Source organism: Phocoena phocoena, chromosome 12 (assembly GCF_963924675.1).
Source record: "Phocoena phocoena chromosome 12, mPhoPho1.1, whole genome shotgun sequence".
In the NCBI taxonomy this organism is placed as follows: Eukaryota; Metazoa; Chordata; class Mammalia; order Artiodactyla; family Phocoenidae; genus Phocoena; species Phocoena phocoena.
The window spans coordinates 15,618,644-15,890,883 of NC_089230.1; the positions used below are offsets into that span (position 1 = coordinate 15,618,644).

Here is a 272,240-nt window from a genome sequence, read left to right on the forward strand (position 1 = left end):
TCACGATTGTGATTTAGGGGCAGCTGGCTGGGCGGCCCCCAGCGTCTCTCCGAGGGCAAGAAGCACAAAGTGCTTTCCTGCCCTGGCAGCCCTGAAGGGAGCAAACACTTGTCGAATTTGCTCAGACTTCTCTTTGTGGGTTTCTGTTTGATGAATTCCACGTTCCCAGGAAGTTTCGCTAACGCAATAGCTCTTGCTGGCTATGGGTGGGTGGGGAGAGAACCGTGTAAAGCACCTGATTGACATTGTGACTAGGAAAAGGCAGTCGGACACCACTGCAACCCAGAATGTGCTGTGTTACCTGGAGCCGGTCTGAGTGGGCCAGCCCTGGGCAAGGGGGCACGAGAGGGCAGGAGCTGGAGGGGCAAACAGCTGACCCTGCCCTCGTAGGCAGGCCTGGAGTTGACCGTGATGCTCAGGAAAGGCCTGAGCTTCCAAAGAGGCCTGAAAGGACCAGAATCATCTGTCGTCGCTTAGGCCCCGGGGGCTCCGCTAAACTGTCAGGATTGCCTCGGACCACCAAGCACACTGTCCATGGGCACTTAGCCAGGTTTGACCTGTTCAGAGCATGAGTGTCAGTAGATTAAAACCCTAAGTGATTTGAGGTGGGCAGTGGCAGGTGTTGTATGTGTCCCTAAAGCAGGAATTATTGAGAATATCTTTCAAAAAAATCTATCCGTGAGATATGGAGCCAATTGAAAATTTGCAGCTACAGTGTCCTGCAGATGTAATCAAAGTAGATGAAGTATATTTTCTTGCCTAAATTATCCGGTATGGTTTTGAACACTGAATACATTAACCATGTAGATTTTAACTTTCACTTCTCTCTAAATTGTATGGATCCGCAGCAAATATTCGTTAGAGATGACTTGTGTTCTTAAACATTTTACAGGAAACATGTATACACTTAATATATATTTGCTTCAGTTTTGAGGATTCATCCTTACAGAATTTTACAAATGTTTTCCATACTCCTGGCCTGTAAAGCAATGCAGAATTTCCATTAAATAATGAAGTGCCTTAAATGCACTGTTTAGAATGGTAAAGATGGACTTTATCGTTGTGCCCGTGTGGAAGAGGATAGAGAAGGAGGAGGGTAGAGGGAGGAATATGGGGAGGAGGGGGAAGTGTTCAGTGTCTCAGGCCGGCAGTGTAGATAGCCCCAGACAGCCGGAGGCCCCTTCTGAAACAGACGGGAGTGGGCAAGCCACCTTTTTTCAAGCCCATGACTGGACTCCAGTTGTGGCTGTCTCCAGGTGTCTTTGGCAAAGAGGTACGCTGTCATGTGGGTAGCTGAGGCTCCGTCTTGTGCAAGTTACCTTCGGTGGTTTTACTTGCTCATAAAGGTAAAGGGGTCACCTGTGTCTGGGGCTGGTTTGTTCTGTTGAAGTACTGAATGACTCACGTTCTCTCCCCCAGTGAAATGCAGACTTCACCACCTTCAGCTCTCTCTTCCAGTTGCCAAAAGAAGATCTGGCCTCTTCTGTGATTATGTGCTTGCATCCTCGTCTCAGCATGCCGTCTCTTCTTCTGGGGTTGACGGAGAAAATATTTCACAAAGTTCAAAGTCACGGCATCCCCATCAGAGCAGTGGGGATGCTGGCAGATGGAAGGAGCGTGGAGGTCCAGGTTGCCCTGGGTGTCGGCGGATGCCTCTGAGTCCTGATGGCAGTGATAGTGCACCTGTGAGAAGGGTCAAGGGGACAGGAGCGGGGAGCAGAGGAGCTTGGGGGGTGAAACAAGCAAGGGGAGCATGTCTTGGGGCCATTCCAGGGGTCCAGGTGCACCCGAAGCAGGAAACAGGCAATCTCCCTATGCTGAGCCTTTGACCAAACCGTGGTGGGTTTTCTTTATACCATTGACTTTCACTTCAACCGCAGAGTCATACTCTATATATCGCCAAAAATATTATTAGAACCGAAAACATGAGATAGTGGACTCTCAGAGAACCAGGAAAATGAAATTCCATGTGTCATGTATGTTGTTTATTGCCACACAACCAATTACCTCCAAGCTAGGCGGCTTAAAGCAAATATAAACCTTTATCATCTCACGTAGCTTCTGTAGGTCAGGACTTGGGGAGCAGCTTGGCTGGGCTGACCCAGCTCCAGTCCCTCATGAGTTAAAGCTGGGGCTGCAAACATCCCAAGGCTTGGCTGAGGATAGAGCATCTCCTTCAAGATGATTCACTCACACGGCTGTCGTTGGCGCTGGCTGTTGGCACAAGGCCCCATTCACTGCCACACGGACCTCTCCATAGCCTCACGGTGGAAGCCACAATGCCTTTTATAATTTAGTGTTGGAAGACACACCCCACCCCTTCTGCAATAGCCCACTGTTTACAAAGGATTGCTCCCCTATTTAGTGTGGGAGGGGACAGGACAAAAGCATGGCTAGCAGGAGGCAAGGATCGCTGGAGGCCATCTTGCGGAATAGCCGCCATACCAGGGAAAATTCATGTGTCTGTGTAAGAAGACAACAGACACAAATACATTCTTGGGGAAAATGAGAACTGAAATCCTCAGAAAATCCAATTGTGTTCAAGTTCCCAATCTGTCCTGCATTTGAACCAGAAATACTTGTGGCAGACGTGACTGAACTCCACTTTCCTTTCAACTTTCTGCCCACCCCTGAGAGAAGAGGACTAAGGGCTTCATGAAACGCTCAGAGGTGAGACCTGCGGGGAAGAGAAGCGGCAGGAGTACTATTCTTCTCTTTCCTTGCAGCTCACTGGAACATATATTACCACATGCTTGAAAAGTGCCACCAGGATAAAAGACCGCTCTTAATCAATAAATCAAAGCTAAGAAATAATTGAAACCCAGTGAAATTCAGTTCTAATATAAAGACCAAAGGGACAATTTGCTAACATGACACAGATGAGAAGTGACAGCATCAAACTCAGAGAAAGGAGCACAGACAGGATGAAGCAAAACGTTTTGATGTTAACAAAGTCACTTCCGCACGGCGTGATTGGGAATCCTAAGCCCTGGTGGACAAAGTGACAAGGGCTAACATTATTATCTTTTGTTAAGTAGCAAAGCATTCAAGGAGACTTTCCTTTCTCTTAATTGCATTCAAGATTTATAACCCAGGGCTTCCCAGTGGTTAAGAATCCTCCTGCCAATGCAGGGGACACGGGTTCGAGCCCTGGTCTGAGAAGATCCCACATGCCACAGAGTAACTAAGCCTGTGAGCCACAGCTACTGAGCCTGTGCTCTAGAGCCCACGAGCCATGACTACTGAGCCCACGTGCCACAACTACTGAAGCCCGTGCGCCTAGAGCCCATGCTCTGCAGCAAGAGAAGCCACCGCAGTGAGAAGCCCACGCACCGCAACGAAGAGTAGCCCCCACTCGCCACAACTAGAGAAAGTCCACACGCAGCAATGAAGACCCAACACAGCCAAACATAAATAAATAAAATAAATTAATTTTAAAAAAAGTTTTATAACCCAAAGATTGTGTGTGTGTGTGTGTGTGTGTGTGTGTGTGTGTGTGTGTGTGTGTACTGTGCTCATAGCTTGCATAGGAGATCTAAAGATGAAGAAGACATGGTCCCAGTGCTCAGGGAGCTTATACTTTAGAGAGAGAAATAGACACACATAAATAAGTGAAACATGAGTGCCTGCAGGGAAGTAGAGGCAAGGGATTATGGGAGCACTGAATGAAGATGACTTAAGGAAGGCTCCCCAGAAGAGGTGGCAAACAAATGGGGCATTGCAGGATACTCAAGATGTTGATAGGCAGGACCAAGGGGCAAAGAGAATGAACAGTAGAGCAATTCGGATAGAAGAGCTTGAGCAATGAAACAGAGGTTGGCAAATGCAGGATTTGTTTAGAGAACAGAAATAATCTAGACTGTAACTGGAGTGAAGGGTTGGAAGTGGTCAGAAGTAGAGGGTTGTCCTTGATGGGAGAAGAGATGAAGAGGGTACGCTGGGACTAGAACTGGAAGGGTGTTAATGCCATGACACTACTTGAAAGCAATGGAAACCATATTACCAAGCTCAAATCCCAGCTCTGCCAATGCTTACTAGCTGTGTGAACTTGAACAAGTTACTTAAACTCCTTGTATCTCAATTTCTTCCTTGGGAAAAGGGGATGATAATAGTACCTACTTCATAGGTTATGAGAATAAAGGACTTCATGTATGTAAAGCACCAGGACAGTGCCTGGAGCAGTGTTCCTCCATCATTATCATAATCATCGCTGTCATCATTGTTATCGTTTGTTTAGGGAGATAACTATGGCAGCTCTGTGAATGGAAAGGAGGGGCAGGTCTGTGGAATGTTGCAAGGGTAGAATGGAAAGGACTAATAATCAGTCAGATGTGAAACTATGAAATTATGAGTGCAAATATGTGGCTAAGTTTACACTTCCAGGTGAACTAAGAGGTTGGGGATGGAACTGCTCACGATAAAGTTAAGCTGAAGAAACAAACGAAACCCTCCAAATCCCAGGCTTAATACAGTAATGAATTATTTCTCACCTAGGAGACATACTCTCCATTGGATGGGAGGAGGTTTTGCTCCGCTCAGTCTCCCAGAGATCTGATGGAAACCCCACCATCTGGAACAATAGCCTCCTTGGTCACTGGGACAGGGGCTAAGATTGTAGACGCCCACGGACCAGAGCTAGTGAACTGCCCCTCCTGACTGTGGGTGGGCAGGTCTTTCAGGTGGAATTACATGGATATTCAGTGAGCAGTAAATGTCTCTGCCGCAGAATGAATGGCTTTGAACAGGGAAATAATAAATTTGGCTTTGGATGTTGCATTAGCTTGTATGAGTTTGCTAGGGCTGCCATACCAAAGACTGGATGGCTTACACAATAGGGATTCATTTTCTCACAGTTATGGAGGGTAGAAGTCCAAGATCAAGGTGTCAGTAGGTTTGATTTTTCCTGAGGCCTTTCTCCTTGGCTTACAGATGGCTGCCTTCTCATTGGTCCTCACATGGTCTGTCCTCTGTGCCCATCCCTTGTGTCTCTTTGTGTACCCAAATTTCCTCTTCCTACAAGGACACCAGTCAGGTTGGATAAAAGCTAAGCCTAATGGCCTCATTTTAACTTAATCACCTCTTTAAAGTCTATCTCTAGATTATCACATTTTGAACTACTGAGGATTAGGGCTTCAACATTTGAATTCGTGGGGACACAATTCAGCCCATAACAGATGTGTTGAGTTTGTCCCAACTGAAGGAATCATCTAAGGTGTGTCTTAAGAATAAATTACTTTTGTTAGTTGTTGGAAAGTTTTACCCTGAGTCAAATGAGTCCATTCAGCTTGAGAAGCAGCAATCGTAACTGTTATTTCTGTTCAGTTCAGAACCAACAAGTTAAATATCCTAAACATGAAACAAAAGGAAAAATTCCTCTTCCATAAAGAAAGAAAAAAATCTGACCTCTGGAATATGCAAATATTAACAAAGAATGGAACCCATTCACAGCTGTGAAGTAAGTAATAGATTTAACCTGGCATTCATTAAAGAAATGGCGGCCACGGTGATGATCCTAATTAAAATAAAATTAATCTCTATGTCATACAGTAAACACTGACAAAAGGCAACACGTCCATGATTATTTCCTTATAGCTTTCATTAACCGTGATTAGAATCTCTTATCATTTGCCATGTTTCAGTCTACATGCTGCCAACATTTAAAAGAACAGTTTAAAATTCAATCCTACAAAGTAAGCAAAAAACAGATGATTGAATTTTTCTCTCTTCGTACCCATGTTTCATCATCACAGAAAAATAACCAGTAACTAGAATTGAAAGAAAAGGTGCCTTACAAACTTTCAGTGAAACCCCAGTCAAGTCAAATATGTTCTCACCATACTATTTTATGAAAACCAAACAAATACACCGGATATGTTGTGTTCTGCAGTTCTAAAATACAATATAAGGCCCAGGTGGTTCCTTCATAGATTTTTTTCCATTCTTGACTCTTCAGGATGTTGTAAAATATTCTCTAACAGCCTCCATCTCTGTCCCATACAATTCAGCACTTGGTTCTCTGACCTTGTATTAATGGTCCATGCATATAAGTTGCCTCCTACATTTTGAGAGGGATATATCTTACATGTTTTAAGTCTGTCACAATGACTCTCACGAGACTGGACACAGCTGGCCCATGGGAAATCTTTATTACTACAACATTAGGGGATAGTTTATACGTTATAAAGTACAGGACTATTCTAGGTCAACAGTTTTCAAACTTTCGAATAGTGCTTTCCAATAGGCACTCAATTAAATTTTCCCTCTTCTCCCAGGGAGTCTGACAAAAATCATCTTTTTTTTCTCCCTAACCAGCAAGTGAGACAGGAAACCAAGGCTGGGTTATGAGTCAGGAAGGCACTGCTGGAAAGTGACTGTCTTCTTGACATGCACCTTCCTGTGGTATTTGTGTGAAGATTCTGTGTTGTAGGTCCAAAGTCACCCCCAGACCTCCAACCGCTGAATACATAAATGCAGCCACAGCTGCAGCATGTCATAAACACTTGCTTGTGGGAGGTTAAGAACAGTACTGAGCGTCTAAGAGCCCAGCTCCCGGAAGATTACAGGTGGATAAACCATGGCAGGGAAGAGGAGCCACTTGCTGATGGACTTGGAGTCCAAAATGGGAAGAGCAATTTTGTTAATTGATAGAAAAGCCTCAGGACCCACCTAGACAACTTCTTTATTCTGTAGGTTGAGAATCACCAGACCATTGACTTCTCATGTCATCCCCTAGTCTCTGGGCAGTCAGTGAAGTCTTCTCCGAGGATTGGCGGAAGAGAAGACCAGAGGCAGAGAAACAAGTTAGGAGGACTCTTGTGGCTGCGGCAAGAGGAGATGAAGGCCTGAACTAAGCCACCCCAGTGAACAGGAAAGAGAGGACAGACTGGAAGATTAGAAGGAGGTAGAGTTGACAGGATTTCACAGCTGGTGGACTGTGAGGAGGGAAGGGAAGATGAGAGGTAACTCCCGCCCAGTTTTCTGACCCTGTGGGTTACATTTGTAAGACTGAGAAGGCAAGAGGGGAAGATTTCAGTGTTGATTTCTGTCTTGGATAGGTTATGTTGGAAATTCTTATTGGAAGAATTCTTAAAGGGAATAAAATAAATGGACCCTCATCTCAGAAGAGAGGCTGAGATGGAAATATAGAGTTGGGAATCATACAGATATCCAGAGTATAGATAGGATCTCTTGGGAGAATACATGCCTTGCAAAGCACTACTGGATGGCATTCAAAAGTGAGGCCTGCTGCTAAATCTTCATACCACTGAAACTTTGCATTCTCTTTCCTAGCTTTGAACAGTTATATTGAGAAGACCATCCTCTACTAAGATCTCTACTAGGAAAAATCCCAAACCAAGGCTGAGGTCAATGTCTAAATATTTTCATTCTCTATCACTATATTGACCCCAAAGATAACCAGGTGTGGTGTCACTGCTTCATCATCTCTTATTTACCATTTTGGATCCCCTCCACCTCACTTATCTCTTATTTCAGCCTGCACAGGGGCACCAGCTCTGGGACAGCTTAGTTGGTTTCACCTATACCTTAAGGCTTTCACCACCCAAGCCAGAACCTCTTTGTTGACACTACAGAGTGGGATGCCTCAGGAACCCATGGTGCCTGCACATCTCCAATCTGGAAGATGGGAGAGTTAACAACTTACAGGACACACCTATGATCTACAGGGAACAGAAGTTAATGGACAGTCCTTTCCCCTTTCTTCCCCTGATGGACAGTTCTGAGATGCATTTCATATGGCTCCTCAGGTGGTCCCACGTGATCAAGGAGTCAATGACCACTGCTGCCAGCAACTCAATAATACAACCTTCCTCCTTTCCCTGGGATCACACTCCCCAATAAGATCCTCATACATAAATAAGACTTTTATTCAGCCTCTTCTTTCTGCAGAACCCAAGCTAAGACACAGTGGAAATGAGCAAGTAAAGAAATAAAACAGTCAACCTGATTTTAAATATTCACCTAAGTGAGAAAAGCAAAGAAAATGACATACTTTGGGGAGTATGTAGTACCAGCCCATTCTGACAGTTTTTATAACCTAGGTCAAATTCCTTCCAGCAGAGTCAACAACATGGTTTGCTTTCGATTTTATATTCTAACACTCATGATTTCAGAATGTATTTATCAGGAAACCAATTCAATACATACTGCCTAATGACCCGCTTTATAGAATGTTAAGGTATCTCCAGTCATTTTCAGGAGTTTGTGCATCTAATGTTCCGATCACTATTCACTGATCCAGTAAGTAGACTCCTCTTTTCCTTCACTTTGTCTTGTTCACAAGAATCATCTGAGCTTTATTTTTCTTTCTCTGTCAATTTCTTCTTTCCTCTCACTGGTCATACTAAGAGTCAGCAGCTGCCACAAAGTCTCCGGAAATGGGATCCAGGTAATCACATATTCTGGGGGCCCACCTGTGGGGCTCCAGCCACTGGCCCTTTGGGAAAGAAGCACGTAAGGTAGGAACCCAGAAACAGGGGGACTGACCACCAACCAGCCCTGGGCTGGGCCCTGACCTGTCTGAGGATGCACAGAGAGGACTTCTGGGCAGGGCGAGACATGGCAGGACCCCTTGGTGACAGAAAGGTCAGTCTTTCATTTGACAGATACTTCTGTGTACCCACCACGTTGCTTAGACAAAAACGACCAACATCTCCCTGTCCTGGCTAATGGGTGGAGGCTGTTTCTTTACCCGTCACAGCTCTAGCCTCCTCTGTTCTTTCCACCTTCTAGATAAGAATTATTAAGATACCCAACCATAGAATTTCCCCATTTCCTGACAGCGTCCAATGTGATGAAAAACTATCCTCCCTCAAACTCTCCCTGATAGCGCTGAACACAAGCCCAAATCCTGTCATTCCTTTCTCACACCCTCTTAATGACATGCCCTTGATTCTCCATGGTGTGCGTCCTTCCCCACTGCAATGAGTAAAAAACGCAAGCCACTCAACTGTAGATGAGTTTCTGATGGTCTTTGGCTAAAAAGGGGCGTGTTTGTCTACTTGCCTTCCTGTGTCATTGAGAAGTAGCATAAATTTATTTATTTTTAAAAATATGAATTACTTCATTTATTTGTTCATTTTTGGCTGCATCGGGGCTTCGTTGTTGCGTGCAGGTTTTCTCTAGTTGCGGCGAGCGGGGGCTACTCTTCTTTGCGGTGCACTTGCTTCTCATTGTGGTGGCTTCTCTTGTTGCGGAGCACGGGCTCTAGGCACACAGGCTTCAGTAGTTACAGCACATGGGCTCAATAGCCATGGCTCGCAAGCTCTAGAGTGCGGGTTCAGTAGTTGTGGCGCACGGGCTTAGTTGCCCTACAGCATGTGGGATCTTCCCGGACCAGGGCTTGAACCTATGTCCCCTGCACTGGCAGACAGATTCTTAACCACTGCACCATCAGGAAAGCCCCAAGAAGTAGCATAAATTTAGAAAACAAGATGAAACATACTTCAGAATTCACAATTCATAAGTCAATTAATCCTTCTTTAAAGACTGAGACTTCTATGTAACTAAATTATAAATCAGTGTCAAAGGGTGTTAGTGAAAAGGCAAGTGCTTTTACCTATGAACACACATTTTAATGAGCACCTATTTAAGTAGGCCCTACCTCTGGCTTCTACATTATTTAATGTTTAACATAAGATGACGGGCAAGGGGGCTGATGAAGAGTGTTCACACTTGGAGGTCAGGCCCAAGGAGGGGCATGCAGAGGGCCTGACCCAACAAATAGAAGGAAAATGTAGGTTCCCCACTGTTCCAGGTATTAACACAGCAGGAGCAGATGGACCAGTGGATTCTCACGAGGAGAGACAGATAACCAAGAAGCAAACAAATAAACAGAGACTTCCCCAGTGGTGCAGTAGTTAAGAATCTGCCCACCAATGCAAGGGACACTGTTTCGAGCCCTGGTCCGGGAAGATTCCACATGCTGTGGAGCAACTAAGCCCGTGTGCCGCAACTAAGCCCGTGTTCCATGACTACTGAGCCTGTGCTCTAGAGCCCACGAGCCACAACTACTGAGCCCATGTGCCGCAACTACTGAAGCCCACACACCTAGAGCCCGTGCTCCACAACAAGAGAAGCCACCACAATGAGAAGCCTGTGCACTGCAACGAAGAGTAGCCCCTGCTCGCCGCAACTAGAGAAAGCCCGCGCGGAGCAACGAAGACCTAATGCAGCCAAAAAAAAACAAAGCAAAACAAAAACAAATAAACAGGATAATTTCAGGTAATGAAAGGGATATTAGATTACGGAATAGTGAGAGAGAGGCTCCCTTCCATGGGGTAGGCTCAAAAAAGGTCAGAAGTAAATAGCTGTAGTGTTATCAAAAAATGATGAGCTGAATCTTTTCCCTATGATGCATAGATACTGGCCAGATGCCACCAAATGTCTGAGAATTTCTATGGAGAATCAGCAATGCTTTGTAAATCTGTGGCTTGTCACATGGCTAGTTTGAGCTGGCTACCCACTGGGAGCTCAGCTGGTGCCATCAGCCAGGGACCCCGGCTGGTTGACCACAGTCCTAATACACGTGTTGTCCACCCCTCCTCAGAACGAGTATAAGATGATAGCATGCTGAACCGCCATAAGGTACACACATATTCAGCTGCTGGATAGAATTTATTGTAGCTACAGGCCGGCTCACTGGGGATGGCGGGGGTGAGGTCGGCGGGAGGTGGGAGGGAATAAGACTTCAGTACTCAGATGATTTGATCACGATGATCTGGGGTTGTATTTTTTCCACATGTTTACTGAAAATCTCTTCACTTAGTTCTTTAGACATCCTCAGTGTGGAAAGTCAGGGTGACTGGGGTGGCAAAGCTGCCATCCCAATATCAGGAACTATGTGTGTGTGTTTAAAGTGTACATGCTGCCAGGCAATTCCCTAAGCTTCATGTGCAAGCTCTCCACAAATGGGGGTGTTCCCCTTCCAAAGGAAAAGAGAGTGAAGCATGAGCTGGGGCTAGCAGGATTCAGAGTAAATCACAACCGAGAAACTGTTGGTGGGAGCAGAAGAATTCTTCATTTACCGTCACACAGAACTGCCTTGCAACATCCTTGACTATTATAACTTCTTTCTCACTCGTAGTTCTTTTTTTTTTTTGCGGTACACGGTCCTCTCACTGTTGTGACCTCTCCCGTTGCGGAGCACAGGCTCCGGACGCGCAGGCTCAGCGGCCATGGCTCACGAGCCCAACCGCTCCGCGGCATGTAGGATCTTCCCAGACCGGGGCACGAACCCGTGTCCCCTGCATCGGCAGGCGGACTCTCAACCACTGCGCCACCAGGGAAGACCCTCGCTCGTAGTTCTTTTCCCACAGCAACAGCCACTGCAGCCTGAAGCAGGTTAACGGTGCAGGAGAGGGGCTTTGCAGTCACCCCTAGACCAGATCATCACCCACGGTCTGCCCACCACTTCTTCCAGCCATCTACTGACAAGCCCAGGGCTGCCAATGACTCTCAACTGAACATAAAGGAATTCAAGAACCTCCACATCTTGGCTCTGAACTTCCTCCAAACACAATTTTCTCCCAGTCCACGTCAGGCCTCCTTTAGCTCACACATTCTCCTCTTATTGAGCCCTGCACTGCCTCATTCTGTGCCCTGGTCCAAGACCAAATCCTGTCTGCCATTCTTCAAGTCCTAGCTCTCAGGCTTCCTTCTCCCCAGGCTTTTCCTGTACTGTCGCTGCTGAGCTAGATCTCACCTTCTCTGAGCCCCATGCCCCGGCTCTGGATTTCCATCTTTCACTTACTACCATCTACCTATATTACATATTCAGTTCCCCTAACAGACCCTGGGTTCTCCAAGTCTAGTTTGTGTATGCTTCATCCAGAGCAAACGCTGTAGTTCCTCATCATGGTAGAGTATTTAATAAATATTTATTGAATAAATGGGAGACTGTAAAGTCATTGCATGTGATAAGACACGTGATATTGGAGTAATGTATCTGTGTTCTCTCTTTACTACTTCTTTTTCCTTCTTTCTTAGTTTGTTTTGCTTATTTATTTGTTGTTGCCTGCCTTCTAAATTGAAAGCTTCTGTCCCCAAAACTCCTCCTGTAAAGTCCCCTTGTTTCAAGAAATCTGTTTCTTCTTCCTCCAGTTTGCCCCCTCCATATAAAATAACAATCTTTGACTAGAACAGACAAAAATATGAGGAATGAAAAAGCCACCACTCAGGAGGAGGTGTGATTTTACCAGGGCTATGTCAGGATGCCATGAACTTTACTAATAGTTTACAAATGTGTTAAAGACCCTGGTAAGATTCATATCAGTTCTAATGGGGTCTTTCTTTTTTTTTTTTAATTTAATTTTATTTATTTTTTTAATACAGCAGGTCCTTGTCAGCTTTTCATGTGCTTCTTTGCCATCTGTATGTCTTTTTTGGAGAAATGTCTATTTAGGTCTTCTGCCCATTTTTGGATTGGGTTGTTTGTTTTTTTAATATTGAGTTGCATGAGCTGTTTATACATTTTGGAGGATAATCTTTTGTCCGTTGATTCGTTTGCAAATATTTTCTCTAGTGGGGTCTTTCTACTGCTCAATGTCACAATCCTTTCTGAGGCCCCAGATCGCTCCCCACGCTTAAATCTCTTTGCCAGTTGAGGTAGCCAAGACTCAGGCTGCATCCTCTCCTGACAGAGCAGCCCCTCCCACCCTGCCCCAGGGCTGTTCTCCCCCAGTTTCCTAAGTCAATTCAACCATCCCCCTGCTACCTCCCTCCTCTCTTTTTGCTGCCCAGGAAGACTTTCTTTAAAAGTGTTCTCAAGATGGGAAAACAGGCACTAGCTAAACAAACACAGCACATTTACGGAGATTCTGGAAGTTGTACGGTCGTGGTCCCTGATCTCTAGGACTTAAGCTCCACTTCTGAGCTTGAGCATAAGGGTGAAGGGAGAAGTAAGCCTTATGCCCTTCACCCTTCACCCTTCCATGAAAGCCAGCGAGTCCTTTCCTCCACTGCAGCCCGTATTCCTAAGACAATAAAGCAGCACAGGTGCGACCCCCCTCTATCAAGTGGGCAAGGCTTTGTCCATTCCTACCTGAGGAAACATAATTAGAAATGAATCCAGATTGCCAGGTGGGGAAATGCAATTCACTATTAGAAATATTTACCCACCTGTTACATACCAGTTACAGAGAACAGTGGAATCTCCTTCTCTAGGAAGCTTTTCAAACTAGTAGAATTCCATCTGTCAGGAACAATTAGCTGTATCTTTCCAAAGCCTGGGAAACAAAGGAACCAGTTGCTCAAAGTCCTCGCACTCCACAGCAGCCACCGTCTATGCTGACGGTTTTCTCTTATTTATTTGAATATTCATTCCTTCTAGCCCAAGGAAGTGTCCTCTTCAACCACTAATTTGTCAGAACATGTGTCAAAGCAGTTGGGACTATTCCAAAGAAACACCTTTAAGAAACCAAGAGTCACAAAGCAATCAGTTCACTCTGGCAGAGGGGCCAGTGGGTGGGCTGTCAGTTACTGGGGAAACCGTTCTTTACCTGGAAGGCTTCCAGGGAAACCAGGAAATGAGGCAGAACAGCACAAAAGGGGGGCAGCCTCCACCCCTGAGAATGGCAGGCTCACCTCACCTGTGAAATGTGGATTAAGGGCTATACTTCCTGCCAGGTTGTATGGTGAGAGTCAGTCTTCTCCCCCGTGAGCAAACATTTGGACGTTGTTTTAGAAAAATTCGTCGTAGGAACAAGACATTTTAAAAGGAGAGAGAGCTTCAATAGCATAATACCTAAGAGCAAGGAGGCTTTGGGCTCCAATAGCCTTGGCCTGAATTCTGGCTCCAACTCTACTGTGTACCTTATCCCAGTGAGTTAACCTCGGTAAGTTTCATCATCCAACAGTACCAGTACCCAGCTCACAGCATTGTTATGGGCCTTAGTGACAGGAGTCCATACAAAGTGCTTAGCACAGCTGCCTGCACATAGTCAAGGGTGAATAAATGTTGGCTATTATTACCGTGACTGGTATGATTACGATTTTGTCATGTATGTGAGGCTCAAGTAAATGCGGACTACTGGGACTAGTATGACTGTTACGATGATTACTGTGTCATATATATGAGGCTCCCAGGAAGTTCCACCTTGTGGAGGGTGGGGAGAAAAGAAGGATTTGTCCCTGGACTAAACTGGGAAGTGGTAGTGAACTGAGAAAAATCGAAGTGGCCACGTGTGCTCACATACAGGTCACCGGTGTCTCAGTCCATACGTTCCATAGACTTCTCAGGATTCGTGGTGTTGTCATGTGGCCATAGGAAGGCCTGGACAATAGCCCCAAACCTTACAAGGGCTTTCTAAGCCTTTTCCTCTCAAGGCACTAATTCTCGAGTTTTAAAACAATAACACAGTCCTAATGGAGCACAGCATTGAAAGACGTGCGTTAAACTAGACTTCAAAGTCTCAATAAACAACCCAGCTTTGCCCTACCCCTTTGAGATGCCAGCAAGCCTCGGATGAGGTAGCTGTCTCTCTTTCCAGGGTAAGCACCAAACCCAGCTCTGTCTTAATAGAAAAATAAGAACATTCTCTAACACTATATAGAAAAATAAACTCAAAATGGATTAAAGACCTAAATGTGAGACCAGGCACTATAAAACTCCTAGAGGAAAACATAGGCACAATACTCTTTGACATAAATTACAGCAATATATTTGGGTCCGTCTCCTAGAATAATGGAAATAAAAGCAAAAATAAACAAATGGGACCTAATTAAACTTAAAAGCTTTCACACAGCAAAGGAAACCATAAACAACATGTAAAGGCAACCTATGGAATGCGAGAAAATATTTGCAAACAATGTGACTGACAAGGGATTATTTCCAAAATATACAAATAACTCATACAGTTCAACATAAAAAAAAAAACAACCCAATCAAAACATGGGCAGAAGACCTAAATAGACATTTCTCCAAAGAAGACATACAGGTGGCCAATAGGCACATGAAGATGTTCAACATCACTAATTATTAGAGAAACGTAAATCGAAACTACAGTGAGGTACCAGCTCACACCAGTCAGAACGGCCATGATCAAAAAGTCTACAAACAATAAATGCTGGAGAGGGTGTGAAGAGAAGGAAACCCTCCTACACTGCTGGTGAGAGTGTAAATTGGTGCAGCCACTATGGTAAACAGTATGGAGGGTCCTTAAAATCTAAAAATAGAGTTGCTATATGATCCAGCAAGCCTACTCCTGGGCATATATCTGGAAAAGATGAAAATTCTAATTTGAAAAGACACACGCACCCCAATGTTCATAGCAGCACTATTTTACAATAGCCAAGACATGGAAGCAACCTAAATGTTCATCGACAGATGAATGGATAAAGCAGATATGATATATATATAATATTTTATTTTATATATAAAATGAGATATTACTTAGCCATAAAAATGAATGAAATAATGCCATTTGCAGCGACACAGATGGACTTAGAAATTATCATACTAAGTGAGGTGAGAGAAAGACAAATACCATATAACACTTATATGTGCAATCTTAAAAAAAATGATACAAATGAACTTATTTACAAAACAGAAAGAGACTCACAGACATAGAAAACAAACTTATGGTTATTAAAGGGGAGAGGGGTGAGGAAGGGATAAATTAGGAGCTTGGAATTAACAGATACACACTGCTATGTATATATGATGGAAGAGACAGGGACCTCCTCTTTAGCACAAGGGACTGTATTCAGTGTTTTGTAATAACCTATTATGGAAGAGAATCTGAAAAAAAGACATACATATAAAACTGAATCACTTTGCTGTACACCTGAGACTAACAGCTCATTGTAGATCAACTATACTTCAATTAAAAAAAAAATTTTTTTAAATAATAAAACAAACTCAAACAAAAAAACAACACAACAGTTGGCCATGTGTAGACTTTGGGGCATCTTCCTCCCTGTTTCCCAGACTGAAAAGAGTTAGGGTGTCACTGGCTCCCTTTGGGACCTTGTGAGAAATATTTCCACATTCCACATCATTTTTGAAAGTTTAACTGTGAAGTGTGTGGGCAGATTGAAATGGAGACCCGAAACTGGTTGGTTTCCAAAGAAAATTACCATAAACTGGAAACTTGAATATAGCCATTCATCCTCTGGCCTTGGGATATGAATGGATCATTAATTAGAGCCAGAAAAAAAAATGGTGCGGTCTCAGACAGGATGGCCAAAAGGAAAGACTCTTCCTGACCAGCGTGAGTTCCTTGCAGGCAAGGACTATGGCCAAGACACGGATCCCCGGTGCCCAGCACCGCTCCAGGCACACGGTAGATGATCCACAAATGCCGAATGAATGAATATAAGCCTGATGGCAAAAGATTTGGGTTTGAACCCCTGCTTTACTGTTCCCAGACAGCACAATCCTGGAAGAATTCTTTCCAAATTCCAGATTTCCATCTCTGGAAAGCAGAGATTAAAAACAACACACCTCTCTTAAAATCATTGTGAGAATTATATAAGCTAATTCACATGACAATTTGTTACAAGCCACCGAAAGAGTTTCTCTAAGAAAGGGAGAAGAGAACTTAACATTCCCTTAGTACATGTTATTTGCTAAGCAGATGGAGAAAGATTTTTTCATACACGTGACCTCCTGTAATAGAATACAATGTGGATTACTATTAGATCTTCATTAATGAGTATGATTTGATTGACTTATTTTCTAAGTGGATATGGTTGCCATCATCACTTTGCTGGTGAAGTGGGTTGCTCTGGACTGATGTCACTCAAAACCTTCCCGTGGTTCCCACTGCACAAGGTGAGCAGCATCCCCAGGACAAGGAACATCCCCAGGATCAGGAGCTCGGGGGGATGCTCAGAGCTGTGGACCTTGCCTGAGTGTTTCGTGCCCCTGAATGCCAGGAGCCCAGGAATGACATGGCTAACCCAATCCAAGGGCATTTCATCATGGTTTATCCTAAGATGCTGAGGGTCCTTGGTTTATAACAGCCTCTTTTAAGTCCAAATTTGTCTTGAGTATTATGGCAGATCAGATGAATAGGTCAAGTTAACTGTTGACTAACAGTTCAATCATGAACCTGAAAACAGACACCCCACATGACATCTTAGGCTCAGACAGAACTTTTATAAAGAGCTGTGTGGGGGCTTCCCTGGTGGCGCAGTGGTTGAGAGTCCACCTGCCGATGCAGGGGACACGGGTTCGTGCCCCGGTCCGGGAGGATCCCACAGGCAGCGGAGCAACTGGGCCCGTGAGCCACAACTGCTGAGCCTGCGCGTCTGGAGCCTGTGCTCTGCAACAAGAGAGGCCACGATAGTGAGAGGCCCGCGCACGGCTATGAAGAGTGGTCCCCACTTGCCACAACTAGAGAAAGCCCTCACACAGAAACGAAGACCCAACACAGCAAAAATAAATTAATTAATTAATAAACTCCTACCCCCAACATCTAAAAAAAAGAGAAAGGACAAATTCAGTATTGCTGTGAGAAACAAACTAGGCAATATAATTAAATAAAAATAATAACTCCCATCTACTAAGCACTCACCATGTGTCAAGCACTGTGTGAGGTGCCTTATTTGGGCTGCTTTGGATCTCTGTGAAATGAGTATTATTATCCCTGTTTTACAGATAAGGAAACTGAGGTCCAAAGAAGAGAAATAATTTTTCCAAGGACACAAGGTATATTAAATAGTAGACCTAGGACTGAAATCAAATCTGTCTGACTCCCAAACCTGTTGGTAACCAATACATCACTTCTGTTAGCCCACTGATTACCTCTTACGCTCACCACCACCCAGTGGATGTTACCTCTGCTCCCCTCCTTTGGAAATGCCAGCATCATAAAGCTTCAGCAATTTTTCATGAACACTTGCTGATCAATTTAAACGTGTGTGTGAATATATACGTGTGTGTGTGAATATGTGTGTGTGTGTGACCACTTATTGATCTAGCTGATCACTGCTCTACTTCTAAACGTATTTCCCATGAAGGCTTAAACGACAAGATTTGGCAGTCACTCAGATTCCAATCCCTTTTTTGGGTATAGAAGAATAAATAATGGGTATCTCACAGACCCAGTTCTAATCCTGATTTTACCTCTTATTGGCTGCAACAGTTGGGTTTTCAATTGCAAACAACAGAAACCATCTTTAGCAGAAAGAGTCTGTTGAAAGAAAGTCTCTCAGGAGAGAGGGCAGGGCTGGAGATCCGGGCTTACAAACTGCAGGAACCAGGCCAAACAAGACGCAGCCAGGATCACGCCAGGAGTCTTCTGCTTAGGAAGCCATTAAGGAGGCCCACTGGGCCTTGCTCCACGCAGCTGCTGTTGAGTAATCCCCGACTCTCCCTGTGTGTGGCCACGCCATCCGAGTCAGAATCCCGGGCGGAAGCATCCAGGCAGCAGGCTCAGGCCACAAGCCAGGGAGCTGGAAGAGAGACTCTCTGCCCTTATTGGTCCACTCCTCTCACTACGATGCTTAAGGGAGCACGGTGTTTGTGTCCCATAACTTTAACTCCCTTCTCTCCCCTCCGCTTCCGGCCCCACCACCGCTGGTGACTCAGGCTCACTAAGTCTACTAGAGTCCTGCAAACAGCCCAGACACTGACCCGCCTCTGAGAAGCATAAGCTGGTTGACATATCGTGGCACTTCACTCGCTCTTTGCTAGAGTGAGTGGTTTCCTATGGCCACAAAATGTAAGGTTTTCATAGTCTCTGGACGGTTCTAAACCACCAGGTCACAAAAGATGTTAACACTCTGCTGGAAGTTTAACAATGGAAAGGCAGCAAATCAGTGCAGGTTGTAGTCTGAGAATTTGCTTCAGAAGTAACAAGGAATACAGAGAGAGCATTTCATTGGACATCAAGTGATTTGGGTTCAAATCCAAGGTCCCCTACTAACCAATATGTCCCTGCGCCCACCACTCCACCTTTCCACGTCTGTGTCCTCACCTAAGAAACGGAGTAAACAATGTTTCCTGACCAACCTGCAACACGAGAACCGACTGGGGACCATGGGAAGAGCTGCCCAAACAGGAGTTTGGCTTTGTGAATGAGAGACATGGTTGTGGGAGGGAAGGATGGAAAGGAGAAAGGCACTGAAGCTTCCACCTCACTCTCACTCTTCTCGGCTCAGTTCAAAGGCAGATCCGGTACAGATTTCCCCGGCCACGTGCCCTCCCTACAAACAGTGGAGCCGGGGCAGAATCTTGCCTCCTTAAACTAGATTCACTCTCTCCACGGAGCTTTCAATGGCTTGTTCTGATACATAAGCTCCATAAAAGTGTATCCTTTCGGTATTTCTTTTCCTTTTGTTCTGGATATATCATACAGGGTCTCACTGAGGATGGTTAGTGCAGCTAACACATTACAAGAGAAATTTCCCTTAATCCCAGATGACCATGTGTACATTCTCATCCATTCACACATGAAAAGAGGGGTCATCCTGTAAGAAGAGTGAATGTATGCCCCCCTCCCCACCAGCCTGGAATGATGTAAACATGTTCACAGAAAAAAAAAAAGGCACAAGAATAAACTTTTTAAAAACTCACAGCATCAAGGTTTGTTTCTTTTTGAAGATGGAAAGTAGTTTGATAAAAATGAATGGCATGGGCTTCCCTGGTGGCGCAGTGGTTGAGAGTCTGCCTGCCGATGCTGGGGACGTGGGTTCGTGCCCCGGTCCGGGAGGATCCCACATGCCGCGGAGCAGCTGGGCCCGTGGGCCATGGCCGCTTGGCCTGTGCGTCCGGAGCCTGTGCTCCGCAACGGGAGAGGCCACAACAGTGAGAGGCCCGCGTACCGCCAAAAAAAAAATATATATATATATATATAAATGGCAGCTCAAATTTGAATTGGAGAAACAGCATAGTTATTCCTAAACACACATTGTAGTGGGGTAAAATATTTCTTCCCTTCTTAAGATAGTCCAGACCACTTTTTTCTCAGAAGTCCTAACTTTTAAATTTAAAAAGATAATAATTTGTATACTCATCAACATTTCTTAATTCCAAGAGGCCATGTTCATGCTTACATTCTCTCCTAAGTTTTCAACTGGAAATCAAATAACTGGCCAGTTGCATATCAGAAAGGAAATACAAAGAAAACAAAAAAATCACAGTTGTTATTTAATATCCATTGCCACTCAAGTGACTTTTTAAAAACAAATTTTAACAATATAAATCTTTTCAAAACCCAGACTTTAAAGATCAACAATGACCTATTTCTGATAATGACAATATAGAGATGAAAAAAATCACTCATTGAACAATAATTTTATAAATCATCTTCAGAGAAGCTCTACTATTAAACTTAGCTTTAGGGCTTCCCTGGTGGCACAGTGGTTAAGAATCCACCTGCCAATGCAGGGTACACGGGTTCGAGCCCTGGTCCGGGAAGATCCCACATGCCACGGAGCAGCTAAGCCCGTGTGTGCACCGCAACTACTGAGCCTGTGCTCTAGAGCCTGTGAGCCACAACTACTGAGCCTGTGTGCCACAACTACTGAAGCCTGTGCACCTAGAACCCTTGCTCCGCAACAAGAGAAGCCACTGCAGTGAGAATCCCGGGCATCGCAACGAAGAGTAGCCCCCTGCTCGCAGCAACTAGAGAAAGCCCGCGCACAACAACAGAGACCCAATGCAGCCAAAAATAAATAAATAAAATAAATAAATTTATATATATATTAAAAAAAGCATGTCCCAGTCTCTTCCACAGCATGTCCCCTCCTGGTCACTGCTAACAGGTAAGGTCTCAGAGGCTGTGCTCTTCTCTGCCTGGCCAGACTGCAGCCAGTGAGGGGTCACTTTACTGCCCTAACAGACCTTGCAAACCAAGTCCTGTGTGTAAGGATGTTTATCAGCCTTTCTAGAAGAGGTCCCGTTCCAGTCACAGTTATTTTATCCCGCACAAGGAGAGAACTCTTGGGGGCCATCAAAATCTTCTCTGAGACCAGCACGACCTGCAGAGTATTCGTTGTCTCTCTAAAGAGCGCAGAGAGTTAATTAGTATGAAATTAATTATGGGAAAAGGAAAGACAATTGCCAACAGATGAGCTGCTTTAAACTGGCCTGTTCCTACACAAACCGTGTTTCTTCACAAGACCCTGCTTCATCATGGAGCTACAAGGCTGAGCAACAACTTCAAAAGGGTTGATTGGGTTGAAGCCAGCAGGGTCAAAACAAGTTTCTAAATATCGTCTCGGTGATAGTTGAACCCCTGCCAGCTGGGACGGGGCCAAGGCTGTTAATAGCTGTGAAGAAGGAGACTGGATAAGAAATTCCAGGGACACATAAGCCAGAATGAATTTCTCATCTGGGGACTTAGTCTCTTAAAATATTATTTACTCATTCATGCACTGATTCACTCATTTATTCACAGATTTCACGAGTCACATAGGCACAGCTCCTAGTCTCTCAATCCATCTCAGGAGGCAGAGGCACGAATACTGGGGAGGAAAGAGAGTAAACCACACATGCCGTATGACAGGAGCGTCAGGAGGGTACCCAAACTGCAGGGCTCCTGGAGAAGGTGACACAGAGCTGGGCGGTAAGGGAGGGGCAGGAGTTCACCAGCCAGAAGTGGGGGAGGCATTGCAGATTGAAGGACACACCAGTAAGACACTTAACTTCTGTACTCCTCAATGTCTTTATCTATAAAATGAGAGAAGGCACAGCCGAACCTAATGAAGTTTCTGAGAGCATTAAGAGCAAGGCGGAGCACGGGGCCTGACAGCATCCCACACTCCCAGGGCTTACACGCCAGCAGGTCTGGGTTCCCAGCAGTCGGAGGAAGGACTGATGGAGATTCCACCTTGCTCTTACTGTTCCTAGGGGCCTGGGTGTGAAATTCTAGCTTCTATGGACCAGAATTAGGAGAAAGTCTGTACCCAAGGAACAAAACAAAACTTAGCAGTGGAGGCAAATTGATGAGTCACGAACCACAGACCTTGCAGACAAAACAGCATTCAAGTACACTCCCCTGAAATTAGAATGACTCATGGTAAGCCCACTTTCAACCCTTTTTTGTTTTTTTTTTTTTTTTTTCTTTTTTGCGGTACGCGGGCCTCTCACTGTTGTGGCCTCTCCCGTTGCGGAGCACAGGCTCCGGACACGCAGGCTCAGCAGCCATGGCTCACGGGCCTCGCCGCTCCACGGCATGCGGGATCCTCCCGGACCGGGGCACGAACCCGCGTCCCCTGCATCGGCAGGCGGACTCCCAACCACTGCGCCACCAGGGAAGCCCCTCAACCCTTTTTTTAAAAAATTTAATTTTATTTATTTTCTTATACAGCAGGTCCTTATTAGTCACACATCAATGTATACATGTCATTCCCAATCGCCCAATTCAGCACACCACCATCCCCCCCCACCCCACCCCCCCCCCGCTGCTTCCCCCCTTGGTGTCCATACGTTTGTTCTCTACATCTGTGTCTCTGTTTCTGCCCTGCAAACTGGTTCACCTGTACCATTTTTCTAGGTTCCACATATATGCATTAATATACGATATTTCTTCTTCTCTTTCTGACTTCACTTTGCATGACAGTCTCTAGATCCATCCACGTCTCAACAAATGACTCAATTTCGTTCCTTTTTATGGCTGAGTAATACTCTATTGTATATATGTACCACATCTTCTTTATCCATTCGTTTGTTGATGGGCATTTAGGTTGCTTCCATGACCTGGCTATTGTAAACAGTGCTGCAGTGATCATTGGGGTGCATGTGTCTTTTTGAATTACGGTTTTCTCTGGGTATATGCCCAGTACTGGGATTGCTGGGTCATATGGTAATTCTGTTTTTAGTTTTTAAACTAAAAATACTCCATACTGTTCTCCATAGTGGCTGTATCAATTTACATTCCCACCAACAATGCCAGAGGGTTCCCTTTTCTCCACACCCTCTCCAGCATTTGTTGTTTTTCTGATGATGCCCATTCTAACTGGTGTGAGGTGACACCTCATTGTAGTTTTGATTTGCATTTCTCTAATAATTAGTGATGTTGAGCAGCTTTTCATGTGCTTCTTGGCCATCTGTATGTCTTCTTTGGAGAAATGTCTATTTAGGTCTTCTGCCCATTTTTGGATTGGGTTGTTTGTTTCTTTAATATTGAGCTGCATGAACTGTTTATATATTTTGGAGATTAATCCTTTGTCTGTTGATTCGTTTGCAACTCTTTTCTCCCATTCTGAGGGTTGTCTTTTCGTCTTGTTTATGGTTTCCTTTGGTGTGCAAAAACTTTGAAGTTTCATTAGGTCCCATTTGTTTACTTTTGTTTTTATTTCCATTACTCTAGGAGGTGGATCAAAAAAGATCTTGCTGTGATTTATGTCAAAGAGTGTTCTTCCTATGTTTTCCTCTAACAGTTTTATAGTGTCCGGTCTTACATTTAGGTCTCAAATCCATTTTGAGTTTATTTTTGTGTATGGTGTTAGGGAGTATTCTAATTCTTTTTACATGTTACTGTCAATTTCCTTTTTTACAGCTGTTAACATTTGCCTTATGTATTGAGGTGCTCCTATGTTGGGTGCATATATATTTATAATTGTTACATCTTCTTCTTGGATTGATCCCTTGATCATTATGTAGTGTCCTTCTTTGACTCTTGTAATATTCTTTATTTTAAAGTCTATTTTATCTGATATGAGTATTGTTACTCCAGCCTTCTTTTGATTTCCATTTGCATGGAATATCTTTTTCCATCCTCACTTTCAGTCTGTATGTGTCCCTAGGTCTGAAGTGGGTCTCTTGTAGACAGCATATATATGGGTCTTGTATTTGTATCCATTCAGCGAGCCTGTGTCTTTTGGTTGGAGCATTTAATCCACTCACATTTAAGGTAATTATCAATATGTATGTCCCTATTACCATTTCCTTAATTGTTTTGGGTTCATTTATGTAGGTCCTTTTCTTCTCTTGTGTTTCCCACTTAGAGAAGTTCCTTTAGCGTTTGTTGTAGAGCTGGTTTGGTGGTGGTGAATTCTCTTAGCTTTTGCTTGTCTGTAAAGCTTTTGATTTCTCCATCAAATTTGAATGAGATCCTTGCTGGATAGAGTAATCTTGGTTGTAGGTTCTTCCCTTTCATCACTTTAAATATATCGTGCCACTCCCTTCTAGCTTGTAGAGTTTCTGCTGAGAAATCAGCTGTTGACCTTATGGGAGTTCTCTTGTATGTTTTTTGTCATTTTTCCCTTGTTGCTTTTAATAATTTGTCTTTAATTTTTGTCAGTTTGATTACTATGTGTCTCGGCATGTTTCTCCTTGGGTTTATCCTGCCTGGGACTCTCTGTGCTTCCTGGACTTGGGTGGCTATTTCCTTTCCCATGTTAGGGAAGTTTTTTACTATAATCTCTTCAAATATTTTCTCGGGTCCTTTTTCTCTCTCTTCTCCTCTGGCACCCCTATAATGCGAATGTTGGTGTGTTTAATGTTGTCCCAGAGGTCTCAGGCTGTCTTCATTTCTTTTCATTCTTTTTTCTTTATTCTGTTCCATGGCAGTGAATTCCACCATTCTTTCAGGTCGCTTATCTATTCTTCTGCCTCAGTTATTCTGCTATTGATTCCTTCTAGTGTATTTTTCATTTCAGTTATTGTATTGTTCATCTCTGTTTGTTCTTTCATTCTTCTAGGTCTTTGTTAAACATTTCTTGCATCTTCTCGATCTTTGCCTCCATTCTTTTTCCGAGGTCCTGGATCATCTTCACTATCGTTATTCTGGATTCTTTTCCTGGAAGGTTGCCTATCTCTACTTCATTTAGTTGCTTTTCTGGGGTTTTATCTTGTTCATTCATCTGTTACATAGTCCTCTGCCTTTTCATTTTGTCTGTCTTTCTGTGAATGTGGTTTTTGTTCCACAGGCTGCAGGATTGTAGTTCTTCCTGCTTCTGCTGTCTGCCCTCTGGTGGATGAGGCTATCTATGAAGTGTTTTGTCTTTGTTATTTGTTTTTGTTTTATTATTGTGACCCTTTAAGCTTTATATCAACAATCCAGATAAGGGTAAAAAAAAAACTACACAACTACTCTCCCACGTCATGCACATCCAGAGCTAAAGATGAAATTAAGTATCATTTTTCACTTGGTTTTCATGAAAGACTAACATCCTACTACTTTCACTGCAGGCCTCTTGCTCTCACTTTTTTCTCACCCCCTAAAAGGACTGTCAACATTTAGCTTTGCTTTCTTCCACCTCACTCTTTAACTCAAGTGCCCTCTGGTGTTATTCTTGATTTTAGCAACTAAAGTCATTGGCCTCCGAGTCCTGTTTAAATGTGCTTCATGGTGGTAGTTTTATCATCATGGTTCTCTTAAGTAGCACCTAGCACTAAGCTGTAACTATAAGACTTTGTGGGGGAAAAAAAGAAATTAAAAATTAGAATGTCTAGGCGCCAAATTCTGCAACCTACTTGATTAGTATGCCAAGTAATAACTTTTTTCAGTGCCTCACTTTCTCCAGTCATGGACTGGGAGATTGTTAGCTCAGAAACTCACCTTACAGAGCACGTAAGACAACGTCCTCATCTGAAAGACAAAGAAATCAAGACTCAGAGAAATTAAGAGACTTACCAAGGTGACATAATGAGGGTCAGCCCCTAGATCTTTCACCACCATATGATGAAAAGAGTTAACACTTTCTAAGTACTTATCATGAGGCCTATTACAGGCTTTATCTCATGAGCCCCACAGCATTGTTTTGAAGTAGATACTATCGGTATACCTATTTTACAGACAGAGAAATAGAAGTTTGAGAGAGAGAGTGTGGAAATGGGTGTACTCCATGTCACACAAATACAGGTTTTTAAACCAGGCAGCGTGATTCCAGAAACCGTGCTTGAAGTCACAACTAATCTTAGTGCCTTTATAGAAATTGTATACATAGCTGCAGATACAGAGGTATATAGATGAATATGTGTGTGCTTATGGATATATGATATATCAATAAGCAAAATACAGAATTATTTTGAATATCTTAAAATTTTAAATAAATAGCATCATATTTTAGAATGAAAAAAAAGGAGGGAGAGAAACAACTGAAGGGGAAACCTATGGATTGAAATGGATTTGAAGGACATAGTTTTTTTTTTAACGAGTGACTCTAAACTATAGTGTCTAAGAACGTTTGCACTTGGGTGCCAACAAGGTGGTGGTTACTGTGGGATGGGACACTGATGGACCTGTTGAGGTGGCTACAAAATTCTGCTTCTTAACCTGGACGGTGGGTACATGGGTCTTTGCCTTATAACCGCTTATTGAACTCATTAAGCAATACCAAAAAAAAAAAAAAAGCATCATAAATTTATCTATCTGGGGTGTATAGAGGAAAGAGGCATCTAACATTCACGCCATCCTCTTTCAAGTGTACCTTTCTGTACTAAGGAGACATAGAAACTAAAAACTATATTTCTCGGACTCCTTCCCAGCCAGAGTCCTGGATGTGATTTAGCTTCTGTCAATCCAATCCGGCAGGATTGGAGCACAATGCCAGGCTTCCGCTGCTCCCGCTGGCAAGCCCAGTTGCGAAGACAGTTGGTTTTTCTGCAGCAGCATTAGCAGAGGTTCTGGGCTCTGTTCACTGGCCTTGAAGTGTTGAGAGCAGGGGCTGTGGCCTGTGGCATCCATTTGCGTGGACCACAGCCTGCACAGTCTGGTTCTTAGAGCCCACAGTACCAGCTGTATCTTCTGATTGCGGTGACTTCCTGAGTATGGTAGTTTCCTGTTCTTGGTGGCTTTCAAATTGTGGCTGTAGTGATATGATAATTGAATCAGCAGCTTTCTGATGCTAGAAGCAACCTTTCTGTCTTAGTGCCTTATGCAGGCTTTGGACAACTTCATGGGGTGAAGCAAACACATACTGAAGTCCAGGGCCTGGTAAGCTCCCTGCTCTTTGGGTAGAGGTCCTGAGGGACTGCACCCTAGAGGCAAAGGTCAGCTACAGGTAACTAGTCCTCAAACAGACTGCAGTCCCCCTTCAAAGCTTCTGCACGGCCAAAAGTATCTAACTCCCGCAGTGTAACGGAAGTGATTCTTGATTGAGAGTTACCAAGTGCCTGATACAAGCAAATGGAAGTTATTTCTGGAGGAAAGAATTATCATCTTAGAATTCTAATTCTTTCAACAGCAATTTTAAAAATGCAATACCCAGCACACAGACAAACAAAGCAAGCATATGAGGAGATTAGACAGCAAGAATGAGAAATATACAGTAGAAGCAGAAAAGCACAGAGAAGGTCTAGACCAGTGCTCTAGAAGAACTATAATGGAAGCCACAAATGTGAGTCACATTTTTTTTTAATTTATTTATTTATGTATTTTATTTTTGGCTGCATTGGATCTTCGTTGCCGCGAGCAGGCTTTCTCTAGTTGCGGTGAGCAGGGACTACTCCTCATTGAGGTGCGTGGTCTTCTTACTGCAGTGGCTTTTCTTGTTGTAGAGCACAGGCTCTAGGCACGTGGGCTTCAGTAGTTGTGGCACACGGGCTCAGTAGTTGTGTCTCCCGGGCTCCAGAGCACAGGCTCAGTAGTTGTTGCACACGGGCTTAGTTGTTCCGTGGCGTGTGGGATCTTCCCAGACCAGGGCTCGAACCCGTGTCCCCTGTATTGGCAGGCTGATTCTTAACCACTGCACCACCAAGGAAGTCCCGTGAGTCACATTTTAATTTTTAAATTTTCTAGTAACCACAGTGAAAAAGTAAAAAGAAACCAGTGAAACTAATTTTTTTAATATTTTAACTCAGAATATTTTAGTTCAAGTTTTTATTTAACCTAAATGATTATTTCAACATGTAATCAGTATAAAATTCATAATGGGATATTTGACATTTTTTATACTAAATCTTCGAAATCTGGTGTGCATATAACACTTACGGTGCATCTCAGTTCAGACTAGGCGTATTTTAAGTGCCCAAGGAGCCAAATGTGGCTAGTAACTCCCATGTTAGATCTTACAGCTTTAGATTTTAGAATTATCAGGCAGGAATTTTAAATTAACTATACTTAGTATGTTTAAGGAGCTAAAAAAAAGATGGAAAATTTCAGTAGAGGACTAGAAATTATACTTGATATGTGGAATAATACTTGGATACTTGATATGTGGAATAATCTATAAATGTAAAATTGAATAACTAAAATTAAGAATTCAATAAATGTGTCTAATAGCAGGTCACACATGCCTGAAGAGAGAATTGGTCAACTAGAAGGTAAATCAAAAGAAATTATCTGGAATCAGGTACAGAAAGTCCAAAGGGTGGAAAAATACGGAAGAAAGAGTAGGAGACATAGCAGACACAGTGAGCTTTACCCCACATTTCACTTGAATCCTAAAGGGAGAGGTAAAATAAAACGGAGAAGTCATATTTGAAGACATAATGGCAGATAATTTTTCAAAACTGACTAGAAGTCTGTTGTCAATTGGATTGTCTTTTCATTAAAGACAATCTATATTTTATCAATAGTTGCTTTTAAATCCCCTCCTCTACCGCGTGCCTTGGAAGTTCTGGATTTCCTCTTTCATGCGATGCGGGCCAGGTAACACATTAGCAGCATCTCCCCAGGCCTCGCTGACTCCGGTGCCGCGTAACTGTAAACTCCCTCCTCCAGCTTTGGGTTCTGTGCTCATCCTCCCCCGCTGTGATCCTGCTTCCTCGGGAGCAGCCCCACACATTCTCCATCTCCCCGCAGGACACTGAGCTAGATTCTGACAATTCTCTGTCTCTAGGCTTTTCCCGCATCACAGCCTGGCACGTCTCTGGAAAGATTACGTGCTGACTGATGCTGGGTACTGACCTGGTGGACAAGGGGACATATCCAGGATGTGTGATTTCTGCCAGGTGGGGCCTTCTCCTTCTCCTCAAGGAAGGGAGGGGCACTGCCTGTATGGTGAGGGGGAGGGACCAGCGGGGCAGTCCTTGCTCTGCCAGCCCAGGCCTACAGGTTTACTTTGCTGTCCCATAACTGCGGTAAAGGAGGTATATGGGTCCTTCTCTCCCACCCCCAACCTCACCTGTGTTTTGCCTTCACAGACGTTCACTCTCTTTGCTACAACTTCACCGTCCATCCTAAGCCCAGACCTGGACAACCATGGTGTGTGGTTCAAGGCCAGGTGGATGGAAACGTTTTTCTCTCCTACGATTGTGGTGGTGCTAAGATCCAATCCATGAGTCCCCTGGGTGAAGAGGTGAAAGCCACAAAGGCCTGAACAAGGGCAGATGGAAACATTCAAAGACGTCGGGGACTTGCCCAAGGAGCAGCTGCCTGATGTTACCCCGGAGAAACACACGGCCAGGGGTGAGTTAGAAAGTCCAAGTGCAGGAGGAACAGACTGGGGACTTAGCTGCATTCATTGTTTTTGGGTAAAAAATAAAGTTGGACATTGGTCCTTCCCTAGTAGTCCAGTGGAAAGAGCAGGTGTTGGAGGAGAGAACAGGGCCAGATTAGCTGGGCCCAGGGGAGATGGACACAGGTGGGGGCAAAAAATTTGTCAAGCCCAGGGGCTGAGCTCTTTCCCACGTTGGGGGCAGACCCTGTCATCCCACAGGGCAGGATGACGTGTGGTGTGAAGACGATGGACGCACCAGTGGATCCTGGCAGTTTGGCTTCAATGGATGGATGTGGTTCCTCTTTGATTCAGAGAATGGACAGCGGACAGTAGTTCATTCTGGAAGCAGACAGATGAAAGAGAAGTGGGAGAATGACAGAGCTGTGACCAAGTTCTTCAAGAAGACCTCCATGGGAGACTGTAGGGCCTGGCTTCAGGATTTCTTGGTGCACTGGGAGAAAATGTTGAAGACAACGGGTAAGTGAGAAGAGGAGGAAGTGGCAGTCCTCTCAAGGTGGCATGGACCCACCCCTGTGTGTGTGTGTGTTTGTGTTTGGGAAAGTGACCCATCCAGGGTGGATTCTTCCTGGGAGAACAATGGCCCTGGGCATGTTCTGCCACCCTCCCTTCCCCTTCCCACCTCCTGACACCTGCCTCAGTGCACAGGTCTTAGGACCATTTAACATGGGTTCTTGCTGACCCCAAACATGAGGGCATCATTCTGATGTCAGAGATTTATTTCTGACTGTTCCCTCTTTCCAGAATCTTTTTTTAAATCTCACCTATTCCACTTCTGGAAATCTGTCAATATCACCTCAAACATCAGCTCGTGAGAGGACTTCTCTGTTCCCATCCTCACGTGTCACCTCCTCTTCTGTCACAGTAGGAGTGAGTGGCTATAGTGGAACCCTTGCTCCCCCATTAGCTGTCTGAGCCCCGTGGGGACATGGCTCACCCCCTCCCCCCATGTCTCCTCAGGACCTGTCATGGGGACGCCACGTGGTGGATGAGAACCTTGTGCATAGTAGGGGAACCTGAGCCGGGGGGCTAAGGAGGGATCTCCTCAGTTTGGGGTGTGGACAAGGGCCTTCATTCTTCCTTTCCTTGCAGCATCACCAACCACGGACCCCCCAAAGCCCAGTCCAGGGCCACAGCCATCAAGCCCATCACTTGGGTCCTCCCCGTGGTCCTCTCCTGGTCCGTCATAACTGGCATCCTGGGTGGAGTCCTCTATAAGAACAGGTACTGAGGGAGGAATTCAGAGGGAAGGAAGGGTCACATGGCCTGGTGGGAGGATGGGAGAAGGTGAATCCCAGCCCAACCCCTGCCCCTCACTGAAGCTTCTCACCCTGGAAATGAAGCCAGGTGAACAAGACCTCATATCGCTCAAGAGCAATAACTTGCACAAGCCCAGCCCTGAGTTCTGATAGCCCCGCCCTGTCAGATGACAGAAAGGGGAGGGCCCCCACAAAGGCTTAGGGCCTGTTGCTGATAAAGGAGTCTAGCAAAGTCTGCCTGACTCAACACAGACACCTGTTTGGCAGGGCCCGGTGGTAGGTGGTGAGGGGACAGCAGGTACACACAGTGTGGGCAGGACTCACGCTGGGTGGGAGCAGGATGGCGGCTGCACGTGATGTGTCAAAGCTAAGGGGCTAAGAGGAGAGGGGCCGGGGTCTCATCCCGGGAAGAAGGGGTGGGGAGGCCTTTGCAGACCCAACTCCAAAGGTCTGCTCTCACAGGAAGTCACTTGGGTCACAGCAGGCAAGACACAAAGCCAACAGTAGAGACTGTGCAGGACAGAATTAGGAGGGGCCGGTGCTCCTTGGAACAGCAGGGATTCTGGCTCAGCCTGTTGCTCGCACGTGGCCCCAGCCTCCTGCACACCCCAGAGCCCCAGTCACTGAGCGGCCCCTGCCTTGAGCAGAGGTGACTCGTGGGATGGGTGGGACTGAGCCGCGGTGGACGCTCCAGCTAGGCTGGACCAGGAAGAGATGGAGTGCAGGCGGGACCCTCGTCCTGAGAGCTGTGTTGTGTGCTGGTGCCTAAGAGGCCTGGAGAGGAGGGAAAAGAAGGAGGTTTGCCTGCAGCCCTCCCCAAGGCCATGAGGATGCAAGACCTCTCCTCCATGGGAACTGCCACTGGGTCCTTTAGGCCCTCCTTCAGGGAGGATAAGGACCTGAGTAAAGGGAGCAGATTGAGTCCTCACTGGCTTCAGTCTTGAGCCTAAGTGGGTGGTAGCAGGGCCTGGGGCTGACTCTGTGATGCAGGAAAGGAAGGAAGAGGTGAGAACAAGCTGCCGGACCCAGGGTGGAGGTGGGGGGCAGAGGGCGAGGCTGGAGGTGGGGAGGGACTGGGGAGGGGCAGCCCCAGGAAGGTGATGGGATTGCCTCCGCCCTGTGGACCAACACCTGTTTCTTTTCTGAAGGCTGACGGTGATCCCATGAAGCCTTCAGACAGGTGCTCTGTCTCCCTCAGGGACTTGGCCTTTGCTTGGCCACCTTTGATGTCCTGCTGTTCCTGCTTTAGATCAGATCCTATGAATCCCGAGTCTGCCATCCCATCCCGATGACACGGTAGAAGCACCATCTCGTGGCCTTTATCACATTTGGTGAACATCTTACCCAGCATCTTTTTTTTTCAAACATATTTTGCCACTTTCTCTTGGTGCTAAGTGATGGAATCCCTGCACTGAAACGTTCAACTGCTTGAACAAGAAATCTCCACAAACAGGACACTTTCCATCTTCTTCTAGTCTGTGAAAAATCAGACACTTGTCTGCATTGTGACCTCGTTCTTGCAAATGATGATATTGCAGGAAAAATATCATCTGCTCTTACAGGACCTCAGGGAATCATTCTATGTCCAGAGAAACAACCTCAGTGTATTATCAGCAGAGTGAAGTAAGTCAGAAAGAGAAAAATAGATGTCGTATATTAACGCATATATGTGAAATATAGAAAAATGGTACAGATGAACCTATTTGCAGGGCAGGAATAGAAATGCAGAGGTAGAGAACGGACGTGGGGACACAGGGGGGAAGGGGAGGGTGGGATGAATCGGGAGATTGGGATTAACATCCAGTACCATGTGTAAAATAGATAGCTAGTGGGAACCTGCTGTATAGCACAGGGAGCTCAGCTCGGTGCTCTGTGATGACCTAGAGGGGTGGGATGGCGGGGTGGTGGGGGGGAGGGGAGGTCCAGGAGGGAGGGGACATATGTAGACATACAGCTGATTCGCTTCATTGTACAGCACAAACTAACACAGCATTGTAAAGCAATTATACTCGAATCAAAAAAAAGAACAAAATTTTATTTATGACTGTTTCCCTTAGTAATTTATTACACTATACTGATATTTAAATCAATATCTCTATATTGCAAAAAACTTAATTCCTTCAGATTTCTGTTTTATAATCCAGGAGAGAATTGATGGCATTTCACCATTCTCTGCGTTATAGGATTAAATATAACTGGTGATTCTGCTACATTTCTTGTGGAAACAGAGAATGTAAGGATTGCTCTTAAAGTAACATGCAGTCCAGCTCTCTGTCTCAAACATTATCCACATAACCTGGATGCAAATGTATATTCTGGAATTTAAACAATGAGATTTTTTTCGATTTTGCCTAGATCCCCGTCTCCCTCAGCGGTGACTCTCCTGTGATTCCTCCACCTCGACCTCCCTTTCTCCAGGGAGAAGTCAGTCTTCACAGCACAAACACATCTACTTTGAAAAGTTGTTTTATTTCCCCATGGGTAGAGGATCATAGTCAGAATAAATAATGAACTCCTACAAATAAATAAGTTAAATTCTCCTAAGTTTTGGGCAAGTGCTTGAGTAGTTCACAGGTGGTGAGTGAGCCTGTGAAGAGATTGAACATATTCCAAATAACCAACATGACAAAAAAAACAAACCACTGGAATACCCTTACACATTCATATAATTGAGAGCATTTAATTAATTAATTTATTTATTTTAACATCTTTATTGGAGTATAATTGCTTTACAATGGTGTGTTAGTTTCTGCTTTATAACAAAGTGAATCAGTTATACATATATATATGTTCCCACATCTCTTCCCTCTTGCGTCCCCCTCCCTCCCACCCTCCCTCTCCCACCCCTCTAGGTGGTCACAAAGCACCGAGCTGATCTCCCTGTGCAATGCGGCTGCTTCCCACTAGCTATCTGTTTTACATTTGGTAGTGGATATCTGTCCATGCCACTCTCTCACTTCGTCCCAGCTAACCCTTCCCCCTCCTCATGTCCTCAAGTCCGTTCTCTACGTCTGCAGATTGACATCAGCCCTTACTGCTTCACTCTGCACTTCTACGTGATGGAGAGGGCTTCGTTCCCTAAACTTCATGAACCAACCTCTACCAGCTTCAAACTTTTCTTCTGCAGCTTCCTCTCCTCCCTCAGCCTTCATAGAATTGAGGAGAATTAGGGCTTCGTTCCGGATTAGACTTTGGCTTAAGGCAATGTTGTGGCTCGTTTGATCTTCTCTTCAGACCAGTAAAACTTTTCTCGGTACCAGTAATAAGGCTGTTTTGCTTTCTTATCATTTGTGTGGTCACTGGCGTAGCACTTTTGATTTGCTTTAAGAACTTTTCCTTTGCAGTCACAACTTGACTGACTGTTTGGCACAAGAGGCCTAGCTTCTGGCCGTCTTGGCTTTCGACATGCCTTCTTCAAAAGCTTAACCATTTCTAGCTTTGGATTTAAAGTGAGAGACACATGATTCTTCCTTTCACTGGGACACTGAGAGGCTACTGTAAGGTTATTAATTGGCCAAATTTCAATATTGTTTTGTCTCAGGGACTCAGGAGGTCCGAGGAGAGGGAGAGAGATGAGGGAAGGGAAGGTCAGCGGAGCAGTAAGAACACACCCAACATATAACGCTTAAGTGTGCCATCTGATATGGGCACAGTTCCTGGTGCCCCAAAACAACTACAGTGGTAACATCAAAGATCATCGATCACACAAAAGCAAGATCAAGATGGCCGAATAGGAAGCCCTGAGCTCCCCTTTCCCATGAACACACCTCAAGTACAACTACACACAGAGCAACTCTCTCTCTCTATGAAGATTCTAATGCTAATGTCTTCCAGAAACACCCTCACAGACAAACCCAGAAATCATGTTTTACCAGCTCTAAGGGTATCCCTTAGCTTAGTCAAGTTGACATATAAAATTAACCAAGACAAAGGTTTCATACTGCTTGAAAACAGTTACTTAGGCAAGCTCAGCTTTGAGTTCTGATAACTCCTCAAAACTGTCAAAAGCCTGTGGGAAAGGACAGAAGCCCACACCAAGGTTTACGGCCTGTTGATGCTTAAAGGGATTTTGCAAAATCAGGCCTGAGGCAAGCCAGCTTCTCCCTTTGGGAGGGGCCCATGTTGGGGTGGTGTGGAGACAGCGGAACACAAGGCATGAGCAACAGGCACATTTGGGTGACAGCCGCACTGCTTACAGCAGCCTAGACATGGAGCAACCTAGTGTCCACTGACAGATGAATGGTGAACGGAAGTGATATATATATTCACATAACAGAATATTATTCCTCCATAAAAGAGAAGGAAACCTTGTCATTTGTGACAACATGGAAGGAACTTGAGGGCATTAGGCCAAGTGAAAGAAACCAGAAAGAGAAAGACACATATCGTATTATCGTGATTATGGAACCAAAAAAAATTTTTTTTAAAAACTCAGAGGGCTTCCCTGGTGGCGCAGTGGTTGAGAGTCCGCCTGCCGATGCAGGGGACACGGGTTCATACCCCGGTCCGGGAAGATCCCACATGCCGCGGAGCGGCTGGGCCCACGGGCCATGGCCTCTGGGCCTGCGCGTCCAGAACCTGTGCTCCACAATGGGAGAGGCCGCAACAGTGAGAGGCCCACGTACTGCAAAAGAATTAATTAAATAAATAAATAAAACTCATAGATAGAACATAATGGTGGTGATTGTCAGAGGTGGGGATTGGGGAGGATGGGAGAAAGGGGTGAAGACAGTAAAAAGTACAGACTTCCAGCTATAAAATAAATAAGACCTGTGGATGTAATGTACAGCATGGTGAGTATAGTTAATCAGACTGTACAGTTGACCCCTGAACAACACAGGTTTGAACTTTGTGAGACCACTTTATTTTTTATTTATTATTTTTTTAAATTATTTTTTTAACATCTTTATTGGGGTATAATTGCTTTACAATGGTGTGTTAGTTTCTGCTTTATAACAAAGTGAATCAGTTATACATATACATATGTTCCCATATCTCTTCCCTCTTGCGTCTCCCTCCCTCCCACCCTCCCTATCCCACCCCTCTAGGTGGTCACAAACCACCGAGCTGATCTCCCTGTGCTATGCGGCTGCTTCCCACTAGCTATCTAGTTTACATCTGGTAGTGTATATATGTCAGTGCCACTCTCTCACTTTGTCCCAGCTTACCCTTCCCCCTCCCCGTGTCCTCAAGTCCATGCTCTAGTAGGTCTGTGTCTTTATTCCCGTCTTACCCCTAGGTTCTTCATGACATTTTTTTTCTTAGATTCCATATATATGTATTAGCATACGGTATTTGTTTTTCTCCTTCTGACTTACTTCACTCTGTACTCGGATTGTTTTCAATAAATACAGTACTACTAGATCTGCCGTTGGTTGGGTCCGGGGTTGGTTGAATCCTCCAATGAGGAATCGCGGATACGGAGGGCTGCCTATGGGACCTGAGCACCAGAGAATTTTGGTATCCCAGGTGGGTCCTGGAGCCAATCCCCAGTGGATACCGAGGGACAACTGGATTGTATCAATATATTTGAAAAGTGCTAAGAGAGTAGATCTCAGAAGTTTTCACCAAAAGGAAAAAAATTTTAACTACGTGTGGTGATGGTTGTTACCTAAACGGTTATGGTTTTCATTTCACAGTATATACAAATATCAAAACATTACATAACATGGAGGAAGAGTGAAAGCAGAACCACTGATTCTGCTAGATTTCTCATGGAAACAGACAATTTAAGGGAAAGCTAGGTCACCAAAGGGTAGCTTTTGCCCAGACTGGAACTCTGGGATACTCCTCGCAAATTCTCGGTATTTATAGTCTAACTGTCCCTTTGCTGTGGTGGCTTCTCCACATGTTCTTATGACAAGCCACCAGCGGAGCCCCACGGCAGATGAGCTAAAAATGTGCCGATGAACCACAGCCGGTGAGACGACACTCTGACACATCTTACTTCATTCTTGCATCAAACCAATACACAGCGGCAGTGTGAAGTGAGGGGTGCGTGTGTGCTGGGGAAGACCCGTGCGCCTGGGACCCTGGAGGTTCAAGATGAATGTGGGGACCACTGCGGATGACGAGAAGGGAGGGAATGTTGCTAGAGAGAGTGGGTGGTGCCCTGCCCCCCGTGACTTGTCCTGGCCTTGATCACAGACGACCTAGAAGGGCGGTGAGATTCATGGAACCGAAAGCGGGGAGGGGCAGTGGGAAGAATAAGTTAGATGTCCGGTGCCATGCACTTTTATTTATTTATTTTATCTATTTATTTAGCTGGACTTGCAATGAACGCCACCCAAGAACGACTGCCCCGTGGCCGCTGCCAGGTAGGTGGGGAGGAACGTCTGATTAGGAAGCGTGGGAGGAGGGGCGGGGAGTAGTAGAGTAGGCGTGGGGGGCGGGGCCAGAGTCCTAGGAAATAGGGTGGAGCCGACCCGGAAGTCAGCTGGCTTCCGTGGGAAACGCGCAGCGCAGTTGTAACCTGTCTTCCCTGAGCTGCTCGTGGAGAGTAATTGGCAAGAAGTAGCTCTCGGTCTCCAGCCCCGGGTCCCCAGATCCCGCCCAGGTTGGCAAGAGGAAGGAAGCTCGTGGTCGCCCCGCATCCCCGTCCCTTCTCGGCGCGGAGACCTCACTCACCCGGCTCCGCGGCCCGGGTCCTCCCACGTCTCCCAGAGGCTGTTTGTTCCCGGCCCCGCGAGCCTCCCCGGAGCGCGGGAGCTCGGCCCGGGCTCCTCTTTGTAGCCGCGGCGGGTCCCGCTCCCCCCCGACGCCGCTCGGGACGCAGCCGGCCGAGCTCTGGCCGAGCCGGGTCGGCGGGACGTCGGGGAGACAGACATTCGAAAGAAGACTGAGGGATTCAAACTGAAAACCCCGAGGAGAGAGTTTTCGGAGTCTTCTCTTGTGCTTGCAAACAGCGACAGTCTCAATCTGGGAAAGCAGCGTTGGGTAGACCGGGCAGGCGAGGACCGCGCCCCACCGATCGCAGGCGCTCGGCCCGAGAGACGGGTGAGAAGGGAAGGAGTGCGCGGCGAGTAGACCCCACGGCGGGTCCCCCAAGGGTTCAGTCCTATCCCGCCATCCCCAAGCCACCACCCCTGAGACCGCTGTGTTTAGCGGGGGGATGGCTGGGGCGAAGAGGGTGGGGTGAGGGGAGAGATGTGCAGGATGAGGGGAACTGCCGGGCAGGAGAGGCTGGGGACTGATGGTTGATAAGAAAGGAATGAAATTCCTACACCCTTGCTCTGAGCTTGTTCCTCCAGTGGCCTTGGAGGAGTTTGCAAGGTGCAAAGAACAGAAGCTAGTGATAACGTCCCAGCTTTTCTTGAGTCTCGACTCAACAGGACGGTTGGACTCTATTGCGCATCCACCTTCGGTGATAGACCAGGTGCGCTCTGCCTGCAGCTAGCTTGATTAACACTGGGGTGCACTTGGTGAGAGTGAATCTTAATCATTAAAGAGAAAGTTGGAGAGGTTAGGATGCAGACTGGAGGTGGGAGAAAATATGGGAAGAAGGAGGGAGAGATGGGAAAGGGAGGCAAAAGAGGCAGCGGGGAGAAGGGGGAGAGGAATTTCGTTGGAAGGTTAGAGGAGAATGTGGTTGGTGGAATGAGGGAAGAGGAGATCATAACCCCCAGCAGTTTTGCTCACGCCACAAAAGGGGTTTTTTTGGGGGGGTGAAGGGGGGGAGGTTATTTAAAGTGAATTTTTATTTATTTATTTTATTTACTTTTGGCTGCATTGGGTCGTATTTGCTGCGCGCGAGCTTTCTCCAGCTACGGCGAGCGGGGGCTACTCCTCGTTGCGGTGCGCAGGCTTCTCATTGCGGTGGCTTCTCTTGTTGCGGAGCACGGGCTCTAGGCGCACGGGCTTCAGTAGTTGTGACGCTGGGGCTTTGTTGCTCTGTGGCATGTGGGATCTTACCGGACCAGGGCTCGAACCCGTGTCCCCTGCATTGGCAGGCGGATTCTTTTTTCTTTTTTTTTTGTGGTACGCGGGCCTCTCACTGTTGTGGCCTCTCCCGTTGCGGAGCACAGGCTCCGGACGCGCAGGCTCAGCGGCCATGGCTCGGGCCCAGCCGCTCCGCGGCATGTGGGATCTTCCCGGACCTGGGCACTAACCCGTGTCCCCTGCATCGGCAGGCGGACTCTCAACCACTGCGCCACCAGGGAAGCCCTACAGGCCTTCTTTTGCTGATACTGCTGCTGATAGAACCCAGGAAGACTCTGGGCATTGAGCGTCCTGGGATCTGGGGACCTGGCTGGGGAGGGGGAGGATGGGAGGCGGGCAGGAATGGAAAGGGCTCCACAGTGGTAGGCACCTGTCCACAGTGCTCTTAGGATGGTGAGGGTGTGGTTTAGCTGGACTGGCTGCCCCGGAGGTGTGGGGACCCCAGCCTAAGGCAGGGTGCCTGACCTGTGCTTGTGTGGCAGCTCTCCCTCTCCTGCCAAGTCCCACCTCCTACTCCAGGAAGCCTTTCCTGATGACCCAGGACCCATCATGAATGTGGCATGTGTCGTCCTATGGTGTCTTTTTTCCCGTTTTTTGAAAGTCCTGTCTGTTCAGATAGATTTTAAGTCCCTGGAGTACAGACACTGTCTTGTATTTTTGGTACCTCAACAGTTGGTACATGACGCTAAAAAGATTTGTCAGGTAAATCCTCCTATGTGCACCCAAGGGGTCCATGGTGGCCTCAAAGTGTTTAATTAAACCTCAGACAGTTAAAGGTGAGGCAGGACTAAGGACGCGGCAGATAGAGGGGGTCTGGGATGGAGACCCCTCCCTCTGCAGCCAGGCCCCTCATGGGGAATCTCTGGGGACACACCTGTGTTTTTCTCTCATGGATGCTCACTCTCTCTGCCTCGACCTCACTGTCAGATCTCAGTCCAGACCTGGACAGCCCTGGTGTGAAGTCCAGGGCTCAGTGGACACAAAGTCTTTCCTCCAGTATGACAGTGACAGAAACAAGGTCAAACCTTCGGGTCTCCTGGCGGGGGAGGTAAATGCCACCAAAGCATAGACAGAATTGAGCCAAATGCTGGGAGAAGTGGGGCGAGAGCTCAGGATGGTCCTGCCTGTCATCACACTGGACAAAAGGGAGACCAGGGGTAGGTATGCGAAGGGGGTGGGTAGCTGGAGAAAGTCAGCAAGAGAGGGGAAGGAGCAGAGCATGTGCGGGGAAGGAGCTTCGTGTGAAAGAACGGAACACAGTCCAACCTGAGAGACCTGGTGGACCTGATGGGCAGGAGAGGGCAAGTCATGGACAGAAGAGCACAGGCCTCTAGATGTGCAGAGACACACTTGAGCTACGGGGGAGGACGGATTGTGGACAGTCCAGGATGCTTCTTTGTGTAGGGGCACAGATCCGCCCACGCTGCAGGTCAAGCTGTGTTGTCAGCGCGAAGCAGAGCGATGCACTGGTGCATCCTTGCGCTTCAGAATCAACAGACACACAGCCCTTCTTGACGTGATGAACGTGAACCGGACAGTCATCACTCCTGGAGCCACAGGGGTCAAAGAGGAGTGGGAGAACAGCCAGGAACTGGCAGAGTGTTTTAGGAAGATCTCAGCGGGAGACTGCAGTCACTGGTTTAGAGAATTCCTAGAACACTGGGAGAACATGCTAGAACCAGAGCCCACGGGTAACTGAGCAGGGTGTGGAGGAGATGGTAGCTCTCTTCAAAGGTCTAGTGCCTTCCCTGTGTGGATGTGAGCACATATGTGTGTGTGATTGAAAATATGGTGGATGGATGGAGTGATTGATCTCTTGGTGGACTTCCTGTCTGGAGAATCAGTGACAGGCATAGCATAGGATTTCCCAGCATCCTCCTTTCCTAGCCCACCTCCCTCAGCACAGGAAGGAGCCCCCTTCCCCATTAACCAATGACCCAGTCCTCCGGCACTGGTAGGTGGTCCCCAGATCTATATACGTATTGTGCTTCCAGGCCTTCTCTCCTTCCTGTTGTAGGGATCCTTTAACCAGCTCAGATGTCACTTAATGAAGCCCTCACCCCTCCCCAGACAGAATTCAGCACCCCTAGATGTGTCCTCCTCAAAAAGGACTTCCCACAGTAAACAGGGCCACCTGCATGATAATCAGATGGACACTGGCTGTCTCCCTCAGCAGTAATATGTGCTCCGTGAGGACAGGGCACAACTCCCGTTCATCTTTCTACCCCAGTGGTTTCACATAATGGGTCAGTGACTTTGTGGGGGGGGACATGTGCTGTCTGGGGACAGTAGCTGCTAAGGAAGGTGTATTCTTAGGTTTCACACTGCTTTTGCTTTATTGTTTGTTTTAGAACCACCATTAAACGCCCCGAATAATGACCAGTCTGCATCCATCCATTAATTGAATGGATCGTCCCATTGATTTTCACCTGCTTCGTCCTAATTGGCTTCATCGTCGTGAAACTTATGAAGAAATCAGGGACTACAGCAGGTGAGAAACAGGCTGGCCTCTGGCTCCTGGGCCTGTCATGTTCTGGTAAGGACTTGGGAGAGGTGAGCCACGGGTCTCACCCAAGCGCCTGTCCACTGATCCATCTCTACCTAGAAATGCTGCACTTTCTCAGTCTTGGGCCCCCACACTTTCCAGTAGGGCTGGGGATTACTCTGCTGTTGGGGTAGAAGAGGCTGGTATGGGCAGCAGGACAGTGCAGTGAGGGGAGGGGAAACCAGGCATCCACTTCTGTGGGGGGGAGGGGGCGGTCCAGGTCTAAGATCTCAAAAGGCTGCAGGCGGGGTGGGTGTTGTCTTGCTGAGATGGTACCCAGGGTTCCCCCATCCTCTGATGAAAACATTTTTTGTTCTCTGATGATAGAGTGATTTAGTTCAACAATTTACCTGATGTTCTAACAGCCATTCCATCATCTGATGTTTCTTCCCTGGGCCAGGAGAAGGTGGAAATGTTAGACCAACCCTTGGTGGAAAAAACTAACCCTTGATGACAGTCTGGCTGCTGATCTAATATATTATCTTCTACTCAGAGGTGGGTTTACCACGGCTGTTGATGAGCTCTTACGGCCGGAGTTAAGCGGAAAGGAAACATGTCCAACCACCTTCCTGTACCTTTGGGAGGAGCCTCTCCACTGTATCTCATAGGCCTTCCCGTCAAAGGGAGGGTCAGCACCTGAAATAAAAGAGAGCTCTGTGTGCCCAGTTGTACTGGGCCGTTACCTAACACAGTGCACAAAAATGCACTCAGAGTGGACAAAAGACTTAAATATAAGACCTAAAACTGTAAAATCTTAGAAGAAAACACAGGACAAAAGCTTCACGACATTCGATCTAGCTATGATTTCTTGGATGTGACACCAAAGACACAGGCAACAAAAGAAGAAAATAAATTGAACTTCATGAAATTTAAACATTTTGCACATGGAAAGACAGTATCAAAAGAGTTAAAAGGCAGCCCACTGAAAGGGAGGAAGTGTTTGCGAATCATATGTCTGATAAGGGATTAATATCCAGAATATATAGAAAACTCCTAAAACTCAACAACAAAAACACAAACAACTTGATTGAAAAATGGGCAAAAGGCTTGAACAGATATTTCTCCAAAGAAGATACACCGTAGGCACATGAAAATTGCTCAACATCACTAATCATTAGGGAAATAGAAATCAAAACTACGGTGAGATTTCCCCTCACACCCATTAGGATGGCTTCCGTTAAAAAAAGAGAAAATAGCAAAGAACATAACGAGGTTGTGGAGTAATTGGCAACTTTGTGCATTTTTTGATGAGGATGTAAAATGATATAGCTGCTGTGGAAAACAATATGGCCGTTCTTCAAAAAATTAAAACTAGAATCACCATATGATCCAGCGATTCCACTTCTGGGTATGTACCCAAAAGAATTGAAAGCAGGGTCTCAAAGAGATACCTGTACACCTATGTTCATAGCAGCATTATTCACAATAGGTAAAATGTGGCAGCAACCCGTGTCCACTGATGTATGAATGAATAAGAATAATGTATTATGTAGACACAATGGAATATTTTTCAGCCCTAAAAAGAAGAAGATTCTAAAAAAAAAAGAGAAGAAGAAGAAAATTCTGACATGCTACAACAGGGATGAACCTTGAAGATACTCTGCTAAGTGAAATAAGCAAGTCACAAAAAGACAAATACTGTGTGATTCCACTTATATGAGATACTTAGAGTAGACAAAATCATAAGATAGATTTTATGAAAATAGAAAGGTTGTTGCCAGGGGTTAAGGGGAGGGGGAAATGGGAGTTAATGTTTAATGGGTACAGAGTTACAATTTTACAGTGATAAGATCTATGGAGAAGGATGGGGGTAATGATTGCACTGCAGTGTGAATGTGTTTAATATCACTGAACTGTATACTTAAAAATAGCTAAGATGGTAAATTCTGTTATGCATATTTTATCACACACAGAAAAACGTTAAGGGTGTCCACAGTTCCTGGCTCATCCCTGGTGCTGCATTCCTGGCAGCGAGCCTCTTTCCTGACCCCTCCTACAGGGCTCTGAGTGAACCAGTTTACAGCAGGACTGGCTTCAGAGAGAGGTGACACTAAGATGATGATGAAGTGGGTGTCCACGGCTGAGCTGGGTTTGTAGGGTAGGGAAGGGTGGAGACAGCTCAAGAGTGCCTACAACAGGGAACTGAAAATGTGAGCCTGGGACCTTACCTAAAGCTGGAATATCCCTGCTCGTGGTGTGGGTTCCCCAATAGGTCTCCCTGGTCTTCAGAGCCCGAGAAAGGGGAGGAGATTGTGTGACTGGTACTTTGCCTGAACTCCCAAAACTTTTGGCAGCCGGGACTTCCATGGTGGTCCAGCGGTTAAGACTCTGCGCTGCCAATTCAGGGGGCCCAGGTTCGATCCCTGGTCAGGGAACTAGATCCCGCGTGCCGCAACTAAGAGCCCGGGTGGAGCAACAAAGATCCCATGGGCTGCAACTAAGACCCAGCGCAGCCAAATAAATAAATAAATAATATTTTAAAAAAAGAACTTTTGGCAGGGACTGGAATTAACTCTTGGTGGAATGGAAGAGAAAGATGGTACAAGTCAGTGAACAGAGAGGTGATGGGAAAACAAAAGTGACTGTCTCCCTGAAGAGGTGAGGAGGCCGGCTCTGGGCTGAAAACCTCTGTGATCTCTCTGGCCGGCCTCACAGCCTCACGTGGAGAGCTGCCCTCCCCACCCCAGACTGATGACAGCAAGGCACTGCAGTCTCTCTCTTCAAATATTCATACTCCCAGCCCCAGAGCCCTCCTTCCTAGGTCTTATTTTCTCAGGCCCTGGGCCAAGGTTCTCTTCTGGTGCTTCTGCCGAGGCCTCCTTAAATGAAGAGGACGGAGAAACCTGGAAGACCCTTGTCCCCCCTCGGACTCAGACCCAGGTCACTCCCCTCCGAGTCCTTCCCCTGCCTCCACCTCAGGGTCCATAAAGCTGCTGGAGCCTTTCACTCCGGTCTCTGAACAGTGAGGCCACCCTACACATGCCATTCCATTGGGGAAAATGGAATAGGGGAGTTGGCACAGCCTCTGGGTTCAGACTCTGGCTGTGCTCTCACAGTAAATGATCAAAGGCTTAACTCATTTTAGGCTTGTTGCTTTAATCAGCTGGAATGTCTCCCAGCTCAGCTGAGCTCCTTACAGGGAGCTGTGGGGTGTGGTCTGAGATCTGGAGAGACTTGGAACAGGCCAACCATGTCATGATCTGACCCAGGTTGCCTCAGCTTGGAGACACCAACAGGAAGCAACACACAACTGGTGTGAGTCACTTGTGACCCTAATAGCTGAGGGCCTTGGCTTCTAGCCATTGCTCTCTCCCCTAAGACTAAGAGGAGCTGTGCACCCCAAGCCAACGTCAGAGGGCGCCATCGGCCAGGCTGCGGCTTGACCTGTCACAGCTGCTCCACTGGGCCCATCCGGAGCTTCCAGGGTGTCCAGAGAGATTTCCCCCTGAATTATCCCCAACTTCACTCTCTCTGCTGATGCTCATCCACACCCACCCGCAGCAGTGCTTCACTTCCTACCTGCGTTACGTGTCATACTGTCTTCCACAGCTGCGAAGTAAATAACCATTGTACTGAAATAAAAATCGAGCCACTGGTGCTTTGTGACCGCCTGGAGGGGTGGGATAGGGAGGGTGGGAGGGAGGGAGATGCAAGAGGGAAGAGATATGGGGACATATGTATATGTATAACTGATTCACTTTGTTATAAAGCAGAAACTGACACACCATTGTAAAGCAATTATACCCCAATAAAGATGTTAAAAAAAAAAAAAATCGAGCCACAGTCAGAGGTGCCCATCCCTCCCCTCACTCCTTTCTGACTGTGACCTGGATAGGTTGGCAGCCTCACTTAACCTCAGTTTCCTCACCAGTCGCTCAGGGAGAGAAGCAGGACACTCTCACTAAGCAGTGAGGAAAAAGTGATCACATTTGCAAAGCGCTTGGTACCCAGAAGATGCTCAACAAATATCAGTTCTCTTCATCGATTGGGGAAGGCTTCAGTTACTTTTAAAATCTCCATGAACCCCCAGAGAGAAGCCCTCTACTCCTCTTCTGACTAGAGAACCCCAAAGCTCTCCCTTTACAGAAATTCTGATTTCCTTTCCTTCACTATTTTTCCTTTATTCACCTTGGTGCTTTTTCTTCTTGGTGGACTTGAAATACATTATTGTAAATATCATATTTTAAAATACTAAATATGCACATGGTAACACAGTGCACTGTTTCTTTGTGCTAATAGTAGCTTATATTTTATTTTTTTAATTAAAAAGGTTTTTTGAAGTATAGTTGATTTACGATGTTAGTTTCAGGTGAATCACTGAGTAAGTGATTCAGTTATGTATTTTATATATATGTATATATACCATATACCAATCTATATACCATAGATTATATGTATATATACCATATACCAATCTATATACCATATAGATTATATGTATATACACCATATACCAATCTATATACCATATAGATTATTACAAAATATTGAGTAGAGTTCCCTGTACTGTACAGTAGGTCCTTGTTTTATCTATTTTATATATATAGTAGCATGTATATGTAATAGCTTACATTTTAAATGGAAACTCTGAGCTCAACATAAAAGAGACATAGGAATTTTTTTTTTTTATTGGTTGTGCCACATGGCTTGTGGGATCTCAGTTAATGACCAGGGTTTGGACATGGGCCACAGCAGTGAAAGCCCGGGATCCTAACCACTAGGCCACCAGGGAACTCAGGAAATATTTTTTTTAAATTGAAGTAGAGTTGATTTATAATATTGTGTTAGTTTCAGATGTACAGCAAAGTAATTCAGTTAAATATATATATATTTATATAACATACAATAACAATGGAAAATCTGAAAAGCTATATATACATTATAGATATATATAATGTATATAGTTAATATATAATGCATTTATATTTAGTTTTTTATATGTATGGTTTCAGATTACTTTCCATTATAGGTTATTACAAGATATTGAATATAGTTCCTGTGCTACAGAGTAAATTCCTGTTGCTTATTTATTTTATATATAGTAGTTTATATCTGTTAATCCCATACTTCTAATTTACCCTTCCCCTGGAAATGTTTTTTCTGGTCACCTTTTCTTTCATCCCTAAGCTAGATAGGAAACAAATTTTAATATCTTTTAAAAATTAGCAAGTAGGGCTTCCCTGGTGGCGCAGTGGTTGGGAGTCCACCTGCCGATGCAGGGGACGCGGGTTCGTGCCCCAGTCCGGGAAGATCCCACATGCCCGTGAGCCATGGCCGCTGAGCCTGCGCGTCCGGAGCCTGTGCTCCACAACAAGAGAGGCCACAACAGTGAGAGGCCCATGTACAGCCAAAAAAAAAAATTAGCAAGTAAAAAACACTTAAAATTTCTTTAGTTGTTAAACACAATTGGTTGTATTTTACATTCTCCATTACCTTACTACACTGTCCATCTTTGCCAGAACTCTTTTCACTGTTTCCTTAGCAATCCCTGTTTGCATATGTATAATAGTTTCTAAAAATAGGGGTACCTGCAAAACAGTCTTTCCTTCCATTGCGGTTTTCAAACATATGTATTTCCCACCATAAATAGAGAAACAAACAATATAGGTTATAGAAATGCAGTTTTCCCTTTAAAAAGGGAAGGAGAGTATGTATATTTTTAACAAACGGGATTCCACTGTGCATACATTGCTGCCTCTTCCGTGTGTCACTTAATGATGTATCTGGGAGATACACAATGCAAAGTATTCCACAGCATGATTATACCAAAATTTATTTAAGCAGCTCTCACTTGTGTAGATTCAGGGTGTTTCCAGCTATTGCTTTTGCAAAAAAATCCTGCAATAACCATCTATACATACATCTTTCCAAACTTGTGTGAGTATATTTGCAGAATAAATTCCTGGAGGTAGAATTACTGGGAAAATGAGTGTATTTTTAATTTTAACAATTTCAAAAAATTTTCAAAATTGACCAAATATTATAAAATGTGAATCCTTAGTTTGGCAGAGTATGGAGGAGCTTTAGTCAGCAGGAGTAAAAACTGGTCCTGGAGGATATTTTGGCAAGGCATGTGAAAAACCTTAAAAATGTCCAACCCTAACCTACAGACTATAAGTTAATAAACTTCTGTTATTTTGAGCCACTACACTTGTGGTAATTTGTTACAACAGCAATAGAAAACTAGGCAGACATTATCAAAGGTGCTCAGACAACAGAAATGGACAAAAGCCAATCTAACTTTCAAAAGGTAGATTTTGCAAAACTTGTACCTAAGAACAATCCTGGACAAGATTCTACAAATAGCTTTTAAGGGCCTATTTGGAGAACTCTGAGAGGAAAACCGTGCTCATCAGGATGGTAAGGTAAGTCGCTTACTGCATTTTCCAAGCAGTAGTACCCATCTGTTTAAATTGGTGTTGTAAACTGGGAAGTATGAGAATACGATGTACTGCAGCTCCAAGCTACTTGACAAGCTCTCATGATATGTTTGCAGAAAAGATGGAGAAATCCAGCTAAGAAAGAGCACCTGGGTGGATAACCTAATAATCATAGTCAAAGGGTTCAAGTTAATGAATCCATGTTAACCTTGGGGTAAGTCTTTAAAATGGGGTGCCTCAACACTCCCTCCTTGGCCTTCCCAGAGTCCATAATTTAAATCAATTTCTTGGACAAAGACATAAGACAGGATCGTCACTTAACAGATGATACAAAGCCAGATGGAATAGAAAGTGTTAGGTTTCAGGATCAAGATCTAAAGGCTTCACGATAGGATGGGTGGATCCGTGGACGGAGAGCAGGGCAAATAGCCAGCAGTTGTGGACCCTCTACCTCCTGCTTGCCATTGTGGCAGGTGCTTTCACTTAATCCTCATGACAACCATGGGAAATAAGGTTATGCAATTGTTTCTGTATTATAGATGAGTGATCTGGGGCTTGAAGAGAGTAGGTGGCTTGCCCCAGGGTCACAGTGCTTTTAACACTGTTGAATTTCGCAGGCTGAGTTGCATGCACGATATGATGGCAGTTTTTAAATATATGAAGGACCATCACTTGAGAGAAAGTATAGAATGCTCAAAGAGACCTCAAGAAAATGAACTACAAAAAATGCTTGGAAGCTACAAAACAGATTGTAACTGTATGTAAGGAACAGGGTTCTAGTGAAGAGTTAAGAGTTGCCCAAAGATGGAATCGCTTGGATGTGTGAAGTCTTGCATTCCCAGCCAGGGTAACACGGGGACTGTACTGGTACACAGTGTGTGAGGGGGTGGTAACTCAATGATCAGTGTTTGTGTAGAACTCAGAACATTTACTGGCATCCAAGCACAGCCCTTTTTAAAGTGTCTCATAAATTTGCAATAAAAGTGAATAGAAGTGTTTAGGCAAACGCTAGGCATTGCCTTAGTCAAGTAGAAGATAACTTCTGGGGCCTCCCCCCAGCTCCCCATCACTGCGTTTCTCTCATTCTGCCCTCCATGGGGGAGGGAAGGGAGGCCGCGCTCACAGCCATGCTTGTACCTCATGACCTCTGCACCTTAGTAACAGCACCTGGGGGACACAGGACCCACCTGGACTTATCAGAACCTCTCCCGAGCCTGACAGTCCACGGGCTCAGTTTCTGTGTGTTGCCGGAAATTGAGGTGAGGTAATCTCAGGCTTTGCACATGGAGGGCAGAAAACGCCAGACCCTGAGAGAATCCTGTGACCAGAGGGTTGGAGATGCAAGACCACCTGGCTCTGAAGGAAGAAGTAGCACCTGGGGACCAGCTGCTCTGGGCTGAGGGCCTCCACCCTTGGGTCCAGGCCCTCCTTCTGGCCCGGCTGCTCTTCCTGCCCTGCCCGTGAGTGACACGTCTCACATGCCAAAGCACTGTGGCCCTTTTTCCTCATGCCACTGTGAAATGGGTTCCTGTTGTTTGCAATGCACAGAGATTTTACCAGGACAACCCTCCATCACTCAGCTGCAAAAAATACAAGCCCGTGCAGAGCATCCAAGGAAGAGGCCAGGGAGGTGCCCAGGGGAGCCGCTGGGCCTAGAAAGTCAGGCAGCCCCTGCCTTCACTTGCTCCCTCTCTTGGCACCGCGTGTAACCCGTGCTCTATGGGCCCTTCCTGCCTGTTCCCTGTGCCCCCTCTGCTGAGCGGCTTCTCTGCTCCATTGCCCCTCACAGGACTGTGTGGCTCCCACCTGGCTTCCCAGCTCCACTTCCCTCACTGATTCCACTGTTCCTCGATTCTATGTTCTGTGTTCCTGGGAGACAGGGTCGATGGCTGGGCTCGGGCCAGGTGTTCATTACAGTTCCATCAGCAGTGGACAGGCTGGGTCACCTGGAAGCTGGGGCTGCCCCTCCAGGGATGCGGGCAGAGCAGATGCCGTAAAGGGGGTGAGGACGGGAAGGAATCTTAGTGTAATGACTGCTGGACTCGCAGGTTGTAGGAGACTTAGGCTTCAGCTGGTTGCACATCTTCTAATCTTGTGGAAACTCCCTTATTTCTGTGGGGCCTGGTTTTTTTCCTGTAAAGTTAAAAGGTGGAACAAGAAATAATAATAATTACCATTTATTGAGCATCTTCCACGTGTCAGATGACCTTGTAAGGATTTTACATGCACTAGTTTAACTTATTGCCTGTAAAGCATTTAAGACAGTCACTAGGATGATCTCGTTCCAACCTTCAGTAAATTGACATATAATGTGCAAATCTCAATTTGCTGAACTTGTACCCTTAATGATCTTATGAAACAGAGACACATCTCCACCTATTCAGATCACAGTCCTGACAGTTGTATCCTCACATAAAAAGTCTTCTGTCCATTCATAAGGTTTTGACGTTTAGGCTTTCAAATCAAAGATATTCTATTTCCAAAAAACTGAAAGGAGAAAGAATTAGCATTTAGAGACACAATGTCCTACAAATTACAGACATTTTTAAATGTAAAATTCACAATGTTCAAGTTTCTAAAAAATAAATTCTGGATGTGCTAAAAAGAAGGAAATGTGATTCATAATCGTGAGAAAAATAAGTCAATAGAAACGGACTCAGAAACAAACAAGATACAGAAGCTGCTCACGGGTAGCCAGAAGTCTCAGGTGCAGCCTTCCCTGGTTTGGACGTTTTCGTATAGCTTACGAAGTCCCGTAAAACACGATCCTCTAGATCTTACACGACCTCAGCTGAAGGCCTCTGCTCACTCTGTAGAGTGAACTCATCAGGTCCCCATAAGCGACTGTGTTCAGATTTCTAGTTAAGTTTGTGGAAAACTGAGTGAATGGGACTACTAGTTGTGTATTTTCCCACAGCACTGCCCGCCTTCCGTTACCCAAGTGCATTTTGGGGACCTAAGATGGAAACGATCAGGGGCGCCGGAGGTGAAGGACTGAACGTGGTGCCTGGTAGTTCCCCAGGTGAGCATGTCCCTTCGCTAAAGCCGGCCCTGAGGTCACACGGATTTGTGGAGACCCCTCCTCCCCTTCTCCCCAGGTGTCCGTACCCCTTTGAGCTGACAACTGAGCAGGTCTGGCTGGTTAATAAAGCCTGGTGCGCTTAGACACGAGCCCCGCGCAGATGCGGAGGGCCCCAGGCGCAGAGCCCAGCTCAGGGGCCGCTACCCGCCTACCAGGCTACTTTCCGGGTCTGCAAAACAGGCGGGCGTGGGCGGGGTCCCTGCGAGCGAAGGGAGGGCCGGGCGGGGGGGCCTGGGCGGGGCTTGACGCGCCCCGCCCCCCCGCGGCCGCTTTTCATCACCGGCTGGTGATCCTTGTCGAGGCTGCTTCATCCTCGCGGAGCTCGCGACGGCTCGGGGCAGAGAGTCGCCGGGGCTCCCAGAAGCCCCGGGAAAGGACGAGGAGCGGGGCCGGGCCGGCAATGCCTCCAGCTGCTGCGGCGCCCGCCGGTGACCGAGCGCCCGCGGCCTCGGGGGCGCAGCTGGACCCCGGGGAGGCCAGGCTTTGAGGCGCTGGGGCCTAGCGCCCGCTGCGGCGGCTCAGGAGGGCCACAGGGCCCGCGCTCCCCCGCCTCCCTCGCTCTCTGCGGCCCCGCCTCGGCTCGCTTCCTCCGCCGCCGACCGCTATGGCCTCCGCCGCCCGGGAGAGCGCGGACTCCGGGCTCAGGCGGTCGCCACGGCTCCCGGCGCTGCGCGGGCTGCTGCTGCTGTGCTTGTGGCTGCCCAGCGGCCGCGCGGTGGGGTCTCCCTCCGCGCCGCTGTCCGAGCTGCACGCGCAGCTCTCGGGAGTGGAGCAGCTGCTGGAGGAGTTCCGCCGGCAGCTGCAGCAGGAACGGCCGCAGGAGGCGCTGGAGCTGGAGCTGCGCGCGGGCGGCGGCCCCCAGGAAGGCTGCCCAGGCGGCGGCGGCGGCTACAGTGCCATGCCGGACGCCATCATCCGCACCAAGGACTCCATCGCGGCCGGCGCCAGCTTCCTGAGCGCGCCGGCTGCCGTGCGGGACTGGCGGCAGTGCCTGGAGGCCTGCTGCCTCGAGCCGCGCTGCTCCGTGGCCGTGGTGGAGCTGCCCCGCCGGCCCGCGCTCCGGGCCGCCGCGCTCGGCTGCTACCTCTTCAACTGCACGGCGCGCGGCCGCAGCGTCTGCAAGTTCGCATTGCACCGCGGCTACAGCAGCTACAGCCTCAGCCGCGCCCCAGAGGGCGAGCAGGAAGGCCTGGAAGCTGGCGCCCCGGCCACCGCCCGGGCCTCGCCGCGGCCGGGTAAGCACGCCCCTGGAGGCCGGGGCCGGGCCGCTTGGGTCCTGCTGTCCCTGCCCTTGCACCTGTTGGTGACTGCATCTGGGAGACCCGCCTAGGCAGGGCCGCTGGACCCTTCTCAGTCAAGTCGGAAATGAAACACCCTAGATCCAAGTTAACGTAACTTAGTTGCGGGCGTCCAGAAGAGTGGCTTTGATTTCCCATCCTAGGGATGGTTTCTGAGAAAGCCCAGTAGATTGAGCAGAAGCGGGCACGATGGGCTGCTTGTGGAATTTTTCTAAGCTTAGGGAGGTATGCTTATCTGAAAGGATTCGCAGAAATTCGATTTAATGGAGGAGAAAAGTTCAGGGGGTAAAAAGTCTATTTGACTCTCAGAGGTTCTTATGAGGAAGGCATGGTTTGCGTCAGGTAATTACAAGAGCAAAATCTAATTAGCTGCCGGATTGCTCATAGCGCACCCTTATTTCCTGGCTTGGCTCTCAGGATTCATGATTCCAGCTAAAGTTGCTTTCATCGGATAAAAATAGGAAGAGAAATGTGTCAGGTTATTTTGAAGTGGGTCCAGCTGATTCCCATGAACTATCGTTCTCTTTTTTAAAGAGGTAAAAAAAGGGACTTGATTTGTTGAAAACAAAGTTTAAGGCACTTCTCTTTTGAAAAGGAGCTAAAAATTATGCTTTTCATTGGATGGTTTTACTTTCTGGGGATGCTCAGAATGAGAAGACCAAAACAGGGGGCAAAAAAAAAAAAAAAAAAAAAAAAATGTAGCAGTTGGAGATAAAGGTCCCTGAGGGAATAAAACCTTGATTGGGCCTACCTGTGGTTGGCTCTGAGTGTTTGATTGCACTCTGTTGCTGTTTGCTTTATGATAACACAAGACTGAAACCATAGCAAGATTAGCCTCTGGAGTCTTCATGACCTTCAGGTCCAAAGAGAAGGGTCTGGAAATCTGTGTCCACAGTGGCCCACCTCCCTTCCCACCTCCAGGGGAATAAACATCAAAGGTCACCCTGCAACTGCTCAGCCTTGAGGCAGACACTGGGAAGGACCCCAAAGTTTTCTCCCTGAAGTGGAGGCAGGAGGCACTTGCACCTGGACCCTCACCAGCATCTCAGCCCGCCCATGGGTGTTACACGCACATCCGTCCTCTGCCCAAGCAGGGACTCAAAGATCCCAGCACCAAAGAAACAAAATCCCTTTCCCTTTTTCTCACTGCACGTCTGGAAGAAACCAACATTGCCAAGGAGAGCTTTCTTATAAGCCAGGGGAAACCAAAAGGAAATTAAACAAGGAAAGAATATGCCCATGGGAGAAAGAAACTTTAGTTTACTGTAGAAGTTTCTGAATCATTTTTTCTTCTACTTTGTTTTTTTTGGCCTTCCCTTCCCTGGGGCAAGTTTGTCTAGGAATTCAGACTGATGAGGTGGCTGCAGGGGATGATGGAAGGATGTGCGAAGGAGTGGAGGATGCTTAGAGAGGTGTGTTGAAATGACAGAATCTGCCTGCGGTTGCATGCCAAAGTCAGGGCTGGGGACTTGAGGTCCTGAAACCTGGGTTTGAGAGGCAGCTTTTCTACATGAGGGTCCCTGTTCATCCTCTTAGGGCTTGAGCGCTTGCCTTGCCTTCCAGTCGGGCTGTCATGACGATCAAGGCTGGACATGCTTTGTGAATTACAAAGGTGGCATTTTTTTAGGAAAATGATCCATGCTAAAGAAAAAGTATGAGCAAAAAAGTTTATTATAGCATTATTTATGATGGTGAAAAAAATTGGTAACAAAATGTCCAGTAGTAGAGGTTAGGGAATCAAAATGACAACTGTGAAATTTACGTAGTGACACAGGCAATGGTAGGACATATGAATAAATAATCAAAAATAGAAAATAAATTAGTAGGTTAAATTCAGGATGTAACTTTATATTTACTGTAACCAGAATACACATACACATCCAGTGCCCCCAGAGTATAGTGGGAAGGACAGAGCCTTTCAGTTTGACAGATCTGGGCTGACATCTGAACTGACAGATTTATCACTTGTGTGGTCTTAGGCAACTAAGTTAGCCAATCTGACCCTAGTTTCCTCATGAGTGTGGTACAGATGACAACACTACCTCAGAGACTTGTGAAAGTTCCGTGACTTCACGGCTCAAAACACTAAGCATGGTGCCTGGTACAAAGAAATCACCCAACAAATGGTAACTATTAATTATTATTATCAGCAGCTCAGATGGAGAAAGACAAAGAGTACACACCAGAAATGATAATCATATCGGGGTTGTGAATCATTTTTTCCTAACGTGTTGCAATTAAGAAAAACACACAATGGAAGAAAAAAGACCACAAAAGCCAACAGAATACTCAAGATGGATTTTGACCTGTAGTATCTAAGCCGCTTCCCTTAGTCTGGTCCTACTTCCATATCCTCAGCCTCCCCTGTATCATTTGTACCCACGCAGCAAGACCCAGATGCCAGACCTCTTCCTTGCCGTTAAGGCGTTGGTCAGAGCAGCGTGTTGTAAATCAGCGTAGCTAACGGTATACTTCTCTGTATAAAATGCCGCCTTGATATGCTCCATCAAAATTGGTATGAGTTTTATTTCACCTCTGTGGATCTTACCAAGTGTGTTTTAGTCTTCAAAAGAAATCAGTGTTTCCATAGTACTTAACATCGGCTTGTTCCATTTTTCTAACAAAAATTCCGAGTTACATTTAATCTTGTTCATCGGCAAGTCAAGTTTTTTGAATGATAGCACACTCCTTTCCTCCTCTCGTCATTTGTTTATTTTTAAGACCTGTTTCTGGCTTAAGCCAGCTTTGCCTGGACTCGAACTGAGAAGGAAATATAGCTCTATTATTTCAAATACAATGACCAATTTAGAGGATATGAGGATTTCACTGTTTTCATAAATCATATCTTTAAGCTTACCTAAAGAAAAGTATCAATAAATGACTAACGCGATTATTTTTTCTTCCAGGAGGGCCAGGATTAATTAGTTTTATAATATGTGGGATATTTCAGAGCTTACCTGATTTTTCCATCTTAAATCTTTCTTGGTTAAATCTTTAAGGGCCTAGGACTTCACTGGCCGTCCAGTGGTCAGGATTCCGCGCTCCCACTGCAGGGGCGTAGGTTCAATCCCTGGTCAGGGAACTAAGATCCTGCATGCTGCGTGGCGCAGCCAAAAAAATTTTTTTTAATTACAAAATTAAGAAAAGAGAAGAGAGGGTGAAACCTTAGTGGAAGGTCAAAAAAAAAAAAAAGAAAAATTAAAAGCAACATTAAAAAAAAATCTTTGAGGGCCTAAAAATATATTATTAGTATCACTGCTGTTTATATCATATAGGTGTATTTTTGTTTACTTAAAATGGTATTTTAACATAAATTTTAAAGCAAATAGCTGCTAATTATAATGTATTACTGCTGAATTATAGGATTCAAGAATTATGGGACTCCTCTGGCTCTCCAGTGGTTAAGACTCTGTGCTTTTGCCGCAGAGGCCATGGGTTCAATCCCTGGTCAGGGAACTAAGATCTACAAGCCGCACAGCGCAGCCAAAAAAAAAAAGGTTCCAGAATTATAAAGTGGTAAAACATTGTGTGGAAAGTGATGAACCTTCCAGAAGCAAAGGAAATTCTCTATAAAACTATAAAAGGGCCTATTAGTAATGCAGTTGTCATCTCTCTCCTTACCTGGGAGGAGCAGAATAAAGTCAACAGGCACTGGATCTTTGCTCAGGTGGAAAAAAGCAGATCAAATGTCTTCTAAGGCAGGGGTCGCTTATGTGGCTGATTTAATTCAGTTACTAGTCCTCATTCTTTTAAATGACTGTAAAAATGGGACTCACCTTCTCAGTGGACACATGTACCCTTTGGCAATAGCAAGTGTGCTTATTCCTTGTGAACTAGCTCATGAAAAAAAGAAAGTCATCTCTCTTGGAGGCTCACAGCAGCATTCTCATTCAGAAGAGCCACAGCTCTAAGACCTGCAAGCCCCTCATGTCCTCTGTTGCTGGGCGTTGAGAGGAGCGATAGATGAGAAGATAGAGCTGCACAGGTAGGTCAGGTAGGTCTCTGAACATCCCCTGAAGCAAGGAAATGACCCAATCAGGTTAGCATTCCGGAAGAGTCCTTCCAGCTGCAGTAACCACCCTTTGTTGCCTAATAAGAAGCTAATAGGATTGCTGCTAGCCCCAAACCTCAGGCACTGGACGTCTGGATTGGCCCTTGGAAGTTTACTTGGGAGGCAACTTCGGCTGCGCAGAAAGAGAACAATGTCGTAGCAGCATCATTCAGAATAAGCTAAGGAAGTCCAGGCCAGAATTCCGACCAAGTTTTGGAGCTGGAGGAGGGAGGAAATAGTGGATGCCAAAAAAGATGTATTACAAAAACCTGTAGGGTTTTTTTTCCAGCTAAATTACTAAGTTTCTTTAAAATATATGTGCATTTGCGTAAGCTTACTAATAAGATGCTTAAATCCGTTAAAATATTCACAGTTCTGCTCTTAGAAATATTTTCTGTATCTAATGGCTTCTATCAGTCCCCACTGGAGCAGCTGTCAGTCACGTATTAATATTTAGTGAACACCGTGAGCCTTAAATTCAGTACCATGAAGCACAAAAGGTAAATACATACTCGTTCGCTATTTTAGGATATCTCAAACTCTGTGCCGGCTTCTCTTATAAAAACTAGTTAGAAACTGTGAACCTCTTGTGTTTTCCTAGATGAAAAATTGGATTCCAGAAAATTTCTATGTGAGTTTTATGTGAATCCAAGAACTTGCCTTAACTTTCCAAATTTAATTTATTACATTACAATGAAAATAAGAAAATAACTTCCAGTTACTATACATCCTCTTGGCAGTTCTTTGCTGGACTACATCTATTCTAGCAAACAAGTTACCTCTCAATAAATTAGAAAAAAAATAGGGAACATATGTCTTGTGAATTATTTATTTTCTTTCACAGAAAAGGACGAGCCTCCACTTAGTAAGGCCGGGCAAGATGTTGTTTTGCATCTGCCCACAGACGGAGTGATTCTGGATGGCCGTGAGAGCACAGACGACCACGCCATCGTCCAGTATGAGTGGACACTGCTGCAGGGTGACCCATCAGTGGACATGAAGGTAATTCATGTCGTAATTGTAATGAAAGCTAATGTTTCAGTGCAGTGGTCTTTCTACTTAGGTTCCCCAAATGTCTGTAAGTTGGCAGAAGTGCAAAATGGAGAAAGCATAAAAATGATTGTTGAAAAAATGTTATATGAATTTACTTTTCTACTGAGTTAACAGTGATCCTGACCATGTGTTTTTATTTATTTATTTATTTATTTTTTTGGCTGAGCCTCGTGGCTTGTGGGGTCTTAGTTCCCCAACCAGGGATCGAGCCTGGGCCCTCTGCAGTGAGTGCATGGAGTCCTAACCACTGGACCACCAGGGAATTCCCTGACCATGTGGTTTGAAGCTTACCCTCGTTCTTGCTGCTTTTTTTTTTTTTTTTCCGGTACCAATAAGTCTTTATTCATTGTATTTTCCCAAGGAAAAGAAGGGGAAGGGAAAAGGGTCAGCATGTGTGTTACAAAATGATAGCAAATGGGAAAGGAAGTACCTGGCACAGCAAAATCAACCAACAAATAAACACTGCCCAGATGGGGTCGCCAAAGCCCAAGGGGGCTCAGTCTCCTGCAGTTCAGTGATGAGGGGAAGGGATGAAGAACAGGTACATGCTTTTCTACCCTCCCTCCCTCCCCATAAATTCAAGATTTCACACAAAGCTTTGGTTTCTAGCAGTAAGCATGGAGTTACATTCGTCCGTCTCCTATTAAACAATTTTGTGGCCACTTTGACATAAGTTTCTTGCACCTGCATAAAAGTTCCTGAGTGACTTGGCTATACATTCATCTTTCCTTTTGTGGTCTCCCAACCCCACTTTCTACATGGAAGCCCCCCTTGTTGCTCCTCTCTACCCTAGGATTAGAGATTAAAGTAGGTTTTAATCCATCCAAAGACAGCAGTTTGTTTGGCATGAATCAAATCAAGGAATGGTCATGACTCAGGAGATTGAGAACAAGGGATGGTGAGCTCTTAGCTTCTTCAGGATTTTTGCACAAATCATTTAATCACAGACACCCCACAAATTAAACGTATAGGTGTATGGACTATTTTTGGGGAGGGCACTAAGGAGGAAAGAAGAGGGGGTAGGAATACAGTTCTTGCTGCTTTTTTGTTGACTTCTCCAGAACACAAAAATGCTTCAAGGAAAAAGACTCATGCTTTGTTTTGTTGACTCAGATTACTTTAAAAAAAATTTTTTATGTCTTTTTTCAGTTCAAATCCAAGTAGAAAATTTGAAAAATACAAAGGAGCATAAAGAGGAAAATAACAGTAGAATGAACTTATTCTTCACATGATCCAGAAAACAACCATCTTACCTCACGTTAGGGCTGCCTGAGATAGTTGAGTTAATTAAGTGAGGTGGGGTTTGGAGTCAAGGGCTCCTATTCAAGTGCTCCTCACTGATTTTCATCAGGCTTATCTGGGCTGGAATTGCTGCCGATGGGAATGTGCCACTTACCCAGTGGCTGCCTGTACACAATTAAGATACAATTGACATGTAACATTATATGAGTTTCAGGTGTATAGCACAGTGACTTGATATATGTATATCTGGTGAAATGATCACCACAGTAAGTCTAGTCAACACCTGTCACCACACATAGTTACAGTTTTTTTCTTGTGATGAGAACTGTTAATATCTACTCTCTTAGCAACTTTCAGATATACAAAAGTGTTATTAACTGCAGTCACCATGCTGTACATCATATCCCATGACTTATTTATTTTATAACTGGAAATTTGTAACTTCTGACCTCTTTCACCTGTCCCTTACCCCATGCCTCTGACAACCACCAATCTGTTCTCTGTACCTGTGAGCTTGGTTTTTTGGGTATTTTTGTTTTCTTAGATTCCATAATAAGCATAAGGTCATACAGTATTTGTCTTTCTCCGTCTGGCTTATCTCACTTAGCCTGATGCCGTCATGGTCCATCCATGCTGTTGCAAATGGCAAGATTTCCTTCTCTTTCTTTATACACCATATCTTCTTTATCCATTTATCCGTTGATAGACATTTAGGTTGTTGCCATATCTTGGCTATTGTAAATAAGGCTGCACTGAACATGGGAGTGCATATATCTTTTCGAATTAGTGTTTTTGTTTCCTTTGGATAAATACCCGGAAGTGGAATTGCTGTATCAACACAGGGAGTCTTGAGTCGTGAGGACAATGGCTTTTTATTAACCCTGCCAGGACCCTTTGTAGTATTTCCTGGCTTAGGCAGATAAACTTCATCCAAATCACTTCAGTCAGAGGAGGTGGGGAAAGTCTGTGTTGGTTTGCCAGGGCTGCCATAACAAAGCACCACAGACTGGGTGGCTTAAACAACAGAAATTTCTCACAGTTCAGGAGGCTAGAAGTCCAAGATCAAGGTGGCTGCAGGGTTGGTTTCTTCTAAGGCCTCCCTCCTTGGCTTGTAGTTGTCTGTCTTCTCCTGCCTGTGTCTTCACAGGCTCTTCCCTCTGTGCGGAAGCACTGACTTCTGTTTTCTTGGGACAAAGACAAGAACAATAATCAGCTAGTCCCTCAAGACTAATTTAAACACACTGCCTTACCCAATGATTAGGCAGTCTTAGAACTGGACCAGACCCTCGACCAGCATCTTACCCAGCCTCCTATCCATACAAGAGCGCCTGCCTTCACATCCCTTCCAGTGGTCATCCAGCCTCTGCCTGGTATTTCCAGAGATGAAAGCTCATTGTTTCACATCACGTCGCATGACATCTTCAATCAGCTCTAATTGTTGTGCCAGTGGGGTGTTACGTCTGTGCACTGGTGTTGAATCTTCTTTTTGGAAAAGCGCTGAACACATCTTTTTTTCTGTGTATCAGCCGTTAAAGTTTTTTGTTTTTTTTTTTTAAATGAGTGTTACCACTTGGGATGGTCTTCTCAGAACTAAACACTCTCAATTCTTTCAGATGTTCCTCATATGAATTGAGTTTTAGACTGTCCACCATCCAGCCTTTTTTGGATTATCTCAGATTCATCCGTGCCCTTCTTAAAATCGGACACCCCTAATTGAAACCCATACATAAACCGTGGTTCTTCCTGACACAGACTATTACATCCTGTGATCCAGACATTGTCTCACTTCTATTAATGAAGATTCATTTACATAAACTACCTTAGTAGCTGCTTCACGCCATAGGTTCATGTTGAGTTTTCCATTAGCAGGATCACCTAAAACCTGCTTCATCTTTCTACATGAACTGCTGTGCTGATGGCCTCCCCCATCCTGTGTTTGTATAATTGATTTACTGAACCTGAGTGCAAGACTTTATGTTTACCCTTTTTATATCTCAGTGTTTGGGTTTTCAGCTACAACAGAAATAATTTTGAACTTTGAGTGTCATCCATCATATTTATTATTCTTCTGTGCATTGTGTCAGCTGCAAAATCAATGTATCTTTACTGAAATCTCTGAGAACTAAGATTGATCAGGAAAGGTGCCCGGGCAAGCCATGGATCAGCCTGCTATGAGAGTTCCCTTGAGATGGACGCCGACAGTTAATTAATTGGCACTCGTGGGATATATGTGTTCAAGCAGCTGCAAATCTGTCTCTATCATCATCTAGCTTTTCATAGTTGCTACTAAAGGCTCTACTCTGTAAACAATGAATTATATATATAAATGCTGAATAAAAATAATGCTGATGATTCAGTATTTAATTTATTGAAGATATTTATAAAGAAGTAACAAGATTAGGCATTTCTTATAGACTTTTAGGGCTGACTGTGATGCCATCAAGAGGAAAATGTGTGGGACTTCCCTGGTGGTCCAGTGGTTAAGACTCCGCACTTCCACATCAGGGGACACGAGTTCGATCCTTGGTCGGAGGAACTAAGATCCTGCATGCCGACCGGCAGGGCCGAGGGGAAAAAAAAAAATAGAGCAAAGTGTAGACTAATTGCCCAGCCAAGTGTATAACGGCGATGGCAGATAGACCTAAAGCTATAAAGCCAACATCTAAGTGACAAAGTCTGCAATAGAGGAGTCATTTGCTATCAAACTGCAACTGTCTTATAATGGTGTACATTCGTGAATGCCCCCAAAGTTAACTCAACTCTCATTGGTCAGGCTTTCCGCTGAGTGCCTATCCCAACCCCTTCTTGAGCCCTCCCCTCTCCTCTCCCCTTTTCTCCACTGTCTGCAGGGTCCTCACCCCCTTCTCTCATCTTTGGTGGTAGAATAGTCAGCCCTCCCTTTGTTTTGGGATACTTTAAGACCAGGTTGTAGGACTATCCTTTCACATCCAAATGACCCATTCAGGTATTCAAAAAACAAAAATCAATGAGGTTCTCACCCTAAGAGGAATTATGCTGCCAGCTTAACTATGATAAAGTTAATTGCTGACCTTTTTTAGCATCCAGTGTGTGTCCAGTACTGTACTAAGCACTTCTTTAAAAAAATTTTTTTGGCCACGTGGCATGTGGGGTCTTAGTCCCCAGAGCAGGGATCTAACCTGCACCCCCTGCATTGGCAGCGCAGAGCCTTAACCACTGGACCGCCAGGGAAGTCCCAGTACCAAGCACTTTAAATCGACTAAACATATGGGAAAGCTCATGTTCTGACTTGGTTTCCTCATTTATGAAGAAAATGAATAAGAGAGATGATTGGTCAGAACCAAGAGGTTCTGATTTTTTTTCTTTTTGGCCACACCCAGCAGCTTGCTCTATCTTAGCTCCCCAACCAGAGATTGAACCCGGGCCTCCGCAGTGAAAGCGTCGAGTCCTAACTACTGGACCACCAGGGAATTCCCAAGAGGTTCTGATTTTAAAGTCATGTATTTTCTGCCCTCTAACAGGATATTCTACATCTATTTATCTGGGTATTATTAATCTATAATACATTCTTAAATGTAAGAAGACACATTTTTCAGGTAGTCCATTAGATGTCACTGAGTTTCATAACATAATACATTTAAATCTGAAGTCAGAATGTAAAATATGACATTTAGGAACATGATAACAGAGTATGAGGACGTTCAGGGAGATTTGAAATTCATAAATCTGTAGATTGATTTCCATTCACCAGATGTGGAAAATTAAACTGTTTTAGAATACCATGTGTAATGGAAGCTTACTAAAGGATGGGTATTGTTTACACCAATAACTTCATTATTAACTTAAAACCAGTTGCACATCGGTGTGCCTGCTGTACACACTTAATTTTTAAAAACAGATAGGTGTATTATCATCCACACTGAAACATGTTTGGGAGTGAAAGGAGGTGGTATTAATAATTACACCAGGACCACAGAGATAAACTGAGGCTGTCTTGAGCAAACAGAAACATGGGTCCTTCTTGATAAAACCCAAGTTCCATGAGACTGGATGCTCTATATTTCATCTTCCAATTAGTCCCCTTTTTAGACCACCCTCAACGCATTAACATAGTATTTTAAAACTGAGCCTTAGAGAAAAGGTTTTCTGGCACGGAACGTAAATAGAAAGAAGAATACTGGCTTTTCGTCATAGGGAAAGAGAACGCAAAATAAATGTTGAATTTCAAACTGCCTTCTGTCTCACGTAGGAGATGTTTTGTCATTTACTCCTCCTCAGTCAGTTTCCCTAGATATAATTTGGGTCAATACTGAAAATGCTCACAAAATGAAAGAATCATATACGTTAAGGAGATGATTTAAAAACGTATTGAAAGACTTTATAAAAATTTAGTAAGCATGGGCTTCCCTGGTGGCGCAGTGGTTGGGAGTCCGCCTGCCGATGCAGGGGACACGGGTTCGTGCCCCGGTCCGGGAGGATCCCACATGCCGCGGAGCGGCTGGGCCGGTGAGCCATGGCCGCTGAGCTTGTGCGTCCGGAAAGAGTGCTAGGCTTAGACAGTTTAATGTGTGAGTTAGTAAAACCATTCTTAACACAAATAAATCTTAAAAAAAAAAATTTAGTAAGCAGGATTTTCAAGGCAGCCTGGTTGTTTAACCAATACACAAAGTACCAGAGAACCTACGGTGATCTTTGAAGATTAAAGGCTAACTGCATCTGTCTCCTGTTTTTCACCCCACAGGTCAAAGATATATGTAAAATCTATAATATCACAGCAGAATTTATAAGGATTATGAAGGATTGCTTTAGAATTATTTTCAGTGGGGGACTGAGTGATGGGTGGAAAAGGGATTTCAGTTGTCTGGGATGCTGTCAGGATTTCTCCCCCCACCTCTGTCTCTCCTCTCGTTCCTCTCTTCCTTCTTTCCTTCCTCCTCCCTCTCTTCTTTCTTTCTTCCTTTCTTGATATTTTTTCCCTTTCTCTCCTAAAGCCTAGAACTACACTTTGTACTCACTGGGTTTCTAATAATACTTGCTAAGTTGATTGGTTCCTTTTTTAAAAGTGATTGACTATTTTGCTAACCTTTCAAAAAATGCCCTTTTTAAAAGCCTCAAATTTTTATCATCCTTCCTAGCAAGGTGGGCAGGACAACATCTTTCCGCACTCTGGCCTCATACTGATGTCGGGAAGAGCTGCTAAGTGTTGTCTAACAATTACTTTGCATCTCATCAAGGGAGATCCTAGACACATATCACCTATTATTTTTTCTTGGCTATTGGACAATATCTAGTCTTCATGAAAACAAAATGTAAATCCCTTCAATAAAATTTATCCTAGATATTCGAGGCCATGGGGTGGGGTGGAGGAGAGAGGGCGTAGACTGTTTGTAAATTTTAAAAAGAAAGAAAAATGATAAGTAAGTAACTGAGAAAGCTTCGTATCACATTTCAACTATTTCCTTCCTCCCTCAGTGAGTCAGTAACAGTGAATGAAAGAGATCAAATAGGTAATACTTCTAGCACAGCTTCTACTTTTTTTTTTTAATTTATTTATTTTATTTTATTTAATTTAGTTATTGTTTCTGGCTGCATTGGGTCTTCGTTGCTGCGCACAGACTTTTCCCTGGTTGTGGCTAGTGGAAGCTACTCTTCATTGCGGTGCATGGGCTTCTCATTGTGCTGGCTTCTCTTGTTGTGGACTACAGGCTCTAGGCGCACGGGCTTCAGTAGTTGTGGCTCGCGGGCTCTAGAGCGCAGGCTCAGTAGTTGTGGCGCATGGGCTTAGTTGCTCCGCGGCATGTGGGATCTTCCCGGACCAGGGATTGAACCCGTGTCCCCTGCATTGGCAGGCAGATTCTGAACCACTGCACCACCAGGGAAGCCCTGCTTTGGTTTTTGAATCCTCGCTTCACCGCTTCCTCTGTGCAAGATGGGAATAACCAAAGCCCTCCTCTCAAGGTGTTATTACTGGGATAAAAGGAGGTAATGCAAATAAGACCCCTGGAACAGTGAGCAGCACATAGTAAACAGTTAAAAAAGTACGTTATCATTCAATGTATTCTGAGATCATCTTTCCTTTGATGGTGTCCATGACGTCCCTGGTAGCCTTGTCTTGCACCCGGGCGGGCTATGTTGGTGCCTGGGTAATGTTCTCTTAAAGATTCTCCCAAGGAACCCCAAACTCCAAATACTTCCATGTGCTCACCAGTGCCCAGAAGACCCTTAATAGGGAACAAAACCTCACTCCTCCAGTGTCTACAGAGGAAACCCTTCAGAGTCTGGTCTGAGTCAAAAAAGGACTTTTTAAAAAAATGTATTTTTTTGACACTGAAAAACCAGAGGGTCTAGTTGTTTGCTGGAGGTGAGAGCAGAAGGAGAGAGGGAGAAGCAAAACAGCACCACACCCCAGGGCACCAAAACGGATCGGAACCTCTGCAAACTTTCACCTACGTCACTGTCCGTCAGTTATTTTATTCACCTGAAGCTTTGAATAAAGGACAAAAAGTTATGGCAGCCCACAGAACATTTTTGAGACACAGAAGATTATCAAGGCTGCAAATTTCCTGAATAATATCTGGGGATAAGTTGGTGCATATGGGGCTTCCTTGGTGGCGCAGTGGTTAAGAATCTGCCTGCCAATGCAGGGGATGTGAGTTTGAGCCCTGGTCCGGGAAGATACCACATGCCACGGAGCAACTAAGCCCGTGTGCCACAACTACTGAGCCTGCGCTCTAGAGCCCGCGAGCCACAACTACTGAGCCCACGTGCCAAAACTACTGAAGCCCGCGCGCCTAGAGTACGTGCTCCTCAACAAGACAAGCCACCACAATGAGAAGCCTGCGCACCACAACGAAGACCCAACGCAGCCAAATAAATAAATAAAAATAATTTTTTTAAAAAAGCGTAAAGAAAAAAGAATGAAGGGTGTTATTCGTCAGGAAAAAAAAAAAACCCAGCAAATCCTAGAACTTACTGCTCCAATTAAGCAGGAAGACACATGAGAGCATAATAGATGAATAATTCATACCAGTTGTGTTTCAGAATTAACCGTGAGCCTTGATATAGACTGCCCTTTAAGCATGAATTCCTTTCACACAATAGCTCAGGGCCTTGAATGTTTAACTGCATTTTTTTCTTTAAGAAAACTACTTATAAGGAAATGATGAAAAATAATCTCCCTGGGAAAAAAAGTACGTACCTCATGAAAAATAAATCTGGGTAAATTGAGAATTTGTGAAAGCTCTATTCCAATAGCAACAGAAGCTTTGAAGTCTTTTTCCTGTTCAGAAACACTCAGCTTCCCAGACAATAAATTTATAGCGCAGTAGGCTTCCAGCATCACAGGAGTCTGCAGTCAGTCTGGGCTTTCAGGTCCCCTTGGGTTTAAACCTGACTTCCTGTCACTGTCCCTTCAAAGGTCCTGGCACTTCTATTTGGCGGTGGGTAGGTAGGGTGGGGATGTGGGCGGGAGAAGCACTTTTAGAGGTTTTAAAGGACTTGGCGTGTATGAGGAAGTATCTTGCTTTTTCAGACCACAACAGCTAGCTGGTTTGTGTACAAGCTGTGACTCAGTGCTTTCTAGGAAATGATTCTTGGAATAAGGACCTGAAAGGCCTAGAGCTCTGCTAACTCGGAGGTAGAATTCTACAGTGGCTACGAGCGTGGAATTTGCAATCATATGGCCTGGGTTCAAACCCAGTTTTGCCAATTCCCTCGTGGGGTGAACTTGGGAAAATTACTTCGTTCTTTAAGCCTCAGCTTCCTCAATTGTGAAGAAAATAATACTACCTGAGAGTGTTCCACTGGGGGTTAAAATGGGAAAATGCAAATAAAGTGCTCAGCACGTCGCACAGCACAGAATGAGCACTCGTGGAGAGGTTAACTATTCTAGCTAATTCTAAACATCTTGGGGTGTAAACTGTTTGTGGGGTCTCTTTGACCAGTAGTTTAACTGAACTACAGTAAGAATAAATTTACTCACTTGTATATAAACAAACAAACAAAAATTATGAGAGCCTTCTACTGGCAAGGAGCAAGGGAGTAAGGCCCTATGAAGAATTTGTAGGGTATTTTGCCCTCAGGGAGCTGCCTCCCATTGAGGAGATTAGATGTGCCCCTAAATAACGATAATACCAAATAGAAGGTGGCAAGGCCAGAAGAGAATGTGGATAAAGTGCCCCTGGAATTCAGGGGGAGAGAGAGATTATAATCTAGCTGAGGGACATCAGAGAAGACTTTGCAGGTGTGAGCCCTGTGGTACATGTCTCTGTACTCTTAATATTTTGACAGTAGGACTCATGGACGTGAAAATTTCGGATTGAAAAGATCCACATTCTGTAGTGCAAAAATTTTGAACATGTGTGAGGGCTTTCAAGTTCAATGTATATCCTCTGATTACAGTAACCTAGGACCATGAAAGTCAGTATCCTTTTAAAATGAGAATCAGGTTTGGCTTTCCCTGGAGGACAGTTGCCCATTTGCCCGGTGATCTGTGCAATAACATACTTCCACAAACTTCCTTGGTTTGGAAAGAAGGGAAGGGCAGTAGGAGAAGCAAGAGGGCAGCAGTGCTGATCTTCTGTCTGTAGAAGCTGCATATGGCCACAGGTGCAAGAAAATTGGCTCACGCCCTCAGGGAATGTCCTGCTCTTGGTGGGAAGGATGGGAGCTTTAGCGTTACTCTCTTTCTCTGCTCTTGTTCTAGCTCTCTCTCATCTTCTATGTCTTTTGCCATTCTGTTCACTCTTTTGTTCATTCATTCATCAAATATTCACTAAGTTTCTAGTCTTAGAACTTAGGTTCTAAGACTGCTGGAGGTAAGAAGAGCAATAGGACTTCCCTGGTGGCGCAGTGGTTAAGAATCCACCTGTCAGTGCAGGGGACATGGGTTCAAGCCCTGGTCCGGGAAGATCCCACATGCCGCGGAGCAACGAAGCCCGTGCGCCACAACTACTGAAGACCGTGAGCCACAACTACTGAAGCCTGCGTGCCTAGAGCCTGTGCTCCGCAACAAGAGAAGCCACCACAGTGAGAAGCCCATGCACCGCAACAAAGGATAGCCCCCGCTCGCTGCAACTAGAGAAAGCCCGTACGCAGCAATGAAGACTCAACTCAGCCAAAAATAATTAAAAAAATAAATAAATTTATTTTAAAAAGATGCATAATAAGAAAAAAGAGAATAACACAGAAGTAAAACATGGTTGGGTTGTAACAGGAAGAATAGGTTCCTTTTTCCTCACTGTACTTCTAGAGGCTTCTAATCATGGCTAGTTTTATAAGTGGAGCACTACTTACATAACACATTTTGAGAGAATTTGAAAAGTAGGAGAAAAGCCCCAGTCCAAAAATATTTCTCCCTTTGATTCCTGAAGCCTCAAGATAAGCAATGTAATTCTGTCTTAGTTACTGCCTCTTTGGTTCTGTTCTTTTGAGAATGAGCCTCCTCTGGTGAGGATAAGAGAAATCCCCAACTCCTGAGGAAACGCTCTTAAAATCACCTTCCTGCACAACTGGGAAAGATGGGCACGTGAGAGTTTTTTGTGACTATGATCTAGCTCCATTCATTTGAGTATATATAACTAGGAAAGTACAGACAGTTGAATTCATTTTGCTTCTATTTTACGGAACTTTGGGTCATATTCATGATGAAAAGTAAATAGAAAAAGGACCATGTAACTGAAGAACAGAACCTAAGCATGTTCACCTGAAGTATCTCGACAGCTGTGGTGCCAGTTTATGTTCTGGCCTCTCCTGATCAGGACAGCTGCCCTGTGTGTCTCCTTCACTCTCTGTATGTGTGCAGGGAAATGGTGTTGGTTTATAACAAGGATCGTAAAGGCCTTCAAACCGCTATAGAGCTCTCATCCGGTTTTGCAAGTTGGATTAGTCGACGCGAGGCAGAAGGCTAGAATGCGTTTGGGTTCATTGGTTCAATGGAGTTTCTTACTGAAATATTTTGTACCACGTTATCTTGTCACTACTTTGTAACTGACATATGCCCAATGCCTTATATACTTTAGAAGCAATTATGGGGGTAGGGGAATAGACAGGTAGTACTCATTTTGTAACTCAGTATATATAATAATCATGTATGTATGTGTGTGTGTGGTATATAAATAAACCCAAACGTGTATTCCTCGCCACTAAATTACTATTTTAGGGAGGTGCGGTTGAGCCGGAATAGCAGAGTGAGTTATACATTGATTTAGCCAGAGGCCAGCCATCAAAGGCTCCGTTACTGCTGAACAGGAGATCTTGGGCAGAGATTAGAAGCTCTTTGTTTTATTAAAGGTAATATCTCTCTCCAAGTTACAAATTGGATATGTTGCATATACATTTATGTGTGTGTGTATTTTTTATCCTGACACTTGGGAAATGTTTGTAAAATACTTTAAATCCTTTCCAGTGCCATATAAATGTGAGGAGATGTCCAAAAAGATGACCTGGGTGCTTGAAGGGAAAATGTCCGTCTTACAGTTCTATATATTCTAAAATCTGATTTTGAGGAAAGATAGCATTTGTTAGCCAAATAACTAAACTGAAAAGGGCCAGGGAATTAAAAGTACAAATTAGTATGTTTGAAATAAATAAGCTACAAGGATATATGGTACAGCACAGGAATATACCCAACATTTTATAATAACTATAAATGGAGTATAACCTTTAAAAATTGTTTGAGTCACTGTGTTGTACACCTGAAACTTAACCTGAAATTGTAAATCAACTATACTTCAATTAAAAAAAAAAAGACATGCCAAGCTGTGTTATGAAAGGGATTAAAAAAATCAAATCAGATTAATGTCTTATCTCTTATGGCTTCAAAACCTGAAAGTTTTCTGCATCCAGGAAGTAAAAACACAGAGGGAAAAAAATCTTGAAATGGTGAAATCCAAAAATCAAAGTGTTTACTTCCGTTTCTCACTGGCTCTGGGAGACTTAAGGTGAAACAGCAAAAGCTTTAAACAAATTACTGCAGAAGAAGGGGAGGGGAGCCTTTTGTAGAAGAAATTTCACAGGAGATTAATAGGACCTTATTGACTTTCTCAGTTATCAAAATAAGCCTCAAACAAAGACCTTGGTATTAAGTTACTGTACTTAGTTTCTGCTCATAGAGGCAAGGCCTGCAGATGTGGACTGGTGCCGAATGCAAAGCCCTCTTCGGAGGCCCTTCGGGCAAGATCCATTCTCTGTCAGCAGTTGTCAGCATCTCCCTTTTCTTTTGGTGTCCAAATCCAGCAGCTCTCAGAGCTTTCCCATTGAGACAGTTGATCGTCATTACACCCATGGATAGCCGAGCCGCAAAATCTGACAGAGCTATCCTTCCCCTATAAGCAGATTTTTCAAAAAAAAAAGGTGCCAGGGAGGGGATATTTAATTTGAAAAGACCTAAATTTGAGTGCACCCAAGATGTTGAAGGTGATTACCATGGTCTGGATCTGGATACGGTGTTTCCTGCATCAGAGAAGAGGTACCTAGGAAGGCTAGAGGGAGGCATCCACAGCCCAGATGAAGGGACTGGCCCCTTAGACGAGGGATGCTCTGTCCTTCCAGCCCCAGCGTTGGAAAGAGGCTTCCCAGGGAAGGCACGGCCCGCAGAGGTTTAGTTTGACACGGGCATGCTGAGTGTTGACACCCAGGAGCCCGGTACCTCACTCGCCTTCCCAGAGATATGACCGGGGCCTGGGTGAGGATGTCTTGTGTGGATGGCCCCCACAGCCTCCAGCCTCAAGGCTTCCCTGGTCTCTTAAAATCTCCATTAACTTCATCTCAGCCTCACTCCTATGGCCACACTCAGCATCCCCCTGTCGCACCCACCTTAAATCCCTACTCTGACTCAGTCCTACTATCTACCCTCTCCTCTCATACACCCAGGTCAGCACACCCCAAGGCTGCTGGCCTTCGGCAGTCTTAGGTCTATGTTCTGGCAGACCAGCTGGGACAGAAGACAGAGCTTCTCTCTCACACCACCCTGCTCAAGGCTGCAGGGCTTCACGTCTGCATGCTCCAGTGTGGTCATCATCTGCTCCCATGTTTCCAGGCATTCCTGTCTAAGTCCCAAGAAACGATGAACAGTGGTGTCACCTGTCACATAGCTGCCACCTCGCACAGCCTGCCTGACTCTGAGCCAGAGGCTCCCCTCAGCCTGGCACCCCTGTGGCCACAGGAGAGGTCCTAACTGACCCTTCCAATGCAGCCATGTGGATGGGCGTGGGAGGGGAAGTTCCCAGGAGAAGGGGGTGTCGGCCATCCCACCGGAGCTCAGGTCTTCTGATCAATCTGCCAGAACTGTGCGTGATTAGTATTCTGCAGCCTTGGACCAGCAGTGGGGAAGTGGGCCGTGGGACTCCTTCAGGGATGACATTGATTTCCAGTTCAGGATGATGCTGGACTCTGTGCCTCAGGTTCTTAACTAAATACCATGTTCCCTGTTTGGGTGTCAGGTGCCTCAGTCCGGAACCCTGAAGCTGTCCCACCTACAGGAAGGGACATACACCTTTCAGCTGACGGTGACGGACACTGCTGGGCAGAGGAGCTCTGACAGCGTCTCGGTGACCGTGCTTCCCGTGGCCTTCTCCACAGGAGGTGAGAAGAAAGCCCTTCCCTCACATTCACAGTGGCCAACAGAAACCAGGTTATCAATGGAAGGATGGTATTAAATTGGCATTTTATATTCTGACTGTGCATTACAGGGGCCCTTTCATTTCATTTTTGCTGTTGTGGAATGGGAAAATCTTTACTAAAAATATTGCAAAAATAGGCTGCATTGTATTTTGGGCTAAGTGACACTGCTGAATGGGGGCGGGGGAGCGCTCCACACTCCAGGGGATGAGAGTAGGCTGTGTGAGCCATGGGACCCGAGCGATGCTCCATCTTTCCGTGACTCAGTTTCGTGGAAGACATCTGGCTTTTCCAGGAGAGGATCTTGTTTAAAGGAGGGTGGTCTATTTGATATGTATGTTCAAAGTATGCAGCCAAGGAGTACATTGAAAACAAATTAAAATATATGCAGTGCATGTGTCAATTTAAAAGGACTATTTAAAAACTGTCATGGACGCTTTACACAGAGGCACAGATACGTTAATAACATAGCTCGACATATATATAATGCTTCTCACGTTCTGTTGCCCAATGTAAACTCATTTCTCTCATTTACCTGTTTCTTACTTTCCCAAACATCTACATTTCTAAGATTAGCTCATCAAGTTAAAAAAAAAAATTTTATATGGAACTCAGCAGCACTAAAGATACGGGGGTATGGCAGAGGGAAGCCCTCCCCCCATTCACTCTGGAGAAGTGCTGAGATAGTGTATGTGTGAGGGTCCTGTCACTCGGTCAGCGGATGCCTTCCCAGTATCTGCGATGAACGAACGGGAACTGTGTGCAAGGCAGTGGGCGTGGCTACTGCGCTCCACAGACCTGATCTCTGCCCATGTGTGGCGACCCTTCACTAGCCATGGCTCTAGCAAACTTGTAGCCTGTCTCCTACATCCTTGATTCCTCAGTATTTAGATGGTAATCGAGCCAGCAGTTGGGAGAATAAGAATAAAAAGACTGGATTTACTTGTACTTTGACTGATCTTCCATCAAAGACATGGGTCAGTGTGCGTATTGGACATGAGGAAGGAGACTTTAGAATCCTAAGAACTCCGCCACCTTGATAATTTGCCTTCCACAAGGATACAGCGCGTTAGGAACATTCACAATTAGGTTGGCTGACTCCTGTCCAGCCAAGGTTTAAGCTGACCATGCGGAAGGAGGGGTGACCGCCAATGGACAGGCCAGACCCCAGACTCCAGTCCACTCACCGCAGCACCGTGAGTCAGCCACGGGGCGTGAGCCAGGCCTGCAGCCCGGCCCGCATTCAAGCAGGCCCTGCTTGTTGATTTATTGCAGCTGCACCGAGGAGCCAGTTACCTAGAACACACCTTGGAAAGCTGGCCATGTGCCGGGGCCGCTGCAAACAGCTGAAATCATCAGCAGTGGAAAACTCCTGGGCCCCGAGGGCTGTGCTCCTGGGAACAGGGCTCCCTGGGCAAGGAGCCAAGTCAACTGCTGGTTCGGGGAGAAAAGTGCTCCTGGGAAGCTGTCATCCCCTGCAGAAGTTAGAAAAGGGTTGTTTTTGTACAACTGAGGTGCATGGGAGGGAGAAATGGCTTGAGCTCATGGAGGCGAAGGGCTGACACCTCACCAGCTGCCTGTTGCTCTGGTTTACTTACTCAGGCCAGTTTTCTGGGGCTCCCAAGGCCAGGTGCCAGTTGTACATTTCCGGCCTTTCTCAAGATGACGATAAAGTGTATTTGAAGCTGCAGGGAGTGAGTGATGTGATTCACCTTTGGTTACTGACAGGCCAGTTGGGTATAGGGCTTATGTACGTAACTTTATACAGAAAATAAAAAGAATGCTATTGTATTAACTGCTGTCTGGAATCACTCACTGGTTAGACTGGAATAGCAAACTATGAATTAAAGTTAATAAGATACTACATCAACACACTGAAAACAAGAGGTGGGGATTGAGAGAGTTTCTGTTCCCTCTATTATATATACGCATCTTATGGTTAATGACTAGCTTTCATGATAACCAAGGGTGACACTTTCTGGGGTAAACAGACAAGCACATACCCCTGCTTCTGTGATAAGTTGGTTCAGTTTTGGATATAGAGGCTGTATGTTTTCCAGCTCTGCAAAAAATAATCTATTCACAGAGCAAGCCAACAAACACCTCTAAGATGATCCAGCTATGTGGTCTCCATAGAGAATCCCCAACAGACAGTCAAGACATTTTTAAGACGGAAGAGAAAATACCAGAACTTATATATTTTAATTAATTAATTAAATTATGGCTGCATTGGGTCTCTGTTGCTGCGCGCGGGCTTTCTCTAGTTGCGGCAAGCAGGGGCTACTCCTCGTTGTGGTGCGCGGGCTTCTCATTGCAGTGGCTTCTCGTTGTGGAGCACGGGCTCTGGGTGCACAGCCTTCAGTAGTTGCGGCACGTGGGCTCAATAGTTGTGGCTCACGGGCTCTAGAGCACAGGCTCAGTAGTTGTGGCGCACAGGCCTAGTTGCTCCGCGGCATGTGCGATCTCCCTGGACCAGGGCTCGAACCTGTGTCCCCTGCATTGACAGGCAGATTCTTAACTACTGCGCCAACAGGGAAGCCCCAGAACTTTTTTTTTTTTTAATTTATAATTTTTTTGCGGTACGCGGGCCTCTCACTGCTGTGGCCTCTCCTGTTGCTGATCACAGGCTCTGGACGCGCAGGCTCAGCGGCCATGGCTCACGGGCCCAGCCGCTCCGCAGCATGTGGGATCCCCCCGGACCGGGGCACGAACCCGCGTCCCCTGCATCGGCAGGCGGACTCTCAACCACTGCGCCACCAGGGAAGCCCCAGAACTTATATTTTTAATCTTCTTTAAATTTTCAATCTATTTTATAAGATGTATAATATGTTAATATGGTGGCACATGCATATGATTTATAGATTGGAGATAGGTATAGTCAAAAAGGTTTGGAGACCACTAATCTAGAAATAGATGGGTAAATTACTAATATGGATCTAGCTCCAAAACTACCAAGGAGTAAGGAAAGCCTCGAGATAGTTAGGATTTTCATGTCATGAGTTTAAGAAATGTAAGCAGAGGCTGCATCCTGCTTGGTGTCCACAGAGTTTCCCTTTACTTTTCCTCCCAACCCCTTCCCTGTGTCTGAAGCACATTCTCCTTTCTAGGCCCAAGTTCTCAGCCATAACTGCTGGTTTCCTGCGTCCTCTTCTTTCTGCCACCATTTCTTTTCTTTACCTCTTCTTCCTCCATAATCAAGGTATCTTCGAATTGCCTTCCGCCCAGATGGACTCCTCTCCCAGCATTTTAATTGAACTTCTTTCCAGTAGAACGTTTCCAAGACTCTCCTGGGCGTGTATACTATGCTCAGCCATTTGTCTCAGAAATGTCATCATGTACCACTCTCCCATGAACTGAGATAATAGTCTAGTCCATCTGTCCCTGGAGAATTACAGAATCCTTAAGACCTACTTTTAGCCTGATGCCTTTAGTCCGCATCACTCGTGTCAGCAGTTGTTATGTAGCTAACAACTATGAAGTAAAGTTGGCGTAATCTGGAGATGGGGGGTGCAGGGAATGCCTTTCAAGAAAATACATGTAGCTCCGAGGGTTAAAAACTCTTAAGAGCTCCAAAATGAAGGGAATTTCATTATTTGTAGAAAATAAATTCTCACCAGCTAGTAGCTAAAGATTCTGTTTATTCTTTACAGCACCATGGATCTATGGTGGCCAGCAAACAGGGTTCAATAGTAGAAAGTTGATCTCAGTAAAAATTATTACTTAGGAAATGTGAATGCAAGAATAGCACATAGAAAGTGGTGTCTATACAGCTGACCACAGACACATGAAGGAAGGAGCCCAGCTGAGCTCAGCCTAAATCACCATGAGAAAAATAAATGGCCAGCTGATACAAAAAAAAAAAAAGCAAGTGGTGTCTCTGCTAAAACACAGCCAGCCAAGTACTGTGCAGGGGGTGAACCGCTGTGAAGTGGCCTGCTGGGGAGCTGATGGACGAACGGATGAATGCAGAGTGGGTCACCTGAGGGAGGAAACCCAGGGCAGGATGGGGAAGACCAGAGCTGCTTCTCTGTTCTCACCTCTGAAGTATCATTGGCTTAGAGAAGGGCCCTAAGACGAAGAGCCGGGGAGGGGGAAGGGTGAGCTGGGACAAAGAGAGAGTGGCATGGACATATATACACTACCAAATATAAAACAGATGACTAGTGGGAAGCAGCCGCATAGCACAGGGAAATAAGCTCGGTGCTTTGTGACCACCTAGAGGGGTGGGATAGGGAGGGTAGGAGGGAGGGAGACGCAAGAGGGAAGAGATATGGGGATGTATGTATATGTATAGCTGATTCACTTTGTTATACAGCAGCAACTAACACACCATTGTAAAGCAATTATACTCCAATAAAGATGTTTAAAAATAATAATAAATAAATAAATAAACTGGAAAAAAAAAAAGACGGAGAGCCCATGGTGATTCCTAAGAATTAAGTCAGGAAGGGCAAGAAGAAACCCCCTAACCTTCCCAGAATCTATTGCTCGAGCACAGACTGTTAGGTGTTCCCTCATTATCTGCATCTCTTCATCCAAATGCATTTCATTATATGTATAGTCTCTGGTTAATCTTGACAAGGTAGAAGTCTTTTTTTCCTGCACTCCTGTGACTTGAGACTTGTTTACAAACAGGATGCTCGAATGTTTGCTCACGCTACCACTTCTTTTGTGATGACGGATGTTGCATTGACATCACGCTGGCTTGCGATGGAGTGGAGCAGTGTCCTGATGGGTCTGATGAAGGTTTCTGTCAAAATCGTGAGTTGACTGCATCACATTTTGGGGTAGAAGGCTTGTCTGTATTGTCACAATAAATGCAAACTCAGTAGTGCTCTTTTTCTGCCTTGTTTCAGGTATAACTTCATGTGAATGAGCTATGCCTTAAATTAAATGAGCATTTTCTATGTCTTTAATGCGAGTTACAAATGTCAAATTTTGCTATCACTTAGGTTTTTAAGAGATTGTTTTCAATTTTCTACAAGATTCTTCCCCATCCTAAAACTGCTGTTTAGCATATGCTTTTTTAAAAACTGAAATGAGGGACTCCCCTGGTGGTCCAGTGGTTAGGATGCCATGCTTCCCATGCAGGGGGTGTGGGTTCAAACCCTGGTTAGGGAACTAAGTCCCACATGCTGCACAGCCAAAACAAAACCAAAAAAAAAAAAACTGAAATGAGCTAACGTTTTCTTTTGATAGATTTTTTAGAAAATTTATGACATAAGGCTGTGGTTAGTCCGAGCTGTAAATCAGTCTTATAATGCCACGTGTATAAACGCTTACCACAATAAAGGAAGAAGAGCTGTGGAAAGTTTAATGAAGTACTGGTTTGAGCAAGGATGACGAATCTCAGAACCTTAGGTTTAAGTTGTGTCTTTGTCTTTTTTTCTTTATGTGAACTTTCAGAAAGCGAATTATTAGAAGAGAACTGATTACTCATTTGAAAACAAGAACAAATAGTTTTTTCTGGGGCTCTGATGTATCTTAGATGAATAAGTTATCATTCCCAAATGTCCATGACTTTAAATCTACTGCAGATTTAGTGGTTTTAGCTAAAGTTCAGAAAAGAAACCCAACAACTGATAGTAGCTCTTTAACCCTCAGTGAGCCTTGACCGCAAGATGGTGACCCACACGGCTGTGGCACAGCCTGGACCCACCGGACCAAGCAAAGATGCAGGCAGGGGCTCCTTGCGGGAAAAGTCCCAGAAAGCCACTGCCCCAAAACAGCCACCTGCGTCATCAGCCATGGAAAAGAGGAATCATTCTGCCTTTTGGGGACCAGAGAGTCTTATTGATCCTGGGATGCCAGGTAAGGGCTTGAGGCAGATTTTCACAAAGAATCTCATTTTCTATAATGACACTTGGCTCAAAATAAGGTTCTATTTGAAGAGTGTTAAGGAAATATCTTAAAAGAAAGGATGGAGTTAAAATGAAGAATTGGGCCAAAAAGAAAAAAAACTTGACGTTTTCTCTGATTATTTATAGTAAGGAACACCTACCAAATACGTTCATACATACGTACATATATACATACTCCAGAGGTATCAGTACATTTATTTGTAAATAAGTTAGAGTTTAAAAGTATCAACACCTATGTTAAGGAAGCTAATGCCCTAAGTGTTAAATTTTAGGTTATTTTGAGGCGAAGCAGCATAACCCCTACCTATTTATGTAAATCCTGTTCACACCAAACAAGTGAATGTGAAGAAAATATTGTATTATGCTGAAATGGTTGCATGTGCTAATATCTCAGTATTATGCCTCCAATTTAAGTAAATCTATCATCTTTTGCTTTTCTAAAAGTATGGCTAATAATATTTTAAAATTCATGCATACTCCTAAAGCATTACAGGATTCTATTGTTTAACAATTTTTTACACATTTATATTTGCATGATTGTATGACATAGGAGACAGAATATAGGTTATCACATTTCTGTATGCTTTTGTGAATGTCTTTCAGTACTCAAACTCTGCATACATTTTACTGAAATAATCTGTCACTATTTCAATAACTACTTTATGAAACTTTTTTGTTCATTATAGAAGATACAGAAGTTGCAAATAATAAAAAAGGAAATGACTTAAAATACCACCCCTTTATTGATAACAACTTTTAATATTTTGGTATTTGTAGATTTTATTTTATTTTTTATTTTTTTTCACACTTTACAAAGAGCACCCTTTATTGTGCATAAAAGTCACTGAGAAAAATAAGGATCAGAGTCACTGGGATTTTCAAAGAGATGAAATGCACATAAACATAAAAAGGAAGAAAAGACATCAAATATGGTCTAATATTTCTGTTCTTTAGGAACTATAATGTTTCTGTCCAAATCAGGAAAGCTACTCTAAAAACACTTAAGTAGGGCTTCCCTGGTGGCGCAGTGGTTGAGAGTCCGCCTGACGATGCAGGGTACACGGGTTTGTGCCCCAGTCCGGGGGGATCCCACATGCCGCGGAGCGGCTGGGCCTGTGAGCCATGGCTGCTGAGCCTGCGCGTCCGGAGCCTGTGCTCTGCAACGGGAGAGGCCTCAACAGTGAGAGGCCCGCGTACCGCAAAAAATAAATAAATAAATAAAATAAAAACACTTAAGTAGTAGACATTTTTGTTCCTATATATATTATATTCTCAAGGCATTTTGTCTTGTTTGATTTAAATTACATATCATGATGTGGTCAAAAACAGACATATTTCTACTTTGAATTTTGAAAGTTAGAAAGGTCAAATAATTTTCAAAAAGAAACAGGTCAATACCAGAGTCAGGGCTCATAATTAACATTACTAATTCTCTGTCTCAAAATTTGACCATGAATGTTACCCATTGTAAAATTTGAAAAAAATACAATTGCCTTAGGTTGTCCTATTTAAAAGTTAGATCACAAAAATGACTTGTAAAAATTGAGCATTGAGGATGAAATGTAAGATAATTTTATTTCTTCACATTTCTGCTGTTATAAGAGTTATCTAAAGTGAGTATTTCTACAAGTCTCCATTCTGACCAGGGCACGTATTCTGGATAATGTCTCTATACATATATCCACTGTATGGTTGTATAACTTACTATTGATTTAGCATTTATTTAAATGTAAGCAATAAAGTACTTTAAATTGTTATAGACAAAAGAAAATCAATAAGTAATCACCAAAGAAGAATATCTGTTCTACTCCCTGAAACAATATATTATCTATAAAATGTATTTATGTTAGAAATCGAAAACTTGAGATGCTCTGTCTCTTCAAAGCTTCCTGTAAAACAAATGTATTAAATTCTTACTTATATTTCCCAACACATGTGCATGCTCACATATAGATGCACATACAACATACAGATGCACATACAAACATTCAATAAGTAAAGGGAAAAATCACCTAAATAATCACATAAGAAAGATCTTTTTAAAGCCCTCAGAATGTGTACTATCACTATACAGGTTTGTGATTTGTTAAAAATAGATCTAAATTCACCAAGTAAGCAAGATAACTTCATAATCAGTCTTCAGAATACTTCTTAGAATTTAAAACTTCCTATAAATAAAATGACTTACAGATCTCTTTGTTACTCACATCACTCTGTTATTGGTCAAATCAGTCATACAGTCAACTGGGTCATTCCATCATTGGATGACTTGAATAATTTTTTTTTTTTTTTTATACAGCAGGTTCTTATTAGTCATCAATTTTATACGCATCAGTGTATACATGTCAATCCCAATCGCCCAATTCAGCACACCACCACAACCACCACCCCGCACTTTGTAGATTTTAAAGTGCTTCAACACAAATATGTCTACAAAATATCCTACAAAAGGCTTTTCTTTCAGACAGTTTAGGTTAAGCGCCCTCTGGATGCCTGCTTTTGTTTATTCCTTGCTCGTACTGCCACCTAATGGGAGAATTTTGCCACTCCTTCCAAACCTTGGGATCTGTTTGACTCCATTTTCTCCATATGGAATGTTTGTATGGAGAAGACAGTCACCTAAGAAACGGAGTAAGGGGAGACCAGGTGTTTTGGGCAGCAGGGATGAAGTTGACAGAGAGAACAGAGTTCTCAGAGGCCACAACGGGTGAACTCTTGCTCTGTCACCGTGGACGAGAGGCACACATGAACTTGAATGAATTAGCTGAAGGCAGAGTGAAGAGCAAAGGCCAGTCTCCTTCGTTAGGTTCTAGTCATGGCTCTGCCTTTAGAACCCTGAGTAATTGCTTCATGTCTCTGGACCTCAGTTTCCTCATCAGTTAATAAGAGCTTCAACCAGATGACCCCTAAGGCCCTTCTAGCCTGGTATCTGTTTGGGGGAATATGAAAAGCCTGACACTCACGCAGGATTCCATCAGCCCTTGTCTGTGCTAGATATTGCTCTGTGATCCCAGTTTTATCTCCTGGGGGTTGAGGACTCAGCTTGAGAACCCTTTTGCAAATAATGCTCCAGGCTGCCACCACCGGTTAATGATAGTTGACACCCAATCTGAAATATTTTTGCATCTCTATTTTTTTTTTAATTTTTGGCCTTGCTGCACGGTGCAGCAGCATGTGGGATCTTAGTTCCCCGACCAGGGATCAAACCCGTGCCCCCTGCAGTGGAAGTGCAAAGTCCTAACCACTGGACCGCCAGGGAAGTCCCTGCATCTCTATTTTTGTTCTTTTTGATAATAAGCCTTTGACTTGGGCTATGAAGACGTAAAGAATGGAGTTTCACAGATGCAGAGAGATTAATATCCAGTTATTATTTATTCTATGTATTATTTTTCCTAATCACTAAAGTGATATGTATTTACTGTAGAAAATTTGGAAAATATAGAAAACTATAAAGAAGAAAATTTAAATCGTCTAGCAAAACTCACCATTAACATTTTGTTGCATTTTCTTCCAGTTACTTTTACTTATATACATACACACATGCATTTATTCACTTTTAACAAAATTAGGATATTATTTTTACAAAACTTTTATTTTTCTCACTTATGAGTATTTTCATACGTTATTAAATGTCCATCAAAAACACAAATTTTGAAAGTCCATGGTGGGAATTCCCTGGCGGTCCAGTGATTAGGACTCTGCGCTTCCACTGCAGGGGGCACGGGTTTGATCCCTGGTCGGGGAACTAAGATCCCACATGCTGCGCGGCACAGCTAAAATATTACAAACAAAAAAAAAAAAGTCCAGGGTGAAGAAAGTGGGAAAGAAAGAATAGAACCTTGAAAGTGTTAGAAAGGGCTCCCACAACACATGGTTTCTGTTTGGACAACATCCCCCTTCTCCCTCCTCTTCTGTTATCCCTGAGACCACCAGCCTGGAATCCCCAGCCTCCAATTTCATGTGATTTGAAATTATGTTATATTCAGCATAACATAGTAGACTTAAAAATGCATTATTGGGGCTTCTCTGGTGGTGCAGCGGTTGGGAGTCCGCCTGCCGATGCAGGGGACGCGGGTTCGTGCTCCGGTCCGGGAAGATCCCACATGCCACGGAGCGGCTGGGCCCGTGAGCCATGGCCGCTGAGCCTGCGCGTCCGGAGCCTGTGCTCCACAACGGGAGAGGCCGCAACAGTGAGAGGCCCGCGTACCGCAAGAAACAAAAACAAAACAACAAAAAAATGCATTATTGTTTGTGACCTATGCCTGAGTTTTACAAGGATTATCAGCTAGTACAGTAAATATGAACAAGTTAATTTTTCTGCTGCCTCCTTCCCCCGCAGACTTGTGAGTTTAAATAACACTTAACTCATTGAAGAGACGCTAAAGAGATACTAAGATTAATACCAATAATGTGTACAGAAAGTAATGAGATGCAGTTTTTCATGTATCACATTGGCAAAGGTGAAAACATAATAATAATGCTTATAAGAGTACAGAGAGGGAGATACTGGTGGTCAAGAATCCATCTTGCAATGCAGGGGATGCTGGTTCGATCCCTGGTCAGAGAACTAAGGTCCCACATGCTGCGGGGCCGCTGAGCCCGTGAGCCACAACTAGAGAGAAGCCCGTGCACTGCAATGAAGAGCCCATGTGCTGCAATGAAGAGCCCATGCGCTGCAATAAAAGATCCCACGTGTGCAACTAAGACCGGATGCAGCCAATAAATATTAAAAAAAAAAGAGAGAGAGTATGGGACTTCCCTGGTGGCGCAGTGGTTAAGAATCTGCCTGCCAATGCAGGGGACACGGGTTCGAGCCCTGGTCCGGGAGGATCCCACACACTGTAGAGCAGCTGGGCCCGTGCGCCACAACTGCTGAGCCCGTGCGCCACAGCTGCTGAGGCCCACACGCCTAGAGCCCATGCTGTGCAACAAGAGAAGCCACCGCAATGAGAGGCCCGCCCACTGCAGCGAAGAGTGGACCCCGCTCACTGCACCTAGAGAAGGCCCGCGCGCAGCAACGAAGACCCAACGCGGCCATAAATAAATAAATAAGACTTGACCTTTAAAAACAAATCTTTAAAAGAAAGAGTACAGAGAAGCAAGTCTCACATACTTTTGGTGGGATTCAAATTAGTACAGTCTTCCAGAGGGCAGTTTCTGAAGCTTTGTGTGTATGCCTTGACCCAGTTATCCTGCCCTTGGGAATTTATGCCAGGCATGTTACTAAGGATGAAGTTAAGGGTGTGTGCGAATATGCAGTTCCACCAGTGAACACACACTCTGTCCTCTTAGAACCGTCGGAGCGGATCACAGCGTCGCAGCGGGGCTCGCGGTTGCTTGGGTTGCAATAGCACAGTGGCTGCGCTGTTGAAGATGGTTGCAGTTGCAGGGCCTGTTGCCTGCGTGGCCCAAGTCATCCATTCCCAAGGCTGTCTGTCCCCTTGTATCTGACCCAGCCGAAGGAAAGAAATCTGGTTTCCAGCTCTGCAGAGTGCTGGAAAAGTGGCGGTGTATCCACCTTCACACTGAATCTGCTTTTTTGTTTGTTTTTGTTTTCGAAATGAGAGTTCATGTTCAGCCCAGCAGGTTAGCCAGATTCTTTAAGGATCCGGATTAAGGCATGGACTTAGTAGAACGCACAACCTTCTGTATGGAGGTGAGGGTTTCTGCCTGCACTTTCTGGGATTCCCATGCCAAATATGCCAAAGCCTCGCTGTTCGCCTTATCTCTGGAGGTAATGAGCAAGGAACTTCTACCTTTGCATTACTATGGAAAGTATTTTATTCAGAGAGGACATTCTCACAAAGGATATTTAAAGGGATTTTTTCACATGCCCCTTATTTCATATTTTCATTCCGTTGAACTATCTTTATTCTAATTGAGAAACCATTTTGAAACTAGATAGCAACACTTCTGGGAAGGTGGTTTGAATGTGTTGAAGTCTATTAAGCTGAATAGTCTATTATGTTCCAACACGGTGGCAGGAATCAACTGGATTCTCAAATGAATGGAAATCCAGCTAAAGGAAATGTACTTATCACAAATGAAGATAATCAGATGGTTATTTCCACAAACTTATTTTGAAGGGAGTCGTCCACTTTCGTTGACCTACTCACTTGTTTGGACAATGTCATCTAATGAGCTATAATCAGCAGATGCCTTTAAGCATACCCAAGTATTCTGGGGCACTGAGAGAAACGTTGGTCTTGGAAGAGGCACCTCCTACCTTCTACGAGGTATCAGTCTAAAAGCTTTGGTCACTGTAGTGGGGACTACATAATTTTATTATTTGAAATCTATAGATGGTCTATATAGTAAATTCTGTTTAGTGACATCTGACCCACTTGGGTCAGTCCCAAGGAACCACTTGGTTTTAAACAGAATGACATGGTTTATTTTATCTAGAAGTTAGTTGAATACCTCCAGCATTCTGCTAGGATTAAAATATTACCCTCCAGCCAAATACAAATATGTTCGTAAACACTGATAGTTTTCTTAGCCTGCCTCCAAGAATGAACTTGGAACTCCTTTAAACTAATCTTTGACAAGCTGTAGAGGCTTTTTCAAGGCTGCCTAGTACAAACAATATGAAAACAATCAAAGAGAATGCCAATGAGTTTTATGACTGTAATGAGGCCTAAATCACATTTCCAGTATGAGCAGACCAACTGTCACTGGTTAGCTGTGATCTCGTCCTAGGACGATGCAGAGCATTTCCTGAAGAGAGCTTCCTCTTACCTGTTTTGCAGACATGCAGTGTGGTCTACCAGTGAATAGTGAGAAAGGACAATTCTGTGGTCTGTGTTAGTTGGCAGTGGTCACAGGAAGCTATAGAACATTTCTGGAAGGCAGGCCCATATAGTAGCCACTTTCCCTGCTGGTTTTCCAACTTCCCTTTGGAACGTGCCTGCCTGTTCTATGGTGACTGAAAATGAAATTAAAATAGCTTGCATCCGGCTTCCAACTCTCTCTGTGAATGATAAACATAACAGATCATACAGAAGAGGGAAAATAATTCCCTGACCCTTCTCAAAGGATCATTACCAAAGTGAATTATTTGCATAAGTAAATGATGGAATTTTCTTGTTTTGTTCTGACTGCTGCGTTGGTTAGAGCCTATGATAGGATGTATGGAGGTGAGGCATTTTTCTGTGCCATTCCATATGCTGATGTCTAGGAAGAGTGAATCAGGCAGTCTGGAAAATCATGGTCAGTTCCTTCAAAAATATAGAAAACAGAAATTCGCATTTAAAATATCAAGATGGCAGGTCAAGTCCCCTAGGAAATTCTAGAGTCCATGATGGTTGTGTCTTCTGAAGTCTCCTGTGTACACTGCCCTCTCCCTAATACCTGATCTCTCCCAGATCCTGTATCACTGGCTTTCTCTCCCCAGGGTATGAAGGCATTTAAGAAAATACTTTTCAAATGTGACAACTGAAGATTCAAAATGAATTGTATAGTTTTTTAAATGAACCCATCTCCAAGGCAAGGTCGCCTTTCCAAGAACAATTAACCTATTTCTCTACTGCATCCCTAGTGGAGCCTTGTCCCAGACCTTCCTAAGGAAATGTAAATTTGTGATTTTGCCTAGATTTGAGTTAATTTGCTAAGATATGAGTAAATAAATATGGTATCGACTATAAGTTCTCAGAGCTGTGACTTTGAGAGCAGTATGGTTCAGTGGAAAAGCTCCTGCTTTGGATCAGTCCTGGGTTCTAATTCCAGTACCACTGATTACTAGCAACCAGGTAATAAACATCACTGAACTTCATTTCCTTACCTGTAAGAGGATAATATCTTCTCACAGTGTCACTACAATGAGATATTATGTGTAAATATAATTTATGTCTCTCAGTAACTGCTAGCACTATATGAATTTTTGCTAGAACATTCAAGTCCAGTGGCAAGAGAGCTACAAGCCTATAAGATCGTTAATTCAAATCAAAAATGGAAACAGTGTAGGGGTGGTCCCAGTCCTGAGTTCCTCTCCAGAATTAAGATGAACGATCTCTCATCTTCACTGGAAAGAGACAGAGGGGGGAAATTGTGAATGCAGTTATAGGCATACCTCGTTTTGTTGGACTTCGCAGATACAGCATTTTGTACAAATTGATGGTTCATGGCAACTTTGCGTTGAGTAAGTCTATTGGTACCATTTTTCCAACAGCATTTGCTTACTTCGTGTCTCTGTGTCACGTTCTGGTAACTCTTGCAATATTTCAAACTTTTTTTGTCATTATTATTATATTTATGGTGATCTGTGACCAGTGCTCTTTTTTTTAGTTTATTTTTTTAATATAAATTTATTTATTTTTGGCTGCAGTGGGTCTTTGCTGCTGAGTATGGGCTTTCTTCTAGTTGCTGTGAGCGGGGGCTGCTCTTCGTTGTGGGGCGCAGGCTTCTCATTGCAGTGGCTTCTCTTGTTGTGGAGCACGGGCTGTAGGCGCACGGGCTTCAGTAGTTGTGGCACATGGGCTCAGTAGTTGTGGCGCACAGGGTTAGTTGCTCCACGGCATGTGGGATCTTCCCGGACCAGGGCTTGAACCTGTGTCCCCTGCATTGGCAGGCGGATTCTTCACCACTGTACCACCAGGGAAGTCTGATCCTTTTTTTTAGTTGAAGTACAGTTGATTTACAATGTTGTGTTAACTTCTGCTGTATAGCAAAGTGACTCAGTTATGCATATATATACATTCTTTTTTTAATATTCTTTTCCATTATGGTTTATCATAGGATATTGAATATTGTTCTCTGTGCTATACAGTAGGACCTTGTTGTTTATCCATTCTATCAATATATATAAAAGCTTACATGTGCTCACCCCAACCTCCCACTCCATCCCTCCCCCAACCCCTCCCCCTCGTCAACCACCAGTCTGTTCTCTATGTCCGTGATTCTGTTTCTGTTTCATAGACAGGTTCGTTTGTGTCATATTTTAGATTCCACATATAACTAATATCATATGGTATTTGTCTTTCTCTTTGTGATTACTTCACTTAGTGTGATAATCTCTAGTTGCATCCATGTTGCTGCAAATGGCATTATTTTGTTCTTTTTTATGGCTGAGTAGTATTCCATTGTGTATATGTACTACGTCTTCTTTATCCATTCATCTGTCGATGGACATATAGGTTGCTTCCATGTCTTGGCTACTGTGAATAGTGCTGCTTTGAACATAGGGGCGCATGTATCTTTTTGAATTGTAGTTTTGTCTGGATATATGCCCAGGAGTGGGATTGCTGGATCATATGATAATTCTATTTTTTGTTTTCTGAGGATCCTCCATAGTGTTTTCCATAGTGGCTGCACCAACTTACATTCCCACCAACAGTGTAGGAGGGTTCCCTTTTCTCTACACTCTCTCCAGCATTTGTTATTTGTTGGCTATTCTGACTGGTGTGAGTTGGTACCTCATTGTAGTTTTGATTTGCATTTCTCTAATAATTAACGACGTTGAGCATCTTTTCATGTGCCTCTCGGCCATCTGTATGTATGGCCAGTGATCTTGATGTTACTATCGCAAAAAGATTTCAACTCACTGAAGGCTCAGGTGATGATTAGCATTTTTTAGCAATAAAGTACTTTTTATTAAGGTATGTACATTGATTTTTTTAGACATGTGCTTTCATACACTTGATAGACTACAGTATAGTGTAAAAACAACTTTTATATGCACTAGGAAACCAAAAAATTCATGTGACTCTGTTTATTGCAGTAGTCTGGAACTGAACCCATAATATATTCAGGGTATGATTGTATTTTATATTTTTCCACTGGATGAAAGACAAGCCAGTTAATCTTCTGAAAAGAATTGGAGACTGGTAAATTTTGGTGTTATTTCTGGCTCATTATTTTTAAAAAATTAGACATGAGTTCTCAGCCATGTGATCTTTCCACTTTCAAATTTATTACTGGTGACAGTACTCACTGAGTGCCCATCATTGTGCACTCCTGTGGTCATTACAGCAACCTAATGATGTGTTCAGATCATTACCCACATTTTTAGATGCAGACAATGAGGCACAGAGGGTTTAAGACTTCAGACAAGGTCACACAGCTAGTAAATGATGAAGCCAGGATTTAACTTAACAGTCTTATACCAGCCCCAGCGGGAGGATAGCTTGTGCAGCAAGCCTTGCTGTGTGCTCGAGGACCTTCTTTCTTAGCTACAGAGCCAGGAAGCAGCTACAGCTCCATTGAGCCCTGCTTGTATGTACTTTCTGTTAGGGCATTAGAAACACAGAAGAAAGAGATCCATGAGCCCTGGAGTAATTGGATTGACTACTTGTAGGGCTGTACTATGACTTTCTGGGCCCTAGGCACTTCATGGGCCCCTTCCTCCATTACAAAAAATAATAATAAATATATATATACACACACATATATGTATGCGTGTGTGTAAAATTACTGTGTTGGTATAGAGATGAATATGACATGGGCTGGATTCACTATTATATATTTATTATTATTATATTCCTGTTTTTTGTGATTTTCTTTTCTTTTTTGGCCACACTGCCCTTGGCAGTGAAAGTGTAGAGTCCTAACCACTGGACTCAGGGAACTTTCCTGGTTTCTGTGATTTTTAAAAAAATTAAAGGGAATTCCCTGGCGATCCAATGGTTAGGACTCGGTGCTTTCACTGCTGTAGCCTGGGGTCAATACCTGGTCAGGGAACTAAGATACTGCAAGCCTCTCATCGTGGCCAAAAAAAAAAAAGGAAAAGAAATTAAAACCTTTTTGTGGGCCCCTAAAAGTAAAAGCGCCATGGGCTCTGAGCTCTGTGCCCATCGTGCCTAGGGGACAGGTCAGCCCTGGCTTTGTGATGGCTGTAGGCATTCAGTCATGCTCCAAGGTATGGGTAGAAAGAATCTGAATAAATGGAAAGCCAAGATTTCAATTAATGGCGTGAGCAAATGGAAATGGGAATGAAAATTGCTTAAGCAGGGCACCCCAGCTGCCCAGACTGGTGAGTGCTTGTCTGGGAGAGAAGGCAACATGGAGAGCCTTGAAGATTTGACCAAGGGATCTTGCACAGGCTGAGTCAAAAAGGATAATAACAGAATTTAGCAACTTCAGTACCCAAAGCTAGTTGAGAAGGAACAGTACCGTCCATGCTAAAGCTTTCATCCACCCGTGACAAAATGAGGAAAGTCAGCACAATGTAGTGAGTTTTTTATAAGGCTAAATTTATTCGGTTTAAAGAACTATCCTTTTTATGTATTAAATCCTTCATGATTTGGGCTTTTAGACATATACAGTGAAGTGAGGGTGATAGCCTTAGTAAATGGTCATTTCTTTTAATATCTTTACTTGGCAAAATTAAAAATTGACAACCCTCAATTGGCCCCCAAAATTATTTTGAATTTTCATTGGTCCACAAAATCCAAAGGTGTTGAAATCACCTCGCCATGTGGACAAGAGCCTAACTTTACTATGGCCCCAGTGCTACAGCAGCCCTATCATCTAGATTCAATATTCCCTGTCCCCATCTTACTGGGGCACGGGTATCCACAGCCTCAGGGGACAGTCACTTTCGTCCATGGACTGAGGAGCTCAGCCACAGTAATAGCAGTGACCTGGCTGGCTCTTTCCCCTTTGGCTCCTCGATGCTCACTGTCTTCTTTTACAGTCTCACCCTGGATGTTCCTCTTCTTTTTCCTCCCCTCCCTGTTTGGGACGGAGTGGGGTTTCCACCACTACAGTAAAGTAGACAAGGGTAGAAATCAGTTTGAAAGATAACATCTGGTTCTCTAGCCTGCAGGAAATTGCTTATGCCTTACTCATCTCTCTCCTCATTGGGCTCGAGTTTACGAAGGAAGCCCAAATTATTGGCTGTATTTAGGCTGGCACGCATGGTCTTTTAGAGGCACAGTAGAATGCGGTGAACCTGCTGTGGCCTTGGCCGCGAGAAGCAAACATGGGCTGATCTAACTGCACTGATGCTGAGTGAGTGGGATGAGTGGCCTCCGCAGACACACTCCAGTAGGAATGTCTGAAAGCAGAAAGGCCAGGGAGGAGGCTCTTGCAGTTCCCGAGGCATAGGTGATGGAGACCTAAGGCTGCGTGCGGCCGAGAGGCAGAGAAGAGGTCTGCTTGACGTGGTGACCGATGGGATGAAGGGCTGGGTGAGAAGGAGCATTAAGGATGCCGTAATGAAATAACTGTATCGACAGCCCCTTCTGATTAACAGCATTAACACGTGACTACAATGGTCATTTTAAATCATTGCCTTTTCTGGCTCTAGTAGGTATCTGGAATAACTCCGCAGTTTTCCATTTTGCAGTTGATTTTGTGATCCTTAGTGAATTCATGTATACTTCTTATTACAAATTACCAAGGAATTTTAGGTGCTACTTTTTTTTTTTTTTTTTTTTGTGCGGTACGCGGGCCTCTCACTGTTGTGGCCTCTCCCGTTGTGGGGCACAGGCTCCGGACGCTCAGGCTCAGCGGCCATGGCTCACGGGCCCAGCCGCTCCGCGGCATGTGGGATCTTCCCGGACCGGGGCACGAACTCGCGTCCCCTGCATCGGCAGGCGGACTCTCAACCAACTGCGCCACCAGGGAAGCCCTAGGTGCTACTTTTGAATAGTCTTGTTTTAGTTGCAGGTGTTATGAACATTTCTGTTGATGCCATATGAGTAAAGAAGCTTTAATTTTTTTTTTTGTTTCTTCATAAAATTCCTCATGTCAGCAGATCATTTCCAGTTCCTTTCCATTAAGCACTATATTTTGCAAAAATCTCACTTGAAATTACACTACAGCCCGAGGGTAACTCCTTAATTACCATACTGTCAATATAGTAAGCACACAAATGCTATGAATTCCTAGATGGCAAATAGTAGAATGACACAGCCATGGCTCATCAGAACCTGAGATAAAAATCCTGAGATTTGATCTTTCTGTATATTTGCTCTCAGTAGTATAACTGAATAGAACAGGTAAACAGTTAACAACCTGTCATTAAATCAGAAGTGCTGGTTTCCACCAACAAGCAGTTAGACACACCTGCGTTTAAATCTCAGCCCTATGACCCACTGACTACTTGAATGAACCCGGGTAAGCGCTGAACCTCTCTGAGTCTGACCAGAAAAAAATGCAGCTATTAATGCCTGCCAAGCAGCACTGAGGTAAGAAAGTGAAGTAGCATGTCTGAGTGCCTTACGTATGCTCACTGTTCATTTTCTAAAGGAAGACGTTTCTGGACTGTTTCTGCATTCCATGGTATAAAGTCCAAGTACCGTTGACTTCTCTAGCTGAAGTCTTTCCTTCCTTCTCTGGGTCGGGGAGGAAGTTCTGGGACAGTGTGCTTTTTCCCCCATCTCTGTCCAGTGGTTTTTCACTAGCCTTACACTCTGCTTTATTAAGTTGGTCACATTACTTATCTCGAGTTTTAGTATCAAACATAGGCCTGTGTTTATTGGAGAAATAAAGCCCGTAAGTCCTTTCTTTAAGTCCATCCTTAAAAAATAAATAAGGATCTGTTTTCATGTCTGTTCCCTGAAGTTTCTGATGTACCTTCAATATGTTTTATTTATTTTCCACAGATAGTGGTTCCTCAGGGAAGCACAGAAAAGAGGAAAATTATATTTTGGTGTCAAAGAGCAATCGAGGAGGAGGGGAACATCCAGCCCCAGAAGCAGGTAAACGTTTACTTTGGAAATTCATTGCAGAGCAGAAACATTTACGGAACCACATATCTTGTAGCTGAGGTTATTAGATGAATCTGCCAGAGTCCATGATAAGAACAGGGATCTGTGGGTCAGAAGAACTAGTATATTCTCATCTCCTGTATCATACTTCATCTTGGGACGCTTGAACTAGTATCTTCACATCTTTGGATCTCAGCTTCCTCTTCTATAAGTTGATTGGACTGGATAATCACTACAGTCCCATCCAGGTGTAACATTCTGTGGAACGAGTGATGCTCAGGACATAGTGGTTAAGAACCAGATGCCAAGGTTCAAATCCTTCGTCCATCACTAACTCGATGACCTTGGGCAGGTTATCTTTCTCTGGATCTCAATTTCCTCATTGGTCGATGAACATAGTAACTATACCTGCCTCACAGAGCTGTTAGGGAGAATAAATGGAACGGTCATTATAGAGCATGTAGCGTATCGCTTGGCTCATGCAATAAGCCATATAAATGATGCTATTGTGATTGTTATTTGTGATCAACAAGGGCAGAGGTCTTAGAGTACCCAGTGTTCTCTCCAAGTGCTCCAGTGATAAAGACGGAAGACAACGGGAATGGTGAAAGGGTGCAGGTGGTACAGGGGATATTTATAAGTGGAAGAAGAATACTGTAATTTCATAATTTGGGTTATTTTTAACTAGAAAGAAAATACTTTCAAGATAGTCCTGTAGAAAGGTAAGTTTTAATCCTAAATCTCATAAACTAATTAGTAAAAGAAAATTTAGAACAAAATATGATTATTCAGCTATGGATCTAAACATTGAGAAAACTTTCTTTTTACGCTAGAAGTAGTCTTTGGAATATCTGAACAATAGTCAAGTATAATTTTTAAAAAATAGATGGCTAAAACAACCCAGGTATCAAGTACCTAGATGCTGCCCAGGCTGCTGGCCTGCTGGACTTAGCCTGTCCCAGGATGTTTGAATAAAAACACCCATCGCCTTTCGACATACAGAGAGAACTGGGCCTGCCCCTTACCCCCATGCCCAGATGTATCCAGAGAGCCTCAGTTCTGATTGCCCGGTGCCTGTCCTAATTGTTACATATTTGAGTGTCACTCCCAGTCTTAGGAGCAGAATACCCAATTCATCCCCTTAGCTGGTTTCTAAGAAAACTATGGTGATGTTTTAGAAGGGGTTGGGAAATTTTAAATCTCAAATTACCTAAACTAAAAACACTGAAGAAACTATGCCAACTGAGTATTTAAAAGTCAAGAATAATTTTCAGCATCCTAGCAAGTACTTTATGGGAGACTTCATGTTCTTTGTCATCAAAGCATTAATCAGGAATCAGATTTGACAGTTCAGCAACCTCATATCTGACTTTGGCAAACAGAAAATTCCCCTAGATTGTATGCGGTTTTATTGTTGCCATAGCTACCTCTGAGCCCCAGACTTGGGATTGGGGTCTTCAGCCACAACTCCCTTCCCCTGCAGCCTAAACGCTGGTGTTTTCAACAAGCTGAACTCACTTAGAAGGGCAGCCTCTAATCATTCTCCTACCCTGAACAAGCAGAGCTGGGTCTGGGTATTGGGTTCCAGTTGGTAAGAAATGGTTTGGGGTTCCCAGGGTTTCTTTGGGGGTTGACCAAAGTCTCTTTTTTTGTCCAATTCCTTTGTAACATATCCCTCTTCTGTGGCTAGTGCAGGAAGATGCAGGGGGAACTGGCACCCTCAGGTCCAAACTTAGCCCTTTCAAAACTTCTTTCCTCAAAGTCGCCATTAGGAAACTGGAATGTATGTGCCAGCTCTAGAATCAAATTATAGACTGTTGGTTTATCACAGATTTTTATCTTTCATAATTCTCTACGGGAATACTGGCCTCGCCCCAAAGACTGTCTTGTACCAAGAGTCGCTAATGCAACTTCCTCATCCCACCCTCCTGAACCCAGACTGAACTCTCAGACTGTTCCTGAGAATCTTCTTCAGGAGTTTCACCTAGGATTCCACAGATAAACCAGAGGTTGAAATGCCATTAGTATGTACTCAGCTCCAGGCCCTCTTGTCTTGGAGAGGAGGCCAGCTATACCTGGGACTGGTTTTAAGCTCAGAAAATCAAAGCTATCAGGAGTGAACTTCCTCAGTTACTTACCCCCACATGTAAACACGTGTCGGTACCCACCCTCTCTTCTTTTCCTCCAGCACTAAAGGAAAAGGTGTCCTCTGTTTCCAAGGTCAGTCTCTCCCCCTGACCTTGATGCAGCTCCTTATCTCCTCAAGTCTGTTTCTCCATCATTTATTAACTCCCAGTGTTTATAATCTCTACTGGTTCATCCCCCTAGATGCATTCAGATCTCTAAAAACATATAAAAAACAAAACAGCATCCCTCAGCCTTCAATCTCCCTGTAAATGAATTCCCAGTTGCTAAGTGCAGCGGCCTCTCCAGGCTTCACCTCACTTGACCTCTCCTTAGGACCACTTTCGTCTTGAAATAGCCTCGTCCCTCTGCTTCCAGGACTCCCTTCTCCGTTGGTCGCCGACCATTTCTCTGACCTGTCTCTTCCTGTGCTCCTTGGTCCTCCTCTTTGTCCGCCCTCTGAAATGTTGCTGCTCCCCGGGGCCTTGTCCCTGGCCCCCTTCTCCCTTCCTCTCTGGCGGTCTCACCCACTTTCGTCCCTGCAACCATCACCTTAACACTGAAGGTCCCCACATGTTCAGGCCCAAATCATCGAAGAGCCTAGAGAAAATTCTACCTGGGTTGGCTGTTGGCATCTCAATTTGAAACTGTCGAAAAATAATCATCTCCCTCACCCACCCCAAGCAAGCTCCATCATACATGTAAGTCACTCGAGCAAAGATCCTAGGAACCAGATACATGGACCACTCCTTTTTATATCTGTACTTCATATATAATTCTACCATAGTAACTGTAATACTTTATTGTATCTTTGCATGTAAATGTCTATCTACCCAGAATTGAAGTCATTAAAAAACAATCTCATTTAATTTTTGGAGAAGTGGTATACCACAGTAGCTCTGGAACAGTACTGTCTGGGGCCATATCCTGACTCTACCATACTGAGAGAAGTCAAGTCACTTAATTCTCAATGCCTTAGTTCCCTCATTTGTGAAATGGGGATAATAAAAGTACGAACACATATGGTGGTTGTGAGAATTAAATTACTTCATCTATAAAGCGCTCTTTATTATCTTTGATTACCAGTGTCAGGCACATGACTGTTAATTTATGCAAAATGAATAAATAAATGAAAGAAAATGTTATGAAATCAGCTTATGCAATGGAGGTTTTTGCTCCTCTCGTTCCACCAGTTGGCAAGACCCCTGTAGCTAAAAATAGTTCCACCGTATCATCTCCAAGCCTGGCCTGACTCCAGAGCAGATCAGACTAAGAATAGACCCTGCTGAGCTTGATAAGAAAGACTGATCTGGGGTACACACTGTTCCTTCCAGACTCCTCAAAGGCTCTAAAAGCTACTTCTAGTCTAGGTGTCTAGGATCAATCCCACAGGGAAGAAAACCTATGAAGGAGAACTAGAGATTTTTTTTCCTCAAGTTTTCAATAATGGTTCTACTGGCCGAGAGTAGGTTCTCTGGATTTAGGAAGCAAAAATTTCTTAAAGCCCTAACCAGAGCAAGAAATCAGGAGTTAGTCCATACTTATTTTAATGGTGAATGATCATGTATGAATCCATAGATGTAAGCTGTGACTGCAATGAAGACATTTCCTGTGGTCACAGTGTCTGTACGGTTGTCTATTTACAGAATGTCTATTACAGCTGGATATAAGGGTAATCTGACTGCAACGTTTGTACCCACTGATGGCCTATAAATTTTATAGGAACCTGGTACACAGTTTGGTTTTAAGGAACTCATGGTTTCCGAGACCTAGACCTGCAACTTACAAGCTATGTGCTCTTGGGCCAATTACTCAATCTTTCTGCACCTCAGTTAATCTGCAAGATGGAGGTACTCTAAGTACCTACTTGAGTTGCTCAGATTAAATAAAACAGTGCATGCACAGTGCTTATCATGTAATGGATTGTGGCTGTTACTGGTATTAACCACTGACCTACCCTGTTCATTTCCGACCTTTGCACAGGTGCAGTGCTACCCCTGGCCCTGGGTTTGGCTATCACGGCTTTGCTGCTTCTCATGGTTGCTTGTCGACTACGGCTGGTGAAACAGAAACTTAAAAAAGCTCGTCCCATTACATCTGAGGAGTCTGACTACCTCATAAATGGGATGTATCTATAATAAGTGTAATTTAAATAGCTGAGGGCAAGGACATGGTTCACTTATAATTTGTATATATTTTGGGTTCTGATATTTATAACCTCTTCTGTTTTTTGTTTTGTTTTGTTTTTAACCTCTTCTGTTTAACTAAGAAAACTACTGAAAACCCTGAAGATTCTGCAAATACTAAACCTCTGTTTTTAGTTATTGATTTTCCTTGGGAAGTATGTGAAATATTTTGAAATTCAGAGAGGAGTCCATATGACTACAGACTTTTACAAATCTAATTCTGATTTACATAAGCTGTCCCTAAAAACAGAAATTTGCTGTTAGCCAAGGCAGAAAATTCCGAGTCTCTAGAGGTTCCTGAGAAAGGCGGTGTTAACTCTTCCTAGAAGCCAGCCATTGGCACTTCATACCACCCCACTTCCCTTGTCCTGTGGCCCTCCCATTTCTCACTTTAAGCTTCCAGTGTTCTCCTTTCTCTTCTCCTCTTCAAAACCTATTTCTGAGGATGGAGCTCAAGTGAGTGTACACCTTCAATGAGATGTTATCCACGGCAGGAATATCTAAGTTATAAACCTAATGAACAGGTCAGTAAGGCCTAGGGAAGGTGAATATGAGTTCTTCCCAATGCCTGACATCGTGTCATGTATGTGGCTGCTTCATTCTCCCAAAGGAGAATGACTCAGACTTTGAATTACAAATAGCTCTAACATGGTCATGGAAGCAGAGAACCTGGCAGGTCAAAAATTTTAACAGAAACCTAGCTGAGGGAAAAATGAGCAAGGAGGATGATTAGTTCTTGTATCTGCTCAACACCGCTCGACAGTCCAGAACACAGCAGCTCATTTATATAGTCACTGGTTTTCAGCATTAGTATGTGTTGATGGAAGAAAAAAACTGCATTCAAATTGAAAAACAGAACACTGAATGGATTTCTGGGTACAGCTTTTGTAAAAATGTCACGTGTTTAAGTATCAGCGGTTCTTCCATTCAGTGGAGTGATGCAGTTTTCCCGTTATTTATTTAATGCTCTAAAATGTTATAATGTGCACACAGCTAGTGCCAGGCTTATGTACTCCCAGAGCATAAGGGAGTTTTGCACAAATTCATCTTTACAGAAAACCAGCATCTAGCTTAGCATCTTTTACCTTTTAATCTGTAGGATTTTAAAGGCGTATTATTTCCTCCATTGCTTAATGCTGGGACTATGCACATTCTAGAAATTATTCTACTGAGAGGAATGTATAATGTGATGTTCCTAGTCACATGTTTTTTGTTTTTTTTTTTACCATAAGTGGCAAATCTTTTAAAATACTTGAAAACCCTCTAGAAAACTATTTTTAGACTGAACCTGATGTAAGTTATTCCTTTAGCAAAGACTTAATTTGGGTCAGAGATATACACTGACAAATGGATAGTTACTTAATTCTAGGAAAACAAAGAAATTGGTTATTTTTATTTCCTAAGAAACTCAAGCATGAATTTTAGAATTGAGCAAAGATTTAAAGTTCTCCTTAAGGAGTTCAGAGAAATGCCTGTGTGAATGAACCTAAGATGTCCGTACTCTGTATGCGATGCTGTGCAGTTTGTTTTTCTATAGAAGGATGTCACCTGTAGCCACATCCAATAAAACAAAAACTGATGAGGCCTGCATCTTTCAGCACATCTTTTATCCATAAAGAAACTAAACACGATTTAGTATTGCCATGGTGTTGAAACACTTGGTAAAAGATGTCCCATATCTATATGTACAGCATTCTTTAATAAATTTTATTATATTCCCAAGCCTTTTTTTACACCTTTTAATATAATCATAGCTGCTAGTACAGATGGTCCCTGACTTACGTTGCTTCAGCTTACATTTTTTTTTACTTTGTGATGGTGCAAAAGTGATACATACGTTCAGTAGAAACCATACTTGGAATTTTGAATTTGGATTTTTTCCTGGGCTCCTGATACACTTACTGTACATCCTCTCTCGTGATGCCGAACAGTGGCAGCATAGGTCTTTTTCCCTAGAAAATAATCCTTTTTACTATTGATTTAAAACTGATACGGTAGTGTTAACAGGAAAATTCTGCAGGCTCTTTGATCCATAAGGTAATTTCTAGGCAAAATCCTGACAGGATAATCACCTAAAAATTAAAATAAACAAATAATGCTGGCAAAACAAATTACTTAGTGTGATGCAGTCCTTTAAAGGGCACAGTAAAAAGTGTTCAGGGCATGGAATTCAAATACAAATGTCCTCGGCTGCCCTAGGCCGTTGGACTGCTGCCTCTTATGCTTAAGGTGCCCTCAGTATTGCCATCACCTGCCCTTTGACCAGAAGTGTTATTCTGTGATGCCCATCCTACTGGGACACTCCACCCAAGTGAGAATGAGTTCTTGAGACCCAGCAGCCATAGAACTTCATCTAACGTTAGGAAAGAAAAAGAAAAGGCAAGAAGGGAAAGGGAAGAGAAGAACAGGAAAAGGGGGAAAGAGAGAATGAGGAAGAGGGGAGGGTTTCACCGGCCCAGCACAGCACTCTGGAGGCACTAAGGTGAGGGAGCACTTCTCAGAGTCCTGGCCCCAGCAACACAAAGTCAGTTAAAAAGATAAAGCCTCGGGCTTCCCTTGTGGCACAGTGGTTGAGAATTCGCCTGCCGGTGCAGGGGACACAGTGAGAGGCCCGCGTACCGCAAAAAAAAAAAAAAAAGTGTAATCAACTTTTTTTTTTTTTTGAACAACGCAGATTTCAAAAATTAGGGCAATGGGATCTAAAGTATTTTTATAATGTTAATGTATACTTTTAACCCAAATGTCATTTTTAAATACTACTTGGGAAAGGGTTGAAACCCTCGTTAGAAAATAGAATTCTTAATTGAGAGCTAGATTTGGCTTTAATAAAATGAAATCTGTAAAAATCACCTTGTTTCAACAGGACCTCGCTAGACTGGAACTTTTAAAAATGTTTTTATTGTTGTCCTTGATATTATGTAAAGAAGTCCTTCTAATAGGGAAAAATGAAATGCTAAAATATTTTAGAAATTATGAATACTAAAGATTAAAGAGACGTTTCTTCTCTGACCTAAACATATATTAATTCAATTCTTTTCAAGAGAAAAGTTCATAGATAGAATTAAAATTCATTATTTCCATCTTTACACATTTATTGATGCTCCCCTAAAATCCATTCCTCTTTATTCAACATTTAAAAAAATTTTTTTTTTTTTTTTTTTTTTTTTTTTTTTTTTTTTTTTGCCACGCCACACAGCATGCAGGATCTTAGTTCCCTGACCAGGGGTCAAACCCGTGCCCCCTGCAGTGGAAGCGTGGAGTCTCAACCACTAAACCGCCAGAGAAGTCCCTAAAACTTTTAACTCAAAAAGTTTAAAGTCCAAGAGCAATGCTTGGCATAGCATTTGTCTGTACCAATCAGATGCCACTTGGTTTGTCTTATCAGATTTATAAACTGTCCCCTCAACCAGACTGCAAACTTCTTGAGAGTAAGGGCCTTTTTCTATCCCCAAGACCTAACAAAGGGACTTACATAGAGTAAAATGTTGATAATAGCTAGGAAGGGTACAGACTAGTGAATAAGTTGAAGAATTAAAGTCCTAAAGAATACCTGATGTTTGAAACTACCGCCCGCAAATGACAGAGTCCTGGATCAAAAGGGTTCATGGCCTGAGTCCAGAAGCAACACTAACAACAGCAAACTGAAGCCAGCAATGAATTCACAAGGTTTGGCCACCAACTAACGCAAGTTTCCTGTGCCTAAGGCCCTGCCCAAGAAGAGACACTGGTAAAAACATGCATGCATACTTTTTTAAAAGCCATTTTCAAAGAAGTAATGTTTAAGACTTTAACTTAAGATGTGGGGGGAGGTGCCTCCTCCCCTCACGAAGGATCTATTTGCCAGAATCACACACACTTGCGCACAGCAGGGGGCAGGGCTTTGCTGGGAGTGCTGGTTCTGCTAGCTCTAGAGCTTACATCTCTTCAAGCTCTAGAACCCTTAGAAAAACTAAGATCCTCATATAAAGGTATAAAATTACAACATCTAAGCAAGATCCCAACGTGTTACTGCCTTCTTAGAAACTCATTTTACAGTCGTTATATTAATAAATCTATTTCTAGGTAATGGATGGGTTTTGGTAAATTTATCCTCAACCCTGTTCTGTCTTGACATGGAGTCCGTGCACTCATTCATCCTTTCATTCATTCAGCATTTATTGTACATCTACAAGAGGCCCTGAGTTAAGCAAAGAAAAACAGTAAATGAGGCGTAGTTCTTGTCCTTGAGAAACGTACTCACATTCCACAAATGTACAGTTAGATTAATGCTCTTAACCTGCTCAGATTTCACAAAATGGAGCATCAGAGAAACAACCTTTTTCTCTGTGATCTTGGCATTGTGTACCTGGTGGACACGCGATTCTTCTATGTTCGAACACCGCCAGTGCCTTTCACTTTTAACTTTATTTGGCAAAGCAGCACTGCATCAACTGTTCAGTGACTAGGACGCAGCTTACACAGCATGTTAAATCCATATACATTATGAGCAGCAAATCAGAAACAGAAAAACAATACTGAGCTCCTAGAATTTTTAAAGAGAGAAAGGAAGAACTATGTCAGTTATGTCCAATCTGAACAGCTGAGTGTTTTAAGGGACATCACCTGTCATCTTCTTAAGTTTTAATATTTACAAATGCTTAGCTTTAAGGTAACAAAGCAGCCGATTGTATCTACAACATGCTATTCTATGACACCACATCAAAAGCTTTAAAAAGGAAGCTCATCTCTATTTTCTTAGTAGCATCTAACATACACCCAAAAACCAAGAATCTTAACTTATGAATGGTGGTGTTACCTGATGCACAAAAGCAATCTGATAAATTAACACCTGAACAGAATTAAGTGTCTAAGAAAAGAAAAACCACTCCTCAAAGTCAATTCACAAACTATGTTCTCCATTTTGCAGAACCCTTTCTTTTAACATTTAAAGTAAAACGTGGGCATGTTAAAGTAATAATACACAAATTTATATTTGCATCCTTCTACCAATTTGGCTTCTGTGCCTCTCTGAAGAATTAGAAACCCCACAAAACCACACATTTTCATGCTGAAAATAGTGTAAGAAAGTCCAACACAAGCTGTGATGCTGTTGATTTTCAAAAGCTTTGAGGACTGAGATGAGCAATCCACTGTAATATTATATACTGGTCAAGCTGATGTTGCTTTTACAGTTCGTCCCTGGTGGGGGAAAAGGAGAGAAATATATAAGTAGGAGTTACATATTACAAAACTTGGCTTTCTAATAGTTTAGACACAACTAATAAATCAGTAAAAATACACTGATCCCCAAGCATTATTAAAAACAAAAACAAAAACAAAACTGAGCAAATGATCCAAGTCAAAGCAAAAATGGAAATCAGCCATTTCAGACATCCTTCGTGCTACTCCAGAATGAAGAATGAAAACTAAAGGACGTGAATTCTTTATTTTTTAATTCAAAAGTAACTTTCTTCCTTCAAGACCAAATATTCAGAGAAATGGTAACTTTTAGATCCAGGATCTTGCTAATACTATTTATTGTAAAATAATAACGAGTAGTTAGAGTTCAGATGATTCTTTACAGCTACATTCACAAAATTGGACAAAAATTTAGTCTTCTGTTTAGGGTATCTGTTAGCAATTGTCGAGTGCGTCAATCTCAACCCAAACTCTTTGTGAGAAAACGCATCATCTGTAGGTATAATATACCTGCCAGCTGATTTCATAAGACAGCTTTATCAGTTCCAAAAGAAACCATTCGCTCAGCCAGGCGCAGCACTGTGCCAGCAACTGCCAGTGAGAGGAAGGAAGGAAGAAAAATGCAGTCTCAAATAAACTGTATGGTATAGAAATTATACCTCAATAAAGCTCTTAAAAGTGAAAAAATAAAGCTACCAGAAAAGCCTAAAAGCTTCTCATTTGAGGGTAATCTGAGTAACAAAAAACACCGTTAAAGACCCAGGTACTTTAGGGGTAAATAAGTATAATGTTTGCAACTAAATCTCGAATGACTCAGGAAAAAATGTTACATATATGTATATAGAGAGAGAAAGAGGGATTGAAAAGGAATGTGGAAAAATGTTAATAATCGATAACTCTGGATGAAGAGATTCAGGAGCTCTTTGTACTATTCTTGCAACTTGTCTATAATAAAAATTTTTAAGTTTTTTAAAAAGCTGTTAAAATAAATTTGAAGGGAAGGTAAATAAAGAGCTAAAATTTCCCAGGTAAGTGGTGAATTAAGGGATTATTGGCCAGTACAGTATATTTTATAAAATATGAATTTTATAAATTGTGCAAGAAAATATTTTTAAAATGACTTCTCCCATCAGCTGTCTTTGTCATACAGCACTGGATTATCTGTTAAATGATAAGTTATCAGTTCTTGTTCCTCTTAATATATTCTTCCAAATAATTTAAGTACTGTAATTCTCATAAAACAGCTTTTACTTAAATTCATGCAAGCATTAAAGTACTTAATCTTCAAAGAGTTCACTTGCAGAGTGCTCTATTCATAAATTAAATTCACTTGTGCTTTTTAAAATATAGATTAAAGATACTATTGTTGTTTTTTAAAATAATTTTACATTTTATTTACCTGTTGCAAGGCATTAAGGATTCTGTCAATAAATATCCTTATTGCCCAGCAATACAGTACATATCCTCTCCATTTAAAAATTTTGTTGAAAAGGGAAAAGGATAAAAACTCTCAACAAACTGGGTATAGAGGGAACGTACCTCAACATAATAAAGGCCACATATGACAAGCTCACAGCTAACATCATATTCAACGGTGAAAAGCTGAAAGCTTTTCCTCTAAAATCAGGAACAAGACAAGGATGCCCACTCTCGCCACTTTTATTCAACATAGTACTGGAAATCCTAGCCAGAGCAATTAGGCAAGAAAAAGAAATAAAAGGCATCAAAATCAGAAAGAAAGAGGTAAAACTGTCTCTTTTTGCAGACAACAACTAAAATTAGCTGTTTCTGTATACTAATAATAAACTATCAACAGAAAAATTAAGAAAACCATCTTATTTACAATTATATCAAAAAAGAATAAAATATCTAGAAATAAATTTAACCAAAGAGGTGAAAGAGTTGTACACTGAAAACTATAGAAAGTTAATGAAAGACACTGAAGATGATACAAATAAATGTAAATATATTCCGTACTCATGGATTGGAGGAATTAATGTTGTTAAAATATCCATACTACCCAAAGCAATCTACTGATTCAATATAATTCCTATCAAAATTCCAATGTCATTTTTCACAGAAATAGAACAATCCTAAAACATGTATAGAACCACAAAAGACTCCAAATAGCCAAAGCAAACTTTAGAAAGGACAACAAGACTGGAGGCATCACACTTCCTGATTTCCAACTACATTACAAAGCTATAGTAATCAAAACAGTATGGCATTTGGCATAAAAACAGACACAGAGACCAATGGAACAAAGAAATAAACCCATGCATATATGGTCCATTAATTAAGGAGCCAAGAATATACAATGGAGAAACAGTCTCTTCAATAAATGGTGTTGGGAAAACTGGAGAGCCACATGAAAAAGAATGAAACTGGACCCCTATCTTACACCACACACACAAAAAATTAACTCAAAATGGATTAAAGACTTGGATGTAAGATCTAAACTTACTGTGGTGATCATTTTGCAATATATACATCTATCAAATCACTATGTTGTACACCTAAAACTAATACAATGCTATATGTCAATTATATCTCAATAAAACTGGAAAAGATCATATTGTTAAAAAGTGTTTAATGATATGGGACAATGTTGATGACATTTTATTAAATAAAAAGAGATTACAAAATAATGCTACCGTATGATCTCAGGATTACAAAAGAGATTTATATAGATCTATGGATAAAAGAAGAAAAAATCTACAAAATGTTAATAAGAGGTTATCTCTAGATTCTGGGATTATGGGTGACTTTTATTCTTTGTATTTTTTTCCTATTTTTATAATGCATATACATTACTTTGGTAGTCAGGAACAGTACTGTTGAAAACAAATAGAAGGCAATTTATAGCACCCCCTCCAAAAAAAAAGGAAAAGAAATTAAGTTTACAGACCTGAGTTTGTAACATTTAGGGTGCCAAAGAAAACCAAAAATTTGCTGCCATGGCAAGTATAACCTTGTCACATCCTAAGACTCCAAAATCCATTAACCTTATTAATTTTTCCTAATATTTAAAATTCTACATAACCATATTTTTCTCTATCTGACTTACATGCATAGATCATTTACAATAAAGAAGAGTACATCCTAAATTTCTAAAAAGGCTCTTTAAAATTGTATATATGTGCTAATATTTCATTAGATTAATAACTATATTTGTTACTTTATTGTATAATAAGTAATTATACATAATTTAATTATTAGGTTAATAACTCTAAGTTACTAACATTTCGTATTATATATTCTTTATCAAGAACAACTGAAAATATGTACTACCAGGAAATAACAATCAAAATCCATGAACATTTTCTAATTAATGGGCTTTCTGAGGTAATAAAAGCTTTGTACAATTAACTTTGTACAAAGCATTATGAGAGACATAAAAAGAATTCCAAAAGCAACAGAATACATTCTTGCCTTTAAGGATGTAAAATACATCATAATGCTGTAACACATGTAAAGAAATTTAAAAAGGACAGTATAGAACAATATGGAACACAGGATCAGCTGGATATCCTAGGACCTAAACTGTCAATCCTAGAAATGCCAGTCAATTCATAACATTTTTTTCATGTGTACATGGCACTTTTAAGAAGACATCGAGGGCTTCCCTGGTGGCGCAGTGGTTGAGAATCTGCCTGCTAATGCAGGGGACACAGGTTCGAGCCCTGGTCTGGGAGGATCCCACATGCCGCGGAGCAACTAGGCCCGTGAGCCACAACTACTGAGCCTGCGCGTCTGCAGCCCGTGCTCCGCAACAAGAGGCGGCGACAGTGAGAGGCCCGCGCGCCACGATGAAGAGTGGCCCCCGTTTGCCACAACTAGAGAAAGCCCTCGCACAGAAACGAAGACCCAACACAGCAAAAATTAATTAATTAATTAATAAACTCCTACCCCCAACATCTCTTAAAAAAAAAAAAATTAAAAAAAAAGAAGACATCGATAGACGAAGTACTTATGGAATGAGAACCCTGAAACATTCCTCAGTTTCACCAGCCAGAAATGGACTTATTCCTTTGACTCTTGTGGCTATTAAAAACAAAAATAAAATAAAACTTACCAGAAGATTAACAAAATGTTGATTTCTAGATATATAAAATAAATATACTTGTATAAAATAAAATACAAATTTAAAAATCATTAAGTTTACAAAGCAACTAATACAACTATTAAATATCCATAGTCTTGAACATAATACCACAGATTCTAAGTCTATAGCCTATCTCTCTGACATTCTCTCCCCTTTTATTAATCCACCAAAATTGCAAGGAACATTTTTCCAAGTACAAGGGGACAAAAGTCTACATTCAAGTTTGGGGCTTTATTTGGCACTAGAATTCAGCATGCCCACTAAGTTCTCTCTCTTTTTTTCCATCTAGTTTTTATCACACCTTCCGAGATAAGACTGGATCTCACTCTCACAGAGCACTCCAACTAGCTCTGGATGCCTCAGTTAGAGAAGGATGGAAAGCTGGTGAGAAACAAGAGAATGTTCGTAAGAAAGCACTAGGATGAGTTCTTGAATTAATCCTGAAGAAATTCTGAAAGAACAGAAATCATCTAGCCTGGCAAGAAACTGACTAGGGAGCTTTTTACATAATTCCCATGTGAGATGAGAAAATGTAGGCAACCCTTTTTAACCACATTCTATCCTTACCACCACTGCCCTAATTCAGGCCACCATCACTGTACCCCTGACTTGCTACAGGTACCTCCTATTTCTGACCCTAGTTTTGTCCCTTTCCAATCTACTCTCTACCCCACTGCCAGAATTATCTTTCTGAAATGGAATTCTGATTGCTTCACTGCCTGGCTTAAACAATCACTCCCTACCGCCCTCAAGGCAGAGCCAACACACCACACTCTAATTGCCTGTTTGTCTTGTCTCTACTTGACTATAAGTTCCACGAAAATGGTCAGTTTCAAATTCACAGCTGTGTATTCCTGGCCCTAAAGCAGTGCCTACATAGTGGGCACGCAAACACTTGCTGAATTAATGATGTATTAAGAAGGTCCTCACACTGAAAAATATTTAACAAATTTAACAACAGAACAAATTGCCAAAGAAAAGTATTAGATGTTGCTTCTCCAAAGGCAATTTAAAATAAAGGCTTTTTTCTTTTTTTTTTTCCTGTCTAGGACAGTTCACGCATAGATTAGCCTGACGGGGATAGAAACAGGGCACACAAAAACTAGATGTCCTCTCAAATCTATTCCACACCTAAATTTAAAAAGAAGCAGACGGGGACTTCCATGGTGGTGCAGTGGTTAAGAATCCACCTGCCAATGCAGGGGACACAGGTTTGATCCCTGGTCCGGGAAGATCCCACATGCCGCAGAACAACTAAGCCCGTGCACCACAACTACTCAGCCTGCACTCTAGAGCCCACGAGCCACAACTACTGAGCCCACGTGCCCCAATTACTGAAGCCCTTGTGCCTAGAGCCAGTGCACTGCAACAAGAGAAGCCGCCGCAATGAGAAGCTCACGCACCGCAATGAAGAGTAGCCCCCGCTCACCGCAACTGGAGAAAGCCCGCATGCAGCAACGAAGACCCAACGCAGCCAAAAATTAATTAATTAATTATTTAAAAAATGAAAAGCAGCAGAGGTATTTGCTGCATGGGAGGAAAGGGGAAGGAAAGAGGTGGTGAGAGCTGACTTCAGACTACATCTGGCACAGGGCCTCTTCCTCTCTGACTTCCAGTTAAGTCTGCCCCATACGATGCCCTGGCAGAGAGAAGAGGGCGGGAGGAGAGAAAACTGAGGTGATTCATAGATGTGGGAGTAGCTGCTTCCCTCTATCACTACAGCTCCTGTCAGGGACCACACCCCACCCCCGCTTCTGCTGTCCCTGCTCTCAGCAGGTTCCAGTAAAATTGTTTCCTTACCTTTAGGTCTAGAGTGGTAACAGCTTCCTACTATCACCCTGGGAACCCCTGGTCCCTGGGTATGTCACATTCTTTACTGGTTCCCATAACCTTTCCCATATTTCTTTGAATAGTCCCTTCATTAAAGTCACTTCAAAATCCTAGCTGAGCACACTTTCTGTTTCCTGCCTGTGACCTTGACTGATAGTTTATGAACACAAACAGAAATAGCAGATTAGGGTCTCTTAAGATTTTAAGTTAACCGTTGATGTTTTACCCTTTCAAACATCCTATTTTCTAGTAATTTCTTTCAGTACAAATTTTTTTTTAATGTGGCAGTTGTTTTTTTCCAATTTCATTTCCAGATTTTGTTTTACCTTTATATTCTTTAAACTTCATGATTTACAACTAAGTAACTGATTATCTCTGTAATTAGAACTACATCTTTGGATATAGGAAAATGTGTTTGAACAGAAAATTTGCAATAGAAAAAATTAGAAAGTCCTCCTAGTACAGCTAGAGAAAAGTTTCCAATGATGCATACATGTAAAATTGCTCAATGTTTTAAAAAGTTGAAGGCCAAAAAGAAAACCAAGTGTATACATGTATTTAAATATTTGGTAAATGATTGAACAATTGTCCATAGATTTAAAAATTATTCTAAATTTAATACAAATAGTTTAGTCTTATCAAGGGTAAAATACAGGTGTGTGGAAGCCTGAAGCTTATATAATTGGGTAAGGGGGGAACCTCTTTATGAAGGAAAAAAAAAGGTAGGCTAAAAATAAGACTATGCATATAAAATTTGGTATAAGGCCATGAAGGCCCCAAAGCAAGTGAGGGCCCTGAAGCTTAAGTTTCATTAGCTTCAAGCTAAGTCCGCCTCTGGTTATAAAAACTAAAATCCTTTTTATAATTCCTTCATCATTAAATTATGGTACTAATAATGGGTATAAAAGGAGAAATTTTAAACTTAATGAAAATCTGAACTCTTACTTGATACCAAATTTCAGTAACTTCAGTGATATGTCTGCCCCCCCCTTTTTTTTTTGTCTGCCCCTTTTATACAGCAGCAATCATACAATTATGTAGTTATGTAACCAGACTAGAAGCAAAAGGAACTTCGTAACTATATCTGATTCTAACTGACAAGACTGATAGCTTTTTAAAACTTTTTTTTAAAGAAGTGGCTGTGCTCCAGTTAGAATTCAAAGAAAATAGCTATAACTACATTAGGTGAAGAATTAAAATGCAATTCCTAGTAAGGTATCCCAGAAATGGCCAATCAAAATTAGTCAAAAGTAAAACTCATTTTTGAACAAACTGAGATTCATTACCATTTTTGCCATTACCATTCATTCAAAAGGTGCCTTCCCTCTTTCCAGAAAACAAAACTGAGAGGTCTATTAAACCTATAATCACTAGTTTACTTATTAAGAAATCATCTTAAAATAAGCACCTCTGTCAAATAAAAGTAGATTCTAAAACAAGGAAGCAGTAAGGCCTTTCTTATTCTGGCATTTAATTTCAAGTAGACTTGGCTAATGTCACTCTTACTTACTGATCTCACTCCCTCCCACTGGAGAGAGTGGGAAGGGAAAGCAGGAAGAGAGGAAAAAGAGAAATCTTGGCTTCAAACGAAATACCCAGATTATGCTGAGACATAGAAACAAAAGTGGGTGTTAAAATGAGCCATGCTGTACTGAAGATTACGCTACATGCTGCTGGCCCTTTGGGAAGGTGTGTGAGACCTGGGCACTCACTTACAGAATCCCCTCCCCTCCCCGGGAACTTAGAGTAGCTTAAAAATTGGCCAGCCTGTTCTATAAAATGGTGGGTTTCTTCCTTATAGTGGTTCTGAAATAAGAGTGGAATGTAAAACAGGCACAGGTTGTCAGACGTCTATGAACCTGATTGAAAGAGAGAAATCAAGCTGAGAGGGAGAGTGTCCTCTCTGGGATTCTGACACCTTCGAAAACTGGGACAAGAGTATCTTTTCCCTTCTTTCTCTTTACAACAATGGTATAATAGAGATGAACTGGGGCAGGAAATGATGACCCCTTCTCTTCAGATGACAGCCTTTGTTTCCATGACCGTACAGCAGCTATAAAAACGAGTTGCAAATATAGAAACAGCGTGGCTGATACTAAAATAATCTTAGAAAGTGTGGCTGAAAGCCTCTTTAAAAAGAAAAACACCTTTGTGCCAACCAAGTCTCACCCCCCTTTCCCAAAGATGAGTTAAATCAAAAGGACAGACCATGCAAAACTTTTCTACATTTTTAATGTAGTGAATTTCTGATGTTAAAATGGAGCAGCACAAAGGTGACAACCGAAAAAGCAGCTCTTGTAGTCTAATCTCTTAAAATCCACACCCTTTCACCTTGCATGTGTGGAAGAAGAAAGAGCAGAAGATAAAATCACTTCCACCTGGACCACTGCTTTTCTTTATCTGTTAAAGGCACGTATATCACTCCCATCAGAGGCTTCATTTTGACACTGCCATCCTGGAGCTTGTCATACTGCTCCAGCATCTGGTTTCCACCTGCAGGACCAACTGGCAATATCAATCTTCCACCAGGCTTTAACTGGTCTATTAGCTAAAAGAAAAAGAAGAGCACATATACACCAAGCTATAGATTTTATGTTAATAGTCATTTTACATCACTATACACAACTTTCAGTGTCCATGGGCAGAAAGCAGAAATGTACTTTATTTAGTACATACATACTTCCACTGTTAAACTTGTTACTCAATTACCCACTCACTCATTTACCTACCGACCTTCCCTACTACAGTACAAATGTTCTGACGACAGGGAATGTGTCTTATTCATCTTTGTGCCCTTAGCATCTAACACAGTACCTGGTACAACTGCAATGCTCAAAATGTTTGAGTTGAACCACATAATGTAGGACTATCCTCTCGGGAAGGCCAAAGGCAGAACAGGAAATTTCAATTCCTGTATGCCTATTTTGAATCTTTATAGTTTGCAGGGGAGGAGGGGAAGTGTAGAAAATCAGCAAGGAACCCCTATCCTATCTAAGAATTTAAGGCATCACTGAACCAAAAATAAGGGAACCTTGGTTTTATGACTGAATTTAGGATTACTGGCACCATGACATGACGAAGGAAGGTAGGGCTGGAGTCTCTGCAGCATTAGAACGAGGACGCCCTGTCAATGAAGAACCAAAACTACTCACTGAAAGCCCCTCTGGTCAGAAAATTTTTAAGTCGTATGTCACAATTTGAATGTAGCCTGACAGATGACCACTGATCAAAAACAGTAAGGAAGAAACCTCACTTTGGATAGTATTATCCCAAGGAAGGGTGTCCTTAAATAAAATTTTTGTTGTCAGCAAGTCTACCTTATATTTTCCCTTTTAATTTTCTAAATGTCAAGGTTTTTAATGAAAAAATAGCAGGCTTCTTCCCACTACTCCAGCCTTGCTCCCTAAATCCACTCATTTTAAATCCTTTCAGCTGTCTTCTTTTGTAGTGCTTACTTCTAAAGCATGTCTTTTATTTTTTTAACTGAAATATAATTGGCATATAAATATTGTATTAGTTTTAGGTGTACAACATAAAGATTTGATATATGTATCTAATGTGAAATGATCACCACAGTAAGTTTAATTAACATCCATTATCACACATAGTTACAGTTCTTTTTTCTTGTGATGAGAACTTTCAAGGTTTACTCTCTTAGCAACTTTCAATTATATGGTATAGTACTAGTAACTATAGTTACCATGCTGTATAATATTTCCTCTTTTATTTCAAATTATGTGCTATATGAGGACTAAGCTCTCATACCTAAACAGCTGTCCCTCGGTATCCAAGGGGTATTGGTTCCAGGACCTTACCTCTGATACCAAAATCCGCAGATACTCAAGTTCCTTATATAAAATGGTATAATATTTGCATAGAACCTATATATCCCATATACTTTAAATCATCTCTAGATTACTTATTATACCTAATACAATGCGAATACCATGTACATAGTTACCAGGTGTGGCAAATTCAAGTTTTGCTTTTTGGAACTTTGTGGAATTTTTTTTTCTGAGTACTTTCGATCCATGATTGGTTGAATCCTTGAATGTGGAACCCTCAGATACAGAGAGCCAACTGTATTCTGCTCCTCCCCCAGTCCAACCAATATCATAATATTTTATTAAAACCATTTTCAGTTATGACTGTGTAAATGTAATTTGCAGCTGAGCCAAGAGGTACCCAATGACTGTTTCCTTTCTTATATAATAGCTGTTTTCCCTACAGTTAAAAACTGAAGGTTTTTTTTTTCATTCCCTTAATTCTCTTTGTAACTGTTTCTAAATCTTGGTACCCTCCCAGCTTCTTAATGAAATTTTCACACAGTCAAATCTATCTAATTAGTGCCTTCCTTTTTTTTTTTATTATTTTTTAACTGCTCTTTTTTGGTAGGCTCGCTTCTAGTACCTTCCTCCTCTGCCCTAAATCTGGACTGGTTATTCTCCAGGCCTGCTGCATAGCGTTCATACTGGGACTTCCCTTGCAATAATCCTGGAATCCTGGAACTCTTACCACCTCTCTCTTGAACAAAATTTCCTGCCTTCCTAGATACCATGGCTGCTTCTTTTCGGTTTTTTCCTACTCTCTCTCTACTCCCTCATTTTTTGATGACATAATTAAAGCAATTCCTCCAGAAGTATTCTGTGAAACAGTATGTGGAATATTTTTAAAGACAGAGATTGAGATTGGCAAATCTAAAATTATCTTTATTCTATGTATTTAGTGACGTGTGTGGGTATAGAATTCAAGATTGGAAATCATTTTCAATTCAGAATTGTGATGGTTTGCCTCTGACTTGTTCATTCTAATGTTGCTTTTCTACAGTCTGATGCCTTTCTGATTACTGACCCTTCAACGGATTATCTATTTTGCTTTTCTGGAAACTTCTGGAATATTCTCTTTATCCGTAACATTCTGAAATTTCACAGTGATATTGTGGCTCTTTTTTTTTTTTTTTAATTCATGGTACTAGGCACTCAAAAGATCTTTTCAAACTATAGAATTATGTCTTTCAGTTCTCAGAAATTTTCTTAGGGCTTAGGGCTAACTGTTCCTTATAAAGAATTGCAAGTAGCAGTAGCCCCTCTTTTCAGGCCAAAGCGTTATCTCTGGTTTCCAAGGTCCTGATGCCTCCAATTTCTAAGCTTTTTCTGAGTTCTGCAGAGCAAACTGCTTCTGCATTGATACCCTCCTCATGGTCTCTTTGGTTCAACTTCCTTCACCCTTCCAGGTCAGTTATTACTCCAACTGCTTTCTGTCTTCACACACTGTAGAGTTCAGGGTTGCAGGTATAATCTCCTAGATAACTGAATATGGAGTTCGTGTTTCTGCTTCTTGTTTTTCTAGTTGTTTTGGGGTGATATCCAAAGGAGGCATAAACATCTTTATTCTTTTAAAACTGGAAAGCCCCTTCAGCATGCCTATCTTCAAATTTAATCAGATGTAAAGAGCCCCCCCCACCCAATAATACTTCCAAGTGCTACTACAAATGTCCAATTCATTCTGAGCTAAAGTCAGAAATACCTTTCGAGATCATCTTAGGGTCTTAGTGGGGAAGATGAGCCCTGTACCCAAGACCTTTCATTTAAACACAGTTCTGTTTCAGATTTTAGTTGTTCCTACTAGGCTGCCAATATTAAAAAAAAAAAAAAAAAGTTTAAAAAGTTAAAAAACCTACTGATCATGTGGTCATACATGAAAATTCATTACGTTATTCATTTATGACTTGTACACCTTTCTACATCATGTTAATACTTCAATTAAAATATGTTAAAACCCCCGGTTTGGTCTTTTTTTCAAACAGATAACAGAGCCAGAGAAAATAGCTGATTTTCCTAAGGTCATTCAGCCAATGAATAACAAGTCAGTGACCAGAACAAATCCCCTAACTTTCAGCTTCTCATAACTGTGTAAACACACACAAAAAACCACTTGCAGGTTGGGCAGTAGATGAGACTGGGCAGAAGAGACAGTGTCACTTTTAGCCCCTTGCCATCTAATCAAGAACCATGAAAAAATCACATGTAATAGAAACCTAAGCCAAGGAATATTGGGGCTGACATAAGTTTATCAGAGTCTTACTAAAACGAAAACTCAATTTTGTACTTAAATATTTCCTTGACTATGTAACATACACTACTGGAATATCCTTCCCTCTCACTGCAACTATGCAAATCCTACTATTCTTTAAGATTCAGTTCAAATTCCATTCCTATAAGAAGTCTCCTTGACTATTCCATGCAACATACTCTCCCTCCCTTGAACTCCTACAGTACATATTTTGTTTTCCCTTCAATATCTATCATATGCTGATACATGTATGACACAGCTCTTCTAGAACGTAAGGTTTGTGAGGATAAATTTATGACAAATACTTCCTGGTGTTACCCATGCACCTAACACAGTCTTGCACATTCTGGTATTTAACAATACGCCAAGTGATTATCAGATCATGAACTCCAGAGGGACTGTCCCAATTCTATTGGTGTACTAGTTCTTAGCCGAATCAAACAGTGCTTTAAATAAGACAGCCATGAGCTGGGGCTTAGCAATTTTCATGTCATTTATACAACTGTCTGCATATGAAAAAACTGCCTACTAACTGCAACTAAAATGCACAGCGTTTCAATTTTTAAGAAGTTGAGCATAATTATCAACCAAAAAGAAAAAAAAAGCACAACGTAACATAGATGATATTTTGAACATCAATAGAAGTCATTTCCTATAAATTTTTAAGAGCTTTAGTTGAATAAAGCAACAAACACAGAAGAAAACCAACTCACTGCCTGGGGCACAACTGGGGCTGCAGCTCCTACATGAATAGCATCATAAGGGGCTTCTTCGGCATATCCCATTCTTCCATCCCCCACTGAAAGAAAAAAAAAGCTTTAAAAATCTGTTCAGATAGAACTACCCAGTGTGAAGAATTATCGGAGATTTAAAGCAGGGAAAGGATAGATTTTTAGATAAAAGATGCTGTGACAACTGGATATTCAAAGAAAAAATAGATGCTTGGACCCCTACCTCAAACATACACAAAAATGAACGTCACAAAGATCAAAGGTCTAAATGTGAAAAGTTAAAATGATAGTGCTTCTGAGAACTAATATAAGGACATATCTTCATGATTTCAGAGTGCCTTAAACAGGACACAAAAAGCACTAGAAAAAAATTGGTAAGTCTGACTACATTAAAATTAAGAATTTCTATTTATCAAAAAAGTACAGTATGAGAGTGAAAAGGCAATTCACAGAGTGGGAGAAGAGATTGATAATATGTACAACTAGACACAGGGCTAGTCTATAGAAGTCCTACAAATCAAAGAAAAATATAAGTAACAAAATATCTGAATAGGCATTTCACAAAAGAGGAAATCCAAATGGCCAAACATATGAAATAGTGTTCAACCTCACTGATTAATAGGAAAATACAAAATTAAAATCACAGAGATACTGCCATACATTAAGTGGGCAAAAAGAAAAATCTAATAATACCAAGTACTGGTAGAGATGTGAAGCAATAGGAACCCTGATGCCTTACTGTTGGGAATGTAAGTTGGTTCAGTCACTTCAAAAAACAGTTTTGCAGTATCTTTGGTCACTCTATGAACTGTAACAACACGCCTAAAGAAATGAGTGCTTGTATGATGAGTGTACATAAGCATCCGGACTTACGTACATTGTGAATATATCTCCAAATCAGAAACCCAAAATATCCATCTACAGCAGCATTAATAAACAAATTCTGGTAATGTTCCTACAATAGAATGCTATGCGGCAATAAAAATGAACTATATGCAAAAAGAAGGATGAATCTTACAGACATAATAATGAATAAAAGAAGTCATTCATCATAGAATATATACTGTATGGTTCCATTTAGCTGAAGTTCAAGATTAAATTAAACATCATTTATGGAAATGCAATTAGGTAGTAAATGCATAAAGGTAATAATACCGCTAGGGAAACGGGAGGTAGTCATGATGAGGAAAAAGCAAGCAGAGAACTTTCTAGGTACTAATAATGTTCCATTTCTTTGTCTTGTTTTGTTTTTCTTGCGGTACGCGCCTCCCACCGCTGCGGCCCCTCCCACTGCGGAGCACAGGCTCCATACGCGCAGGCCCAGCGGCCCTGGCTCACGGGCCCAGCCACTCCGCAGCATGTGGGATCTTCCCGGACCGGGGCACGAACCCATATCCCCTGCATCGGCAGGTGGACTCCCAACCACTGCGCCACCAGGGAAGCGCCAATAATGTTCCATTTCTTGATCAGTGTGGTGATTAAACAGGTGTTTGTTAAGCTTCACATTTATGTTTTATGCATATTTTGATGTCTGTTATTTTTCACAATATAAAATGTACTCACATGGAAATGTGTCCATGCATACTGCTGAATGGAAAAAGCAACCTGAAGGACAATATGTAGAGTATGAGTCAATTTAAAAACCATGTGTGTGTGCAGTTGTACATTCATATGTCTAAAAAACTTCAGGAGGAAAAAGAGGGGCTTTCTTTTTTATCTTACACATCTCTGCACTGTTTAAATTTTTTATATTCGACACTTGTTACTTTGATACTACTTCTTAAAAAGCAATGAAGAACGAACTCAACATGGCATTTTCTGAAATAGTTGTCATGTCACCCATGGTCAAGGTAGAACCAGTGTAACATTTTAGAGTAATTGCTTTTTCTTGCTTAGTACTTAAAAGTGAATGTAAAGGGGCTTCCCTGGTGGCGCCGTGGTTGAGAGTCCGCCTGCCGATGCAGGGGACACGGGTTTGTGCCCCGGTCCGTGAGGATCCCATGTGCCGCGGAGCGGCTGGGCCCGTGAGCCATGGCCGCGGAGCCTGCGCGTCTGGAGCCTGTGCTCCGCAATGGGAGAGGCCACAACAGTGAGAGGCCCGCGTACCACGAAAAGAAAAAAAAGTGAATTTAAAAAAAATGCAATAACTAGCTCTGAGTATTATTTAGCTTGCATGGGATTTTTCTGAAAATAAAAATTCTCCAGAGAGGAAATTTTTAAAGTTTTCTGATACTTACCAACCAGTTGCACTCTCCCTGAAGACAAAAGCATTGGATCATCCTTTCTGACATTATTTACTGAGTCGTCTACTAGCTCTTTAATGTGGTCAATTCCTATGACTTTTCCACTAGGTCCAACCTGGAAGTGAAAGAATAATTCAATAGTTCACTGGTCTAAGTTTATTTTTCTAAAGCGTCATTAAAGTATTTCTTTATCCAAAGTCATATTCTGCAATGAGAAATCAGGACAAATAAACAGCTTAAGTCTCCAATTAGATTGTTAAACACTCAGTTTATTATAAATTATTTGGCAAATACAACTTTCTCAACTATAACCCTTAAATGAATAATGATACTTTCAGTAATTAAGAAGCTAGAATAAATTACAAAAACTTGTAATACTAAGAAAAATGATAGCTTTCTTCAATTTCTAGTTTTTAAATCCAGGATCTTGAAGTGGGACTCAGCTACCAATATTAAATTGTACTTATTAGTGCAACCATTTTTTATTTAAATTCTATTTAAAAGTGTGACTTTAAATATTAAAATGTTACATAAAAAATTTTTTGTATAGGGATTTCTATACCTGATTCTACTGCCACATGTGGGAAATATAAAAATACATAAGGCCCCAAGTATAAATATTAATTGTAAAATAAATTTAACACAATAAAGACTCTGAAGTCAGACCGCCTGTGTTCACATCTAGGTTTCACCACTTACTTACAACTCTATAACCTTGACAAGTTATTCCATCAATCAGGCTTCCTCAACTGAAAAATGAGGAGGAAGGGGGTATACACCTCATAAATCATGTGAGGAGTAAATAAGAGAATACAGGAAAAGCATTGAGAACACAGACTAACACATGGTAAATGTGTGAAAAACACTGACTAGTATCAGTTCCAAAAAGATAACTCAGAAATCTAATGATATTTTAAAAAATGATTATGCCTCTGAAACCATAAACATGTCAAGTATAGAGAAGTCATTAATTAAATACCATTTCTAGTATTTAGTTACATCCCATTAGTGAGGGTTTAACTTGTACAAAACAAGTCAAACAACTGAAAACAAATATCTGAATCCTTATTGTGTGCCTGGCACTGCTCTGGATGTCTAGGATACATCAATGAAAAAAAATCAGACAAAATTCCCACCTCTCTGGAGCTTACATTCCAGTAGTCTGCCAATTATATATGCATAGCAAATTAAATGGATTCTAGTCCTAAAGGATCCATAAATCCTAACTTAACTAAACCATACCCTTCCAAGCTGGCCTACACGTACAAGATTTTTCATAATCAACCTGATTTGATTATCTGAACACAGATAAACCTTTACTTCAAGGTGCTTGAGTGGGCCTCCAGACTTATACTGTGGATAGTCATTTACCAGATAAGCCTCTGATGATAAAAATCTGAAGTGTAACAAACAACGCTTTTTTTTTTTTTTTTTTTTTTGCGGTACGCGGGCCTCTCACCGTTGTGGCCTCTCCCATTGCGGAGCACAGGCTCCGGACGCGCAGGCTCAGCGGCCATGGCTCAGGAGACCAGCCGCTCTGCGGCATGTGGGATCTTCCCGGACCGGGGCATGAACCCGTGTCCCCTGCATCGGCAGGCAGACTCTCAACCACTGTGCCACCAGGGAAGCCCACAACGCATTTTTATAAGAGCATTTTTCTTAATGTAAAAAAAGCTCTACTTCAATCCCAATAAACCTGTAGGAGTGTTTGGAAATCAGGCTGTATTCTGTTCTGCCAGGAGAGTACTTGGAAGATTGAAGTTTGGGAGCTACTGGTTGCCACTTTGTGATCACAGAGAACACATCGGAAAATGAAGCCAACATGTGGAGGAAAGCAAAGTCAAACCAAGAACCAGAGAGAAACCCATTGTCCATAACAACCTTTGATCTTCTTCTGAATCCAGCCATACAAGAAGTCAGATATACCTCTAGACTTTTCCATTAAATTCCCTTCAAGTTCTGCCACTTTGACTGAATGTTCTGTCACTTCAACAACAAAAAGAAATCCTAGGTGATACATATTCTAACTGCTATCTTAATAGAATTTAAAAAGGAACATTTCTTCCAAACATATTCACTTTATGCATATATAGAAAACCTTCAAAAACTGCTAGTGAAAAAAACACACAGCCAAATCATATAATATGCTTCTGTTGGGGCCAGAATGGTAAATAAAGCTCTTACCATACGTGCAAAACATGCAGTAAGGATTCCACTTCCAGATCCTACATCAAGAGCTTTAGCTCCTTCATGCAATTGATCAAATAGAAGTTCTAGTGCATATGCATGCTGCCAAAAGAAAACAAAGCAAGTATTCATTTTTTTTCAAGACTCTATAAAGTATATACACCATGGCATACAAATAAAGTTGCTAACTTGTCACCAATTTTTCTACTATTGTCATCTACCAAAACAATGAAAACATAACATATTATATACTTGTATCTACACAGGAATTACGTATAAAAAAATTCTTGTTTGATTAAAATTCTTGTGTTTTAGATAAAGTGTTCAGTAATTTTAGACCTCCAGTGTGCGAATTTTTTAAATTTAATTAATTCAAAGTCAAAAGCTACAAAAAGATTTACAGTGAAAAGTCTGCATCTCACCCCTGTCCCCAAACAGTCTCACTCCCTAGAGGCAACCAATGTTACCAGTTTCTAGTGATTTCTTCCAAACATATTCACTTTATGCATATATAAGCAAATACATATGCATTTATAAATTTATTATATCTTGAAGGAGGTTCCTTATCACTATTTAAACAGTGTGTTCACTCTTTCTTAAGGCTGAAGAGTATATTTTTGTATGAATGTATTGTAGTAATAAATATACCTGATGAGAGATATTTAAGTTAGCTTCAATCTTCTATAACAAGAGATAAAATAATCTTAAAATGTGTACCTGTAAGATAATGTAGTAACCTTTTTAATAATCTTATAAAATATATCTACAGGACAAATTCCTACAAGTGGAATTAAGGGGGCCAAACGATATATATTTTTATGTTTACAGTATATATAAATGACAAATCAAATAAAATCATGTTGGTTATGCTTTGGACCAAACCAAGAAATAAAGCCTTCTCTACTCCATCCTCTTTATAAACTTACATTTTAGTGCTCTTCCAAAATATGAGGTTAGAATTAATAAATGTTATCTCAAAAGCTGCCCTTAAATGCCTGGTATATTCATTATTAAAAATCATCAGATCCAGTAGCAATAAGCACATTCACTCTCAGATCTTGGTTGACAAAAATACATATCCATGAATCCATAGTGACAGAAGTAAATACGTCCTTCTATACATACATAAATGGAGAATAAGGAGAAACTGTTCTCAACTGTTTTTAAATATAGATGAAATGATGAACTTAGAAAATTGCCATTTGGCAACCATTTCAGTAATAACTGATTGAGGCAAAAATCACAAATGGATGCTAAAACTAGTGTATTATCATTTGATGAGTAACAAGATATTTACATACTCTCCAAGTGTTTGCCCCAGACACTTATTAATTACAAAACGTTAAAGTAGTAACTTTACAGTGGAGTTCAGAAGTTTCTTGGTGGAGAAACCTGATTGACACGACCTCAGTCAGATGATTAAAGTTAACATCACCAATAATGGGACACTCTGACATCACATGTCATCTGCTAAAATAAATCACTTCTGGGATTTTCCAGGCAAATATGCATAACTCATATCTAATCAAGAAGAAACATCAGACAGACCTAAATTGAGAGGCATTCTATAAAATAACTGGCCTATAACGTTCATAAACATTTTCAAGACCATAAAAGAAAAGACTGAGGGATTGTTCCAGATTAAAAAGACAAGGCAATTGAATGAAACTCCTGACCTGCAACTTTCTTTTCCTATAAAGGACATTACTAGAACAACTGATGAAATCTAAATAAGGTCTGTAAATTTGCTAAGTGTTTAATCAATGTTAATTTCCTGATTTGGACAACTGCACTATGGTTATTTAAGTGAATGTCCTATTTTTAAAGGTAAAAAGTATTCTGCCTACAAATTACTCCTAAAGAGTTCATAAAAAAGGAAATATATATATATATATATATATGGGAAGGGAGAGAGGGGGGAGAGAGAAAGAATAAATGATAAAACAAATGAAGTAAAATGATAACATTTGGTGAGTATGGGTAAAAAGTATATGGGAATCATTTGTACTATTCTTAGAACATTTCTGTAAGTCTGAAATTATGCCAAAATTTAAAAAAAAATTTTTTTTTAATCATCAGAAACAGGTAACATTCAAAATGGAGGATAGAATGGAAACTCCCTATTGTGGAAAACTAACTTAGGTGATAAAAGCTAGAATACTGGTTACCTTGAGGATAGAGGTTGACTAGGAAAAGAGGCCTTTCTGACTGAGGGAGCCTTTTGGGGTGCAGGAAATATTCTGTATCTTGATCTGGGTAGTGGTTACATATATGTACACACGTAAACGTTTATCAAGCTGTACACTTAAGATGTGTGCACCTTATTGTGTGTATATTATAATTTAATTAAAATTTTTTGAAAATACTGTTTATTCCAATCACTAAAAGTGGAGAATCAGACATTTATGTACCTCCTGATGTGATGAACAGAAGAACCATTAAGGAGTTTTCTTGAAAAGAAAAAAAAAGGAACAAGTTAAACACCACCAGGAAACATTTAACCAAGTTCAGAATATGGGAAATTCTATAGGATAAATGAACAAATTTTGTCAATTAATAAATGGCATTTTAAAAAGGGGGACTGTTAAAATTAAAAGAGACTAAAAAGACTAAAAAAGACTAAAAAGGTACAATGTAAGCCTCTTGTTTGGATCCTGATTTAAACAGATCAACTGTAAAAGAATTTTTTGAAACACCTGGCCAAGTTTGAACATGGACTAAATATAAGATAATACTAAGGAACATTGTTAGTCATGATATGGTATTGTAGTTGTGCTTTTAAGTCTTTCAGATTTATACTATTTGGGGGTAAAATAATATTCGGTTTGGGATTGCTTTAAAATATTTCAGCAAAAGAGAAACAATTATATAAGACAAGATTAGCAAATTTTTGGTAATTACTGAAGTTGGGTGATGGCTACTTAAGGGTTCATTGTATTATTCTATTTGCATGTGTGGTGCTGAAGATTTTCCATATTAAAAAGTTAAAAAGAAAAGATGTTAAGGCTATCTTTTCTCACAATTAACATAAAAAGGGGAGACGGCCATTAATAGATGTAGCCTCATATAATCCAAGGATTTTCAAACCATGTTCCAGAAAGTCATAAAGGTTCCACAGAACCCTTTAGGAGTAACACACAAATGTAGACCAGTGGTTGGTGTGTTTGGTAAAAGGGTAACAGAGAAATAACTAAAAATTTCAATTTTTCATATAGATTCTTTTGCAAAGAGCTTCTTGCCTAACAAATGGAAACCACTAGTACTACGAAAAAGAATCCTGGATTAAGTGTTCAAAGTACTGGATTCTACTGGTTCTGCATTTATTACCCCTTGACTTTGGAACTTATTTTTAGCTCATTGTTCCTCAGTTTCCACATCATTAAAATGGAGAGAAAAAAGTTGTTCCTATTCTGCCTTCTCCATAGCAGTACCACTGCGAGCAAAAGTGATGAAGTATCAAAGTACTTTATAAATTCTAAAGGATTTATGAATAAAAGGTATAATATTCACATTAATGAAAATTCAACCATTACAGCTCAATGACCTGATGCTGCTATTCTTTAAGGTACTTCGAAGTCATTTGTAAAGGTAAAATTAACAGTTAATTGATCTTTTACTTCCATTTAGTGTATTTTTGGAAAAACTCTCTCTTAGGAATCTTGTATATAACTGTCAAATAATCAGTGGCTTCCCTCTTTTGCTTGGTTAGAGAACAAAATGACTTGGTTAATCAAAAAAATCTGGTTACTACCCTCCTTTCCCTTTTCTCCTGGTATCCTGTCCCATCCATTCCCTTTCTGAACAAATCGATCCTAAAGCCATTAAGTTGGGCTGAGTAAGGTAGCTGCCCATACCCCGGTGGCAGAGAGAGTAGCTGCAGTGTCCAGTTAGAAGTGTCAGAGCCCAAGCAGGATGAGGAGGGCATCTGTGTTCGCATAGGGAAGCAGATCCAAACAGGAGTCAGAATCCAAGCTAGACAAGGAGAATTTCTGCACAACACAGTGGACCAGTGCCAGGCGTCAGACATAAATGATGGAGGACGGGGTGGTATGAGAAGGGTGGGGGGAGAAAGTGACAGCAGCGGGAAATGGACTATATACAGTCGGATTGATCAAATAAATGAATATATCAAGGAAAAAGGAACCATGTTTTTCACTGTTAGAAGTTAAATATGGAAAGGGAAAAGACAGGAAACCATGCATACTGATATAAATAAATAAATAAATAGGGAAAAGACACATAATCTCAAAGTACCCCCTCACAAAATAATTATTAATTACAAGAGCCAAAAACAGTAACTCTACAGTGGAGAAGGCTGGCCGACACCACCTTAATCAAGTGAACAACATCAGTAATGGGACAAATCAAAACTGTATTGTGATACCATGTAATGAAAACCTAGCATCACTTCTGTGATCTTCCCACCAAAGAGGCATAACCTGAATGGAATCATGAGGAAACGCTAGACAGCCCAAACTGAAGGACATCAACAAAATAACTGGCCTGACTTCTTCAAAAGAGTCAAGGCCATGAAAGTCAAAGAAAGGCTGAGGATCTGGTTCAGATCGAAGGAGACTAAAAGAGCAGTGATTCAGCACTGGATTCTTCTGCTATCAAGGACATCATAGGGACAACTGGAAAAACTGAAAACGAGTTTGAAGATTAGATGGTAGTAATGTGTCAATGTTCATGTCCTGGTTTTGATGGTTATGTTGTGGTTGCATAGCAGAATGTCCTTTGTAGGAAATAAACTACACCCTGAAGTATTGAAGAGTGATGGGGCATCATTTCAGCAACTTACTCTCAAAAGGAGTAAAGAAAGGTTCTTGACAGTGTACTCGCAACTTTCCCATAAGTTTGAGATTGTTTCAAAAATTTTTAAACTATCTGACTAACCTTATCTTTCTTTGATGCTTCAAAATGATACAGTGGAATACTATCTCTGAATCATCATTATGAACATCAACCAGTGGAACAAGAAAGTGTTAGTTAATGAGGTTTCTATGAGACACATTGGATTAACTTTTACTGAGGAAACTACTGGGGACATTTTATTTAGTCAAAGCTATTGTTCTTAGACAAGAGGCTTAGCCTGAAGAATGGAGTCTCTAAGAGAGAGTTCGTGAACTTTTTTCAGGAAGAAGCTTTTATCGGATTTTTCAAAATGATCAGTATCCCCTGAAAGTTTAATAATTTCCATTAATAAAATAACAAGTATCATATTTGTATGAAGTAATCAAAGAAACAAAATAACTCCTTTAACACCTGGGCTTTCCTGAGTCCAAAACTGAAAGGACTAGAAGGGACTTCTTTAAGGTGCCAATCCCTAATCTATAGACAGTACTGTCCCAACTTAATTCCAAAAGAAACTCAGGAATTTTTTTTCAGTACTACATTTGCATAAGATTTGTTTTTTTAAAGAGGGGTATGCTAAGTTATTATTAAAGTCCCATTCAGATTAAAAATGTCAAGGCCTTCAATCACAATTATTAGCTTTTTGCATGCTTTTATCACTATAGCTAATATTCTTCTGGATAATCCAGGCTCATTTCTAAATCTAAAAATTAATTTTTTTTTAAGTTCATTTTTATAATTATGAAAAATTTCAAACCCACAGAAAGTACAATGAACATCCTTTTCTCCTCATATAGTCACCAACTATTTATATTGTGCCATACTATTTTACCAAACCACCTGAAAATATGCTGTGGACGTAATACTACACTCCTAAATACTTCAGCATGTATCTGCCAAAAAAACCAAACTAGGACATCTTCCTTTGCAACCACATCACCATTGCCACACTCAAGAAACTCATTAATGTAGTATCATCCAACATAAACACCACACTCAAATTTCCTCAATTGTCTCCCCAATCTCCTTTACAGCTGTTCCCCCCACCAATCCATTCAAAGTTCATGCACTGCATGTGCCAATCTAGAATATTCTCCCCAACTCTGTTCCATCCACCACTTTCCTTTGTCTATCAGAACACTGACTCCTTTTAAAAGACCTGTCCAGTTGTCCTACATAATACCACAAACATTCTAGATGTGTCACTTTCCTCACGGTTAGATTTAGATCAAAGAACTTGAGCAAGAACAGCACACAGGGCTTGCAGGGCACCTCCTACTGCATCACATCAGGATGCACATAACATTGGACCATCTCACTACTGGACTTAACAAGCTCAACCACTCAGTAAATGTGGTAACCACTAGATCACTCTATTTTCAAGGCACATTTTTCTAATATGTCGAATAATAATCTGAGACTACATGGATATTTCTGTTCCCCAACAACTTTTCTCAATGGTTTTAGATTAACTGATGATCTTTGCCTAATTCAATTATTACACTGATAATTACAAAGAACTGATTTTTTAAATTCTATTATTCTTTCCACACATAATTGGTATTCTTCTGTTTTTCATTTTTTCCCCATCTTGCTATTTTATTTTTAAATCCCTATGGACTCAGAGATTTTTGTTTCTGAATTCACTGTGCTATAATCCATTGTCTTCACTATCTACCATTTTCTGATTCTCAAATTGTCTCCAATTTGGCTTCTGGGAGTCTCTTTAAACCTGCTCCTAATGTCCTCCTGACATTACCCCATTAGCCTCTGAGTACTTCTTCACTTTCTGGAATTTAGTCACTTTTCCATGAAGTGCTAGTCTCTTTCAGCAAGAAATGGAATTTGGGGTTCAATATCTGGATGCTAAATATGTTCACTGCTACCAGGATGCCATTTCACGTTTTTCTGTAAGTAAGACTTTGGAAAATATTCCAGGGTTGTAGTTACTTCCAAACCTGTGACTTTGAGGTTCATTAAATGCAGATACAGAAATGGTCAATAAGCACGTGAAAAGATGCTCAACATCATTACCACTGGGGAAATGCAAATCAAAACCACAATGAGATATCACTTCATAGCTACCAGGATGGATAAAATAAATAAAACATACAATAACAAGTGTTGAGAAGGAAGTGAAGAAATTGGAAACCTCATACATTGCTGGCAGGGTTGTACAATGGTGCAGCCACTTTGGAAAATAGTTTGGCGGTTCCTCAGAATGTTAAACACAGAATTACCATATGACCCAGCAGATTCCACTCCCAAGTATATACCTAAGAGAACTGGAAACATATGCACACAAAAACCTGTAAACTAATGTTCATAGCAGCATTATTCATAGTAGCTAGAAAGTGGAAGGAACCCAGATGTCCATCAACTGATGAATGAGTAAACAAAATGTGGTATATCCATACAATGTAATATTATTTGGCAATAAAAAGAAATGAAATACTGAAGCATGCTACAACATAGATAAACCTTGAAAATACTGTGCAGAATATAAAAAGCAGTGATAAAAGGCCACATATTGTATTATTCCATTTATGTGAAATGTCCAGAATGACATAGAAACAAAAAGCAGGTTAGTTGCCAGGACCTGAAGAATGAGGGATGGGAACTGACTGCTAAACAGGTATAGGGGTCCTTTCTGAGGTGATGAAAATGTTCTGAATTGAGATAGTAGTAATGTTTGTACAACTCTGAACAGACTAAAAACCACAGAACTGTATACTAAAAAGGGATAAATTACATCTTAATAAAGCTATTATTTTTGTTTACAAATGCACCATTTGCAGTGGAGTTAGTGCCACGTCTCATTTGGTAGTGAACTGGACACTCAGCACCACACTTCAGAGAAAAGAAAAACTTCATGCAGTATTTCCCATTTATCTCCAGGCAATTTCCCAAACATGTTGAGTACCAATTCTCTAAAATAACTTTTATCACTAAACGAATACTTCTATATAAATTTTTCTTTTTAAGTAGCACTTCAAAGCGTATTCAGGGATCTTAAGACTACAATTTTTTTGTTAATCATTAATTTCTTTGAATAGGTAATGCGTACAAAAACCATTCCTACTCCATAACTAAAAGAAAAACTCTAAATAGTCTTCTGCACTCTACTTTTATGATGTTTCTTGAAGATCTTGCCATATTCGTATTTACAGAACTTTATTCATTTCACTTCACAGTATTTCACTGTATGGATTTACTATAATTTATTAACCATCCACTATTAGTGGACTATTAGTGATTACTGTTATTTTTTTGTTATTATAAATAATGTGTTAATAAATATCCTCAGTTATTTTGTACTTGTGCAAATATTTTATGGGATAAATATCTTGAAATAAAACTGGAGAGTCTAAGGTATATTCATCTCACATGTTTTAGGTATTGCCAAACTGCCTTCCAAAAACACTATCAATTTACTTTCCCAACAAAAACAATAATTTGTCAGTTTCCCTTTTCTAATATAAAGTAATAAACTTTCAATTTCTGATGATAGGAGAAAAATGGTACTTTATTGTAGTGCTAATTTGCAATTCACTAAATATAAGTGAAGATGACATCTTTTCATTTGGTTAAATGCCAATGTCATTTGTATTTCTTTTTCTATGAACTATATTCTTGTACTTTACCCACTTCCTTTTGGGCTTAGTAGTATTTTACTTCTTAATATATAGGATACACACATACACATGTGTATATATGTATTCCATATATGTAAATATATGGAGATTTGCCCTATACTGTCATATGTATTTCAAATATTTCCCTCAGTTTTTCCTCTTCTGATTTTGTTTGTATTTTCCATCTAAAGAAATTCAAGATTTTAATGTTTCAAAATATTGAATATATCAGGTTTTTTAATGGCTTCTAGGTCTTCTGTTATGTTTAAAAAGTCATTTTTATTAAATATTTATATATACATTGCCTATTTTTTTCTTCTAGTAAAATTATTAGTTCACTATGAATATACGTGTAGAATTTATTTTGGTATAAAGAAGGCTTTAAGTTTAAATAAGAGTTTCTCCAACCCCAAATACTTGCAGAGAATCAGAAAAGCTATTGTTCTTTTCACCAAAAACCAACAGAGTACTGATTCAAATAACTGACATTTAAAACCCAAGAAAATTCGCAACAGATTAAAAGTGCTAAGTAACTCAAAACAGGTCCTTCTCAGAGTTATACAGCTTCATAACTGCTATACGTGACCAGTCCCTAATGAATTATCCAAATAAAATATGAAACATTATTCAACTTGAGATTTCTTTAATATGTCTATTATATTTTAAACATATTCCCTCCCTTAATTAACACACCTCTAAGTAAATAACCTTTTATATACAATTATTTTATATACAATTTTTACATGATTAGATACTAATGACAACCACCAAAAACTTTAATGAGTTTCTACCAAAGAGAGTTCCTTCTACACATCTTGTATTAAGAATAAGATTATTCTTATTAATTCATTACCAATTTACATAATTCATAGATGATAAAACTGATATAATTAAAAGTTAAAAATGTTCTTTAAACCGTTTTTACTGAAGAAAGCACTCTTAGAGGAAAAATGTGATCCATTTGTACCCAAATGACCAAAGTTAACTTACCATGTGTGGAGCACTGATTGTTGCTTGGAACCCTGCAAAAGAAGAAGAGAACTACTGATACATTCAACTGTAAAAACACACGAAATACTCCATGTAATTCCTTTTCTAACGTCCATAAGTTGTTTTTCATAAAAATTATTTTCACTTTTATGATCTCAAGAAATAAAACTTTTATTTTGTACTGTACAGTACTGTCACGCACAGTTAAAATTAGAAAATATAATCATGGACTTCCCTGGTGGCGCAGTGGTTAAAAATCCGCCTGCCAGTGCAGGAGACTATGGGTTCAAACCCTGGTCCGGGAAGATCCCACATGCCACGGAGCAACTAAGCCTGTGCACCACAACGACTGAGCCTGCGCTCTAGAGCCCTAAGAGAAGCCCGTGCACCGCAACAAAGAGTAGCCCCCACTCACCGCAACTAGAGAAAGCCCGCGCAGCAACGAAGACCCAACACAGCCAAAAAATAAATAATAAAAATAAAAAAAAAAAAGAAAAAAGAAAATATAATCATGCCAAAGGCTAGCATGCTCAGTACAACAGTCCCACTATTTCCAAAAATTTCTTCTCCCATATAGTTAGTTAAGGAAGAATTTCATGAAGTTGAGTTGATAAATTTATGATGTTTTTTCTTTAGATTTATAAAAAGAAAATAAGCTTCCATATATCACAGAGTATGCAAAATCCTTGCAAAATTAAATTGCTTCATATTTTTGGCACCTTAAAAAAAACTAGAACTGGCAATCAGAGTAGCTTAAGAGACTAATAAGCTACTTCAATTTACTCTTTACACTATCAACTAATGTTAATTAAAACAATCTTTTCTCCATTTTTAGCTTTTAGTTTTTTCTTCCAGTGTTGCTTTCTCAAAACTTATTTACCTGCTTCTGCGTCTGAAGCAATTTTCACTGAGCGGTGGTAGCAGGTGCCTTCGGGGTTCAGAAGCTCCCCAGGATCTTCTCTGCTGACTGTTAAAGTGCTTCAAAAGAAGGCAGCACGGCAGCTGGCCCACAGAATCCTGAGGCACTTCTAAGCCTCAAAGGCGCCCACTGCCAAGGCTCAGCAGTTCAGCAAAACCTGCTTCAGGAGAAGGAGTTAAATATGGAACTTTCTAAAAACAAGCGCAAACCAAAAAATTCAGGGCAAGTGAAGCAGAGAAGTCAGTAATAACTTAGTTACACATTCCCTTTAATACTGATTTTTCAGATTGATGCTAATGCAAAAACCAACCTTAGTCAACACTGAAGACCCTAAAGAAAACTCAGCACATAGCTTAAACTGTAAGTTTTCATTTAAAGTATGTTTTAAGAATATTTTTATAGAATTCTTATATGTATTGTTTAAAAAATAGAAAAGACACTTCATATATTACATCATTTTATTAAACTGGGTAAGTTTGGGATTATGAAACTTACTAAGGCATAAAACTCAAATTAGCAAGGTACTAGATACACATCTGGGTCCCAGCCTATTTTTACTTACATAGATTACAGAGTAAATGAGTAAAATTTGTGACGTTTTCAGAAACCCAAAGCTTACCTATTGATTGTGGAGAATCCATATAAGGGTTACATTTTGCATAGTGAGAGCGGTCTGTGGCCAGCATTACTTCAAATACTTTATCTGTCTTGATGATTCCATTTTCTGAAATGAATGAAGCAATATTCTAAGCTGGAAGTGGCATGATCAGACATATTTTAGAATAATTATTCTGGCTACACTGTAGAGACTAGATTGGAAGAGAGCAAAATTGAAAGTTGTCGCAATGGCTCAGGTAATCACAACCTGGTCTTTAATAATGAAAGTAAGGATGAAGAAAAGTAGAAGGATTTGAGTTATATTTAGTAGGTAATGTATACCTGACTGACTAGATTTGGAGGTGGGAGCGGGTTAACGGTTGAAATGTTGATGTCATATACTGATTTGCAAAATCCTAGACAAGGATCAGAGCTAAGGAAAAAAAGGACAAGTTATTTATTCAGTTAGGAGCTACTGACCATACACATAGAGATATATAGCAGTCAGTTGGATAAATGCATCTGGGGCGCAGGAGAAAAACCTACAACAGAGATTATAAATTACTAGTTGTATAGATGGCAACTAAACCAATGGAAGTGAACTAAAGTGGCCAGGTAAGAATACACAAAAGTGTACATTTAGGAGAAATGCAAAGGAAGTAGAGCCTTCAAAGATTATGACAAGGAGCAGACACAGAGGTAGATGAAAATCAAGCAGATATACTGTTACAGAGCCCAAGAGAAACAAATTTTTCAAGAAGGAAAGCAAGGTCAATATGCTCTTCCCTCAGTGTCCATAGGGAGTTGGTTCCACAACCCCAGCAGATACCAAAATTTGTGGATGCTCAAGCATCTTATATAAAATTGCATGGTTTTTGCATATAACCTACGCATCTCCTCCCATATACTTTAAATCATGGTTAGACTACTTATAACACCTAATACAGTGTAAATGCTATGTAAATAGTTGCCAAACATGTGGCAAATTCAAATTTTGCTTTTTGAAATGTTATGGAACTTCTTTCTTCTTCAAATATTTTCAGTACACAGTGGGTTGAATCCATGGAGATAGAATCCATGGGTATAGAAGGCTGACTGTATATATTTGCTCCCCCAACTATCAATTCTTTAAGATTAAATATAATATGTTAAACTTCAATAACCCTTATTAACCATGCACACGGTAATTATTCAATAAAGGCGTTATTAACTCACTCAGTAAGTTTACTGTCTGTCTAATATATACCAGACACAGTGCTACATACTTAGGGTGATAATAAACAAAATAGCATAGTTCTTGTCCTTACAGCTCTAAAATCTGTAAGATTAAATGTATCAACTTGACTTTAACAATCCAGAAATAAATTTTTTTAATCAAAACATGCTTTGCTTAATTTGGCTACACTATGAACAACTTTTTTTTTCAGATTTCTTTTTTTTAAATTGAGGTATAATTGACACACAACATTATATTAGTTTCAGATAAACAACATAATGATTCAATATTTGTATATGTTAGAAAATGATCTCCACAATAAGTTAACATCTATTACCATACAGTTACAGAATATTTTTTCTTGTGCTGAGAATTTTTAAGATGTACTCTCTCAGTAACCTTCACACATGCAACAGAGTATCATTAACTACAGTCACCATACTGTACATCCCCATGACATTTATTTTACAACTAGAAGTTTGTATCTTTTGACTACCTTCACCCATTTTGCACCCCACCTGCCTCTAGCAGCCACTAATCTGTTCTCTGTATCTATGAGCTTGGTTTTTTGTTTATTTTTTTAGATTCCACATGTAAGTCAGATCATACAGTATTTGTCTTTCTCTAACTTATTTCCTTTCGCATAATAGCCTCAAGGTCCATCCATGTTACAAATGACAAGATTTCATTCTTTCTTATGGATGAATAATACTCCATTGTATATATACATCACAGCATCCATATCTATTCATCCATGGATGGACATTTAGGTTGTTTCCATATCTTAGCTATGGTAAATGATACTGCAGTGAACATGGGGGTGCGTATATCTTTTCAAATCAGTGTTTTTGTTTTCTTTGGATAAATATGCAGAAATGGAATTGCTGGATCATATGGTAGCTGTATTTTTAATTTTTTGAGGAAGCTCCATACAGTTTTCTGGAGTGGCTGCAACAATTTATACTCCCACCAGTAGTGCACCAGGGTTCCCTTTTCTTCATAATCTTGTAAACACTTGTTATTTCTTGTCTTTTTGAGAACAGCCATTTTAACAGGTATGAGCTGACAGTACCTCACTGTGGTTTATGATTTGCATTTCCCTGATGATTAATGATGTTGAGCATCTTTTCATGTACCTGTTGGCATTCTGTATGTCTTCTTTGGAAAAATGTCTATTTAGATCCTCTTCCCGTTTATTTAATGGGATTGTTTGATTTTTTTTGCTATTGAGTTGTATATACTTGGGGTATTAACCCTTTATCAAATATATGATTTGAAAATATCTTCTCCCATTCAGTAGGTTGCCACAGCTATTTTAAAATGAGACTTAAGCATCATGAGAAGTTTAAAATATTTATGCAAATGAATTTAATGTATTCATCAACTGTGGAGCCTCCAGGTTCTAGAGGGTAATGGTGCCCACCAGAATCTGAATTTCTCCACATAGCCATTCAAAAACCACCTAAACCTAAGATCAAGAAGGGGCATAAACAAAACCACACATGACCCATGCCTTCACATTACTAGGACATAGAGAATATCCAGACTTCATATTACCTATCAGTAGAAAAATAAACAACACATTCCAACAAAGCTTTTGCTATTGCTGCAAGCCTGTGGGTATAGAAAGCAAAGGTAGGGACTGAAGTTTAAAAGACTAAGTAGAAGGAAGTAGGGAATGCAGATGAAGCACAGACAAAATTACTCCCAGAAAGAGAAACTACAACACTAAGTACTAAAATAGTGAACACAGGTCTGGGACTTAGAAGTTCACTGTACTGGCTACAAGGAAGGAACTTAAACATCAGTAGGTTAACAAAGGTCCCAATACCATTCAATGGCGAAAGAACAGTCTTTTTCAACAAATGGGGCTGGGACAACTGGATAGCCACATGAAAAGAATAAAGTTCAATCTTTACCTCATATCAAATACAAAAATTAACTCAAAATGGATCAAAGATCTAAACATAGAACTAAAATAATAAAAATCATAGAAGAAGATACTGGGGTAAGCCTTCATGACCTTGGATTTGGCAGTGGATTCTTAGATATGACACCAAAAGCATGAGCAATAAGAGAAAAAAAAATGGATAAACTGGATTTCATCAAAATTAAACACTTTTGTGCTTCAAAGGACATTATCAAGAAAAAGGTAGGGCTTCCCTGGTGGCGCAGTGGTTGAGAGTCCACCTGCCAATGCATGGGACACGGGTTCGTGCCCCAATCTGGGAAGATCCCACATGCCGCGGAGCGGCTGGGCCCGTGAGCCATGCCGCTGAGCCTGCGGTCCAGAGCCCGTGTTCCGCAATGGGAGAGGCCACAACAGTGAGAGGCCCGCGTACCGCAAAAAAAAAAAAAAAAAAAAAAAAAGGAGCAAACTATTGATATACCCAACAACATGAACAAATCTCAAGAGCACTAATCTCAGTGAAAGAAGCCAGGAGATTTACACTATATGAGTCCATCTAATATTAAATTCCCGAAAAGTCAAAACCATAGTGTCAGAAGGCCAATCTGCAGTTGCTAGGAGTCAGGGGTTAAAGGAGGAGATTAATTGCAGAGGGCACGAGAAAACTTAGTGGGTGAAAGAAATGTTCTACATCAGAGATCAGCAAACTTCTGTTAAGATCCAAACAGTAAATATTTTAGGCTTTGCAGGCCGTATAGTCTCTGTTGCAACTATGCGACTCTGCCATTGAAGTACAAGAACAGCCACACACAAGACATAAATGAATGGGTGTGGCTATGTTCAAATAAATCTTTATTTCTAAAAACAGGCAGCAGGCCAGATTTGGCCTGTGGGATGTAGTTTGCTCACCCCTGTTTTACCTCATTAGGGTGGTGGTTACACACCTATATTTGTCAAAATTTTCAAATCATACTCTTAAAATTGGTGCGTTTTTACATAAATTATATCTCAATAAAGCTGATTTTTTAAAAGTGTAAGCCAAGGATTTTATATGCAGCCAAAACTGTTCTTCAAATATCAAGGTTATAGGAAAAAAAGTCTTGAATGTGCAAGAACTCAGGGAATGCTGTACACACAAGCCCTTCCTAAGGAATCTTGTAGAAGATGTGCTTCATCTAAACAAGGGATTACTAGGGATACATCAGAAAAGGACACATATCCAATTTTAGAGCAAAGACTAAAAGTAAAAGGGTGGATTGGTCTGCCTTCAGCAAGAATCCTGTCAAGTTATTTTAGCCAGAATCCCCCATTACCCCTGATGTCTCCTCTTAGTAATTTTCTACCCACTGATGCCCACCCTGCTCCTAGGCTATAAATCCCCACTTGCTCATGCTGTATTGGGAACTGAGCCCAGCTTTATACTGAGGTCTCTTTTCCCCTATTGCAATAGTTTCTGAATAACATCTGTTTTTAACTCTTATTAAATTATTTTATACTATTTTTTAAATAGGTAATAGTTTTTTAAACTATTTTTTAAAAAAAACTAAAAGGGTAAAGACAGTGATGGAATAATAATACTTAAACGTTATTTGTTCTGACAAAATAGAAAGAAGGCAACTAAAAACAATGGGAAGAGGAAAAAAAGGGGAAAGTAGAATTAGATCATTGAGTCATATAGGTGACAGGAGGAATCAAAGGATACCATTTAATACTGACTGACCAGACAGTAAATAGTTAAGAAAAGGTGGTTTAAGGACACTATAAAAGGTATAAATACAGACTCTCCAAATAACAAAAGAATATTTTAAAAAATCAGCAAACAAGGCACACCAACTAGAGAAACACTTAAATACTCACAGACTAGGTTATATTAATAAATCATCCATCCATTTGAAAATATTATAAACTTTGGATTAATTAACCCAAATAGAAAGTACTGTTTCTACACAAATAAGCTTAGGCAAGCTACCTGTAAAGTTCATTAAAATAAAACAGTGAAAGCATTTTTTAAAAAGTTTTAAAAGCAGCGTAATAAGAGAGATATTGGACTTCCCTGGTGGCGCAGTGGTTAAGAATCTGCCTGCCAATGCAGGGGACACGGGTTCGATCCCTGGTCCAGGAGGATCCCACATGCCACGGAGCAACTAAGCCCGTGCACCACAACTACTGAGCTTGTGCTCTAGAGCCTGTGAGCCACAACTACTGAGCCCGCGTGCCACAACTACTGAAGCCCGCCTAGAGCCCGTGCTCCTCAACAAGAGAAGCCACCGCAATGAGAAGCCTGCGCCCCACAACGAAGAGCAGCCCCCACTCGCTGCAACTAGAGAAAGCCCGTGCGCAGCAATGAAGACCCAACACAGCCAAAAAATAAATAAAGAAGTAAATTCAAAAAAAAAAAAGATATCATTTACTAAATATTTGTCATGCGCCAGACAAAATCCTAAGCACATTACATACACTATCTTTTGAGGTAAGAACTTAGAAACTATGAAACAATCTTATACTGTCTCTAACAATCCTATAAAGTAAGCACTATTATTACTCCATCTTACAGATAATAAAATTGAGTTCAGAAAGACTAAGTTGTTCCAGATCACAGAGCAAATAAGGGGTAGGGCCATTCAAATTGAGATGTTAGATTCCTGTTGACCAGTTCACTGTACTGCTACCATATTCAAATAGCTTAGTGACTTCTACTAATTCATTTCTCAAAATACTTCTTGAGTGGGTCATTTGCCCTGAATTCAATTCAAATTCCAGAGGGGTGATTCATAGACTCTCAAGGTCAGAAGGGTCATCAAGTCTAACTTCTTCATAAATTGGTACCACGATCTCTAGTTGAAGAGCTGCACTGATGTGGAACAGTCCTTTGCACATTCAGACCACACTAATTATCAGAACACTTCCCTGTATTAAGAGGAAATCTCCCTCTTTATAACTCACTTATATAAACCTTTAGTGCTACGCTCTGCAGTCACAAAGAATATGCTGAATTTTCTATCCAACCAACACTTTTTACACACCTGAACATATCATGACCATTTCAAGCCTTATCTTTTTCAGGTTAAGCAGCCTCACTCAATACATCCAATTACCATCATATTCACTTACTCATTCTTCTCTAGATGAATATTTGTGACATCTAAAATCAAACACATTGCTATAGGCACATTCTAAAAATCAAGTAAATTAAAGAGATTACTTCCCCTAAGCTAGATAATATACATCTACCAAACTTATGTGAGTTTCTTTGGCTGATTTCTTACTCTACAGAGGGACACAGAATTTACTAAAAAACCCTAAATAGTTTTAAAAGCATGTCACCAGTCATTTATTAAGAAGCGGAACACATAAGGCTCAGGATAAAGCTTCCTTAGACCATTATTGGGTGGTTTCCAAAATTTTCACTACAAGGTTCTTATTATTTGCTTTCTCCCAGGATTCCATATTTTGAAAGATGCCTAAAGCAAGCTATATTTACTAAGTTATTAAATCATTTTCCCGTTTTTGACAATCTGACATATACAATTGCCAGTGCCCTGAAATATTTCTAGCAAACAGCAAAGTAATTTAACATTTCACTTTGCATGTATAGCCTAATTATGAGTAAACATAAATTACCATTAGGCTTTCTAAATTAGTGAACAGTTTTAAAACTACCCATGCCCAATTTTCCTGCACCCTAAGGACCAAAGATCCTAATTAAATAATTATAATAATGGCTAATGTTGATCCTAATATGCAATGGATCCAAATGAGAAGTTAGCAGAATTCAAAAAGGAGAATGCAATAGAATCCAAGCTATAAACCAAATAATTTAAAAAACTTGAAAAAATTAGAGCCACGTTAAGAAGGTATCTGTTCCTCTTCTCAACCTGAGGAGTGGGAAGGGTGAAGAGGGAGATAAATTCCAGGAAAAAGACAAAAATACTATACAAGAGTCATGATTTAGGTAAGAAGAAACTGTGACATGATTTCAAGCAACTGATAAAAGTGTAAAAAAAGGAAAAACAAGGAATTCCCTGGTGGTCCAGAAGTTAGAACTTGATGCTTTCACTGCTTTCAATCCCTGGTCAGGCAATCAAGATTCACAAGCCACATGGCCAAAAAAAAAAAAAAGGAAAAACATCTGACTATTCCTCCTCAATACTAGAGGAGTCTGTGATATTAGAAACAAAGAGCAGGGAATAAACTCTTGCATGCTACGTAGCTCAGCAAAGTGTTGACCCAGTCATTAATGTTTGTGATGATGGTTATTACTTTTCAACACAAAAATCAACAAAATGCAGAAGATTTATTTATTGCTCAGAACAAAATGAAATGCTATCAGCTCTGACAATATAAAAGAGCCCCTAGGGGCTTCCCTGGTGGCGCAGTGGTTGAGAGTCCGCCTGCCGATGTAGGGGACGCGGGTTCGTGCCCGGTCCGGGAAGATTCCACATGCCGCGGAGCGGCTGAGCCCATGAGCCATGGCCGCTGAGCCTGCGCATCCGGAGCCTGTGCTCCGCAACGGGAGAGGCCACAGCAGTGAGAGGCCCGCGTGCCGAAAAAAAAAAGCCCCTAATAAGTTGGAAAATCAGTATCCTTTCTTACAAAGTGGAAGGGTTAAGGGATAGTGTCAGTTTACAAATTATGGAACAAAAAATTGAGGTTAAAGTATATTACTCAAAGTTACAAAGGTAACCACAATAGAGGAAGCAAAAATTACGGTATAACTATATGTGGGGAAGGGAGTAAGTTTAGAGGGTGTAAATACTCCTCCATCTTGGCAAGAAGTCAGTAGATGATGTCCAAAGTTGATAAAGAAATAGCAGTTTAAGCATATGCTTTAGAGACTGAAGACAATCACCAGAAGACCCAAATATGTAGTTAAAAGTGTTCACTTGAGGCAGTCTGGGAGCAGGGAGGAACAGGGCAAGCAATTGTTATTTTTCATTATAAACCCTTCTGTATTATTTTATCTTTAAATATGTACACATGGTTACTCGACTGAAAATTAATCTTAATTGTCCTAACCTTGTTATCACAGACAGATAGTACCTATAGAGATGTATACACAATGTGTATTTGCTCTAGTGAGCAAGATGTTAAGATGTGGCAGGGACTCCTTTTCTTTTCTTTTAATTTATTTATTTTATTTACTTATTTTTGGCTGCACTGGGTCTTCGTTGCTGCGTGCAGGATTTCTCTAGTTGCGGGGAGCGGGGACTACTCTTTGTTGCGGTGCACCGGCTTCTCATGGCGGTGGCTTCTCTTGTTGCGGAGCACGGGCTCTAGATGCGTGGGCTTCAGTAGTCGTGGCTTGCAGGCTCTAGAGTATAGGGTCAGTAGTTGTGGCGCACAGGCTTAGTTGCTCTATGGCATGTGGGATCTTCCCAGACTAGGGCTCGAACCCGTGTCCCCTGCATTGGCAGGCAGATTCTTTTTTTTTTGCGGTACGCGGGCCTCTCACTGTTGTGGCCTCTCCCGTTGCGGAGCACAGGCTCTGGACGCGCAGGCCCAGCGGCCATGGCTCACGGGCCCAGCCGCTCCGCGGCATGTGGGATCTTCTCGGACCGGGGCACGAAGCCGCGTCCCCTGCATCCGCAGGCGGATTCTTAACCACTGCACCACCAGGGAAGCCCCAGGTACTCCTTTTCTTTCACAGTGGTAGAACTGGGTGCATTACCTAGCCTCTCTGTAGTTACGTGTAGCCTTATGGTTAAGTTCTTGTCAATGAGAACACAGGCAGAAATTATGAACGCAACTTTAGATAATGCCCTTAAAAAAATGTGCATTTTCTCCTTTCCCCATTTTTCTCCCCACCAGCTGGAATATGGAAAGGATGGAGGTAAACTATCTTCAACTTTGTAGATGAGGGAAAGACTTTAGGAAGCACAACAAGAAAGAAGGAGCCCAGGTCCTCAAGACCATGGAACCACCATATTAGTTCTGAACTGCTTATACTTGGATTGTTACGTGAAACAGAAACTTTCGTTTTGTTTAAGCCATTGTTATTTTGGTCTTTATTACAGCAGATGAACAGGTACCCTAAAACACAAGGTATCTGAGGAGTAAAATGAGATCAGTCTGAAGAACAGGACTGGAGTTGGAGCAGGGCAACAGGTTGTAGAAGACCCTTAAAAGGCCTGAAAGCTGAGCAAGAGGTGTTTACAATTGATACAGTAAGCAATAGAAATCTAGGGAGAAAAGAGACGTAACAGAAAGCAGTACACTAGGACAATCAGTGTAATGTGTAGAATGAACCTGAGGGGAGAAAAACTGCAAGTGTGATGACCAATCAGACACTGGAAGGCATATCACTCCAAGCGACGACTAAGAACCCAGGCTAGGACAGTGTCCGTGAAAATACAGTGAAAGGGATGACTATGAAAGGTATTTGTAATAACTGTTGAGTTAATTTGGGGACAGTCTGAAAGAATCAATAACTATTCCAAGACTTTTGATCTGGGAGAATAGAAGACTAGAAGCAATCCTGGCAGAGATGGAGAAAGAAGAGATCCTGTGCTGGTATGAAGCACTGAAAACACAGGTAAGAAAATAAGCTGCAGATGCATTTCAAGTCATGTAGAAACATTCTCTAAATTTCCGTAAGTAACTTGTTACAAAGTTACATCTCAATAAAATATTACATAATTATATTAGTTTTATGACTTGAGTGGTTGTTAATCATCTACTCTCTATTTCTTCTCCACTAACAAAATGCCAGGGAAAACAATAAGAAATGAACAAAATGGTCCCCTTTTATTTCCCATCTAGAATGATTAGGTGTGGTAAGAGGTGAGTGGAGCCTGAGACACTCTCCATACAGAAAATCTGAAAGGGATTAGTTTTAAATTCACACTACAATCAAAGAAGAATTTTAAGTGATGTCAAGTTATGATAAAGCATATCATCTAAGACCAGAGATTATTCAAAAATACGTCTTTCTTGGAGGGGGGGAAGAGGGTGATGAATTGGGAGATTGGGATTGACATACATACACTATTGATACTCTGTATAAAATAGATAACTATGGGCTTCCCTGGTGGCTCAGTGGTTAAGAATCCTCCTGCCAATGCAGGGGACACGGGTTTGAGCCCTGGTCCAGGGAGATAGCACATGTTGCAGAGCAACTAAGCCTGTGCGCCACAACTACTGAGCCTGCGCTCCAGAGCCCGCGAGCCGCAACTACTGAAGCCCGTGAGCCACAACTACTGAAGCCCGCACACCTAGAGCCCATGCTCCACAATAAGAGAAGCCCCCACAATGAGAAGCCCGCGCACCGCAACGAAGAGTAGTCCCCACTCACCGCATCTAGAGAAAGCCCACGCACAGCAATGAAGACCCAACACAGCCAAAACTAATATATAAATAAACTAAAGTAGGTAACTAATGAGAACCTACTGTATAGATCAGGGAACCCTACTCAATGCTCTGTGGTGACCTAAATAGGAAGGAAATCTAAAAAAGAGGGGATATATGTATACGTATAGCCAATTCACTCTGCTGTACAGTAGAAATTAACACAACATTGGTAAAGCAACTATATACCAATAAAAATTAATTTAAAAAATACAGGGCTTCCCTGGTGGCACAGTGGTTGAGAGTCCGCCTGCCGATGCAGGGGACAAGGGTTCGTGCCCCGGTCCGGGAGGATCCCACGTGCTGCGGAGCGGCTGGGCCCGTGAGCCATGGCCGCTGAGCCTGCGCGTCCGGAGCCTGTGCTCCTCAGTGGGAGAGGCCACAACAGTGAGAGGCCCACGTACCGCAAAAAAAAAAAAAAAAAAAAAAAAAAAAATACATCTTTCTCTAAACCATTATCAGTCTTAGTAAATACATGTAATTAACTATCTTGACACTATTTCTCAAAGGAGGATGCTCCTTGCACTCCTCACATCTCTGACAAACTAAAATGTTATGCAAAACTCTAAAATATAGGTAACCAAAAGTTAACTTCTGTGGCTCTCTCCTAAAACACACCCACCCACCCACCCCAACATACATATCCCACAGGTGATTTCATGCAAACCATGATGTGATTAAATTGACAGAATCTTGGATTTGGAAGGGTCCTGAGAGGTCTAGTATACAGTGAAAGCAGATGACAAATCTCTTCCACAATATCCCTTACAGTGAAATGGTCAACCATTCTTTGCTTCAACATATCCAGTGACAGAAAACACTACTTTTCAAAGCCAAATCTTTGACTGTTAGGATAGCTTTGTGAATACTTCCTTAAAATGAGCCAAAATGTGCCTCCCATTTGTCCTGGTTTTACCCTCTACTACATGATTTCCCTCAAATATTTAAACACTACTGCTCTCTGTAACTTTCTCATTGCTGAATCAAACAACCTCCATCTCATCAAATCATCATATAAAATGCTGATGCTCTTGTCCTCTTGAGCACTCTTGTCTGATAATCTTCAGTTTTTCACTGTTACGCTTAAAGCATGTTGGCCAGAACTAAATGCAACACTAATAAAAATATGTGGAACAGCACAATGGAACTAAGATCACATTGAATAGAATGTAATACAACCTATTATGTAGATTTAGTGCTGCCCAATAGAACTTCTTATGATAATGGAAATGTTCTACATCTGCACTGTCCAGCAGGTCAGCCACTAGCCTCGTGTGCCTACTGAGCTCTTGAAATGTGGTTGGTATGACTGAGGAACTGAATTTTTAATTTTAGTTAAATTTAAGTAGACACATTGATATTAAAATTCTCCCTCAAAATCTTACCTATTAAATCTTATTCAATGCACTGTAAGTTTACTTACTCGTATATACCCATAAGACTGACGTGATGTAAGTTAAAATGAGGAAGTATTTTCTGGATTCTAAATGAGCCCAAATTTCTGAAAAAAAGTCACTTAGTATTTTATTACCTGGCTATCTTTGGCCCATGAATGCACATGATAAAACTAATAGAATATTCTCTTTTCCACTGTTTATGCTACTAGTTGATAAGAACTGACACTCTAAATAGAATAATTTCCATTTATTTGCAGAGATAAATAAGGATACAAAAACTATAAATTATCATAATGCTTACAAATTTAAGTGCCTACTGAAGAAGGTCTCCACTTTAATGTCTTATAAGGAACTCAAACCAAACATCTCCCCAAATAAACCCCTGCTCTCCCACACTTCCTTGCATCCCCCCACCCCACCCCCAAAATCCCTGCTGCTCACTCACTTGTTTCCAACTCAGAAAATGGCAAATCATTCCCATTGCCCAGGTCTAAAACCTTAGTGTCATATCCTCGACTGCAGTCTTTCTCCTACACCGCAAATCCAAATCTAGCACGTTCTATTTTCTCTGTCTAGAATACCTGTTCCCCAGCTCTACCTGCATGGCTTGAATTTCTTCCCTGTCACCAAATCTTTACTCAAATGACACCTTAGTGAGGCCTTCTTGCCTACAACTGCAAACCTACTACACCATACGCCCTATCCTCCTTCCTTACTTTGCCACTTATCATGTGAACATATATTTTATTTGTCTGCTCCCACAAGAAGTAAGCTACAAGAGAGAATAGATGTTTGTTTCTCATTGCTGTATCCCCAGTGTCTTGCATATAGAAGATAGTCAAATATCAGTTGACGGATTTGACAAATTCTATATACATTATACATGCAAAATGACACAATCAAGGATGCAAGGGAAATATAAGTAGAAATAACTGATGGATTAGGGTAGTGGACTGAATTTTTTTTACAAAAATAAAATAGGTAAAAGAACAATTTTTAGCTTTGTTTTAAGTGGCCAGTACAGCATTTGAAGTCTGTTAAGAGTTAACCTTCCACAAACACTCTGGCTTGGACATCCCTGCTCTAGGAGACCACCTCTCTCAAGCTCATCCGGTCCTGCCCCCTTCTTTTCCTTTTACCATGGCGTGAAATTATCCCAACAAAAGTAGAAAATAAACTCTAATATAAACATTACTTGAATTTTCCCATTCCCTGGAATAAGTAGGCTCACAGTTGTTTTGAATTAAGTTAATTTGTTTCATGAGTACCTTATCAGCCTATAATTATAAAATAATACTTTTCATTTCTAAAGACCTGTAATGTCCAACATGTGGCTAGTAGTTAAAGTTAATTTAAATAACACAAAAATCCAGTTCCTCAGCTGTGCTAACTACATTTCAAATGCTCAATGCCTCATGTAGCTAGCGGCTATGGTACTGAACAGCACAGATACAGACATTACAAGCAGCTCTGTTGGGCAGGATTGCTACAGACTTTTTCCTAAAATTTTATTTTAAAGCATAAAACTGATTCAACTACAACACTGGCAGGGTTTAATCTTGTAATTTTCAGTTCTCTATGTCAGTGATTCTCAAGTGTGGTCCCCAGACCAGCAGGAGCATATTACTTAGGAACTTGTTAGAAATACAAATTATCAACAGCCCCAGCAATCTGTCTTAATTTGTTTTAACAAGCTCTCCAGATGATCCTGGAGATTTTGAAGCATGCTCAAGTTTTAGACCACTGTTCTCAGTCACTTAAGAGCATTTATCATCACAACATAAGCTATGAGACATTATGAGATGTACCATTAGAGTCTAAAGTATTCTGTAAATGATATATCAAGTATGAAATCATAAACAATCATTTCTATTACGCCTTATAAAAGAAAAGCCTCAGTAGGTATTTTCAATAAATAATTATAATAATATTAAAATGAAACCAATCGTGAACTTTGTTTCGTTAAAAAAAAAATTAAAACTGTAATTTGCTTCCTCTTCCAATTTGCAGATCCCTTTTCACTTCAATATCAGCATAATCACATTTTAATCTTTTTCTAAAGATTCAGTTAGAAGTCTTAGGAAGAATACACAAGGGTGGAATAACCAGTAAAGAGTGAGAAATTTTCAATTTGTGCCAACTGAAATTCTCCCTTGAGCAAATATTACTGTTGTAACAAACTAATAAATAAAAATGAAATCTGGGGCTTCCCTGGTGGCGCAGTGGTTGAGAGTCCGCCTGCCGATGCAGGGGACACGGTTCGTGCCCCGGTCTGGGAAGATCCCACATGCCCGCGGGGCGGCTGGGCCCATGAGCCATGGTCGCTGAGCCTGCGCGTCCCGAGCCTGTGCTCCGCAACGGGAGAGGCCACAACAATGAGAGGCCCGCGTACCAAAAAAAAAAAAGAAATCTATTGGCTAGAATCAATTCAGCAAGAAGTTGAAACTAAAGTTGCACAAGTGTTACAAAAGAGGCTAAACAATTTGAGCACTCTTATTTCCTCTTACCAATCATAGCTCTAGTATAAAACGAAATATCCACAATATCAACATCCATGTATGTTAAATATTTCTCATTAAATTTTCTAATAGGAAAACATCCTTAGAAATTTCAGCTAAGAATAGTAATGCAATACATTAAAGTAACTATAAAACCACTGGGAAAAGATCTAGTTTTGGCTGACTACAAATTTGGCCCAGAAAGGAGAGACTTTAAGAGCCTGATTGATTACAATTTCTGCCACAGCCAAGTGTCTACTGCGATAACCTACTGGTGGAAAATTACTTAATCACAATTCAAGTACAGAATGTTTCAGGTGTGTATGCTGTACTAGCAGGCACTAGATCATTTGAAGAAATTTTATTAAAATATTTACAACATATTGAGCTTCTGTTCAATCCATGGGAACCTAAATCACACTTAATATTGTCTCAGCACATAAATTTACACTTCCAATCAAATATCCTTCCATAAAGTGAATACTGGCAATGCTTGACAGGATTTTTAAAACCTAAACATTCATTACTAAACGCTAAGGAAACAAGTTTTAAATACTGGTTAAAAAAAAGTCAAATGACTAATATTAAGTATTAATACTAACCATGTGCCAGCCAATACTATTTATTTCTCTCACTAATCTTGGTATTCCTAGTATAGATCCAAGCATATAATATATATTTAATTGGCACTTATGAAAAAAGGAATGATTATTAAATTAAATTGTTTGAGAGGATTCAAAGATACTAAAAAAAAAAAAAAAAAAAGCCCCAGCCATCAAGGTTACAAATCGAATTAAGAAACATGACAAACACATGAAAAGCTAAATAATCCATAACAATTAAAAATACCACGTGGCAGGATTGTGATTATTTGCAAAGTCAGTGCAAAGAAGAGTGCTATAAATTCTGACCAGAGTGAGAGTATGATGGACTGCGGTCCTTCCTGGTATCCCGACCAGAAGGCGACACTACATTTCGATTAAAATAAGAAAGTGACACAGCACTGGTCCCACCCTAAAATCATCATCAGAGGAAGGAATACAATTACTAAAGATAATGGTGTAAAGAAACTTCCATACAAGGCTTTTAAAGCATATGGTAGCCCTGAAAAAAGTTTGAACATTCCACACACACAATCGTTTGCTGGATCCCAGGACCTCTAAAGGCTCCTGAAATACGCTGTCCCTCAGGAAGAGCATCTCCTAGTTATCTCTTCCTCCGCCCCCCACGAAGCTTTCCACTGGACAGCCGCCCCAGAAATTTCTCCCAGCATCCGCAATGACATTACTTTCATCTCCCTCTCCCTCCCCTCGCCAGTATCAGACGGTGGCATCTCCCGCCAGAGGAAAAAACGAAGGGCGGGGGAGGCAGAACCCGGGAGAAAGCTTGCAGCTAGGTCGACTGATATGACAGAGGAGGAAGTGAGAAGACGCGGGGGTCGAGGGCGGGGTCCCCTTAGTTCCAGCCCAGTCTCTACGAGCCCTGGCCAACAGCCCACTCCCCAAGGCACGCCCCTCGCCCGCCGGACCCGGACAGGGAGGTGGCGGACTCGAGTGACAGCCCCACCACCTGTGCCGCGCCCCCTTCCCCAGGCCCGCGGGGAGACGCCTGCCCCTGCCCCACTAGCAGCGGCCCCTGACTCTTTCTCTCTGGTTCCTGTGCACGTCGCCGATGAGTGACAGGTCCCGGGGGAGGCAATCGCCAGAGCTTGCCGTTCGGGACCGCTGGTGCAACCGTGCGCCGAAGCCCTCCAGCAGGCACAGGGGTATACGGAACGTTCCGGACGGCCCAGGGGATCCGATTCAGGCCTGGCCTTCCCCAGTTGCCCCACACCGGGCGGGGGTGGCACTTACTGCGGAGGTTGTGGATTAGCTCCGAGTGGCTGGCGCCGCCGGATTTCCAGGCCATCGCTAAGCACACCCGGAGCAGGTACAGAACCACCTTCAGCGCGGCGACAGTGCCCAGCAGCTTCCCCAAGAGTGAGACCACCTCCCACACGGTCACCGCCCCGCTTGCGTCCCCGCTGTAGCCGCCGCTGCTACTGTCGTCGCCGCCGCTGCCGCCACTGCGCGCTCCCGGCATACCCCGCGGCACGCATGCGCTTAGTGACGCCGCGCGGATTCGGGTGCGGCCGGGTGGGGCAGGAGGCGGGGGTGGCCTCATGCGCTGCCGCCCGCGTGAGGGGTCGCTGCGGCCGCCCGGGTGTGGCGGGTTGGTCCCGCTGAGTCAGCGCCACCAACACCGCCACCTCTGAGTGGCCTTTCTGAGGCCTCGGGCTGCGCAACGCCTCCTTGCTGAGTTTGTCCTGTGGTCAAGCGGGGTGGGCCCTGGCGCGGTCGGTGGTGAGCCTCACTGCGGCTCTGGTCACTGAGCGCGGTGGCGGGATGGCAGGGCGGGCCTCGTTCCGCTGCTGCCGGTGGCTTCGCAGTCTCAGCTAGATCAGCTGTTGAGAGCGGCGGGTCTGCTCCTATATCTGTCCAGATTGTTAGACGGTGGGCTTCCTTCGTCCTGCCTCACCCAACCCAATGAATGACTAATATTTAGGTCGGTTGGAGACAGAGGTCCCTATGGTGGAGCCTCGATAATCTTAATAGAACTGGAGGGCAAAGGTCTTCTCTAACCCGAGTACTCCAGCTTCTGGCTTGTGACAAGTACGTTAGTGTTTCGTTAGCAGAGACTTTGGGACCGTGATTTGTTCTCAACTCTAAAGCACAAATTCAGAGAGTGGAAGAATACCGAGACCTGGGGTGGGGGGGTGGAGCGTGGGGAATCCTTTGCTCCTTAGGACAGCGCACTTGGTTAAAAATACTACAGTATCCTATGGCGAATGTGTTATTCGCCCAACACAAGCGTGCGTTTTCAGCTATTTAAGCCTCACAAATTCCACCGTTAGACTGGACACCAGGTTTGTTGCTATCAGCTGTGCAAGACATTGAGTGAGAAGCTGACAAGGAACATTGCCTGTAGCATCCAACTTGCTGACTCCTGATCAGAACTGAGACTGGAAGAATCCAGTCACATTTAGTCCAATACACTTTTAAGGAAGGAAACAAAGCTATGTCAAGACATCGATGCTACTGCGTCAGCAACAATTTTCGTATTCTAACCAGACCTTAGCAAATGTGGTATCTAGTCTACTTCCAATCCTAAATATACTTATATATTAACTATTTCCCTGTGTTCTGCGATAATAAATGAAACAGTATTCTTTACTTCAATATTGGGAATAAAATTGTCAGTTTGGGACTAATAATTTTCTATTTCATCTCTCTGCTGTTCCCTAATAGTCTTCCAGTTAAAAACAAAACAAAACGACACCAGTCAGTTTTCAATAAACCTGAAAACTCTCTAAAGCTGACCTAGATGGACTGCATTTCCATGAGGTGCTTCCATAAGCTGTGGCTAGGAAATAGGACTGCCAATATCAGTTAGAAACAAAATCATGGCCCCTTTTAAAGAAACAACCAACACAGTTATGAATATAGTATAAAGGAGTTTTTTTTTTAAGATGAATAAGTCATACCTCTTGTAGGTAATAAGATTTACATTCAAATTGGGGAGATTTGCATCAAAAGAAAATTAGCAACGGGGCAAAATATAAGTGCTATTAGTGGTCTAGATATTAAGGGACATGTTTATTTAGATCATCATGGGCTGGAGAAATAGGAAAAGATAGAGGAAAGAACGGGTGCTTGAAGGATGGGCAGGATTCTGAGAGGAATTTTTTAAAAGCGGGGGAGGGTGTATCATAGGTCTAATCAAAAGCACGAAGGAACCTAAGGCTCTGATTCCTGAGCTGTCGACGTTACAATTAAAAATCATTCTTAATTATATACATAAATGAATTGAGGATGGTCACAGAGGCAATGGGAGTCCAAATTAGAACTGGGGTCCTCAGAATTGCAACCCCAGTTTCTGACAGTGTGTATTAACAACGTTGAAGAAAAGGATTTGTTTGGGGGACGGGGAGGGAGAGGTTTTGAATAACAAATTGGTACGTTGACGGACGTACTTCCAGGAGAATTTAAGAATTTTGAATATTTTCTATGCGCGGTGAAATGCAAGACAATGTTTAGGTGTGGCTACTAGGTCGTTTCTCTTGCATTGATTTTGTTTTGGTTTTGCTCTTAAATTTGTCTTACATTGCAAAGTTATTGCACAAATGTATTGTCTCGGTGTTTCTATATCGTTTGCAGATTAGGAGCAGGTCCTACAGCACAAGAACGGGAAACACCCTTGCCTGGGTTCAGAGCCTCCTGCGTCGGGTAGGGCGTCCCACCTACCTCCCACTTGAGAGTTGGTGGTTCGTTCCCGCACTGCCTACAGAGGAGAATTGGCTCTCTGCAGCCACCGTCCCTCGTACGGTCCGTTCCAATCAGGGCTCAGCGGGAAGGGGCGGGACTGAGTGGCGCGCTCTGTGCTTCTGGCTGTCCCTGGCCTGGTTGCTTTCGACATGGAGGAAATTTATGCTAAGTTTGTGTCACAGAAAATCAGCAAGACCCGCTGGCGACCGGTACCTCCGGGGAGCCTGCAGACCGTGGAGACTTTCGCCACGGGCTCTTGGGACAATGAGGTACCCCCGCTCCCGGCCCGGGAAGCCCCTTCCTCCTCCTTCCCTCCTGGAACCGAGCCCCCGGCCGCCGGCGCGCGAACTCTCTCGTCTTCTGGCTCCTCTCGCCCTTCTCTGTCCCCCAAATGCACGTCTCAGGCTCGGTTGCCTTGTACCTCAGAGCCATTGATGGCCCCGTATCTCCTCTTTTTTAATGATTATCATTCCATTTGCTTGGGATGCTTTTAAAGCAAGGTTGATTGAAGGCAGTGCAAATTTTAATTTCGGAGAGTTTGACATATATTTCATCTCAAGATAAAATTTTCTGCTTTACAGGAAAATTATGTTTCACTGTGGTCTATTGGAGATTTTGGGAACTTGGACTCTGATGGAGGATTTGAAGGAGACCATCAGTTATTGTGTGATATCAGACACCATGGTGATGTAATGGATTTACAAGTAAGTCTGTGTAATATCCAAAAGCTAACTTTTAAAAAACTGAGAGTGATCTTTACAGTTAGAGATGTAAAGGACCTTAAAGTTTGTCTAGTCTCACCCCAGGTTTACAAGAAACTGAGTTCCCTATAGGTTATGATTTGCCAACATCATATAGCTGCTTAATGGCAGAATCAGGACTGGGGAAGGGGATGTGGAATTAATCCTAGCTTGTTTGTTTGCCCAATTGACCATCTACTATCTGCCAAGCACCGTTTACATAAGTTAATTTCATTCTCATCGCATGCTTGTTGAATCAAATACTGTTATCTCTGTCTTAATGAGAACACTGAGACTAAGATCTTTGGAGCATGTACTATGTGACAAATACTGTGCAAGGCACTTTACATGTTTTTGCTTTTTGAGTTCTCATAACAGCCTAGCAGGGATTAGTTCTCTGTTTTGCAAGTTTACCAAGGCTTAGAGAACTTAACTTGGCCAGGGTCTCAAAGCTGGTAGTAAGTGGTGGGAATGGAATTTTGACTCTCACATTTTATTTGCTTAGCATTTATAGCCTCTTTGCATTTTAAAATTGTTATACTATTAATTGAGTCAAAAAAATGGCTTCCTCCCTGCTAATATTTATGAATCTATAACAAGCAAGAATTTTCTTAGTTTTTTGACCAGGAAAGAATTGTAGCTGCTTCATCAACAGGATGTGTAACAGTTTTCCTTCACCATCCAAATAACCAGGTAAAGAACTTTTGTTTGAAATCTCAATTTGCGTTTTAATTTTTTTTGGAAGGTTTAAAGAAAACTGTACTTAATAATGACACAAATAATAAAGTTTTATAGTCTTAAAACATGGAGGGGAAAAATCATTGTATTACCCATCTTTTAGTAGATTAATTCAAGAACCATGTTTGTGTGATCCTTCATTCAAATTGGGTATCTCTTATGTTCTCTTAGGTTAGATTTAACAATATGGTATTCTGGCAAGTACTTTTCCTGTAATTCTCTTTTAAGATCCTAGTCTGGTCTTTTGAAGAAAGAAAGAACACTTTCTAGCTCAAGCATCATGAGAGAGAACAGGAACAGCTACCTTGCTTCAGATAGAACCTAGGTTTCAATTGAAAGAGAGGATATACTATATGAAGGCTTGACATTTTTTACAAAGCCTTTCTTGTGTGTGCCAAAGCCTGACTGCTGATCTTCAGAGCATAGTGGTAAGGGCAGTCCTTTAAAATAGGCCCACTTGAAGTAAAAGTTTTAAGTTGCTAGAAGAGAATGCTTACTTAGATTTGGGGATTAATCAAGGTCATCTTACTAATAGGCATGCCTAGTAAATACAAGAGCCAGGTCTAGTTAAATATTTTTCTTTTTTTTTTTTTTACTGTTTATTTCAGCAATGCTTTTATTTTTTATTTATTTCTTTTTTTGGCTGCGTTGGGTCTTTTGTTGCTGCGCGCGTGCTTTCTCTAGTTGCGGCGAGCGGGGGCTACTCTTTCGTTGTGGTGTGCAGGCTTCTCATTGCGGTGGCTTCTCTTGTTGCAGAGCACGGGCTCTAGGTGCACAGGCTTCAGTAGCTGCAGCACACGGGTTCAGTAGTTGTGGCTCTCAGGCTCTAGAGCGCAGGCTCAGTAGTTGTGGCGCACGGGCTTAGTAGCTCCGCGGCATGTGGGATCTTCCCAGACCAGGGCTCGAACCCGGGTCCTCTGCATTGGCAGGTGGATTCTTAACCACTGTGCCACCAGGGAAGTCTTAACTATTTTTCTTAATGGAGTCATTTGGAAAGCACTACAGAGATTTTCTCTTAAATGTAGGCCAGCCCCCTTAAGAATTTAGAGCTGCCTTTGAACACATAATTACCTGATACCTAAAAACCATTTCTTTAGTTTGAGATAAGTTTGGGATGTTATTAAAAAGCGTTTCTTTTGAATCTAATCCAGTATATACAGAGCTTTAATGGAAGTAGTTTCTAGACCTTAATGCTTGGAAATACAAAGGGAAGAGAGTTACTATGTTTCTAGAAAGGTGTGAGACACAGTTTTAGTTGGGGAAAGCTCTAGTTTTTTGGAGCTTTGCTTTGATTAATCATAGCCTCATTTGTGACATGTAGACTCTGTCAGTCAGCCAGCAGTGGACAACAGCTCATTACCACACGGGTCCAGGCAGTCCTTCCTGTAGCAGTGCGCCATGCACAGGTGTTGTGTGCAGCAACCCAGAAATTGTCACAGTTGGAGAAGATGGTCGAATAAATCTCTTCAGAGCTGATCACAAGGAAGCTATAAGAACTATAGGTAAGAAAAATCCTATTTCTTTGGTCTATTGCATAGTAATTGAGCAGCTACCATGTGCTAAGTAAATGCAATGCTAGGTGTGTGAGGGATTTAAAAATATACAAAGCAGGATCCCTTTATCAAGACAGTATGTTGATAAGGCCTGTATGAAGGAGTGACTAGAAGAAAAAGAAATTTGTGGAGAGGAGAGCCAGAGGGGATTAACAGATAAAGAATTGAGGGGCAGGTGGCAATCCATTTAATCTAGGTTCCAAACCATAAATAATACTAAAAGGTGGCACACCAGATAAAGGGAACAGCATGGAGGCAAGGTAAGACCATTCAGAGAATGACAGAAAGTGTAGTTTGACCTGACTTTAGATATTTGTATAGGAGAAGTAAGAAATGAAACAAGAAAGGTAAATTGTGGTCAGGTTGTGAAGAATCTAATGCACAGCTGTAGAGGTTACGTTTTGTTAGGTGGGCAACTACGGAGCCATTGAAAGTTTTTGAGCAAAGGGGTGATGTACCCCGTGTCATGCTTTAGAAGGATTATTCCAGTGTAGTAGTTCTCAACCATACTTTGCACAGACTTGCCTGAGGAGATTTTTAACAGGCCATCACCGTAGACTCCCTAAATCAGAACATCTGGATTGAGCCCATGAATCAGTTTTTTTGTGTTGTTATGATTTTTAGTTCTGAGGAACACTATTTGTTTAGCTTTTAGGGACCACTGCCTAGTGGCAGTTTGGAGGAGGGTCACAAAACAATTTAAGTGTATAGTAAATTAAGTGGTATAAGTTTAAACACACTATGAAAAGGAAAAGGACAGTTAAAGCAATCAGGAAGGACTTCATGGAGGAGAAGAGAGCTGATGAGGATAAAGATGTATAGATTTGAGATAAGTCAGCGGAATAATATAGGTCAGAATGAGCTCTGTAGGAAGCAAGGGTGTTTGGCTCAATAGATGGAGGTTCTGTGTTAAGCAGTAGAGGGAAGTAACGTTGGATATAAAGGAACCTGAACAGCTGTCTCAGAAATGGAGGGTAACAACCTAAAGTGGAACTAGAGAAATAAGTGAAAACTTAGCCCTCCATTTGGAAAACAGTTCAGATGTCCTGTGAGTGATACAATTTTTCTATTAAAGGAGAGTCCATTTTAACATGTATATTATTGCATTTTTCTATAGAAATTAAACTGTGACTTATTTAAAATTTCATTTGTAATATTTCAATCAGTGGAGGGAATGCAATTTAAAATTTTCATGGAAAAGGGGGGCCTGTTAACACACAATGCTGTTTTCTTCATTTGTAGACAATGCAGATAGCAGTACACTCCATGCTGTAACCTTCCTTCGAACTCCTGAGATTCTTACAGTAAATTCAATTGGACAGTTAAAAATATGGGATTTTAGACAACAAGGAAATGAGCCCTCTCAGATATTATCACTGTAAGTTTTGATTTGTAATTTCAGTAGTGTGAAGCAAATTTGTTTGACTGTTTATAGCAACTGACTTTAAACCATATTGTATTTTAATTGCATGCTAAGAGAATAATCTCTGACTAAATCTGATAAAGCAAATACAGTTGACCCTTGAACAATGTAGGGGGTTAGAGTCACTGACCCTCTATACACTCGAAAATCCCTGTAAAACTTATAGTCAGCCCTCAATATACGTGGAATCCTCTGTTTCAGAGGTTCCACATCTGCAGATTCAACCAGCCTCAGATCATGTGGCACTGTATATTTACTGTGGAAAAGTATTCATATGTAAGTGGATCCCTGTTGTTCAAGGGTCAGCTGTATAGTTGGATGGGCTTGGCGTTTGGTAAATATTTGTTGTATTGATTCAGAAGTTTATATTAATCTCTTTGAAGCTTATGTTATTTAATGGGGAACTTCTTTTTGCTCATCAAATGATTCTATTAATAGTGGGAATATTCTATTAATATATTAATAGAATATTCTGTTCTACTAATAATACACTCTAGATGTGACTGGGAGAAAAATACAATCCAAGATATTTTTTTGAGCAGAAATCCCCTTTCTATATGTGCAATCTTCTCTAATTAGAAAATAGCATGTGTCAAGCTGGAAAAAAAGTTATATAAACTAAGCATTAAATAAGGTAGAGTAGAAGTAAGGAATACGCTGTTTAGTTGATATATGTTTTTAAAAAGCCAAGAAATGGAAATGTTTTGCATATCTTACCATCAAATTATCTTGTTCCTTATGTGTACAAATTGAAGAGAGAATGAATAACTCTGGCCTTTAATTCCCCTCAAAAATTTTAATATTTAGAGATATATTTAACGTAGTCAGTTTTTTGACATGATTTAAGTTTAGCCAGTAGCTCCAGCCACAAAATTATCGTTTCGTTACTGGAAAGAAACAGGTTTCATAGGTTATTCAAAGATAAATTATACTTTACAACTTTGTGAAGTCATTTTATCTCCCATTAAAGGACTGGTGACCGAGTGCCACTCCACTGTGTTGATAGACATCCCAACCAGCAGCATGTTGTAGCTACCGGTGGTCAGGATGGAATGTTAAGTATTTGGGATGTTAGACAAGGTACAATGCCCGTGTCTCTACTGAAGGCTCATGAAGCTGAAAGTAAGTATTGTGGTGATACATAAGTTTTTGGTGTGTGAGCTATACAATGTATTATAAGCAGCTTTCCATAATGATACCTATGGATCATTCTACAGCAGAGTTTTTGACTGAATTGTATAAATTTATAATAATTAACTAATCCCTTTTTATTTGAAATTTACGTTCTTTAACATGTTTGATTATTATACACAAAACCGTAGTGATTACCCTTACATATTCATCTTTATGTGCTTCTTTTCTTAGGATTGTTTTTTAGAAATAGAATTGATGAGTCCAAAAGTTTGCATAATTTTAAAGCTGTGATTCATGTTGTCAAATTGTTCTACATAAAAATAATACGAGTTTATATTGCCACACCAGTATGTGAGAATGCACTTTTCCCATGCAAATGCAGGCTGTTATTTTTTATATTTGCTAATCTGTGTGTTCTTCAATTTATTACTGTACCTTTTTCTTTTTTTCTTTTAACAAGAACAAAAGATATAGGCTCTTGCCTTGTTTTTAATGTTTGTCATTTGATTTTGGTGGAGATTTTTTGGCTGAACAGAAATTTTTCATTTTATCACCACGTCAGGGTGGATTATAGTTTTAAATTCTGACTTAAGAGAAGTTGGTATTAATGCTTCAATAAAACTATAGAAGAGCAAACCTTATACCAGTATTGCAACTTCTAAGTTTGTTTCACATTATTAATACTTTGGAAAGATAAATAATTTTTAAGATTATATTTAAGAAGCAAATAGAAACTTTTCCCCTCTTCCAGGTATGGCTATGTCCAGGTAAAAAGAATAAAAAGGAATAGGTGTGCCCTTAGAGCCTGTTGTTGCTAACCTAGTGGTAGTTAGAATTACAAACTTTCAGATATCTTCTCACCAGCCCATTTTTAAACGCCAGCCTGTACTGTTCAACAAAACACACAAGTGTAGTGGCTTGTAGTGTATTTTGAATTCATCTTGACTCTTGGCTAGAAATAAGATGTTTTATAGACGTTTGTTTTCTAATTTGAAAGTATATAAATACATAAGAATCTAGATTTGGGCAGTCTGCTAATGGCTGTATAGGCTGTTTTGTTTTACTTTGTTTTAATGAAACAGTACGAATGTACTTTACACAGGGACTCACCAGCACACATTCCTTTCCGGAGGAAGGTGACCTTTTTGTTTTCCGGCGTGTTTAATTGTGGTAACTGTCAGAATGAAAATGCCAGCTTGCAGACATGTGCCTTGCACTTTTTATGCTACACTCTGAGCACTTTCTATGCTGCCTCTCTATGGTTACCTAACCCAGAATCACGAAACCCTTGTTCACAGACTGTTTTACCTTCATGATGCAGCTGTCTTCCTAAGACGTCCTGGGCAGTCCTTGGCTCCCAGATACCTATTGGCACACAAAGTTCCCTTAAAGTTTAGAGCTTGAGGAGTCCCCAGTCCCAAGCTGGCTTCTTAAGTCTTTCATTTGAAACCGGATCCAGATTTTTGGAGCATTTCCAGGTTTTGGTTTGCTGGGAGCTAGTTGCTATTTCTGTGATACAGGCCAGAAGAATCCAGAGTCTTGGCATGAGCCAAAATTGGACTATGTCTCTTAGAAATTCATTTGTATTCTACTTTTATGGTCTTCTCTCTCTTTCCAATAATATAACCTTCATGTGTTAATGACACAGGAATTGAAAATAAGAGAACTTAACAATTTTCAAAAAATCTTTTCAGAATTATTCCATTGTCATACTTTTCCATAAAAAAATTGTAATAGGTCAAATGACTAGCATTTATTTTCATTCATTTGCTGGCCCAATACACAAGTAGATTTACTTGACTTCTTTATCTTATCTACATGTTTTAGCCATTTGGAGAGTTATGTCTTTTCTTTGATCCTGAAGCCTTTGATTTTTATCACAGGCTTGGAGTTTGAAGGTGTGTGATGGAGGTTAATGGAAGGTGATGCCTAGAGACAGGGTTTTGATGTTTGTTCAACTAATCTACACAAGAATAAGCTTCTTGGTTGTTATCTTTTAGTGTGGGAAGTTCACTTTCACCCATCCAACCCAGATCATCTATTTACTTGTTCTGAAGATGGATCTCTCTGGCATTGGGATGCCTCCACAGATGTACCTGAGAAATCATCACTCTTTCACCAAGGTAAAAAATTTTAATGAAGGTTCTTGTGTGTAATTTTATTATATTTTTAAATACCAAATTCGTAATTCTCATATTTTTAACATTAAGGAATGACAAAATGTTTCCATTCTCTGGCTTCAGGGTAAATTCTAGTATCACAGGGCTTGAAATCTGACTGTCAGCTACTGACCACTGTACTGCTGATGACTAGAAATGCTGTTAGCTGGCTAACTTCGGACAGCCAGGGGTCTTGTTTGTGAGTACATTGTTGTGGGCCCTCATGCCATAGGATAGGCATTGACAGCTCTCTTATACTACATTGTCAAGGGTGTATGGCAAGACCAAAGTTGATCTTTTATGTATTAAGGTACTGGTTTCTCCTCAGACTAAAAGGCCCTGTCTCCTGATTAAAGACAGAGGTAAGTAAAGGTCAGCCAGAAACTATACACTTAAAATCAAGAGGTTTTTTTTTCTGTTTTTTTTGCATTTTCTAACCTTCTTGTTTTTAAGTTTGTCTGTGGTTCCAAAGTTTATTTGTTCATTCATTCAGCAAATATTTATCAAGTGCCTACCACGTGCTAGGCACTCTTCTAGGTGTTAGAGCCCATGACAGTGAGCAGAAAAGCCTCGAGGCTCATAGAGCAAATAGTCCAGTAGACAGTAAGTAAGATAGATAATGTCTCAGTAAAAGTCCCTGCAGAAAAACAGAAACTACCCTGGATTTAGAAGGAATTGGTTTCACGTGTGTTAGAAGGGCTAGAAGAACAAAAGGGAATGGGAGGGATGCTGGGAGAGCAAATAGCAAAAAAAGAGGAATGCCAGAAATCAACAGTTGTTAATACCTCTGCTGTACAGTTGGAAGTGCTGTCCAAGTTGGTTCTGGATCAGCAGAAAAGGTGCTACCTCAGCCGGGGCTGGAATTACAGCCTGTGTTGTCGTTGCCAGGAACCTGGAGCCTTTTCCTTCCCCCACCCGACCCCGTCTGCCTTCCAGTCACACACCGTAGTGCCTCTCATGGGCAGGGTCTGCCTGGAAGGCAGATGGCAAGGGAGCTTGGAAAAAGGAGTTTGTCCCTGCAAGACATAGTAGAGCACAGCAAAGTAGGAAAGGAGACAGCAAGAAGGAATAGATCTGGACCAAATACCCTGATGCCTATGAAGAAGAGTGAAGAGAACAGGAGGATGAAGAATTAGTGGAGGAGGGGCCACTTGGCAGGGAGAACATTTGAGCAGAGACCTGAGGAAGTGGAGGTACAAGTCACAGGAATGCGTGCCAGGTGGAGGAAACAGCCAGTTCCAAGGGCCTGAGACAGAACAGCAAGGAGGCCAGTGTGGCTGCAGTTCAGCAGGCCGGGAGTGTGCGGAGGTGGCAGGAGCTGCGGAGGACTCTGCAGACAGGGATGAGGGCTTCAGGTTCTCTTCTGAATGTGACAGAAAGCCACTGGAGAATTTTGAGCAGGGGAGTGGGGTGATCTGTCTTACGTTTCCAAAGAATCACTTAGGTGACTGTGTAGAAAATAGACTGGGGATAGGGATGGAAAAAGCAGAAGCAGGGAGACCAGGGAGGAGACTTAGCACAGTGGTTCTAATGTTAATTTTCACAGTATTCAAGAGTAATATAAAATATAGGAGCAGTAAAAGGTAAACAAAAACTAAGAAGGAAAAATCTAAAACATCTCCAGAAAAATTCTGGAGAAGTGTCGCATGTGTAGAGCTTGCAGCACGCCTGTGCTAATAACTTCGCGTATGGAGAAACTAAGAATATTATTAGTTTCTAATAAATAATAAGGATTAGCTAAGCACTTGGTTTTTTATTTCTTCTTCCCCTACCCCCACTATCTTGCATTTGAGATTTTACTGTTTGAAGAACCTTGGTTAGACTGGAAAGAGCCATTTACTATATTCTGTGCCTAGTATCGCAAGGAACAATATTAGACACTGTGAAAAGGTAAAATAAATATAATCTATACAACCTGCCCTTAAGAAATACTTAATTGAGTTATGGAGAAGGGGGCATGCAAAGTTAAATCGTATAAGAAATGTTATAAGGTAGTAAGTTATTAGTGGTACGTATAAGTGCTGAGGGTTCCAGGAAGGAAAAGGGAAGCATGAACTAGAGTCATCTTCAAAGGCTTCTTAGAGAAGGAAGTTGAGCTGGGCTTTAAGAATCAGCAAGATTTAAACTCACTAATCTTTAAGCTTCAAGATATGAGGGACTTTGCCTTGTATTCCCAGCACTTAGCACACCGCCTGGCATATAGTAGGTACTCAGCCATTTATTGAGTAAATGAAATCTGTCTTTATTTGATCTGGCAGAAAGTTGAAAGGAAAGAAAATTTCAAATGAAGGCTAAAACTGAAATATACTGCTTCTGCCCCACTTAATCCTGCATTAAATGAAGAGCACTGTCAGACATAAAAGTTTATAATCTGGTAGTGTTCTTAAATTCTACTTTTAAGAACATTTACCTGAAATAAAGGCGAAGAATAAAAGGAGATCTAAAGCAAGTTGATTATATTTTTAGACATATAGAAATAAATATATTTTTAGAAATATTTATGTAGAAATACATCCAGAAATTTTCATTTTTTGATTATCTAAGAACTTAGATTTCCATATATTATCTACATTTATTCTACTTGTCTTCTAGGCATTTTGGTACATTTCTGAGACTTTCCATTAAAGAATAAACAGGAAGACAGGGTCTAAATGAATCTTGTGCTTTGCTGAAGATTTCAAGTTTGATTGCCATATTATCCCATGGAAATTTGAGTATTTAATATCACTGAGTAAGCCTTTAGTCAAAAATGGTGATGTGTTATAATGGAATTATCAGCCAGTTATTCTTGAGAATTAAAAACAATGTATATCATTGCCTTTTTTAAGTATTAGAATTTCAGATGTTTACTAGTATAAAATTAGTCTTGAAAGAAGTTTTCACCTTTTCTTTTCTTTTCCCAGGAGGAAGAAATAGTACTTTTTTGTCTCATAGCATTAGTAACCAAGCTAATGTTCATCAATCTCTTATAAGCTCCTGGCTTATCACTGACCCTGCCAAAGACCGTATTGAAATCACAAGCTTGCTTCCCAACAGGACTTTGTCTGTGAACAGTTTGGATGTTTTAGGTCCTTGTCTTGTTTGTGGAACCGATGCAGAAGCAATTTATGTTACTAGACAACTTTTTTCATGAAGATACTAAAAGATTTCATGTAAAACATACAGTTATAGCCTTTCAAATTCCAGCTTCTCTATGCAAATTTTTATTATTGGAAAATGTGAAATTTGCAGGGGAAGCATCCATAAACCATTGTTAATTTTGATGCCCAGTTTCAGCTTTTGTTAGTTGAATATTCTTCTAATAGTTAGTATCTAGAGTCTGATTAATGACTGATGGCAAAAGAATTGGACCATGTGGAAGAACATCAGAGGGATCCTTGTGCTGATAAATGCACTGCCTTCAGCACAATTCTGGACAGCTCATGGAACCAACTCTTCATTGTTGATGTTGCAGGCCTCAAAAATGTCAAACCACCAATGGGTTCCTATCCTTTTTATCAATGGTGTGTGGGGTATACCCCTCCCTGGTGGCCTTAGCTAGTATTTATTCTTTTTTACTACAAGTATTTTCTTCAGTTCTTCCACATTTTATTTACTTAATAATTTTTGTAAACTTTTTTCAGAAAGAATTGAGAACAAAAATGGCAAAATTTTTGTAGTGTTCAAATTTTTTTAAAGGTAAAAATGTTTTGACAGTTTCCTTTACTAGAATGGGTTTGAACAGAACTCCGTCAGCTCCTTAGACCCAACTTTATTTCTCTTGAAAAGAAAAAAAAGACAAGTACATTTTTCCTAAGGATTTTTCCTTTTATTTAGTTTTACAACGTAGTTGAAAATTGCTGAATTGGACATTGTGCAATAAAATAGGATTTGACATTGATAAGTGAGCTGACTTACAGACGAATTTGATAGGTAACATGCAGAGACTAGTATGATGATGTGGTAGGAGTACAGAGTTTTGCCATCTTTATCTTTAATGTTAATGATGACCTAACATGCAGTGTTTTAAGACAATTTTATGATATTGTCTTTCTAAAGTTTGTTAGATTAAATGCATTATTGAACTGTTAAGACCTTAATGACAAATCACTCCTATTACACAATTGAAGTGTATGTTTATTTACTTTACAATTCCAACAATAATTACTATGAAGTTTTGTCTTTCTGTCCCAATAAATATTTGCAGTTTTTTTATGCCACCTTACCTCAGGGTTTTTTGGATTTTGTTTTTTGTTAACATTTTAAAATGGAATACATATATGCATCTGCTGTTTTATATATATTTGGCTCAAAAATATTTGACTGAATGGACTTGCCTCGTGGTCCAGTGATTAATGCAGGGGGCCCAGGTTTGATCCCTGGTCGGGGAACTGGGAACTAAGATCCCACATGCTGCACAGCACAGCCTAAAAAAAAAAAAAAAAAAAAAATCGACTGAAGATAATTAGTAACTGAATTCCAAAGAATTCCAAAGAATTCCAAAGAATCAGAGAAGGAAAGAAAATGTTGCTGATAGGAATTCTTACTCTGTTTATAGTTTTATTGCTGGGGCTAATTTTTAAAACTTTCTGTTATTACAAAAGTCATTCATTGTAGAAAAGACAGTCAAAAGAAAATTGTAAGTACTTAATCTCAAAGAGAGACAATTCTTTTCACACTGTCTTCTATCCATCAATGTATATAGTTTTTCTGTAAAAAAAAATGAAATATACATGTTATATTTGTAGATGCACATTCTCTAGCAGTCAACACATGAATTCAATAATAAGAATATAGCTAAGAATTTTCCTCTGACTTTTTATTTCCCTTTGTATGAATGTCTTGCTGCAGCCTAAGCTACAGTGTCCCTCTCTTCATCCGGTACAGGCATCCTCCCATTCTACCCGGCAGGCTAACATCTTTGCTTTGAATGGCCCAGAGTTGATCTCATCACTGGAAGACCCTAGCTCCCAGGTGGCACATTTTCCGTGTACAGTGAATGGCAAACTTGTTGTGCCTCTGCTTCGATCCGTATTATCTGCTGCTGAAAAGTTTGAAGGTTACATGTACGTTGTTAGCACCCTTCTCAGTTTCCAGCAGCAATGTATACAATTTCCCTTGATCACTAAAGTAAGTAATTGGTAGGGGGGGGAACCAGACATACAGGCTTAGCATACTAGCTTGGAATGGAAACAAGTTTGAAGTTTGAAGCTTTGATTTGATTTAAGGGTATTTGTAACCATAAGTAGAAGGAAGTACATTTGAATAGTGTTACATTTTCTACCAATTGAAGAGTTCTGCCAGACTTAATAAGAAACATAAGAAACTTCTCTATCCTTATTGATAAATAAAACCCTAATTTATGAATTTGTTAATTCTCACTGCTTTTATTCATGAAACTATCAAATAAAATTTCTTTTGAGGGCTGTAGGATCTCAGAGGTGAAAGATATCTTGGAGGGCATCTCCATACTAAATTTAATCAACACTTCCACAGCACCCCCAACAAATTATCATCCAACCTCTACTTGAAAATATACCATGATAAAGTTTCCCATTTCCCAATGTAGCCTCCTTGTTTGGATAGCTGTAATTGATATTGCATTATAGCAGGGTTTTAGAGTGTGAGTGGGATCCAAAACAATCCTATAAAAAAAGAATCATTATTGTGGGTTAATGAAATGATCATGTGAACCTATGAGATGGAACCAAACACCATTTTATCGAATTTGCATTCTGTTGGGGTGCTTTACTATAAGGTTCAACTAAATAAATGAATTTTCACATACTGAACTGAAATTTGCTTCCATTTGTCTTCTCAGGAGCCACAAAAAACAAATTTAATTCTTTTCATCATATATTCAAATGTTCAGAACTACGTATTGTAGCTTCTTTGGGGTAAACTTTTAAAATCCCTTCAATGGTTTCTTGTGGGCAAGGTTCCCTTCCCCACCTCTCTTGCCCTTCTTGGCTAAATCCTGCATACCTTTCCGGACTCCTCTTAGGTGTCATTTTCTCAAGAAAGTTCTCCCTGGCCTCTGACAATCTGGGCTAAATTGTACTCGGCATCAAAAGCCCATTGTGCAGAGCTTATATTGTGCTTACAGCCATTTGCTAAGCAGCCTGTCTCCCTCTACTGGACCACAAGTTCAAGAACAGGGCCCATGTCTTAGTGTTGTATGAACAATGTTTAACACAGTATCTGATACATAGTAAGCCCTGAATTAGCCTGAATTGAACTAAACTCACAATTTTGTTTTCCCTTTAAAAAATAAAGGCCATCATTAAAGTGTGACTTCCAAAATGAATACTTTTCCAGTGGTGTCTGCCTTGCTGAGAGTATGACAGAAATCTGCCATCCTGGTTCTGGGTACAATATTCCTTTGTAATGCTGTCTCAGCTTATTTTACCTATTCTGATATTTGTTCAGTTGACTGCTGACTAGTTTAACTTAAACCCTTAATTTTCACACCTGATACTCCCTAAACCATACCTCCCTATTCTTGAGGTAATGCCGATGATTGTGATTCTTACTATAGGTCCATCCTTCCTGTTTAAGAAGACAAATTTTCTTTCACTTTAGGAAAGAGCTAACAATCACCTTTGAATCTTTTCTGCAGAAGCTGATCGTTTTCAGAATTGCCCAGCGTGCTCTCTACACCCTCATCCCATTGGTAAGGAGATAGGTTAAATGGACTTAGGCCCACCTCCCAATTATCAGTGACATATGAATCATTGGCATTTGGCTACAGTTGTTGAAATATTTATAAACCAACCTAACTTATTGACATTCTGCCACATTTATCTTGTTCATAAGGCTATGTGAGAGAACACCTGTGCTACAGCTGCTATCCTATCAAAATTTTGGCATAATTGAAAAATTCCTTGTCCTTTGTGAATAACACTTCTATTTCACAGTACTGTGGAAACATCCTTTTAATAATCCATTTTAGAATCTTGTCTAAGAAGCATACTAAGTTCATGAGTGTATAATTTATATCAAGCCTTCATTTAAACTTATGGTATCAATATGATATCTAGCTCAGACTAATTAGATGGTCTGAAGCAGTAGCAGTGCTCTTGTTTTACAGATAATGTAACCTGGGGAGAGCCAAACTATGATATGCAACTATTTAAACTATTTCATTGGTATCATTCTGAACCACAATTAATGTTAAGTGGCAACACAGAATAATTAAATAACAGCCTAGACTACAGTCATCTTAGCATCAAAACAATTACAACATTTCACTATATTAGTAGAGGGAGAAAACCACAAAGGGGGTGGGGGGTGAGAGGAGAGAAGTAGAATGACTAGAATCTAGCTGATGAGGTAATAAACTTTAATTAATTAAAAATAAACTAATGGTCAATTCCAAACTATCATGACTAACTGGACTTTGGGGGAACAGTAGTTGACAGACCAGCCTAACATAGCCATCAGACATGCATCAACTGTCAAAACAATTTTTGTACAGACCATGGTTATAAGAAGCTAAATTGTAATTAATACTAGACTGTAAAATACTAGCTGCAACAAATCAAAACACAGATCTTACTCCTGCATAGTATGGAATCAACTTATTAGCCAGAGAGATCCTACAAGCAAGGATTCCCCAGTAGCAATGAGCACACCAAGAACCCAGATTTGGTTTCTAATACCATTCTCCAGTAAAAGGAACCAAGGCTCCTTGGAGGTGCAGGAAATAAACCAGATAGTTTGGAGCATTTTTGTAGTCCCAGAAAGGAAGACAGTTAAGGAAAAAAAAAAAAAAAAAAACAACGATAGGAGTATGTTATAGGGACACAGAAGCTAACTGGAAGAGCTCCAATAGCCAAAGCTGGAACAATTTGATCAAAAACAAGAAATACCCAAACTATTAAATAAATATCCATGAGTCCACATTGATAAGAATAAGTGTTTGAAAAAAATGGATGAGAGACAAATCTGCTCAGAATTCCAAATAATTTGTGTAGATTCTTCACTCCCAAGGAGGTGGAACACAATTCACTCCTAAGTGTGGGCTGCTCATAGTTGAGAGCCTTCCCCTAAGACAGTGTGAATTCCTGGGAGAGCCTGTGTTCTCAGGACCACAGTGCTCTCCAAACTTTTTCCATGTGTGCTGCCTCTGTTCCTACAGTCATCCATGCATGAGACTTGCCCCTTACATCTGTTGATAAAAACAAAATGAGACAACCTACTATACATAAAATAGATAAGCAACAAGGATTTGCGGTACAGCACATTCAGTCTCTTGTAATAACCTATAATGGAAAATAATATGAAAAATACATATATTTAGAACTGATTCACTTTGCTGTATACCTGAAGCTAACACAGTATTGTAACTCAACTATACTTACAAAACAAAAACCACACAACTACAACAAAATCAAAATATCCCTCTTCCATGAAGCACTGAAGAGTTGAACAGGCTGAAGCTGGACCAACGGTTTTCCATCACAGCAACAACACAAAGACCTCCAAACACAATGGCAGGTATTGCCATTCTCAGACATCAGCACCCTTAGTAGGCATTTTCCTGGTCTTTCACCTCCACCCAGTCCCAGTCTCAGCCACATTTCATCCTGTTGGTTGGTTCTTCTATCCTGAACATTCCTTCTCTCCTTTCCCTGCTCTTTTCTCCCCCTACTTCACAGGAGTAAACCTCTTAATATATAGAGCCATTCACTGAGGTCCTTGAATTATCTAGGAATTCTCCTAAAGACAGTAGTTTTTGGAGATGCCCATCTTTAGGTTTAGAGAGATGAAGAGCTTAAATAAAGAAGTTCTGAGGGTTGGTGACAGAGGTGGCAAGGTTTAGGCGGCAGTCTGCTCTTCCAGATACATAATCCATCTACAAAGGACAAGCAGGCCTGTGAACATATTAGATTCATATAATTCATATTAATTTTGAGGCTGAAAGATACCCTGCAGGTTACTTAGTTCTCCAGCTGAAGAAAGTAAGACCTAGAGCTATTAAGTCAGCCACTTTGGGCCATGTCTTCTACAGACTCTGTGATTGTGGAATACAGATTTTCAACCAAGTGCTCGTGGAATGTAATCTTTTAACAGGTTTTCACATTTGAACTTCTGGATACAGTAGCCAGCAACTAATTCAACATCAGAAAAAAGTCTTAAAAAAATTGTCTCTAGTAAAAAAGGATGAGATATTTGAAAATACTAAGTGTATATATTTTCTAGAGGCAGAATTGGCAAAGGCGCTCTTTACAATGGGTGGGCGGTACCTTTAAACATCATACAACCATTGATCCCATCCCAAACTTCTAATTCAATCTAACAAGAAATAAAACCTCTTCTCGCAGTTACCATTATCCCAATTACGGCAATAACGACTTCCTCTTCTACCGAGTCGGCTGACATTAAAAAATCTCTAAACTCCCTAATCTGTCCTGGTTCGAGAATATATTAATCTGGCTGATTCAGAAAATACTTACGGATTTACTCGGGGAAAGAGTGCTAAGCAAATATCAATTTATTTCAAAGCGTCTAGAAATCCCGATGTCCACAGCGAGGTTCTGAGAATTAAACTCCTCCAGATGTGCATCTTTTATCCTATATTCGTCCATAGAAAGAGTTCAACTGAAAAGAGATAGACAATGAAATAAATGAGTGGGCTTAGGCTGGAGGGAACCTGACGCCACCAGCCGGGGCGAGTCACCTGAGCGGCGCAAGGCAGAGGCGACGCTCGCAGACACACAGAGAAACGGGCGACTACGGAAAGCGGGAGGCCGCAGGCGGCTTGCTCACTCCCCGTCGCCGGGCGGGCCGAAGCCCCCAGTCTTCGGCCCCCGCGCAAGCGACGCCGGGAAATGCCCACATCCGGGAAACCTGCAGCGGAGTGCGGCGGCGGCGACACCGAGTGGAAGGCAAAATGGCGGCGGCGGCGGCGGCGGCAGCCTGGTGCTAAGGGGAGAGCCAGGTCCCCGCGACCCCCGCGACGGGCCGCGCTGGCCCGCGGCAGTCCCCCGGCGTCTCTGCCCGCCCTGCCCCACCGGGTATACTTGGAGTCCCCGGGACGGCCTCCGGCCGCCTCGGCGCCCGCCCTCGGGCCCGTGGCCGCTGTCCAGGAGCCCCTCTCTCCCCGGCAGGTAGGTCCGAGGCTGGCGTAGCGGGTGGGGCGCACTCTCTTCTCCCGAGCCGGAGTTGGCGGGGCGGTGGCCGCCGGGGCCCACGCCCATCCCCGCTGGCGGGGGTCCAGGGGCTGCTACGGACTGGCGGGCCGGGCCGGCCCGGTGCGGGCCCGACTTGGCTGGTTGCACGGACCTGAGCGGAGCCCTGCCCTGGGGAAGCGAGGGTTGGCCGCGTCCGGGGCTGGAGGAAGAGCCCCGGGCTTTGCGGCCTTGGAGGTTCAGGTTGGGCTAGGAAGAGCCGGTGTCGTCGGAGGCCGTGCGCGGACTCCCTCGCACCTCCACCCTTATCCCCAACACGCACGGGTCAGCGGTGTTCAGGAACGAGGGAAAAGCGAAAGGTGGGAAAAGCGAAAGGTAGTTCTGAAGGAAATTCGCAGTAACAGAGACGCAGTTGTTTCATCCCAGAGGGACCCGATGCTGGATATACCTTGAAGAAATTCTCGGAATTTCTACTTACAGTCCACTGTAAATAGGGTACTGTTCATAGCTGGAAGGGGTAGGAGAGATGGAGGGATCTCTGTGGAGTAGGCGTGTGTATGTAAATACAGAAAAAGAAGGAAAGGAAATTAAGGGAACATCGTTTATTATAACTTCAAAAAGAATTTGTATCACAAAGAATGACTCTCAGGTGACTTGATTTAACCCCATTCTCCAATTGAAAGCTCTTTTCTAAGGGAAGAAAATTTAATGTCTGTTGACCCATGTGTTAATATTACTCAAAATATATCATCATGTAGAAGTTATTCATAAATCTAGTGAGAAATAAGTATAATCTCGCACAAATAATATTGTTTCACTCCGGTTAGGGAAATGAATTTGAATCATGTGAAGCTTGTCCGGCCTTTATGGATTATATATTGAGGATTAAGAATTTTTTATCAAATTTCCTCCATGTGGAAGAAACGGTAGGACATTATAATTGGAATGAATGTTCTCTGCTAAGGTGTCTACGTTTGTGATTTAACTCAGGTTATTTCTGTAATAAGTTGACAGACAGGTCAAATGAGCTAGTTGATTCCCTAAGGCAGTGGAGGAATTTGACTGATTTAACAGTAAAAGAAGTAGCATTGTGTTCCTCTGATCGGCTGCTCCTGCAAGAAACTAGATCATGGTACACGCCAGGGAAGGCGCATTTTTTTCTATGCCTGAATATTTATTGAATATGACTTGCCACTCTTCAAAAGCAAACAATAAAATACTTCTGCTACATATTTTTGATATCATGTGTGGATATCCTTCTGTAGGTTGAGTTTTTGTTTTTGTTTTTAATGCTTCTCCTTGTTACTCTATGTAAATGTAGTCTAGGAACAGTTTCAGCTCTGGTTATTTAGTTTTTGTTCTAGATGTTATATTTACATTAGTGGGGGATTTTTGTAGACCGCAAAAGTTATTTAGTCATTGATCAACATTTTTATCAAGTAGAAATGGCAGTCATTTTTCAGCATGAAGATAAAATATGGTGATTGTTTTCACTTTTGATGTTAATTCTTAGAAACTGAATTGGAGATGTCATCAGTATGCAGAGATTCTTGAATATTGCTGTATGAACAACTAAGACTATGGTGCTATGACAGTACATATTACTGTTGCTATTCTTATGACTGATTTAGTCAACCTTTGAGACAGGCCATCTTTCTTAAAAACCTAATTCAGGGCTTCCCTGGTGGCGCAGTGGTTGAGAGTCCGCCTGCCGATGCAGGGGACACAGGTTTGTGCCCCGGTCCGGGAAGATCCCACATGCTGTGGAGCGGCTGGGCCCGTGAGCCATGGCCGCTAAGCCTGGGCACCCAGAGCCTGTGCTCCGCAACAGGAGAGGCCACAGCAGTGAGAGGCCCGTGTACTGCCCAAAAAAAAAAAAAAACCTGATTCAACCTAAGGTAACACTTTGAAATCTTCTATTGTAATGGGATCTATTCTTCTTCTAAGCTGGACAGTGATATTTGTTTGGACTCACATTTTCACATTTGATGAAGGTCTGAACTTTCTAAGAAATGGAGGTTTTGTCTTTTCAGTCTAACCAGTTTAAGTATCTCTTAAAAGAATGTGAGTAGTTATAATCCCTTAGGAAAACTCAAGATGTAGGTATGGTAAAAAGAGCCCTGGGCTGGTTCAGGATGTGTCAAGTCCATTCCTAGCATGATGTTGAGATGGCTAAATGGTCTTAGGCAGGCCACATTACCTCTCTGGATCCATTTGCTCATCTGAAATTATAAATATATATATGTAGATATATAGGTAGATATACATATATAGAGATAGATAGATATACGTATCAATCTATCTGTTTATATCTATATATCCCCAAGACACCTATGCTCTGTCAATCTGTGATCTAGTAGGAAAAATAAGTTTTATTTGACTGTGCAAAGTGCATTTGGAGTTCAGAGGAGGTTGACAGCTACCAGTTCAATGAAAACTTCAGGAAGGAAGCATTTGAATGGGACCTTCAAGGTTGGGTATAATTTCTACAAGAAGAAATATGGCAGTGGGGCTCTTCCAAGAGTAGTGAACAGGAAGAGTAAGAACATGAAAGTAGAGAAGCACAAAGTACATTAGCTGAGAGCAGGTAATCTGGCTTGGTTAGAATCTGGGTAAGATAGTGGAAAGAGTAAGAAGATAATAACTAACATTTATTGAGTCGGGCACTTATTCTAAACATTTGACATGCATTAAACTTATTTAATGCTTAAAATAACCCTATTTAAATAGGACTATTATTGCGCACATTTGAAGATGAAGGAACTGAGGCACAGCTTGCTGAGATCACAAAGCTATTGTAGTTACTGGTAGAACTGGGATTTGTACCCTGCTCTTTGACCCAGATCTCTGACTTTAACTAAGTTAAAGGAATCATTGAGGGTTCTGGAGTAGGGAGGTAACATGATCAGAACTATGTATTAGGAAGACTCATCTGGCACCAGTGTAGCATGGGTTAAAGAGGTAAGCTGTTTAGTGTTGAAGTGTTCTTCTAAAAATTCTCTTTACTTATTAGAGTTTTCACATATCAGTTTCACGTTTGTTAATGCCAGTGTCAACCATACCTTGTTGGAGGGATTGTAAATTAGTATACCTTTCTGGAAGACAACCTGACAATAAGTATCAGAATTTTAAATATGCATTCTCTTTGACCCAGCAATTCCAATTCTCGGAATTTATCTTAAGGGAAATGCTCAATAATGGGTGCACAAGAATTTTTTTTTAATGGATTGTTTAAATGGTTACAACTCTGTAAATATACTAAAAACCATTGAATTATACACTTTATTATTTAGTCAGTTAGTTATTTTTGGCTATACCACCATGCAGTATGCAGGATCTTAGTTCCCTCACCAGGGATTGAACCCGTGCCGCCTGTAGTGGAAATCCCAGCACAAGAATTTTTATTGCCACAGTTTTTATTAACTAATTTTTATATGTAGAAGGAATATGTGTATACATGTAAGCTATGAACATCCATGAACTTACCACCCATCCTCAGAACTAGAATATTACCAATACAATTGAAGTTATCACTGTTTAAAACATTATTTATAATAGCAAAAATTGGAAATAACCTAAAGGACCATCAGTAGGGGATAGATAAGTTATGATACGTCTACATGATGTAATTCAATGTATAGTTATTTTAAAAAGATGAGGTTGAATTGTCATATTTCCTCAGTTCCAGGACACCATTAAGTCTAAAACAAGCAATCTGTTTAGTAACAATTTTTCAGGGGCATGGTTTTTTTTTTTTTTTTTTTTTTTTTTGGTACGCGGGCCTCTCACTGTTGTGGCCTCTCCCGTTGCGGAGCACAGGCTCCAGACGCACAGGCTCAGTGGCCATGGCTCACGGGCCCAGCCGCTCCGCGGCATGTGGGATCTTCCCGGACCGGGCCACGAACCCGTTTCCCCTGCATCAGCAGGCGGACTCTCAACCACTGCGCCACCAGGGAAGCCCAAGCATGGTTTTTAACTAACCTTCAATAGAACACATTTATCCATTCAATTGTATACCATTCAGTTTTTTTGAGTCTTAGCTTTATTCACATTCAGAATCTAGAATTCTTCTGATTTACTTTGGGCTTTAGTTAGTTAACAGATAGCATCATGGTGGCGTGCTGCTTTTCATAACCCCAGTTAATTATCATGAACCTCTTTATTGACTTTATGATTGAGTATATGATTTTGAGGCACGTCGAAGAATACTGGAGTTTTGTCTTCCTTTCCTTTTGCTTAAACTCTTAGTTTTGTTTTTTCTCCTCAGTTGAGTTATTGTTAGAAATTAAACAGCTTCTTCTGAAGGTAACTCAAAAGGGTTGACAGGTATTTGAGTGCTTGTACTTCATAAAAGACTTTTACCTTTGAAAATTCAGTGATCTCACCTAAATTTGGCAGTTGTTTATGCCTTTAATTGCATTGTCTTTTTTTTTTTTTTTTTTGGCTGCCTTGGGTCTTTGTTGCTGAGCGCAAGCTTTCTCTAGTTGTGGCGAGTGAGAGTTACTCTTTGTTGTGGAGTGCAGGCTTCTCATTGCGGTGGCTTCTCTTGTTGTGGAGCATGGGCTCTAGGCATGCGGCCTCAGGAGTTGTGGCTTGCGGGCTTACTTGCTCCGCGGCATGTGAGATCCTGGACCAGGGATCAAACCCACGTCCCCTGCGCTGGGAGGTGGATTCCTAACCACTGTGCCACCAGGGAAGTCCTGCATTGTCTATTATATGACAATTTCTGAGTACATAATGCTGCATTATAGTGGAATCTTTTTGAAGACATTTTGAGCATTAATCAAGGGTCTAGATTCAACCATGTGGTGCTGCCAGTGAAAATAATACAATTGAAGTGACAAGGAAATTTGGCCTTTTATTTATGGTCAGGTTAGCTATTTGTGTTGTCTGCTATTCCAGAACTCCACTTTGGAGCTGGCAAATTCCTTTTAATACTGATTTTAAGATATACTCAGTTTTAGAAATGTTAAAATGTGGAAAAGCATGTATCTGAGAATCAAGAAAACACTATACTTTATGTCCTAGGAAGAGATTCATAGTATTATGTTATTCTTTTGCTAGCATGTTGGGCCCTAATCAGCAGTAGCTAGATTCATAGGTCCTATGGTCCATATGTCCAGTACTCTCTTCATCAGGTCCGGATATAGCTCCTCTTGGCCCAGAGACCTTTGAAGTTATCTTCGCTCTCTTGTCTCCCACTCACTCACCACATTACACAATAGTAAAACAGAGACAGGAGGGCATAATAAGCAGTACTGTTAGAAAAGGAGAAGAATGAGAAATAGCAATTGCTGATAAAATAATTTTAAAACCACCATAGGCAGATCTTGTGAAAGCAACCAGCGCTGGAGGAAGGGGAGATTCCTTTACTGGACCTTGATTCAGTTGTCTGGGAGGAACTCCCTCATCCACTGTTTTTTGTAACTGTTGGCCATTGCTCTCCAAGAACCTCCCGGGAGTCCTTTTTCCTTAATCATCCTTGGTCACCTATGAAGTGTGAGCTTTGGGGGAATAGTCGGTCTTTGGAAGGTGCAAATCTTTCTTGACTAAGTTACTGCTCATAGGAGTTGAGAGCCCAAGGGTTTTAAATTTTGAATAGTTGAAGGGTTTTTTAGTTTGAGCTTGAGTGGTTTTTCAAAAAAAAATTTTTTTAACAAAACAGTTTCCTCAATTTAGAAAGTTTCTGATGTGTTTAATTCCAGTCAGTTGCATGTGTCAGTAACCATAACCAAAGTTCACATGTGTTAGTAACCTCATCCAAAGATTTGAGAACTCCCATTTCGCTTCTCAGTTGGTTATTTGAGGGAAGGCCATACCCTTAACGTTGGTTTTTGTTGTTGTTTTAAACCACTGAGGTACTTTAATCAGCCAAGAAGTTTCAGTGGGCATCTGTGCTCAGAATCTTTTAATCCTACCTCTTCATGTTGGGGTCTAAAAGCGAGCTGCTTTTCCAGTTCTGCAAGACTTTAAATTTCTGAACCCTTTCTGTCCCTTTCTATTTTTGTTTGCAAATAAGCTGCTTTTTTTCATGACCTTGTCATTTATTTATATTGCTTTGCCAAATAGCCAATAGCAGCCAGCATACACTTCTGAGATTCTCTTTTCTAAACTCTTGTCATAGAACTACAAGTTCAGTAGGCTGTTTGTTACCTTGTGAGTTACAACAGGCGAACCACTTTATCAAATATTTTGCCACTGTGAAACATGGTTCTCCATTTTTCCAGCCTCCAGTATCAGTTCCCTTGAAGCCCTCAATCTGACCACTTGGCCGTACTGGCCTACATTATAGCGGCACCTCACTTCTAGGTACCAATTTCTGTATTAGGGTAATGAGAGACTACGTATACAAATAGACAATGGCTAGATCATATATGAAAGTAGAACTCTGACCCACAGTCTTAGTAGCAATAGTCCCAAACAGTCAAGTCTTGGTCAGTAGATGCCAGCTTCTCTCAGGACCAACAAGAGAAAACCAAATATGCTTCCCAAAACAATCACGTAGGATGTCCCACTTTTAGTTAGCTGGCCTCCAGCTTCCTCATGACAGCAGCCTACAACTAGAGCATACCTGAAGTCTTTTTCCGCTTCCCTGCCTGCCTTTGAGTCTCTGCTGAACACGAGTGACGGTGGCCAACTCCCTCCCAATAGCAAGCTCTGAATAAATAGACTCTGCTTGTTTTGACGGTCTTTATTGCCACAATAATATTAGGCTGTTTTGTGGTAACAAATCCCAAAATATCAATGACTTAACAGAGATTTCCTATCTTGCTCACACACAGTCCAATGGGGGTCGTTAGTAAGCCATCCAGTGGCTTAGGGACCCACAGTCCCCTATAATGTGAAGCTACCATCTCAAAATGTGACCTGGATTGTCATTGAAGCAGGAAAGCAACAGATGAAGAAGCACAGTGGCTTTTAACTGCCTTGGCCCAGAATGGACACACATTACAGATACCTACTAGCGGGGCTTTGGCAACTAACTGGGAAATAGAGGGCAGTATGTTAGTGTAGTCTCTTCCACAGGTATTAATCAAAAGCAATTGGATAAAGACATGCCACATTTCCTCCATTTCACCATTTCTGACATCAGGTGATGCAGATCATATTACAATTGAAATGAACATTTAAACATAATGTTTCTGTTATTTCCCTTGAAAAGCTAATGTTGAAACAATATTGTTACATAGAATTAATGGTTCTTTAAAGAAATCCTGTGTGTTTTAGTGTACTTTGCATTTGAATAAGAATAATTTGTAAGGCGGGGAGGGGAAGCTGGGATGAAGTAAGAGAGTAGCATTGACATATATACACTACCAAATGTAAAATAGACAGCTATTGGGAAGCAGCTGCATAGCACAGGGAGATCAGCTCCGTGTTTTGTGACCACCTAGAGGGGTGGGATAGGGAGGGTGGGAGGGAGGCTCAGGAGGGAGGGGATAGGGGGATATATGTATACATACAGCTGATTCACTTTGTTATACAGCAGAAAGTAACACAACGTTGTAAAGCAATTATATTCCAGTAAAGATGTAAAAATAAATAAATAAATATTTTGTAGCAGAACCATTCCAAGATACAGAGCGCTATAGTCATTTCATTTTCTTTATGTTTTTGCTTTTGGTTTTGGAAAACTCAAGTATACACAGAAGTAAAGAGAACAGTACAGTGAACTCTCATGTACCCATCACCCGCTACAACAATCATCAGTTTATCACTTTTGTCTCATCCAAATCTTCATCCACTTCATCACAAAACCAAATTATTTTGAAATACCAGGCATCATATCTTATTCACAAGTATTTCTGCATGTACATGAAAGAGCTAAGTGTAAACTAATCATTTATTTAAACCTATAACCCATTATCACACGTATCCCAGAACTCAGTCATTTCTGTGACCATTGTGCACTCACTTGGATGTTAGGAATGTTAGTCAAAGTACAGAGTTACAGAATATAGGACTAGAGTGAATCTCACTGGTCCAGCATTCTCTAAAGTATATTACATAGAGCATGAATCCCATAAAATGCTCTGGGGGAAAAAGTTCTTTGGTCAGAAAAGTTTGGTCAACACGACATTCTCTTCTTGTAAAGTCACATGATAATGTAAAAGAATGACATCATATTTTGTGTGTTACGATCCCATTTTGATTAAGAGTAATATATGTTAGATTATGCAGTATTAATAGCGATTGTATTAGTTTTCTGTGCCTTATGTAACAAATTACTACAAAATTGAAGGCTTAAAACAACATAAATGTTTTCTCATACAGTTCTGGAGGCTAGAATTCTAAAATCAGTATCACTGGCCCAAAATCAAGTTGTTAGCAAGGCCACTCTCCCTTAGGAGGTTCTAGGAGAAAAGCAGTTCCTTGCCATTTCTATCTTTCTTTTGACTACCAGCATTCCTTGGCTTCTGGCTGCACCCTCTAGTCTCTGCCTCCATGGTCACATTGCCTCCTCCTATTCTGTGTATCACATCTCCCCTGCCTCCCATGCATGTACTGCTCAACTGGATAATTGTTGATAATCTCCCCATTTCAAATTCCTTAATGACATCTGCAAAGTCCCTTTTTCCAAATAAGATAACATTTTCAGATTCCAGGGATTTGGAAGTGATTATCTTTTGGGATGGCATTATTCAGCCTACTACAGTGATTCTCTCTCTGTTGAAGGAGGGGCTTATGAGGGACTTCTACTTTACATAATTATATAATATTTGAATTTTTAAGTAAGGCCCATCTTTTTATAATTAGAAAAAAACCAAGATTATATTTTCTTAAGAGTAAAAAGAAGGAATAAATCACCTGCATTTATTAGTTTAACAGGTATTTTTGCACTGCCTGCTGTTTACCAGTTTCTGTTTTAGGGGGATGGAAGGCAAATGTAGTATCTTGACAGAGAGAAGCAAAACTATGCTTATTTTGGTTTTTCTTCTCTATCAAGGAGAATGATCTTGGAAGTGGTAAAATAATATAATAATAAAATGATGGCTAGGGGGCTTCTCTGGTGGCGCAGTGCTTAAGAATCCGCCTACCAATGCAGGGGACACAGGTTCAAGCCCTGGTCCGGGAAGATCCCATGTGCCACAGAACAACTAAGCCCGTGCACCACAACTACTGAGCCTGCACTCTAGAGCCCACGAGCCACAACTACTGAAGCCCTCGTGCCACAACTACTGAAGCCCGTGCGCCTAGAGCCTGTGCTCTGCAACAAGAGAAGCCACCACAATGAGAAAGAAGCACGTGCACCACAACGAAGAGTAGCCCCTGCTCACTGCAACTAGAGAGCCTGCATGCAGCAACGAAGACCCAGAGCAGCCAAAAATAAATAAATAAATAATTTTTAAATTTTTAAAATTAAAAAAAAAATAGAATGATAGCTAAGGACTTCCCTGGTGGTCCAGTTGGCTAAGACTCTGCACTTCCACTGCAGGGGGCACAGGTTCGGTCGGGGGACTAAGATCCCTTATGCCACACCGCCCGGCCCAAAAAAAAAAAAATGATGGCTAACTTGGAGTTGAAACCCAAAATAAGTGAGATATTAAAGGATTGCCTAGATGCTATAAATTAAGTGCAAACCAGATACTGAGAGAACTGACATGTGACATTGCACAACCACTGTTGTTAATCGTTGATGATGGAGAAATGATAGGTTCTAGACTGGAAGTGGAAAATATCTTCCCTTTTAGAAAGGGTAGAGAGTTGATTCTGCAACTTTAGACTGGTGAGCTAAGTGTTAAACCTAGAAAAATTCATTAGTAAGCTATTAATATTCTGGGAAGGCTGAGGGGAAAAAATGCTTATCATTAGAGACCAGCTTTCTTCATAAAAGCACAAGATGTATCAGGCCGAATTTCGTTTATGAAATAATTATCAGTAGATTGGGTCATGTTGTAGACAGACGTAACAGTGACAAAGTTCATTATTTTTGTTTTTACAAAATGGAGAAATGTGGGCTGCTTGTCAAGTAGAATTTGATTGATTCATAACTAATTTAGCAGTTGTACCACAAAAGTACTGATTATTGAGGTGAAGTCATCAGGAAACTGTGCCTCTAGTGGTCTGCTTCAGGACTTCATCCTGTCTCAGGCCTTCTGCAAATATTCATGTATGTATATATATGTAATTAATATCCATAAATATAATTTTTTAAAATAAAAAGGTTTATTTTTAACAGCTGTATGATACAATTTATATACCATAGAGTTTGTTCATTTAAAGTGCATAATTCAGTGTTTTTTTGTATGTTTACAGACCTGTACAACCATCGTGATAATCTTTGTTTTTTTTTTTTTTTTGAAACTGATATGGCTCTTATACTGGGCTGCATTGCTTTTGGGGCTGTTGCAGCCCTCCTGTTTTTTTTTTTTTTTAATTTTTATTGGAGTATAGTTGCTTTATAACGTTTGTGTTAGTTTCTGTACAGCCAAGTGAATCAGTCATACGTATACACATATCCACTCTTTTTTAGATTTCCTTTCCATTTAGGTCACCACAGAGCATTGAGTAGAGTTCCCTTTGCTATATATTAGGTTCTCCATCACAGTAGTCTAATTTTAGAATAGAAGTTGGCTTTTATTTTATACAAAGTGTTTTGAAATTTGCCTTTTTTGCTTAAGAATATTAAAGAATATTATGGGTATCTGTTCATGAACTGCATCAGTCTTTTTAACATCTCCTTCATCACGTTATATAGATGTACTATAAATACTCAAACAATTACTGATGAGCATCTAGATTGATGACATCTATATTTGCTCTTATAGATGGTATTGCCAGGAGCATTCTACAGTTTTAAACATTTGTGTGTATATTCCTTTAGTTGTATTGGGTTGTTCCTCTTAATCCTTGTTCAAGCCATAAGGTAAACCTTCTTACTCTAACCATTTTATGCCTCAGGAGGCAATTTTTGAGAGAATTAAATGCCAAAGTTCACATTGCTAATAATTAACAGAACAAATACTTGAATATTTTTTGTTTGTTTGTTTTTTCATTACAAGTGCTGTGCTTTTCTAGCACCAGTAGGATTTTTACAAACTAGAGTGTATCCAGAAAAGCATGACAAGAATTGGAGAACAGTTAAAGGAACTGGGATGTTTAGGAGACATGTTTATTTCATTTGTTTAACATGTATATTTATCGAGCACTCAGTATGTGCCGGGCTCTGATATAGGTGGTAGACAGACAGTGTTTATGAGACAAATAAGGTCCTGTACTTTTATGGAGCTTTTATTTCAGTTGAGGGGAGGTTGACAACAAGTAAACAAGTAAGATAATTTTAGATAGTGGTAAGTATTAACAAGAAAATAAAACAGGGTAATTAGGTAACTGGGGAAAGGGTTTTTGAGGAGGTAACACAGGTTTATTGCCTCTACTTTGTAGATGAGAAAACTGAGGTTCAGAGAGTTTGGGTGAAGCAGTTTGTAACTGGAACCATGGGGATATGAAACATTGCTAATTATCACCTATTTCTAGTCTCATTAAGTGTAATCACCACTCAACATTACATGATGGTTGGTAAGAATGCAGACAAAGTTGTTTAGCATCAGCCTGTAATAGGCTCTGAATATGCACTGAGTGAGATTTCATGGTGTTGGATCCACATAGAACATTTCTAACAGTTGTTGCAGATCACAAATGGAATGGCTTTCTTGAGTTAGTGATTTCCCTATCAGTGGGGATATTTAAGTAGATTTTAGGTGACTATTGCTCCAGTGCATTGTAGAAGCCATTCATGCATTAAGTAAGGAATTAGACAAGTCCTTAGAGGTCCTTTCCTCACCCTGTTGTTAATAAGCTTACTGTCTCTAGAGTCCCAGTCCACAGTTTGAGAAATAAATCCAAGCATCTGTTTTTGAAGCATAAAGGTATCTTCTGGACTAGTGATTTAAAAACCTTTTTAAAAGCGGCTGTCCCCTTTCTTTTAAAGCAATTGTATACTTGAAGTCTGGTAGTAAAACCTAAAGTTGTAGCCACTAGATGAAGAATTTAATAATGGGAGGTTGCCCATTGTATTGTTCACTAGAAATCCTTCGCATTCGTATATACGGTTGACCCTTGAACATCGCGGGTTTGAACTGTGTGGGTCCACTTGTACGTGGATTTTTGAATAGTAAATACTACTGTAATACAGGATCCACGGACTTGGAACTGAGGGTACAGAGAACCGATTATAAGTTACACCCAGATTTTCCACTGTGGTGGGTTGGTGCCCCAAACCCCTGTGTTGTTCAAGGGTCAGCTGTACTTCATATGCTTACTAAAGCACTCTTGAAATTATTTTTATCGTCATAACCAGTACTTGAGGTAATTTTGTAGATTAGGAAATAGGCACAACTAACATGTCCTGACTATACAGTAATCCGTAATGGAGCCAGAACTATAACCTAGGTCTTTTAACTTATAAATCAGTGGGGGTTTTTCCTCCCTAATACAGTAGTCTTCCCTTATCTGTGGTTTTGCCTTCCAAGGTTTCAGTTACCCATGGTCGCTTGTGGTCTGAAAATATTAAATGGAAAATTCCAGAAATAATTCATAAGTTTTAAGTTGTGTATCGTTCTGAGTAGCATGGATGAAATCTTATGCCATCTGGCTCCATCCCACCGAGGAAGTAAATCATCCCTTTGTCCAGTGTATCCCTCTCATTAGTCACTCAGCAGCCGCCTGGGTTATCAGAATGACTGTCATGATATTGCAGTGCTTGTGTTCAAGCAGCTCATGTTTTACTTAATAATGGCCCTAAGGCGCAAGAGTAGTGATGCTGGCAATTCCGATACACCGTAAAGTGCTTCCTTAAAGTGAAAGGGTGAACGTTCTTGATTTAATAAGAAAAAAAAATAGTGTGCCAAGGTTTTAAGATCTACGGTAAGAACGAATCTTCTCTACATGAAATTGTGTAGAAGGAAAAAGAAATTTGTGCTAGTTTTGCTGTCACACCTCAAACTGTAAAGGTTATGGCCACAGTATATGATAAGTGCTTAGTTAAGATGGAAAAAGCATTTCATTTATACAGTAAGATATTTTGAGAGAGAAATTATGTTCACATAACTTTTATTACAGTATGTGGTTATAATTGTTCTTTTTTTCTTTTTCTTTTGGCCGCAAGGCTTGTGGGATCTTAGTTCCCTGACCAGGGATTGAACTCTGGGCCCTTGGCAGTGAGAGTATAGAGTTCTAACCACTGTACTGCCAGCGAATTCCCATAATTGTTCTATTTTATTATTAGTTAGTTGCGAATCTTTTACTGTGCCTAATTAATAAATTAAACTTTATCATAAATATGTATGTAAAGGAAAAAACATAGTACACTTGACCCTAGAACAACTTGGGGGTTGGAGTGCCAGCCCTCTGTGCAGTTGAAAACGGGCGGAGATAACTTTACAGTCAGCCTTCCGTTCTGCATCCTCAGGTTCAACCAACCTCCAGGTCGCGTCGTACCGTCTTTTCAACTATTTGTTGAAAAAAGTCCACATATAAATAGACCCATGCAGTTCAAACCCGTGTTGTTCAGGGGTCTACTGTATATATAGGGATGGGTACTATCCGAGGTTTCAGGCATCCACTGGTGGTCTTAGAAGGTATACCCCGGAATTAAGGGGGTGCCTGACTACTATACATGGTATTGCTTTATCAGTCACTTTATAGCTTTGTTTGTTTTTTTATTTAGGTCGTAAAAATTTTAACATTCCTGGGGACTTCTACAAAGGATTTTTTTCAGTTTTGCTCAAAGGAAAGCTCTGAATCTATCAAGTAGCTCTTAAAGAAGTCTTTTGTGTGAGTTATATATATAGATGTTTTCATGAAGAGGAGTGAAAAGCCAGAAGGATATAGACAAATGAGGCCTAAGACCTTTCCTGCCAGTAACTACACTGGCAGCAGCCGACAAATGCTGCAAGAAATTCGGGAATCCCTTAGGAATTTATCCAAACCATCCGATGCTGCTAAGCCTGAGCATAACGTGAGTAAAATGTCAGCTGAGGATCCGCGACAAGTCAGAAATCCACCCAAGTTTGGGATGCATCATAAAGCCTTGCTGGAAATTCGAAACTCTCTCCAACCATTTGCAAATGAAACAAGTCGGAGTACTTCAGAAGTTAATCCACAAATGCTTCAAGACTTGCAAGCTGCTGGATTTGATGAGGTAAGAATTTTTAAAAACAAAAGAAAGGGTTTTCCTTACCTTACACTACATAACACTTTTTAGGTGACCTCCTGCCCAGATGCTTCCTTTGAGAGAATTTAACTATGTATAGAAATTTGTATATTCTATCAGCAAAGAATGTTGTTTACAATTTCATTAATTATTAAAACAAAATAATTATTATTTCTTTAGCTTTCTCTGTGGTTCTGAGATTAAAAGGTGAAGTCATGAAGTCAGAGTGGAAGTGCAGGTGAGGAAAGCCACAAGTGAGGGCAGGGCAAGGACATCTGTCTGTGTGCGGTAGTTTCCCTGGTGAGGGTGAGCCGAGTGGCTGTTTTAGAAATGAGGGCCCTAAGGGGATGAAGTTTAAGCTTATACTACAGAGAAGGAAGAGCGGCCAGAGACATCATTCAGCACTTAATGCTCACAGACCTCTCAGACTCAAAGTTTAACTTCAGAAAAACTAAAAATTTACTTGGTGATCAGTCTCCAAGAATTTCAAGTTTTTTTGGTGAAATTTCAGTTCATGTCAATTATGCTAAGTCTTTAATATTTACTTTTAGAACTCATTTTTAAAGTTTTCATAGTCTGTTTATTATTTAGTCATACCCATTTTGTTTAGGTTACTAATAAAATTTATTTTCCATGATTACATAGTTTAGATGAATATTTTAGATAGCAGAAATCATTTTAGGTAAAAATTGGCCATGGAAATTGTAACTAAATGTGAATAATCAAGCATTGATTACATTTTCTTTAAAAATGATAGTAACTTTTTTCCTGATTATAAAAAAGTAATATCTGTTCCCTGTTAAAAATTAAACCATATAAGGAAGAAACTAAAAATTAGCTCCACTATACAAAAATAACTACCCTTAAAATTCCTTCACCTTGTTAATATTTTAGTGACCACGTTTTCAGATATCTCTATTTAATTTTAAAAATGAGAACATAAGTATGCATTATAGTAAAGGATTTGAAAAGGGAGATTTATTACTAAACTAGGAAGAAAAAAAGATTATTCTTTCTGGCCCATTCTCTTCACTTGATTATTATTATTTCCTATTAATTTTATATTTAAGTGTTCTGAATATATTGGATTTGCACCAGAAAATATATGGGGGTCGGGGAGGAGAGGAGATCCTGGGATGTTTTCCTGGTTAGTAGTTGGAGGATTAAGGAAATGGCTTGAATGGAGAGTCTCTTAGAGTACTTTCTTCCTAATCCTTTAGCCAGAAGGCAGAGAATAAAGAGAAGGCTGAATCATTGGTCTTATTCTTTCCTCTTACATATTGCTAGGGAAAGGGAGTTTAGAAAATCACATGGCTGTAAAGGCCCTTAAGTGGTAATGTGTATGTCAGATAAATCACATCAGTAAATATGTATTTATGGAGCCCTTACTGTGTGTGAACCCGTCAAACAGGATAGGGAATCATACCAAAGATGGTCTGTACCTTTAAGGAACTGAAAAATTTTTTCTAATGTAGACAGTTTTAAGAAGTGTAAGGCATTCGTCAGTGCCCTGTTCTTTATTTGTTGGCAATAATAACAATAATTGCTTTGCATTACAAAGATATGTTAGCTTTACTGCAATCACACATTTCAAAATTGTTTACCTTATGACATTAATAGCCCCTTAAGCAAGGTTGCTTTACTAAAAGCATTTAGACATTTATCCAAATAACGAAGGAATGGTTTTATATATACTCACAGTGATATAAAGAATATGGCAATTTTACTTCTTCTACCTGCTGAATCACTCATTCTGGTAGCTTCCTATTATGTTGCAGAATTTGTTCAAGATCCTAACTTGATACTTCAAAATTCTTACCTAGTTTTCACTTTTTTTTTGCCGCACCACGCAGCTTATGGGATCTTAGTTCCCTGACCAGGGATTGAACCCGGGCCCTCGGCAGTGGAAGCACACAGTCCTAACCACTGGACCACCAGGGAATTCCTTTCACTTCATTATTTTTATCATTTCATAAACTCTAATCTATTCCTTTAAGTATGCCAAGTTCAAGGCAGTTGAAATTTTTTGAGAATGTTTCTGGTGCTCTATAAAATTAAAACCTTAAATATTTCAAGATTAATTTCCTCGTAGGAATAAATGTTAAAAATTAAGGATTGATGCATTCTTGGGGCACATAAAGCTATAATCACTGGAGTGTATTTTTGTTTCTAAGCCTGAAGAACAAAAGCATAGTAATGGGGACATAATGTTTTCTTAGCACATAAGACTTCTATTCCAAAGTTACTGATTTAAGGGTGCTCTTTTCCACACTGGCACTAAGACCCCCACTTAAGGAGCACTTGGTTGATATTGCTACCGGTGTAAAAAATATTTTAACATATAGCAATAAAATTAAGAAATCAAAGCCAGCATAATCACCACCAAAATCACAGGCTGAAATTCTAGTGCATTTAACGATATGGTTCCTACAGTGTTGAAAAAGAATGGTGGGTGTCAGTTTTCTTACCAACTGAGATAGCGCTGCCATGTGATATTAGCATAAATACAGTTACAGTTCACTTGGTTTAACCACTTTTAAAGTTAAGCACTCCCTGGTGAATTTTAATTTGGATGATTTGTATTATTTTAAATTTGCACATAAAGTGAGACTTACTAATCCTTTGTATCTCACTACAAATTTGCAAAGTCTGATTGGCATAAAATGTGACCACACTGTACCTTTTTATCAGTTAAGGATTGAGTTTGGTTGCTTTTAATAAAAATCCGAATAATAATGCTTTAAACAAAATAGTGACTCAGTTTATATAGCTAGTATCGGTTCAGTCTCTTAAAAATATCAAACTACAACTCTTCACGAATCTCTTGAATTTTCCTTCTTGGTGGCAACTTGCTGTAGCACAGGTGTCATATCTATTGTCTAGGAAACAGGGTACAGGAGGGACCAGCACGTAAATCACGGATAGCAATATTCTTCCAGAAATCCTTGGTTTTTGTCTCATTGGTCAGAATTTTCATGTGGCCGCTGTAGCTATAAGGAAAACTTGTTTCAAAAAATCCTAGGAACTTTTTCTAAAAAATGGAGACTAGGTCTTGAGTAGGCAACAAGTCTCTGCCGCAGCCTTTTTTTGCTTGGCCTCAATCATCTCCAGTCATTTTGAGTAAGAGGATCATCTATCAATAGCCTGGTCACCCGTTAGTCTTATTAAGCCATTTCTCATTTAAAAATATTGTTTGAAATACTAAATCCTCTAGGACAAGTAAGTAGCTGCCTCCCTCTTGAAAAATGTGTATCAGTATACTTTTTGCATGTTAGTGTATAATTTATGTTTACATATAAAATAAAGGACACGGAACAGAGCAGGAGGACAACCCATATCTGAGCTCCAGGCGCCGTGCTTTTACATGTTTTCTTGTTTAATCCTCACATCAACTCTGAGTGTATTACAGATGAAGAAACTGAGCTCTGAAATGTTAAATAAGTTACCAGAGTTCACACAGTTCTAAAGTGGGGCACATAAATCTCCAATCACTCGAGTGTAGTTTTGCTTCTAAGCATGACAGACAAAGCATAGTAATGCAGGGCTACTGGAACTCAACCTCTTTGGTTCCATTTGATTCCAAACTCCCTGTTTTTTCTTTCATACCATGTAGCCTCCTAAAGTCTTCATCAAATCATATAAAGTCTGAGTGTTTTTCCTCTACCATTTGTCCTACATTTGTGTCCTCATAAATAAAATTGTGTGAAAATGTAAACTCTAAGAAGGTAGGAACCAGAACTACATAGCTCTTTTACTAGTAAACACAATGATAAAGATGCTTAATAAAATACTTTAACAGTACGAAAGAGTGTTTTCCAGTATGTTGATTGATACCTTTTTAACAATCTGATAGTCTGTTTGTTTATATAAGAATGAAATTAAGAATGAGAAATTCAGAAGCATGTATCTGGGAAAAAACCCTAGAAGAAAACAGTAATACATTACATAAAGGTGAAAATATTAAAGAAACATTTGAAGAGTTTGAGGGTTTGTTTTCTTTAGTAATTTGAGATTGTATGGATTTTTATAGTTTTACTGTGCTGTATAGTATATCCTTGTAGCTTATTTATTTTATACATAGTAGTTTGTACCTCTTAATCCCCTACCCTTATCTTGCCCCTCCCCGCAAAGTAGTTTTACAAACAGGACATTAAATTTTGGCTTGGGGCCTTGTTCTTCAAAATTATGAATTTCTCCAGTGGAAGTTATAGTGTTGTTTCCTTCTTATTAATTATAAGATTTAAATTTTATTTCTGTTTTTAAAACTTCATACCAGGATATGGTTATACAGGCTCTTCAGAAAACTAATAACAGAAGTATAGAAGCTGCAATTGAATTCATTAGTAAAATGAGTTACCAAGATCCTCGACGGGAACAGATGGCTGCAGCAGCTGCCAGACCTATTAATGCCAACTTAAAGCCAGGTGATTAATCAAATTTTTTTCCTAGTCTCTTATTTTATAATACTTAAAAATATTTAAGTATATAAAGTGTTTTGTCTTAGAAATTGTTAAAAGCATCACGGTAAGTGAAAGCCTCAAGCTAGAAAAATAACATTATAGTGTTACACCAAAATGAATTTGCAGATGGGGCCCTGAAGTTCCATAGGTAGTTCTGATAAGCAGCAGTCTAGGCTGAGAACTGCTTGATTGCTTATAATGCCACTGAAATAGTTTTCTTTTTAACCATAAATATAATTCAGACTATTCCTTTTTTATGTATATAATCTTATTGTAAAACACGTTCATCATAGAACATTTAGAAAGTAAATAAGCGAAAAAAACGCTATTAATACCCACAAGATTTTGGTATGTTTTGTTTCTCAGTCAAAAACTGGAGTGGGTTTATATGTGTGTACATTGATTCTTATTGTTTAAGCAAAAAATGGGGTCATACTAAAACCTACTTTATTCACTTAGTATACCATGTATAACTTCCCTTGTTATTAAATGGCCTACAGAATACTTAGCTACAGTAAGGTAGACTTACCACATATGTTATTTAACCAGTCTCATTTTTTGACATTTGCCTTGTTTCCTTTTTTTTTTTTTTTGCCATTATAGACAGCACTGCAGTAAATTCCCTTGTACCTAAATCTTTGTACATTCCTGATGATTTGGTAAAAGTAAATTTTCAAAGACTTGCAAAAAGTTTTTCTCACAGGCATACCTCATATTATTGTGCTTCACTTTATTGCACTTCGCAGACATTTCAGTTCTTACAAATTGAAGGTTTGTGGCAATCCTGCATCAAGCAAGTCTGTCGGTGCCATTTTTCTTTTTCTTTTTTTTTTTTTCTTTTTTTTTTTTTTTGTGGTACGCAGGCCTCTCACTGTTGTGGCCTCTCCCATTGCGGAGCACAGGCTCCGGACGTGCAGGCTCAGCGGCCGTGGCTCACGGGCCTAGCTGCTCCACGGCATGTGGGATCTTCCCGGACCAGGGCACAAACCTGTGTCCCCTGCATCGGCAGGCGGACTCTCAACCACTGCACCACCAGGGAAGCCCTGTCGGTGCCATTTTGCAAACAGCATTTGCTCACTTCATGTCTCTGTGTCATATTTTGATAAATATCAAAATATTTCAAACCCTCCACCAGTAAAGATTATGACTTGCTGAAGGCTCAGATGATGGTTAGCATTTTTTAGCAATAAAGTATTTTTTAATAAGATATGTACATTGTTTTTTAGATATAATGCTATTGCCCACTTATTAGACTGTAGTATATATATGTGCATATATACATATATTATAAAGTGTAAACATAACTTTTATATGCACTGAGAAACCAAAAAGTTCACATGACTTACTTTATTGCAATATTCACCTAACTGCACCGAACCCGCAACCATCTCCGTCCGAGGTATGCCTGTATTGCTGACCAGAAGGGTGTTGCCAACTTGTTTTGTCCCAGTCAGTTTAATATGAGAATGCCTATATTTGTAAATCCTAGGTATTATCCTTTTTGTATATTTAATGGTTGTGAAAATACTATCATTTTACATTCACATTTCTTTGATCACTGGTGAGCTTAAACATTTGTTTATTATTTTTAAATTGACATTTTAATTCTTTCCTAATCTTGTATTTGTCTTTTTAAATTGATTTATAAGAGGCCTAATTTTTTCATTCTTTCAGCAAATTTTTCTTGATCAACTACTATTTCAGGCCCTTTGCTTGGCATTGGATATAAAGTTCTTGCCCTTTCGTGGAGTTGAGATTCTAGTAAGGGAGCTCAAATACACAAATACATGTAGAATTACAACTATGTAAGTATGAATGAAGAGGGGGCAGTTATGTGGTACTATGGACTTATATAATAGAGGGATTTTTGACCTGATCAAGGAGATGAGAGAAAACCTTCCTGTGAAACTGATACTAGAGCTGATATCTGAAGAAAGACAAGGGTTAATGGGGATGGGTTTCATGAGGAGGAATGTTCCTATGCATGGCTTGTTTGGCTGGTTTTGATGTCACATTCGAAGAAATGAAAGTGGCTAGAATGCTGAAAACAAGAGTATAAGATATGAATGGAGAAGTGCATAGGGGCCTGACTATGCAGGACTGTCTATTGATTTTATCCTAAGAGCAGCAGGAAGTTATGGAAACATTTCAAGCAGGGTAATGACATGATTAACTTTGTGTTTCAGAAAGATAGCTGCAATGGATGAGAACGGATTAGAGAGAGCAAAGGAGGGTGTCTGGATAGACTTGATAAGAAATACAATTCACAGGAAATGAAGGTAATTTGGACTAGGGAGATGGTGGTGGAGAAAATTGAATGAAATAAGAAAGAGATAGGAGGAGTAAAATTGACAAGGACATGGCGATAGATTGCATATGGTGGGTGATAATGGAGTGGGATGACTCTTAGGCTTTTGGTGTATAAAAATGGATGGTGGTACCTCACATTATGAAAGGGAATGCTAAGGGAGGACAGGATTTGGTGGAGAAAGATCATAAGTCTGGTTTTAGACATAAGGTTTAGTTAGGTTCATTGAGTTATCCAAGCGAGGATGTCCCATTATTTTGCAGAACTCGTTCAGGATTCTAACTTGGTACTTCAAAATTCTTACCCAGTTTTCGCTTCTTTTTTTTTTTGCCACGCCGCGCGGCTTGTGGGATCCTAGTTCCCTGACCAGGGATTGAACCCGGAACCAGGGTGATGGATGGTTCGTCCATGTGGATGTTGAAGTTATAAAATGTTGTCAGGGCTTAGGGTAGAATGCCAGAGTTATGGGTAAATGAGGGCGAGCACGTAGGTGTTTATTGGGTGACCAGTAGAGGAATGAATGTGGCCTCCCACAGATAGCATGAGCTTCCAAAGAACTGGCTTTTTAAAAAGAGTTTGCAGAAATAACAATGATCTGGAAGCATAAATGGAGAGCAAAGAAGTGGAGTTCCACCTTTTAGCCCAGTTTATTTTTGAAGAAAACCTTGATTGCAAAGGACTGAAAGGAAAGTAATGTCAGCAGACGATAACCAGCTTTAAGGACGTGGGGGGAAAGCTTGGAGCAGAGGTTAGTGATCGAGGGGCATTTGCTAGTTATAGAACAGAGTGTGTCTAGAGGGCAACAGTGGGAGGGTTTAGGAAGTGGAAGAACACAGAGAACTTTATGGGAGGTGCAGAGCAGTAGGGATGGCAGTGTACTTGAGGGTTGCAGAGATTTCGTCTTACCTGGTAAAAGCTGGGAGAGTGACTTGGTGCATTTGGCCTCAGCTGACTATCCGAGGAAGGTGACACCGAGCCTGTGGTCAGAGGACTTGTCTAGCTTGCCCAGAGTGATGACTTTCCCTGAAGTCATAGACCCAGGATGCTGCCCAGCCTAGATGAAATAGAATGTTAAACTGTACATTCTGAATATTTACCAGGTTTTTTTCATGTGTTATTAAATGTATTTTCTCCCAGGACGATGTTGACCCTTCAGATTTGTGGTTGTTTCTTGTTTTGTTCTGAATGGTGCTAAGTGTTTTATGTATTTAAATCTATCAGTCTATTACTGTATGTTCTCTACCTTTGTCATACTTGGGAAGACCTTCCCAGGAGGTACAAAGAGGTACCCCAATATTATCGAATGTTCACTGGTTTTCTCCTAGTACTTGTATGGTTTCATCTTTAACACTTAAATGTTTAATCCTTCTGGAATGTATTATTTATATGTATCATATCTTATACGAATGTATTTTATATATATATTTTAAATGTATTATACTTTTCTTAGTGACCAGATTATTTTAAATACTTCTGTTTTTTTTTGGTATCGTATGTTTTCTTGCCTGTTTAATTTATTTGGAAATTCCATTAAATAGAGACTTTGTAAATCTCTACCTTATTTAGTGTTCAGCTAATTATCCCCTACTGCCTTTTTTTGTTTTAAAAGCCATACTGAAATGTATTTAAAATTAGTGTTATATCTATGAAAATTACAAATGGACACATCCTTTGGCTCAATAATGCCATTTCTAATAATTTGTCTACTTAACATATATATGAAATGGTATCTGTACAAAATTCTTCATTGCTTTTTGTGGGGGAGGGGTAAAACAAAAGACTGGAAACAACCTTAACAGCCATCAGTAGGGAAACTGATTAAGTAAATTTGGGTACATCCATATAGTGAAAAACTGTAATAACATTTTTTAAAGGTAAAGAAACACTTTATGTACTACTACAGAATATTCAGTTTTTTTAATGAAAAGACCCAGGCACAATAGTATATATAGGAGGTATCCTTTTTTTAATTTAAGTGTAGTTGATCTACAGTGTTAGTTTCTGATGTACAACAAAGTGATACAGTTATGCATATACATATTCTTTTCCATTATGGTTTATTACAGGATATTGAATGTAAGTTCCCTGTGCTTTACAGTAGGACCTTGTTTTTTATCCATTCTGTATATAATAGTTTGCATCTGCTCATCCCAACCTCCCAATCCAACCCTTCCCCGCCTCCCCCCACCCACCCACCCTTGGCAACCACAAATCTGTTCTTTATGTCTGAGTCTGTTTCTGTTTTTTAGGTAAGTTCATTTGTGTCATATTTTAGGTTCCACATACAAGTGATATCATATGGTATTTATCTTTCTTTTTCTGACTGACTTCACTTAGTATGATAATCTCTGGTTGCATCCATGTAGCTACAAATGGCATTATTCTTCTTTATGGCTGAGTAATATTCCATTGTGTGTGTGTGTGTGTGTGTGTGTGTGTGTGTGTGTTATATATAAAATATATATATACCACATCTTCTTTATCCATTCATCTATCAGTGGACATTTAGGTTGTTTCCAAGTCTTGGCTATTGTAAATAGTGCTGCTATGAACATAGGGGTGCATGTATCTTTTCAAATTATAGTTTTGTCTAGATATATCCCCAGGAGTGGGATTGCTGGATCATATGGCAACTCTATTTTTAGTTTTTTTGTTGAACCTCCATACTGTTCTCCACAGTGGCTGCACCAATTTACATTCCCACCAACAGCATAGGAGGGTTCCCTTTCCCTTTTCTAGTACTGTTTACCTGTGTATTCCTAAAATATCTTACTGATGACATTAGTTACCTTCAGTGACATTGGTTGCCCAAGGGGTGGGGTGGGTGTCCTTTTGTACTGCTTGAATTTTGAGCTATGAGAATGTGTTACCCAGTCAAAAATAAATAAAATTTTAAAAGGTAAAATAAAAGCACATACTCAAATTTGATTTTTGTGATTCTTGAAAGAGAATTATCATTTAGTAGTGTTAGAATTCCAAGCTAAATTTTTCAAAAGTAAGAGGTTAAAAAAACATGTTTTTTTTTTGTTTGTTTTTGTTTTATTCCCATAGGGAGTGTGCAACAATCAGTTAACCGCAAACAAAGCTGGAAAGGTTCTAAAGAATCCTTAGTTCCTCAGAGACATGGCCCACCACTAGGAGAAAGTGTGGCCTATCGTTCTGAAAGTCCCAACTCACAGACAGATGTAGGAAGACCTTTGTCAGGATCTGGTATAACAGCATTTACTCAAGCTCACCCTAGCAACGGACAGAGAGTGAACCCCCCCCCACCTCCTCAAGTCAGGAGTGTCACTCCTCCACCACCTCCAAGAGGCCAGACTCCCCCGCCAAGAGGTACAACTCCACCTCCCCCATCATGGGAACCAAACACTCAAACAAAGCGCTATTCTGGGAACATGGAATACGTAATCTCCCGCATCTCTCCTGTTCCACCTGGAGCCTGGCAGGAGGGCTATCCTCCACCACCTCTTAACACGTCCCCAATGAATCCTCCTAATCAGGGACAGAGAGGCATTAATTCTGTTCCTGTTGGCAGGCAACCAATCATCATGCAGAGTGCTAACAAATTTAACTTTCCACCAGGGAGACCTGGAATTCAGAATGGTAGTGGCCAGACTGATTTTATGATACACCAAAATGTTGTCCCTGCTGGCGCTGTGAATCGGCAGCCACCGCCTCCATACCCTCTGACCCCAGCTAATGGACAAAGCCCTTCTGCTTTACAGACAGGAGGATCTGCTGCTCCTTCATCATACACAAATGGGAATATTCCTCAGTCTATGATGGTGCCAAACAGAAATAGTCATAACATGGAACTTTATAACATTAATGTACCTGGACTGCAAACAACTTGGCCTCAGTCATCTTCTGCTCCTGCCCAGTCATCCCCGAGCAGTGGACATGAAATCCCTCCATGGCAACCTAACATACCAGTGAGGTCAAATTCTTTTAATAACCCATTAGGAAATAGAACAAGTCATTCTGCTAATTCGCAGCCTTCGGCTACAACAGTCACTGCTATTACACCAGCTCCCATTCAACAGCCTGTGAAAAGTATACGTGTATTGAAACCAGAGCTGCAGACTGCTTTAGCACCTACACACCCTTCTTGGATACCACAGCCAATTCAAACTGTTCAACCTGGTCCTTTTTCTGAGGGTACCACTTCAAATATGACCGTTATGCCGCCTGTTGCTGAAGCTCCAAACTATCAAGGTCCACCACCACCTTACCCCAAACATCTGCTACACCAAAACCCATCTGTTCCTCCATATGAGTCAGTCAATAAATCTAGCAAAGAGGAACAGCCGAGCTTGCCCAAGGAAGATGAGAGTGAGAAAAGTTATGAAAATGTTGATAATGGAGATAAAGAAAAGAAACAGATTACCACTTCACCTATCACCGTTAGGAAAAACAAGAAAGATGAAGAGCGAAGGGAATCTCGTATCCAAAGTTATTCTCCTCAGGCATTTAAATTCTTTATGGAGCAACATGTAGAAAATGTACTCAAATCTCATCAGCAGCGTCTACATCGTAAAAAACAATTAGAGAACGAAATGATGCGGGTAAAACCTCTTTTTAAAAATTTTTAATTTTTATTGGAGTATAGTTGATTTACAATGTTGTGTTAGTTTCAGGTGTACAGCAAAGTGATTCAGTTATACATATACATATATCCACTCTTTTTTAGATTCTTTTCCCATATAGGCCATTACAGAATATTGAGTAGAGTTCTGTGCTATACAGTAGGTCCTTATTAGTTATCTATTTAATATATAGTAGTGTGTATATGTCAATCCCAATCTCCTAATTTATCCCTCCCCCCTCCTTACCCCCCTGGTAACCATCAGTTTGTTTTCTACATCTGTGACTCTATTTCTGTTTTGTAAATAAGTCCATTTGTACCATTTTTTTTTAGATTCCACATATAAGCGATATCATATGATATTTGTCTTTCTCTGTCTGACTTCACTCAGTGTAACAATCTCTAGGTCCATCCATGTTGCTGCAAATGGCATTATTTCATTCTTTTTTTACGGCTGAGTATAAAACCTTTTAAAATGTCCATTTTTATACTTGATTATGTATTTGCTTGTTTATTTTAAAATACTGTGGTCCAGTATTTTTCTTTCTTTTTATCCTAAATATATTATCAATTATTTAAAAGTCAGTAAACATTAAGTATTTTTGATTATACCATTTTATTTTAGCATTTCATGATTTACTCAGAATTTTTTATAATAAAGTTGTAATAAATTAAGAAAAGTAAAGTTTACAGTGTGTAGTTTAGGTATGCATAATCCCTTTAATGGAAATTGGAGCAAGGGTTTTTTTCTAGAGTTTACACATTATCTTACATTTTAAAATAAACTAGAAATATCTGGGTCCCATCTCTTGATAAACTTACGAAACATTTATTTTTATTTACAGTAGTTTTTGGGGTTGTGGGCTTATTCATCAGATTGGTCTTATTAGAAAGTGTCAAGACACATCTCCTTTCAGTTATTTCCCCTTCTAATTTTATAATGTACTAGAAAAATATGTTGAAATTATTAAATCAAACTACTAAAAAGGAGATCAGAATAATTAAACACTTTAGATTAATATCTGTTGTTGATTCCATGTAGATCTCTTCACTAGATATTACGGTGGTACTCTCATTATTATTTTTATCCTGTATTTACAGTTTAAAGGTTTGGCTCCTAATCTTACATCTAGTGCTCAAAAGCCAAGAGGCTTAAATTTGTGTTAAACTTCCTTGTGAAACTTGAGAGAGCCATTCTTTTAAAATGATTTTTCTAAATCTGATTTCACAGTATAGTTACTCCTGCTATAAATTGAATTTTGTGAGGTGAGAGATACCATGATAACCTGTATGACTTATCCATATTTAGCTCTTAGGATTTCTTACTAAAGTCTGTCTGTATGTATTTTCTTAGTTTATTTTTCCTTTTTCCTCTTCACTTTCACTAATAGCTGATTTAAACTTTTATGGTGTTGGAAGCTTTGCTGACTTCTGTAGCCTCCATTACTGTGTAGGCAAGTAAGATTTTTAGAGAAATAGTTCTGTACTAAGTCTGGCATGCCACCCTTAAAAGATTTTGCATGCAATCGCGCATCCTGACAGAAGCATGAGGTTGCTATATTTTAATTAGTCTTGCATTTCTAGAATTCTACTCTACTTTTCAAATCAAATTCCTTTTCTATTTAAATTCTTTTTTTATTTTATTTTTTATTTTTTTTTGCGGTACGCGGGCCTCCCACCGCTGTGGCCTCTCCCGTTGTGGAGCACAGGGTCCGGACGCGCCGGCCCAGCGGCCATAGCTCACGGGCCCAGCGCCCCGTGGCACGTGGAACCTTCCCGGGCCGGGGCACGAACCCGGATCCCCTGCATTGGCAGGCGGGCTCTCAACCACTGCGCCGCCAGGGAAGCCCTCTATTTAAATTCTTAAGTTAATTCTTCATTAACTAGTCAAAAATGAGCTATTCATTCGTTCTGAATCCAGGTATTCCATGTCTACTTAGACGTTGGTTTTTGTTTTTATCTGTTTTTTTGGTATCTTCATAAGTCACACTGACTATTCTTTGAAACATTCCAAAATATCTAAAAGATACCTTGTAATCAAAAAAGTTGTCCCTTTTAAAAAAGGTAGGACATACCCTTTGCATTTTGCATTAGTGGTGGCTGTGAGTCCTACCCTTACTCTAATGCCCTGAGAAAGATAAAAGGAAAGACAGACTGTTAATGAGTGGTTAGATTAGGAAAGACATTCTTTTGTTCTCAATACATCAGTTTTTTAGAATAAATGAACCTGAAGTGGAAGAATTTCTTTTCATGAAGGATAAAATGAAAAGAAGACTATTTGAGGCATAGGCATTCCACAAAAAGATGCATATAATGAAAGCAATCTAATTACGTAGTTTGGGATGAATATGCATGGAGAGATAGATGAGGGTGCATGTTAACATGTTTGGCTATTACACATGGGAACGTGTTTTTTGAGTGCATTAGAGAAGAGTAGAAAGCTGAACATTGATATCATCTTCTCCTTGCTCTCTACAGCAGACTCTGCATATACACTCACCTTGTGTATCCTGTTAACTATTTCTTATGCTGCACTTTTGATAATTAATTTTCTCTGAAGTATATTCTAGATTTCTAACATGCTTTATTAAAAATTATTATGCATTTAACCTTTAAATATATGCCTGAATTTTTTCCAAGCGATTTCTTAATATTCAGTATAGAAGATAATTCCTCATTTAACATTTAGTTTATTTGCCTAGGTTGGATTATCTCAAGATGCCCAAGATCAAATGAGAAAGATGCTTTGCCAAAAAGAGTCTAATTACATCCGTCTTAAGAGGGCTAAAATGGACAAGTCTATGTTTGTGAAGATAAAGACATTAGGAATAGGAGCATTTGGTGAAGTCTGTCTAGCAAGAAAAGTAGATACTAAGGCTTTATATGCAACAAAAACTCTTCGAAAGAAAGATGTTCTGCTTCGAAATCAAGTTGCTCACGTTAAAGCTGAGAGAGATATCCTGGCCGAAGCTGACAACGAATGGGTAGTTCGTCTTTATTATTCATTCCAAGACAAGGACAATTTATACTTTGTAATGGACTATATTCCTGGGGGTGATATGATGAGCCTATTAATTAGAATGGGCATCTTTCCAGAAAATCTGGCACGATTCTACATAGCAGAACTTACCTGTGCGGTTGAAAGTGTTCATAAAATGGGTTTTATTCATAGAGATATTAAACCTGATAACATTTTGATTGATCGTGATGGTCATATTAAATTGACTGACTTCGGCCTCTGCACTGGCTTCAGATGGACGCATGATTCTAAGTACTATCAGAGTGGTGAGTAAAATCATAAAATTTGTTTGGACATATGCATATGATTTATAATGCAATAAAATATAAGATGGTATTATCCCTGGATGGGAGCCAGAAGTCCTGGGTCAGGTCTTGACTCCACTGGATAAATGTGGGTGAATCCTTTAGACACTTAGATTTATAAAATGAAAGAGTGTGCTAGAATTAATTATTTCTAAATATCATTAACATTTTTGAGTTAATCTCTTTACATTTTATTAATTTGAAATATGTCAGACAAATAACAATTTGAAAATAATTTTTAAATGAAGCCCCATACCCACCATTCAGCTTAAGAACTAGATTATTTGAAGACCCTAAACAATCACCTCCTTTTCTTTCTTCCACAGGAGTATTTCAGAACGCTATAATCAGTTCTTTACTTTTCTCTACACTCTTACCACATATGTATATATCCCTAAATAATTTATTATTTCATTTTGCCTTCTCTTGAACCTTTATTTAAATGTAATCATTCTATATGTAGTCTTCGGTGTTGACTTCCTTTATTTGTTTGAGGTTCATCTGTGTTCCTGCATATAACATTTATTTTCACGACTGTTTAGGCTTCTGTTGTATGACTGTTATACAGCTTGTTTAACCTTAAACACTTTATGTACATGATTCTGTTTAATCTTCACAACGTCATTGTGGGGCAGAGTGAAGAAACCGAGGCTAAGTTAGAATAAGAAACTTGCCCGTGGTCAGACAGAAGATAAGTGTAAGGGCTAGGCTTTGAACTGAGGTTTGTCTGCCTACAGGGCCCATGTTATTTCTTCTATACCACACTGCCTCACCAAGATCCCTCCAAGCACTAATGGAAGTGTAAGTCAACCTAACATTTGTTGGATACTCACTATGACTAGGTGCTTTACATATTTTCTGATTTAATGCTTACAGCAATCCTCTGAGGTAAGTATAACTGGCCTCCAGTGCTTCTTGTGAACACAAGTAGATTGACATTAAATGGATAGAACTGAGGTACTACTAGGAGTAGATCCTGAACCTACTTTAATATTCAGCTTAACATAATTTAATGTTTCCCCAGATTCACCTGAATTACTTGGGGTTCATCTTACAAATATGATTCTTAGGCTCTGTTCCAGTCTTCTGATTGAAAATCTCCACTGAGGGTAGAAATTGTATTTTAATCAAACGTCCTAGATGATTATTACAGTTAGGTTAATTTCAAATATTTTTTTTCCTAGATGGTTTCATCCAGTCATGGCTTTAATTACTAGCTGTACAGCAATGACTTCCAAATCTCTCTTCAGAAACAGCCTCTCCCTTTCACAAGGATTCCTAATAGATCTTTCAAACTTAACATTGCCAATCAACAACTCTTACTTTCTCCCCCTCCATATTTGTTCCCCCTCCCTTTTAGTAAATTGTACTACCACCACCCATCCTTGATTCTTTCTCCGTACACTCCACATCTGATCCCTCAGTAAGTCCTGCTTACTCCACCTCAGAATATATCTAAATATATCTTCAATCTGTTCACTTTTCTCCATGTGCACCGTTACCATCACAGTCCAAACTTCACTGTAATAGCCTCTTACCTGATCTCTTTTTCACCCTTGTTCCCCCTATAATCTATTCTCTATACAGCAGTTAAAGTTTTCTTTTTTAAACATTTATCAGACCTTTTCATTCTCTTGCTTCACACTCTCCAGTATCTTCCTGCTGCACTTCGAGGAAAAAGCAGACCATTTCTTTCGCTCGCACACCCTTGTGCACTGGCTCCTGCTCTATTTCCTACCGTTCTCCCCTCACGAACCACACTGCTCTTCTCTCTGGTGCTGTTGGGATTGTGTGGGTGCCTTGCTCTGGTTTTCAGATGGTTGAGTTCCTCTTATTTTTTTACAAATGTCACCTCAGTTGGTCTTCCCAAGGCACCCTAGAACATTTGCCATATCACCACCCCATGTTGATTCTCTGTATGGAATGCATCACTATGTTTCTTATATATGTATTTGTTTGTTGTATTTCTCCCCTACAGAGAAGCTGCCTGAGAGGAGAATAGTGTCTTTATTATTATCGTTGTCATTTGCTGAATGAATGAAACACAAATCTAATTTGTTTGAAACTTTGTCCAGAGTAGTATTGCAGAGCATTCTGAGTACCAAATTCTCAATCCTACCTACTCAAATGATTTTTACCGTCATCACTTAATATTGAGTAAATTACTGCATCTTAGGCTTATTTTTCTTAGTGTAAAACTTATCCTATTGATATTTCAAGAGTGCAGGCTCTAATTATTAATAAACACCATCAGTTGACAATCCCCCTGATTGTCAACAAGGGGAAGCGTTGTTAAATCTGAACTATGACGTCAAAAGGTTAAACAGACTAGGTTTACTCTTGTTGCTTTTATTTTTTTTTTTACTATACAGGTGACCATCCACGGCAAGATAGTATGGATTTCAGTAATGAATGGGGTGACCCCTCTAACTGTCGATGTGGAGATAGACTGAAGCCGCTAGAGCGGAGAGCTGCACGCCAGCACCAGCGATGTCTTGCACATTCTTTGGTTGGGACTCCCAATTATATTGCGCCTGAAGTGTTGTTACGAACAGGTAAAACGTCTGTTTCATAAATAATCTCAGTATGCCTTTAGACCAGCTGAAACTTATATTAGAATATGGCTCGTTTCAGGCTTATAATAAAAGTATTAATTTTACAGTATAAATTGTTGATTTAATATTAATTTTGATTGTATTAATTCTGAGCACTTTTTTTAAAGTGCTTATGAATAACCATAACTTTGGTATCTTATTTTAGGCTATACACAGTTATGTGACTGGTGGAGTGTTGGTGTCATTCTTTTTGAAATGTTGGTGGGACAACCTCCTTTCTTGGCACAAACACCATTTGAAACACAAGTGAAGGTAAGGTGTAGAATCTATACCAAAAGAATTGTTACGAAGTCCCAATACCATACACCTTTATCAGTCCTTTACTTTGAGCATCTTAATGTAGAATTAAAGAAAGAACTTGTAAGGATACAGGAACCCACTAAAATTCCATGAGTGAACGCTTATCTCCATCATATCACTGTTCCTCATTCATACACTACATTCATATTTCATTCTCATAGAAGTTTTTAGTACCTTTTGAAGATGTATTCCAGTTTACTCTTACTACTGGCTGCTGGCTTTGTTTCCTTTCATGCACATTCTAGCCTCAAACTACTAACAAATGTCTGTATCTCCCTGGCACTTAAATGAAAAGTTGCTCACAATTTTGACCATAAATTGTCCCATTAAAAAACCCTTCAGTGGCCTTGTCTGTGGGTTAAAGTCCAAATTTGTCCTCAGTTCCTTTGTTCGTACCATTCCCTCTGTCTGGAATGTCCTTCTTTCTCTCCCATGTTTCACAGCCTTCCCCCTTTCTGGTTCACTCCTGGTCATTTTAATCATTCTCTGAGAATGTCTTAAGATATCATATTTTCTATGATGCTCTCCTCAGGTTACAACTTCTGACATTGCATTTAATACATTATATTTAAAACTTCTTTTAGAATTTCTTTTATTACAGGTCTACTGGTAATGCATTCTTTCAGGTTTGTGTCAGGTTTGTTTGAAAGTGTCCTTATTTCCCCTTCATTTTAATATATATGTATATCTGTAAGTATATGCATATGTATAAATACATGTGTATTTGTGTGGGTGCTGTGCGTGTAAAAAATTGAATGCTTTCTCCCTAATTTCAAGAACAAGGCAAGGATGTCTATTCTAATGAGTCTTACTCAACAAAGTTCTGGAAGTCTTAGCCAGTGTAATACAGCAACAAAAAAAATAAAAGGCATAAAGATTAGAAAAAAATTAAAACTTGCTTTATTCACAGATGACATAATTTTCTATACTGAAAATCCCAGGGAATCTGTGCAAAACTCCAAAAAACTAATAAGTGAGTTTAGCCAGGTTAGGGTTATAAGGTAGGTTATAAGGGTACTATGTAAAAATCAATTGTATTTCTATAGTCAAGCAATGAACAAATGGAAAATGAAATTTTAAAACAATACCATTTACAGTAGCTTCCCCCAAATGAAATACTTAGGTATAATATTGGGTCATATTATACCTATAATTCTATTAGGTATAAATCTAATAGAACATGAACAAGATCTGAATGCTAAAAGTTACAGACTCTGATGGAAAAAAACAAGATCTTAATAAATGGAGAATCATACTGTGTTGATGGATTGGAAGACTCAACATAGTAAAGCTATCAGTTCCCCCAAAACTAATCTACAGATTTCACTCAAATCCAATAAAAATTCCCAGCAGGAATTTTTGTAGGTATAGGTGAGCCAATTCTAAAATTCATATGGGTAGGCAAAGAAACTGATAACAAAACAGGGGGGGTTTTTTAATTTATTTTTTATTTATTTATTTTTGGCCATGTTGGGTCTTCGTTGCGGTGCGTGGGCTTCTCATTGTGGTGGCTTCTCTTGTTGCAGAGCACAGGCTCTAGGCATGCGGGCTTCAATAGTTGTGGCTCGTGGGTTCTAGAGCGCAGGCTCAGTAGTTGCGGCGCACAGGGCTTAGTTGCTCCGCGGCATTTGGGATCTTCCCGTGTCCCCTGCGTTGGCAGGCGGATTCTTAACTACTGCGCCACCAGGGAAGTCCCACAAAAACAGTTCTTTAAAAGAAGGACAAAGTTTGAGGAATCAACTACTTGATTTTAAGTCTTACTATAAAGTTACAGTGGTCCAGACAGTATGATATTGGCAAGAGGATACACGCACAGATAATGGAACAGGATAGTGAGTAGGGAAATAAGACCACACAAATATGGCCATTTGTTCTTTGACAAAGGTACAAATGGAGAAAGGATAGTATTTCAACAAATGGTGATGGAAAGATTGGTCAGCCATATACAAAAAATACTGATTCAACATAAACCTCACACCTTACACAAAGATTACCTCAAAATGAGTCATAGATCTAGATAAAATATAAAGGCTATACTTTTTTTTTTTTTTTTTTTTTTGTGGTATGCGGGCCTCTCACTGTTGTGGCCTCTCCCGTTGCGGAGCACAGGCTCCGGATGCGCAGGCTCAGTGGCCATGGCTCACGGGCCCAGCCGCTCCGCGTCATGTGGAATCTTCCCGGACCGGGGCACGAACCCGTGTCCCCTGCATTGGCAGGCGGACTCTCAACCACTGCGCCACCAGGGAAGCCCCATAAAGGCTATACTTTTAAAAGAAAATGTAGGAGAAAATCCCTATGGCCTGGGCTTAGGTGAAGAGTTCTTAGAAATGACATCAGAATCATGGTTCATTAAAGAAAAGGTTGAGAATTTGGACTTCATCAAAAATTAAAAACTTTCAGTCTGCCAAAGACATAGTCAAACAATGAAAAGACAAGCTACAGTTTGGGAGAAAATACTTGCAGGTCACATACCCAACAGCAGGCTTATCTCTAGACTATTTAAGAACTCTCAGAAGTTAAAGAAAAACAGCCTAATCCAGTGACTTGATAGAGGTTTCCTTAAATGCCTGTATCAGAAAAGAAAAACATGTCTCTCTCTTTACGTATTCCTGAGAGGGTCAAAAGAAAGGCAGGCCTCTGGACTGGTCCCTCAGGGAATCACCAAGACCAACCAAAATGCACAGCCTCAAATTTTTGGAAGGCAGGGTCCTTACAGCCTACCTTGGCACCATACCAGGAAAATGGGCTGCCCTCTCCATACCCATGGTGGGGCTGAGCAATGGTGAATGGTAGTCGGTTCATGCACACTGCTATCTTACAGTTTTTAGCAGCTTTTCCCTTCATGAAGCACCCCCCTCATTGCTCTTAGGGTCAAGTCAGATTCCACAGTACCAAAATGGTTGATTATGATAAGAGTTGAATTTTTTTTTCTCAGTTTAATGATTGTTTTTGTGGAGGGACTGACCACTGAGGCTTCCTATTTGCCATTTTCCATGAGATCTCACTCTACTGTGTTTTTGACTATTATCTCTTTATATAGTTCTGTTAGAGGTTGCTCTAGTGATTACAAGATACGTACTAAATTTTCATTGTCTACTTAGAATCAGTATCTTACCACTAAAAGTTCAGTGTAGAACCTTGCTACCATATAGGCCCCTTCATTCTCTACCCTTTGTGTCTTAGGTTTTTTTTGTTTGATTTTTATTTATTTATTTTTGGCTGCACTGGGACCCCGCTGTCGCGCGCGGGCTTTTTCCAGTTGCAGAGAGCAGGGGCCACTCTTTGTTGCGGTGTGTGGGCTTCTCACTGCAGTGGCCTCTCCTGTTGTGGAGCATGGGCTCCAGGCACGCGGGCTTCAGTAGTCGTGGCTCACGGGCTCCAGAGCACAGGCCCAGTAGCCGTGGCGCATGGGCCTAGCTGCTCCACGGCATGTGGGATCCTCCCGGACCAGGGCTCGAACCCGAGTCCCCTGCATTGACAGGTGGACTCCCAACCACTGTGCCACCAGGGAAGCCCCGTGTCTTAGTTTTTTATACATCACGTCTACATACATTTAAAACCTCATCCAGGAGTTCCCTGGTGGTCCAGTGGTTAAGACTTCACCTTCCAAAGCATGGGCAGCTAAGATCCCACGTGCCTCCTGGCCAAAAAAAAAAAAACCAGAACATGAAACAGAAGCAATATTGTAACAAATTCAATAAAGACTTTAAAAACGGTCCACATCAAAAAAAATAAAAAGCCTCATCCAACAATGTTACAGTTTTTGTTTTCAACCATCAACTTATTTTAAAGAACTCAAGATGAGAACAGTCATTTGTATTTACGCAGATAGTTAGCATTTTCCTTGCTTTCCTGCATTCCTGATGTTTTACGATTCTTTCTCTATCAATCCCTTCTGTCTGAAGAACTTCCTTTAGCAAATATTTTAGAGCATGTTTGCTTACAGCAGATCATTTTAGTTTTCCTTCATCTAAGAATGTCTTTATTTCACCTTCCTTAGGATATTATCACTTGGTAATAGAAGTCTGGGTTTCAGTTCTTGCAGCACTTTAAAACGTATCCACTTCTGTCCCCCATAGTTTTCTGATGAGAAATCTACAGTAATTCAAATCATTGTTCCCTCAAGTAATGCATCATTTTTCACTGGCTACATATAAGAAATTTTCTTTAGCTTTCAGTGTTGTAATTAAGATTTGTCTGGGCATGGATTTCTTAGGGCTTGTCCTGTTTGGTGTCTCTTGACACCAAACAGCATCTTTAATTTACAGGTTTGTCTTGTATCAGATTTGGAGAATTTTCAGCCATCATTTCTTCAAATATTTTTTCTGTACCACATATTTTTTCCTTTTGGAACTCTGACACCAACATTAGACCTTTTGGTATAGTCCCGCAGGTTACTGAGGTTCTCATATTTTCAAACTCTTTTTTCTCTCTGTTGTTCAGATTGTATCATTTCTATCGAGTTTTCTTTAAGTTCACTGATTCTTTCCTCTGACATCTCCATTCTGCTGTTGAGCCCATCCATTGAGTTTTTGTTTTTTGTTTTTTTTTAAGTTTTTAAAGTCATGTTTATTCACGTTGAATTTACATTCAGTAAAACTCACTCTGAAATTTGACAAATGCAATCACCACCATAATCAAAGTGTAGAACAGTTCTTCAACACCTCCCCCCCCCCCGCCCCCGAAACCCTATGCACAAACTCCTCCCTGATCCTTAGGAATCCACTAATCCATTTTCTGTCAAAGGGGTCAAATTTAATCATCAAAATAATCTCTTATAGAAAAAAATGTAAGCACAAAAAATCAAGTTTTTAAAAGGATACTTTGAAACATACAATGTTTAGAATAGTCAAAAGAATGGGATTTAGAACTAACCTTTGTAAGTTAAAACAGCTGACAAAGTTGTCTTAGGATAGTTGTATTGCTAGGATAGCTAGTCTAGTTACTATGTTGGGCTTCAGGCTGGGGCTGGTTGGCAGAAAAATGATTTTAAATAGTTTAGATGGAATTGAATTCTACAGAAATTCTCTATGGGGCAGATACATGTTCTTGCAGATATTTGGCACCTTTTCAGAAGTTCTCCCCTGCTACCACCATGAAAGGGACAGTAAGCAAAAACCTCTACTCTGTATATATCAATCATAACATGTTCAAATACATGTTATCTCCTCAAAAAGCTTTCAAGCACCAGCCTGTTTATCAGCATCTTGAACTGGACTGAGCCGAGTCACGTGCCAAGGCCTAAAGGGTCCATTGAGTTTTTACTTTGGTTATTGAAGAGGGCGTTTAATTTTCTTCCCTACACAGTGCTGATAAGCTCATATATGAATAAGGAAGAATGAAGTTCATTTATTCATTTATTTAATAAATATTTATGGAGACCTACCCCTTCTCTCCCTCTCTTCCTTTCTCCCTCCCTCATTCCAGTTTATTCAAAACAATAAGTGTTTATTGAATATCTATTAATTATGTGCCAGGCAATTTGCCAAACACTGGGAAATGCAAAGACAAAACGTGGTCTATAGCCTTATGAAATTTTATACTGTAGTAGGACACAGACATAAATAGATACCACAAAGTATTAGAGATATTATGCTACAGGGAAATATATAGAACTGGGGAGGCACAGTAGAAAGTCATTTCTACCGTAGGTTGAAGGTCTTAACAGGGGAACTAAAACTTACAGTGAGTCATGTAATATGAGTATAAGTTGCCTAGAGAGGAGGGAATGGAAAGAAAAGTTATTTCCCACCGATTCATTATTAAAGGTGAGGAAAGTGAGGGAATTCCCTGGCGGTCCAGTGGTTAGGACTCACACTTCCACTGCCAAGGGCCTGGGTTCGATACCTGATGGGGGAATCTAAGATCCCACGAACTGTGCGGCGTGGCCAAAAAAATGAAGTAAAATAAAAAGGTAAGGAAGGTGAAATACAATGCAATTTATTTTAAGAAAATACTGATAGTCCAGTAAAATTTTTGCAATTGAAACTTGGAGGAAATTTTTGTTTTTCTTATTTCTTTCCTTCTAATTTTTAAAAATCTTCCTTAAAGGTTATCAACTGGCAAACATCTCTTCATATCCCACCACAAGCTAAACTGAGTCCTGAAGCCTCTGATCTTATTATTAAACTCTGCAGAGGACCAGAAGATCGCTTAGGCAAGAATGGTGCTGATGAAATAAAAGCTCATCCGTTTTTTAAAACAATTGATTTTTCCAGTGACCTGAGACAGCAATCTGCTTCATACATTCCTAAAATCACACACCCAACAGATACATCAAATTTTGATCCTGTTGATCCTGATAAGTTACGGAGTGATGATAATGAAGAAGAAAATGTAAATGACACTCTGAACGGATGGTATAAAAATGGAAAGCACCCTGAACATGCTTTCTATGAATTTACCTTTCGGAGGTTTTTTGATGACAATGGCTACCCATATAATTATCCAAAGCCTATTGAATATGAATATATTAATTCACAAGGCCCAGAGCAACAGTCAGATGAAGATGATCAGCACACAGGCTCAGAGATCAAAAATCGTGACCTAGTGTATGTTTAACACACTAGGAAATCATTGTAATGAGGCTTTGCAAAAAGGCCTGAAACGCAGGGGTTTTTGAAGCTCTGAGAGTAAAATTATGCAAATGTAACAGAGCTATGTATGTGTGCTCTGTGTACAATTTTTTATGTTCCTAAATTATGGGAAATCCTTTTGAAATGTTAATTTATTCCAGCCTTTTTAATCAGTAATTTAGAAAAAAATTGTTATAAAGTAAATTATGAGCTGAATATTATAGTCAGTTCTTGGTACTTAAAGTACTTAAAATAAAAAATAGTGCTTTGTTTAAAAGGAGAAGCCTGATATCTATTTGTACATATGCTAAATAATTTTTAAAAAAACAAGAATTTTTGAAATTTTTTGAAAGACAGTTTTAGTTTTATCTTGCTTTAACCAAATATGAAATATACCCCACATTTACAGAGGTGTTTTTTTTTTCTTCCCCCATAATTTGTTTTTGGAAAAAAATAAGCTATAGAAATGAAGCCATCATGGTGGTGAGTGTTCCTAGGCTAATGATAATCTGTATAATTCACATTTTGTAACTAAGAAATACAAGGTTGAAACAGTATGCTCATCCAAATGAAAACTAGTGCAGTTTATCCTTTTATCCCATCTGTGGAATATTTAATTTTCTAACATATCTCAGAAAATTACTGGCTTTGAAAGAAGCAAAGCACTACCATTTTTCTTTTCATATTGGTATTTTTAATGCTGCTTTCAGTTTTTAAAGGGAACAAAGCTGCCATAAATTAAATTTTCAATACTAAAAGCTAATAAGATCTTTCATATTTTTACTTTGAAATTTAAAAAAAGTTCCACATCCTAAGCAGAGAGATCATTTTCAGCTTCATATGAAACTTTAATTAAAAATTATTTGTGGGTACTTACTAGAAAAGTACTTTTTCTATATAGTGACAGTTTCGATTATGTCATCAGTAATGTTATAGTTTTCCTCTTTCAGAACAGAGATGCATACACAGATTGTTACTGGCAAAAGAAAATGTGGCTATTTGGCAATATTTTACCTGTAGGCAGAGATTAATTGGTGAAAAAAACATTATTTAACTCCTAATTAAGGTGGCCATTAGTAATTAGGAAAAAATACATAGTGGTCTTAGGAAAATTCAAAACCTCCTAACTTATTAAGGTTAAACAGTATGTTTTTCAGCATTACTGTTTTATATAATACTTAGGTATAAGGACAACTTGTGGTTTCATACCAAAATACATTTAGCTTAACTTTTAGGAAGGGGGAAAGGGCTCTATTCTCACATTAGTAAAATTTGTATTTTATTTCCTGAAGCTCCACTGATAGGGAATTGTTTCATCAAAACAATATTTGTGGAGAAGAAGCATAATTTTAGTGATTTTTCAAACTTACAGCTTTCTTCAAATAAAAGCTAATGGAATCATGTATGCAAGTAAAATTAAAGGCAAAGCTGTTCTGGTTAAATTGGGGAGAGCAAAAAAGATTTATCAGCTCACACTTCCCTCCTTTCTATAGGTGGCCTTTCTATAGTTGGTCTTCTCAGCTTGTAAACCAGTGCATTAGCCACTATGTAACGGTAGGTCTTTGGGAGTCATTGGCCCTTCCGAGAATCTGATGAAAGCTGTGGCTTCTCTTCCCAGAAAAATGCACATCAACACATACGCACAAAATGTTGCATGCAGTTTAGGGATTTTGGATGTGTTGAAACCTGTCACAAACTCTTGGTTAGGGACCTCTGTCCTGCAAGAACACTGATATATTAAACTAGGAACTTTGCTGTAAGTTTACTAATTAGTACTCAGATTAGCACATCTTGTATAAACACTGATAATTTATGGTGTGAAAGGTCTGTACCATGTGATAAGATATCCTTAGGACTGCCTCTCTTGCTGGTACAGCACCAAGACATTTTAAACACACCCTTTTGAGGGCACTGAAATACATGTTTGGCTTGTTACAAGCTTAATAAATATTTCTGAAGGACTTCTACTCAGAGGATTGTAGGAAAATGCACTATATAAGATGGCAGTCTTCACTTCATGGAACGTTTGATTAGTCCTGTAAAATTCTATGCAAAACAAATTAGTTCAAGAACTTTCTAGCTCAGTACTCAAATTTTTAAGTTATCCCCCTTGTTCTTCGGGCTTTCTCAGTCAGATTTATTGAAATTTCCATTTAGTTGTTTTATTTCTGGACTATGGTGCAATACGGAACAAAACCAACTTTGTTACATTTACATTGTAGGAAAACTAAGGTGCTGTCTTCTCCCCCTCCCTCCCCCCAAAATCTGTGTTGCCCTTATTCCTCAAATGTAACAGACACTACAAATTTTGTATTCTTTTAAATTTCCTCTGACAGTATAAGCTTTTTGTGTTTATCTGAAGCAGTGTACAAGCCTTTCGTATCTGCATTTTTAGCAGTTTGGATATACTTATTAGCTGTCTTATTCCCAAACTATATCCAGATCTTCCAGTATAGAATCTGGTGCTTCCTGACCAAAAAGATGAGAACGATGTCGAAAATCTGTATGCTCTCAATTGAAATGGAGTGAAAACATTGACGTTTTCTTTTTTAAATAATTTTCCCACTCATTAAAAAAAAAAACTTGCTGTCTTTCTTATACTCACCCCTTTTATGCATATCAGTGGTATTTATGAAATGTGTTCTATAATTATGTAATTGTAGATACAGTTATGTATTGTCCAGTGACGTCCTAAGGCAGGCCCTGTTGCTGTATCTTTTCTACCTTATTTGTAATAGAAACTATAGAATGTATGACTAAGAAGTCACTTTGAGATTGACTTTTTTAAAAAGTTATTACCTTCTGCTGTTGCAAAGTGCAAAACTGTGAGTGGAAATGTTTTCTTCTGACTTAATAATATGTTGAAATTAGAGAATACAGTGGGAGGATTTTTAGATATTGCTGCTGCTGTTACCTAAGGTACTTTAGAAATTTTTCTTTAATAAACAAAAATAAACAAAAATCCCTTTGGTATTTAAAGTGAAACATTTAGCCTGTTTGTTTTAATCTAAAACAAAAAGTAATTTGGATCAACATAATGGTGTATTTGTAAAGCGCCTTAATAGATCCCTTTGTGAAGGCACTATACCACAGTTTACTTTTATATTGTATTATGTATATAAGTATTTTGTATTAAAATTGAATCAATACAACACTACAGTTTTATAAAATAATGCTTTGTTAGGAAAAGGAGTTACAGCATTGCAATATAACTAAATTGTTTTGCATACTTCTGAATGTAGTAGATACGAATAATCAGCCTGTGTTCTTAATGAATCTATTTGTATTTCCCCAATCATTTTCTCTAGTGTAACATTTGCTGGGATCATAATAAAAAAAAAGCAAAATTCAAATCTTTAAATTATGTGTGGAAGGCTGACTTTTAGGCTGCTTAGTTAAGTTGATTTTTTAATTCAAAAATTTAATCTTTTTATTCTCAGAGAAAATTTATGATTAAAAATTTAAGGACTTCCCTGGTGGCACACTGGTTAAGAATCTGCTTGCCAATGCATGGGACACAGGTTCCATCCCTGGTCCGGGAAGATCCCACATGCTGCAGAGCAACTAAGCCCATGCACCAAAACTACTGAAGCCCACACGCCCTAGAGCCTGCACGACTCAACTGCTGAAGCCCGCGCATGCTAGGGCCTGCGTGCCGCAACTACTGAAGCCCGCGTGCCTAGAGCCCGTGCTCTGCAGCAAGAGAAGCCACCACAATGAGAGGCCTGTGCACCACAACAAAGAGTAGCCCCTGCTCACCACAACTAGAAGAAAGCCCGCGCACAGCAGTGAAGACCCAACGCAGACAAAGATAAAAAATATAAAAAGTACTAAAGTTCTAAAAAAAAAAAATTTGATGCTTTGAAATTAAAACATATATAGCTAATGATAATCCCTACTTAAATTAAGGCAAACTAAAAATGTAGCCCAGTAAAGTTTTCGTTTTGCCCAGTATAAGTACAATAAATATTTCATGTTAAAGGCTCCCTTTAGATCACAGATTTAAACCTTTTTTAATTATTGAACTCTGCATTTAGTATCATTTGAGCCCAGTTAGTAATTTTTAAAATGTGAAGTTATTAGCTAATCTCTTTTCCTTTATTTATAATCTTTTTACTTTATCACATGAACTGCCTACCAAATAAAGTATATATGCTGATGTTACATCTTAAATCAACTTTACAAAGATGAACAAATATTTAGGATTTTTTCTCCCCCTTTTTCAAGCATTACCATCATTCTTTTTTTTTTTTTTTTTTTTTTTTTGGCTGCGTTGGGTCTTCGTTGCTGCACCTGGGCTTTCTCTAGTTGCAGGGAGCGGGGGCTACTCTTCATTGCAGTGCACATGCTTCTTATTGTAGTGGCTTCTCTTGTTGCGGAGCACAGGCTCTAGGTGCAAGGACTTCAGTAGTTGTGGCACACGGGCTTAGTTGCTCTGGAGCATGTGAGATCCTCCTGGACCAGGGCTCAAACCCGTGTCCCCTGCATTGGCAGGCAAATTCTTAACCACTGTGTCCCCAGGAAAGTCCCTACCATCATTCTTAGGTCTCCTTTTATCCTCTTGTTTGCACTCATTTGTAAACAATTTTTTTTAATATTTATTTATTTGGCTGCGCTGGCTCTTAGTTGCGGCATGCGGGATCTAGTTCCCTGACCGGGGCTCGAACCCAGGCCCCCTGCGTTGGGAGCGCAGAGTCTTAACCACTGGACCTACAGGGAAGTCCCACTTGTAAATTTATATTTGGTCTATATGAGGCTGTTGTATAGCTCATGCAAACTGCATTATGCTTATGATTCATTTTACTACATTTTTTTAAGATTTCCAATTAATGTATTTATTTGTCCGTTTAGTTAGCATATTTTTGGTGGGTGAGAAGTGATAAGGACTCCATGGAATCCAATTTCTTTTTAATTCTGATGATATGTTCCAGAGAAAATGTCTCTAATACAATGTGTTTGCCTTCATATGTCATCGTCGTCGTCCAGGAGCTCTCAGCCAGGTTAGCTGTGGTTTCAGCAGACCTGCATCACAATTTAATTTCTTTCTTGCCCAAGCTACTTTTCTGTGACTTCCACACCATCTTCTAGCAGATGATTGAATGGTGGACATACACTCCTGGTCCTGGAGAGTCTCCTGTTGAGGTGGGAGGCAGCTGCGGCTCACCCTGGGAACACAGACACTGGTGGCAGCCGTTCTTTGGAGCTTGTTCTACTGCGTGGACCCAGGTGCTGACGGGTGCCATTGTGGGACCCTGCGTCTAGCTCATTGGCTCTCTCATTTTACTGCATTTTGGATCCATGTTTGGCATGCTTAAAATTGTGACCATACATTGTTATGCCAAAGGCAAATACACAGAAAATGTATCTGCTTTTGTGTGAAGGCAAAAGGGAGGATATCAAATTTATGTTTGAGACAGGCAGTTGTCCTCCCAAGTATCCAGTCTTTCCTTCTCCCTTACATAAAGTCACCCAGAGATCCGGGACATTTTGGTGGATTCACAGTCTGGGTGGGACTTTGTTTTCCCTGGAGGAGGGTTAAATTTGTTCTGTAGTGAAAAGGGGGATTCTCAAGAGTTCCTAGCTCCCAGAGGGGTTGACTAATGACACAGGCTGCTCTTGTTCTCCAGCTTCCATTCTCTCAGTTTTCCTTTTACTAATAGAGCCCCCATCCCTGTTCATGTTTCAACTGTCCCACTAGAGCCCATGTTTCTCATATTCCCTTGTAATTAGTTGTGGCCACATGACTAGGTTTTGGCCACTGGGATATGAGCAGATGTGACATATGCAAATTCTACTTCAGGGCTTCCCTGGTGGCGCAGTGGTTGGGAGGCCGCCTGCCAACGCAGGGGACACGGGTTCGTGCCCCGGTCCGGGAGGATCCCACACGCCACAGAGTGGCTGGGCCTGTGGGCCATGGCCGCTGGGCCTGCGCGTCCGGAGCTTGTGCTCCACAGCGGGAGAGACCACAACAGTGAGAGGCCCGTGTACCGCAAAAAAAAAAAACTACTTCATACACCTAAAGTTGATATTGTTTGCCTTTCACTTGCTCCTTCCCTCTTCCCACAGGATGGAACATAGAATCATGACTTTATATTGACCCATAAAATCTAGGAAAATACCCTAGTGATGGTGGATTAACAAAATGAATAAAACCTGGCTACCTGAAAGATGGCATGAAGCAGGGCTGTCTGTCTAACTGCAGAATATTAAAAGGAAAAAAATTCATATATATATATACCCTTTGTTACTGTTGCTGAACTTGTACCCCAACTAACGTGTACTTTGTGTTCGTGTATAATCTGATTTGCAAAACAATTTGAGGTCATTTTATACTTTGTCTCCCATGCAATGATTCATGAAATTCGGTTATTTACCTGGTGCATTTTTCTCTAATTCATCATCTTCATCCCCATTGTTTGGTTAAACTAATTTGGTTAAGGCCCTCATCAACACTTTTTTTTTAAAAAAACATCTTTATTGGAGTATAATTGCTTTACAATGATGTGTTAGTTTCTGCTGTATAACAAAGTGAATCAGCTATATGTATACATATATCCCCATATCCCCTCCCTCTTGTGTCTCCCTCCCACCCTCCCAATCCCACCCCTCTAGGGGGACACAAAGCACCGAGCTGATCTCCCTGTGCTATGCAGCTGCTTCCCACTAGCTATCTGTTTTACATTTGGTAGTGTATATATGTCCATGCCACTCTCTCACTTAGTCACACCTTACCCTTCCCCCTCCCCGTGTCCTCAAGTCCATTCTCTACGTCTGCATCTTTATTCCTGTCCTGCCCCTAGATTCTTCAGAGCCAATTTTTTTTTTTTAGATTCCATATATATGTGTTAGCATATGGTATTTTTCTCTTTCTGACTTACTTCACTCTGTATGACCGTCTCTAAGTCCATCCACCTCACTGCAGATAACTCAATTTCGTTTCTTTTTATGGCTGAGTAATATTCCATTGTATATATGTGCCACATCTTCTTTATCCATTCATCCGTCAATGGACACTTAGGTTGCTTCCATGACCTGGCTATTGTAAAGAGAGCTGCAGTGAACATTGTGGTACATGACTCTTTTTGAATTATGGTTTTCTCAGGGTATATGCCCAGTAGTGGGATTGCTGGGTGGTATGGTAGTTCTATTTTTAGCTTTTTAAGGAACCTCCATACTGTTCTCCATAGTGACTGTATCAATTTACATTCCCACCAACAGTGCAAGAGGGTTCCCTTTTCTCCACACCCTCTCCAGCATTTATTGTTTGTAGATTTTTTTGATGATGGCCATTCTGACTGGTGAAGGTCTTCATCTAACTCTTGACTGAATTATTGTAATAACTTCCTAACTGGAGTCTTTGACTTCATTCTGGTCCTTCAAGTTTATTATCCAACTGTCAACCAAATGACATACTTGAAAGATAATTCTAGATTCTGCTTCTAGTATGAGCAAGTAAGCACCTGATGGATTGACTTTATCATATGTAACAACTATAAATTCGGGGGAAAAAAACTAAAGATACAGAAGTGGAACCAAGAGCAGGCAGATTCTGGGTGGAAGTCAACACTTGGGAGAGAGGAGTGGCATTAGATGAGTGTCTCATTTTTAGGATATCTTGCCTGAGAATGGCCCAAATCTCTAGCTGAATCACGAACCACATATGTGTGGGGAGGAATCCAAGCATCCTAAGAATCAAAGAACTAAACTGACATTTGAGATGCTGCCCAACAGAAAGAAAATTAAACCAAGTTAATTGCTTGCTTAACCAAGCAGAACACCTCCAGAGGCATATCCCAGAATCCAGAGTGTAACTTAATATATCCAACATCCATGATACAATCCAAACTTACCTGGCATACACATAAATATAAAAATATGACCTAGTCTCAAGAGAAAACACAATCACTGGAGGCTGACCCCAAGATCTTATTTCCAACATCTGGAATTGGCAAAGATATTACAATGGCTCTTATAACTGTGCATGACGATGTAAAGAAAAACATTCTCATAAATATACAAATAGGCAATCCCAACAAGAAAATAGAAGCTATAAGAAATTACCAAAAGGAAATTTTCCTTGATTGAAGACATAAACTAGCAAATTATAGAAAGCTCATGAGAGGTCTAATAAATTGCATTATTTAATTGCATGTATAATAAAAGTATCTCTGGAAGGTAGTTAACGAGTTTGATGTTACTGTCTCTGGGGATGGGAACTGGATTTCTAAGGTAGCAAGAAGAGTAGAAAGACTTCTCACTATATAAGCTTCTGTATCATTTGAATTTGAACCATGTAAATGCATTGCCTATCCAAATATAAATTCATAAAATGGAAATAAATAAAATCTTTAAGTTCAAGTGGAGGAATGGGGCTTAGACAAAGGAAGATACACTTTCTTTGAGATAGGAGGCAAAACCAAAGGGCAAGAGTGAGGTAGAGACATTTGTTAAGTTGGAGGGTCAAAGTATTGGGATTAGGTTATGCTGCATATGAAATCCAAAACGACTGCTTAGACAGACAATATCGAGTTGGCAGTCCACACCTGCTATAACAGCTCCACAAGGTCATTCCACACTTCGTCTGTTCAGTTCTGCTATCTTCATCACATGGCTTATATCCTAAAGGTCATTTATGGTCAGTAGTGGGCTGCTTATACTCTATCCATTTTTTCCCCTGTTCTAACCTGGTGAAAAGAGGGGATGATGTGACTGGAAGGGGGATTTTCAGGGCCTCTCCCTGTAAGGTACCTTCCTAAAAGTTCTATACAACACGTCCACTGGCCAGAAGTTAGATCCACGGCCACACCTAGCTGCATGAGAGTCTGGAAAATGTAGTCCTTATTCCAGGCAGCCCAATTTAATCAAGCTAGGTTCTGTTACCAAGGAAAATGTGTATTTGGTGGGCAGATGGCAGTCTCTGCCTCACTGAGCAAGTTGAGGGAATTTCAACCTGACAGCGTCTATTTTCTCTGAAGGTGGAGACATAGTGATTTGCTGAAAGGGCAGGAAGGGGTATGTGGCTGGCATGAGGACAGTGGTGAAAGTCTGAAATAACTAATGTGAAGAGTAAGAGAGATAACTGAGGTGGAACATGCAGAAAAATACGTTTCAGGTGGGTTAGACATCATGCAGTTGTGGTGCATCAATCTTCAAGGTGGTGTGATTTTTTTTTTTCCTATGGCATTCAGCAATCTGGGAGTAGCAGGTCTGTGATGGAAGCTATTATTTAGGAAGAATGTGCATAAGGTTAGTGAACAGCACTGAGGATCTGTCTCAGTTTGTTGCTGCAAAAACTGTGACATAATCTAAAAATTCAGCAGCTTCTGATCCACGGCTTGCAGGATCTCAGTTCCCCGACCAGGGGACTTAACCTGGGCCACAGCAGTGAAAACCTGGAATCCTAAGCACTAGGCCACCAAAGAACTCCCTCTTCTTTTTTTTTCTTTTAAGCAGATTCTTAATCATGGTTAGAATTTTCTAGTCTACATACTCTGTATCCCAAGAGATGGCTCAAAGTTTTGAAGGAGGTAGAGGAGGACTGCCGGTTGCAATAACCAGGTGAGTGAAACTAGTCCTGAAAGTCCTTTTAGATTTCTCTGATGAAATGTAAAAAGTGTCTCCAAATTCTATTTTTTACTGATTTAATGTATTTATTCTACAAATATCTAATTAATGTCTGCAATATGCTAGACATTGCCCTAGTCAAATGGAGGAAGTATCTAACTTCATTAAAGTTTACCTACTGGGGCAAGAGAGACAGCAAATACATAATGTCAAGAAATGGTCTGCATGTCATTCCCTCCTGTGTAATTCCAGGAGTCACAACACTTCTTGCAAGAGTCGCCCAATCTATTCTCTCTCCCCTCCAAACCCTTCTACTCACAGTTGCCAAATCAATCTTCCTATTTCCTATCTAAATTATGCCTTCATTTGAATACCTTCAATGGCTCCTTTGTGCCTATTGAACAAAATTTAAACTCTTTACTGGCACCTACCTTTTTTTTTTTTAATTTTATTTATTTATTTATGGCTGTGTTGGGTCTTCGTTTCTGTGCGAGGGCTTTCTCTAGTTGTGGCAAGCGGGGGCCATTCACTATCGCGGCCTCTCTTGTCGTGGAGCACAGGCTCCAGACGCGCAGGCTCAGTAATTGTGGCTCACGGGCCCAGTTGCTCCGTGGCATGTGGGATCTTCCCAGGCCAGGGCTCGAACCCTTGTCCCCTGCATCGGCAGGCCGATTCTCAACCATTTCGCCACCAGGGAAGCCCTGGCACCTACCTTTTTACCTACTTTTCATTAACTTCCCGGTATGTGTCCCATGATCCTGCCAAATTACTGTCACCATTCACCAGAAAAAATAATCTCCAATTTTTCTGAGTCCCAGTTTGGACACAATCATTTGAGAGGGATGGTGGTTGTAGAAGCCACACTGTAAAAGAAGAAATGACTAGTGTAGTAGTCATGAGGGCGGTACACAAATACTCTGTTTTTCCTTCAGGGCACACTGTAGAGCTCAGTGTCCCATCTCTTTGAAATCAGGCTTGGCCACATGACTTGCTCTGGCCAATGAAATGTGGACAGAAGTGGCACGTCTTATATCCAGGCAGAAGTTATGCAAGTTATCGCATTTTCTTTTTTCCACTGTCCAGGGTCCCAGTGCCCGCATCCACTCTACCATGAACATATAGAGTAAATGAGAAGAAAAAAATTCCTGGCGTTTGAAACCTCTTCAATTTAGAGAGGTTACTACAGGGTACCCTAGTCTTCCTAGACCAGTACAACTAGTGAAGAAACAGAAGTAGTAAATGTAAGCCACTGTTTGGAGGTTTTTTGTTTCTTAATTTTAAAAATTAACTTCATTGAGGTATAAATTATGTACAATAAAATGCATCCATTTTATGTGCACTGTTCAGTGTTTTTTTTTTTTAAATGTTCAGTGTTTTAATAAACATATATATCTGCTTAACCACGACTCTAATTGAGATATAGAACATTTCCATCACCTCAAAACATTTCCTCATGCCTTCTTGCAGTCTAGTCCTTCACCTCACTTCTCCCAGCCCCCAATCCAGCCTCAGGCAAACACTGACCACCTTTCTGTTACTGCAGACTACTTTTGCCTGTTCTAGAATTTCATATAAATGGAGTCATGTAATATGTATTCATTATATGCCCTTTGAGAAGTTTTTAGACTATAAATTGCCTTTATAATTCAACATACCTTTTCACTCATATAAAAAATGAAGGTTGATTCAGTCTAACTAGGGTAATTAACCTGTACCTCCCTGAATTGTTTTTTCATTTCAAAAAGCTATATTAATTATACTTTCCTATACTAATTATACTTTACATTACAATAGAGTTCAAATCCATCATAGCGAAACTATTATTTTCTACTTAGTTGAGAATTTTACAAGACTTTAAGCTTCATGAAACATTCTATTTTGTTGACCACTGTTTACCCAATGCCTACAATGCTGTCTGGCATGTATTAGTTGCTCAGTAAACATCTGTGGACTGAATGGATGTATTTCCCTTGAATTGCCTTTATATAAGTCTGTGTTAAATTAATGGGATGTTTTAAAATCAGAATTTTAATTACCATGCATTCCTAGAGGATAACGTTTCTTAAGTCCCTCTATGCCACCTTAGGTGGAAGTAGAGGATGGAGATCCTGGAGGAAGCATGGCCACTAGTACTGTCGAGTACGTATGTTTCTGTACATCGTGGAACATAATTTTGTTGTCTGGTTGCATTAATACGTTGACCAAAAAAATCAAGAATATAAAATTCCACCATCATTGTGTCCGAATACCTTTGTTTACCCATTCTCTATTTTATTCATGTTATGTCGTGACAAGCGCCTCAGCCAAATTCTGAGTATTTGGTTCTAGAACAGGATTTGTCACAAACGAATTGTTTGACCCTTGACACTCACCTGTAAAATAGACACTCTGACCTCCTAACCTCTGAAGAGGGTGATGAAAATCAAGTGGGAGGAAAAGTGAGGAAGCACTGCGAAAAACATATTGAGGAACACGAAACGGTAGCTCTAATTTGGGTCATTACTACCCGCCCCTGCCCAGTCCGTGCGGGAGGCTGTGGCGCGGGACTGCGCAGGCGCTCCCCCGTCGGCCCCACCCCGCCTTCGTCGGCCCCGCCCCACTTCTGTCGACCCCGCCCAACCGGCGCCAGGCGCGCGCACGCCGCCCGGCGTCCTCGCTCCCGGGGCGTAGCCCAGCTTGCGCCGGAGTCACCGAGGTTCCCCCCAACACCGGAAGTGACCCTGGCGGGTTTGCCTTCAAATTCTCGGCGAGTGGAAGCAGCGCCCCGAGACTGGTGACCAGGCAGTGCTGGGTCCGTGAGCACAAAACAGGGTGGTTGGGGCAGGACAGGGCAGGGCCCTCCTTCATCGCTGCCCGGTGCCCCGCTCGGCCCTCCCGCTCCGCCTGCCGCTGGGCGGTTTCCCGAGGAGCCTCGGAGACACAGGTGAGTGTTGGCTCTCTAGGTCTCCTGGGAATCCCCGACCCACGTGGCCGGGTCGGCGAGGGATTCGGGAGCCTGTGATGCGATCCCGCTGCGCATTCTGCTGTGAACTTGCCGGTGCCTGCGCCGAGGTCCTAGGTCCTTGCTGTTGTCGCTGACACCTGTGGCTCGGATGACGGTCCCCCTACCGGAGGAGTCTTGTCCGGCCGGAGACTTCTGAGGGCTCCTGCCGATCCCACTCTAGGCCTGTCTCCTTAGAGAAGTCTCCGGCCGAGACAACCTGTTTTTATTTCCTCGCTTTTTTGACGGGTCCTCTCCCGAGTTCGTCCACGCCCCCGCCCGAAACCCTCTACCCTAAAAAAAACACAAAAAGCCTTGACTTTGGGGATGCAGCTTCCTTTCTTATGTTTTGTTAGGTAGGTGTGCTATTGCTGAGGATGTTCTTTCTTATTTAGTTTATTCTGGAGCCGGGCGTCCTCTGGGAGGCTATGGCCCTTTTTGTTTAGAGTCGGTACCTTTTACAAAACGTATCCCTCGAAACTTTGTTTCATACTGTATATTATATGGTGATGAAGTTAGCGATGAATGTGGATCCTTAATGCTTTGCAGTGGATAGTCTCAGGCCCTTATTTACTCAAAAATAATTTTCTCTTTTAACTGCGAAGTGCCATTTTTATATCAGTTACTAACATTTATATCAGTTACTAACATTGCTCCTCTCTTGAAAGCACTCATTTGTCTTCCTCTTTGAAATCAGACCTTTAGATACTGCTGAGGACATTCCTAACGTTTTAGAATGTGTGCGATAAATCTTTGCCCCATAGTCACAATGCTAGAACACCAAGGTATTGAAAGATTCTTGTGATGTTCATACAGGCCTAAATATCTCAGTGTGCAGCCTTATTTTCTTTTCCAAAGGAGATGGTTTTTGTAATCATTGAGTTCTCACACAAATAGTGGCAAAACTCTTTGTCTTGTATTAGTATTAATAACTTGTGACTTGTTTCATATCTTAAAAAAAAAAAAGCAGTGCCAATCGACTTTCCAGCATTCTTAGACTATGAAAAGTTATATAAAGCTCCTTTATGGCATTGGTTATTCAAGACCTTTTTACATTTTATAGATTCAGTATTAGGCATATTATATAGTCTACAACGGATTCTGCATCTTATTTTGAAACTGGTATCACAATTCTGACAAATACTAAGGATTAGAGAATCTTGTAGAATTTACTGTATTAAAAACAATGTTGAATTTCTGTTTACAACAGTGGTTCTGGGTTGTTTTTTAGCTGTTTGACTGCTTAAAAAATACTCTTTGTGGACCACACAGCATCACATTAAGTTTGCTAGAACTTTTGCCGTAATATTGAGTTTTTAGTGTTTAAAAAATTTTGACTCTGTTATTTGAATTAAAATTTCATGTTGCATCTTACTTAGTTTAAATAAATGAATTTAGTCATTAAGATAAATAAATACTCAGTACACTTAAGCAAAAGGGTGGTTCTGATAGGAAGGATCATGTAAAAGAAAAGCTTGCTGTAAGACAAAGCATGCGTCACCTGTGCTTATGTTTATTTTTCTCTTTAATAATCTCTTTAAAAACCAACAGTCTGTGTTTTTGGACAGTCTCAGTTTTTATTTTTTTATAATTATATTTTATATATTTATAATTATAAATTATAATTTATATATAAATTTATAAATTATAAATATAATTTATAATTATATTTAAATTATAATTTAATTTAATTATATTATAATTATATAATTATAATCTCATTTTTGTTCTATTAATTGAACCAACAGGTAGTGTTTACAGTTCACTGTGGTTAAACTTTGTCTATAGGCTTTTCTTCACATATATTCATTTCTTCAAGTACTGCCAGATATTGTGTCAGGTAGACCCAAATTCTGTCTTCCTAAAGTGTAATTTTGGCAATGATAAGGACATATTCTTGAAAATTGAAGAATCTCATAAATTTACAGTGTTGACGTTCATTTGAGAAGAATGTGTGATACTAAGAGAATAGGAAAGTTTGTTTTTTGTCTAACATTTATTCATTGCATGGTATTTTGATACATTTTCAGTAAACACATCATTTCTTTGATAACCAAGAATTTTTCAGGTCATTTTTAATGTGGCCTTGGATTGACTTTACATTTGTTTGTTAGAAAATGTTGATTCATTGGCTCCTCAGGAATTTTATCTGACTAGAAAGAAGTATCCATAACACGGAACCTTCAGAGAAGGCCTGGAGTGACTTCTGTGAATTTTGGAACATTGAGCCCTGGCCCTCAGAAATACAAAGGGACAACCTATATATAAGTAACAATTTAGATTTTTTTTTTTTTAGTTGGGGAAACGGAAGAAAGATCTGGAGGGAGTCTGTTAAGGAAAAGAGAGAGAGAAGGAAGAGACGTTAGAGTCTTGCTATCTGTGCTTATCCAGATCAGCGATATACTGCCAGCAGCCAGCTCCAGCTGTACCCTTATAACATTATTGCTCAGACTAGGCGTCACTGTAGGGCATATATAGCTTCAGAGCAAAAGCAGTCGCACAGTTCTGGTAGGGGTGATTTGAGGATCAAGCAGTGTGAGAGTGCTGAGGGTCAGAAACTGGACAAAAGTAAGAAATCTTAATAGTTAGACAAAACCTGACAGTATTCATTCATTCGAAGATTTACTGAGTATCTGCTGTGTGAAAGGAAGCATGGTTCTAGATGCTGGGGATATATCCATAAAATAGCAGAGAGCCATGGTCCCTGACCACAGAGCTCTTATTAAGATGGAATATTATGGGCTTCCCTGGTGGCACAGTGGTTGAGAGTCCGCCTGCCAATGCAGGGGACACAGGTTCGTGCCCGGTCCGGGAAGATCCCACATGCCGCGGGACGGCTGGGCCCGTGAGCCATGGCCGCTGAGCCTGCGTGTCCAGGGCCTGTGCTCTGCAACGGGAGAGGCCACAACAGTAAGAGGCCCGCGTACAGCAAAAAAAAAAAAAAAGATGGAATATTATCATTGGTCATGCTTTTCAGTCATGGGATTGTTTTTGCTTTTCTTTTGGACCCCAGATGCTCAGTCTTGAATTACTTATAGACCTTAGTTCATAGCTGTATTGCTTCATGACAAATTACCCGAAAACTTAATGGCTTAAAACAACAAACATTCATTGTCTCACGGTTTCTTTGGTCAGGCTCTGGGCATAACTTGGCTAGGTGCTTCTGATTCAGGGTCTTGCACAGGCTATAGTCAAGGTATCAGTCAGGGCTGCATTTATCTCAAGGGTCAGCTGAGGGAGGATCCAACTTCCTGCCTCCCTCACATGGTTGTTGGCAGGATTCAGTTCCTCTGGTCTGTTGGACTGGGGGCCTCAGTTCCTCACTGGCAGTTGCCCTTGCGCCTCCATCAGTTCTTTGCCATGTGAGCCTCTGCACTGGGCAACTCACAACATGGTAGCTGGTTTTCCCTTAGAGTAGTCCAACGAGAGAGCAAAAGATAGTAAGCAAGGTGGAAGTCCCAGTCTAATCTCAGAAATGATGTTCCATTATTTTTGTATATTCTGTTTGTTACAAGCTCACATTCAAGGGGAGATGATTACATAAGGTTATGGACACTAGGAAGCAGAGGTCATTGAGAGCCATCTTACAGGCTCTCTGTGATTATTGATGGATATAAGACCCTTCTTTTGTTGTATTTATTTTTGGTTACTCCCCTACCCTCCATCCTCTTTCTTCATTCATATTTCCCTATCTCACCCTCCACAGACACTGTAATATATTTAATATATGTTCTTCGGTGTGTATGTGTCCTTTAAAAAAGAGTGTTTTATTCACCATATATATTGGGTTGGCCAAAAAGTTCGTACAGGTTCCACGACATCTTACGGAAAAACCCGAACAAACTTTTTGGCCAGCCCAATAAATATAGCATAATTTTAAGTTTATAAAATGATCTTGGGGGCTTCCCTGGTGGCGCAGTGGTTGAGAGTCCGCCTGCCGATGCAGGGGACATGGGTTCGTGCCCCAGTCTGGGAGGATCCCACGTGCTGTGGAGCGGCTGGGCCCGTGAGCCATGGCCGCTGAGCCTGCGCGTCCGGAGCCTGTGCTCCTCAACGGCAGAGGCCACAACAGTGAGAGGCCTGCGTACCGCAAAAAAAAAAAAAAAAAAAATGATCTTGACACTTAGACCTTGTTCTATGTCTAAGTATTTTTTACACCCAACCCTGTATTTTGATGATCTATCCATGTTGCTATTTGCATGTTTTGTTCATTGCTTCTATCTGCTACGTAGTATTCCATAGGGTGCATCCACCATATTTCCTTATCTATTTTCTTAGCAGGGAATAGATAAATTACCTCCAGCTATTGATTTCTCAAACAGTTCTGTCATTAACATCCAAAAACAAGTCCCTTTGTGGATCTGTGTGAAATTTCCTCTGGAATATTTACAGAAAAGTAGGGTTGCAGGGTCGTAGGATATATGCATACATAATTTCTCTAAGTACTGCCAGATTGCTCTCCAAAATGATTATACCAGTTTCTGCCCACACATTCTATGTGAGAATGTCCTTTTTCCCAAATAATTGCCAATACTTAGTATTATTGGATTTATTAATTTTTTTAATCTGGTAAATGTAAAAGGGGTCTCTCATTGCATTCTTCTATTACTAGTATCTGTACTTGTAACCATTTGGGATTTCCCTTCCATGAATTACGCTTTATGCCTTTATGCGCTACCCATTTTTTAAAAAATTTTATTTATTTATTTATTTATTTATTTTTGCTGTGTTGGGTCTTCGTTTCTGTGAGAGAGCTTTCTCCAGTTGCGGCAAGTGGGGGCCACTCTTCATCGCGGTGCGCGGGGCCTCTGACTATCATGGCCTCTCATTGCGGAGCACAGCCTCCAGACGCGCAGGCTCAGTAATTGTGGCTCACGGGCCTAGTTGCTCCGCGGCATGTGGCATCTTCCCAGACCAGGGCTCGAACCTGTGTCCCCTGCCTTGGCAGTCAGATTCTCAACCACTGCACCACCGGGGAAGCCCGCTACCCATTTTTGTATGATTTTGTATGAAGTTCTTTTGTCTGTTAGTGTGAGGAATTACAAGGATGGATTTTCTCAGCTTAGATTATAATTGCATTCCTGTCTTGGTCATGGTGGGAGAGAGAGAGAGAGAGAGAGAGAGAGAGAGAGAGAGAGAGAGAGAGAGAGAGAGAGAGAGAGAATTGCGCGCTGATACATTGTTAGTTAGCTAATCGTTTTTTTCTTTTTTTTAGTTAGCTAATCTTTTATTTAAGATTACCATATCATGTTCATAAGTGAAATAGACTTTTTATTGCTGTTAATTAGTTTTGAAATTGAGGTGATTCTCACCTCATAAAAAGTTGATTCGTTTTCCCCTTGTTTTCTGGGCCAATTTTTCTGTAATTGGAATTAGCTTCTGTCTAGAGGGTAGGTAAAAATCCACCTATAAAAACCCCATATCCATATATGCACATCCTCCTAAGTACAAAGACTATGCTTAGTTCTTGTATATGGAAAGTTTCAGGGAAGATGCATTTAGCATTTATTGAAGACCTACTCTTTGCCAAGTACTATGGTAGGGACTCTAAATAGCCATTTATTCCTTCTAGTGCAACTCTTGGAAATAGTTACTATCCCAATTACAGATTTAAAAACTAAGGTTCATTAAAGTTAAGGGGCTTGACAAAGGTGGCAGAATTACAGTTGCAACCAAGATTCTTCTAACCTCAAAGCACGTGTGTTTTCTGCTGTGTCACAGTGCCCTCCAAAAAATGATCTAACATTCTACATTTGTTCTGCAGATGTTCAATAAGACTTGTATGTCACGCACTGAAGTTACCATCTCAGACCTTTCCTCTGTAAATCCTGCTCTAAAAGAACTTAGAGATTCAAGGTACACAAGTGCCTTGAGATGAAGGCCCCAGTAAAGTGCCAGGGGACTTTAGAAGGGGGAGGGCTTATTTTGAACTGGGAAGTTCAGAAGGTTGACATACTGGGAGAATTGCCACCTGAGTGGGGTTTTGACACATAGGTAGGGTTTGACTGTGAGAACCTGAGAAATTTCTTTGAAGGAGTGGAAATTAGCATGAACAAATGCATAGAGATGGAAAGTACATTGTGAGTGTCTTCAGGGATCCTTGGAAAGTATACTTTTAAAAAACTCTTTGTAGTACTTATTTTTAAGAGATAATATTAAATGTTTCTTTCTTTTTTAGCTTATAATTGAGCATGAGTCTTCTTATGATTAGTGAGAATGTAAAATTGGCCCGTGAATATGCATTGCTGGGAAATTATGACTCTGCAATGGTCTATTATCAGGGAGTTCTTGATCAAATGAACAAGTATCTATACTCAGTCAAAGATACATACCTCCAGCAGAAATGGCAACAGGTAAGAAACATGACTGATGTTTGTTTTAATAGTTTAAAATACTCAGATGTAAATAGGTAGTGCTTTTGCAGCTTTACGTTAAGAGTGTATAATTTATTACATGGATTTGTATATAATGTTTCTTAAAACTTGATTATTATATTAGTCCATATTCGCCATCATCAGTATGATGAGTTCTCAGTTATTCTAATTTTTGGAATCTAATAGTAATGGTTTTCACATTTTTTTCTAGATCGCATTTTTACCTGGTAAACTTAGAATTGACTTTATTAAGCCATTATTGAAACTGCAGATGACACCTGAATCTCTCAAGTACCATATTCTCTATAGAACATCATAAAGCAGACCATTCTTGCATCCCACTTGAGGAACTTCAGTCACTGAGGACCAGTAAAACTTTATAGGTAGAAACTATAAACAGGTCCAGTTGAATATGGCATTTATAATAGGGTTCAACAATGTCACAGGAGAGAAATATTTTCTATAATAGTCTTTTTGTGCTGGTCTTTTAGGTAGAGTATTATCCCTCAGATTCTACTAAACTGCTTTTTTCATAGTATTCCATATTTGTCCTAAATTTCTTTAAAAGAGAGAAATATTCTACCTCTTTGAACTTAACCTCTTTCCTTAAGTCTGCCTCTGCATATTTTACATTAGAAGGGGAAAACACTTTATTTCATAAAGAGTCTTAAATTTGTCACTGAAAGACTTTTAAGACCTTTTGTTCTTAGGCCAGCAGCTTTTACTTAAAAAGTCTAAGCTTTTTTATAAGGATATTTAAATCATTTAGTTTTAAAACCAAATATGACTAACTTCATTTCAGTGTTTCATGTGTGTGTGTGTGTATGTAGTTTTAAAATTGAGTCAAGACTGCTTTTAAAAAATATGTATTGGTTGTGTGTGGATTGAGCCATTTATCCTCTGAAGCTTTATTTTTCAAACTGTGGGATGCAGTCCATTAGTGAGTTATGAAATTAGTGGATTCTGATCAACATTTTTAAAGTCAATTAAGTAGCATAAGAACCATGAAAGCACAACTTGCAAAAGTATTGTTTTTACCAAACTTTGAAGTTACAGCTAACTTTTAAATTTGTTATGCATTTTGAATAAGAACCATAAGTCAGTCATGATGGCTTCATTAGCCAGGATACTTAATTCATTTTATCAGAATTAATTTTGCAAATAGAAATAAAGAATTCATGAACCATTATTAAAATTTCAACAGAATATTTTGGTATGGTTTCCTGGATATCTGATGTCAAAATGGAGGCTTCTGACATCTTTAATAAATGGCCCAACTTAATCTTGGCAGTGATTTATTAGTTATAGAAATTTAAAGCGCCATATTCTCCTTTGAAATCAGGTTTGGCAGGAAATAAATGTGGAAGCTAAACACGTTAAGGATATCATGAAAACACTAGAAAGCTTTAAACTAGACAGCACTCCATTAAAAGCTGCACAGCATGAGCTTCCAGCGTCCGAGGGAGAAGTCTGGTCCCTGCCTGTGCCTGTTGAACGAAGGTAAGTGGAGACCCTTTAAGAAACACACTGGCACGGAAAACTGATAGCATTGGTTCTACCTAGGAAGAGAACTGGGGACTGAGAGACGGGAATGGGAGAGGGCTTTTTACTGAATACCTTTTGTAACTCTTAAATTGTGCATCATGTACTCTGCCTCATTTCAGTAAGTTAAATTTAGGTAGACATAGACCAAAAATATGCTTTCGTGAATGAGCTTGAAGTAGTGGAGGCACTGTTACCTTATGGAAGGAACATGGGGATGGAGATTGAAATATCTGGGCTCTAGGTCTGTATCATTATTTGTAGCTCTGGGAAAATCATGTAACCTTTCTAGAGCTCAGCTTTTTGTTATGTAAAGTGAGGGAATTAGACTAAAACAGTGGTTCTCAAAAAGCTATCACAGAATACTGCTATTTATCAAGCTATACTGCTGCTAAAATTTAAAAATGGGCTTTTTAGTTCACAGAAAAAAAGAAAAGATAAAATGTTCTCAATTATAGGTTTTTTTCTTTGGTATTTTTATCCCCAGTTTCCTATTACCTGGTGCCAGCAAATGAACAATTAGTGAAAGTTGATATTTACTGAAATGCAAAAGAGCCAATTATGCTTAGTTCCACTGCATATTTTTTAACTGACGAGTGTGCAAGTGAGTGTCATTTATCTATTTTACTCACATAATAGATTTCCTAGTTTATATTGTGGGTTTAAATACATTAGTGTAAAATAGCATTGTACAAAAAACACTGACTTTCAGGTTCTTTGTCCCTTAACCAGTTTGAGAACCTTGCATTAAAACGTTGCTCAGGTGTTTTTCAGGTGTTTAAGATTCTATCATTATAACTGTTAATTCTCAATTGTATTTTATGATAGGTGCTAGATATTGAGTGCTCACGGAGTTCTGAGCACTAATGTAGGATACACGTGTTATTTTATTTATTTCTTACAATAAGCCTTCCAAATAAGTCATATTTTTTCTGTGTTTCAGGTAAGATAGCTGAGGTAGAGGGAAGTCAAGTAACTTTTTCCAATTATCACAGAGGTAGTAACTGGTGGGGCTAGGATTCGAATCCAGATGTGTTTGATTACAAAGCTGGCACTCTGCCATACCAGTCATTCCCAAACTCTAGCATACATAAAGATCTCCTGGGATACTCATTCAGAATGTGGATTCTGGGGCTTCACTCCCAGAGAATCTGGTGTAATAGCAGGTGGAGCCCAGAAGTCTTCAGGTGATTCTGATACAGGTGGTCAATGGATCACACTTCGAGAAGTACCATACCAAAGTGTTCCCCCTCCAGTTTAAAGTTAACTGATGGATATTGATTGTTTCTTAGCCACTTTGATTTTCTTCAGCTCCAGATAAAAGTACTAATGTTCTATTATTGACTCTGATACCTTCTGAATATTTACTAAATTTTACCCTTACTCTAAGTACTTTTATGTATATTTTCTGTTTTATTTTAGAATTCACTAAAATTTTTTTTAAAAGTACAGCAATAGGCTCATTAAAGAAAAATAGGAAAATGCATAAAAGTAGGGGGGAAATCATAGAGTCATCCTAGTGCAACTTCTAGTCTTTTATGCATTGTTTATTTTCATAGTTGTAGTTGTGCTATATCCATAATATAGAACCTTGTACCCTGTTTCCTTAAAAAATCCTAAAAGTAGACAACAATTATCATACACTTACCAAATACCGTGTTAACTGCTTTACATGTATTACATATATTACTTAATTCTCAAAACAGTCCTAGAAGGTAGGTACTAAACTTGTAGCCCCAATTTCTGATAAGGACACTTAAGCTTAGATAGGTGAAGTAATTTGCTCTTCATATTGTAAACGTTGATAATTTATAAGCCATCTTAGACCTTATTCTCTGCTACTTTTAAAGGGTTGTTTGCTACTCTTTTGAGGGATATAACCTACATAGTTAATCATGCTCTTATTCATTGTTTCCTCTTTTTTTAAAAAATTTTATTTATTTTTGGCCACGTTGGATCTTCATTGCTGCACACAGGCTTTCTCTAGTTGCGGCGAGCGGGGCTACTCCTCGTTGCAGGGTGTGGACTTCTCATTGCAGTGTTTCTGTTGTTGTGGAGAACGGGCCCTAGGGCACGCGGGCTCAGTAGTTGTGGCGCACAGGCCTAGTTGCTCCGCAGCATGTGGGATCTTCCCAGACCAGAGATCACACTTGTGTCCCTTGCATTGGCAGGCGGATTCTTAACCACTGCGCCACCAGGGAAGTCCTCCCCTTTTTTGTTGTTATAAATAAAGTGAATATTTTTCCACATTTATGATTACTTTTTCTTAATTTCAAAAGTAGAACTAATAATAGATGAGTCAAGTTGTGTTTTTATTTTACCTATGAATATGTCTTACTCCTACTTTCTTTTTTTTCCCTCCTTCTGGAGAATCATCATTTGGCCCTTGTATTAGTCTACACTGGCTGCCATAACAAAATACCACAGACTGGGTGGCTTAAGCAACAGGAACTTATTTCTCACAGTTCTGAAGGCCAGAAAGTCCAAGACTAAGGTGCCAGCCAATTTGGTTCCTGGTGAGGACTCTTCCTGAGCAGGTGACTTCCTCTTCTCTGTGTCCTCACATGGCAGAGGGAACAGCAAGCTTTCTGGTGTCTCTTAATAAGGATACTAATTCCGAGATCGGCCCCACCCTTTTGATCTTATTTACCTTTTTTTTTTTTTTTTCTGCGGTACGCGGGCCCTCTCACTGTCATGGCCTCTCCCGTTTCGGAGCACAGGCTCCGTACGCGCAGGCTCAGCGGCCATGGCTCACGGGACCAGCCACTCCGCGGTATGTGGGGTCTTCCCGGACGGGGGCACGAACCCGCGTCCCCTGCATCGGCAGGCGGATTCTCAACCACTGTGCCACCAGGGAAGCCCCTTATTTACCTTTAATTACTTCCTTACTTCAAATGATCACATTGGGGTTTAGGAATTCAACATAATGAATTTTGGAGGGGTACAAACATTCAGTCTGTAACAGCCCTGTGACTCCTTTATCAATTACTGGTAAGAACTTTCCAGTGAATAGATGTGCCCAGTGATTATTCAGTTGATTTCAAATTTAATGAACTGTTTGGTTGCCACAATCTAATATGTTGAGGCAGGAGGCTTCTCTCTTAGGGGTAATGGAAAGTTGACTTAAATGAGTCTTTCATCTTGAAAAGTCTATGATGATGAACCCTAGTGTCCCTCCTTATTGCTTCTGGCTTTTCTTCAGTATTTTTTTCTGTCTCTGATTTTAAATGCCCTGGATTACTATTAACTACAAAGTTCTCCTCTTTGACTTTATTTGCTGCATCTTTCTGTTTCTTCCTGTAATTTATTTTACTTGCTTCCTCAACTGAATATCCCTCAAAACTCTTTATTTTTCTGTTGGTCTTAATTTGTACTCATGCTTAAGAGCGCTTATTCTTTCGGCTCCCGTGGTGATTCTAACCTTGACATTGCCTAAATTTTAATCCCATTTGAAGAACAGATTTAACTGATCCAGCATTCTAGTGCTGTGCACAAATATGTTTGTACAGGAGGTTCACTGAAGCCTCTTAGAGGAAAGATTAGAAATAGAATAAAACTTTTTGGTATGATTCTTTTAAAATGTCTTTTAAAAGTCAGCTGATGTCCCTCAAACATCTTCTCATCTCACTGAATAAAACACAAAGTTTTCTGTATGTCCCTCAGTGCCACCCTGTGAGATCTCGTTCCCTGCCACCTCTGTGACCTAAGTTCTTACAGTTCTCTCCCTCAGCCTTCTTGAACAAGTCAAACACAAATGTTTCAGTTCTCTGCACTTGCCTTTCCTTCAACTCAGATGTTTGATGGCTTGTTCTCCCACTTCTTTCAGGTCTCTACTTAAATGTCACCTCAGAAAGGCCATCTCTGATGACCCTACCTATATCATTCCATAGACCCTACCATTCTTTATTTTCTTAGATAGCATTTAGCATCATCTGATGTACTGTTTATTTCTTCATTGAAACCCCTTCTGCCCACACACACACTTGAATGTGAGCCTGTGAGAGTAAAGGCTTTTATTAAAGTTATTTAAAAAATTTTTTTACTTTAAATGCAGAGTAGTGCCTGTCAGTAGTAATAGTTCAGTAAATTATTTTTCGGATAAATGAATAGCAGTAAGAAGTGGATAAAGGGACTTCCCTGGCGGTCCAGTGGTTAGGACTCCATGCTTTCACTGCAGGGAGCATGGGTTCCATCCCTGGTCAGGGAACTAAGATTGTGCAAACCACAAGATGCGGCCAAAAAAATAAAAGAAGTGGATAAAGTATGACACATTTTATGTGACTGACTGCCAGCTAGCCATTAAAAGTCATTTATGAGGTGATGATAGAGGAAAGAATACCGGCAATGCCTCATGATATAATGAGTAGAGAAAAATAAGAGCATATGTGTATATAACAGTTCCAATTTTGTTTAAATGAAAGGCAACCGTAAGAAAATAAACTAATATGTTAAGTGGTTAACTCTGGATAGTGGGGTTAAGGTGACTTTTTCAAATTCTTTATACTTTATTATAATTCAGTGTCTATTTTATTTTTCTTAAGAGGAAAAATAAATATATATTTTAAAGCAGTATCCCTACTTGGCTATCCAAGTTTCTAAATCCAAAATTGAACCCTCATCATTCCTTTCACATATATATTGGTTTGGCTTTATCATCCTCCCAAATTCTCATTCTCAACCTTTCACATCTATCTTTTTTCATAGTGTCTCTTAGATTTTTATCATTACTCCTTGAGCTAGGCCCTCATCTCATGCCTTGATAACATCTCCCTGCTTTTTGTGTTTCCTTCATCAGTGTATCTTATTATTAGACTGATCTTTCTAAAACCTTTTCAGTGGCTGCCAGCTAAAAACCAAGCCTCTTGAACTGGCAGTGTTTAGATCTACTTACTGAACCACCTTATCTGTTCAGTATCATGTTTTAATGTTTACCATTGTCTTCACAGTTAGTAACTTTATAACCTTTACATAGATTAAGCTCATCTTGCTTTCTTTGCTTTTCTTCACTGATTTTCTTGTCTGCAATTGTACCATCTTGTTTAGGTCAACTTCTGTGTTTCCAGGTCCAATTTACTTTGTCTTCAAGAGGCCACTCCCATTGCCACAGTACTAGATCTCTTCCACACTTTCTAGTATACTTGCCTAGTCTTATGTATCTTCTTTCTTAACTATACTTGAGGTATTTGAGGATAGGACTCCCCTGCCTTTTTTTATTGCTTATTTTACTGGCCCCAACCAAGTCTAGAAGTGTAGTAGAAGCCTAATAAATATTTGAGAGGTCTAAATCCTGCCACAGAAATAAAGATGAAGTGATCTACATAGAGGTAAAGCACCATACATGAGTTCTTGTAACTGTCCATAGCCAGTGCTTATGTCAGTTTTTTTTAATGGGAAAATGATTAAATTTTATTAATTAAAACAGAACTGTGATACATTCTAAATAAAATGGTACCAAATTGCACATATATCAGTACATAAGTGTGAAGTCTACACCTGTGCTTTGTTCTTGCTCTTCCGATAAAACTCCCTTCTCTGATTATTGTTCTCTTTTCAGTTTCCAAGAATCAGACTAATTTTTCATCTAATCCGATATACAATAGCTATTTCCTTTTAAAAGAGAGGTGATGATCACTTGACTTCTATTATTTCTACCATAAAACCATAGTGCACCACAGACAGCTATGCCCAGTTTAAATGCTAGACCTTAGATTTCAATGACCTCAAGTTTATTGTTTTATCTTGTGTTCAGTTATGCCTTTGCTTCTTTAGTTCATAAACTAACTTACACACTATGTGTGTTCATCTATATATGGACCAACTCCAAGAGTTGAGTATGATTTTCATGATCTTGTATTTGATTAGACCCTCACCAGGACCTAGAAAACGCCAGTCGTCTCAGTACAGTGACCCTAAACCACAGGGTAACCGTCCAAGTACAACTGTCAGAGTTCACCGTCCATCCGCACACAGTGTTCACAATGACAGAGGGAAAGCTGTTCGTTGTCGGGAAAAGAAAGAACAGAATAAAGGAAGAGAGGAAAAGGTAAATGTTACTGGTTTTCATAAATGAAAAAGTTATTTATTAACCTTAAAAATGAAGACTGTACAAATTTTAATAATTTTTAGTAATTAAATCTGCTACTATAATAAAACCATAGTCACACTCCACCTAGGCTAGGACTTTTCCTACTCACTATTCAACAAATAATTTGGGGGTTTTTTGTTTGTTTTGTTGTTGTTGTTGTTGTTGTTGTTTTTTTGCGGTACGCGGGCCTCTCACTGTTGTGGCCTCTCCCGTTGCGGAGCACAGGCTCCGGACGCGCAGGCTCAGCGGCCATGGCTCACGGGCACAGCCACTCTGCGGCATGTGGGATCTTCCCGGACCGGGGCACGAACCTGTGTCCCCTGCATCGGCAGGCGGACTCCCAACCACTGCGCCACCAGGGAAGCCCTATTTTGGTTGTTTTTTGTAACTTTCTATCTTGATACAATTTCAGACTTGCAAACAAGTTACAAGAATGGTATAAAGAACTTCCAGTGTGGTGAACTGGGAGATTGGGATTGACATGTATACACTGATGTGTATAAAATGGATGACTAATAAGAACCTGCTGTATAAAAAAATAAATAAAAGAAAAAAAAAAGAACTTCCATATATTCTTTACCCAGTTTTACCAGTTATTAATATTATGTCCCTTTTGCTTTATCATTTACTCTCTGTATATACTTTATTTTTCCTGAAGCATTGAGAGTAAGTTGTAGAAATGAAATCATGCCATTTTACCCTTAGATGTTTTAGAGTCAGTTTCCTAAATACTAGGACATTGTTTCACATAAAAACAATGTAGTGATCAAAAATGATAAATTTTGCATTGATACAGTACTGTTATCTAATATACAGACCTTTATAAAATTTTGCCAGTTATCCCAATAATGTCATTTATAGCTCCCCCTGCCCCCCCTGTGCCAGGACCCAATATAGAAGCATACATTGCATTTGGTTGTCACGTTTCTTTAGTCTCTTTTATTTTTTTTTAATTTTATTTTTTTAATTTATTTTATTTATTTTTGGCTGCATTGGGTCTTCGTTGTTGCATGAGGGTTTTCTCTAGTTGCAGTGAGCAGGGGCTACTCTTCGTTGCAGTGCGTGGGCTTCTCATTGCGGTGGCTTCTCTCGTTGTGGAGCACGGGCTCTAGGTGCAGGCTCGGTAGTTGTGGCGTGCGGGCTCAATAGTTGTGGCTCGTGGGCTCTAGAGCGCAGGCTTAGTAGTCGTGACGCACGGGCTTAGTTGCTCAGCAGCATGTGGGATCTTCCTGGACTGGGGCTCGAACCTGTGTCCCCTGCATTGGCAGGCGGATTCTTAACCACTGTGCCACCAGGGAAGTCCTCTTTAGTCTCTTTTAATGTGAACATTTCCTCTGCCTTTATCTTTTTTGGCCTGACTTAAGAGTTACTTTGTAGAATCTTCCTCGGTTTGGATTTGCCTGATGTTTCCTCGTGATTAGATTTAAGGTTGTGCATTTTTGGCAGGAATACCACTGAAGTGAAGGTTTGTTCTTCTCAGTGTATCATATAAGGAGGCACAGGATGTTTATTTGTTCTATTACTTGTGATAAACTGGATCACTTGGTTAGGGTGGTGTCTGCCAAGTCCCTCCACTATACAGTTACTCTTTTTCCCTTTATAGTAGTTTGTGGGGAGATACTTTGAGGTGATATAAATATTGTATTTCTCATTAAAGTTTCAGTTACTTGCTTTAGCATCCAGTGATTCTTGCCTGAAGCAGTTATTCCTCTGATAATTGAAAAATCATTTTCTAATGCTATTCTCTCTTCTACATTAATTACTTGACATTGAACTGTAAGAAAAAACTCTGTCTCTTCCCCTTTATTTAATTTTATCAGTATGGACTGGTGGACTCTTATTTTATTCAGTGAATTAAAATCTATTTCTATCTTTTTGATGCTTAAATTGCCCAAGATGTGAGGAGTGGGAGACCCTTGAAGCTGGGTCTTAAGTCTTTTTGACACATACTCACCATTCTCTGAGTATTTCCTCATTTTCTGGCAAAATAGGATGTTCCAGGCTCCTCATGTATTTACCCCACTTCTCCAGGAAACCCTGGTTCCTGTTAGTGAGGAATGAGATTTATAAACCAAGATTTCACTACCAATTATTATTTGAGGGCCTGTGCTCTCTTACAGTAAGAAATATATGGGACTCTGAGAACCTAGTTTCTGTCCTCTCTACTTCCACCTCCCCAGTCCCTTGCCCCAGGCACATACCTAGTCTATGAAATGGTAAAATACAGGCTCACTTCTTGGCTTGTTGTACCAAAAGGACCCCTCCACACCACCTGGGCAAAGTGAAAACTGGGTTAAGCAAATGTAAAGCCCCCAGTGCTGCCCATTCAGTCCTTTTCAGAACATCATATCATGGGCTTCCCTGGTGGCGCAGTGGTTGAGAGTCCGCCTGCTGATGCAGGGGACACGGGTTCGTGCCCTGGTCCAGGAAGATCCCACATGCCGCGGAGCAGCTGGGCCCGTGAGCCATGGCTGCTGAGCCTGCGCGTCCGGAGCCTGTGCTCCGCGACGGGAGAGGCCACAACAGTGAGAGGCCCGCGTACCGCAAAAAAAAAAACAACAAAAAAACCATCATATCAGCCCGTACTTCAAGATCTTTTTCCTAAATTTGCAATCTAACTTTGTAATTCTGCTTGAGAACCTCATCCAGTAACCAGCCAAGCCACACCTTTAAATATAATCTTCCTTGTTGATATAGATACAGATGTGCATTTAGCTCTTGATTTTGTGTCATCACCTTTATTCCCCATCTTCCCCATTTCTGGAGGTCATTTGCCCTTGTACATCTGGATAGTCAGTTCCCTTGAGTCCCTCTCACCATCGTTCCATAGTCCCGTATTTCTGTACTTTCAGCAACAGCAGTGCTATTGTAGTTCCTGAAACAAGGAAGGGTATGCGGAAGGTGGCTAATGCCTCTGGCCTTAGGCAGTATTATCAATACCAAGGTTGCCCTCACCTATCATGTAGGGTTTGGGTTGTAAGCCTTTTAACCATCTGTGGTTTGCAGAGCTCAATGTCCTATACCTTTTTCATTTTATATCTATACTTTTATACCCTGAGAAATGATGTGTAGAACCTGAGGTACTATAATCAGCAAATCAGTTGTCCAAGATAAATTAAATTGAATTAATATGATTTGCTTGTTAAAACAGGAAGATATAAAGCTTTTCAAAAATATAGCATGGTGATTAAGAGTATGGGCTTTGGAATCATGTAGACTTGTATTTAAGCACCATCCCTGCTGTTTCTGGATGTATTACCATAAGCTACTTGGGCTTTCTAAATTTTATCCCCTCATATATAAAATTACTTTAACGCCTGTCTTATAGAGTTTTTGTAGGATAAATAAAATAACTTTTTTTAAAAAATTTATTTTATTTATTTTTGGTCCCGTTGGGTCTTCGTTGATGTACGCGGGCTTTCTCTAGGTGCGTTGAGCAGGGGCTGCTCTTCGTTGTGGTGCGCGGGCTTCCTCATTGCGGTGGCTTCTCTTGTTGTGGAGCATGGGCTCTAGGCACACGGGCTCAATAGTTGTGGCTCGTGGGCTCTAGAGCACAGGCTCAGTAGTTGTGGTGCATGGGCTTAGTTGCTCCACGGCATGTGGGATCTTCCCGGCCCAGGGCTCGAACCCATGTCCCCGGCATTGGCAGGCAGATTCTTAACCACTGCGCCGCCAGGGAAGCCCCAAGATAACTTTTTTTTCTACCTTCCCCAGAAGGAGGCTCACTTTGAAAAAACGTTCTTATTTACCAATGGAAGTATTTTAGCCTTCAGTTTAAAACAAATAGTGTTTCCATCACCCTTTGATTCTCTACTGTTTCAAGAATAGGGCAAGAGGACAAAGTATAATAAATAAACATAAAATCAGCTACATTAAGAGGAGATCTTAGGGGCTTCCCTGGTGGTGCAGTGGTTGAGAGTCCGCCTGCCGATGCAGGGGACACGGGTTCGTGCCCCGGTCCGGGAAGATCCCACATGCCGCGGAGCGGCTAGGCCTGTGAGCCATGGCCGCTGAGCCTGTGCGTCCGGAGCCTGTGCTTCGCAACGGGAGAGGCCAGAACAGTGAGAGGCCTGCGTACTGCAAAAAAAAAAGAGGAGATATCTGTGTCTTTGCTGAGTGTAGACATGACTTACGTGCTAAAATCCTCAGGACTTGACAGCCAAAGAGTAAGTGTATAGAATAGATTTTCTTCCCAAATCAGCCAGTGTGTCTTTGTTGGTAATATATGCCCAATGTTGAGAAACTTACATTTGAGGAGATCAGAATAATATATTTCAAACAATTATAGAACAATTAGACGCTAAACTGGTGGTAGCTAGTGACTAAAAATAGCAGAATTCTTAGAAGGAGAAAGCTTCATGGAAGAGATAAAGCCATTAAGTCATAAAGAATGAATAATTTTTTTTTCCTATTTAAAACCTTTTGTTACCTATTCACTTAGAAAATCAGAAAATAGAGCAAGTGAAAAAAGAAAACTCAGACTCACATTCTTACCCACCCAGAGTTCTGTTAATCTCATGGTATATGCTTTTAATGCTTTTCTATTGCGTGATTTTTCTTTTTTTTTTTACCGTAACCGGAATCATAAAGTAGCCTGTTCTTTTCGATTATCAATGTATCCTAACAGTCTTTCTATGTTGAGTTGGTCTATTCCTCTAAATAGTAGCTGTACAAATGACTAAAGAAAAGGAAATAAGAGCACAGAAACAAGTGTCTTCAGTGAAATGTCTCTCTTAAGTCTATTGCCCATTATGCAAATGAGTTTTTTTTTTTAGTCTTGAGTTTTGAGAGCTCTTTATATAGTCTAGAGACTAGTCCTTTGTCAGTTATGTATTTTGCAGATAGTTTCTTTAAGTGTGTAGCTTGTCTTTTCATTGTTTTAGCAGGATCTTTCACAAGGCAAAAGATTTTAATTTTGGTAAAGTCCAACATTTCCTTTTTATAAATTATGCTTTTGGTGTCAAGTTTGTAATTCTTTGCCTAGCCCTAGATCCCAAAATTTTTTTCTTAAAAGTTTTATAATTTTATGTTTTACATCTAAGTCCATGATCTATTTTGAGTTGATTTTTGTGTAACGTGTGAGACTTAGGTCAAGGTTCATTTTTTGCCTATACGTGTTCAATTGCTCCAGCACCTTTTGTTGAAAAGGATTTGTTATAGCACAGAGAACTACATTCAATATCCTGTGATAAACTATATGGAAAATATATGAAAAAGAATATATATGTATATATATATAACTGAGTCACTGTACTGTACAGCAGAAATTAATACAACATTGTAAATATACTTCAATAAAATAAATTTTTTACACCTTGGTCAAAAATTATTTGGGCATATTTGTGTGGGTCTGTCTATGGGCTCTCTATTACATTTCATTGATACATGTATCTGTCTCTCAACCAATACTCCACACAGTCTTGGTTACTATAGTTATATACTGCATTATGTACATAGTAAGCTTGAAATTGAGTAGACTAATTCATCCCATTTTATTCTTCCTTTTCAAAGTTATTTTAGCTATTCTAGTTCCTTTTTTTCATGTAAATTTTGGAATCAGCTTTTCTACATCTACAAAGAATCTTGCTGATATTTTGATAGGAATTATGTTAAACCTATGTATCAGTTTGGGGGAAATTAAGATCTTTGTTACATTGAGTCTTCCAATCCATGAACATGTTATCTCCTTTAGATCTTTGATTTCTTTCATCAGCATTGTGTAGTTTTCAGCATGCAGGTCTTGCATATATTTTGTTAGATTTTAAACGTACGTATTTCACTTTTCTAAGTGATTGTATCAGTGATATTGTATTTCAGTATCCACATATTTATTGCTAGTATATAGAAATACAAGTGACTTTAAAAATTCTTTTAGGGCTTCCCTGGTGGCGCTGTGGTTGAGAGTCCTCCTGCCGATGCAGGGGACGCGGGTTCGTGCCCCGGTCCGGGAAGATCCCACATGCCACGGAGCGGCTGGGCCCGTGAGCCATGGCCACTGAGCCTGCGCGTCTGGAGCGCTCCGCAACGGGAAAGGCCACAACAGTAAGAGGCCCGCATACCGCAAAAAAAAAAAAAAGAAAAAAATTCTTTTAAATTGCGGTTTAAATATGTAGAACGTAAAATTTACCATTTTTAAGTATGCATTTCTTTTCTTTTTTTTTTTTTTTTTGTGGTATGCGGGCGTCTCACTGTTGTGGCCTCTCCCATTGCTGAGCACAGGCTCTGGACTCGCAGGCTCAGCAGCCATGGCTCACGGGCCCAGCCGCTCCGCAGCACGTGGGATCTTCCCGGACCGGGGCACGAACCCATGTCCCCTGCATCGGCAGGTGGACTCTCAACCACTGCGCCTCCAGGGAAGCCCTAAGTATGCAGTTCTTAAAGTGCAGTTGAGTACATTCACATTGCTGTGGAACTATCACCACCATACATCCACAGAACGTTTTTAATTTTGCAAAACTGAAACTCTGTGCCCATTAACCAATAACTCCCTGATAAGGAAAACTCTATTTTTCTTTCTGCTTGCTACTTACAAAACACTTCTGTACTCCAAATGTGTAGGATATTTTTTCCACATCAAGCAATTCTTTGACACCAGTTGTGTGTCCTGCAGTCTAACTCAACTGGCATCAGATCCACAGGTTAAGAGTTCAGTTGCACAGGGTGCCTCCACATCACATGCCAGTTGCAAGTCCAGCTTGTCACCTGTGCTTCTGACCAACTGGTATAAATCAGAGGTTACCAAAACAACCCCCTTGGGCTTGATAATTTGCTAGAGCAGCTCACAGAACTCAGGAAAACATTTTTCTTACTAGATTTACCAGTTTATTACAAAGGATGCAATTCAGCAACAGCTAGATGGAAGAGAAGCCCAGGGCAAGGTACGTGGGAAGGGACGCAGAGCTTCCATGCCTTCTCCAGATACGCCACCCTCCTAGCACCTCCACACGTTCACCATACCCTATCCTTTTGGGGTTTTATGGAGGCTTCATTACGTGGGTATGATGGATTAAATCATTGGCCATTGGTGATTCATTGAACCTCCAACCTCTCTTTCTCCCCAGAGGTTGTGTGGTAGCACTGTAAGTTCCAACCCTCTAATCACAGGTTTGGTTCCCCTGACAACAGTCCCCATCCTGTGATTAACTAGGGGCTTTCCAAAAATCACCTCATTAACGTAAACTCAGGGGCTTGTTATGAGTATCAAAAAACACCTCTTTCACCTTTACTGCTCTGGATCTATTTCAGGAGCTGGGAACAAAAACTGCATATTATAACAAAAGATGCTTCCATTGTTCTTATCAGTTAGGAAATCATAAGGGTTTTAGAGTTATATGCCAGGAATAGGACTAAAACTAAGTATGTATTTCTTGTTATAAATCATAATATTGCATTTCCTGTTCCTTCCCCCTGCCCACAGCCCCTGGCAACCACTATTCTACTTTCTGTCTCTATGAGTTTGATTCCTCTAAGTACCTCACATGAGTGGAATCATACAGTATTTGTTCTTTTGTGACTGGCTTTTCCTACTTAGCATAATGTCTTCAGGGTTCATCCATTTGATAGCATGTGTCAGAATTTCATTCCTTTTTAAGGCTAATATTCCATTGCATGTATATACCATATTTTGTTTATCCAGTCATCCATCAAAGGACACTGGTTGCTTCCGCCTTTTGGCTATTGTAAATAATGCTTCTATGTCATGGGTATATAAATGTCTCTTCAAGACCCTGCTTTCAAGTCTTTTGGAGATATATATATATATTCATATACAGAAGTATTCGTGTATAATTCTGTTTTTAGTTTTTTGAGGAATCACCAAACGTTTCCACAGTGGCTGCATCATTTCACATTTCTACTAACAGTGCACAGTGTTCCAATTTCTCCACATCTTTGCCAACACTTGTTATTTTCTTTTTTAAAAAAATTAATTAATTAATTAATTTATGGCTACGTTGGGTCTTCGTTCCTGTGCGCGGGCTTTCTCTAGTTGCAGTGAGCAGGGGTTACTCTTTGTTGTGGTGTGCGGGCTTCTCATTGCAGTGGCTTCTCTCGTTGCGGAGCATGGGCTCTAGGCGCATGGGCTTCAGTAGTTGTGGCACGTGGGCTCAGTATTTGTGGCTCGTGGGCTCTAGAGTGCAGGCTCAGTTGCCCCATGGCATGTGGGATCTTCCCAGACCAGGGATTGAATCTGTGTCTCCTGCATTGGCAGGCAGACTCTTAACCCACGAGGAAAGTCCCTGCCAACACTTGTTATTTTCTGTGTGTGGTTTTTTTAGTTAGTTAGTTAGTTTGTTCTAGTTTGGTAATAGTTTTGTAATAGCCATCCAAATGGTGTGAACTAGTATCTCACTGAGGTTTTGATTTGCATTTCCCTAATGATAAAATTGACTTTTTACGTATATTTAGTATCCTGCCACCTTGCTGAAGTCATTTATTAATTCTAGGAGAATTTTTGTAGATTCCTTGGAATTCTCTGGGTAAACATCATGCCATCTGAAATAGAACAGTTTTATTTCTTCCTTTTGGATTTGTATGTGTATATGTCCTTTTCTTGCTCTGTTACACTGGCTACAACTTCTAGCACTATGTTGAATAAGTGTGATGAAAGTGGACATCCTGATCTTAGTGGGGAGAGCGTTCAGTGTTTCATCATTAAATATAATGTTAGCTGTAGAATTTTTTTTTTTTTTTTTTTGGTACGCGGACCTCTCACTGCTGTGGCCTCTCCCGTTGCGGAGCACAGGCTCCAGACGCGCAGGCTCAGCGGCCATGGCTCACAGGCCCAGCCGCTCCGCGGCATGTGGGATCTTCCCGGACCGGGGCACGAACCCGCGTGCCCTGCATCGGCAGGCGGACTCTCAACCACAGCGCCACCAGGGAAGCCCGCTGTAGAATTTTTGTGTGTGCTTCTTACCAAGTTGAAGAAATTCCTCTTTACCCCGAATGGATGTTGAGTTTTGTCACGTGCTTTTTGGCATCTGTTGCATGATCGTGTAGTTTTCCTTCTTTGCCTGTTAATATGTGGATTATATTGATTTATTTATTGTTTGAATTTTGAACTAGCCTTGCATCCTTGGAATAAACCTCACTTGGTCATGGTATATAATTCTCTTTATATCTTACTGAATTCTATTTGGTAATATTTTGTTAAGGATTTTTGCATTTATATTTATGAGGGATATTGGTCTATAATTTTTTTGTTTTGTTTTTTAATTCTCTTTGATTTTGGTATCACAGTAATAGTAGCTTCATAAAATGAATTGGAAAATGTTCATTCTGTCTTCTGGAAGAGATTGTGTAGAATTGGTAGTTCTTGTTTAAATGTTTGATAAAATTTTCCAATGAAACCATCTGGGCTTGGATATCTTTTTTGGAAGTTTTTAAATTATGAATTCAATTTCCCTAGAAGTTGAAGGGCTGTCTAAATGATCTTTTTCATAATAGTTGAGTTGTAGTAGTTTGTGTTTTTCAAATAGTGATCCATTTTGTCGAAGTTGTCAAATTTATGTCAAATTTATTTTGAGCACCAAGAAGGAGTCTACATTCTTTTTAGCCTCTGCTGCTTTCTTTTACCTCCTGGTAGTTGTTAGTATTTTCCCTTAGAAATGTCAAAATTTGAAATTCCATAGCTCCCCTTGGCCAACCTGTTATAGAATTGTTTCTCCTTTCTGCCTGTCTGAAATTTGTTTTGCTTTGTCTGCAAACATTCCCTCAGCACTGTGTTCTTTGGGAGAAAATAAGGTGAGAACTGTTGATGTAAAGTGCCTTATATTTGTGTTTCCCTGGGCTTGCAGTTTAAGTTTCTAATAGTCAGGAACAGTGTCTTCTTTCTATCCCCCGCAGCTGCTCGTACAGAACAGATTAGTATCTGTGAATGAATAACAACTTCATAAATACTTAGAAGAAAAGATAACCTCCTCTTTTAAATGTTATACAACACCTCCCTTGAATCTTTAATGTTCCTATTAGATACTAAATATGTAAATTGTGAGACAGGCACTTATTTGGTCATCTAGTGTAAGACTTTGAATATCGTAAATATTGGTTAAGTCTAGACATTAGTACTGACTTTAGACAGCACCAGTGACAAAGAAATCATCATGTTATGGGCAAAAAAATGTTATGGATTTTGGAGATGGGGTAACAATCCTAGTACAAGACCAAGTAAATGATTATTTACACCAATATAAAGTTTCATAAATTTTCTTGGCTTATAAAATTCATGACTGTCTCAGCAGTTTTTTCATAGCACCTCTAGGACAAAAAGAATACCCATCCATTTGAAATTTGGTTAAAACAACTCATGTCCCAACAACACCTTTTGGACACTGTACAGTTTCTCAGACCTCGGAGTCATAGTGGACATTCCACTGTCATTCCTCTTCCACATTGATTTTTCCCGGTATATGTTTTTTCACAGCAACTGCCAAAAATCCAGCCTCACAAAAAATATGGGATTATTGAAAGGAATGCAGCAGTCTTAATGGAGAAACTGAACTACCTCGAGCCGGTAGTTCACCCAATGTTCAAACAGGTGTTTTTGTATTTCCCTCAAAAATCTGAAAAATCCTGCAGTGCCCTGTGAGTTCACTGTTGTGCCTTGGAGTGCTTTAGTGTGCATCTTGCGGCCCTAATGACTGTCCTCACAGAGTGGGGGAGGGAAAATCTCTCCGAAGGACTGAGGTGTCTTTTGGAGGGATGTGGGAATAGTGAAAAGGGATGTTTGGGGAGCATCAGTGGGGACTGAGTACGTGTTAAAGATTGACCCATAATCTTAGCTAAATAAACCATCTGTCTATAACCTTATCTCTTCTAAAGCTTTGAGATAAATGCCATACATATCTAATATTCACTAGGGACTACAGTTTATCTCAATATTAATTTTTACTATTGTCAGTTCATATGCATAATATTTTTATTTTTCTTTAATACCATTGTCATACTTTTTATGTAAAAATAAAAATTCAGTATGAAACTCTGATGTTGAAGGATGACTTGTAGTCTTTGATTCTGTCCTTATTACTTGGTACTATTACATTAGCTTTTTAAAAAATGTCACTTAAGTCCAATCTTTGTTTCTGACTCATAGAAACAAAATATAATTTTTGAGTCAATCAAAAGCTCTTGTTTTTTCTCTCTGTTTGTGTAGAACAAATCACCTGCTGCAGTTACAGAACCAGAGACAAATAAATTTGATAGTACTGGATACGATAAGGACTTAGTAGAAGCTTTGGAAAGAGATATAATTTCTCAGAATCCCAATGTTCGATGGTAAGTTATATCACAACAAAATAATTGGATGTTGCTTTTTGGAACAGAAAATGGAACAAATGTGGGCATGTACTGAAGATCAGTCCTTGAGGATAGAACCTGAGCACATATAATGTGAGCATGACACATAATGAAAAACTTGACTTTGGTTCAGGCTGTACCAGTTTTTGTCTGAGATTTTTTAATTTAATGAAATAAATAATAATAAAGTTCTTATCAAATTAAAAATTCTACATACAGAATGGGAACAAGATAACAGAAATTACATCTTTTGGGGACATTCTCCAGTGGTAAAATGGCAGTCATTCTTATGCGTGTGTATTGCTTGTTATCTTAGGTTTATACAATATATGTTGCTTTTATATCCTATTAGAGCAGTGGTTCTCAACTTTATTACTGTTATATCTAAGGGGTAAGTTAGGAGTTTGGGATTAACATACACACACTGCTATATATAAAATAGATAACCAACAAGGACCTATATAGCATAGGGAACTATACTTAATATTTTGTAATAACCTAAAGGGAAAAGGATCCCTTTGGAATAACGTAAGGGAAAAGACTCTGAAAAAAAAATAGATGTACTTGTATGTATAACTGAATCACCCTGCTGTACACCTGAAACTAATACAAAAGTGTAAATCAACTACAATTAAAAAAATAAATACTATATCTAATCAAAGAACTGTAATTTATCACAGTGAGTTATAAATCTCCCTTTCCCACAAAGTTAGGTACATTCTGTTATACGTTTTTTGTTAAAACTTTTAATTATTTTTCGGTATAGTTTTGAGGGATATTTTAAAATATATTATCATGTCATATATCATAATATATTATCACGTCATATATCATATATTATTATGTCATATATCATAATATATTATCACGTCATATATCATATTATCACGTCATATATCATAATATATTATCATGTCATATATCATAATATATTATCATGCCATGTGTACCGGTTGTTGTAGTAGTAGTAGTGTTCTAGTGGTTGGAGATGACTTCACAGAAATCTCTATGATACTCTTTATTTATTTTTTTTTATTTTTAATTTTTTTTCTATGATACTCTTTAATCTTGGTGTCTATCTCTTGATAGGGTTGGGGGCAAAACAGCAGTTTTGCAACCTGTATCTGCTTTATGCCCTTTTTATTCTTTATGGGTTTTTTTAATGGACTCATTATTTCTAAATCATGGAATTTATGGAATGAGCATTTTAAGAGCAGAAGTTTAAAATGAAATGGCATAATAATACTTAAATTGTAGGCCTGTAGACCTGTGTTCTCATTCACCAAGCTGAAAATCATTACTCCCAAGAATTGAAGATTCAGGGACTTCCCTGGTGGTCCAGTGGGTAAGACCCTGCGCTCCCAATGCAGGGGGCTCGAGTTCAATCCCTGGTCAGGGAACCGGATCCCACACACTACAACTGAAGATTCCCCACACGGCAACGAAGATCCCACGTGCTGCAACTAAGACCTGATGCGGCCAAATAAATAAATAAATATTTTAAAAACTTAAAAAAGAATCGAAGATTCAGATTGTGCTCTTTCTGTATACTGGTTGCTGTGGCAGAGGCCTCGTCACTGTGTTAGTTCACTAGTGCCTAGGAAGAAGCTTAGCATTCTGTCAGCAACGTAAAATCATGTGCTTTCAGTGATTCTCAAGAATGACTACATAGAGTTAGGTGGTTGTAGTTAGTTTATCAACAACTACAAGGTTGTTGATGAAATATCTTCTCTTTCAGGGATGATATTGCTGATTTAGTAGAAGCTAAAAAGTTGCTTAAGGAAGCTGTGGTGTTACCAATGTGGATGCCAGAATTCTTCAAAGGCATTAGGAGACCATGGAAAGTAAGTGTATTACTGTAACGGCATTGTCAGAGCAAAAGGCAGGTGCATTGCTATAGAAAGCCAATATTTATCTGTGTTGGGGGAAGTGGGAGGAGAAAGTAGAGCAGGTAAAGAAAATTATTTTACACTATGTTGTGTTATTCAGAACTTTGTTTAGACCAAGAGCTACTGCATGGTTTCCAGAATAAGAAATAGGTACAGGACTTCACTGGTGGCACAGCGGTCAAGACTTTGCCTGCCAATGCAGGGGACACGGGTTCGAGCCCTGGTCCAGGAAGGTCCCACATGCTGCAGAGCAGCTAAGCCCATGTGCCACAACTACGGAAGCCTGTGCACCTAGAGCCCGTGCTCTGCAACAAGAGAAGCCACCACAAATGAGAAGCACGCGCACTGCAACGAAGAGTAGCCCCTGCTCACTGCAACTAGAGAGCCCGCACGCAGCAACGAAGACCCAACACAGCATAAATAAATGAATGAATGAATAAATAAATTTACTAAAAAAAAAGGAATAGGTACAATGTGATATTTGGAAAGTTGGACACATAGCAGATTTATGAGCTTACATTTGCAAATATGAACAGGTCACCTAATGCAAAAATGCTCCATTTTACGTGTTGTGTTGCAGAACTTACATCTGTATTTCTTGGAATTGTTCTTAAGAAACTAATAAGATATATCTGTATCTAATGAGTACTTTTTAAAAGTCATGTGCTGATATGAAAAGAGACTGTCCAAAAAACTCTTGGATTTGGGAAATGTGCTAATGGCTAACTCTGTACTTATTTTTTAAAATTCTTGAAAGGTTAAGTGATAAGCAAGATACAAAATTATGGACATACAGCTATGTAAAAAAAAAAAACTAATTTGAGCAAAAAGACTAGCAGGAAATATATCCAGATACTAATGGTACCCGTGTTAGGGTATGATATTATATCAGTACTCTAATATTGATTATATTATTTCTCATCTCTTAGTTCCAATTTTTTAATAATGTGTAGGTTACCCTACTTTTGTAATGGAAAAAGTAAATTTGTGATAAAGTATCCTTCTGTTTATCTTTGTCTTTTACTTGTCTTAATATTATGTGTAAGTTGGTTGAAAATTGATCCTTAGTAATGGACTTCTTGTGAATTAGAACAATGGCACATAAATCCTTTGCTGATGCTATTATATTCCCAACAGGGAGTGTTGATGGTTGGCCCACCTGGCACAGGAAAGACCCTCCTTGCTAAAGCAGTAGCTACTGAATGCAAGACAACGTTCTTCAATGTCTCTTCATCAACTCTGACTTCCAAATACAGAGGAGAGTCTGAGAAGCTTGTTCGTCTTCTGTTCGAAATGGTGAGTGCTTGAGCTAACTCTAATGATTCTTTACCTCTAGAAGGGGAGAAAGTGAGTTGTAACTACAGCGTGTAGAATCGCTAGGCAGGATGCTTTTGTGCCCAGAGTGTGATTCCTGTGCTCTTGAAGGTAGAAAATTTTTATTCAATACTAACATGAATAACTTGCGTTTCTCTTTGACTCCTTTTCTCTGGATGAAAGGCTGTCTCTGTTAGCTTATGGACATGCTCATGTTACGGGATCTGCATTACTGATCTGCTATAGGAATGTGAAATTATTATGGTTTTTAAATCAGGCTTAGTTATAGTAAATGCAGTATTAGAACAAAAATGAGAAAAGGTGAAAATCATAAGTAGATATGGAACTGAGATTACCTCCAATCTATTAACTATATCAAATACCCTGAGTTTAATGACCCAGTCTTTAGATTAAGTTCTTCGCTTCTTTGAGTTTCTTTTTCCTTCCTCCACTGCCACTCATCTGAGTATCAGTAGAAGAAATGTAATTCAACAAGTTCTGCTTGAGTGTTTAGGTTGAATTCAACAGCTTTTTAGACTTCAGACTTTGTTTCACTTACTATTTCCATCTTACCTCATTTAAGAAATTGTGTAGTTATATGCATGAGGACAGAGTTATGTTTATTATATAGATAGTGAAAAAGATTTACATTCCTGGTCGTGGTGGACAAAACCTTAGATGACCATGCTAATATTATACCAGATCTTCCTTCCTAGGCTGAGAATAAACAAACAAAACCCCTCACAATTTCATGTTATCTGTTTTCTGTAAAGGCTTCTTCCTGTTTCAATTCCCATTTTCTTTCTCCTTCAACTTCGATAATTCATGAGGCAGGATGTAGATTCTGACAAGTTCTTATGGATTATTAATAGTCCATCCCACAATAGGAATCTAATGGAGAACCGCTCAGATCCTTTTGAAAAATTAGCTTGCTATTTGCTTCAGGGGAAAAATTATATTGTCAGTATTCCAGAATAACTAGGCCTTTTTAAAATGTAAGCTAGGGGACTTCCCTGGTGGTCCAGTAGGTAAGACTCCACGCTCCCAGTGCCGGGGGCCCGGGTTCGATCCCTGGTCAGGGAACTAGATCCCGCACGCATGCCGCAACTAAGAAGTCTGCATGCCGCAACTGAGACCCGGAGCGGCCAAAATAAATATTTAAAAAATTTTATTTTAAAAAAAAGTAAGCTAAATAGGGTGAATGGGGACTTCCCTGATGGTCCAGTGGTTAAGACTCCACGTTCCCACTGCAGGGGGCACAGGTTCAAACTCTGGTTGGGGAACTAAGATATCCCGCATGCCAAAAAAGAAAAAAAAAAAAAAGTAAATAGGGTGACTGGCTAAGTGTGGCGTCTTTAGAGTTCGGTGGCCTGGGTAAAGATCCCACTTCTGTCACTTTCCTAGATGGCTAACTGTGGGGAAATTCCTCTCCTGTCCCTCAGTTGCTTTATCTATAAGAGGAGGACAGTAATTTAGGACCTACCTCTGTAATGTTTGGAGGGTGAAATCAGCCAATACATGTAAACTGCTTAATACAGAGCCTGACTCATAAGGACTCATAAATATTAACTGTTACTGTTTAAGAGTTATTTGATTTTTTTTAATGTAGGGTTTTATATTAAGGAAAGAGGACTATTTTCTTCTATGAGGGAAAGCCTCTTACAAAGTAGTAATTTGCAATATTTTTGTATACTGCGGTTTATAAAGACATATCAAACAACTTATTTTTTACTGGCTTCCCTGGTATTGCCCAGGAGAATCTTAACCATCTTTAAACAGATCCTTGCTTCTCTGGAGCGTGCTACTTGAGTTGCCCACTTGAGCAGTGGCTCAGTCACAAACCAGCGCCTGCAGACGGGAGCTTCTGCCTTTCTGAATTTCGGTTAGGGCTCATTTGAAACCACCCTGATTTGCTTCTGTTCATGTGGACTCTCTCCAGTAAAATTGTACTGCCTCATATTTTGGTTTTGACTGCTCTACAGATGACTGCCTCTCCCTTGAGTGCCCCTCCCCCTGAACCTCTCAAAGTGAGCATTCCTCAGGGCCTGTATTTTGAATAAGGCCACTTAAATATTATAAAAGTCTGTCCAGGGTTTTTCACACGACATGGTAACAAACACATATAAAAACTTAATTGTACAGTTTTTGTTGTATTGTCAGGAACTTTCATTTTCAAGGGTCAGAAATCTAATCAAGTGAACAACAATCTCAGTTGTTCCAGCAAAATTCCAGAGATTAATGTTTGGTCTCTTGAGTCACTTGTTTCTGCCTGGACCCTGCTGGGACTCCAGCAGAGTTGGCCTCTCTTGAAGTAATAGAATAAGAATGAGAGAGAGATGATTTACAAATGAAAAAGAGAGCTTCTCTTATCATAAGGAGCCATGCTGTGCAGGCAGAAACAATTGGTTTCCTCTCCGAGTCTCTCTACGTCTCCCTACATTACTTTCTCAGGTCATCCAAAGCCAATTTTAAATGTGCCACATAGTCTCTGCTTTAAGTCAGACCTTTCTGCACACCCTCAGTATTTGGGAAGACTCAATCTAGTAATTTTTGCTTGAAATTTAATTTTTGTTGTTGGTTCTGTTGGTAGATGGTTGCTAGCTAGAATTTCAATTATAAATTTTCTTGCATGTTTGCTTTTTTCTTTCTTTCCCTCCATCCAGTTTATTTTTCTCCCTCTGTTTCTTGAAAAGAAAGTACAAAAATGTTTGTACACAGTACCTAAGATCCAAGTAAGGATACCTTATTAAAAATGTATTATTAGGGCTCTTGGTTAAGAATCTGCCTGCCAATGCAGGGGACACGGGTTCGATCCCTGGTCCAGAAAGATCCCACATGCCACGGAGCAACTAAGCCCTTGCACCACAACTACTGAGCCTGCACTCTAGAGCCCACGAGCCACAACTACTGAGCCTGCATGCCACAACTAATGAAGCCTGTGCGCCTAGATCCCGTGCTCTGCAACAAGAGAAGCCACCACAATAAGCCCGCACACTGCAACAAAGACCCAACGCAGCCAAAAATAAATAAATAAAATTTTAAATTATTATTATTATCTTACTATCCCTTTGGAGGCAGTAGATGACTTAGAATTCAAGTTTTTAACTAGAAAAGAAAGTGAGATTTAACTATTAGGATTTTCCAAGTGAACAGACTAAAACTAAATCTATACTTTGGAAGCACTGTGCTTTCAACACAATTAATCACCTCTTAGAGGATACTGAATTATAACCTCATGGTCCAAAGAATTGATGAACCCAGTACAATTGCGTGTTCAAATCTGTAATGTTCACTTGCCATTGTGGACTTGCATTTTACGTTCAAGCTTTCTTTTGCAGTGATTCTAAGTTTGGATATTTTGTTTAAAAAATGATTAACGATAAACATTAGTTACTATAATAAAATGCTTCTTATCAACTATACTCCAATTTAAAAAAGTCTACTAAAAACAACAAAAAAAATAAGTAAATAAAATTAAATGCCTCTTCAGTCTCCTTAAGAAACGGGTGAGTCTTACACAGCTGTTTACTAGATAATACTTGACTAGATCTATTAGTTAATGGATCAATCTTCCCTGTCCTTTGCTTTGGGGAAGAAATGCATTTAACGTACAAAAATAAACTTGGGGGATGTTATTCAGCCATAAAAAAGAATGAAGTGCTGGGACTTCCTGGTGGCTCCGTGGTTAAGAATCCGCCTGCCAATGCAGGGGACACGGGTTTGATCCCTGGTCCGGGAAGATCCCACATGCCATGGAGCAACTAAGCCCGTGCGCCACAACTACTGAGGCTGCATGCCACAACTACTGAAGCCTGTGTGCCTAGAGCCCATGCTCTGCAACAAGAGAAGCGACTGCAATGAGAAGCCCGCACGCTGCAACGAAGAATAGACCCCGCTGTCCGCAACTAGAGAAAGCCTGCACACAGCAACAAAGACCCAATGCAGACAAAAAAAAGAGTGAAGTACTGTACATGCTACAATATAGATAAACATTGAAAACATGCTAAATGAAAGAAGGCAGACACAAAAGGCCACATATTGTATGATCCCATTTATTTGAAATGTCCAGAATAGGTAAATGCAGAAAGACAGAAAATAGATTTGTGATTACCAGGGGCTAGGGGCAGGGAAGTATGGGTTATTTTTGGAGGCAGTGAAAATGTTCTGGAATTTGATAGTGATGATGGTTGCACAACATTGTTAATATACTAAATACTGAATTGTCACTTTAAAATGGTTTAAATGGTGAATTTTATGGTATATGAATTTTATCTCAAAAAAAAAAACTGAGGCCATTTAAATTGACCTCTAATTGACAACTTAAGAGGATAAAAATCAGTTGACCCTTGAACAACGTGAAGGTTAATCTGCATATAACTTATAGTGAGCCCTCTGTATCCACGGTTCTTCCACATCCTTCGGTTCAACCAACCACAGACTGTGTAGTACCGTAGTATTTACTATGGAAAACTATCCACATACGAGTGGACCCATGCAGTTCAAACCCGAGTTGTTCAAGGGTCAGGTGTACTTGTATTAGTCAAATGAAAAATGGCAATTAAATTAGAATCCCTTAGAGGGAATCTATGTGATTTTATTTAAGGTAATGGTTCTCTTTAACAAAAATTTTTCTAGAACTTTAGAACACGTCAGTATCTGTAAATGTCTTCCCACCATTGTTGTCCATATTATTGTAGTGTACAGGATAATCCTGTATTTATATGACTCGTAAACAAATACATGTTGAAGATAATCAGTTATAGTATTGAATAGTATAAAAAATTGCCATATAAGATTTAAGTATATGATAGGTCTATATTAGAAGCTGTATTTTAGCTGTTCCAATTCTATCCTCTCTCCCCAGTATTAGGCAAAGAGGGAGAGACGCACAGGGTGGCAGGCTCCACAGCTCTTTAATAATTGCTAAACTATAGATGACTTTTAAATGAAATAAAAACCTGGTGTTGCACGCTTTCTCCCTCAGGCTCGATTTTACTCTCCAGCCACCATATTTATTGATGAGATAGATTCCATTTGTAGCCGCAGAGGGACTTCCGAAGAGCACGAGGCAAGCAGAAGGGTGAAAGCCGAGCTGCTGATTCAGATGGACGGTACGCCTGTGTCTCTGCGTGAGCTGAGCAAGCCCCACTCATAGTGCTGACCCACACAGCCCCAGTGACGCGGGGCTGGCCAGTCGGTCCTGGAGATTGCCAGCGGTAAACTGGGTGCGCTGACAGTGGTGACACACCAGCAATTATGGCTGTTTATTCACAGGACACCCTCTGTCATACACTGATCTCATTTTTAGCCATGAAATTGAAACAAATGCCGATTAATTGGCCTTAGAGAGGGATATGTATGGTTTTGAAGAATTTCTTAAATTGCTATGTAGTTGTGCTGAACTAGTCTTTTGATCAAATCTATTTTGAGTCCTATTTTTTGCACACTGCAAAAACTCACTTTTCTTGGACCACAAATTCACATACGTACCAGTTAGCTTTATAAGTCTTAGGGAGGCTTGATTATGCTTTTAATGTTGTGCTAAATATCTGATGATCTGTAAGTAGTTGAGCTTTGTTTTTTATTTTTTTACTGTGTTCTTATCCTTCCTCAAGGTGTTGGAGGTGCTTCTGAAAATGATGACCCTTCCAAAATGGTTATGGTTCTGGCAGCTACTAATTTTCCCTGGGATATTGATGAGGCTTTAAGACGACGTCTTGAAAAAAGAATCTATATTCCATTGCCATCAGGTATCTTTATTTGAATCAGAAAGGTCTTGTTAACTCTTAGGTAGTTTTGCTTAGAAATTTTAAAATTTGGTATTAATTAACTTTCCAAGACAAATGTAGGATGTCTTTCCTTATTTTAACTGGTTTGGCTGTATCTGGAGCCTAAAGCCTTGATACTAGGAAATTTAAAATTCAATGAAATACTTCAATTTTAAAAAATAAAAATTAATTAAAATTTTAAAATAAATGCAGTAAATTCAGTAAGGAATAGGTCTTAAATTTTTTAAGCAAATGAGCTCTAAGAATTGGAAAACAACTTCTCAAAGTAGACTGGAGAAAAATAAAACATTGTTTATGTTGAAGGCTTATATTTTTAAATTTGTTTCTACTAATAGCAAAAGGCAGGGAGGAGCTATTACGAATAAGTCTACGTGAGCTGGAATTGGCTGATGATGTTGACCTTGCGAGTATAGCAGAAAACATGGAAGGTTATTCAGGTGCGGACATTACCAACGTGTGCAGGTATGAATTATTTTGGAAGCATAGGTGTTTTTTTTCTTTTTTTTTTTGAAGCATAGGTTTTTGTGGGTATAAGCTTCTATTATGAACTTTTTATGCTGAATTAAGATAGATGAAGAATAAAGACGCACATTATAATCTAGTCAGAGACACAAGTTTTGGTATTATGTTAGTGTTAGCTAACAGCCTCTCTCCTGTTTCTGTGATGCTTATTCTTTATATTATGGTACACTTTTAATAAAATTGAATTGCTATCTTATTATATCCTTTTAATTCTTCTTGGGCTTTTTGCTCAGATTCAACTGCTAAAAAAACAACTCAAAAACAGGCCTTATAGTCCAGTACTGGATTCTATGCAGTACTACATATGTATATGTAATAAGATAATTACAGAATAACATATGCACTGAAAATTTTTTTTGTTTACACATTTTTAAAACCTAGGGATGCATCCTTGATGGCAATGAGAAGGCGCATTGAAGGTTTGACCCCAGAAGAAATCAGAAATCTTTCAAGAGAAGAAATGCACATGCCTACAACTATGGAGGATTTTGAAATGGCTTTAAAAAAGGTTTCTAAGTCAGTATCTGCTGCAGACATTGAAAGATATGAGAAGTGGATATTTGAGTTTGGATCATGCTAAATTCTCACATGTAAACTGTGAGAAACCTGCATTAAGTGTTTGAATAATAATTAAAAGTAGTATGTCATTGCACCAAGTGCTATATTTTTTTAAATTTTCATAATGGTAAGAGTGAAAAAAAAGTATGATTCTGAATAAAGGAAATTTTTAAAAGTTACAAGCAAATATGTTTTACTTTAGCATTACTGTATTTCTCTTTCACTGACAACAAATGTTGCGGCACAGATGCCGTTACTTAGCTTGGAAAACTGTCTTATATGTACATCTAAGTATACTATCTTCTCTTCCACTGCCTGCGGCTGCTGTTCCTTCTAAAGAATAAGACTGGCTCTAGCTCCACAGGTGCCAGGGGATAGCTGAAAATTCCTGAACATTTTTATACAAGTAGCCATTTGATGCATGAACCACACCCAGTGTGCTTTCCTTCCTGCGTGGTGTTACGGTAACTTCCCTCCTCGTCCTGAGAGAGCTTTAAAGGCCATTCATTTTACTGTGCATTTAAAAGGAAAAACTCTATACATCTATGTAAAACCTTGCCTGCCTGACTTTATTCTGCCTGTGTAAGAGGCTGCACTGTAGGCAAGTAGATACTTTTCAGCCCGTGCTGCTCACTGTCGTCCAGTGAGACGCACTAACCCATCACTCATGGATACAAAGCATAAGTAAAATATGTAATAGTTAATGATGGAAGTAAAAGTTAATAAATGAAATAAAGGTTAATGGTATAAAATTTTAGGTAAGATTTTTGTTTATAATTACTTGTAAAAAACACTGTGGCATCCCAACCATAGAAAACAGAGCCTCAAGAAGACTGAGTGTCTTGCCGTGGTCCCAAGCCTCACAGGTAAGGAGAGAAGTCAGGATGGGAATTGCTGACTGCAAAGTCTACACTCTCCAACAAAAGCCTCCCTCATTGTTCTCCTCACTAGAATCTTCAAGCTTATGCTTAATGGATGAAATAAGACCCTGTCATCATTTAAAGTTAGAACTGGTGATTTCTAGCAACTGAGAGAGTGAGGAGGACATAAAAAAATAAAGTGTTACCAGCTGGGTGACTTGAGGATCAAATTGTAAACTGCATACTATGATTTATTCGTCTATAATATGGAGATAGCACATTACAGGGCTGTTATTCCTTATTAAAAGCACCTAGGCAGGACTTGCCTGGTGGCACAGTGGTTAAGAATCCGCCTGCCAATGCAGGGGACATGGGTTCGAGCCCTGGTCTGCGAAGATCCCACGTGAGTCTGCGTGCCACAACTACCGAAGCCCGCGTGCCTAGAGCCCGTGCTCCACAACAAGAGAAGCCACCGCAATGCGAAGCCCGCATGCCGCAACGAAGAGTAGCCCCCGCTCACTGCAACACAAGAAAACCCGCGTGCAGCAACGAAGACCCACCGCAGCCAACAATAAAATTAATTAATTAAAAAAGAAAAAGAATCCGCCTGCCAATGCAGGGGACACGGGTTCGAGCCCTGGTCCGGGAAGATCCCACATGCCGTGGAGCAGCAGCCCTGTGCCACAACTACTGCCCGCACGCCTAGAGCCTATGCTCTGCAACAAGAGAAGCCACCACAATAAGAAGCCCGCAACGAAGAGTAGCCCCCGCTGACCGCAACTAGAGAAAGCCTGCGTGCAGCAACGAAGACCCAACACAGCCAAAAATAAATACTAAAAAAAAACAAAACAGGCAGAATGAAACATCACTCCTTTACTGCCTTCATCTTTCCTCCACACATACTTCTATTTAGTCAAAATCTAAGGTGGTTGGTCTTAAAAACCAGTCATTTCTTTTTTGAGTAATGTGTTTTAAATGATGGGTTGCAATCAAAAGAAGAATTTTAATAAGTATTATATGTCCTAGATCACACTGTAAAATATACGTCAATTTGGGTGATGGTTAAACACTATTGTGGGGTAAATAAGACTATATTTAGAACCACAAGAGCAAAGGCACGTTGTAATTCCATGACATTGATGGACTCATCAACTGATGTGAGCCTTGGTTTCAGCCAGTGTTATGTGAAAGCAGCTACTATATATAACTCGCACGTGAGCAAAGTTTTTATTCCAAAAAGATTGTACTTTTTTCTTCAAAAAAATTTATTTTTAGAGTGAGAACATGTCACTATTTTAAAATCCTGGTTCATTCAAGGTAAGTAGTCTTGGTACAGGATACAATTAAATCATGATATACTTCAGTGATTTTATACTGCGTCACATACTTAATATTAAGGCACATTGTACTCAATAAAAAAATAAGTGTTAAGTTCTCGAGCTTTTAAATTAGAATTTCATAAAGTGCTTTTCATAAAGTCTTATATATTATAGCAATTAAGTGTATATAATTTCATTAACAAAGGCACCTTGAGAAGTATTGGCACATGGCATTTTGTCTTGCCTTTTTTTTTTTTTTTTGGTAGTTTCAAAGTTTCTTCACATCTTCTCTTCCATTTCCTTTAAATTTTCTTTAATAACTCACCATCTGAACAGCCAGTCCCATTAATAAGGTGAACTTTAACTATCACTTTAAAGGTCAAGTTTTAGGCAGTTTTAGGAGTTTAGCAATTTCTTTACTGTACAAACTGATTCCTAACAATTTAAGGAAAATTATATTCGAGTGGCAAACTTGAACCAATAGACTAATTCTGAGTCCATGATTTGAGATGGTGTATTAAACACATGTTTTATCTTCAGGGTTTTCTGCTGTTTTCTCAGTACCATCTGGATATAAGTTGACAGCTGTCACAGGCATAACATTCACTTTATCCAACTGAAGAATTCCTCTGAAATATAAAATTAAAGTAAGATAGGGTTACTTCGAGGTTATAATTAAATATATACCTCATGTTAGGTAATTTTGCTTCATTTAGTTTATGATGGTTATATAAATCCTAAGTCCAAAGTTCACTTTAACCAAACTGATTGAGGGAACAGAAAGGAATAAGAGGAAGTTCTTTACCTGGTACTGTAGGAGATGACAGGGTAAGTTACAGATCTCCAAGGCAAACAGTCCTAGATTTGCACAAGTTGGGCAAAAAGACTAGGCCCAAGCATCTTTCTAACCAGTACTCCGGTGGAACGCAACCTTAGATCTTTAGACAGCATTTCTCCTTCTGTTACTAAAGTACCTGACCAGGGAGATCTTTGGATTGGATCAAAAACCCTGTATTGCAAGCTCAGTATTACCCTAGTTAGAATGTAAACAGAAGTTGTTTATAGACCTGAACAAGCTGATGCTGAAGTTCACAAGGGAGAAACTGCAAGAATAGCTGTAACATTTTTTTTAAAAAGAACAATGCAGAGAAGAGACAGTTGCCCTAACCAGCTAGCAGAGAATTTATTAAAACACTTTATTAAATTAAAACCATGCTACTGAAAAAAAAAAAAAAACTATGCTACTGGCACAGGAATAGACTAGATCACTGGAAGAAGAGAGTCCAGAAACATGGGAATTTAGTTCATAATAAGGTAATATTCCAAGTCAATGGGCAACAGAACGATGGCCTCTCTGGGAAGCAAAATCAACTAGCTCAAACAATACAAAAAAGGGATGGTAAAAACTAAGTTTTAAGAAAACAATGTAATTTTAAGATGGGAAAGGTCTATTTGAGAAAAAATTAAATCCTAGAAGCCATAAAGGGAAAACATGAATTGCCCTGACCCCAAATTTAAAATTTCTGTATGACACGGAATACCATAAATAAAAGCAAAAGACAAATCACAGTCTGGGATTTAAAAATATAGATAGGGGCTTCCCTGGTGGCGCAGTGGTTGAGAGTCCGCCTGCCGATGCAGGGGACACAGGTTCGTGCCCCGGTCTGGGAGGATCCCACATGCCGCGGAGCGGCTGGGCCCGTGAGCCATGGTCGCTGGGCCTGCGCGTCAAGCCTGTGCTCCGCAACGGGCGAGGCCACGACAGTGAGAGGCCCACATACCACAAAAAAAAAAAAAAGAAAAAAAAAGAAAATTCAAGACTTTATGTGTAATACTAGCTTGAGGGTAGTTCACGATTTTAACATTACATTGTACTACACATTCTTTTTTCAATGAGGTCTCATCTTTGCAAAGCTGGATTTTGGGCAGTTATTGTGATAAAAAGCAAATACAGTACAAAAAACTAATGTTGAATGGGAAATGAGGGTGGCAGTGTCCAATCTGATTCTAAGATATGAGTATTGTGTAGTGCCCTGTAGGTACACAATCCCATTAGTAAGTTAAGAAATAAAAAATATTTTTTCTTTCAGTTTTATTTCTGGCCTAGGTAAGGGCACCAAGAAAAAATTCCTGGCACACTTGAGTGCTATGAACCAAGAAAGTCTGGGAACCTCTGTTATAAGTGAGTAATACAATTTGTGGGACAGTTAAGAGTCTAGATTGATAAGCAATTATAAGTATCTAGTATACAATTACATCAATACACAGAATTTGGATAAAAGATGCATACCCAAACAGTTAACAATTACGACCTCTAGATACAAGAATTAAAGAACAGGGAAGTGAAAAGGTACTTTTAACTTTCTGTATTGATAAAATTTCTACTACCAGAAAGAATCCTCAGTACAATTGCCAATGATAGAGTATATTGAAAATTAGGTTTTTAATTTTACATTGCATTTTTTCACACAGAGGAGCCCATGATAAATAAAACATTTGGTAAAAGAACCATTTAAAAATTTACAACACTGTTTTCTATGTAGATTTGCATAATAAAGATCAAAAAAAAAGTCCTGAGCTTCCTGGCAGTCAAAGGAAAAAGGAAGAAACTATTAAGTTATAGAATTTTCATTATCAGAAAGAAATGGGAAATGGGAATTCTCCAGGGGAAACACAAACTAAAAGGTGGGAGGGGCACTAATATTTCTTTACTCTCATTTGCTCTGTTTGTATTATGACTTTGACCTCTAACAATCCTTTAAGGGAGGCATTAGTTCAGTGTTACACATGAAGAAATGGAAATTTTGAAGACCTCTTGACAAGCAAGTGGAAAAAAAGCAAGTGTTTAAATTGGGTCTTTTTTAAAAAAAAATAAATCGTATGGTCTTCTCCACATAGTCCAATGTAATTTAGCTAAGCCAAAAATTGTGGTCATCAGGCTTCCCTGGTGGCGCAGTGGTTAAGAATCCACCTGCCAATGCAGGGGACATGGGTTCGATCCCTGGTCCGGGAAGATCCCACGTGCCGCGGAACAAATAAGCCCGTGCACCACAACTACTGAGCCTGTGCTCTAGAGCCTGCGAGCCACAACTACTGAGCCCGTGTGCCACAACTACTGAAGACCGCGTGCCTAGAGCCCATGCTCCGCAACAAGAGAAGCCACTGCAATGAGAAGGCTGCGCACCGCAATAAGGAGTGGCCCCCGCTCGCTGCAACCAGAGAACAGCTCGTGCGCAGCAAGGAAGACCCAGTGCAGCCAAAAATAAAATAAATAAAAATTTTTTTAAAAACCTGTCATCTCTATTGAGATTTACTTCTAGTAAGACGACTAAAATGACTATTTAACTTGTAAAAATGCCAACAATAAATTCATTTTTTAATTTATAAAATAATTTCTTACAGTTAAAAAAAAAAATCAAGCTGTACAGAAGGGGAAAAAGGGAAAGTCTCTCCACTCCTGCTCTCATTCTCACTTATTAGACATAACATCTCCCTTGTCATTCTGGAAATCTTCTGTGCATTTATATAGATATACACATACTTTTCTTTTACCCAAATTGGATGATACCATTAGGCAACTTTTTTCCCCATCTAATACATCTTGGACTTCTTCCTTTTACTTATTTATTTATTTACTTTTTGCGGTACACGGGCCTCTCACTGCTGTGGCCTCTCCCGTTGCGGAGCACAGGCTCCGGACGCGCAGGCTCAACGGCCATGGCTCACGGGCCCAGCCGCTCCGCGGCATATGGGATCTTCCTGGACCGGGGCACAAACCCGTGTCCCCTAGATCGGCAGGCGGACTCCCAACCACTGCGCCACCAGGGAAGCCTGGACTTCTTCCTTTTATAAGCCACACAGAATCCCACTGCATGTGTGAACCATTAGCTATCAACCTCCACCTATAAACAGTTCAGAGGTTTCCTCTTTGCTTTTGTTTTTTGTTACAAGCAGTGCTGCCGTGAATATCCTGTTAGTCTTCAAAAATTTGCTTCATTTTAAATTGATACTTAGGGGTTGAAAATAGTGAAGCCCTCTTGTTTCATTTCTTTCTTATTATACACATTGCCATTTTCCATTATAGAGATTTGTTTCCTTTCTCTCTCTCATAAACTAAGTTCTTACACAGCAGAGTTTATTCTATCCACATATGAATTCCCAAGACAAGTATCTTGACCATAATAGGTATCTAATGTCTTTTAATTTTGCTAAAGTTGAAAGATGGGCTAGAACAAAAAACGATGTTATTTTCCCTCCCACTTCTCTTATCCTTCCTAATGTTTATATTTTCCACTCTGAAACAGAGTAAATACAACTACTTTTTAATCATTAAAAATACTAAAATTGATCCAAAATAAGAAATACTTACTTGTATTCACAAACTGGGAAAAGGACCTTTAAGATGGTTATTACTATAACTGCTCCTATAATTCCAACCACCACGACATTCAAAAACATAAAGAATACTGGGAAAACACTACACCAGAATCTGCACAGATCTTTTCTGAACTTTTCCATCCACTGACACATCACCTTTAAAAAAAAAAAAGGGTTTTGATTAGATATGCAAGTTTCATTTGAGCTCTAAGAAACTTTAAAAATTATGTTCTAGTTTTGGGTGATGATAACATTACATACCTTGACTGTGGTGGTGGTTACATGGGTGTCTACACTTGTCAAAACTTATCTAACTGTACATTTTAAGTGGGTGCCTTTTATTTTTAAATGTACCTCAGTTATTTACAATTTTAAAAATTATGCACAACAGGCACAGAAATGTTGCTATACTTTACAATTATTTACACTGCTGTCTAACTGTAAACCAAGTGAAAATAATTGCTAATTGACAAGAAGAAGGCTAGTCCACTTACATAAAATGGACTCGTCAACTATGTGTTTCCAATATTTGGAGGACAAGAGACGGAGAGACAGAGAAACATAGCAGTCGCTTTTGAAACAGACGGGGCATTCACTGTGCACAAAACCTATCTCTGTACTTAAACAGTGACAGAAGAAACTCAGGTGTGCTTTGATGGCATGGGCTTTGGAGAGTCTGCTCTGGGCTTCCTGGCTCTGAAGGAGGTGGGGCAGACAGTGAGGGCGCTAGAGTTCACGCAGCACAAAGTGACCCCAGTAAGCAGTCCTAACCTTCAGTGAGAACCTCTTCAAAGAATCATCTCTGGAATCCATTTTGACTAACCACAGATCCTGCTCATTTAAATGTAAATTATTCGGAGTGAGGGGCCTAGCTAACACAGAGATTCCAGGATACTCTCTCTGAACCCAGAATATCTTCCCAGTCAGGAGTATAATGTCACTAAGAATATACAAGTCCCTGACGGTGCCAGCGCGTATTTACATTTGCGCCCATCTTATTTCAGTCCTCACAACAACCTGATGAGAAAGGCATCACTTTACGGACCTTTGCTGTACGGATAAAGGAAAAGGTTAGAGAGGCTAGGAACTTGTCCAAGATGATACAACTAGTGAGGGGCAGAAGCAGGATTCAAACCTCGGCAGTCTGATTCCAGAAAGTACACTCTTAACCAAGTGTGCTCAGTCACTGCACACGGTCCCGAGGGGACCATGCACGTGTGTTTGTGTCAGAAGTCACAGAATACTAACAGACAAATGGGGACATGAGAAAGCCTCTGAAACGGAAGATCCCAAACAAAATGAAGTCTAATGCCTTAATCATCATTATCTGACCACATTACTAAGTGAAACTTGAAAAGGAAGACAGGAATACCTAAAAGTACCACAGTAAAACAGTGATGAGTTCATTATTAACAATATCCCATGGTTTCCACCTCATTTTAAATGCTGATATTTATTTTCTTTACCATAACCATAAATGCTTGTAGTACGTATAAAGAGAACCCCAAACGCCTGATTTACCTTATACGAAGACGGAGGCTCTGCTCTGAGAGGAGTTTCAGGTAATTTGCCAGGTAAAGCGTCTTCATTTACAGTGGTTTCCATATTCCTGATAAGATACTGGCTGGTGGTCTGCAATGAACTAACACTTTCTCCTGAGGAGGAAGAGCCAGGTTACCAAAATGCTAGGCATATGCTGGTGTCCCTCCCACCAGTCCTAAGACTACTACACCAGTAACATTTCAGATAGCAAGAACATACATTTTTCCATGGGAGAAAAACAAACATTTGCTTGTTTAGCTTTAAATGCCAGAAAGGAACCCCAAGTTTAGACAGTTAAAAGGGAGCTACAGCAGTTATGATTCTGTCACATAGAAAGTCAAATTTTTTCAAGTTCTGTGTTTCAGTGGGAAAAATGGATACTTCCTCCTCTAAATGAACTTAAATGAACGACATTCTTATTATGTATTTTGTGATGATTACCCAGAGTTAGAGTAGATAGATGATTACAGCAAAATGTCACTCTGTAATCAGCATTGATCACATTCTGCAAAGTCCTCAAATGGATATATAAAGCAATACATGTTACAAAGCATTTTTAAGAGAAGCTTACTTTGAAACATATTAATTATGATTAAAAAGTTACCAACTAAAGAAATAATTTCCTTAACACTTTAAATAATGGTATTTTAAAGTACCTTTTTTGGAGAGGTTGGGAAGGGTAAATAAAATGTCACTGTCTCGGGAAATCGAGTACAGCATGCTTTCTTCCAAAGGCAGGGTGTAGTTTGAATGTCTGAGTATTCCCTGATTCTTAACTAAAATATCTATTTCAGTAACGTCCTTCTGTTGAGCCTATGAGAAAATATAAGCAACTCTTTACTTTAAATAATGGCACAAGCTGGTAAGAAACTAAGACTGAATTTTCCTCCCTGATTTCTGAAACTAAAAACCTTGTCCTAGTCACACACAATTCCTTTTCTTTCCCCCCCACTTTAAGGCATTTAATTTGCAACTTTAATCACACTCCTGTGTGCTCACTATTAGAGGCTCGCTCTCAGTTCCATTTCATTGACTTAGAGAGACTTAACCAGAGGAAATGGCAGCAGAGCTACGAACCAAATTCAATCTCTTCACTTACTTGCTCTGTTTAATGATGTTTACAATATTTTAAAGTGATATAAACATGTATGAATAAACATGTATGAATATGATCTTTTTTAAAATTAAGACTTCAAATGCTAAACAAGTAAAAAATTCTGAGTGACTGGATACACGCAACACTAACGTAACTTTTTTCCTTATTAAGTCAGAAATAAATAGTAAAATAACTGAACACATGCATAACACCGAGCACAAATCTTTATAATTTAATTCTCAATCAGTAAGCATACTATCTTACTTGTTTTCCATCAATCTCGACTACCTCTTCTTGAACGACAATTAGTTGCAAACTGGAACCAGATGTCATAGGCCACTCATGAACTAAAATCCTTACACTGACAATTCCAGAATATCCTTTTTCCTCCAAATTTTCCAGATTTTCATTCTTCACTATAAAAAAAAAGTCGTGACAGCTTTTAACAAAAATTGCCACTAAATCAGTTACTGCATTTGATTATTTTGATGACATTTACATGGAACGAGACAGTTGTACCAATATCTTTGCCTTTCTTCATCTCTGACCTCATATTGATGCTTCAGATCTATGAAAACAAAGACAACTTGACAAATCCTTACAGTCCTTACACTCATTTGAAAAGGGAAAATGCCTGATGGCCTTTAGGTTTTGTACCGAGCTCCACACTAGCCACATCCTCCCTATTCTTTTATATACATTGTCAGTGAGGAACCGACAAGGCGTTAGCTATTTACAAAGCAGGCCAGAAGACACAGACAATCCCATGTTTTAGCAAAGTGAGCACGTTCATCCATCCATTCATTCGTTCACAAAATCCAGTGATAGAAGGGGCCCAAGCAGTAAGGACACTTGAGACTTTTTCTCAATCCTGTCTCCAGTAAGCGACTTGTTACTGTTGGAGAGGTCAGGAATGGGGAAGAGGGTGGGAGAGCCCTTAATGACTCTCCACTAATGGACGATGGGGTAGGATCAGCTACCGGCCCTGCTCCTCTCTAGCTGAGAAACCCCGCCCCACCCTGGCAGTGACGGGGTGTAGCAGTTGCAGCTGGCTTATAAAGCCAAGAAAGTGAAAGAGATAGAAAAAGATAAATCAAAAAAAAAAAAAAAAGAAAAAGATAAATCAATAGAAACCAACGAAACTGCCGCAAAAGAAGCATTTTGCTTCTGTTCCTCAAATGTTATTGTCTGAGAATTACTTGCCAGAAAGGAACGCAGATGGATATTCTGCATGCAAATCCAGCTGTTTAAAGTGATGCTGTGCCTTTGCAGAGCTGTTCCCTTGATCTAGAACACTCCCCGTGGGCTTCCCTGGTGGCGCAGTGGTTAAGAATCCGCCTGCCAATGCAGGGGACATGGGTTCGAGCCCTGGTCCGGGAAGATCCAACATGCTACGGAGCAAGTAAGCCTGTGCACCACAACTACTGCGCCTGCGTTCCAGAGCCCACGAGCCACAACTCCTGAAGCCCAGGCGCCTAGAGCCCGTGCTCTGCAACAAGAGAAACCACCGCAGTGTGAAGCCCGTGCACCGCAACGAAGAGGAGCCCCCGCTCGCCGCAACTAGAGAGAAGCCCGCGCGCAGCAACTAAGACCCAACACAGCCAAACATAAATAAATAAATTAATTAAATAAAGTTTTAAAAAATGTTATAGAATGCTCTCCATTATTCACCCTCCTCCCATACATTTTTAATAAACTCCTACTTGGGTAGTTCTAGATACCGTATCCCTACAATGCTGAGTTCATGCCTTCTTTTTTAAGCACTTTCTTGTAGTGTAGCTCTTAGTTTAGAAACCTGTCTCCTCAACTAGGCTGAGTTCTTTGAGAGAATGCATCAAGTTTATTGTTCTATAGCCTTTGTGAATCAGTGATTCCACCCAAGATTATAAATACATAATTTAAAGTAAATATCCTATCATAAATTGTCAATAATGTTCAGACACCTGGTTGAGTGGTTCTAAATCCTAACTATGCATCAGAATCACCTGGGAACAGTATAGATGCCAGAGCCTCACTCTAATCTTAATAAATCAAAATCTCTGGGGGGTATAGACTAACATTTGTAATTTTTTAAACAGGTACAGATATTTTTATTGAGAAACAAGTGGCCTAACCCTTGGTCTCAATCTTCCTTGACTTCTCTGTTTCTGTTAATAAACCCACCCTTCTCCAACCTACCAAGGACAGGAATTACTAGGTTACCTTTGACTTCTTCACCCTCGTCCTCTGTATCCAGTCAGTTGCTTCCTTTGGACCACTCCAAAGTATCTCTTATATTTGTCCTTTCCATCTCCACCTACCTCCCCACCCAATGTCTAGTTCATTAGCTACTTACTATTACGATACTTACCTATTCTCCCCTTCCGTAACCACTCCCCCCTTCAAACCATTCACACCACAGCACCAGATTAATCTTACCATGACATGGTTTTGATTATAGTCTCCTTGTGCAAACGCCTTCAGCAGCGCCCCCGTGACCTCTTTGGTGGTTCTCTGCCTGGTCCTCCTCCTTCAGGCTCGTTACAGTGTGCCCTCTCTCTAGTCTGCCTAACTTCCCTCACATCATCTGAGGCTCCTAACTGGAAAACGTCCCTTCTCTCGTGGTCCATGTCAGTGTTTTCACTGTTTACCCATCAGCCTCCCTCATGGAACAGTGGGCTCCTCGTCAGCCTAGTTGTATGCCCAAAGGCCAGTGTACTAGGACACAGATTCAATGCATGAGAAAATGCAGTCATATAAAAACATCAAAGCAGGGACCCTTCAGACTCCAAAGCTGGTACTGCTGCCGTAGAATAAAACTAATAAGAACAAAAGCCCTCCATATTCTGACTTTCCCTACTGAGGTAGACAGCTTTCCCAAATGGCTCTCAATGACGCTTGCCTCCTGACATTCACGCTCCTGTGTAACTGCCCCTGCCGAGTGTGGGCTGGACCGAGTAACTTGTTTCTAACAAAGAGAATACAGCAAAAGTGCTGGAACGCCACCGGTGTGATTAGATCATAAAAGACTGTGACTTGTGTCTTGCCGGTACTCTCTCCCTGACACTGTCTCTCATACTCTCACTGATAAAGCCAGCTGCCATGTTGTGAGATACTCTACAGAGAGACCATGTGGCATGGAAATGAGGGAGGCCTCCAGCTAACATCTTGTGAGGAACGGAGGCCTCAGTCCAACAGTGCACAAGCAACTACATCCTGTCAACAACCATGTGAGTGCGCTAGGAAGCGGGCCTCGCCAGTCATGCCAGAGCCGGAGAGCCCAGCTAGGCCAAGCTCAGATTCTTGCCCTGCAAGAACTAGGAGATAACACTGACAAAGACTACTAACTTGGGGGTGAAATTGTTACACAGCAGTATAACTAATGTATCTACAAAGAAGACATTTTTTTTAAAGAATTAAGCATAGAAGACTTTTTGTTGTAGTTGCATTTAATGTTTTAAAGATTCTTGTAACTGATAAGATAGGCTTTTACTTCCACTTCCAAGGAAATAAACTCTGTGCAACTGGGATGACTAGAAAGATGACTATAACAAATAAAGCAGCCAGACTGCACTCCATGTCAAATTCCTAATAAATACAGCATCAGTGGAATATTCTTCAAGCCAGTAATGGCACTTCTTTTCCTAGCTATGATGGATTAGCTTGTAGTACACCAACTCTCTCACTGAGAACCACTAGAAAACATGTAAGAATATAAACACAGACACTCAAATCTGCACTAAAAAAATACTAAGGGGAATTCTTTAGGCAGAGGGAAAATAACCCCAGAGGGGAACACTGATATTCAGGAAGGAATGAAGAGCAATGGAAAGGGTAACTGTGAGGATGAACATAAATGAATACTGGACTACAGAAAACCATTAAGTATAATTATGTTGCTTAGTGTTTAAGAACCCAAAGAGTTAAAATGCATGACAATAGCAACACAAAAGCAAAAAGGGGGTAATTCCCTGGAGGTCCAGTGGTTAGGATTCAGTGCTTTCACTGCTGTGGCCTGGGTTCAATCCCTGGTCGGGGAACTAAGATCCTGCAAGCCACATGGCGCAGCCAAAAAAATAAAAATAAAAATTTAAAAAGCATAAAGGGAATCAATGGACTTTACACGTTCTAAGGGTCCTACATTGGTTGGGAAATGATAAAAGTACTAGTTTACTGATCTCAAGGGTAACCATTAAAAGAATAGTAAAATAATATAAAATCCAACAAGATAGAGGGGAATGATGAAACAAAAAGTAAATAACCCAGAAGAGGGCAAAAAAGGAGAAGAAAAAGAAACAGAACAGGTGAGACACAAATAGGAAACAAATAATTAAGAGAGAAGATCTAAATCCAAATACATCAGTTATTACATTAATGTAAATAAATTAAAATTCCAACTAAAGACAGACTGACAGCCTGGATTAAAAAAAAAAAGAAAGAAAGAAACCACAAGTATATGCTGCTTGTAAGACATTCACCTCAATTATAAGGACCCAGGAAGACTCCAAGAAGATGTAAAGATACCACAAAGCAATCCACGTCCCTCCCCCATGCCTGGCCAAAAAGCAGTGATTAGTAAAATAATACAGATAAAGCTGATTTTAAGGCAAGACCATCACTAGAGATAAATAAGGACATATTATAATGATAAATGAGTGGATTCACCAGGAAGACATAACAGCTCTAAATATGTATGGATTTAGTAATATTGTGTCACAATATATAAAACAAACATTGACAAAACTGAAAGAACAGACAAATATACATAGTGGAGATTTAACATACCATTCTCAGTAATTGATAGGGCAAGGAAAGAAATAAACAAAAAAATCAGTAATTCCATAAAGGATTGAACACGATTAACAAATTTGACCTGACATATATAGAACATCAATATCCAACTAATTACATAATTAACTTTTTTTCAAGTACACACAGAAAGCAACATTTACTAAAACTGACCATCTGCTAAGCCATACAGCAAGTCTCTAACTTCAAAGGGTTAAAATTATACAGCTTATATCTCTGATGATAGAGGTGGAATCAGTAAAAAAAAAAGAAAAAATGTTTGAAAATTAAGCAATATACTTCAAAATGACCCATAGGATAAGGAAATATCACAGTAAATAATTAGAAAACACCATGAATGGAATGATAATAAAGATATATAATGAATTAAGTATAGGATACAACTGCTCAGAGAAACATTTACTGCCTCAAATGCATATATTAAAACAGGTAATAGGAATACTATACAAATTTTTCATATCCTTTATTTCATTCAAATAATGGCACATTCCAATGTAACATATTTGCTTGTCTTTAAACAACTCAAGATTTTAAAAGGTTAAAAAGGAAAACATTGGGCTTCCCTGATGGCGCAGTGGTTGAGAATCTGCCTGCCAATGCAGGGGACACGGGTTCAAGCCCTGGTCTGGGAAGATCCCACATGCCGCGGAGCAACTAGGCCCGTGAGCCACAACTCCTGAGCCTGCGCATCTGGAGCCTGTGCTCCGCAACAAGAGAGGCCGCGATACTGAGAGGCCCGCGCACCGCGATGAAGAGTGGCCCCCACTTGCCACAACTAGAGAAAGCCCTCGCACAGAAACGAAGACCCAACACAGCCAAAAGTAAATAAAATTAAAAAGTGACTGTACCATTTCAAAAAAAAAGGAATCTTTTTAAAAAAAAGGAAAACATTATATGGACATAAAGGTGGAAGAATCAGAAACACAATTCACTTTTCTCTTTATTTTTTACAACTGTGATAAGCACTCCTCTGAAGATTTTGTCTCTTGCTTGTAAATCTCCATTTACTACCTCCAGGCACATTCTTACATTGTTATCAACCTACCAGACATGAAGTTCCAAGCAATGCCAATCTCATGACAGAGAAAATGTGAATATGCCAGAAATATAAAGTAGGAAAAGAGTACACACAAGTGTTATTGTATACTCTAGTAATGATGTGTAGTATTAATTTGAAATGGAAATATTTAACATCAAAGAATTGTGTTTCACTAATTTAGTATTATTAAAAACAGAACAATTACGGAAGTAATTTAGCAGTACTTACCTATCAAAGTCTGACAGCTTATTCGGGTTACACCACTATTTACAGGGAAGTCATTTACATATACCTGTCCACTCTCATAGGTTATGTTAAGAACAACCTTAAAATAAAGCAGCATATACATTAATTCCAATGGTTTACAAATGATGACAAACTCTTCATGTCAAAAATACATTATCTAACTAAATTGGATATATAGATTAAAAAATAAAATAGGCTGCATGATACTTAGCTAAGTGATATAATAAAAACATCACCAAAAGAGACAAACCTGTTCTTTAGATACCTCCCCATCATCTTTCAGGGTAGTTACATTAATTCTGATGCCGTCCTGCAAAACAAATATACAAATTGGGCAGGTCTGCGTCTCGCAAACTGAGAATAACTCAGCTCTGTTTCTTCTCCTCTCAGTTATACTTATTGTATGATCACTTACGGCAACATTAAAAGACCACTTTTTAAAACTCATCAATTTCATCCTTACAGCCTTTTAAATACCCTTCACAATTCCAATTTTTTATAAACTATATACTTTTCCACTTAATTATGAAATATATCACATATCTGAGCATATAAAATGCAAAAATATAGTGTTTAAAAGAAAAGATTAACACTCACATACTTACTACCTAGGTTAAAAACTAGAATGTCATCCACACCTTAGAAGTCCCCTGCATGACCTTTTCTGTCACATTCCCCTCATGTCCCTCAGAAGGAATCCCTATATTGTCTTCTATGTTAACATTTCTTGCTTTTCTTTATAGTTTAACCATTTGTATTATCTCTCTCTAAACAACATATTGTTGTTTATATGAGTGGAATAATATTATAATGTATTCTTCTGGAACTTCTTTCATTTAAAATTGTTATGTATGCAGCTGTAGACATTTATTTACAGCATTGTGTAATATGCCATCAAATTGTTACCGATTTACTTAACTGTTCCCTATCAGTGGACATCTGAAATGTTTCCAACTCTATTGTTTTCATATACAAAGTTTTTCTAACCCTTCTTACATGTGTCCCCTAGTGCCCATGGACAAGGTCTTTCAGTGCACAGCTTCAGTGCCTCTCAAGGTATGCTCAAAAGCACTCTGCTCAAATATTTAAGTTTACTCATGACATGCTTACTACAGACAAGAAAGCATTATTCTAAGTAATCAGGGTCACAGGAACTATGATTTGTTATCTGTAAATCAAATTCTTTCCTAAATGTATTCACAGACAGACATTATTATCATAGAATGAAAACAAGACTCCTCTTAAATACTTTTTTTGTGAGGGTATTCTTAATTTTGAAAAGACAAAAATTATTCTAAACATCAAACCAATATACAAGTGTATAGCATATCTGTGCGCAACTCCAATACTTTATATATTTCTAACAAATGAGAGACTAAGACTGAGTGATTTTATGAGACTGGCTTGATTCCTGGGACAATCTGAGGAACAGGATTCTAACATGTAAATTCATACCATTTATTCAGGATGACTTTGGTACACTTCCCAACTCCCATAGGAGCCCAGGAAGCTTTAGGACTAGTGATTCCTCAGATCCAGCCTGGCTTTCTCCTGGCCCATGCTTATCTAGAATTAAGTGTGGGCTAGAACAAATAAACTCATCTCTAGAACAAACTGACATTCAATAAATCATCAAGTTGGTGGCTGTATTGTTTTATGCCCAAATTCCAGCCAAGAATTCATTCCTCTTTTCAAACTAGAGGATCTGTTTGAAAACTGTAGACTAGTGTTCTTCTAATAGCCCAGAGATAACCGTCCACTCATGGTGTTCTGAGAAACCTTTTTATAGCTTCTGCCTTTCAAGTAGAGAACATACACTATATTGTGAGTAATTTATTGCACTTACATACATCATTTGCCCAGTAGAAATATGCGGTTTGTAAAAGACAATTAACAGACTGTCTAGCGCACTATATTTTCCAGAAAACTAACTTCAATTAAATTCCTTTTGACCCTCTTGAATGATTTCATATCAGGGGAAACTCTCAACCCTTACTGCCTCCTGACCCAAAGTTCAGAGCCAGCATATTTCTTGTTCTTCCTGAGAGCCTCTGACTTAACTGGAAGTTCAGGCTTGTCAGCCAGGGCAGTGTATGCTTAGAAAGTGAGTGGCAGAACTGAAGTTTCTCCCCACTCATTTTCAATTCTCCTCTAATTCCTTCACTCACAAGTGCCCATCTGGAACAAAATGGCTTCTTAAGGACAAAGGTAATAAATACCTGGTTTAAAATAAGTCTGAGGGAAATACATGAAATACTTACACATATAAGAAAATAAGTGTCCTCTGGATGCCTCCCTCTCTTTGGTGACCAAGTCATTTAATATTAGAAGAATGTACTGCAAATTTTTTTTTATTTCACAATCTTTGTAACAATTTTTTTCCCAATTTTTTTTAATTTCACAATCTGTGTAACCTCAACTTCTGACAACTACATATGTAAACAAAACATAAAATGCGGGACTTCCCTGGCATCGCAGTGGTTAAGAATCCTCCTGCCAATGCAGGGGACGTGGGTTCGAGCCCTGGTCTGGGAAGATCCCACATGCTGCAGAGCAACTAAGCCCATGCACCACAACTACTGAGCCTGCGCTCTAGAGCCTGAGAGCCACAACTACTGACCCTGCGTGCCACAGCTACTGAAGCCCGCGTGCCTAGAGCCCGTGCTCTGCAACAAGAGAAGCCACTGCAGTGCAAAGCCCGTGCACTGCAACGAAGAGTAGTCCCCGCTCACCGCAACAAGAGAAAGCCCGCGCTCAGCAACGAAGACCCAGTGCAGCCAAAAATAAATAAATAAATTTATTTAAAAAAAAACAACAACAGAAAAATGCTTATAACACAATAAATATGAGTCACTGAAGAGATACAAGGAGAATTTTTCTGACTTCAACCAGTTTTCTTACAGTTAGGTCAGGCTGGATACAAAGATGAACAAATGAACAGATGTGTGTAGTAAAACATAAATGGTAGTCTAAGTTGGCATTATTCAATATGGCATCCACTAACCACATGTGGCTATTTACGTTTAAGTTAATTAAAACTAAATAACATTTTAAAAACTCAGTTCCTCAATCACACTGGCTACATTTCAAATACTCAGTAACCACAGTAGTCTAGTGGCTACTGTAATGGGGAGAGCAGACATACACCATCACTGCACAAAGGTCAACTGGACAGCTCCTATCAAATATGCATGACCACTGTAAAATTCTTTCAAATGTTCTGTACATTTGAAATTTTTCACAGTAAAACTTTGTGAAATCAAGAGGCCTCAGTTTCCCATATACACCTTTCCAAGGAATGAGATTCTCCTTCTAGTTGCACACCATTCATTTAACCTATGAAATTCTGAGTGTAGATCTGGACCTTCCAAAAGTAGAAAGAAGTCATAAGGAGAACTGAAATGATGAACTCACTAAGAGCCCCAGGGTGTGGTGTATTTTCAGCTTGCAGTCTAAATGCATTTTTTTTCATATTATAGGAACAGACTCAAATGTCTTTCGGGTTCATAAATAACTATGATGAATCTTTAAAATCTGGAAAAGGGAAAAACAATGTCTCTATTTCCAGAACTCTAGGAATTATTTCATTTTTATTTGGTCTCTTGATCTCACATCCATATTTTTGAACAGCTGCAACTGTGGTCCACATCAGATATAAGTGATTCTTAGAGCTTGGGATGCTGTGGCTTCCTGGAATGTCCCAAGAGAACTGAAACTAAGATATGCTATTATTCTACCCAGGAAGGGTAACGTCGTAACCCTCACCCCTGAATTTTGAGCATTCAAGTCTTGATATAGTAAGAAAAGGCGCAGCTATGTCGTTTCTTTTCATTCTGGGAAAATCGCACTTTAAAGTCTTAAGACGCTTCCCTACCACACATTGAATTAATGAAAGGCAAATACTGGTTAATTCCACCCGGCCTAAGCAATAAGAACCAGCCACCCTTCAGGACAAGCATGCAGTGGTCCCTACACTTTACCCGACCTCGGGATCACCTGAAGGGCTTGCTGCAACAGACTGCTGGGTCCCTACCCTAGAGCTTCTGATTAGCGCGTTTCTGCCAGGTTCCCAGGGGATGCTGGTACGGCTGGTTCCACCGCGCTCGAAGATTCACTCCTCTAACAACTCCCGCCAAAGGGACGACGTCGGGGTCAGCGTTGGCCTGCAGCCTCCCTCCCTCTCCGGCCCAGCGACCCGGCTGGCGTGCACCCGGAGCCCTGCACGCCGGGGGAAGGAAGGCATTCCTTCCCGCCGCCGGCCGGGGCAGACAGGTGGCCCGGAAACGCTCCCGCTTGCTCTCAACTGAGCAACTTCCACGTTTCCCCAGCACTTCAACACTGCCTCGCCCCATGAGCCCGGCTCTTTAGGCGCCATTACAAAAGGCTGAGATCACTAGTGATCCATTACTTTCGACGGCACACCCCCATCAGGACTGCAACTGCCTGGACTGCCGCAACAATCGGTTTCTCTGCGCCGCGCTGAACCTCAAACTGAAGAGCCTCTTTTGCGCTCTCGCCTCCCCCATCCCCTGCTGCCTCCATTTCCTTGGCTGCTTCTCCCCATTCCCGCTTTGGGGGCCCGGCCCCCAGACCACGGCCTGCCCGCCGGAGGTGGGAGGCGTCGATGGGGACGCCGCAGTCCCACGTCCCCGGTCCCGGCTTCTCCCGAGGATCCCGGCAGAGACGCGTCCGCCGTGCCCTACCTTCGGGGCTCGGGGCAACAGCGTCGGCTCAAAGGTGCCCGTCGTCAGCCAGGCGGTGACTGGCAGCGCCGCGACGATGAGCAGCCGGAGGGCGAGCGGCGCCCGCGGAGCGCCCTCCATCTTAGACTGGCCGGCGGCGGGCGGCTGGCGTCGGGGGCGGTGCGGGGGCGGCTGGGAGGCGAGGGCCGAGCTAGCCCGAGGGGCGGGGCCTTTAGGAGGGGAGGGGATTGGAGGGGCGGGGCGGGGGCGGGGAGAAGGTGGGGCGGGACCCGGAAGGCTCCGAGAGCTGCGGAGGTCTAGGCCTCCGGGCCGCGGAGCAACGTTCCGGGGCGGAATCAAGTCAACAGAAGGTCTGATTCCGTCATTAGACCGGCACTCTGATTTGGAGAGAGTTTCTTCACCTAAAAGAGTGTAAACATTTTCATTGCCATTATTTTTGAATCATTATATACTGTATGTGTACATAGGTATGTCTCTGCGTGTATATATTTACATATATCTACAAAGTGAAAATAGTGGTAATGTATCAGAACACTGTTGTACGGGAAAATAAGGTATATCACGTTTAGAGGGGCAGATTTATTAAAGCGGTACTTCTCACCTTTGTTGCACTTGGTAATTGCCTGAGCACTTTTAAAAGTTACTGATTCTGGTATCTTCTGGGACACCTGAGTTTCTGATTTACTTTGTCTGGGCAGCTACTTGGGCACTGGTAGTTTTTAAAGTTCCCCAGTGATTTACTGTGACAAGGTTGAGGATCAACCCCGCATTAAGTTCAACACTCAGCGGATCGCTGGAGACGCGAGGGAACAACAATCCACTGAAAGCCAGGCCACCTGGGCTCTCAGGACTTTTCTAGTGAGCTTATTAAAATCTATAAATTGAAGATGATAGATTTTCTTCCCTCTTTAAGATTAAAAAAATAATTTTTTTTTGATGAAACCCTCTAAAGCAAATGTGAAATGAAATGAAAGAAACCCCATTTAAAATAAAGTCTGGAGCGTCCCTGCTGGCGCACTGGTTAAGAATCCGCCTGCCAATGCAGGGTACATGGGTTTGAGCCCTGGTCCGGGAAGATCCCACATGCTGCAGAGCAACTAAGCCCGTGCACCACAACTACTGAGCCTGCGCTCTAGAGTAGGCTAGAAGCCCACATGCCACAACTACTGAAGCCCGCGTGCCTAGAGCCCGTGCTCCGAAGAGTAGACCCCGCTCGCTGCAACTAGAGAAAGCATGCGCACAGCAACAAAGACCCATCGCAGCCAAAATTAAATAAATAAAATAAATTATTTTTTTAAAAAAAGAAAAATAAAGTCTGGGAGATGGGGGGAGGGAGAATAGGATGTAGGCAGTTAAAAGGTACAACATCCAGTTATAAGATAAATAAGTACTAGGGATGTAATGTAAAACATGATAAATATAGGCAACACTGCTGTATGTTATATACGAAAGTTGTTAAGAGAGTAAATCCTAGGAGTTCTCATTACAAGAAAAATTTTTTTTCTATTTCTTTAATTTTGTATACATATGAGATGATGGATATTCATTAAACTTATTGTGATAATCACTTCATGATGTATGTAAGTCATATCA

The 272,240-nt window shown here is 40.5% G+C and overlaps 7 protein-coding genes across 14 annotated transcripts; 5 read left to right on the forward strand and 2 right to left on the reverse strand.

Moving 5' to 3' along the window:
- The first annotated feature begins 39,399 nt into the window (after window positions 1-39,399).
- LOC136131822 (retinoic acid early transcript 1E-like) lies at window positions 39,400-40,209 on the forward strand. Its single transcript, XM_065888616.1, is given in 2 exon segments — window positions 39,400-39,636; window positions 39,898-40,209. Coding segments are annotated over 2 exon segments (549 nt in total).
- Window positions 40,210-51,121: 10,912 nt separating this feature from the next.
- Window positions 51,122-96,296, forward strand: LRP11 (LDL receptor related protein 11). Of its 2 annotated transcripts, XM_065889062.1 has the most exons (7): window positions 51,122-51,752; window positions 56,711-56,868; window positions 70,581-70,722; window positions 75,394-75,519; window positions 76,363-76,569; window positions 90,164-90,259; window positions 94,376-96,296. In XM_065889062.1, the coding sequence occupies exons 1-7, from the start codon at window positions 51,122-51,124 to the stop codon at window positions 94,528-94,530; spliced, it is 1,515 nt and encodes a 504-aa protein (XP_065745134.1). In that variant the 3' UTR covers window positions 94,531-96,296. The 2 variants fall into 2 exon arrangements, with proteins under 2 accessions (XP_065745134.1, XP_065745135.1); XM_065889063.1 differs by lacking the exons at window positions 75,394-75,519; window positions 76,363-76,569; window positions 90,164-90,259; window positions 94,376-96,296 and adding an exon at window positions 71,073-71,089.
- A 2,670-nt stretch (window positions 96,297-98,966) lies between these two features.
- Window positions 98,967-144,548, reverse strand: PCMT1 (protein-L-isoaspartate (D-aspartate) O-methyltransferase). 4 transcript variants are annotated; one of them, XM_065888735.1, is made up of 8 exons: window positions 144,137-144,548; window positions 127,942-128,046; window positions 126,404-126,435; window positions 116,922-117,026; window positions 114,732-114,852; window positions 112,477-112,562; window positions 108,023-108,239; window positions 98,967-99,756 (listed from the first exon to the last, which is right to left on the reverse strand). In XM_065888735.1, the coding sequence occupies exons 1-7, from the start codon at window positions 144,444-144,446 to the stop codon at window positions 108,060-108,062; spliced, it is 939 nt and encodes a 312-aa protein (XP_065744807.1). In that variant the 5' UTR covers window positions 144,447-144,548; the 3' UTR covers window positions 98,967-99,756; window positions 108,023-108,059. The 4 variants fall into 4 exon arrangements, with proteins under 4 accessions (XP_065744807.1, XP_065744808.1, XP_065744809.1 ...); XM_065888736.1 differs by having other exon boundaries at window positions 99,477-99,756; window positions 108,070-108,239; window positions 144,137-144,374; XM_065888737.1 differs by lacking the exons at window positions 98,967-99,756; window positions 127,942-128,046 and having other exon boundaries at window positions 108,060-108,239; window positions 144,137-144,365.
- A 2,156-nt stretch (window positions 144,549-146,704) lies between these two features.
- NUP43 (nucleoporin 43) lies at window positions 146,705-157,963 on the forward strand. Its single transcript, XM_065889027.1, has 8 exons — window positions 146,705-146,856; window positions 147,169-147,291; window positions 147,943-148,020; window positions 149,387-149,567; window positions 150,861-150,996; window positions 152,012-152,163; window positions 154,176-154,298; window positions 157,238-157,963. The coding sequence occupies exons 1-8, from the start codon at window positions 146,737-146,739 to the stop codon at window positions 157,465-157,467; spliced, it is 1,143 nt and encodes a 380-aa protein (XP_065745099.1). The 5' UTR covers window positions 146,705-146,736; the 3' UTR covers window positions 157,468-157,963.
- A 20,284-nt stretch (window positions 157,964-178,247) lies between these two features.
- On the forward strand, window positions 178,248-202,754 carry LATS1 (large tumor suppressor kinase 1). 3 transcript variants are annotated; one of them, XM_065888759.1, is made up of 7 exons: window positions 178,248-178,589; window positions 182,878-183,025; window positions 188,421-189,934; window positions 192,657-193,239; window positions 195,651-195,833; window positions 196,039-196,145; window positions 202,245-202,754. In XM_065888759.1, exons 1-7 carry the CDS (start codon window positions 178,248-178,250, stop codon window positions 202,752-202,754), a joined length of 3,387 nt encoding a protein of 1,128 aa, XP_065744831.1. The 3 variants fall into 3 exon arrangements, with proteins under 3 accessions (XP_065744831.1, XP_065744833.1, XP_065744832.1); XM_065888760.1 differs by lacking the exon at window positions 178,248-178,589 and adding an exon at window positions 181,794-181,820; XM_065888761.1 differs by lacking the exons at window positions 192,657-193,239; window positions 195,651-195,833; window positions 196,039-196,145; window positions 202,245-202,754 and adding an exon at window positions 190,416-190,474 and having other exon boundaries at window positions 188,421-189,935.
- A 12,247-nt stretch (window positions 202,755-215,001) lies between these two features.
- KATNA1 (katanin catalytic subunit A1) lies at window positions 215,002-250,771 on the forward strand. Its single transcript, XM_065888773.1, has 11 exons — window positions 215,002-215,255; window positions 221,491-221,665; window positions 223,029-223,186; window positions 229,091-229,271; window positions 240,463-240,584; window positions 242,344-242,449; window positions 243,632-243,790; window positions 248,793-248,919; window positions 249,424-249,558; window positions 249,933-250,059; window positions 250,501-250,771. The coding sequence occupies exons 2-11, from the start codon at window positions 221,504-221,506 to the stop codon at window positions 250,697-250,699; spliced, it is 1,476 nt and encodes a 491-aa protein (XP_065744845.1). The 5' UTR covers window positions 215,002-215,255; window positions 221,491-221,503; the 3' UTR covers window positions 250,700-250,771.
- A 2,330-nt stretch (window positions 250,772-253,101) lies between these two features.
- GINM1 (glycosylated integral membrane protein 1) lies at window positions 253,102-270,768 on the reverse strand. Of its 2 annotated transcripts, none has more exons than XM_065889136.1 (8): window positions 270,648-270,768; window positions 266,195-266,254; window positions 265,927-266,023; window positions 260,136-260,287; window positions 259,432-259,588; window positions 258,755-258,888; window positions 257,226-257,389; window positions 253,102-253,485 (listed from the first exon to the last, which is right to left on the reverse strand). In XM_065889136.1, exons 1-8 carry the CDS (start codon window positions 270,765-270,767, stop codon window positions 253,374-253,376), a joined length of 996 nt encoding a protein of 331 aa, XP_065745208.1. In that variant the 5' UTR covers window position 270,768; the 3' UTR covers window positions 253,102-253,373. The 2 variants fall into 2 exon arrangements, with proteins under 2 accessions (XP_065745208.1, XP_065745209.1); XM_065889137.1 differs by having other exon boundaries at window positions 253,374-253,485; window positions 258,755-258,885; window positions 270,648-270,767.
- Window positions 270,769-272,240: the final 1,472 nt, after the last annotated feature.

Excerpts from the sequence above, each read along its gene's own strand:
- KATNA1 (XM_065888773.1), top strand. The coding sequence starts at position 221,504 with ATGAGTCTTCTTATGATTAGTGAGAATGTAAAATTGGCCCGTGAATAT. Across the intron at positions 221,666-223,028 it reads TCCAGCAGAAATGGCAACAG|GTTTGGCAGGAAATAAATGT; the intron begins GTAAGAAACATG and ends CTTTGAAATCAG. Across the intron at positions 248,920-249,423 it reads GCTGCTGATTCAGATGGACG|GTGTTGGAGGTGCTTCTGAA; the intron begins GTACGCCTGTGT and ends TCCTTCCTCAAG.
- LATS1 (XM_065888759.1), top strand. The coding sequence starts at position 178,248 with ATGAAGAGGAGTGAAAAGCCAGAAGGATATAGACAAATGAGGCCTAAG. Across the intron at positions 178,590-182,877 it reads AAGCTGCTGGATTTGATGAG|GATATGGTTATACAGGCTCT; the intron begins GTAAGAATTTTT and ends ACTTCATACCAG. Across the intron at positions 196,146-202,244 it reads CATTTGAAACACAAGTGAAG|GTTATCAACTGGCAAACATC; the intron begins GTAAGGTGTAGA and ends TCTTCCTTAAAG.
- NUP43 (XM_065889027.1), top strand. The coding sequence starts at position 146,737 with ATGGAGGAAATTTATGCTAAGTTTGTGTCACAGAAAATCAGCAAGACC. Across the intron at positions 146,857-147,168 it reads CGGGCTCTTGGGACAATGAG|GAAAATTATGTTTCACTGTG; the intron begins GTACCCCCGCTC and ends TCTGCTTTACAG. Across the intron at positions 148,021-149,386 it reads TTCACCATCCAAATAACCAG|ACTCTGTCAGTCAGCCAGCA; the intron begins GTAAAGAACTTT and ends TGTGACATGTAG.
- GINM1 (XM_065889136.1), bottom strand. The coding sequence starts at position 270,767 with ATGGAGGGCGCTCCGCGGGCGCCGCTCGCCCTCCGGCTGCTCATCGTC. Across the intron at positions 259,589-260,135 it reads TCGAGATTGATGGAAAACAA|GCTCAACAGAAGGACGTTAC; the intron begins GTAAGATAGTAT and ends ATTTTCTCATAG. Across the intron at positions 258,889-259,431 it reads TCCCAACCTCTCCAAAAAAG|GAGAAAGTGTTAGTTCATTG; the intron begins GTACTTTAAAAT and ends CTTCCTCCTCAG.
- PCMT1 (XM_065888735.1), bottom strand. The coding sequence starts at position 144,446 with ATGAGGCCACCCCCGCCTCCTGCCCCACCCGGCCGCACCCGAATCCGC. Across the intron at positions 126,436-127,941 it reads GGATTCTCCACAATCAATAG|GGTTCCAAGCAACAATCAGT; the intron begins GTAAGCTTTGGG and ends CTTCTTTTGCAG. Across the intron at positions 108,240-112,476 it reads CCCCAGTTGTGCCCCAGGCA|CTAATAGACCAGTTAAAGCC; the intron begins GTGAGTTGGTTT and ends TTTTTCTTTTAG.
- LRP11 (XM_065889062.1), top strand. The coding sequence starts at position 51,122 with ATGGCCTCCGCCGCCCGGGAGAGCGCGGACTCCGGGCTCAGGCGGTCG. Across the intron at positions 51,753-56,710 it reads CCGGGCCTCGCCGCGGCCGG|AAAAGGACGAGCCTCCACTT; the intron begins GTAAGCACGCCC and ends TTTCTTTCACAG. Across the intron at positions 90,260-94,375 it reads ACATCCAGCCCCAGAAGCAG|GTGCAGTGCTACCCCTGGCC; the intron begins GTAAACGTTTAC and ends ACCTTTGCACAG.